The 278,501-nt window shown below is 40.1% G+C and overlaps 21 protein-coding genes and 2 pseudogenes across 29 annotated transcripts in view; 9 read left to right on the top strand and 14 right to left on the bottom strand.

Moving 5' to 3' along the window:
- Nucleotides 1–771: 771 nt before the first annotated feature.
- On the top strand, nucleotides 772–16,550 carry pfas (phosphoribosylformylglycinamidine synthase). The gene is made up of 29 exons (XM_072696014.1): nucleotides 772–826; nucleotides 2,362–2,492; nucleotides 2,882–3,017; nucleotides 3,475–3,580; nucleotides 4,043–4,235; nucleotides 5,099–5,204; nucleotides 5,308–5,448; nucleotides 5,612–5,736; nucleotides 6,065–6,193; nucleotides 6,369–6,500; nucleotides 6,798–6,926; nucleotides 7,121–7,194; nucleotides 7,312–7,468; nucleotides 9,087–9,148; nucleotides 9,239–9,400; nucleotides 9,490–9,594; nucleotides 9,821–9,952; nucleotides 10,067–10,297; nucleotides 10,451–10,631; nucleotides 10,886–10,969; nucleotides 11,527–11,682; nucleotides 11,873–11,992; nucleotides 12,112–12,257; nucleotides 12,503–12,710; nucleotides 12,802–12,893; nucleotides 13,589–13,703; nucleotides 13,886–14,032; nucleotides 14,287–14,427; nucleotides 15,459–16,550. The coding sequence occupies exons 2-29, from the start codon at nucleotides 2,369–2,371 to the stop codon at nucleotides 15,770–15,772; spliced, it is 3,948 nt and encodes a 1,315-aa protein (XP_072552115.1). The 5' UTR covers nucleotides 772–826; nucleotides 2,362–2,368; the 3' UTR covers nucleotides 15,773–16,550.
- Nucleotides 16,551–16,691: 141 nt separating this feature from the next.
- On the bottom strand, nucleotides 16,692–28,106 carry LOC140557436 (E3 ubiquitin-protein ligase RNF170). 2 transcript variants are annotated; one of them, XM_072681874.1, is made up of 7 exons: nucleotides 27,952–28,106; nucleotides 23,422–23,508; nucleotides 22,286–22,352; nucleotides 21,712–21,820; nucleotides 19,354–19,427; nucleotides 19,071–19,181; nucleotides 16,692–17,809 (listed from the first exon to the last, which is right to left on the bottom strand). In XM_072681874.1, exons 2-7 carry the CDS (start codon nucleotides 23,454–23,456, stop codon nucleotides 17,501–17,503), a joined length of 705 nt encoding a protein of 234 aa, XP_072537975.1. In that variant the 5' UTR covers nucleotides 23,457–23,508; nucleotides 27,952–28,106; the 3' UTR covers nucleotides 16,692–17,500. The 2 variants fall into 2 exon arrangements, with proteins under 2 accessions (XP_072537975.1, XP_072537966.1); XM_072681865.1 differs by lacking the exon at nucleotides 27,952–28,106 and having other exon boundaries at nucleotides 23,422–24,481.
- A 789-nt stretch (nucleotides 28,107–28,895) lies between these two features.
- On the top strand, nucleotides 28,896–51,331 carry hook1 (hook microtubule-tethering protein 1). The gene is made up of 22 exons (XM_072681765.1): nucleotides 28,896–29,032; nucleotides 32,937–33,022; nucleotides 33,926–33,998; nucleotides 34,182–34,232; nucleotides 34,529–34,661; nucleotides 35,296–35,363; nucleotides 35,878–35,940; nucleotides 36,574–36,657; nucleotides 39,307–39,470; nucleotides 39,778–39,918; nucleotides 40,049–40,250; nucleotides 41,930–42,040; nucleotides 42,129–42,216; nucleotides 42,397–42,463; nucleotides 43,340–43,480; nucleotides 44,320–44,407; nucleotides 44,569–44,600; nucleotides 45,029–45,111; nucleotides 47,066–47,166; nucleotides 47,860–47,961; nucleotides 48,062–48,130; nucleotides 49,547–51,331. Exons 1-22 carry the CDS (start codon nucleotides 28,985–28,987, stop codon nucleotides 49,700–49,702), a joined length of 2,151 nt encoding a protein of 716 aa, XP_072537866.1. The 5' UTR covers nucleotides 28,896–28,984; the 3' UTR covers nucleotides 49,703–51,331.
- Nucleotides 51,332–53,249: 1,918 nt separating this feature from the next.
- Nucleotides 53,250–61,229, bottom strand: cyp2n13 (cytochrome P450, family 2, subfamily N, polypeptide 13). The gene is made up of 9 exons (XM_072681839.1): nucleotides 61,175–61,229; nucleotides 60,088–60,250; nucleotides 59,039–59,191; nucleotides 58,630–58,790; nucleotides 58,320–58,493; nucleotides 58,058–58,199; nucleotides 55,624–55,811; nucleotides 53,805–53,946; nucleotides 53,250–53,703 (listed from the first exon to the last, which is right to left on the bottom strand). Exons 2-9 carry the CDS (start codon nucleotides 60,218–60,220, stop codon nucleotides 53,528–53,530), a joined length of 1,269 nt encoding a protein of 422 aa, XP_072537940.1. The 5' UTR covers nucleotides 60,221–60,250; nucleotides 61,175–61,229; the 3' UTR covers nucleotides 53,250–53,527.
- Nucleotides 61,154–66,035, bottom strand: LOC140549461 (cytochrome P450 2J4-like; annotated as a pseudogene).
- Nucleotides 66,036–74,610: 8,575 nt separating this feature from the next.
- LOC140557408 (cytochrome P450 2J2-like) lies at nucleotides 74,611–84,301 on the bottom strand. Its single transcript, XM_072681814.1, has 9 exons — nucleotides 84,097–84,301; nucleotides 81,503–81,665; nucleotides 80,810–80,959; nucleotides 78,928–79,085; nucleotides 77,946–78,122; nucleotides 77,680–77,821; nucleotides 75,992–76,179; nucleotides 75,768–75,909; nucleotides 74,611–75,682 (listed from the first exon to the last, which is right to left on the bottom strand). Exons 1-9 carry the CDS (start codon nucleotides 84,274–84,276, stop codon nucleotides 75,507–75,509), a joined length of 1,476 nt encoding a protein of 491 aa, XP_072537915.1. The 5' UTR covers nucleotides 84,277–84,301; the 3' UTR covers nucleotides 74,611–75,506.
- Nucleotides 84,302–84,896: 595 nt separating this feature from the next.
- On the top strand, nucleotides 84,897–91,099 carry LOC140557400 (cytochrome P450 2J2-like; annotated as a pseudogene).
- A 1,122-nt stretch (nucleotides 91,100–92,221) lies between these two features.
- LOC140557393 (cytochrome P450 2J2-like) lies at nucleotides 92,222–101,091 on the bottom strand. Its single transcript, XM_072681789.1, has 9 exons — nucleotides 100,863–101,091; nucleotides 100,343–100,505; nucleotides 99,685–99,834; nucleotides 99,435–99,592; nucleotides 95,925–96,101; nucleotides 95,663–95,804; nucleotides 94,000–94,187; nucleotides 93,737–93,878; nucleotides 92,222–92,685 (listed from the first exon to the last, which is right to left on the bottom strand). Exons 1-9 carry the CDS (start codon nucleotides 101,043–101,045, stop codon nucleotides 92,510–92,512), a joined length of 1,479 nt encoding a protein of 492 aa, XP_072537890.1. The 5' UTR covers nucleotides 101,046–101,091; the 3' UTR covers nucleotides 92,222–92,509.
- Nucleotides 101,092–107,851: 6,760 nt separating this feature from the next.
- LOC140557430 (cytochrome P450 2J2-like) lies at nucleotides 107,852–114,899 on the bottom strand. The gene is made up of 9 exons (XM_072681852.1): nucleotides 114,682–114,899; nucleotides 114,336–114,498; nucleotides 113,603–113,752; nucleotides 113,350–113,507; nucleotides 111,159–111,335; nucleotides 110,890–111,031; nucleotides 109,985–110,172; nucleotides 109,741–109,882; nucleotides 107,852–108,575 (listed from the first exon to the last, which is right to left on the bottom strand). The coding sequence occupies exons 1-9, from the start codon at nucleotides 114,862–114,864 to the stop codon at nucleotides 108,400–108,402; spliced, it is 1,479 nt and encodes a 492-aa protein (XP_072537953.1). The 5' UTR covers nucleotides 114,865–114,899; the 3' UTR covers nucleotides 107,852–108,399.
- A 526-nt stretch (nucleotides 114,900–115,425) lies between these two features.
- On the top strand, nucleotides 115,426–125,214 carry LOC140557388 (cytochrome P450 2J4-like). The gene is made up of 9 exons (XM_072681778.1): nucleotides 115,426–115,700; nucleotides 116,704–116,866; nucleotides 117,027–117,176; nucleotides 118,324–118,484; nucleotides 118,637–118,813; nucleotides 120,181–120,322; nucleotides 120,479–120,666; nucleotides 121,700–121,841; nucleotides 123,309–125,214. Exons 1-9 carry the CDS (start codon nucleotides 115,500–115,502, stop codon nucleotides 123,482–123,484), a joined length of 1,500 nt encoding a protein of 499 aa, XP_072537879.1. The 5' UTR covers nucleotides 115,426–115,499; the 3' UTR covers nucleotides 123,485–125,214.
- Nucleotides 125,215–125,890: 676 nt separating this feature from the next.
- Nucleotides 125,891–132,527, top strand: LOC140557417 (cytochrome P450 2J4-like). Its single transcript, XM_072681826.1, has 9 exons — nucleotides 125,891–126,085; nucleotides 127,088–127,250; nucleotides 127,421–127,570; nucleotides 129,306–129,466; nucleotides 129,867–130,043; nucleotides 131,169–131,310; nucleotides 131,681–131,868; nucleotides 132,116–132,257; nucleotides 132,344–132,527. Exons 1-9 carry the CDS (start codon nucleotides 125,891–125,893, stop codon nucleotides 132,517–132,519), a joined length of 1,494 nt encoding a protein of 497 aa, XP_072537927.1. The 3' UTR covers nucleotides 132,520–132,527.
- Nucleotides 132,528–135,140: 2,613 nt separating this feature from the next.
- On the bottom strand, nucleotides 135,141–143,333 carry LOC140576496 (E3 ubiquitin/ISG15 ligase TRIM25-like). 2 transcript variants are annotated; one of them, XM_072696013.1, is made up of 6 exons: nucleotides 142,713–143,333; nucleotides 142,530–142,622; nucleotides 140,407–140,640; nucleotides 139,313–139,475; nucleotides 139,138–139,194; nucleotides 135,141–136,984 (listed from the first exon to the last, which is right to left on the bottom strand). In XM_072696013.1, the coding sequence occupies exons 1-6, from the start codon at nucleotides 143,295–143,297 to the stop codon at nucleotides 136,413–136,415; spliced, it is 1,704 nt and encodes a 567-aa protein (XP_072552114.1). In that variant the 5' UTR covers nucleotides 143,298–143,333; the 3' UTR covers nucleotides 135,141–136,412. The 2 variants fall into 2 exon arrangements, with proteins under 2 accessions (XP_072552114.1, XP_072552113.1); XM_072696012.1 differs by having other exon boundaries at nucleotides 142,530–142,625; nucleotides 142,713–143,331.
- A 2,142-nt stretch (nucleotides 143,334–145,475) lies between these two features.
- ftr85 (finTRIM family, member 85) lies at nucleotides 145,476–150,258 on the bottom strand. 2 transcript variants are annotated; one of them, XM_072696010.1, is made up of 6 exons: nucleotides 149,593–150,258; nucleotides 149,300–149,395; nucleotides 148,600–148,833; nucleotides 148,230–148,389; nucleotides 146,722–146,784; nucleotides 145,476–146,615 (listed from the first exon to the last, which is right to left on the bottom strand). In XM_072696010.1, exons 1-6 carry the CDS (start codon nucleotides 150,187–150,189, stop codon nucleotides 146,086–146,088), a joined length of 1,680 nt encoding a protein of 559 aa, XP_072552111.1. In that variant the 5' UTR covers nucleotides 150,190–150,258; the 3' UTR covers nucleotides 145,476–146,085. The 2 variants fall into 2 exon arrangements, with proteins under 2 accessions (XP_072552111.1, XP_072552112.1); XM_072696011.1 differs by having other exon boundaries at nucleotides 146,722–146,781.
- An 11,945-nt stretch (nucleotides 150,259–162,203) lies between these two features.
- Nucleotides 162,204–174,899, bottom strand: pcsk9 (proprotein convertase subtilisin/kexin type 9). Its single transcript, XM_072681753.1, has 12 exons — nucleotides 174,531–174,899; nucleotides 173,375–173,566; nucleotides 173,128–173,251; nucleotides 172,161–172,294; nucleotides 171,324–171,465; nucleotides 170,076–170,272; nucleotides 169,083–169,266; nucleotides 168,785–168,961; nucleotides 166,838–166,983; nucleotides 164,481–164,646; nucleotides 163,481–163,653; nucleotides 162,204–163,147 (listed from the first exon to the last, which is right to left on the bottom strand). The coding sequence occupies exons 1-12, from the start codon at nucleotides 174,705–174,707 to the stop codon at nucleotides 162,935–162,937; spliced, it is 2,025 nt and encodes a 674-aa protein (XP_072537854.1). The 5' UTR covers nucleotides 174,708–174,899; the 3' UTR covers nucleotides 162,204–162,934.
- Nucleotides 174,900–181,057: 6,158 nt separating this feature from the next.
- On the bottom strand, nucleotides 181,058–183,651 carry bsnd (barttin CLCNK type accessory subunit beta). Its single transcript, XM_072673038.1, has 3 exons — nucleotides 183,475–183,651; nucleotides 182,833–182,918; nucleotides 181,058–181,470 (listed from the first exon to the last, which is right to left on the bottom strand). Exons 1-3 carry the CDS (start codon nucleotides 183,649–183,651, stop codon nucleotides 181,110–181,112), a joined length of 624 nt encoding a protein of 207 aa, XP_072529139.1. The 3' UTR covers nucleotides 181,058–181,109.
- An 821-nt stretch (nucleotides 183,652–184,472) lies between these two features.
- On the bottom strand, nucleotides 184,473–194,376 carry LOC140557365 (uncharacterized). The gene is made up of 3 exons (XM_072681739.1): nucleotides 193,697–194,376; nucleotides 191,145–191,619; nucleotides 184,473–186,923 (listed from the first exon to the last, which is right to left on the bottom strand). Exons 2-3 carry the CDS (start codon nucleotides 191,387–191,389, stop codon nucleotides 186,749–186,751), a joined length of 420 nt encoding a protein of 139 aa, XP_072537840.1. The 5' UTR covers nucleotides 191,390–191,619; nucleotides 193,697–194,376; the 3' UTR covers nucleotides 184,473–186,748.
- A 2,437-nt stretch (nucleotides 194,377–196,813) lies between these two features.
- On the bottom strand, nucleotides 196,814–200,261 carry LOC140557358 (uncharacterized). The gene is made up of 2 exons (XM_072681726.1): nucleotides 199,606–200,261; nucleotides 196,814–197,759 (listed from the first exon to the last, which is right to left on the bottom strand). The coding sequence occupies exons 1-2, from the start codon at nucleotides 199,887–199,889 to the stop codon at nucleotides 197,513–197,515; spliced, it is 531 nt and encodes a 176-aa protein (XP_072537827.1). The 5' UTR covers nucleotides 199,890–200,261; the 3' UTR covers nucleotides 196,814–197,512.
- On the top strand, nucleotides 199,619–210,620 carry dhcr24 (24-dehydrocholesterol reductase). 2 transcript variants are annotated; one of them, XM_072681650.1, is made up of 10 exons: nucleotides 199,619–200,029; nucleotides 200,793–201,372; nucleotides 202,326–202,481; nucleotides 203,094–203,199; nucleotides 204,452–204,570; nucleotides 204,893–205,156; nucleotides 206,053–206,196; nucleotides 208,418–208,615; nucleotides 209,635–209,813; nucleotides 209,990–210,620. In XM_072681650.1, exons 2-10 carry the CDS (start codon nucleotides 201,142–201,144, stop codon nucleotides 210,141–210,143), a joined length of 1,551 nt encoding a protein of 516 aa, XP_072537751.1. In that variant the 5' UTR covers nucleotides 199,619–200,029; nucleotides 200,793–201,141; the 3' UTR covers nucleotides 210,144–210,620. The 2 variants fall into 2 exon arrangements, with proteins under 2 accessions (XP_072537751.1, XP_072537761.1); XM_072681660.1 differs by lacking the exon at nucleotides 199,619–200,029 and having other exon boundaries at nucleotides 200,722–201,372.
- Nucleotides 210,621–211,498: 878 nt separating this feature from the next.
- On the bottom strand, nucleotides 211,499–221,230 carry LOC140557333 (ciliary microtubule-associated protein 2-like). 3 transcript variants are annotated; one of them, XM_072681673.1, is made up of 11 exons: nucleotides 221,045–221,230; nucleotides 220,114–220,232; nucleotides 219,902–219,989; nucleotides 219,481–219,651; nucleotides 218,694–218,813; nucleotides 218,251–218,370; nucleotides 217,892–218,017; nucleotides 216,350–216,523; nucleotides 215,614–215,751; nucleotides 214,485–214,609; nucleotides 211,499–211,929 (listed from the first exon to the last, which is right to left on the bottom strand). In XM_072681673.1, the coding sequence occupies exons 1-11, from the start codon at nucleotides 221,132–221,134 to the stop codon at nucleotides 211,833–211,835; spliced, it is 1,368 nt and encodes a 455-aa protein (XP_072537774.1). In that variant the 5' UTR covers nucleotides 221,135–221,230; the 3' UTR covers nucleotides 211,499–211,832. The 3 variants fall into 3 exon arrangements, with proteins under 3 accessions (XP_072537774.1, XP_072537793.1, XP_072537782.1); XM_072681692.1 differs by having other exon boundaries at nucleotides 221,055–221,230; XM_072681681.1 differs by having other exon boundaries at nucleotides 220,114–221,230.
- On the top strand, nucleotides 221,114–226,385 carry LOC140557347 (transmembrane protein 205). Of its 2 annotated transcripts, none has more exons than XM_072681704.1 (4): nucleotides 221,114–221,254; nucleotides 222,574–222,774; nucleotides 222,886–223,049; nucleotides 223,346–226,385. In XM_072681704.1, the coding sequence occupies exons 2-4, from the start codon at nucleotides 222,675–222,677 to the stop codon at nucleotides 223,646–223,648; spliced, it is 567 nt and encodes a 188-aa protein (XP_072537805.1). In that variant the 5' UTR covers nucleotides 221,114–221,254; nucleotides 222,574–222,674; the 3' UTR covers nucleotides 223,649–226,385. The 2 variants fall into 2 exon arrangements, with proteins under 2 accessions (XP_072537805.1, XP_072537814.1); XM_072681713.1 differs by lacking the exon at nucleotides 221,114–221,254 and adding an exon at nucleotides 221,295–221,466.
- A 2,541-nt stretch (nucleotides 226,386–228,926) lies between these two features.
- On the bottom strand, nucleotides 228,927–240,676 carry LOC140549331 (uncharacterized). The gene is made up of 6 exons (XM_072672905.1): nucleotides 240,585–240,676; nucleotides 238,933–239,551; nucleotides 237,516–237,611; nucleotides 237,202–237,435; nucleotides 236,529–237,104; nucleotides 228,927–229,046 (listed from the first exon to the last, which is right to left on the bottom strand). Exons 1-6 carry the CDS (start codon nucleotides 240,674–240,676, stop codon nucleotides 228,927–228,929), a joined length of 1,737 nt encoding a protein of 578 aa, XP_072529006.1.
- Nucleotides 240,677–240,693: 17 nt separating this feature from the next.
- Nucleotides 240,694–247,039, top strand: sirt5 (sirtuin 5). Of its 2 annotated transcripts, none has more exons than XM_072696008.1 (10): nucleotides 240,694–240,843; nucleotides 241,887–242,012; nucleotides 242,134–242,267; nucleotides 242,385–242,456; nucleotides 243,034–243,187; nucleotides 243,518–243,605; nucleotides 243,690–243,743; nucleotides 244,395–244,518; nucleotides 246,243–246,358; nucleotides 246,806–247,039. In XM_072696008.1, the coding sequence occupies exons 2-10, from the start codon at nucleotides 241,913–241,915 to the stop codon at nucleotides 246,876–246,878; spliced, it is 915 nt and encodes a 304-aa protein (XP_072552109.1). In that variant the 5' UTR covers nucleotides 240,694–240,843; nucleotides 241,887–241,912; the 3' UTR covers nucleotides 246,879–247,039. The 2 variants fall into 2 exon arrangements, with proteins under 2 accessions (XP_072552109.1, XP_072552110.1); XM_072696009.1 differs by lacking the exon at nucleotides 240,694–240,843 and adding an exon at nucleotides 240,963–241,162.
- A 15,681-nt stretch (nucleotides 247,040–262,720) lies between these two features.
- The window catches only part of adcy1a (adenylate cyclase 1a), a 44,394-nt gene continuing 28,613 nt past the window's right edge, over nucleotides 262,721–278,501 (top strand). The window contains exons 1-4 of the mRNA XM_072681617.1: nucleotides 262,721–263,813; nucleotides 270,297–270,446; nucleotides 276,686–276,804; nucleotides 278,366–278,477. Of these exons, the coding sequence (XP_072537718.1) occupies nucleotides 263,142–263,813; nucleotides 270,297–270,446; nucleotides 276,686–276,804; nucleotides 278,366–278,477 (1,053 nt within the window). The 5' untranslated portion in view covers nucleotides 262,721–263,141. The remainder of the gene's footprint in view (nucleotides 263,814–270,296; nucleotides 270,447–276,685; nucleotides 276,805–278,365; nucleotides 278,478–278,501) is intronic.

The following is a 278,501-nucleotide window of genomic DNA, read 5'->3' as shown; positions in this document are numbered from 1 at the left end:
TTTAGAATAGGCTAATGCATTGATGCATGCTTTTCAGATGTATTTTGTTGGTTGTGTTTACTAAAGATTTTTTAGTCTCAGGAGAATTGATGCAGTATATGCATAAAAAATCCCAGGAGATTTTCTAGCAGTTAAAAAAAAAACAACAAACAAAAAAACACCCGTCTGGCACCAACAATCGTGCCGCATTCAGTCTCTGAGATCACCTTTGTTCCCCATTCTGATGGTTGATATGAACATTACCTGGAGCACCTGTATCTACCTGGTTTTATACATTGCAGTGCTGCCACACGATTGGACGATTGGCTGATTAGGTATTTTCCTGTCTAACCAAAAACAGGTTAAAAAAAAAAAAGGTGTAAGAACTAAGTTTTATTTTAAAAATTAGAAGAAAAAAAAACTTGAAATAACTTTTTCCTGGCATAATACTTATAACATCATAATAATATACATACACACTTATATTAATTATAAAATATATATTAAATAACACGCGCATATAAATCCTTTGATAAAAAATAAAATATAAATACTTTTATAGATGTCAATGCTTATTAATTCTGACAGCATGTTTACTAGTTTAAATATGAATTTCTGGTATCATTAAAGCTAAACTCGTAGCTGCTAGCGCTAGCTAACTGCGGTTGCTTACAACAGACGCTGCGCATGCGCGCAGAGGCGCAGAGGCGCAGAGGCGCGGTTTGGTTGTGAGCGGAAGGCTAGTTCTGAGCACGTGGCTCCGGCTCTGTCAACAGCGGTGGTCAAGAGCTGCTGTACTACTCGGGAGCGAAGCCCTCCAACAGCCCAGCCTTCGAACAAGTGGAGGGTAAGATACTTCAGGGGTCGTTTATTTGTCGCAGCAGCATTAGACTAGTTCTTCAGTCTAATGCTTGCACGAACTTCAGAAATGTAAGAAAAGTCAGAGTTTCCAACTTTGCACTGTAGTTTGGCTAACTAATTTAGCCTATTTGTTTGTTGTTAGAGTTTTCTCTTTACACAACTTTGGGAACGTTTAAATATAGAAACGTCTGTTATATTCATTTTCTGTTGTCTAATTATTTATGCACGAGTCTGAGTTTGTTTTTTATATTCCGGCTTTTCATTCGAACTTTTCCGTCCACCTTAAGCAGTGCTGCAAGTCCACACGTCCAGTTCTGCACTGCTCAGGCGCCTCAATGGAGCTTCTGCACCGTTTAAGGTGGACCGGACAGTTTGAACTGCAGAGGCTCAAAGGTTTTAATCAATATTCCCAAACGTTAAGAGTTGCGAAAAGGCAAATTCCTTTGAAATCTAGCTAATACTCTTATCAGTTAACTAAACACTCGGGACAGGGTTGAGCATCTCGTGATGCAACAGCTGAACAGTAATTTCAGAGTTCAAATGGTGGCTTTCAGTCTTAGCTGGGTTTACCTACAGGGTCTTATATATTTTACACACTACCTCTGAATGCTCTGCAAAACACCCACTTTTCTTAAGAGCACAGCAGTGATTGGTTATCTCTGTACTGGTCACTGTCAGGGTATCTTTAATCATTTAAGGGGGGCTGATATGAAGGACAGGACAGTGGTGCTTCAGTGTCAGTGCTGAGCGTCCTGAAGCTTTATGACCCACATGGGATATAAAACTCAGTGATAGTAAGTAGAGATGGGCAATATGATGATACTTTATTGTATAGTGATACATTTTGTAATCGTGATACACAATATGCTTTTCTAAGCATATCTAGGATATTGTTAGTGCTTAATAAACAGACAGTGTAATTAGACTGGTTTAATTAGATGAAGTTCAGCAGATGTTGAGTAAAAATCACTGTCTTCAGTATGGGAGAGTATCTGAATAGTAGTTATATAAGAATCTGTCGCTACTGATGTATTTAGTCTGTGATGTATTGTGTATCGAACGATCAATCCTGATTTAGTATTTTTACCATACTTCCAGTCCTAGTAGTGTATATGTATGTGTGTGTATGTATGTATGTATATATATATATATATATATATATATATATATATATATATATATATATAAATAGCTTTTTCCTTTATTTCTTACTATTATAATAATTTCTTACTACTTCTTTATGAATTCGTTTAGTAAATCATTTTCAGTTATAGCGTAATTGTTATATCAGATCTATTTTTTTATTCTCAGTTGTTTGTCTGATAAAACTAGTATTTTTCATAGTAGAAGAAGATCAAAAACTAGACCTTGTAACCATGACAATTATCTTGCTGGTCCGAGGGTGGACCAGCTGTGGCAAACAGTCAGCGGACTGAGATATGCTGTCTATCTGGGATTGGTCATGATAACATGTCCTCTAGTCCACTCCTAATCCAGCCTCTTGCTGTCTTTCTCTCCCAGGATCAGGATGTCTGTGTTGCGGTTCTACAGGAGAGAAGAATCTGAAGGGGGGCGCACCCTGAGGAGGGTCAAACAGCTGTATCCGCAGGTCACCATAACAACTGAATTGTGCTACAATGTTGAGCTGAAAGGTGAGAGATGGCAGAACAGAGCTGAATGTACATGGGGACGACTCCAGAATGATTTATACCAGAAAATGGGTGGACTAATTGAGTAGAGACATTGAGTGGAGGGGGCAACGTTCAAGCTGTGATGTAGAGTTACTCTGTTGGGGATTGGAAGTGTCCCTTCACTTTAGTGAACACTGCTGGTTTGTACCCCTGACGCTTGATCTGTGTCAAACTAATTTATTAAGGTCTAAAAGGTGTCTGGATGCATAAGGGTTCATTAACTGTACACAAAGTAGTGCACATATGTATATCTACATAAAAAAACACTCTTAGTTGTGTGTTTAAATGTATGTAGTTAAGTGTAAGAGCTCTGTCTCTCTTCCCATAAACAATAAAATTCTGTCTCTCAGATGCTGAATCCTTGACTAAGGAGCAGAAGGATGTATTGCGCTGGGTGTTCAGTCCTCCTTACTCTGTGGCTCTCTTGGAGGAGCCCACTCTCGAAGTCACGTCACCAGGAGAGACCCTCGTGGAGATCGGCCCCAGGTACCGGAACACTGCCCTGCTTTGAACATAGAAACATAGTGGAGAAAGGCTTTAATTTAATACTTGTGATATCAGTGCTGATCTATAACGAGTATATACAAGTTATGAACACAGTTCAGGGTGACTGCTAATGTTGTTTTTAACTCCATGTGAGATTGTGAGAACAACTCCATGTGGTTTGAAACAAGTGTGTGATGACGTGGGCATGCAATGTATATGATGCAGTTTACTTGCCAAGCTGTGGCAGCTGCATTAGATGCAGTGCAAAAAATGTAAGAAGCAGAGTTCAGGCACCAGACATGACTTGGTTGATCAGCTACATTTGGGATACGGGTAGGGCTGTCTACGTTTGATTCTTAACCTATTACTATTACTAAGCTATTACTAATAGTAACCTCTCATTTCAGATCAATGTTTGTGAGTCTTATTTTTGACTTTGCTCTGTGTTGTCCTGTAGGTTGAACTTCTCCACTGCATGGTCCACAAATGCAGTGTCCATCTGCCAGAGTGCAGGCCTGGGGTTGGTGACCAGAGTGGAGCTGTCTCGCAGGCACTTAATCAAGGTCTGCAGAATCAGCACACTTCTACAGAGTTTGATTACTCCCAGCAAGCCTCAGATTAAGTCTCCTCTTTATAATTATTCATCACATGAGTCTTATTATTGAGACCTTGCCTGAATACAGAGTCTTCATTTGTCCTTTAAGAAGTGCAAACAAATTCAAATAGAGCTGACTGACGATATGAGGTATTAAGTTTGTCTTTGGTCCCACTTTATTTTGACCTTGGTCCCCTATAGATTATCCAAATGCTCCTACAGTATCTACAACTACGCATCACAGTGTTGGGTTTAGGACTAGAAGCAAGATTAGTGTTGGGGTTGAATTTAGTTAATGTTAGTAAGTAGTTGATAGATTTTCCTAAGGTATGAATCTAAAATGGATTTTCCCATTAAAGTGTCACCAATTATTTGCCTGTATTTTAATGCTGTAATCTAGACTCTCTCTCTACTGCTTCTTTTATTAAAGGATGGACAAAATGGACCAAAGAGTGATGGAGAAATGGAAAAGCTAATTGGTCTCTTGTACGACAGCATGACCGAGTGCATCTACACCAAACCAATCACCTCTTTCTCTGTAGACGTCCAGCCACAGAAAGTGTTTGAGATTGACATTCTAGGGGAAGGCCGCGCTGCTCTGGAGAAGGCCAATGATGAGCTTGGTAAGTGATGTGGAAGTACTTATCAGCAAATTCCAGTCATATTCGTTTTGGCAATGTGAGTTTTCTTTTTTTATTCACTTATTCAGATGATGCCAAAGATGATTCTAATTGAGAGGAGTGAGGCATGTAGGGTCACATGACACTCAATGTAATTTGAAGAAGTGTAGATGTCACAGGATTAGGTTTAGTATAGTTTAGTAAGTCACAAGATCTGTATGTGTGTGTGACAGAGAAAGATAGAGAGAGGAAGGATGAATCTGAGAATTGCACTGGTTACACTAAAGCATGTTTTGTATGGCTATTTTATTATCAAAGACGGTGATGTTTGTAATTAAATGTGTAGACTAGGAATGCCCTGGTCAGGTTATGCCCCCCTTGTGATATAAGTCTTTCAGATACTGATCTGATCTTTGTGCTTATATCAATAATCCAGTCACACAGTTTAGATCAGTTGATGAGCTGCTGATAAATACTGAAGTAAAATCCCTTTATTTTTAGTAGCAGTTTCTATAATGAGACATTCTGGGCTAATTGTTAAATTAGTTAAATGGAGACTTTTCTGAGAATGTTTTATAGTGTGTTTAATATTTTATAATCCAGTCTGACTGATTGAGATTAAAAAAGTTGATACCCGATCCCTTAAAATAAGCTTGGATTGGCCCAAATGCATGGTTAGACATTTATCTGTCTGTTCCTGGCCATTGTAGAATAAGTGTTTTTGGAGTGATCCTAAAACATCCAGATAATAGCTTCATCTTATTCTGAACCAAAAAGAAATGTAAAGAGAGAAAAAAATAAAAAAATTGTCACTGTCCAAATACTAATGGACGAATGGATAATGCATCTTTGCTGTTCACAAACAGGTCTGGCCTTTGACTCCTGGGATCTAGACTACTACACAGCATTGTTCCAGAGGGTGAAGAGAAACCCCACCAGCGTAGAATGCTTTGACCTTGCTCAGTCAAACAGGTACGTGTGTGTCCTCACTTTTGTTTTCTGCATAGCTTTTTCAAGAGGGAGATATCTGAAAAAGTGTTGTGTGTCTCTCTTCTGTGCTCTGCGTGACCTACAGTGAGCATAGTCGTCACTGGTTCTTTCGAGGCCGGATGGTGATCGACGGGCAGGAGCAGAAAGATACACTTTTCAGCCTGATTATGGGAACCCAGCAGCACAGCAACCAGAACAATGTGATCAAGTTCTGTGACAACAGCAGGTGAGTGGGTCGATGTGGTAGTTGGTCTGTTCAAGCTGGCTGCATGCACACCTTATGTTTCAGCATATCACTAAGTCACCTACAACACTGATTGTTGAGCCTTGCATTGAAATCTTTGCCATGGCGACTCTGCTTGTGTGTTTGTGTGTGTGTGTGTGTGTAGCGGCATTAAAGGCATGGAGCTGGAGTGTATGTTTCCCACTGACCCTGCGCAGGCCAGCTGCTACGAGACCAGATGCACCACCAGACACGTCATCTTCACTGCAGAAACACACAACTTCCCCACCGGTCAGAGCTCTAGCTCATTTATCCTATTCATTTCTTCAGGGAACTCCGTATCAATACTAACACTTCACATGCCACATGTCCAACATGTAATCTAATAGTTGAGGCATTTGCATACCATAAAAATGCATAGGCAGTCTTTCTCATAGAGTCTTAAACTAATGAACTGATGCTTACATTTATCTGCACTGTATGAATGTGTTAAACATTGACCAAACAGCTATGTTGTCATGATCTCACTAACACCCAGAAAACACAAAGTACTTGTTGTAGAGCTTCTCTTGCGTTTCCCATTTATAGAGAATAAGGAGTATGTTGTGTTCTTTCCCAGGTGTTGCACCGTTCAGCGGAGCCACCACAGGTACTGGTGGACGCATCCGGGACGTGCAAAGTGCTGGGCAGGGAGGTCATGTGATTGCGGGGACTGCTGGGTACTGCTTTGGTAACCTCCATATTCCAGGTGGGCTTGACTTTCGGAATGAGTCTGGTTTCTTTAATCTTAGCTTGTTGTTCACATGTTTGTGAAGATTTGAGTTAGTTTAATTGGTCTTAAAGTTTTCAGCAGGGTTTAGCATGAGGAATAAGAACTCTTCTCTGCTGGCTTTATTTTATTTATTTATTCATTTATTTTGTAGGTTTTACTCTCCCATGGGAGGAGGGTGGTTGGGAGTATCCCTCTAGCTTTGCGCCTCCTCTGCAGGTGGCTATTGAAGCAAGTGATGGAGCTTCAGACTACGGCAACAAGTTTGGAGAGCCAGTGCTAGCAGGTGCAGTGCTTTATATAGCAGTATAAGACAGTGGAGTCCTGGAGCACCTCTTGTCATGCGTATTTCAGTGTTTACCCTGCACCTAACACACCTGATCTACTTGAAGCTGGTGTGCTAGACCAGGAAACCACAAAAATGTGCAGGGCAGTGGGTCCTCCAGGACCAGGGTTGGGAACCACTGCTTTATATCATACCTCAAATTAATTAAAGTTCAAATATATTTTTTTTATTTTTTATTTTGAATATTTTACATTATTAAAGATTTACTTTTATTGCTGTTTTGAATGAAAAAATAAGGCTTTGCCAGATCCTTTGGTATGCGATTGGCCAATGGAGAGCGTCGAGAATGGATCAAACCAATCATGTTCAGTGGTGGGCTGGGTTCCATCGAGGATAAGCATGTGAAGAAGGAGGCAGCAGAACCAGGTAGGAAAAAGCAAATGATTTGATTCCGTTCTCTTAGTCTACGTCCAAATTACTCACAAAAAGGAAGTATGACCGTGATTAATGATTAACCATCAATGTGTTTAAATGGCTGTCACTGTAAATGTGAGGCTATGATGTAATATCTTCTCACTAATGTGCTCTGGATTTCCAAATTTGTCCGTCTTGCCTATTAGGTATGGAGGTGGTAAAAATTGGAGGTCCTGTGTACAGGATTGGTGTAGGAGGAGGGGCTGCATCCTCTGTACAGGTAGGCACTCCCTGCAGTCTAATTTGGTAATATATTCATGCTTTAGTTGTAGGTACTTCTAGAGTACTCCCAGAGAACTAGATGACTAATATTTTTTTGTGTGTGTGTGTGAGACAGGTGCAAGGCGATAACTCCAGTGATCGTGATCTGGGTGCAGTTCAGAGAGGAGATGCTGAGATGGAACAGAAGATGAATCGAGCTCTCAGGGCTTGCCTGGAAAGGGCGACGGGAAACCCCATCTGCAGTATCCACGACCAGGGTGCTGGGGGAAATGGTAATTAACAATTAAATGTGTATGGTGGTGCAATTTCAATGCTGACTTTCAGTAAAATGTTGATTGGATGCTGAAGCCACTCACTGTTTTTTTTTTTTGTTTTTTTTTTATTGCCTCTTATTTCTAGTTAATGTTTAATGCTGGAAACTAATGATGTGCCTTTCAACTGATTCTGATATTTGAGTAACCATAAGAAAGAGTTAACAAGTAGATCATCAGTAATTACAGATAAGATGCTGAACAGGCAAAAATGGTGATGTGGGAGTTTTTAGATGGTCGTAGTAATACTAGAGCTAACCACTGCAGTGTTGGATTCCTGTGAGGACTTGTCTTCTACACCAGGTATTTTTGTCCTTGGTGGACACTGTTCCTACATGTTAGTTAGTAGTTTAAGGTGTTTTTTCCCTTCCCTACCAATTGGCTTATTGCTTTTATAACACAGTAGTCAACATAAAATATAATTAAATACACCAAGGTTATATTAGTAAAAATATTTACAGTAAGCTATTCTTCCGCTGCGCAACATAGTTCGTAAACAGTGAGCACTGTGGCAATGTAATGGGTACATCACTAGTTTTTATACCAACAACAACAATAAAGCCTAGCTCTGTAGCACTGTACACTATAAATTATACAGCTAATAGTTCAACATCTAATTGTAAAATATACAATATACACACTGTTGCTAGGACAAAGTGGTGAAGGTTCATATATAATAATTTGCTATTGCCACTTAATGAAACAAAATATGTTCATGTGTTTACAAGTTTTTTTAGTGGAATAGAAATGTGTGGCTTTTCCCTCTTTCTGAAAGTACTCCTACTCTAAAGTAGAAGCTGCACGAAGTACAGGGCTAGCCTAGAGCTGTGTTTTAGTCTTTAGCTCAGGAAGCTGACTGAGTAGCGTTAGCTTAACTGAGCAGCCTGTAGCACTGTATTTCTATCCTGATCTCGCACTGTTGGGGGAGAACTGAATTAAATGGTGACAAAAAATTAAGAGTTCAGTCTTCATCTAATAAATTCCATGTGTGAAGAATATTTGCAATAACCATTCCTCCACCAGGCCTAAACTAAACAGTTTAACAAGGAAGGTTACACACTGTGCACACCTCAAAAGTTTCTATTTGTAATGTGCTGCAGCTGACAGTTTAAACTAACAGTTTAAAGCAGTGACCTATTAATATGCAATTCACATGTTGTAAGGTGGTCATAGGTCTGTGTATATTGTCTGTTTTTACAATGAATGATTTTGGGCCGGAACTATCTGTTTTAGTTCTAGGAGAGTACAGTGCTACAGGGCTGGGATTTGTCGTTGTTGGTATAAGCAAGCACTAGCGCTGTGTACATTACGCATTAGTATTAAAATTAATTATGCCTCCACTGCAATTTATCATTACACTGAATAAGGATTTCCACAGAGTATTACTACTGTTAAACGTCTATGCATGTTCTGTAGTTATGAACTTCAAACCCACATTCAGATCCTTAGAGATGAGGGGGTTAATAGAGTACTAGAGTCCTCATGCACATCCCTACCGTAAACTAAATCTAAAATATTCAAAACATCATAGTATTTACCCTCCCAACTGTTGATCAAGTGAATTTGTCCTGTACTGTAGGAAACGTGTTGAAGGAGCTGAGCGAGCCTGTTGGAGCAGTCATCTACACCAGCAAGTTTAAGGTGAGCTTTTGCATAGGGGTATTTTTTTTTAACATCATAAAAACTTTTATAACTAAGCTAATATTCATGAACCATGTTCTTTTCTGACAGAGAGGTGACCCCACCCTCAGTGTTCTGGAGCTGTGGGGAGCAGAGTACCAGGAGAGTAATGCTCTCTTGCTCCGCCCAGCTGACCGGAGCTTCCTTGAGAAGGTTTGTCAGAGGGAGAAGTGCCCCGCTGACTTTGTGGGCAGAATCACAGGCGATGGCAAGGTGGGTGTGAGCACTTCTTGAAACTGATATTGATTAGGTCCGAACATGGAATCCGATTCATATTACCTTGTCACATTTGTTCCTTTCAGATTGTTCTTGTGGATGATCTGTCCAACCAAGGTGATGGAGTGGATAGTGGGCGGTGCCCTGTGGATCTGGAGCTGGACTGGGTGTTGGGGAAGATGCCTCAGAAGGTTAGAAAAAGACTGAAAACACTAAACCCAATTGTAGTATCCCCATTTCTTGACATGCACATTCATTCCTGCTCTTAATGGTGTGTGAATTAAAGTCTCCCCCTGGTGGCTGTTTTGAGTACTGTACACAAAATTCATCTCTTCCTTACTGTATACACTGCTGTGCATCTGACACAACAGTATTATCTGATGACTCTCTCTCTTTTTGATCTCTCCCTCTCTGTAGGAGTTTTTGCTGGACTGTGTGGCGCCCTCTCTGCAGCCTCTCTCTCTCCCTGCTGGCCTGTCTGTTCTGTGTGCCCTAGAGAGAGTCCTCAGACTGCCTGCAGTGGCCAGCAAACGCTACCTCACCAACAAGGTCACATTCACATGCCTGCTTCTAAAAAAAAACAATAACATATATATATAAGGAAACTGCTCACAGGTTTACTCCAATACTGCAGTTTATTCACTTATCTGTTTTTCTTGTCAGGTGGATCGCTCTGTGACTGGATTGATTGCACAGCAGCAGTGTGTAGGACCCCTCCACACCCCATTGGCTGATGTGGCCGTGGTTGCCCTATCGCCCTTTGGTATCCAAGGTGCTGCCACGGCAATTGGGGAGCAGCCGATCAAAGGCCTGGTTTCCCCAGCCGCAGGGGCTCGAATGGCTGTGGGCGAAGCCCTCACTAACCTGGTATTTGCCCAGGTCACTGCTCTGAAGGTAAATTAATTTTTTTATTTGTAATAATTGTCTTAGTAATTGGAGACAGTACGTCTACATTCTGTCTTAAGAATATGTGTTTGGTGAGATTTTAAAAACCTCAAAGTGAGTCTGCTGATAAATGAAAAAGGCCATGTGTCCGTGTTCTCCCAGGACGTAAAGTGCAGTGGCAACTGGATGTGGGCGGCGAAGTTGCCAGGTGAGGGAGCGTCTCTGTGGGAGGCATGTCAGGCAATGTGCAAGGTCATGGGTCAGCTCGGTGTGGCTGTGGATGGAGGAAAAGACTCCCTCAGCATGGCAGCTCGTGTCGGTGGCGAAACAGTCAAAGCACCAGGTGTGTGTATATATGAGTGCAGTGATGTGCTCTGTCTTCAGATACTACTGTTTTGATTGCGTACTTTGATTGCATTTGTTTTAGCCAGATTTTATGCAAAAAAAAAAAATGTAAATATATTTAAAAAAGACAAAATATTGCTTTGCCCACAGCATCACTACATATTGAATTCCTATGCACAACGCTGTCATGCATGCATGTATATGTTGGTCAGTGTTAATTAGCTTACCAAATGACTTATGTTGTTTCTTTAGGCTCTCTGGTGATTTCTGTTTATGCTGTGTGTCTGGACATCACTGCTACGGTTACCCCTGACCTGGATGACCCAGAAGGCAAAGGTCAGTTTTGAGAACTCTGAGCATGTTTTCAGCAGTGAGCTATGGACAACAAGCTCAACGATCATTGTATTTCCAGTGTTTTAAAGAAAGGGATATACTGGGAACATTTTGGTAAAATATTCCAGGATTTTATCCTTTTTTGTAGTATACAACATATAACACATTTATTTATAAAAGTCAAGTCAAGTCAAATTTATTTGTATAGCGCTTTTTACAACTGTTGTCGTCACAAAGCAGCTTTACATAATTAGTACTTAAAGCATAATTAGTACTTAAAGCAGAAAACCGGTTGCAAAGATGCACAGAAAGTCTATGATATTGAATCTGTTGTAAAAATTTGTTAGTAGATTTTTTAATGTAAGTTGTTCTGCTACAGATAAAGCACACAGAGATTATGGTTAAAAAAAAGGTTTTAAAAAAATTGTAGAGGAATCTACTATAATTTGTGTTATATTATAGGACCTTGATATGGCATAACTTGTCTATTGATGGTATTCCCTCAGGTTGTTAGTGCTTCTGTTAGTGTTTAAAATACTGGGCTCTTTCTCCTCTGCCAGGTGTGCTGCTGTATGTTCCTGTGAGTGCAGATAAATATAGGCTGGGTGGTTCTGCTCTTGCTCAGTGTTACGGACAGCTGGGAGACTGCTGCCCTGACCTGGACCACCCTGACCTGCTCTCAGCTTGTTTCAACACCACCCAGTCACTCATTCAGGGTAGGTCATAAATAAGTGGGTAATCCTCTCTGTCAGCGGTATTCAGCTTGTGTGACTCGCTTGATTTAATTGTGTTTTATTGGTTTCCATTTCAAACAATTGTTGACTAGATGCTTTAGTGGTTGTTTGTCTCGCAAGCCTAAACTTTGAGGTTGGGAACCCCGATGAGTCTAATGTGTCTGTCTTATAGACCGCCTGCTGAGTGCAGGACATGATGTCAGCGATGGAGGACTTATTTCTTGTCTTCTGGAGATGGCCTTTGCTGGCAATCGTGGGATAGAAGTGAACTTGCCGTTCAAAGGTGTTGGAGGTTAGTATAAGATCTTTACATTTTAAATCTCACTCGTTTGCTTATCAATAGCATTAAGTAAGCCACTGTTGGTTCTCTCTCTCTCTCTCTCTCTCTCTCTCTCTCTCCCCCTCTTTCAGTGATTGAGGCTCTGTTCTCAGAAGAGTTGGGCTTGGTGTTGGAGGTGTGTGAGAGTAACGCAGTCAGTGTGTGTCAGCGTTACACAAACGCTGGACTTGTCTGCCACAGGATCGGCACTACCTGTGGCTTTGGACCTGACTCCATGGTGAGCTGACATTTTTTTTAAATAAAAAAAAACAAACAAACTCATTTTGATGCATTTCAGAAAATCTTCCCTTTGCAACACTAATGCTTATACTGCAAGGGCACATACTTAAATTCCATCTTCCTGAATAAATTAAATGAAATAAATTTGGCTGCAGTTTCATGGTGGAAGTTTAGGCATGTAGTTGGGTAACGTTTTAAAAGAATTATAATGGAGTGATGCTCAGTTACTCTGATATCCTGCAGGTCCGGGTGAGCCTGTGTGGACAAGAAGTGCTGAACGAGCGCCTTCCTACTCTCAGGTCATTGTGGGAAAGTACAAGTTTCCAGTTGGAACGTCTGCAGGCCAATCCGCTCTGTGTGCAACAGGAAGAGGAGGGTCTAGCCACTCGGACCGAGCCATACTTCAAACTGTCATTTGACCCTTCCCAAACCCCTATGCTTAAAGGACTTGGTGAGTTTTTTTTGTAATGCAAGCTTATTCTTGAAGAACTGGCAGTGAATACATAATAGTTTACATATGATGTCCTTGTGATTCTGTGTAGCTGGAGGGAAGCCTCGTGTTGCAGTGGTCCGGGAAGAAGGCAGCAATGGAGATCGAGAGATGTCAGTGTCTCTGTTTATGGCTGGATTTGAGGTAGACAAACACCGACACAGATCATGTAGGTTGGAGGTCATAAAAATGACCTCCAACCACAAATAATTGAGAGGTTCCAACATAAATAGGGATTTGTACTTGGGCAGAGTAGTATTAATGCAGTGTAAGAACAGTGTCAGTAGTTATACTGCATGTCCAAAAGTTTGTAGACTTTTTTTTTCCCTAAATAAAGTGTATTCATAGGAAATGGACTGCACTAACAGTCTCTACTCTTCTTGGAAGGCTTTCCACTAGCATTTTGGAACAATGCAGTGAAAATTTGATTGCATTTGACCACAAGAGCATTAGTGAGGTCAGTTACTGGTGTTGGATGATCACTTTCAGATCAGAAATGCAACTCCAACATATTCCAGAGGTATTTGACCCCCTGCTTCCAGTGTTGGGGGGATAGCTGTCCCACTAACCCATGCTGATATTGAGTATTCTTTAGATCATGTCCCATTCTATTGTGAGTGCTTTTTTTGATTGAGATTTTACAAGCTGTATTTGCATCTGAAAGGGGTGTCTAGATACTTTTTACAGTGTATTATTATTATTAGTAGTAGTAGTAGTAGTAGTATTGTCATTAATAAAAATAATAATAAGGAGACCCTTTTCCTGTCCTCTCATCTCCTTGGGTAGATGAGGATAAGGACAGTGCAGTGATTTGACCTCTTGTCCTCTGCCATCTGCAGGTATGGGATGTCACAATGCAGGACCTGTGCTCTGGCTCCACGACCCTGGACCCCTTTAGAGCTGTTGTGTTTGTGGGTGGCTTCAGTTATGCTGATGTGCTTGGCTCAGCCAAAGGTGAACTTCTGCAAACCATACACACAGAAAAAATACACACGATTCCCTATGCTGGAGATGTTTCTAATGTGGTATATCTTGTCGTGAACATGACTTAAATGCTGCGTGATTGTTTTGACTTGAGACATTCAACACTCCAGTGGGATATGCTCTTTATTACATTGTCCTGCTTATGTCATCAGGCTGGGCAGCCACAGTGACCTTTAACACTCGAGCCCGTGAGGAGTTTGAGCGTTTCCGCCATCGTGAGGACACCCTGAGTCTGGGGGTATGCAATGGCTGCCAGCTCCTGGCACTTCTGGGCTGGGTGGGTGGAGCACAGGACAGAGGTGAGGGCAGAGAGAGGAAGATTCACCAATTCATATTTTATCTAAATGTGGCATACAACAAATGCAACCAACCTATGCTAATGGAATGTGTTATCTTTCATGTGTTAACAGCAATAAGACTATATTTGAACCTAATGTAATAGGTTACAATATGGCATATAGAAATTAGTCTTTAAAAAAAAAAAAATAATAATAATCAGACCGCTTGATTAAAAAGAGCAGTATTCACACTAGTATCTCTCCATCTTTGTCAGGTTCTGACGTCACCCTGACCCACAACAAGTCTGGCCGCTTTGAATCCCGGTTTGTGAGTGTGGGTATTCTGTCTTCTCCGGCTATCATGCTAAAGGACATGGAGGGATCTACCCTGGGAGTGTGGGTCGCTCATGGAGAAGGTGAAACGTCCCTACTAAACATAACCTAGCAGCAAGTGTCACTTGAACTGTGCCTTATAACAGGAATTGACCAGCTTCTTTTTATTGCAGACTGTTCCCATTGTGTCCAGTATTCTCAATATAAGGAATTATAAGCCATAACAATAAGGCTGTTTAACATTTCATATGTTTAAAGACTCACATAATTGTTACACCCTTAATATGAAGTTCAAGTGATTTTATCATTTTAGCCAGGTAACATTTAACAAGCATCTGAGTCTGTGTATGCAGCTCCACACATGCAGGTTGTGCTAAACGCCCCTCGTCAAGTGCTGCTACAATCTACAGATGATCTGGATGGCCCATAGCTCATCACTGAGATGATTTTAGACCAGTCTGGTTTTCTAATCATTACCTGTGTGTGCCACTTTGTTGCTGGATGACTAGACTTCTGATTGGTATAACAATAATTTTGTTTGGTCCAGAGGTAATACATGTTGGCTACTGTTTAGTACAAAGATTTTTCCTATCTGCTGAAATTAAAAATCTTATTTGTAAATATAAAAATGTTATTTCACAGCTATGAGTAGAATTGGAATTGTGACTTTTGTATCCTGAAGAACCCGGCTATACACATTATATATAAACACATTATGCAGTTTACTTCAAGTCTCCACACCAAATGGTCCTGATGATATGATATGTCAAAGATTTTTTAAATTACTGGTGACCAGGTCAACTTCCTAGGGTTAACTGGAGAATTTTAAATATGCATTCTCACATTGTAATAGTCTATAAATGCCAACAACCAGTTTTATTTATATATATATATATATATATATATATATATATATATATATATATATTCTGCTGGTTCCGTTATCCTGCATATTTTGTTGTTTTCTCTGTCCCAACACACCTACTTTCATTCGAAAAGGGCTCGGTAATAAGAGGATTAGTTGGATCATGTGTGGGAGCAGGGACAATGTCAAAATAGGCTGAGAATCACATCACAGCTACTCAACATATCCTCTGTAACATTTCCTGCACAGGTCTGATGCAATTCCGCTGCCCAGAGGCCCAGGACAGGCTCATCAGTGCCTCTCTGGCCCCCATACGCTATGTTGATGATTCTGGAAAACCTACTGAGACCTACCCTATGAACCCCAACGGTTCTGCTCAGGGCATAGCAGGCATCTGTTCACCTGACGGACGTCACCTGGCCATGATGCCCCACCCAGAGCGCGCTGTGCTGGGCTGGCAGTGGCCATGGGTCCCTGGACCCCTTAGGGCATCTCTGGAGCCCTCGCCTTGGCTCCGCATGTTCCACAACGCTGCTGCCTGGTGTCAGACCACTTGCGAGTGAGGGAGTTTCTGTGCCATTGCAATCATTAAGCCTGTGCCTGCTGTACTGTTGCAACTAAGACAGTGCTATGAGACCACAAACTAGCTTTGTACAGGTGTTGTTGTTGTTTTTTTTACTGAGTGTTTGAGACGTTTACATAGCGTTTGGGACAAAAGACTGGGTTTCCACATCAATGATCTTAGACTGACATAAATACCAAACATTCTACTGCCCATTTCCAGGTAAAACACTTACACACCTACATGCATAAATATTGTTTCTGTCATGCAAAAACCTTTTTCACTTTGACATAATATGTATCTGGTTGTTCTTTACTTTGTCTCAGAATTCCCTGATGAATGGACCAATAGAAATGCTCCAAAATCTTTGTACCATGACTTCCATTGAAAGTTGTTCTCCTGTAAAGTTTTGGAGATATAATGTTTTGACATGACAATGATGAAATCGAGCATCTTGACAGTGTGCCAAGTGTGAGAATATGACGTGTTTACTTGATTCTATAGTGTCACTCTAAGTCACTTTCAGGTAATGGGGACTTCATGTAGTATCAGTATTATAGTCTCATGTGAATGTATTTCAATACTTTGGAAGCCCACCAGTCCACAGTCCTTAATCAGCTCTGAGACAACAGAGAGTTTGCCTTACATACTTACTATAGAATGTGTTATTTGGCAGCTGAAACCACACTGGGCCGGAGTAAAGCGTGGCTAATGAAGATGGTTGCATGAAAATCGAAAGTTGTGGCTGACCTTTCACTGAGTATTAAACACTACTAGACCAATGAACATGTCAATTAAACGGTTGACACAAATGAAAGAAAAATGTGGTTGTGTGTATGATGTGCAAAAGTGTGCGTTTGCATCAGTTTCACTCTAAGAGAGATTATAAAGAGAACAAACACAAGTCTTTAAGTCATGAGTTTTGATAAATAGATATTTATTAAACACTTACAGTATTTACATTTGTGTAATCTGAACACTTGCACTGCTGGATTTCTCCTGGTTTCAACCCAGGGTGGACATAAGGATTGCTACCCTATTGTTGGTCATGTTTATCTGTAGATTCCATAATGAAGTAGCTGGGACTGCACAGTAAACTACACTCTCAAAAATAAAGGTTTGTGTCAAAGGGCTATTTGAGTGATGCCACTCTTGGCTTCATAAAGAACCATATTTGTATTGGAGATCTATGAGCGTAAACAACCTTCAAACATAGTTCTTTATAGAACTAGAATTGATTATATCAGAAGTACATCCATTCAAAATAGTTCAATCTCACCTTAAATTAAATCAGGCTTTAGGTAATACCCTCGCCAAAATTGCTGGCTATTTACCAGCTTTGTAAACTTCAGAGGAGGGCAGTTGTGTAGCAGGACAAATCAGGTTCTTACAGTTTGTCAATTGATATAATTGATGTTTTTTTTTTGTTTGTTTTTTTTAATAATCTTGGACGTCTCATGTCTCCTAAAAAAAATTAAAAATACTGTAAAAATGTTTTACCTCTGGCTTGTATTACAGCCTGATCAGGAGGGTATAGGTAGTGCAATACGTAGAGTGCAGGCCTCATTTGAAAAAACTGACCTCTGTAGACCACAGTGATGCTGTTTATCACAACAGTTAAAAGAGCCTCCCCTCTGTTAACCTTCTCTGTGCAGCAGCCCAGTATGACCACTGTACTACTAGAGTTCGTTCATCGTGCTTATCAGTCCAGTGTCCTTTGTCCTCTTGTTTATAGCGCATCTGTCAGAATTCCCTGTGTGACTGTGTGTCTTCTGGGCGTCCTCTCCGATGCCATCTGCTGGTGGATGTTAAGAATAGAGATAAGGAGGAGGAAGACCACAACCAGGTCGTCCAAGAGCCCCACTGCCCCGTTGAAGGGTCCAGACATGGCCTCCAGCGGGGAGACGAGGGAGGCGGCTGCCCCGAACCCGCACACTGCCACCCTCAGCAGGAAGAGCCACACCAATCCGCTCATGTTCCCCAGAGTCCGCAACAACAGCAGCAGGAATAAAGGAGCGTCACACAGGTAATCCCTCACCTGCAGGAGGAGACATACATTGTTATCTCGTTTTACAGTTACCAGCCAGTGCTAGTTTATGTGATCAGTCTTTCACTAAAGTAAATCAGATGGGCTGCTGGTGGAGCTGAACACATCCATACATGCTGACCAACAGCACATTCAGCACATTACCGTCTATATAATGTTCTATAGTGCTCTCTTTTAAATGAAGGTGCTACAGGTGGTTCTTTGAGGGATTCCATAGAAAAACCACTCAAGAATCAAGTTTATGAAATACATATTTGTGAGTGAGAGGAGCCTTTAAATTAGTAAAAAAAATAAAATAAAAACTACAATTTGATCACTTCCTAATGGCAAGTGCTGGTTCATGACTGACCTGATGTATGGGCGAATTAGGTTTGTAAAATCTGAAGATACCAATATTACCACCAGTTAAACAGATTTTTATATTGATGATGAATAATTAAGATAGGCTGTTTCCAAATTAGATGTATTATCTATTGACTATATTCTATGAAGGACCAAGCCTGCCAAAACAATAAAAGAAATTATAAATAAAAGCAAAAATAAAAATAAATTAGAAATATAAAAACACAAATTGGGACATATAACATTAAACAAATAAATACAGTGTAGGTAGAAATGAAATAAATGAATAAAAATAACTACGCATTTGTCAATACTTATCAATATTCCTCAATTTATTTATTTCTCTTATTTACTTTTATTTTTTATTCATTTATTTATTTATTTATCAAAATATAATTTTGTGTTTGTGTATTTTTAACTTTTTTTTATTTATTTATTTATTTATTTTATTTGTTTATTTATTCTATATTTCTTCCTTCATGTGATAATGAAGGGACAGGCTTGGTCCGCCATAATATATTTAGCTACTGTGCAAAAAGGCATGTGTGTATTCTGTGGATAACTCATTTTAAATCAAAATGAAAATGATAATATAAGAATCAGAACCAAACTGAATTGTTGTGTTTAACTGGAGATTTAAAGGCCTAGTCCATCATCAGTCTGATGAAATAACTTCTCTTCCCTGGTAATTTTATAGCTTCTACCAGTGTAGACCAGTGTTATTATATCTCTTAAAGTCTCATTAAAAGGGTGTGTGCTTGCGTGCAAACATAAGGCAGATGAACGTAAAGTGCCTGAATGTAATCTGACCCGTCTCTTAGAGAAAACTACAATTCTGGTAGCGGAGAGGAAATAGAGAGAGCTGGGTAGAGTTAGAATTAAAGTAGCTGAGAGCTGAAGTTGAACTCACCCTTCTTGGTGCACCGGAATAGCGTTTATTGTAGTCTCTAATGTGGCCCAGCACCTCTGTCTGCTTCCTGTCTGATCTGCTCTCGCCGAAGAGATGAGACATTACACTCACCTAGGAGAGATGAGAGGACAGAGCAAACATAAGATTAAAATGAAGGAAATAACAGATGGCCACAGTGTAGCGTTCACCGGTAAAGGGCACTAATCACTGTTTCTTGTAAGTGACGTTTGTTGGGATGACCATGAACAATAAAGGGTGTGTTTCTTTACTACATGCTTCATACCTTCTGTCTGCACAAAGGACAGCTGATAGCATCTAACCAGGAGCCATGTTTCCAGTAAGATATAAGACAAGGAGCTACAGGGGGAGAGAGAGAGAGAGAGATACCGAATAAGTAATCATGATGAACAACACTGAACATAATCAACCAAGAACAGTGTTTGCACTACAAACTTGTGACCTCTTTTCTAGCTGGTAATACATACAATTATTAACACTCCAGATCCATTAAGCTTTAAGCATATTGCTTAAACAGGTATTCAAATGTACACACTGTGCACCTGAGTGCCCAATGCCATTGGCCATCATTGGTCAGAGGGGTATAAAGCCTCCCTATAAAGCATTGAGTTGTGGGGCAATAGAACTGCATTCTCTGGAGTGATGGCGCTCCATCCAGTACTTTTTGAGATTACTTTCAGTGGCATTTGTGATCCAGAACCAGTACCTGAATCAGTACCTGACCTACTGCCACATGCGGCTGAACAATGCCTAGTGTAACGAGTTTAAGCAGACCTAAACTAACTAAAGCTAACTATGGAATAATGGAGTAAATGATTACACTGACAAGAGGTAATGTGGTACTTTTATGAATCACATGTTTCAATTCTCTTTTAAATACATGAATAAATACATCACTGCATGTGAAAACTCTTTAAATCTAGCCATTATAGCCATTATGCTTAATGCTGCCTAAAGTTTGGCACAGTACTGAGTGTGTTTAGGTTTAATGTAAAGTCCCATCAGGTGAAGAGACAGTGTGAGGACTAGGTGAAGGTGTGTGTGTGTGTGTGAGTGCATGAGGTTTACTGATCGTATGCAATCTCTTCTCCAGGCTGATAAACCTTGACCCACTTTCTGTGCTAAAGTGCTTGATTGGAATAACTTCTGGGATTTATGGAAACACAGATCTCAGCTTCTCTTTATCGTGTGGAGGAGTGCAGGTTGTTGCCATAGTGACATTATGCTGTGTATACCTAGTTTACAAGCATCGACTCAATTCTGACGCTTCCAGCACACCCTCCAAAACACACTTCCTCATTAGATGAATGCATGATCATCAACGTCTGGCAGAAAAGTGAGTAGCTGTGTGATCTGTGTCACGTGGCGGTGAAAACCTTTGTCGCTAGGGCAACCGTTAAATATTAAACTCCACTTCATAGACCCTCTGACTCTTCCATGCGGAGAGATTCTGTCCTACGCCCCACCATCTGCTCTCTCTCGTACTCACGGCCCACCGGTAACAACACTTTTTTTTAAGCAGGACACTGTTTAAGCAGGACACTGTTCAAGCATCCTATGCTTAATCAAAAACATCCTGGGTAACGGGAGTGGTGTGATCTAATCAGCTGACCCTGGAACACACTAGCTACATTTTCCCCCCAAAAAGTAAACGTCACAGCTTACTGGTAACATACATAATCATGCATGGTACGACTTGCATGCAGTGAAATGCTTTAAAAACTGCCTGCTCATGAACGTATATTAAACAACCTGAAATGGGATAAAAATATATAAAAAGATAATAATGTTTATAAAATATATATAAGAATAGAATAGCAATATGTGTGTATGTATGTATGTATGTATGTGTGTGTGTGTGTATATATATATATATATATATATATATATATATATATATATATATATATATATATACACACACACACACTCACTCACTAATCCTCACTGGGGTCTCTAACCCTGGACTTGGTGTACCCATCTGCTCAACCCATTTTAGTCTTTTCCCTGATCTAATCTGGGTTTCCCTAAAAGCAGAGTAGATAGAGGGTTAAGTATGATTCTCAAACTGAGCTCAGCTGAGCTTCCTGAGAAGGGCTTGAAGTTAGTGTGTTATAGCAGGAAAACACCTAAAATATGCAGGAGAAAGGACCTCCAGGAGCAGGACTGGGAACCTGCGCTCTAGACTAATCCTTCGAATCTGAAGTGATTGATAATAAAGGGTCCTGGAGTCCCTAATGTACTTCAGGATTGTTGTTTTTCACTTTGAAATAACACAACCTCAATGGACCGATGAACACGATAAAATCATCTGCTTTCTCAACTCGCTTAAAGCATTTCAGCTTACCAGATCTAAATTCTAACAGTGTAATGAAGTGTGGGCTCGCATAAAAGGGTTAAAAAACCAGAACACAATGGTTACGAACCATGCTAACTAAACCATCTGAATACTTAAATGGTCCATGGTTGTTATGATTAAATGGCTTATTTCTATGATCAAGACGAACCTGCGTCCTCAAATGGTTCCTTAAAGAAAAGCAGTTCTTAGTAGCACCAAAAAGGTTATTTGGTGCTCTACAGATCCCTTGTTGCTGTGTGTTTTTATGTAAAATGCAGTACTCACCACAGAACAGATGCCCACAGTTTGTCTCCACAGGGAATATTGATGTCTGTAAACACACTGGGCAGTGGATGTCCCTGTGGCCTGCAGATATGCATGACTGCGAGAGGTCCTGCGAAACACGGGAAAAAAAATATGGAAAAGTAAGCATCTACACCACATGGCTCTTCTCCACCGTTAACTATTAGTGTAACGACTGCATCTAAATGGAGTTCAGAAACAATCTCCAGTCTACTTTATTTGAGGACAGATCTCTTAGTGTCTGTATATGTCTCTCTGTCTCTGTTCATCTGTCCTCATCCGTGTTTCTGTACCTTTCTGGGTCTGTGTCTCTTACTGTGTCTCTGTCTCCTTCGGTCTCTCTGTCTTTATGTTTCTATCTCTGTCTATCTGTTTGTTTTTGTGTCTTTCTGTCTCTGTGTCCCTTCCCCCCCCCCCTCTCTCTCTCTCTCTCTCTCTCTCTCTCTCTGTTCTTGTGTCTCTCTGAGTCTTAGACTGTTCTCTCTCTCTTGTCTCTGAGTCTTTGTGTCTCTCTGTTTGTGTGTGTGTGTGTGTATGTTTGTGTGTGTGACTTCACCTCTCTGTTGCTCACATGCTGGCCTTGTGGTTGACCCTGACCCCTACTTTCTGAGACTAGAGGAGGCCTGCAAATGTGACAATAGAAAATCAATCAATACAGCAATTACCCTCATGTACACAGTAATATAATAGGGAATCAAGGCTAGGACCCATCATAAAAAGTGAAGGTCCCTCATATATATATATATATATATATATATATATATATATATATATATCTAAATATACATTTCACCACTAGACCTAGAGTTCTCTGTTTTCTGTATAGTCCTGAATTCAAAAAGCAGCCAAAAAGACTTAAAACACTTAAATGAAAACAGGCAGTTTAAACATATGTAGGGTAAATATGTGGATATACAGTGTAAATATATATATATAATAATGTAAATATCTATATATTACAGTTTATGTGACATCATAAAAACTATTTTTACTCCAGTTTCCATATATGGACAGAATGCAATTTGAAGGAAATAAATAAGTAAATAAGAACAATATTTTCAAAAGCCCACTCTTTTGTCATAAAAGGCTCCTGCTTACATATATTATATGGATATTGGAATCATCACACAAGTTTTATGGTGCTGGATTTCTTATTATAAGTGCGTACTAATGTCTGAATTCCAGTCAGAATAAAGCAATAAACCCAAAACAGACTGTGTGTTGCCATGATTTCGCCATTGAGGCCAGTGTACGTGTACTTTTTATTGCCCCAACAAACCACGACACAGGGCCACCTCATATCAACACTAACATCAGTGCACACAAATTGCTCTACGCATGTGCTAATAAACACAAACAACTATTTCTATTAAATTTGGTCAAAGAGAAGAACCATGTTATGTATTCAAATGGTAATTGGAGCTGTCCAGTGTGAAGGGTGTGTGTTTAGACAGCTACTGGAATGGATCTTCAGTGAACAATACATATATTTCAACAAATAACTGTATTGCTATAGTTCAATAGGATATTCACATGTAGTCGGGCATCGTGCTGTAGATAACACTGGAGTAATCTCGGTGCTCTGTCCAGGCAAATGTGCACAGAATACAAGCTTCATATTTGGAAATTATGATGTAAAGGAAACACATCCTATGTAGCTGGTGTAGAACATTAGTATGCGGCGTCTCTTACCTGTTGTAGGAGTTGTGACAGGTGTGCATGTTCATGAGAAGTGTGTCTCAGCGCAGAGACCGAGGGAAATGCTTTCTGACTGCATCACTGTACACCATAAATTTGACAGGCAGGTCAATCATTAACTAAAGCTCTGCGTGCCTCTCAGAGCCCCTCTTCTGCTTGCAGCATAACCCACCACGCGACCCGAGGCCTACTCAAAGGACAAAGCTAGTTTTGCTCTACTTGTATGTATGATGTTAGTATGTGGAACATGAAAATATTAAGATTCTTGTCTTATTTGGTAACAACTACCAATAAAATTGTGCTGCTCCCATTGTCTGCTGGGAAACGCTCTATTTTGGTCATGTGACCACCCACGCAAGGTCAAAGACTATCAGTCTCCACCTACTAACACTAAGTAGGTTAGGCCTAATAAAATCAGCCTGTTTCACCAATCATTTACTCTTGGTTTACACTGTGTAATACCTCTCACATTTATGACCCAAAGAGCTTCTTTATTTAAAATGTGTACAACTGGAACAATCTATGTTAAAATATATCAGATTTATGAAACTCATAAATGAATACTACACTTATTATATACACTTTGAATAATAATACAGTGCAAAATGCAAAGGTTTGGTAAAAAAACAAAAACAAAAAAAAACATTTTCAGCTTTATGCTTGTCACATGAAATGCTTGTCTGAGACATGTCCATAATCACACCAAACACCAAATATGTATTATTATTATTATAAGGAGGATTTTAGAATTAAATATTTGCTAAAACATGACTGGCATTAAGCAGATATTTATATTTGGCCAATATTTTAGTCCGATATTTGATGGACATATTTATTGCATTCTAGAAAAGCAGAGCATTCACTAAAATATCATTACTTTCATCATTTCTATGGCATTTGTAACCTAACAGAAATAAATGTTAGGCTATATATCTTGGTAATGCTGATCAAGGTGGATGTAGTTTGATGTACTAGATTTAATGAATGTATAAAATATACATTTGTATTCATATAGAAATGTTAATATATCCACATTGGCAGACTGTACATGGAAAGTCTAGGCCATATGATATATGTTTAATAATGATATACGCTTAATAATATAAACAACAAAATAAACCACATGATACTGGCTTACCATAAGTCTCTGGAGTTTAGTTAATGGCCTTGGTAAAAATCACAAAATCACTAACCAGCCACCTCAGTTGTCTCATTGTTGTTAAAAAAAAAAAAAAAAAAAAGTATTGATGATATTTTTAACCACTATCTTTTAACCAATACAATATGTCTGTGGTCATAGACTGTATGTGTTTGTGTATTTATATTGCAAAGACCTTGTTTATAAAGGTATAAGTAGTTCAGATCTCCAAGTCTAAAGCCTAATAACTAAAGTGTTGGGTATATATATATATATATATATATATATATATATATATATATATATATATATATATATTTTTTTTTTTTTTTTTTTTTTTTTACAGACAATATTCGATTGGACAAAAATTTTACAAAAAAACACAAAGAGAAAAACAAACTCTATAATAAAATCTAAAGCGTTTTGTCCAGTGAAAAATCTTCCCTCAATGTCACCAGATCCTCTAATGAACAAGTGGTATAAATATGAAAAGTACTACATACATGCTACAGTCATGACTTTTCTCAATGTTTTCTCATTGAGTAAAGCAGCTTAGACTCAGCTTAGTTCTTTATTTGGGCATGATGTCCTCAGTGACCTCTGATTATTTTAATAAAGTATACCACAAATGCAATAATATACTCTACCTGAAGATAAATGTAGGTTACTTATACATTGTGTATAAAACATTATTCATAACAAGTTCAAAGTTAGAGTTAAAGGGGCTGAGAAGAAAAAAAATCAAATGGTGATTGCCTTGATTAAACACCAAACATTTCCACATCCTGCGACATGCAACACGGCACATACTTTGGCCACCTCTCAATGATATGCCCTCCCTGTATCTAAAGTGGTGCCTCTTAGTCAAACCTTTCCCTGGCTAATATTTAGCTTTCACATTTTTTTTTTCAAAAGCAGAAGGTCAGATAAGCTAAAAATAGCACTTATTGACACACCTGGACCTTGACAAAGTGTAGTTCGTTGACCCTCAAGTAAATGACTAGTCTGATTTTTCTTTTTAAGGTGCCGGGCTCGTTATGCCGAATGTCCGCATCATGTCACTGGTCTACCCCACATTTCATCAGCCAATATGGATGCCAAGTCTATGTTGACCCTACAAGTTATTTTCAGCACAAAGACCTGACCTGAGCATCTGGTAGGGTATATGTAAAGCTGTCCAGAGGCAAAGGTAACGGTTAAGCTTCTCATCCGAGCACTGGCTTGTCATACGTATACCTCTCAAGGGCTTGTTTTGCTGTTGGAGGGAGAATTACACCTGCATAGGTTGTTTTAAATGTAGAAAGGCGGCAACATTATTGGATTGCTCAACAATCCAATAATGTAACGAAGGTTATTATTATGCAATTATGAGGTGGAATAAGTGGCGTTTTAGAAAACCCTATATTATATATAATATGATTTTTATATGTAGGTGTGTTTCTACACTCACTGTCCATCTATCAGCTCCACTGACCACTGACCATGTGCTCTGTGTAGTTCTATGATTTCAGACTGTAGACCATCTGTTTCTCTGCATACTTTATCAGCCTCCTTTCTCCATGTTCTTCAAGTGTCAGGACCTTATAGGACTGACTATCACAAAGCAAGTAGTATTTGGTTGGTGGGTCATTCTCAGCACTGCAGTGAAACTGACGTGGTGGTGGCATGTTAGTGTGTGTTGCGCTATTATAGTGACCTTATGGTCATTGACTACTTTTTATTTTCAGGTCTTTAGACAGTTGGAGCCCATGAGAGCTGAGTGGTAGTGCAACTCTTGAAGAGTTAGAGAATGTATAAAGGTTGGAAATTTGAATCAGTTCATCATTGTTTCTAATGAACATAGGTAAAATGCCTCAGGCCTGATTTATTGATCAAGGTCTGAGACCTAGTAAAAAAAAAAATCCAAACCTTTGCACTGGCCACACTGACAATTTTGAAAGACAGAGTAACTCGACATTAGGAATTTCTGAAAAAATAGGCTTATGTTTGATCAGCTACAGAGGCTGTGATTATTACTTTTACTACACATTGCTCAAACATTTGCATTCGACTGAAAAATAAATATCTAAACATGAAAAAGAGAAAATGAGAGTGTATACAATGAGACAGGGCCTACTTCCTTTTCTTACATTACTGAATATTTCAGTAATGCCTATACCTTTTAAAATGTGATGTGCTGCTCAGTATGTTAGTCATTTGGTATAGTGTCCTTTCCTTTCCATGTCTCAAATCTGCATTTTAGTATTATAAAAGTAGGCTAATAAAACATTTTGCAAACCCATGCAGTGTCCACGCAATGATCACTAACCAATCAGCGGCTTATCTTATCCAGAGAAGTGATCTGACCCCTATTCGTGAAGCCTTTTAGGACTGCATATTTTCATCTCAGATTGATATAAAAGCAATAAAAGAAATGTATAAGAAATATATATTTCCCAAGTATACTTTTTGTAGTAAAGTGTACTAATATCAATGTACTAGTAGTATAGGTCTTGTGACTAAATTGGCCCACATTTTAGTTTATGAAAGTATACGTAAATTCTTTAGGTATAAGAGAAGTAAGCTTTAGCAAGGCTAATTCACCTACAAATGTAATTTTGGGAGGTGGGAAACTGAAGTGCCCTCCGGAGACCCTTGTGGACATGGGGAGACCACACAAAACAACTCACAGACGATGACCAGAGTGTGGCTTAAAGGTGTGTGCACATGCACTACCTGTGGCGGCACTGTGCCAGCTCAACTAGATTACATTTATGTTTCATTTTGTGCTACAATTCTTCTATAAGTGGACTTCTAGGTATGCTGTTAGTTTACTAGTGATATACTAGTGATATACTCCCAGTACTAGTATATGCTCCCTGTAAACTACTAGTTTTATAGGTTTATACTGCTATAGATTTCTTTAAGTAAATGTAACATACAATTTATAGTTTTAATTAAGGTATTATTTTTATATATTTTAAACATGCCTTTAACTGTACCTTTAAGTGCACCTGAAGTTTTATACCTGAACTATTATCAACACTATCAGTGGACTACAAATATAAATATTCATAAACTTAGCATTAAGAACATATTTATTTTTATTAGAAATAAAAAAAATCAAACCAATATTGCACTGAATGCCAAAATATACATTGGCATTCCAGTTAACCCCCTCCCCCACATAAAACGTCTTTGGGGGAGGTTGATATCTGAAATCAGTCTAAAATGTATGTATACAACAGGAATTATACTTTTTATACTTTTTAAGTATACAGAGCAAAGTACAGGCCAAATATACTTTTATGTCTTTTCTGCATGCTTGTCTGTATAAACCAAATATACTAAAGTATGTTAGTACATCTCAGATACGTACATAAAAAGTAAACTGAAAGCATACTCACTTGTTTTAGATAAAAAAAAAGAAAAAGAATATTAATATCATATCTCAATGAACATCTTTTTTTGTAAGGGTTATATTTCCATGTTTCTTATTTAGTTGTCTTGTGTGTGTCTTCTAAAATCCTATCATTTATAAGCTGAACGCAGCACTGTATTTAGTCCCAAATGCCCCCACATACGCTTCTGACAGCAGCTTCTGCCTGTTATAAAGCCCTATCCTGATTGGCTACTCGTTGCTCTTTAACTCGAGAGCTCATTGGTCTTTCCCCTCTTCGTGTTTGGCTCTTAATCCCACCAATCTGTCTCAACACAGTACGCAGAGGTGGCTCCGCGACATTCACGAACAGGTTTACGCCAGGACCAAGGCGCAGTCCTCATTGACAGCACAGGGCCTCACAGATTTCGTGCGTCGCATTTTTTTTTTTTAATATATCGCACCTGTTTTCTGGCACCCCCCCTTCTCTACGATTGGCTAGTCTCACATCTCATTGTGAGACTAGCCAATCGTAGTCACGTTAGTTTTTTATCTCTCGAAGATAGTATGGAAAAATGAAAACGTGTAAAAGGGAATATTAAAGATTTCTGTGTGTTTGGTAACTGCAGAGATGGAAGTAAGTTAGGTTTGCTTTAAGAGAAAAAAGGGTTAGGTTTTAAGAGTTCAAAGGGCTAACTGTCACCTCAATGGTGGCGACAAACGGTCGTCTACACTGGCTGCATGCCTTTAACGCAATAAAATGAATACAAATTAGCTAAACAAATAAATATAAAATATATATATAAAAAATTAGTATATATTTTTAATATAAACTGTTGTTGTATATCTGCAAAAACGATCAGTTTAACCGTATTTCTATCTTACTGCTTGCATGAACGACTAGCCAATCACAGTGGCGGGGGGGCGTGGCTTTTCCGCAAAACGGGTGGTAAACAAAAAAGACACGGACGCCTCCAGGTGAGGTCAAATGCAGTGGAAAAGGGAAGCGCTTTGTTGACAGGTGGACGGAAATCTATGCCCCACTGCGGAAAGAGAAAGCCATGGACTTGATGAACAAAACGGTGCTGTGTGAGAGCCTCATCATTTGGGTGAGTTTTTAATTCTGGACGGTTCATCCGCGCGATTTCCCTCCAATGGTCGCTCGTCTATTTCTGTAGTCTCACATCAGTGACGGCAGGACTAGCTACCTGTCGCAGGTAGTCCTGAACCTCCGGCACCGCCGTGTGCACATTTCACACGCCACTCACTCACACACACACACACACACCCCTGGAGCAAACACGCAGGAAATGAGAGGAGAAGTTAGCTACACCCAGACGCGCTGTTCGCTCGGTGTGTGTTGTTGAAATCGCGCAGCTAGCTAACGTCACGTAGCCGCTGGCAAAGGAGACATCTGAGACGTTAACACACGACATTTTCATCCGATTTGGGAGTCTAATCTGGTTACCCCGTTGCGTATTTGTGGATTGTGTCTGCTTCTCTGATCCAGTCTGAAGGCAGTGAGGGTCTGAGCTCTTGTGGCAGTAGGTGTGCTGAGATAGGGCAGCAGCAGCAGCAGCAGACACACTGCAGCGGTCGATGATGAATGCACAGCTCCCATAGGGACTTCTCCATGCCCGTGACTCTGGGAGCTGCTCACATGGGAGACACCTGCAGTCAGGGCTCCACTCAGCTGCTGCGGATCACTGGCTTTTGATGTTTACTACAGGCCCCAGTACAGTGCAGGACACACACACACACTATACCCTACTCTCTCCATAGAGGCGCCGTATTTACATGTAAAGCGATTAATTGGATTAAAGCTATTTTCTTTGCATAGTTTTTTTATGTTGATGGATTGATTTTTGACAGCAGTTTATTTATGCCTTTATTTTCGTACCCTGTTATGAGTAAATACAAAAAACTACTATTACTACAACTAAATATAATAATAAAAAAATGACTACTAAAAACACTAAAATAACACTAAAAAATAATACTTTATGATATGACAGTCTCAAATTAGATTTTAGTAAATTCCCAATAAATAATGAGTAAATTCCCAATAAATAATTACTCAATAATTGAGTAAAATGAAGAAAAGAAAACATTAAATGACTGATTTATGATTGCATTCAGCTACAGGAGCATTAATAGTGTCAGGTTTTGGTGTTGGTTGGTTGATCACAAAGATGTTGGAAGGAGCTCCATAGAATGCAGATCCACTGCTCCACAGCTCATTAATGGGGGTTTGACATGGGGACGTTTTCTTTTACAAGTGTAAAATAGCTGAATTTATTCAATAGAAAAGGTCTTCAGATACATTTCTATGAGAGCCCCAATGGGCCACAGATTCATATATGTCTTATTTACTCCAGTGTAGTAGTATTGTTTTGCAATTTCAAACTATTTATATTATGTTAATAAATTAATTATCATATTATATTATTGCACCTAAAAACATGGTTTTATCGAGATAGCAGCATAACATTGAGAAATAAAGCCGTTTTCTTGAGATGTAAAGCTTCGGTGTGTGGGTTCTCTGATTCTCTATGGTTTACCCATGTGAGACCCATTTTACCCTGGTCGTGGTCTAAGTCTATTTGACAGAGAGCTGGCATGCTTGTGTGTCATCACTGCAAACGCTGGGTTCAGCTCCTTACTGCCCCACAAGCACTACTGATGGTACAGCCCCTCAGATTAAAGCTCCCTGACATACAGAACACATTTTCTACTGAAACGGAGTCTAAGCAAGAGCTGTCAGCAGTCTACACGCCCCCACAAATAGACAAGTTTCCCCCCAAATGCAGTGCTTGTTCAGTTTTGATTGTCAGTTGGAAACTAAAGGGACAGTGTGAGAACACACTGCGTTGTAGTATCAGGATGTTTGAGTAGATTAGAGCTGACAAAGCAGAGCACTTTTTTTTAGATTAATATTAAGACGAGGATGATGTGTTGTAGTTATATCCACTCTTGTTCATGCTTTCATCTCCAGGTGTGTGGACTACTGTAACCCTCTTCTAGCCAGCATTATCCCTTCTCCCATTCACAAACTTCAGATGGTTCAGAACTCTGCTCCTCTCATGTTTTGTCACCCACTCCTGCTCACATCACCACATCACAGCTGTTCTGCATCATCTTCACTTCCTTACAAAGCTCTGTTTGTGTTTTGTTTGTACCCTCACTCTTCAATATTACTGATTAACACACACATTCACTGCACTCGGATCATCTCTATTTCTCTAATTGTCAGACTGCTAGCACTCACTGCCTAGACCTCTGTAGAATTAGGCCAGCCACTTTCAAAGGGGGTGAATATTGATGCCTTCACTTATTTTACTTTATATATTTTTATTTAAATCTGTTTCTGCCTTGACATTTAAAGAGCTTGTTTTGTAAATTCTTGTCAAAAAAGCCAAATTATATTAGCCATGATTTCATTAATAAACAGGAAAAACATCTAAGGGGGCAAATACTTCTTATAAGCACTGTATTTGTGCAGGTGTAGCTGTAGTAGAACAGTGCAGCAACAGTCCAGAGTCTTGCTGAATCTTCCTGAAAGGCCTTGCCTGTCCAGCAGTCCTGTGGACAGTTACCTTGGAAAGTTGTCTTGGTCTTCCAGACCTCAACATGACCCCCAGTAGACCTTAACTTGAGTAACATGACTGTTGGATGAGGTCTAAGGTTGGATATTGCATGTGATGTTTTGGGGCTGTAAGCTTGCTGCACTTTCACCACATATCTGTGTGAACTTTGGATGACGCTATACATCCGTGTAACTCTTTACAGATTTTACAGCTTCAAACCTCTAATCTTACCAAAGTTAATTTTACTTAACTTAATACCCTAAGTTTGTAAAACATGGGATACACTTATTCTGTGCACTATGATGTGTAACAAATGTAGAGTACAAGCCTGTATGCACTCCTGATGGAGTGAAAAAAAGTTGACCTTCCAAAAAAAAAAAAAAAAAGATTATAAATAAATAAATAAGACTTAGGCAGGTAGATATGGTGTACCAGCGTCTGCACAGTTGCAAGCAGGTATATTATGTAAGGAAATGAAGTGGTCTTCATGTTCTCAGTTCTCAATAGCCATGTTTTGCTGTAGATGTTGAACTTCTATTAACCCCTGTTTGTTCCCTTGTCAATCATACACAAACACTGTTAGTGTAACATTGTATATTTGACATTTTCTTGAATGGCATTAGTAGGTGAATGTAATAGTATAGGAGGCCTTCCTCCAGTATTTTTTTTCCAACTGGACAGTAGTAGTTTATAGTAAAGTACCATATACAAAATGTGATAATAGCATAATGTATCAATATGTGTCTTAAATTGAAAATACAGTTGATTATCTGACTTATTATTATTTAACTCTACATTTTAGTCAGTCAGGGAGCAGTATTATCATCTTATGTGGTAGCTGGGTTGTCCAGACGTAGTGACTAGATATGCTGTGCTAATTTGAATGTCCACCAGGACGAACAGTAAACTGTGTACTGTAAATACTAGTGACTGTACCTTTCACAAACCGTCCTTGTTTTGGTGCTGGTCAGCCTCACGTGTATTGTGCATAGCTGTGTGTTGTTGTTGTTCAATGAAAGTTGAAGATGAAAGCGATAGCATCCTTTTTCATTATTATATTTGTTTGTTATAAGGTTATACGCCGATCAGCCATAACATTTAATGCCACTTTGTTTCTACACATTATATCAGCTGCATATAGCAGCACTGTGTATTTATAAATTCAGACTGTATCCATCTGTTTCTCTGCATACTTTGTTAACCTCCTTTCACCCTGTTCTTCAATGCTCAGGACCCCATATTTGGGTGGTGGGTCATTCTCAGCACTGCAGTGACACTGGCGTGGTGGTGCTTTGTTATTGTGTTATGGCTGAACGGTGTATAATTTGAGATTTATTTGTATTATTTTGAAATAGTCCTTAAAATTGTCCTTAAAATGTTGTCATTTAGTGCTAATATTGGTGTTTTTTTTTCTTTATGCCCTCAGCTGCAGACCTTTAACACCGCAGCACCATGTAAGACCATAGATGACCTGACCACAGGTGCAGCCATGGCCCAGGCTCTGCACCAGATGTGAGTGCAGCTTGTATTTTGTATTTTTGTTGTTGTTGTTGTTCTTTACTTATATCTTTCTCTTTCTCTCTACCCCACTTATATATAAAAATAATCAACATAACCACTTGTGCCACAGTAATTGGCACCCCTGCATTCCCTTTGCCAATAAAGCTGCACTTAATCTTCTCTGTTAGCATCTTATAAAGTTGGAGAAAACAGAGCAGGGAATTTGAGACCATTCCAATTTACGTAATTTAATATATTTCTCCAGATCATCCCAGGTGCTAGATCCTCTCTTGTGCCCTCTCCTCTTCTCCTCTTTAGCTCCCCCCTCAGATTTACTATGTGGTTTAATCAGGGAACTGGCATCTGGCATGCTTTTTTATGCCAAACCCACCTTGGGTTGCCAAAAAGCTCAGTTTGCATTTAATCTGATTATTTATTAGACACTCTGATCATTGTCACTATCACAATTCTAGGTGTGCCAATAATTACGTCTTGACTATTTCTTAAGGGATCTTTATCTCTGCATAAATTTAGTTCATTTAAAGGTTGGAGTTTTCCTCTTTTCGTCAGTGTGATCACTCAAAAAAGTGATTTTTTTTAAATAACCCTTTTCACAGAAGTAATTGTCTGTATTGGCTGTATATGTTGTTCTTTCTCTCTTGTTAGCCACGTCTGTCCATTCCTGGCCAGAATTACTCATTTATATCTCATCTCATCCTTGTCTGAATATTTCATTACAGCCACTGGTGAATTGTTTGTAGCCTAAGGGGGTTATATTACCTGAACCACATTCTTACTCACTTGAAAATGTCAAGTTTCATTATATTCCACTTTTTAATTTAGCATTTAACCTGCTCCAAATAAAGGCTTATTTTTTAACCTGCACTGAACTTAATGTGTTTTCTTTTTTTTAAGAGATCCATCCTGGTTCAGTGAGAATTGGCTTGCACGTATTAAAGAAGATGTAGGAGATAACATAAGGCTCAAGGTAAACTGTTTGGATTAGTCTGATGACCGATGATAACTGAGAGATTACCTACCTGCCCCCTATCTGATTTGTATTTATATATATATATATATATATATATATATATATATATATATATATTTTTTTTTTTTTTTTTTTTTTTTTTTTTCTGTTGATGTTTTTAAATGTATGTTTTCTGTGCAGGTGAACAACCTGAAAAAGATCCTGCAGATCATTGTTGATTACTACAATGAGGTCAGTTTGAAAGTTTGGATATTTAATAAATAAGCTTTGTGTAAAACTACAGCATATCTCAGATATTGCCCAACATCAATAATGATTAAACTTAGGAGGTTAAATCATTGGCATTTTGGTCACATGCAGTTTTTTTTTTTACATAAGGAAGTAGAAAAATTCTTACACTTGTGTTTTTTGATAATGCACAATTGACATTTCTTTGCGTTGATAAAGCATACAGCATACGCTTGTAGTAAACACGCCCTCCATCCCCCTTGTCTCTCTTTCTTTATTTCTTTCTCTGTCCGTCTCAGGTTCTGAATCAGCAGATCTCAGGTTTCCCTCTGCCTGACCTTGTGCGGGTAGCTGAGCATTCTGATCCTGTGGAACTGGGGCGCCTCCTGCAGCTCATCCTGGGCTGTGCAGTCAAATGTGACCGTAAACAAGGTACTGACCAGCAGGGCTCAACTTTTAAAAAAACAAAAACAAAACAACAAAAAAACAGTAACATGCAAGTGTCTCCAGCAGAATCCCCCAACCAAAGTGTTATAAATAAATATAAATATATATTTACAAATTATTAATACTCAAATTGTAATGTTAACTGTTTAAATATAAACCCTCTGATATATATTTAAATTAAACTGTTAAGATCTCCTCCTCGTTTCTACCCTCATTGTCTGTTATATCAGCTTCACTTCCCATATAGGAGCACTAGTAGTTCTATAACTCCAGCAAGTGGTAAGCAGTAGTCCGTACCTACCAAAAGTGCTCCTAGGAAGGTGAATGGTCACCTAAGACTGATTGATGTAATCTGTGGAGGTCCCACCTCACAACTTGCAGTACTTGAAGGATCTACTGCTAAATACTTGGTGCCAGATACCACAGGACACCATTTAAAGGTCTTGCGGAGTCCATGCTGAATGGTCAGATCTGTTTTTTTTGTGGCCCAAGGGGGACCTAGTCAATATTAGACAGGTGGTAATGCTAGTGTCATGGCTGATCGGTGTATCTTACCCCAACAAGCTTGCTTTGTCGTAATACATACTATACAGTAGTAATCAGTGTTACTTTGTTTCAGAGTACATCCAGATCATAATGACCCTGGAGGAGTCTGTGCAGCATGTTGTGATGACTGCCATCCAGGAGGTCAGTCGGCTCTTTATTATTATTTTGTATTATAAAAATAAAAATGGTTGGTACAAATATAATACTGTGCAAAGATCTTCATCAAACTAGAAAAAATACCCTAATATTAGAATAAAAACAAATGAATAAATTGTGATTTGATGTGTAGCCATTAGTAAAGCACTCCTTGAGAAAGTTCAATATTATTAGTCCTCATCAGATATCTAGTTTATGTAATCTGTCTATGTGATAACCTTTATTAAAGTAAATCAGATGAGCTGCTGGTGGAATTGAACAAACCCATACAGGGTTTACAGAGAAGTCAGCAACCTTCTAACTATGTTTAACTCAAAAGAACATACTCTGACTACTGACGGTGTATTCAGGTTTATTTGTATTTATTCGTCTATTGCTTTTAAGTGTTTTACAAGCAATATCATGTTTACTGCTGCTAAGACCTTTTTACAGTTATGTGTGTAGAATTACAAGTAGCAGTTAATTTTGCATCTTGCTGCTTCCTGAATGTCTTCTACAGCTGATGAGTAAAGAGTCCAAGGCCCATTTTGGAACAGAGCCACTGGGGGATGTAGATCAACAGGTAAGAGAATTAAGTTACACATCTAGTGGACTAGTTTCAGGAGCTCACCCTGATAAATCTTGCTCTGATGTTAGCCAGTTGTTTTAATGATATGTCACAGTGACATGTACAGACGAGATCTCCAACATGCAAGTCAAGTTTTACTTAGTATTGCTTTATTACATTACTGTCATTTCTCTATTCAAAATAATGGTCACTCTAGCCGTCCCTGTGGATATCCATGTCTCTCTCTCAGCCAGTATAATTCTCACTCTGTGAGTAATGCCTGGACTGGCCTCCAGTTTTATTCCAACCAGATTGCTATAATTTAAATGACCAATTCTTGGAAGCATCTTAAGCATTATTACCAGAAACACCTGTACAAGTATCAAATTGTTATTATCAAAAGGGATCGCTGCTGCGAAAAGTTGCACATTGCGCATTGCAGAATAGGTCTCAGTATGCAAATATGGATAACAACTGTTGAACTGTCTGTTTGTGGTGGGGGTAGTGTAACTTCCCCAGAGGCAGGGTGTGAGCCTTACTGCGCCAGGATACACATCTATAAACGAGTGTTTTGCCCATACTGGCATTAAGTATGGGCAAATACTAAATGTGTTTTGTGTGTGTGTGTGTGTGTGTGTGTGATGCTAGCTGAAAAAAGCTCTGGAAGACTTGTCTGAGGTAATGGCGGAAAAAGAAGAGCTGGCGCAGCGCTGTCAGGAGCTGGACATACAGGTGAGGAACCTTTGTTTCCATTGTTCTCACGTTTACGATAGATGGACAAATACTGAAGAAAAGAAAACCTAGCGGGAAGGTTCACTGTATTTTCTTATGTTTTGCATTGTTGTAATTAAGGTCATTTTAGGTGCCGAACCACATTAAATAATCCCCATCTTTTTATCAACTTCAGACATTCTTAAAGCTGCAATTGTTTGACCAAATACTTTAAGCAGCCAGAACTGACTTTACCTACCAGCACTTTTTAGAACCCGTTTGGAGGCAACCAGAACTGACTCTACCTACCAGCACTTTTAGAAACCGTTTAGAAGCAACCAGAACTGACTCTACCTACCAGCCCTTTTTAGAAACTGTTTGGAAGCCACCAAAACTGACTCTACCTACCAGCACTTTTAGAAACCGTTTAGAGGCAACCAGAACTGACTCTACCTACCAGCACTTTTAGAAACTGTTTGGAGGCAACCAGAACTGACTCTACCTACCAGCACTTTTAGAAACTGTTTGGAGGCAACCAGAACTGACTCTACCTACCAGCACTTTTAGAAACCGTTTAGAGGCAACCAGGACTGACTTTACCTACCAGCACTTTTAGAAACTGTTTGGAGGCAACCAGAACTGACTCTACCTACCAGCACTTTTAGAAACCGTTTAGAGGCAACCAGAACTGACTCTACCTACCAGCACTTTTAGAAACCGTTTAGAGGCAACCAGGACTGACTTTACCTACCAGCACTTTTAGAAACTGTTTGGAGGCAACCAGAACTGACTCTACCTACCAGCACTTTTAGAAACTGTTTAGAGGCAACCAGAACTGACTCTACCTACCAGCACTTTTAGGAACCGTTTAGAGGCAACCAGAACTGACTCTACCTACCAGCACTTTTAGAAACTGTTTAGAGGCAACCAGGACTGACTTTACCTACCAGCACTTTTTAGAACCCGTTTGGAGGCAACCAGAACTGACTCTACCTACCAGCACTTTTAGAAACCGTTTAGAAGCAACCAGAACTGACTCTACCTACCAGCCCTTTTTAGAAACTGTTTGGAAGCCACCAAAACTGACTCTACCTACCAGCACTTTTAGAAACCGTTTAGAGGCAACCAGAACTGACTCTACCTACCAGCACTTTTAGAAACCGTTTAGAAGCAACCAGAACTGACTCTACCTACCAGCCCTTTTTAGAAACTGTTTGGAAGCCACCAAAACTGACTCTACCTACCAGCACTTTTAGAAACCGTTTAGAGGCAACCAGAACTGACTCTACCTACCAGCACTTTTAGAAACTGTTTGGAGGCAACCAGAACTGACTCTACCTACCAGCACTTTTAGAAACCGTTTAGAGGCAACCAGGACTGACTTTACCTACCAGCACTTTTAGAAACTGTTTGGAGGCAACCAGAACTGACTCTACCTACCAGCACTTTTAGAAACCGTTTAGAGGCAACCAGAACTGACTCTACCTACCAGCACTTTTAGAAACTGTTTGGAGGCAACCAGAACTGACTCTACCTACCAGTAGTTTTTTAGAACCTGGAAGTAGAGAAATCTGACTTTGTCCAACAGCGCAAAGGTTTTTGTTTTTTCCTCATCTCGTTTCATTTACGGATGAGGAAGTTCGAATGTAGAAGGCTGACGAGGGTTGTTTCTCTCTGACGCTTGACTGGAGGCCTTCATTACAATTAGAGCATTTGCAGAGCTCATGGGTCTTATCCAAAGTTGAGAAGTGCTTGTTCATTACTGTTCTGCTGTGTTGTCCCCTCATTCCCAGAGTATCTGCTGCCAAATATCAATAAAAGTGCACAATGTAGTTGTTATGTAGATATGACATTGCCTCCAGTTCTTATGCTTCATACGAGGACTGTTGTTAGATTTTAGGAGGTGTCTAAGAATATATCTTTAGTATCTTCCATTGCACTGTTGTGAACTGATCCACTGCTGGCACTGATTTTTGACAGATTGAGTATTAACGTTTCCTTGGTGACTGAGGTAAGTCTAAATGGCTGCATGGCAGCAGAGTCTAACCAGAGCCTTACTAAAGCCTTGCCTTAACCAAGCTAACACATCATACAAAGGGCAACTACTCACAAAACCTGAGCTAGGGCTTTTTTTCTTTTGGCTCCTAAACCCTGGCTTTAAAGGTTTATGGCTCATTCAACAGTTAACATAATCTAATACTGAAACACTTTAATGCTTTTATTATTGTAATGTTTTGAGAAATGGTTGCTTGTGGGAGGGTTAGAGTAATTAAATATTGACGATAATGGTCAGTTTCACTCATATTTCCATAAAAACTTTTACTCTCTCTCTATCTTAAGTGTATTTAAACTAAAACAATGTGTACTTCATTATAATAGCAGTCTGTTTTTGAATGTCTCATATAAAGGATGATTGAAGCAGTTTGCATGGAATGCCCTCATTTATTTCAGGGCATCATTGAATAAATACCCCAGACATCCAGGGGTTATTGAAATTTATAGATTCTACTGTAAAGTTTGTAAAATAATAGCCTCTGATGTTAATATCTATACGCACAGCGTTCAAAAACAGAAACTGCTCCTGCCAAGCCAAAACAATGCCCTGTCCAATCATAAGATCTGTCAATAAAGAAAAGCTCTGACTCTTTAACTATTTGAACACATGGACAGGTCGCAGTGCTGCAGGAAGAGCGTAACAGCCTTCTAGCAGAAAACGATGTTCTGACGGATCGGGCCAATCAACTGGACACGTTTGATGATCCCAGCACCCCATCGGGGAAGAAACACAGCCTGCTCCAGCTGCAGCTGGAGCAGGTCCAAGAGGAGAATTTCCGGTAGTTTCATAATTTCACAATGTGATTGATTCTCTGCAGTTAATAAAGTACAAGTATATGAATTTAAATGTTTAGCTATACTAGATGACCGTATATTGTCAGTCCATTTGATAGATATAACATTTTATATGTTATGGACAATATGTTTCTAGACTGTTACTGTAGCGTATGTACTGTTTATATATAGAGTGTGAAGCTCCAACTATAAAGGGCAGAAGATGAAGCAGAGAACAGGTATGTTGTATACTTGAACCATGTTAAAATGAGTCCTCAAAATGCGTTGTTTGTGTGCATGTGTGACTGTCAGACTGGAAGGGGCTAAGGATGACTATCGTATTCACTGTGAAGAGCTGGAGAAGCAGCTGGTGGAGGTACAGCATCGAAACGATGAGCTCACCAGCCTGGCTGAGGAATCTCGCTCGCTGAAGGATGAGCTGGACATTCTGAGGTGTGATTTGCATCCCCATGTTTTACAATTTTGCTGTTTTTGGTAGTTTTCATTTGTGCCCTTGTTTCTTACTGGCTTTTTAGCACCGCTTGTGCTTTTTATTTAGTGTACTGTGTGTATGTGTATGCAGGAGCTGCTCTGACCGGGCAGTGAAGCTGGAGGCATCTGTGGAGACATACAGGAAGAAGCTGGAGGACCTAAGTGACTTGAGGAGGCAAGTGAAGGTGCTGGAGGAGAAGAATATGACCTACATGCATAACACTGTCAGCCTTGAGGAGGAGCTCCGGAAGGCCAACGCTGCACGAGCCCAGCTAGAGACTTATAAGAGACAGGTAATAAACAGTAGATTCACTGTTTCCCACGCATACAGAATATCATAGTCTTACTCTGAGTTTTTTTGACAGTAAGGGTCATCAACAGTGGTCCATGTCAACGGTGTAATATACCTGTAGATCCAGTAATGATATTCTTCTTTCTGAAGGAGAAAGAGAGTTCAAAGAGAGCTCTTTGTATCTCCAAATGGTGATACCACTTCAACAATCAAGAGCAAACCAAACTGAATGTCTGTGGTTTAAATAAGACATTAACCTTCAGAATCCTTTCTAACCATGTTTACAAGAAAACTGCATTTCTATTAACTACATTTACACATGATTTGACATTTCTTTAGTTTGTATGTGTTTAGTTATGTTACATCCTTCTCTCAATATTGTTATAAATATAGATCACATGTCCAGATGTTTGAATATATTAAAGTTTTTCATGGGTTATCCTAATTTTGTCGCATGACTGTGGGTGAATATTGTTAATTTCATATTTATTATTATTTACTTCTCAGTAATTATGCATTTATGTAACTTTACTACAATATAGTGTATATATTTATTCATGGGCTAATCACATTTTCAAGAATCAATCCTGCAGTCACATAATATATTTTGTCACAAAATAATGAAACCGCACTAGCTGCCCATTTCCTTATAGAGCAGCACTTCATGTAGAAACGTGAACAATCTTTGCCATTCTTAACCACTGCTATGCCACTACCAATTTCTGCTAAATGCTCTATGGGATTTTCAGTGTCATCATCTAGTAGTGATGTACATTCACATTCCCACTGGATTTAATATTACTTATGGCTAAAGCTTAAGGATCATTAGACATGTGAAGCTTGTAAGCCAAGTATGTAATGTATGCATGCGCTTTGTATATTTTCAGTTTTTCAGTAAATCCTTTAGTGAATTTCTTTTCAGACAAACTTTCCTTTCATTCAAAACATTTTTTTTTAATGTAAGTTTTAAGTGAATAAATATGAAGATTTAGGTATTCATATATTCTACATCCATGCTTAGTGCCTACAAGAGCAATCATCATTTTTTTTATTAAGACTTAATCAAGACTTTGATTAACAGATTTTTTTTTTTTTACAGATTTTGCAGTTGCATGCACACAGCTTTGGAATCTCCGGCTTCTTGGTAGTAGAAAGGGATACTTTTTGCCACTCTAGTTAATGCTCCAGTAATTGGACGTCTGATCAGTGTAAATGTTGAAACAGCCTGACTTTATGTTCTCATAGTTAAAATGGAGTCAAATTAGCAGGCATATTCAACACCTAGGGGTAAGCATTCCTGCAACAAAAGGGGGAGCAAATCTGATACCATTGATTTCAGCAAAACAATTTTTTTAACAATATTGAGAGATGGAGATCATATAATTTAATAAATAAAACTGGAGAAATGTCTTACAAATTACAAATTAGTACACCTTATGCCCATTTACTGAATTCGTTTTCCTGTAACTGGCTACCAGTCTCTACCATCGACTGGTTCAAATGGTTTGTGCCAAACATATCTTCTATTACTATGCCCAGATGATGGATTTATCGTTCCAAAGCACATTGTTCCTGAAGTCCTGGTCTCTGTCTATGTCTCTGGCAAACTTGGACACATACACATACAGATGCTCGCAGAGACATACTAGAGACATGTATTAATAAGTATTTTTGCACCAGGTCCAGGAGCTTCACAGGAAGTTGTCTGAGGAGACACGCAGGGCTGATAATTTAGCCTTTGAGATGAAGAAGTTTGAAGAAAGGCATGAAGCCCTACTAAAGGAGAAAGAGGTAGATACATGCATTCACAGATAATGTATCAGAACAGGCCTGACCCCATTTGACCTGTGTTTTTGTGTTTGGGTTCCGAATCTACCAGAGAATCATCATTGAGCGAGACTCTCTGAAAGAGACCAATGAGGAGCTGCGATGTACACAAGCTCAGCAAGACCAGCTTCTACAGGCAGGTAAGCTATTGGACGAGAGCAAATCTTTGGTCTCCATGCAAATATTCCTAAAGCACTCATGAGATCATGCGGCGCTCAGAAATGGGGCATAATGTCGTCATGGTGCAATAAACAGCATAGTCCTCAAAAGGAAACATGGTTGTATAGCCTAAATTAAGTGTAATAAATGTGTTTTTATAGGAATGTTTAAAACTGGGAGCCCAAGCCATGACAACTTGGCAGCTGAGATGTTGCCCATTGAATACAGGTATTGTTTGTGTGTCTGTGCAATGATTGATTCATTTTAAATATATAGATCAGTTTAAATGTTTCAATATTAGATAATTTTGCTAGTGATATTTCAGTTGACCTATAAAACCAGCCGACATTGATGACCCGTGACATTACTGAAATCAGTGTAAATTTGCTGATTATATGGCAACATGAATAACATGGTAGAACACATTAAAACATTCATTGAAGAGGGCTAAGGGTAAAATAAGGGGTAATAACAGAGACCCAAACCTGGGTAGCCCTTCACCCAGTGCTTTAGTATTTTTATTACTTTACACTGAAGGTTTCTGCTGTTAATTTAAAGTTGAGAACTGACAGTCTGTCAGTAAAGTACTGTTTAAGTAAAACAAATTGTGTATAAAATTAAAATAATACATAAAAGATACACTCCCCACAGAGAGAGATGAGAGATGCAATTGAAGAACCACTTTTGGTTTCATAAAGACCATTTTTGTAAAACAGATGTATGAGAGAAGAATTGTGTCAAAGAGGAAAAACTAGAACCTTCAGTTGAAGTAAAGGTTCTTCACTGATTCTTTGTGGAACCAGATGTGTTTTTTTATAAGACCACTTAAATAACTATTTGTAGCACCTTCCTTTTTAAATATCAGTTATCAGACTTCTTGCCTTTTTAAAATAACTGTGTATTGTATGTAAAATCTTCAGATCTGTTTGGTCTTAGTTTGGATTCTAGTTTGTTCTACCAAACTGGTGTGGCTTCATTTTTAATTGATATTTTGCCCCTATTATGTGTGAGTTGCAGAGTTCTAATTATTGATATCTGTTTTGGCAGGGTTGATAAAGAAAATGTGTTTCCCCCACTGTATGTATGTGTGTGTATATTGTAAAGGGAGAAGTTCATTCGTTTGCAGCATGAGAATAAGATGCTGCGTGTGCAGCAAGAGGACTCTGAGAATGAACGAATCGCTGAGCTTCAGGTTCATTTGGAGGATGCACGGCGTGCACGCAGTGAGCTGGACACTGAGAACAGGTAATGTACATGACTGGCACATCTTTGATCAGCTGCACTCTCATACTACCAGGCAAATGTTTGAAAACTATACTGTCTATAGAATATACATATTGAATCATTTGCTATTTTAGTTTTACTATTTCATATTTGAATTATGGTCACAAGATAAAAATGATGACCCAACATATTGATTTGCCGCAGTCATGTATATTGACCCTCTGCTAAACTATATAAACCCTACACTTCCTCACAAAATAGCTGGCAAAAATACATAGTTGAGAAAAGACACACATTTTCTCAAGTAAAAAAAACAACATGTTGGGATAATTGAAAAAACTGTGCATTATTGTACATTGTGCAACTGTGCATTTTAGCAAAAACATTCAATGTCTTTGAAATAATGAAATTAGCAAGGGATGTCAGTTTCATATTAGGAAGATTAGATGCTTCCTCAGATCACCCAATGATTTCACAGTATTTTTCACGCTTGCTTCACGCTTATTCCAACCTGCTCTGCTCATATTCACAATCAAAGCTGTGCAGTCAACAGTCACAGGTATCACATGCACCATTACATTACAAGGCAAATTGCATACAGTGATGGGCACAGATTATATACTGTATACATGTATAGAGAAGAATTGTTTCTAGCACACCACATCTTATAGAATTGTTCTCTTAGGGGAATTATGGATAAATCAACTCTTATTAAGGCTGTAATAAGATTCGAAAAATGTAGGCTGTAATGCTTCACACTACTTTGTGTGAACAATACTAACCCAGGTCACAACTACTGTTTTACCTCATACTTTTGTGCTGCTTCATGTGTCATTATGTGTGTGACTCTGGTCTTACAGGTTGAACAGAGAGAGGATCAGTGAACTGCAGCAGCAGGTTGAAGACCTACAGAAAGTACTACAGACCCAGGGAGCCAAACCTGAGGATGTGAGCCTATTGAAAATGCACAGCCTCAGTTGGCATACTGTCGCTTTCACATCTCCCATGACCCAAACACACTCACTTTTTCTGCAATATGAAAATATTCTGATTTTCAGATGGATGTTGTTTGACTATGTTTTTGAGAAGTCACCTTTTTCTTTTTTCAGTCTCATCTGAAGAGGAAGCTAGATGCTCATATGTAAGTTCTGCATCTACCTACCTACCTACCTACCTACCTACTTAGTTGTCAATTATTAACTGATTACATATCTACAAATCGCCTGCTGCTGGATATTTTGTATTTCAGTCAGACGCCGCTTTGCTTTTAAAGTCGATGGTTCTTTGCAACAGCACAGCAGATTCTGATAGTAAAGAAAGTCCATCTTGACAGTTTTATAAAAGGAAGCTTTTGCTTCTTAAATTGTAAACTGAGTTTAATGAAGTTTTTTTATTTATTTATTTATTTTTATTTAAATTGATGATGAGAGCATAGGATAGTATCCTATGGAGTCCTAAAACAGCAGCAGTTGCAAAGCAAGCAAAAGATCAGGAAACCTAATCATCCTTTCAGTCGAAGCTTTTGCTGATGTGGGTCTAATGTGGTTTTGTTTGGGCTTGCTCTCTCAGGGTGCAACTGAATGCTGCGCAAGATGAGATCATGAAAAAGAAAGAGTTGCTGGAGGACCTACAGCCAGATGCCACTCAAACCTGTGAGCCTGCAGCCTGACCTTATCTGTGGTCGTGACTTGATGGCTTTCAGTTCATGTCACGTGACCTATGAAAGGATTCAGTGTGTAATCTAGGCAACTCTAAGATCTAATTTTGTTTGTAGGATGTAAAACTGAATCCATTAAAAATAATAGTTTTTTATTTGTTAATGAAACCAGGACAGGCTCTTGCCACATGCAGCCATATACAGTGGGGAGAACAAGTATTTGATACACTGCTGATTTTTCAGGTTTTCCCACTTGCAAAGCATGTAGAAGACTGTAATTTTTATCATAGGTACTCTTCAACTGTGAGTGATGGAATCTAAAACAAAAATCCAGAAAAATACATTGTATGATTTTTAAATAATTAATTTCCATTTTATTGTGGGAAATAAGTATTTGATACACCAGAAAAAGAAACTTAATATTTGGTACAGAAACCTTTGTTTGCAATTACAGAGATGAGACGTTTCCTGTAGTTCTTGACAAGGTTTGCACACACTGCAGCAGGGATTTTGGCCCGCTCCTCCATACAGATCTCCTCCAGAGCCTTCAGGTTTCGTGGCTGTCGCTGGGCCACACGGACTTTAAGCTCCCTCCAAAGATTTTCTATTGGATTCAGGTCTGGAGACTGGCTAGGCCACTCCAGAACCTTAAGATGTTTCCTACGGAGCCACTCTTTAGTTGCCCTGGCTGTGTGTTTTGGGTCGTTATCATGCTGGAAGACCCAGCCACGACCCATCTTCAGTGCTCTTACTGAGGGAAGGAGGTTGTTGGCCAAAATCTCCCGATACATGGCCCCATCCATCCTTCCCACAATACGGTGCAGTCGTCCTGTCCCCTTTGCAGAAAAGCATCCCCAAAGAATGATGTTTCCACCGCCATGCTTCACGGTTGGGATGGTGTTCTTGGGGTTGTACTCATCATTCTTCTTCCTCCAAACATGACGAGTGGAGTTTAAACCAAAAAGTTCTATTTTTGTCTCATCAGACCACATGACCTTCTCCCATTCCTCCTCTGGATCATTCAGATGGTCATTTGCAAACTTCAGACGGGCTTTGACATGCGTTGGCTTGAGGAAGGGCACCTTGCGTGCACTGCAGGATTTTAATCCTTGACGGCGTAGAGTGTTACTGATTGTTTTCTTTAAGACTGTGGTCCCAGCTCTATTCAGGTCATTGACCAGGTCCTGCCGTGTAATTCTGGGCTCATTCCTCACCTTCCTCAAGATCATTGATGCTCCACGAGGTGAGATCTTGCATGGCGCCCCAGACCGAGGGAGATTATCCGTTATTTTGCATTTCTTCCATTTTCTAATAATTGCACCAAAAGTTGTTGCCTTCTCACCAAGCTGCTTGCCTATTGTCCTGTAGCCCATCCCAGCCTTGTGCAGGTCTACAATTTTATCCCTGATGTCCTTACAAAGCTCTCTGGTCTTGGGCATTCTTAAAGAAGAAGTAACATGTCTGTGAGAGCCAAAATTCTTACTGGTTGATAGATGATCAAATACTTATTTCCCACAATAAAATGGAAATTAATTATTTAAAAATCATACAATGTATTTTTCTGGATTTTTGTTTTAGATTCCATCACTCACAGTTAAAGAGTACCTATGATAAAAATTACAGTCTTCTACATGCTTTGCAAGTGGGAAAACCTGAAAAATCAGCAGTGTATCAAATACTTGTTCTCCCCACTGTAATACATTCTCAACAGACTACCCTTTCATAGAGTGTAGTCTGGTGTGTTTTGTTTGCATTCCAAAATATTATAATGAAGATTGTGTATTGTGAAAATGTCTGTAAATGCCATAATATTGTATTTGTATCATAATACCCATTCAGTTGCCTCCATTGTGCCATTTTTAATATTTATAAAAATGCACTCTGCTTTCATATGTAACTAATTGATCTGAGAAAAAAAAGTTTATGTTTACATTCATTTTCCTTTCCAGCTCTAAAGATGGAAGAGCTGATGGCTGCTCTGAAGAAGAAAGACGACGACATGCGAGCAATGGAGGAGAGATACAAAATGTATCTGGAGAAAGCACGCAATGTAATTACTCCAGGGCCTGCTTTAGCTGTCTAGACCCCTATTTGTGATTTTGGAGAATAATTAATGTTAAGTGTCATTTTCACAATGCTTGATTTAATTATAATATGGGGTGGGTAGAGTAATATTGGGAGTAAAAATACCATCAGAATATTGTCGGTTTTGCACTAAATGCTGCACTATTTGAGAGGGGGGAAAAAGTTTTGAAACTGGAGACTAGAAATTGGAGACAAATTTCCTAATGGACTTAATTATGAGTCTAGCAAAGCACAAGTATATCTGTATTGTGCTTAATGTTGCACAATATGGACAAAGTTTTATATTGTAATTATGCAAATATATTGCTACATCTTGTATACATCTTGTGTACTTTACTGAAAACGTGATTGATCTTTAAAAAATTGGCTTACATTATTTTGTCAGATTGTTGATTGACACCCTTGATTCAAATCTTGATGAAAATCTCTGACTGACCAAGGTCTTTATAGCACACAGTACAATCCAGTGATTGCTCCAGTGATGGTCATTTTGCATATTGCAAACAACTATAATGGTATAGTGAAGAACTGTATATTCTGTATATATTCTGGTATATGTATGAATATGTGTATGTGTATGTGTATGTGTATGTGTGTGTGTGTGTGTGTGTGTGTGTGTGTGTGTGTGTGTGTGTGTGTGTGTGTGTGTGTTTGACAGGTGATCCGTGCGCTGGACCCAAAACTGAACCCTGCCTCAGCTGAGATTCAGTCCCTGAAGGTCCAGCTCTCAGAGAGGGAGAAAAGAATTGCTGCTTTAGAGGTCTGGATTTCAGTGTAATTAAATCAATCTCTCTTGGTCTCTATCTCTCTTTCTAATCTCTCTCCACGTTTTATTCACCTCTTCTTTTTCTCTTCTGCAGAGAGAGTGTGAGCAGGCCAAGCTGCGGGAGTATGAGGAGAAACTGATTGTGACTGCATGGTACAATAAGGTACAGATGTGTCAGATAGCCAACTACCTCTAAGATTCCCTCTGGGTTAGCTTAGGTCTGCTGTTGGTTATGAAGAAACATGAATACTGAAAGCTGGAACTCTGTAAAAGTGTGAAAGCCTGAAGTGATATTCTTCACAACTAGTTGGCAAAAAGACTTTGCAAATCCCACAGCATGATTACTGACAGTTTCACAACAGCAACAAAACTTACCCAATACTTCAGCAGCATATGAAATGAAAATCAGGTGGATTTGAAGAGCTAAACAAATAAACAGTCAGTTAGGTGTGCACTATTGCGGCTGACGCATTCAGTCTTACCCTTCTCTTCGGTGTTCACATATCACTGGGATTCTGAGGTGCCCAACTGTCTAGGCATTTGCCCTACTATTTGGAAATTGTAAGGTTAATCTATGGCCGTCCATCATCAGATGTCCAGGAGGTCATAGCAGTTCACTCCGTCTCTTGGTGCGTAGAATGTCCATCTATCTCCATCACTCAAAGTCTGATGCTAGTCAGTGCACCTTTTAGCTGACTACAGAATTAGCAGTTAGTGTTCTCCTCCAAGCATGTTTAGCTATCCAGTGATGCTGTTTGAAAAGATGCGGTGGCTTTACTCTCCACCCTCTCAGCACTGTGTGATAGTCGGAGACATTTTACCAGAAACGCTTTGTCACAGACAAATGGTTTGTAATTCCAAAGAAATATAAGCAACATTTCTGTCAACTGTAATGCATGGTAAGCACAAGTGCATTACCCAGCATGTAATGGCAGATATACAATCCCACCTCCATCCAAACAGAGATTCATTGATGTTTTCCCTAATAGTCCCTGTTTGTATCATAATATCCTGTGTGAAAGGACTTCTTTAACTAAGCAATCCTATTTAAATTTTGTAATGTTAATTAAGTACTAAGTTTTCAGTTATATCAATATTACTATATTACTAATATAGTACTGAACTGTCATTCATGTATAAGCGGCAACCTTAAAACTGCGATTGTTCATCCAAATAGTTATATTTGAGCAGATTAGCTCATGTCACCTTGATCAGATGAGGTCACTTCCTCTCATGATCTTGTACCTAAATGCATACTGCACATTTTTAGGTAGTGTTTTATGTGAATCTTACTTATTGAAAACAAAAATCCTATATAATTATAAATTACAAATTCTTTTTCAAAACAACTTACAGTATTCAGTCATCCTCACAGCTTTTGTTCATCTCAACAAGTTTATGTTCAGAGTTCAGAGGTTTTTGACAGATTATGTATATTTCTGGTAGGATGGCCCAAGCTCATTATGAAATTGGCAATCACTAATTTGGGGATTTAGGGTTGAACATAACAGATAAAAAAACATTACTGTCTTTTAATTCCTAAAACATAACATTTTCTTCATCTCCTTTTCACATGCAGAGCCTACATTTTCAGAAGATGGCGATTGAGTCTCGGCTCAGTGGCCGATCTAACTCTCTGGTGCCGCCTGGTCAGTCTTTTCTTGCCCAGCAACGCCAGGTGACCAATGCCCGGCGCAACATGTCTGTCAACGTGCCTGCCACTTCCTCTAAGTAACGAAGACTTTTTTTTTTCTTTTCTTTTTTTTCTTTCCCCCTTTCTTCTCCCATACCTTTCTCTGCCCCTCCCCTACTCCTCAATCACACACTCAAGTGACCTTAAACGCACTCCTAAATAAAGGGACAAGCATGCCATAATGTGAACAATAGCACTTAAGTCCCCATTTATCCCCTCGTACATCCAAGTGAACATAAATGCAACAAGCAAGCAAGCACAGGTTTAGCACCGGCCCCTGAACACGACATTCATTCAGCACTCTCCTTTATGCATAGTAACACTCCTTCATGTGATGTATTACGCACTTATAATCCACACACTCCAGTCTGCCTCTGAAGTCATTCATTCATTCAAGACAGAATGTGTTTGGATTGGTGTCTGAATGTATTTTGTTTAAGCACAGAGGCTTGACCTTGTGAAAGACTCATTCAGAGATGTGTGTATCGCTTGTATGTTACCAATGTGTGTGTGTGTGTGTGTGTGTGTGTGTGTGTATATATATATATATATCATATTTCAGAAGGACTACAAGGACAGCATGCATGCTAAAGGCTAAAATGAGACTTCCATTTGTATTCTATGCAGCTAGGTGACGTGTACTTCCGTTAGTATGTATAGTACGGCTGTACTGTATGTATGTATATGCAGAGACGTGTGCTTGTTTCTCCTCGCCTATGCTTGCATGTTCATGAAATCAGCTACATTCACTGATACGTACAAAGCTTCAGGACAAAGGCATATTTGGTGCTGGACACCAAAAAGTTCCTTTTTTTTTGTACAACGAAATCTTTTCATACAATTGAATACAGAAAAGTAAACAGTGACACGTCTCAAAATATGAAAATCCGAGTCTAGGTGCTGCAGCAATTCTTTAATCGACTGGAGCTTTGAAGACATTTGTAGTATTTCTTTTATACAGTAACTGACTGTGATTAATCTCTTGCATGCTCTTGTAAAAACAAAACCGCAGACGGACCTTTCCTGTCCACTGAGAATTTGCTGTCTGGCTTCAGTGTGTGAAGGCCACAGATATCAGGATTAAATCACCAGCTTTTGGTCATAGTAACCCAGCCAAGCCTTGTTTTTGATAAGGTGAAATGCTGTGACCGTTTTTTTTTTTTTTATGTTTTCACCTTCGCCAGCTGGCCTTTTCTCAGCTCTAGTATTTCTGGAAATGTGCAACCTAAACCTAAACTGTAATAGCCTGTGAATCATCCATAGCTGCAGTTTAGGCTTAGAATGGCTGTACATTGTGAATGTCTGCCTTTTATTAAGCTGAAGGACTTCGGGGTTGTGAGATTGAAAAAAATTTATTAGTTTAATTTGTCATGGAACACATGTGTTAATCGTTAGGCTCATTGGTTTAAAACCTTCAAAGGTTCATTCATTCTACAGTTACCATTTTGTTGAAGAAAGGCTTTATACTCTGCATTGCGTAAGGAGGGGAACTTTGAATGAAAGTAAGCACAGATGCTTATGTGAAATGCTAAAGATTGAGAAGCTGTGGCTTTATTTAAAGAGTGTCTTTGTCAAAGATGAGGCTTAATAAGGAGGGAAATTATGGAATAATATATGGGCATGTAAAGTTTTCATGTGCAAAAAAATAAAAAATAAACACTTTAATAACAAGTTGTTTCAGTGTTCAAGGAAAAGTTCCAGTCATCACCTCAAGATGGAGTGTGCAGACTACATGTTTTCTTGGGGCTCCAAGTACTAAATGTTCTAGACATGTCTTTATGTTGTTGTTTGGATTGTTATTACGATTATTATGGTTATGATGATGATTATTAGCATTTAAAATGTACAGGTGCCCATATTTCCAGTGTTATCAGCTGCAGTTGCTAATGTATCTTTGTAGAACAGAGGGCATGGGGGGGGGAGTGTATCTGCTTTTGTCTATCTAGCATGACTATGCAGGTTTGTGCTTGCTGTGTATTCCTATTACAAGCCTTCTTAATGAGAGTGTGGGGTCATGAGCTTGAAATTTCCTAACCTGGCAACTTCACAGGCAATGCTGCTCATGGCTGCATGCCAGATCCTCTGTTTTCCCCCAGTTAGTGAAAATGGACAAGACATGCATACATAAACAACAATTATTCACTGAGAGAAGTACTCTTCTCATATTTGGGGAAACCCTTACTAAGGCAAATGAAAACCAAGTGTTGTTTTATATAATAAAGCACATTATTATATTAATTATTAATGATTTATTAATTGTTACTTTATGATTTTTTTTTAAAGATTTATGAAAGACCTTGGCAGAACTTAGTCGCCATTGTTTTACTTATGTATATATTTAATATATATATTAAATAAAGTATTATTATTATTATTATTATTATTATTATTATATATTACTTATGTTATTTTCCATAAACAATGGCAACACCATTTTAAAAAGTTGAATAACAGCCTACACCAGAAACCATTATTAATCCAAAGCTTGACCCGTTCCCTTTAAATAGATTGTCAGGCTACTAATCACATTAGTTTGGTTGTTTTGGACTGTGACTTAGCTCTGTGTGTGTTAAACTGTCATTCTATTTTGCTGAAGGTATTTTTTTTTATGTGCATCAGTCATGTCTTGGGTCCTGAAGAGCAGAGCAGATATTGCAATGCAAAAAAAATATTAAAATCCAACATTTAGGCTCCCGTTATAGCTTACAAAGATTATTGTAATAATGCACAAAGTGAACTTTGCAAACTTTATGATTAAGGCTAATATATATATGTGAGATGCTTTCAGGCTAAAAAGCCAGCCGTGCCTAAAAATATTATTTAAAAAAATATATATAGTGACTAAGATTTCTGTTAATAAATGGTTTCTATAATCCCATTTTTTAAAATAGACATTAGGCTTCCATTGAACTCTCCATAGCAATAAGTTAGTGAACTCATTAGGGCCCTATGAATCGAGTAGGAATTTGAGTATTTTCTGTAATTCTACACAAATCAGAAACAAATTCATTCACACCTTTAAAACATGCGCGCTTCAAATGGCTCTTTGAGTGATACCATAGAAGAAGCAGTTTGGTTTCATAAAGTACCATGTTTCTATTAGAGATGTGCGAGTGTGAAGAACATTACAATTGGTAAAGAACCTTTACATGAGGTGCATTACATTTAATTGACATGAAACCTTTTACGAAGGTTCTCTACACTCAAACATTTCTATTACAAACATGGTTCTTTATGGAACCAAAAGGCGAGCCACAGGTGACAGGTAAACTGGGAGCAAACGTCCCCAAAGTGATTAAAAATTGAGTTCTGTGGCCTTAATTAATGATGAAAATTAGCGGATTGAAATGGAGGATTTTTCTCGTCTGTAAAGTAGCGATGGATGGTAGCCTTCTTAATGTTGACACTCCCATTGGTGTTGGCAGCAGTGATGTACAGTTCTGTAGCTGGCTCCTTTCTACCCCACCTGTGCCTCACATTGCCCCAACTCCACACACTTATCTGCATCCCCTAACGTGCATTTTTCAAGTGCACTAAAAAGGCAAGATACTGGCAGATATCAAAGGTATATATAGGTATTTTGCAAAAAGTACAATTTTATATGCAAGCTTTTTAATGTTAATTTCTTTCTGAAGACACACTCCAGAGAGATGATTATATTGCACAGATTGGTGAAATCTTTGAACTTACATTTTCATGTCATAGTGCAAAATCTCTCTCACCCATCCACGCAAGCTATCCTCTACTGTATGCAGTTGGGTTTCTAATGTTGTGTCATGTTTTGTGCGAACAGAATTTCCAGGACTGGTGTAAGACTGTCATATTGTTATGTATGGGATGTTGGGAAGCATGTGTTGTGAACTGCTCTCATCGTGCCTTCGCATAGATTTTAAAAGGACGAGGAGTTCGCGTGACTCCCATAATTCCCTCTGTGTCAAACGGCACCCCCTCCACCCCAGAGAACCGGAACTTCTGGAAGAGGCAGACGAGGAAGAGGAAGAGTTCCATCCTCGCCAGCTGTTCTCCTAGACATACTCTCTTCCCTGATGGGGAGAGAGAAACAACATGAGTGCGTGGGGGAGAGGTGGATGGGAGAGCCTGTTTAGCTGATGCTCCTTACAGTGTGCTCCTCGCATGTTCTTACCTGCAGAGAATGGCAGGAAGGCATCTCGCCTCACGAAGTTGCCGTCTTTGCTGAGGAAGTGTTGAGGATTGAAGCTGTTGGGTGTCTCCCACTCTTCTTCATCAAACAAAACTGAATGAAGTATTGGCATCAGTCTGGTTCCCTGGACACAGTGGGATAATCACGGGTGGGCTAACAGTTATCAGGCAGTGTACTTAAGCTACGTTTGCAATGTAGTAAACCAGGCACTGGAACATTTTTTTTGTTATTGAAGAAAGACTATGAGCATCTATTACATATGGGGAATTACCACAGACAATTTGACCATAGAAGTCGTTTCAGTTGACCTCTATTACAGCTGAGTTTCCAGTAGATTATTGTTTACAGGACTCGATTGTATGCTAACCCTAATAAATGAATCATATACAGATCCTAACCCTAATGACTATTTTCCATAATACTTAACTACTGTTGAAGTCCACCAGATTGAGTCAGTTAATGGCACTACAAGCTAAGACTGGGTCATGGTTGGACCTGACAGCAGATCAATGAGTGTGTTTACATATACTCAATGATCTGATAACGGCAGCAAATCAGATTGAGTCAGTAATCCAATCAACATGTTTGCATACAGTTGGGTAATCAGAGTATAGGAAAATGGGTTTACATGAGTCAAATGAGTCTTTTTGTAAACATGGACTTACGTCTCTTCGTGGACTGACTTTACCAGCAAATATGGATGTACATTTTCTTCATGGCTTCTAATAGAATGCAGTTCTGATCATCTTACAGCTTTCTCACTATTGCTAATAAGCGTCTGTCCAAAGTGCTTACCTTTGTATGCCTGCACGGACTAAGAAAACCAAAAGAAATTGAAGCGTAATTACTAATTTACTAAATTACTAATCACTTGGAAGTTTGTTCCACCACCTCAGTGTCTCAGAACAGAGAAAAGTCTAAGTGATTGTCTAACATACCATCTTTAGGAAGGGTAGGTCAAGCTGAATCACACAGGAAGTATGAAGGGCTTTGGGCGCAGATTGTGTTTTTGCCATGGAAATCAGATAGGGAGGGACTGGTGCAGATTTCACCATATTAGGCCAGTGTATGGGTTTTGAACCTGCTGTGGATGGCTACAGGAAGCCAGTGAAGAGAACGCAGAACAGGAGTGACATGGCTGAACTTGTCAATAAAAGGATGCACCATTTGGCAAACACTAAAACCTAATTTTCGTCCCCATTTTAGATAGCCAATTGCCCAACCCACTCATACTTTCTCTTACTTATGACATGTAGTGCTTACTTAGCATGCATACTTCATGACATGTAATGCTCCCAACACTGGGAAGGTAAGGACTGACACATGCTTCCTCCGACAAATGCGCAACCAGCAACACCTCTATTCGAACTGCTGCTGGCAACCATGCTCAGACTGGTGCCGATTTCCCCATATTAGGGTATAATGGTTTTGAATCTGCTACAGGAAGCCAGTGAAGAGAACGCAGTAGAGGAGTGGCATGGCTGAACTTATAAATAAAATGAGACACCACATGGCAAATACTAAGGACATCTCATTGACCTTCTACTGATGGATGGGTTAATGTCTATCTGGCTCAAAAATGCTTGGCAGTGCGCAGAGATGGACACTGCTAACTATTACCATTTATTTTTTAAATTAGTTTGAGTTGTTTTTTTTTTCATCAGACTTAAAATACCAGTGCAGAAGAAGTACAGACAGAGGTATATGATGAAATGATTTTTTTAAATAGTTCTTGTCAGCATATTTGAAGAATTCTCCATATGGTCTACCATCATCTGTCAATGAAACATAACGCACTTACTTTTGGAATGAAGTGTCCTCCAAGTGTCGTGTCCTTCAGTGCTACTCGCATGACATTCAGAGGCACAATGTCTCCTCTCCTCAGGATCTCGTGGATGACAGCTTCGGTAAAGGGCATGTTGGGTTTGTCGGCCATGCTGGGTTGCCGTGACTGTCCAATCACACTGTCTATCTCTTCCTGCAACTTATCTGCATCAGCAAAAAGTTCAGATATTTTCAGATATTTTGGTCATTAACAAATGCTATAAAAACACTTTTTGTAGCAGCTTGGTATCAAATTACCAACTGATCTATGGGTCTGAAGTGATTTCTGGGTCTGAACCATACACACCATAGTGTGGTGATTAAGGGTGTTGTGCTTGTTTGCGGTTGGTCGCGGTCTGATCCCCATAGGATGCTTTTCCCCATCATTAGCAAGTGCTTTGAGAGGCTGGTCAGAGAACTCATCTGCTCCTCACTACCTGCCGCCACCCTGGATCCATTGCAATTTGCATACAGGTGAAACAGATCTACTGATGATGCTATTGCCCTGACTCTGCATACTGACCTCTCCCACCTGGACAGCATGTGGTAAGGATGGGCAGCATCACATCCCGCTCACTAACCCTCAACACTGGAGCACAGCCAGACACATCTCCAACTCCATCTACATTTATACAATTACATTCCCTGATTACAAGACAAATGTTGGCCTGATCGCCAACAATGGTGAGGCATCTGTGCCAGGAAAACAACCTTTCTCTAAATGACAGAAAGACCCAGAAGCTATTTGTGGACCTCTGGAAACAGGAGAGAGAGTTCACATCAATGGGATCAATGCTCTATCAATGGGACCACTGTGGAGGGGGTCAGCAGCTTCAAGTTCTTTGGTGTTCACATGGACAGAACACACCACACGAGTGGCGAAAAAAGCACAACAGCGCCTCTTCTACCTCAGACGGCTGAGGAGGTTTGGTATGAACCCCTGCTTACTCAGGACGTTCTACACATGCACTGTGGAGAGTATGCTGACAGGCTGTATCACCACCTGGTACGGGAACTGCACCGCTCATGCGCGGAAAACTCTGCAGAGGATGGTGCGCACAGCCCAGGCCATCATCGAGGTTCAGCTGCCAAATCCTCTGGATTTATACACCACTAGGTGCATCCTGAGAAAGTCAGTTCAGAGGCAGCTTCTACCCCCAAGCAATTTGGCTGCTGAACAGCCAGTACCGCAGTATACCAGTCTACAGTCCACAAAGTTATCTTACTGATCTCATCACACCTCCACCCCATACAAACACACTTTGCACCCTGCACTTATTTAATGGAACTGTGACCTATCCTCAGTCACACTACACTCATAAAGACTACACTGTCTTTTGTGGATAGTTATGTAAAGATTTTATAACAATTATGTACATAGAGAATATGTGTAGTGAGGGAGTCATTTTGTCACACCTATTTCTGTGGATGTTTTTTAGATCCGTAACTCATTTTCTCCTATTTCTCGAAGTACAAAAAGCTTTAAGTGCTGTTTACCAAATAGTACTTTCAGCGATCTAGTGGTCTTGTACAGTTGTTCAGAGACCCTTTTTCATCTGTAGCTTTAAATCAATTATTGGACTACAGTTTTGGAAAGGCCTGTTTTTCTCTTTGTCTCGTTTCTTAGGTAAGTGGATTATTTTATATCAAATCTTCAGGAGCATCTCCTGAAAAAAATCATAGCTTGTACTTAATAGCCATTTAGATTTTCATCTCACTGAATTGCTAATTCTTATACTATGTCAGACTGAAAACATTTTAGTCCTCAATTGAGGATTACTCAACCCACTTATTAGCACGCCTCCCATCACCTATAATGCTCCTGACTGACACATGTGCAACCTGCCACCACCTCTATTAGTACTGCCACGTCACCAAGTAACCAACACACTTGGAGGAAAGTGCATCGGCGTCCATGCCAGCCAGCATCACACTGAAGCAATGTGAGGAAAGAGTGAAAGAGACATTTACACACCCAGAGAAAACAAGGCCAATTGTGCTCTCTCTGGCTCCGGCTGCTGATGGCAGGAATCAGAATCAGAATCAGAATCTCTTTATTTCACCAAGTATGTTACCCATACAAGGAATTTGTCTTGGTGAGAGCAACACGTATGACAAGTAACAAAGAAACACAGAACACAGTCTTAAACTAAAGGAAAATTACACTAAACAATAAATAGGGTAGGGGATAAATTAAAAAAAAGTAGAAAGTACTAAAGGTAATAAAGGTAATAAAGAGCTGAAAGATGTATTTACAGAAAAGAAAAGAACATCAACAAACAATGCACTTTAAAATATAAGTACTTTTAATGAATTTTTATTCAGCCTTGAATTGATCCATATCATTAGTATTTTCCTCATCAGTGTACAGAATACTGAACATATTTGAGCTTTATAATGCAGTGTCTTACCCTGTACCTCTGGATTTTTGACAAGGTAGATGAGAGACCAGCGCAGTGTAGTGGTAGTGGTTTCAGTCCCTGCAAGAAACAGGTCCAATGTGCACCTAACCAGATTATCATCAGTAAAACCATCAGCTGGATCATGTGCGTTCTGGACATGCAATCAGTGAAGAAAAGACAAAGGAGAACTCAGATGGTGAGCAGACAAAAAAATAAAAAATAAAAATGAAAAGTTAAGTCATGAACCACTGTACGAGTAAATGAATGCTACCTGTTTCTCAATCAGAAAGCTGTCCATGTAGTCTCGAGGATTGGATGGGTCAAGGCAAGCTTTGTGCTTATCCAAGTTCTTTCTTATGAATTCACAAACGAATTCATAGTTTCTAAAAATAACATTGTGTCGCCCAGGAAGATGCTTCATAATGGAAGGAAATGATTCATAAAACTATTGGGGAAGAAAAGAAACTTAATTGTGCATGGTAGTTTAGGATCAAGAGGTACTATGGCTTTAATATCTAGTCCCTGCTACATATAGCTTGGACTATTTCTTCTACATAAAGTTTTAGGCAGAACTACTATACCTGTGCCCATATTGAACCCTCTAGTAGAAGTGCTTCAGATGTGTATGTGAGCATCAGCTGGAAATTGTGGTCAGCATAATCAAATCTCTGGCCAAACACTAATTGGCAAATGATGTTGGAAACAGCTTTGATGAAAAGTCCAGCAGGATCAAAAGCCTCTCCTGGAGATGACATGCCTTATTAATTTTAAAAGCACATATCACTTCTATGCCAATTATCCTTTTGCTGGTCTTGCATGTTAACCAGAGCTAACAGGCCCCTCCCTAATTTCATAAGCAAAATGTTTGAATTGAGTTTACTAATAAAAATTTATTTACTCCACCATTGCCATTTCTGTCTTTTAGTCAGTTTAGATTCAGATTTTGGTCCTGGATCTGATCAAATGTTGTTCTGTGAGTATGTCCTGTACCTTTCTGGCTGTCCATCTCATCCAGCAGGAAACGACTCTCCTCACAAATGGCCAGCTCCATAGTCTTCTTCCCAAGTCCAAAGTTCCTCAGTGTGGACAGAGCAAAGCGTCGCTGCACTCTCCACATGTTACCATTGCTTACAAATAGTCCACCTGAAGAAGCAGAAAGACATGTGTAGCTAATTTTACAAAACAGTGGTTCTGTGAATTCAGACCATATTACATCACCTGCTATTTGAGGATACTAGACTAAGAACAAGCAACAAATCTTGACAGTCTTAAAATAAAGGTGCAACAAAGGGTTCCTTGAGCAATACCATTGAAAAACCACTTCTAATTCCTCTGAGAACCATGCTTCTAAAGACATTTGTGAGTGTAAAGAGCCATTTACTTTATGTAAAGGTTCTTTACCACACTAAAGGTATTACTGTTTACTTTTGTACTTGCACAATGCACTTTACACATGCACATGCCTCTATACTGTACAGTACTCTTTAACTGTCTGTACTTTACTGTGTATTAATTTACTTACCTTTACTTTAGTGTACATATACACTGCTCAAAACATAAAGGGAACACTCTCAAATAACACATCCTAGATCTGAATGAATGAAATATTCTAATTGAATACTTTGTTCTGTACAAAGTTGAATGTGTTGACAACAAAATCACACATAAATCATCAATGGAAATCAAATTTATTAACCAATGGAAGCCTGGATTTGTAGTCACACAGGCTGATCCAACTTTGATGTAATGTCCTTAAAACAAGTCAAAATGAGGCTCAGTATTGTGTGTGGCCTCCATGTGCCTGTATGACCTCCCTACAATGCCTGGGCATGCTCCTGATGAGGACTCCTGGACAGTCTGTGGTGCAACGTAACGTTGGTGGATGGAGCGAGACATGATGTCCCAGATGTGCTTAATCGGATTCAGGTCTGGGGAACGGGCGGGCCAGTCCATAGCTTTAATGCCTTCATCTTGCAGGAACTGCTGACACACTCCAGCCACATGAGGTCTAGCATTGTCCTGCATTAGGAGGAACCTACCATTGCCTGAGTAGATCCTCTCAGAAAGGGGGCTGTAAGGCCTATCCACAAAATTGTCAGCCTGGGTTACTAGAGCCTCCTTCACCATTTTGTAACCAGTGACAAAGACCACCTTTTCTTGGCCAATTCGCATGGAAAATACATTGTTGTAGGCCTTGCCAAGCTGTGGAGATGGAATAGAATGAAATGAAACAGATGGAATAAAGGTGAGTGTGTGTATGTATAGGTATACATTGTTTTAATTGTCTTATAAAACAGCAATTGGGCATTTTGGGCATAACCAGAGTGTATTTATACCTCAGAGTATAAAGAGTAAGAACACTTCTTAAAGTGCATTAATTGATCTCAGAAATTCTGAAAGGAAATCAGAGCTTGAGGACATAACTGAAAGCAGTTGGCTGTTTAGGCTGAAACCCTATCTGTGTAGTCGGGCCTTTGTTATTTTTTTCAGGTAAAGGTGCAGATGTTCGAGTTGATAGACATATAGAATTTCAGTAAACTGAGATGTTCTCACACTGTGGATTGTTTGCTGAATCATTATTGGTGCAGGTAAAACACTAAACTCAGTTCTGTAGCCTTACAGCTTGTGGCTTAAGCCACAAGAGCATTTCATATGAAAACATTGTATTTTTGGCCAAAACGATGCAGTGGTTTTGTTGTGTTAGTACTCCGCATGCAGTAAGAGTGACAAAAAAACGATATGATGTCCTGGGTATAGGTAAAAAGGCTCTCTCATTAAGTGCTACAGGAGGCCCATGCAGTCACAACTAACATACACAAATTTACAGTAGGGAATATGCAGTGTTTTTGGGAAGTATCATACGGTTAGTTTTTTAGTTAGAGTCAGTTGCTCTTGATGAAAACAGTGCACTGTTAGTACAGCCTATCAGGGCAATTTCTTTTCCTTATTTTTCATTATAAACCCCCTGAAATAACTAGACCAATTCAGTCTGTGGGCAGCTTTATAGAAGTACTTATCTCTTTCAAACATTTCACTCTGATTAAGTTTAACAAAAATCTGTTTTATATAACATGAGTAATAATATAACATGATAACATGAGCGCACTACTGGAAATGTTTGCTCACCTTGGTTAAGTAAACATACGGCTGCTTGGAGGCGAAGTTAAAGATGTTTCCAAGGAATGGTAGCGAGAAAGGTCCAGGTGGATAATTCAGAGGTTTTTTGTTCTTTAAGTAGTCCAGAATGACCAAGAACACAAAAAGAAAGAGCAGCAGACCCATCAGACCAAAACTCTCAAGGAATGGCACAGGCATGATGGCTTACACCAACACAGAGATACAAAGAAGGAACGTATTGGTTTCAGAGAACGTGTTTGATGTTGTAGGACTGTGACTGTGATTTATCAACCTTTTAATGGTCACACCCCTCTCTGCTTTCTCTCTTTTGGCCCATGGTTTCTGATTGTTCAGACTAGGTTTGAGTAGGCAGAGTATTAATAAAGCTTAAAAAATTGCCAAAAATATGCAAAGGCACTGTGGCTGAGCAATGACAAAGAGCAAATCTACTGTAAATAAACTCATCTGAAGACCTCATTCAAGTGACTAAAACCATCTGAAGGCCTTACTGGAACCTTTCCTTGCAATTTCTTAAAAATTATTGTACTATAAGAAGACCTCTTAACCAAGGCCATTAATACATTTATACAGATATAAATCATTATATATTCAATATATTTCTTTGTACATGTACACATACACTGACCTTGGGACTCAACCTTTCATCTTTCATATGTTTTCGAAACCAGGCTACTGATTCACATAAACTACCACCTACTTTTCTTTAACCTTTACCCCCAATGTGTAAACATGTCAGTGAAGTCTAGACAGCAAAATGTTTTTAAGTGATTTAGTAACATTTATATCACAAGAGTTTACTGTAGCTTAAACTTTATTGATTGGTTTTGTTTTTTACATTGACTAGATGTCTCAGATCACTTAGATGTTCAAAAACAATGTAAAAAAAGTAAAAAGACAAAAAGGAATAGTTGAAATATATCCCTCTTAGTTCTTCTAAATATTCATGACCATTTTTCCTCAAACACAAACAGCACTATACTCAACTTCCTGCAAATTATTTAGTGCAGTCATTGTGGCATTTATCATTCTGCATGAAGCTTTGTTCTGTAAATATTATTTACTGTCTAAAACATTTATATAGGTTTATATAGAATGAATTAAATGCTTTATCATGTATAATACTTAATATGGGCTCCTTGCTAAAACATTTTTTGTATAACTGAAGAGATGCTTTTATGCACTCTGTATAGTTTGGTCAGAATGATTCTAGTGTTCTGTGTTTTGGTTACTTGTCATACGTGTTGCTCTCATCAAGACAAATTCCTTGTATGTGTAACATACTTGGTGAAATAAATAGATTCTGATTCTGATTCTGATTCTAGATTCACAACCTATTTAGAAATAGTAAATGTGGTCAAATATGCTCTTTCTTAACAGTGTTAATGTTTATGTAGGAGTTGGTCTAGGATTAGGGTTAGGGGTAGGAAATTGGGTTGAGAAGAAAGTTAGGATTAGGGTCAATAAGATAAGATAAGATAAGATAAGATAGTCCTTTATTAGTCCCGCAGTGGGGAAATTCTCAGTGTCACAGCAGAAAGGGATAGCAAGACACTCAGTTACAAAAATGTAGATAAATAATTTACACTATATACACAATATAAATAAGAATTTAAAAAAAGCAATAACAATATTATTTACAGCAAATGACTCTTAATTGCACATGGGGGGATATTGCACATAGTATTTTTGCATTGAGGGATCTCTGTTCTCTGAACATGAACATGTGTGTGCAATACATGTATTGTGAACAATGTATACAGTAAGAAAAACTGTAAATTTCATGTATTTAGATTATTTAGATTCACTGATATATTGTTGATTTATTGCAAGTAGTCTGTTGTTCATATTTATATTTTAAATCTAAAAAGGACCACTTAAAAGTGTTACCATTTATTTCTGTATATTTATTTTTACTGAGTAATCATACACAGAAAGAGGTATAGCAATATGAAGCATGCAGTTTATACTATAAGATAGAGGAAGGAGAGTGCAGATTTGTGCAGAGTGCAGACGAAAGTCTTCAACAATGTTACACACTGTAAGTTACTCCTTAATATGAAGATATGAGTAGAGCCCTGCAGCAACCTGAACGTTTCTCTGTTGTGAGTTGGAAACCATGTGTGGATGATCCATGTTTTTTTGTTTTCCCCATAAGTCTGCACATGTCTTTATCTTGGGAAGGCACATACCTTGTATGGCACTGGGGACTGTGTAAAGCCAAGCTGACTTTCCAGACTGGGCTCTTCACCATGAGGTGAGCTAAAAGTAAAGGTCTGAAGGAGGATGGTGAAGAGGAGGACAAGCTCCAGGCGAGCCAGGTACTCCCCAGGACACAGCCTCTTACCTACAGGACATACACACATACAGACCCAAAGGACCATGAGACTAGTTCAACAACACCATGAACATTTACCTCAACAATGGAAAGTTTATACAGATAAGGTGCATTATACAATGTTAAGTAGTGGTTTTGCTGTACCTGCAGAGAATGGAAAGAAAGCATCTCGCCTGTGAAAGTGACCCTTTGAGTCCAAGAAGTGAAGATATCTGGTGTTTCCCATTCACTCTTATCATGCAGCACAGAGGAGAGATTGCTGATCATTACTGTTTCATACACACAAAACAGAAGGCATCAAAGTAGTTCTGGAGAATTTATGACGTCATGTGATTATCACAATAATACATACATTAATGGTGTTTATAAGCACAGATTTTATCAAACATTCCAGTTCACAAAGAGTAATACTCTAATTATGTATTTTCTATGTTCCTTTGGTATAAAATAGCCCCCCAGTGTAGTGTCCGTAATGGCCACCCTGGACATGTTTAGTGGGACAATATTGCCTTTTCTATGCACCTCATGAAGGACAGCATTGGTATATAGCATGCTGGCCTTGTCTGCCATATATGTGATCATCCAATAACATGGTCAATCTCCTCTTGTACCATCTCTGATTGGGGAAAATTCATAATTAGAAGATTTTTTTCTTTTGTAATTTTGTCTACTAGACTATTACCCATGTTGAAATTCCATGATATCACAGCCTACAGTATCACTTAGCAATTACACCCCCCCCAAAAAAAAACAAAAAACAAAAAAACCAAAAAAAACATAATGCCATAGCTGAACCACTTATGGTTCTGTAAAGAACCATTGAGAAAGAGTGTATACTGGACCACCCATCACATAATTTCACACAAATGTTAAGTTGTTCTTTACAGAAGTTCCTCACAATTCTTCACCCCCACAGCAGTTCTTTATAAAAACTTTTGCCAACCAACAAGAGTGTACATAAAAAACATGGGGCTTAATCCACCAATATCTTACAAAGAATATTAAAACTGCTAACAAAAAGTCAAAAAATGTTAGTTGTGTTCTTATAAGAATGGACCCCTTTGTCCTCATAAATTAAACATATTTTAAATATGTAAACATGAAAATTGCACGAAGTGGGTTGGTGAAAATGGTCCAACGTTCTAAAGTTATAGATCTGAGGAATAGAAGCCTGGTCCTGGCAATCTTGATCATTTAATGGGTTAAACCTCTCTCAGATTAGATAGTAATCTAATATATTAGTGGTATCATTTAGGATACAGTCAGGTAATTGTTCTCTGAGACAGTATACTCTGCATAAGTGGGTATTTGATCATGTAGAAGAGCCCAGCATAAAGGGTCTCTGTTCCTCCCTCAAACAGGTCCACCATGCACCATGCCAGGTTGTCCACATCAAGGTGGGCCTCCTTGTCAGTCTTTCTCTGAAACTCAGACTTAATGAAATTTGCACAGAGATATAACACGTAAATAATCTGACTACTTTCTCAATTTCTGCAAAGTAGGAATCAGTGTAATTGCGAGGCTCATTTGGGTTCCAGTCTAGTTTGTGTTTGTCAGTCTCCTCTCTCAGAGAGGCAGCAAGTGTTTGGTAGTTCCTAATTATGGTGTGATGAGGTCCTGGAATCCTGCTCAGTATGCTCTGAAGGATGTGAAAGAAAAGAAGTATGCTTTGTACAGTAACAAATAACAAAATCAGTGCAATGTATTTTAGTGTACTAATAGTTTTTAGTCTTAGCAACAGGTTTCTGAGTAATAGTAAGAAGGGTCTCTTTTATGTGCAACAATAGTGAAACCTTATTTGGTTCTGATTAGAACCCTTTTTTTAAGTTCTATAAAAGAACAAAAAACAGGCAAAGCATTCATGTGGGTCCTTACAGTTGTTCTGGTTCAAAGGTAAAGAACCTGTGAACAACTCATGTATTATATATGTGCTAAACTGTAGGTTTCAATGGTATTGAAGCCCTAGTTTTGCAGTTACACTTCACTAGTTTATTTAGTGTAAGGATGAATCCAGTACCTCATTCCACACAGAACCAGTGAGGTACACTGACTCTGCGCTCACTTCATGCATAGAAGTCTCTGGAACTGAATGTCATCATACTCATAACGATGGCCAAATACCAGGGTGCCAATCACATTAGCCACTGCATTATTGATTTTGAGCAGAGGTCAAATGGACAGCCTGTAATGCAATTGAGAAACATCTTTCAATTTGGAAGTGAATAAAAGATGCTGAAAATCTCATTTGGATTCAAATTTCACAAGAAAAATGTTTTCAAACACACTTGCATTTATAGTAAGAGTACCCCAGAACAATTAGCTGTTGATTGCCTCTTTAATGTATAACAGTGATAAACACTGATATCAGCCAGGACCAAACCCACAACATACTGGTTAATGACTCAACCTCTTGAGAGCTGGGTTATTAGTACCCTAAAATAACTTTTCTGCTCCATCACAAGACTCACCCTGTTCCTCTTTGAATGCCTCACACAGGAAATGGCACTCAGGCATCTTACAAATCACCAAGAAACACATTCTTTTTAACATATTTGATCAGAAAGTGGAACTTTCTTTTGACTCAACAAGACTTTCTTCTTGCCAGGTTTTTACTGTACTGCAGTCATCTTCGGTCTTTAGTTGGTGCTTGTTTGTGGACCTTAATGTTCTGGATCTTAAGCTCTTTGGTTGCATTCATCTTCATTGTGAAGTGCTATCCTTTCAGTTTTGCAGCATCCAACTGTATATGAGCAGAAAACTCTATTCACATTAAAATTGATCCTGATACTTCAGGAAATGTGTCCTAATTCTTTATACTTCTATCAGCAGTCATATCAATAAACATCACTTCCATCAGGAGCCATACATGCCTTTTCAAAAACAAAAACAGTGCCTCCTGATTGTACAGTAGATTTCAAATTCACCTGTCTCACTAAAATATTTCTTGACTTGATTATCTATTGTATCCCATGGACCTGTTGGTGTTGCCAAGTTGTCACTGCATCCTGTACTAAACTGTTGATTTGGCAAAACATTTCTGCAACATCTATGATAAGTTTTTCATTTATTTGTTTTTTTTAGTTAAATGATGGCCAACTGTATCTGCATCACAATCTTTGAGTTCCCATAAACAGATATCAAACACAAATTCAACACTTGGAATCATTTCTTGACATTATATCTTAAAAATTCATAATGGAATGATGAGGGAACAGGGCTGACCATTAAATTGCCAATTGTCCATTTACTTTTGAGCCTGGGAAATTGGAGGGACTGTGGGAAATTTCCACTGTTTCCATTGTTGACACCCCCCCCCCCCCCCCCATCATCTCTAATTGTCTCCTTGAAATCATTAAGGTATTGGTTCAGATGCAAAATGACAAAAATTATTCCTGCCCAAATACTTATGAACCTGACTGCACAATGTTTACACATGTACATTTCTGTCTTTAATGAGGGCACTTTAAAGTATCTAAATAGAGAGAACTTACCTTGTCCATCGTTTTATGGTCAACTCCCGAAAATACATTTCTCAGAAAAGGCAAAGCAAGAGGTCCTGGAGGAAAGTTTGGCGGATTTTTGTTCTGAATATAATCGACAAGGATCAAGACCACCAAAATGATAATTAAGCAGCCTTTAACACCAAACAGCTCAAACATGTCATTTAAAATCATAGCTGACACTGTTTCAGAGCAATTGATTTAGAAAGCCGAAGGGTAGGTCAGTGCAAATCTGTATAGTTCATCCGCTAACTGCAAGTTAATCTGTGCCTAAATCTCAACTTTGATACATATGTGTAAGTATTGCGTGTGGATGTTTGCATTTGTGTGTGCCGGGCACAGGAGGGAAAGAAAGAAGATAAAGGACTAAATGCTGGTGGGTTAGATAGCATAAAGGTCTTTCTGTTTTTTGGTGAGTGGAGTGTTACATAATCGGGGGTGGTGTGATCTCCAAGAAAAACAGGGTCCCTTGACAACTCATTTATTTACATTCTGTGGAATTCTAAAGAGCTCCACAGGAAACAAATTCCTAATCTGTCCTCTCCCAGACATCCACAAGCCTCATTTGCACAGTAGCACAGATGTAGAGACACAGGGTCTAAACACTCAAACAGTTTATTAATTAATCTAGTTGCAATCGTGGGACATTAAATGAAGTATGTATAGAGATATCAGCAAATTTTGCATCAAGTCTCAAACTGCTTCCACTGACTAGAGAAAACTCATGCTTAGATTTGCATAGTTTATTAAAAAGAATTATCAGTAGAAAATCTTAATAATGAAAAATGTGGGTCTTTAAGACATAATACATGTTGTGCATAAAACATGGCTAGTTGAATATGGTCAGGGTTTCTCAGAGTGAACAGGAAGAGGGTTCCCAGGGAAACAGAAGGTCAGAAGGTGTTATGCAGCAGTATTACATAACATGTTAAATGCTTTCCAAGAATTCTTGGTGGAAAAAAAAACATCCCATTGGACATGAACAGTCCACAAATGGTTTTCACAGCTGTACACAGCCAGTCACAAAATGTTAAGATGACAATATCTTAGGTGTTGCTTCTGCAGTAGCATAACAGCATTTACTATTATGTGCACCTTTATCAAATAGGTGATTTCCATGGATGCATGACATTGAAAAGAAAATGACAATACCAGAAATAACAAAAACACAAAGTAAAAACAGTCCACTACACACTTAAAGTACGTCCTACTTTTGTGCAATAGGTAACTTATCTTTTCATACTGTTTACTCTACTAATACACTGACATTCCAAAAAAAGGAGCTTATACTGATGTTTACTTTTTAAAAACTCTAAACACAGTAACACACCTACATCACACAATTAGCCCATTTAAAAAAAAAACTTTTTTTTTACTCAAAAGCACATTTTGTTTATTAAATACCAACTCTGCATTTCATGGTGAAACAAAACTTTCACTACATATACTAAATCAAAAATACCATATAGTCAATCATAGCATGGCTGTCAAAATACTATGAGTTGATGGCATTGCAAAAACAGCATTACTTTTTTCTCTCTACCAGTAAACAACCAACATTATGACATTACATTGCTTTTTTTTATCATTCAGTTCCTTGGTTGCTAAATATATGCATTTTGACAACTAACTACAGGTGAATGAGTGATAATTACAATATAAAATGTAGAATAGACAAAAACAGTATGCGACAGTGTTGCAGTAAAAGTGTTATTCAATTCAATTCAATTTAACTTTATTGTCATTAAACTAATACAGGGTTGTACAATACAACCAAACACCATAAGGCACGTCTCTGGTGCAGAATAGGTAGGATATGATACAATAGTGCAAGGACAATAGACAAAACATGGGACAGGGTGCATAGACAACAAGTACAAAGACAATAAATACAATAAATACAAACATATACATATACAAATCTGTGCATGTGCAAATAAAGGCTGGGTGATTAAGGTCCAGACTAAGTTATGGTTCTAACAGTAAAATGTAATAAATATGTAGAGCAGTGATGTGCTGTGTGTGTAAATGAGGAGTAAAACAGGGAGTACATGAGGGTATGCTGAGGTAGACCTGTCTGGTGTTGTGAACAGCATCTTGTAGTACAAGTGCACAGTGCATTAATAAGTAACAGCTAGTGTTCAGGTAGAGAGAGCAGTTGACAGTTTATGTCCAGAGAGGAGTTCAGTTAAGGTGCAAAGTGCATATAGTCCCTGAACTAGTAGAGTAGAGTAGTAGAGTATTGTGGGTATGATGAGTGAACACATCTGAGTAATCAGTGTGTGTGTGTGTGTGTGTGTGTGTGTGTGTGTGTGTGTGTTGCTCATTGTATTCAGGTTGAGGCTGGTGTTGCTGGTGAGGATTTCAGTAGAAGATACTTGGATAACCTTGGATAAAAACATTTTGCAGACCATCTCTATTTATAAAGCAGCAACTTAGACTGTATGTTCAGATGTTTGTGGACACCGTTTCTAATGAAGGGAATGTGCAAATGCACACAATAAATCTGGTCTAGCACCTTTAGAGAGGTATTGCCAAAAGAATAGCACCTACCTTCACAATAGTAGCATTTACGAGGTCTTTCAGTCTGGGTTTAGACTCAAACATAACACTAAAACAGCGCTACCAAAAGTCACAAAGGACCTACTTGTTTCATTTGATAGGGGCTGCACTACTATTATTGTGCAAAATATTGGGCAAAATAATCTGTGAACATGGCATTGACTTTCATTGCTATGCTGATGACACCCAGCTCACATTTGTCTTAATAAAATAACAAACTGTCTTAAAGACACAAAGAACTGGCTGACTCACAACTTTCTTTTGTTAAATCCAGAGGTCCTACTTATTGATCCAAATATGGAATCAAAAAATGCAAATATTGCTGTAGATTTAGATGGATTCTCAGTCATACTCAGTAGCACTGTAAATACCTAGGAGTTTTTTTTGACTCTGTCCTCTCGTCTGATGCACACATCTGTTACAAAGTTAAAAAGGAATTCTTCCACCTATGTAATATTGCCAAACTGCGTAAAGTACTCTCCTTACCTGGCACAGTGAAGGTGGTGCATGCATGCATAACATCAACATTGGATTACTGCAATGCCCTTGTGGTTGGAAGTTCATGTAAATCATTAAAAAGCTACAACTAATTCAGAATGCAGCTGCTAGAGAGCTCACTAAGGCTTGATCATTTTACCATATTAGTCCCATTCTCTCGTCCCTGCATTGGTTACCAGTTAACTTCTGCATTGATTATAAAATACTCCTTCTGACTTATAAGTCACTAAATGGTTTGGCCCCAAAATATCTTGGGAAATTTCTTTAACCATACAATTTATCACGTACACTGGCCTTCTGTCAGTTCCTCGTTTAGGAGAATCAGTGCTGGAGGAAGAACTTTTTCTTATAAGGCTCCTTAACTCTGGAATAAACTTTCCATTGGTGTTCGGGACTCTCTACATTAAAAACGTATCTTTTTGCTCAATCTTTCGGATAATCCATCCATGCACTGTACTGTTATCGGTGCTGGTGTATCTTGTATAAACACTAACATGTTCGGACTGTACTGCTCTCTCTTCACAGGTTCCTGATCAGTACTGCAGTCTCTCAAATCTACTTGCTTTACAGGCAGTACATCAGTCTATTCAAACTCCTAAACACATTTCTCTCCCCTATGTGCTGAGCTGCCCCCTGCTGTCTGCTTGCTGCTGTTACAAGTCAATTATTATCATTATTATTTTATCTATTATTCTATCCCTCCTTTCTGTTCTCTCTCTCTCTCTCTCTCTCTCTCTCTCTCTCTCTCTCTCTCTCTTTCACATGTACTGAGATGCCTGGTTCCAACTGTTCCATCCTGGTTTCGTCTGACCTGGCCTTTACTCCCCTCTTGCCCGCTGTCCTGCTCTGGGGCCTTGCATTGATTTATCCTCTCCTCACTGCATGATTATGCTTCTGATTGTTTATTTGGGGGTTGGGAAGAGATGGGATGATGATCATGCATCATCCTGACCTCACTCAAGCTCTTGTCACTGAATGCATTCAAATCCTCACAGCTATCTAGTAGAGAAAGGCTTTCCTGGACAGTTGAGACAAGTACTCCAACAAAAGCTGGATAAACTACTACCTTTGATTTCTGATGACTGAGCAGGTGTCCCAATACTCGCTCGAAGTTGCCTGCCTCCGATGCACAATGAGTTTCTCCACTCAGGTCACCGACTGCCCCACTGCTGCCCGTCTTGGTCTGCACAACCTCTGGATTGCGCATTCCACACTCTGCCTGTGTGCCTCACCACATCTCTAGCTACCCTGCATTTTACCATCAGGGTTCTTTCTGAGTTCCGGATCCTACTCTTAATCTGGATCAAACTTCTTCGTATTCACGGGAGTCATAGTGTCACTCCATCATACACCTTCTGCTTCCTTGCTCCCTTCTCTGCCTCACTTCCCCCCGATTTCTTCTTTCTCTCTGCTACCTCCTTTATCTCGGCTCTGCTACATTCCATTCTACTGGAATGGATCCAACACGGATGCTTTCCACAAATCAGGGCTGTCTGGTCAGCATGTCGTTCTGCCCAGGATTTTATGGCCACAATGTTCCGATGTCAACTGTGGAGCTTAAACAGCACGGCTCTGCATGGGTCTACAAACACCCTTCAGCTCCAGTCGGGGAGCAAGGGAGGCTATGCAGTACAGAGACCAGGGAACCCAAAGTATCAGCAGTTGGCATTAACTTCTGCACAGGCAGGTGAGGTGGCGGAGGCATGACTAAGGCAGAAAGCTCTTGTTGGGACAGTTGCATCAGGGCGAGCAGGTCTAGGCTGTTTTTCTCTAATTGTTCATCAAGGCGGGATAAATGCGTGTAGGCATAGAGGAGATTCAAATGCGTGAAGGCATAGAGGAGATTCACAACCATTCAGCAATATGGTTGGACTCGGCCAGCAAGGTGCCTGGACAAGGTGGGAACTGCTTCTTGGAAAGATCTCTCACAGTTAAATTTTAGCCACATCAGATTTCTGGCCCAAGCTGTATATGATACCTTACCTAGCCCGGCAAACCTTTATACCTGGAGTAAGGCAAAGTATCCTCCCTGCCCCCTTTTGCACTGGGAGAGGAATTTTACAACATTTCCTCAACAGTTGCCCATAAGCCCTGGTCGAGGGTCGTTACTGCTGGCACCACAAGCTCAAGGTAAGTGAAGAAATAGTCAGTGTAGCTATTCCTTTCATAGCTACCCCCCCCCCCCCCCCAACCAATGGACAAGAGCTGTCCAACTGTCTACAGCCCCAGACTGACTGCTGAGAGCAGATCTTGGAAAACAGCTCAGGTTCTCCGTTCACATCCTGCACTCCAGCCTCTGCTCTGACTTAATCATCTTCTTAGATTCCTCAAAACAGGTCATTGATGTGGGAGCTGACTGTGCCCAGGGAAAAAACATATGAAAGAGGATGAAGATGAGTGGCATTTGTTCTATTGCAGATGTATCAGAGAAAGCCATGCAGTGTCTTTGGAGAGGGTCTATGAATCTCATGGATTGTGGATGCTGGGATGTAATCCGGGCCTGTCCTCTCACAGGAAAGCTGACTCATACTCCTGTTTCATCTCAATGTGTGGTCCGCACTGGCACAATTTAATCATGATTTCAAGCGTATTGTGATCTTGCTGTTTTGCATTGTCTTACAGGGACATTTGTTGTGGTTTCAACAGACAGGACAAAGACACCTAATCTGTTGCTTAAGTAGGTCCGCATGGCTTGAACCGCTGGCTGCTGAGGTGTGTACTCTTCAGCATGCTTTGACTAGTGTGATTATGTATCAATTTATCAGTGTTTTTATTCTATTCTATTTTATTTAGTTTTGGGAAAGTTACTCCAATTTATTTATTTATTTTTCTAACAACTGTCCAGTTGATTGAATGCCTCTTTCTCCATTTTCAATACAGAGATAAACACTGCTTTTTCACTGCCCCAGACTGAAAATCTCTACATACTCCTCAGCAAGATGGATAGATGCAAAGTATTTCTCATTATATAAAAATAACCAACTTCCAAACTTTCCAATTTAGTTTCAAACTTTAGCTTTTAGTTTTTTCATAGCCTGCAAATGAACTGATTATGAAAAGAATACTTTGAAACAAATCTTTTTTTTTCTATATTGTATTCATCTTGAAGCTTTACGTCCCATAACTACTGATGAAAAATCTACTGCCTACTAAATGTACGTAGATTCTGCAAAAATGTGTGGAACTGCTGATGGGCCATTATAATGAGTGTAAAGGGTTCCTCTACCTTATGTATAAATTGGAAGTTCAGCCCAGTGACGATATTTCCCCACAAAAGGCAGAAGACAGGGTCCTGGTGAAAGTTTTATTTACACAAAGGTAATCCGCAAGAAAATGAGTGGTCTATGTAAATTCCCCTGGATTCCATGAAAGAATTGGAGGACACCCACACCCTACACCGTGAATTTTATTTTATTCTTTTATTCTCCCTAAATAATGAGCCTATTTGGATATTGATCATAAAATGTGTTATTCAGTAACAATGTATCGCTGACAATGTAAGTAAAAAAACTAGGTCAAATGCAGTTTGCACTTTACACCATGAAAGTTATTCATAGTCATCACATACTCATCATATGTATTCAACTCATATGATTGTAATAAACAGTGTGTTCTTGCTATTTTAGTGTGATTTCCCAGAAAAAATGTACAGGGAAAATATTATTGTTATTGTTTTTACAGTGTATCTAGACCAGGCCATCTCACAAAACTCGTGAAGAAAGTTACAGAGAGGCAAAGTTTGAAGAAACTGCTAATTGGCTATGACTGGATTGATAATACACCAGTCAACAGTATCAAGAGCTCTGCATACAAATGACCAGAATGGAATAAAAAAAGAATAAATAAAATAATTATACAAATTATACAAATCAAAATAGCTCTTTGGTCAAAACTTAAATGCATAATTGAGAACAGATTTAATACTTGGATGTCAGAAAATTAAAGAGGCCCTATAACCAGCTTAAAGTTTAAAATTCTGTTTTCAGATACAGTTATAGATACAGATATACTGTAGAATATCTATATAGTCGCTATAGATATTCATGAGTAATAGATGAAGACATATTTGATTTATTACCTAAAAAATTCATATGAAAATGGATTTTTACACCCTTACACTTTCACATTTGGACAGTCCAAAGCCTGATATGTTGATCCTCTGAGGCAGGAAAAAAACATGAGGTTTAGCTATTTTTTTTTTTTGTTGTTGTTGTTGTTGTCCTTTAAATATAACTACTATGTTCTCTTCATCTTCTAATGTTTGTGGTAGCATTTAAGCTTTATTGGGAGGATTTCAACTAAATCCAGTAAATGCACACAATGTGCAGATCTGAACTTTCTTCTGAGAAGCAGATACTCTGCCACAGTATTGGTCTTCCCACATAACTTTAGGATATAGTGCATGCTGTAAAACTTGGCTGGTTGAAAGTAGCCAGGACTTTCCCAAAGATAAACAGCAAGATGTTTATATATAAAACATTTGGTGGGAAAAAAAATCTTATTTACAACTTAAAAACAAGACATGGACATTCGTAATGTGACTGGTTTGACCTCAGTGTTTAATGTATATAAGTCTCTTGTACATGGAGAACAAAGAATGCATTTTAAGATAATAACCCAGACATGGCATTTGAACACAAGAACCCATTTCAACTGTGAAGAATGGAGCTTGAAATGGTTTTGGGGCTGCTTTTCTGCAGTAAAGAGGGCGCATAAGGAAAAAAATTAGACCATCTGTCTAAAAACTAAAGCTGAAAGCATTATGCATGGAGGAGTAGGAAAAAACTTTCTCCCAGTTGATAAACCATTTTAGACTGTTTCAATTATGTAAACAATTGCAAAGGTAATGCTCCTTAGCAGTTTTTGGTAGCAGTATTTTAAATATTCAGCTGATAAAATGACCAGTGCATACTGTGTGAGTCTCCTAACATTGTATATTTGCCAAATCCTTTGAAAGGAATTTAACGTCAGTAGCAGCTCGTATTGACCTTGGGGTTTGCATGTTAGATTAGGTGAAGTTTGCAGTCATGTTGCAGCAGTTACTGTGGAACAATGTGTAAGAGAAGGCTTAAATGCCCTGTCTGTTGCGAGTAGGTACCCAGCCGTCCCATTCTGTCATCAATTCAACCAACATGTCACAAATACGGTAAAGTGGCTTTGGCTACTTTCCAATGTTTTGAATGCTGTTTACATTAGGCTGGAACAGATATGTAATTTCCTATGCTCGTGAATATTTGTTTAAAATGGTCTATAGGAAGTTATTTTAGCAAAGGTTTTCTTAATATAAAAGAAAACCTTTTTCACATGAATTTGTGTGAGAGAGAGAGTGTGTATGCCATTGTTCCTTCTAATGTAGTCTCATACCATTAGAAGACCAACCTTTTATATTCTAAAAGCAGATTTTATAACTTCCACTTATACTGGGTCATCGTGGATTTACACACATACGGTAGGGGCTTGGTGCATATGTGAAACCCATCTGGCCCTCTAGGCTTAGCTCCACTCCTGGGCCAGGGGAGAATGTAAAGTGCTGCAGCAGGGAGGTGAAGAACAAGAAAATCTCCATTCGTGCCAGAGATTCCCCTACACACACTCTCCTACCTGTGAGACAGTGATTTCAGTGAATCAGAAGAAGCATTCAAATGGAAATAAACAGGGAAGTGTTGTGTTTGCGATTATGTTTCACCTGCTGAAAAGGGCAGAAAAGCTTCTCTCTTGCGGAATTGTCCCTGATCATCCAAGAAGTGTCCTGGGTTGAAGGAGTCAGGTGTTTTCCACTCGTTCTTATCATTAAGGACAGATGACAGATTTGTAGTCACAGTAGTGCCCTAATAGTGAGGAAGAGAAGTTTATTAGCAACCATGCCATTCAAGCATCCAGTACCACTTTCTTTACTAATTAATGTCAAACCTTTGGTATGAAGTATCCTCCCAGTGTTGTATCTTTGCTGGCTTTTTTGGGGAAACCCAGAGGAACAACATTGCCTGCTCTTTGTATCTCATGAACTACAGCTTCAGTGTAGGGCATGTTGGGTTTGTCAGACAAGCAGGGTTGACGTGACTGTCCAATCACTCTATCAATCTCTTCCTGTACTTGTTCTGCATAAAAAAACACAACAGTTATACTTCATATTTATAAAAAAATGCCATTATTTCTTATTAAGAAAAAAAAAATCTGGCCCCACTTCCATAAAGCTCCATTCAGTGGCAAAATGCACACATTTTGTACACTTGCCTCGATTGAAGCATGAATGGCTTAATGTAAACCATTCTGCCAGGTTTCATGTGGAAGGTCATTTTGTCCATGTGCTGTAATTCTGTTATGAACAACAAATCAACAGAATTCCTAAGAGACTGACAGAGGACCTAAAACAAGCTAAAGAGGCTAAGCAAACAAGAAACCTCTATGAAAGGTACGAGAATGACTAAGTTTACTCTATTTGCTCTGTCTGCAAACATCTGGTCAGGCTTACCCCAAAAAGGAAACATGGAGTCATATTGTAGTATCACTACCAGAAAGGTAAAGAGTAGGGGTTGGCGCGAGGCATGTGAAGGGTAGTGTATTGGAGTTTCAAAAGGAATGGCATCCCATATCTGAAGTCAATGATTCTTAGTAACAAATGCCAGTGCACCTTGGGCCCACAGTCAATCATTTTGTGATTATTTGACTTGATTTGAGGCCTTTTGTTTTAAACATTTGGATAAAGAAATTCAGAGCTGGCAACTGATCACAACTTGGTGGTAAAGTAGATTCAGTGCTTAGGGATTCGATGCACAGGAGTTCAGTTTTGGACAGCTTCAATGATGTTCTAGCAAAATGTATATCACTTATTAGCTTAGAGTTTATGAGAGGGGAATAGGACTTTAGTCTGGCAGCTTCAAGAAAGTATGGGGAAGTGTTGACCTTTCCTGGTGATTTCATTGAGTAGAGGAAGAAACACTTAGCAGGAACCTCTTAACATGGCTGATATTTCACAAGTGGTTAATGAATAAGATCACATAAGAAGCATAAGATGGAATACCTTGACACAGGCACTTCAGGCAATTATGTCCCTGTACTAGTGCTTGCCATTAGGTATGTGCCATTTAGGTTGGATGTTTAAAGCAGTACAAGTGGCAAGAATTGGGTTTATCTCCAGGGTGCTGGAGCATACCCTCTATGAGGAAGTAGGCTTGGAGTAGCCATTGCTCCATCCAATTGTGAGGAGCCTCCTGGAGGCACCCAAGGATCAATTGAAAGGATTAGCAGTTACCTCAGCTACCTGCTACCTTCACGACTCTCAACAAGAGAAGCGGGTGGAAGGTGATGCTTTTTGTTGGGGAATTGCAAGGAACTTTGAAGGGCAATGAGTTTGGCGAAAAGGTATTGTGCATATTTTGCGGAAAGGAAATTAACCCTTTATGTTTTGATCTTTATTGTAGCATCAAAACAAACTGAAAAAGGCAAATGTACACAATTGAATTACTCAATGCAATATATGATGTAAATTGAAAGTAATGTATATTATTTTGTAGCCAATCATGTCATTACTCAGAGTAGAAACAAATAAATCTAAATCTAAGCAGGTTTACAATGGTTTGCACCCTGTATGTACTTACTCTGTATCTCTGGGTATTTCATCATATAGAGAAGACCCCAACGCAATGTAGTGGCTGCTGTTTCAGTCCCTGCCTCAAACATGTCCAGAGTGGTTATGACTAATGTCTCAATGTTAAAGCCAGCCTCAGGATCACTGTTTTTCTAAAAGATTCAAACAGAGAAGTGTTGTTGGGTATTTGAAGCTTCACCCAGTGAGAAAGAAACAGACACACATTCTACAAAAAAAGTGGTATTGCTAATATGACATATGATATCATAAACACACCTTCTCCATTTCAAGCAGGTAAGCATCTATATAGTCTCGTGGTTCTAAAGGATCGAAGTCTTCCTGGTGCTTTCTTATTTCATCTTTTAGAAACTCTAGAATCGTTTTATAGTTCGCAAAAAACTTCTGGTGAGGGCCAGGAAGATAATCAAAGAGACGAGGGAAGGCATTGTATAGCTACAGAAGAAAACAAAGACATGAGAGGATGGAAAAAAGATAATAAATATTAATAAAGTCAGTATTTGACGCCAATGGGACAATTGTATTCTTTAGTAAAAATATATTTTCCATTATTTCTTATATGTAATTGTTAAATAAATATTTATAAAGACTTCATATCTAACACATTACTCATAATATACTGTACATTTAATGTCATTCAGAACAACCAGCGTTAATTTTCTTTTAACATTTAGGAAAACTGTTCTTTTAAAAAATGCTAAATGATACAAAATATTTCATGCCACATAACCCAGAGGTTAATCAGTTATGACCACAAGATTATAGGACTAGGACTAGATTACAAATAGGTGATGCAACACATGTACATACATTACATACAGGACAATAAAGAGAATAAAGACAATAAAGACAATATCTACACAGGGCAGTGTCTAGATATCTACACAGGACAATAAAAGCAGAACACTAACTAAGCAGGACACAAGAACAGGACAACAAAAGAAATAAGGATTGGTAAAAATGCAGTATATGAATGGAAGCATTTACTGCAGTTTAGTTTCAGATGTAATACAGACAAATTGATTCAAATTGTCCCATAGCAGCATGTAGATTAAAAGTACTTCAAATGTTGAATTCAATTAGTTAGAGTTTTTTTTATTATATAGAATAACTGTAATAATATTTTACACTACATTAATGAAACTTTCTATGCTGTAATATAAAGTTTTATAATTCTAAACTTTTGTAAAGCAATTAACTAAAATTGTCTTTAAGAACATGAGAGATTCTCGCTACTAACCTGAGTCTGAGCAGAGCCAGCCAATAATATGGCTTCAGTGTCCAAACGTAAGATATTAAGGAAACGCTCATCATGGTATTCAAAGCGATGTCCAAATACTAGAGCAGAGATGATGTTTGAGACTGCATTGTTCAAGTAGAACAGAGGGTTGAAGGCGCCTGTGTGGAAAGAAAGCATTACAAATACATTACAGACATTCTTTAGATAAGTATATAAAATCATTCTTTGGATAGCTCTGTGTATTGAAAAATGAAACGGACGGGGCAGAGTGTTCTTTCAGAAATTGGTTGGGAAGGACCTTAACTGCTAGGAGCGATTTTCATTCACGAGGTAAAACCTGCTGTCCCTGTTCATCAATTTTGTTTTTCGGACACAATGCTGATGAAATTGGGATTTGGTAGACTGGGATTTCTGCTACTGGTGGTAGACCCATATACATTTGCTTTGATACGCCTGTAAATTCAGCTTCTTCCTTCACACTATGGCCTTTGGCATGCCCAAATGTCATAAATCCTTTTCCACCCATTTTCCACTGAACTGTATGACCTCTTCTCAATCTAAGAATCCTGTCACACACTCCACAGATATGTATTGTCCAATCATCCTCATCCAGTGCCACAAATTTGCTACCACCTTAAACATGCAAGATGATTAATTTTGATTTGGCCATTCCAAAACAATAATTTTACTCTTCTTTAGCCATTCTTTGGTAGAACGACCCATGTTATCTTGAGATTCAGATCACAGACAGATGTTCTAACAATTCCCTTTAGAATTAGCAGGTATAATTATGAATTTATTGCTTCATCAATGATGGCAAGCCATCCTGGTCCAGATGCAGCAAAGCAGGCCCAAAGCATGATACCACCATCACCATGTTTCACAGATGGTATAAGGTTTTTATGCTGGAATGCAGTGTTTTCTCCAAAAATAATTTATCATTTCAACCAATTTTTTTTTGTCACATTTGTCCACAAAACATTGTTCCAATAGCCTTCTGCTATGTCCATGTAAACTTTAGCAAACTGCAGAAGGGCAGTAATGTTCTTTTTAGAGAGCAGCAGCTTTCTGCTTGCAACCCTGCTATTCACACCACAGTTGTTCAGTGTTCTCCTGATGGTGGACATTAAACGTGGCTAATATCATGACCAAGACCACATTTTCTTGTCTTATTAGTTTGATTTGATTTTCCTTATCTACTTTTAGGGGTTAAATATAGAAAATATCACAAGGGTTCACAAACTTTCAAGCACCCCTGTATACATAGGATTGTATATTTACATATTTTTGTCACTGTCCTTGTGTCTCAATTTTTACTGTTTTTATTTTTTGACACTAGGGGAATCGGTCAGTTATTCTTCACATTCTGTAGAAATATCATAAAGAATGAACCAAAAGAGTTCCATTGGATGTTAGAAAAGTTGTTTTAACATGTAGGATATGAGTTGTTTTGTACGGCGGTAACAATATGTAAAGCACTTTTGTAAGTTGCTCTGGATAAGAGCGTCTGCTAAATGCCTTAAATGTAAACGTAAATGTACATGAAATATTGCGAACCACAGACCACCGGGTATTTAGATGCTTCTTTAGTTTGTACTTTTGCCACTAATTACCTTTGTAAGCTGCTGCTCACACCATGTCAGTACACTGTTCATTGCACTTGCCATTGAGCACTAATCTCCAAGTTCTGTTAAGTGAGCTAAGTCACCTTCGATTATTTAGCTCCAGGCTGAATGAGAAGAGGCAGGGCCAGTTATGCTCTCTTAAACTTCTGGCCTTAACTGACTGTGGCATTGTTAGTATCCAAACTTGCCAAACTCTTGGCAATGGAGTGAAACCTTAGAAAGCTGCACCACTCGAGAACCCCGGACAGACCACTCACCTTTTTCATCTTTGAAAGCCTGACACAGGAAGACGCTCTCCTGTTGAATACTCAGCTCAAGGTTCTTCTTTGCCTCACCAAAATGTCGCAGGTGTGTGTTGGCAAACTTCCTCTGCATCTTCCACAGGTATCCACTACTGAGACCTACGCCTTCATAACATATCAAAGTATCAGTGTACTTCCTTGGTCTGTAGCCTCTTTCACTTATTTACTAGAAATTTAACAGGAATGCTTTTTGGAGCCTAAATGCTGGTAAACTTGATAAACAGATTGCATTAAAGCTAGTACAATTTCATGGTATTTGCCAGAAGGGCTTATTTGTGAACAAAATTCATAAGTCAACTACAAGACAATGTCAGATGGCCAAAGTATACAATTTTTGCATACAGAACGCAGAGTCCATTCTTGAGCAAAAGTGTTACTGTTTTGTAAAATACCTTTCGAAAACGAACATAAGCAGAAGCAAAAAAATAGCAGCCAAAAAAGTCCAAAAAGTCCATGATGAACCAATCACAACAATCCTGTCACCCAAACATTATAAAAGTAATTTACAAAAAAACATTAGTTATGTAATGAGCAAAAACATTTTTGTAATATAACTGAGGACTGATTTTATCTGAAATTTTATTTTTATACCCTTACACAATTATTTTTATACACTTATGCATACAATGTTCTTATGCCGTTACTTACCGAGTCCTCTGAAGATTTTGTGAAACAGGGGAAGAACAGGTCGGTCAACAAAGCTGTCCAGCTGAGTGATGAGGGCCTCCTTCACCATTTTGTATCCAGAAATAAACACTGCTTTCTCACTGCCCAGTCTTAGACTAAAAACCTCCCCATACTCCTCAGCAAGCTGGGCCACAAAATAATTCTTATGAGATTAACATACCTACAAAAATGTATTTTATGAATTTTGTTGTAAACAATTGAGGGGAGAAACATTATTACATACATTTTCTTCCTTTGATATATATATATATATATATATATATATATATATATATATATATATATATATATATATATATAGGTTATGTACAGTGGCATACCCCTGGTCAACATTTGTGTTGCTGTGAATAATTTATTAAGTACATAATGTATTTGTAATTGTAAGATTTCCAAAAAATAATAATACATTTTAAACAAATAACATTAATTTTAACATTGAATCAGGATGAGTGTATTTTTTAAAGTGTCTTAAAGTGAAAACATGAACTGTAAGAACGGCATGCAAAAGTTGTGGTTGTTTGTGCTATGGCTTTTACTAGTAGAGGGAAGAATAGGTTACATTAAAAAATGCATTAACATTAAATGAAAAGAACATGGTACCACAACAAACCTGCCAAGAGAGAGCCACCCACCAAAAACCCTCTGCCCAATTACCTGTGGTTGGTGTGGCACAACAGATAAAACCAATACCAGCCAGTGAGCTATTACACCATGTGGGAGACCAGGGTTTGATTCCCAGTCTGGGTGACTATGCTACACCAATAAGAGTCCCTGGGCAAGACTCCTAACTACATTAGCCCACCTCTGTAATGCGAGTTACATTATAAGTTGCTCTGGATGCCGTAAATGTAAATGCAATTAACCATGAAGCAGTCTTTGCAAAGAGGAGTATCTGTCCATATGATCACAATAAGCCGTACACTCCATAGAGATGGGCTTCATTGGAGAGTGGCCAGAAAATTTTTTTACTTACAGACAAAAATAGGAAAGCTCGTTTGGAGTCTTTAAAGAATAGAACTTTTTGGCCACCAAGGTAAACGCTATGTCTGGCGCAAAACCAACACATCTCATTACCCCAAGAACACCATTCCCACAATGAAACATGGTGGTGGGAGCATTATGCTGTGTCGATGTTTTTCAGCAGCAGGGACTGGGAAACTGGTTCAAGTCTGGGAAGATGGATGATGCTAAATACAGGGATATTCTTGTGCAAAATCTGTTTCGGCCTGCCACTGATTTGAGACTGGGATGGAGGTTCACCCTCCAACAGGACAATGACCCAAAGCATACTGCTAAAGCAACACTTAAATGTTTTACGGGGAATCATGTAAATGTATTGGAATGGCCTAGTCAAAGCCCAGACCTTGATCCAATTGAGAATCTGTGGTCAGAATTGAAGAACTGAAACTGTCTAACTTGAAGGAGCTGGAGCAGTTTTGCCTTGAGGAATGGGCAATAATTCCAGAGGTAAGATATGGCAAGCTCATAGAGACTTATCCAAAGCAGCTTGCAGCTTTAATTGCCGCAAAATGTGTCTCTACAAAGGACTGAGTTTAGAGGGGTGAATAGTCATGCACACTGTTTTCTGTTATTTTGTTTAGACCTTAACAACTAGAGTCATGAAAAATAGCATATCAGCAGTGTTTATGAAGTGAAAAATAATATGTAAAGAGCTCAAATTATTTGATTTAGACTCTCTTTGCAAACAGCTAACAAATTCCTTCATTAATCTTCAGTTAGAAATTAAGAATAAAAAATGTATTGAGGAATTTACTGTAGAACTGTGACATGAAGATTATGTGAACAATATGAAAAATGGATGCCCCAAATAAGAAATAAAAGCTAAAAGACATTTACAAGCTGTGATACTTGGGGGTGCTACTAAGTACTGACCATGCAGGGTTTCAGAGATTTTATGGCCTTTTCTTTTTTTCATTGTTTCAAAACAGTAGAAGTTAGTTTTAAAAATTATTGTTGATTAATATATTAAATGCTTTATCTTTGGCGTAATGCCTTTTGGAAATCAGACTATCTTTTACTCTTTTAGCTGTTCACAGTAACTCATTCATAGATACATATTTTGTTTGCAGAAACTTTGACCCGGGGTGCCCAACAATCCACTAGTTTTTTCTCTATCCAGCAAATTCTGAACATATGAAAATAATAACATAAAATAAAATAGTAACAGTAACATAAGCTTTACGTTAGAACAGAATCACTTTACTTTGATGCCTATTAAATGCAACTAAACTCTAAATGGAATGTAAATGACTGTTTATTGAATGCAACCTTGCACCTGACCCTAACCCTTACCTTACCCTTTTAGGGGTAGGTTTAAGGTCAAATTCAAAGTTTAGGTTAATGTTAGCATTAGGGTTAGGCATAGAGTTACATTAAATAGACAGTCATTTACATATAACGTAGAGTTAATAATAGATATACAGTGGCATGTCAGGTGAGATGGCAACAAACTAATAATTAGGTTTTTTATTATCTTAATTTTTCACTTCTAATCCCCAAGCTACTTGGAAAATGAGAAAGTGTGGATCACCTACCTTGTCTATGGATTTGAAGTCAAGTCCTGTGAAGATATTTCCCACAAAGGGCAGAGGACGGGGTCCTGGTGGAAATCTGGGTGGATTTTTATTTCTGATGATGTCAATCAACAGCAAGAAAAGAAAAAGTCCTATCAACCAGCTCTTATAGTCTAGGTCCAGTAAAACTTGTAAAATCATGGCTGAGCTTTGGGAAATCCTTTTGGTAAGTTTGTTTTTTGTCTGTGAGTGAGAGTGTCTGCACAGGTTTGTTCATTAAGAGTTATGTAAAAGGGGTTATGTAAAGCCCTCTGGATTCCTAGAATTAAATGGACTGGACCCAATATCCCTGCCCCTGTATCATATTGACACATAGTAGATAACCAACAACTACATGTTAATTGTACTATGAACTGTGTAGATACTGGGGAGTTATTTAACAACTATTATGGCCTGTGTGAAAGTTTTTGCTTCATGTATTTTAATAAGCCAGCTTTAGTTTAATAACCACTGTATTCAGTTCCCTGCACTAAAAAAAACAGCACAGGAATGTGGTATTTCCTCATGTATATGTTTGAACCCCCCACCTCAGCACCTCCCCAAAAAATAAATAAACAAAACAGTATACCGTAAAAGCTAACGCTGAATATACACTTAGAGTTGTAAAAAAGTTTCATTTAGCAAAAAAACATTAAGTAGTTCAACTACTAAATACTCCCAAGGGATTAACAAGTGAAAAGAATGTTTGTGAGGCCCTTCCCTTTTCCTGAGAGTCTTAGAGGGGTTTACATAATCGCCTCTGCTTCAAGCCAGGCACAGAACTTTAAACAAATTTACTTTCAACTTTCACACACAGACACACTTGCATGCTGCTGCTGGAAAAGATCAGTTCTAAAGTCAAGACCAGCCATGTTCTTCCACTGTTTATTTGACTGCATGAACTTTATCTGCTGTCTACTAGCTATTTTCTTTTTCCTGTTGCTTATTGATATCTTCAGGAATAAAAATCCAGCCCGGTTCCCCCCAGGACCCTGGCCTCTGCCCTTCGTGGGAAATATCTTCACAGGACTTGACTTCAGAACCATAGATAAGGTGAGTGATTCATGTCATTTTACTTGTGTTTGCCTGTGAATGTTACAGAACAAAAACTAATCGGCAGTGTAGAGTTTCACATGCTAGAACACAGAACACAGTCCTGCTCATTCCGATAGCCAGTCTACTCCTTCTTTTGTATGCATGCTTTTTTGAGCCTTTATTGAAGGCTAAGCATAAAGTTCAGTGCTTTCTACGTTGATCAGCTCCAAGAATACACAGTCTAAAAAGTAATATGCCTCTTCTTGATTGCCTGTATGTTTGCATATTTACTAAATGGTTTCTGATCCTCATACAAAACACAACATAACACAGGCTGAATTCAAGAAAACTCAAAACATATTATATTATTTGATTTATTAAGATAAAAAAGTGTTTTATAACATAAAAACGACACCAACACACATTGTCTCTTTAAACAGTAATAAATGCTTCCTATATCCAGCGATCAGTCTTTCACATTGCTATGGAGGACATTATACATTGCCTGCTTATAATAGAGTATATGTAATAGAGCAAATGAGCCTTTTCACTTTTATTATCTAAGAACTATCTTCAACTATTTTCTATTTTCATCTATTTCAGCTTGCTGAGAAGTATGGAGACATTTTCAGTCTGAGATGGGGCAGCGAGAAAGTAGTGTTTATCTGTGGCTACAAAATGGTAAAGGAAGCTCTTGTCACTCAGCTGGACAGCTTTGCTGATCGTCCCACTGTCCCCCTGTTTCATAAAATCCTCAGTGGACTTGGTAAGAAACAGAACACTCAGAATAAAATACACCATAGAAAAAAACACTGTAGTACGTATTATTTATTTCCAATGAAAAATGGAAATTGAACAACCTACAACCAGATGTTCTAATAAAACAGTGTAGCTGAGATTCATTTGTGACCATACACACTATATTGCCAAAAGTATTCACTCACCCATTAAAATTAATTAATTCAGGTGTTCCAATCAATTCCATGGCCACAGGTGTATAAAACCAAGCATCTAGGCATGCAGACTGCTTCTACAAACATTTGTGAAAGAATGGGTCACTCTCAGGAGCTCAGTGGATTCCAGCATGGTACTGTGATAGGATGCCTCCCGAGCAACAAGTCCAGTCGTGAAATTTCTTAGCTACTAAATTATTATTATATTATTATTATAAAATTATTATAATTATTATAATAAATATAATAAATGATGGAAACATCAGCAACTCAGCTATGAAGTGGTAGCCACGTGAAATGACAGAGCAGGGTCTGCAGATGCTGAGGCGCATTGTGCACAGAGGTCGCCAACTTTCTGCAGAATCAATCGCTACAGACCTCCAAACTTCATGTGGTCTTCAGATTAGCTCAAGAACTGTGTGTAGAGAGCTTAGTGGAATGGATTTTCATGGGCGAGCAGCTGCGTACAAACCAAGCTCAATGCAAAGCATTGATGGACGAGTCTGGGTTTGGTTTGGATTAAGAATGGAATGTCACTCAAATTCAAATGTGTGCGAAGGCGAGTGAATACTTTTGGTGTACATCACATAAAAATAAATCTCTTAATAATTCTCTCTATAATCTGTAGGTTTAATTTTGAGTAATGGGTACTTGTGGAAGATGCAGAGAAAGTTTGCCAACACACACCTTCGTGGCTTCAGTGAGGGGAAGAGGAGCCTCGAGCTGAGTATCCAGCAAGAGAGTGTCTTTCTGTGTGATGCTTTCCAAACCGAAAGAGGTAACTGATACAGCTTCATTAGAGACCTTAGCTTATCTTACTGTTATCAGTATCTAGTATCTAATGTGAAAACATTAGGTCAACCCATGAAAACATTTGTATTTTTTACATATTGAAAACACATTTTTGACACATTGAGAGTTGAAGTTGAATATAACTGAAATAAAACTAAAGAATTGTATTTTGGTAATAGTTTGCAATCATTTTGTTAACCCTATGCCCTAATATAGCACCCTTAATATAATAAAGAACTCATGTTCTCTAACAATCATGAAGAATAACATTTCCACTTCCATGCTTCACAGTTGGTAAGTGCTTTTGTGCTCAAAAGGTTGGGTTGGTTTGCTCCATACAAACCTTATATTACTGTGTTCAAATAGTTAAACTTTGGATTCATCTGTTTAAATGTTTTGTGCTACCTGATGGTTTCCCTTTCTGGTGGTAGATTTGTGTATTTCATTTTCAACTGTTGAAATGGAAATGTTCTAATTATCATGATTCAAATTTTAGACCTTTTAAATTAGTAATAAATGTGTAATACATAAGTGTCCTAACATTGTCCTTACAAAAAAAAACTACATTTCTCTGAATTACTAATATTTCTTACATTTTAATAGTTTTGTTTAATATTACTTCCATCTCCTAAAATCAATAAAATGAATGTGAAAATAAAAATCAAAGGTTTTCACTAGGTGTCCTAATTTTTTTCACATGAGTGATAAATCTATCAGCTCTGAATTTTCAGAGTAGGAACAAACACTGACACCTTTGTCATCTTACAGGACCATTTGATCCTCATTTCTGCCTGAACAATGCTGTGTCCAACATCATCTCTTCTCTAGTTTTTGGGCATCGCTTTGACTATCATGATGAAAACTTTCAGAACCTTCTGCGCTTGGACACTGAAGCCATTACCTTGTCAGGCCTCACCCAGACTCAAGTCAGTAGACACATCTTTGAGAAGTAATTTGTAGAATAGATCATGACCAAATGGATCATTATTTGTGGTATTAAGTCCTTAAGTCCTTCCAAAACATTTTATTCACTGTTTTTCTTGGTTCTCTGCTTTCTTTTGTAGCTGTACAATGCATTCCCTCGTCTCTTTGATTACCTGCCAGGACCTCATCAGAAAATGTTTGCCAACTATAAGAAGATTCTAGAGTTCATAAAAGATGAAATCAAAAAACATGAAAAAACTTGGATCCTTTACATCCGCATGACTACATTGATGCTTACCTTCTAGAAATAGAGAAGGTCAGTTTAAGGTCAAAAATCTTCACTGTTGTACTTATTACATGTAGTGGGGGGGGGGGGGGGTCAAACCAGTTAAATACAGCCATATAATAAACATAATGATTCTCTACTTGAATTCATCAGAAGAAAAGCGACCCTGAAGCTGGCTTTACCATTGACACATTAGTATCGGCCACACTGGACATGTTTGAGGCGGGAAGTGAAACTTCTGCCACAACAATATGGTGGGGTCTTCTTTTCATGATGAAATACCCAGAGATTCAGGGTAAGTAGTGGACAACATGGAAATTGTGAGTTGCTCTTGTTTGTTTGTTTGTGTTTTTGTTTGTTTTACAGTTGTGGTACATTTATTTGGTAATGTAAGCCCTGCTGATGACTTGTTCAGAAAAGGTGCGGGAAGAGATTGACAGAGTGATTGGACAATCGCGTCAACCCAGCTTGGCTGACAGACCCAACATGCCCTACACTGATGCTGTCATTCATGAGATGCAGAGGTTGGGCAATGTTGTGCCCCTGGGTGCCAGCAAAAAAGCCTGTAGAGATACAACACTGGGAGGATACTTTATACCGAAGGTTTGATATTAATTCTTTGTTTGGAGAGAGTGAACACAGAGTTATATCAGATTCCAGATGCTCAGTCGATTGTAAAGTTGTTCCTCATAAGTTCTTTACTACTGTTAGAAATTTGCTGTTAAAGATTCAGTAGACTGGTTTATCAGTGTTGGAGCTTTTTGCACATACAGATGTCCCGATGTGTATTGAGTCTATTTGGGGGGGAGGCTGGGGGGGGTTGAAAAAGGTTGACAAGTCTCTTTTCAGTTCCACCACCGAACACTGGTAGAAACCAAAGATATCTAATGAAACTGCCTCTGTAATCATTAGGGCACTACTGTGACTACAAACCTGTCTTCTGTGCTTAATGATAAAAACGAGTGGGAAACACCAGACACCTTCAACCCAGGACACTTTCTTGATGAACAAGGGCAGTTCCGCAAGAGAGAAGCCTTTCTGCCATTTTCAGCAGGTGAGATAACAGATTATTTTTTAGTTCAGCAATCTAATCACACCCACTATAAAGAATTACTGGTGCCGCTACTGAGGCCATCCAATGGTAAAAAGGTTAACTAATAAATATTTGTTGCATACAATCATTTATCATTGCCTAATGCCTCATTGCCTAATTGCTGTTACAGACAGTTGTCTGTCTGTTTGATAATGTATGTTAGACACATGTTAGGTGGCATATACTCCAATTCCAGTTTAATTCCTGTTTAATTTGCCTCCTCATCTAATTTATCCTGCTGCCAGCCCTGCTTAAGTGCCCATGATACATTTTGAACTCTCAAAGATTAAATCAGAAAGTTAAAATTGAATTTAAAAATCAGGATGTTATTATTTTGAGCCTGTATCACAATCTGAATTGAATTGAAACTAATATTTTGAGGTTTGTAAAAAAAGGTAGATAAATATAATGATTTAGATTAGATTAGATTAGATTTTCTATTAAATCAATTTCAAATACAGTTGTCTTATATTACATCCAGGAGTATTGCAATATTCCATATTTTTTAAACAGTGTATCTGCCCATATCTGTTATCTTGAGAATATTATCTTCTAACATCATCAACATGAAGATCATAGATTTCTCAAACACTGAAATCATTGTTCCACAGGTAGGAGGTCATGTCTTGGGGAGCAGCTGGCACGTATGGAACTCTTCTTGTTCTTCACCTCCCTGATTCAACGTTTCACGTTATCGCCCGGCCCAGGGGAGGAGCTGAGCCTAGAGGGCCAGATAGGCTTCACCTATGCACCCAGACCATACAGGATGTGTGCAATTCCACGCTGAGTTGGATGTAGTTTAGGCAGGCTTTTGGCACTTGTGTATATTTCAAAAATTAGGAAAAAAGGGACGAGTTAACAAAGTGTATGTCTTGTTTTGAATATTCAAATAAGTTCTTTATGATTTATGATGAAAAAGAATTATGCTACATTTTGTTTACAAAGTTATAATGATTTATTATTATTATTATTATTATTATTATTATTATTATTATTATTATAAGTGGTAGTGGTAGTAGTATTGGTAGTAGCAGTAGTATTATATGGTTTTCAAAATTATTATTCTAAACATTAAGAGATGCATTCCCCAGAGATGCTGTAGACAATCTATTCAACATCTTTTTTTTCAGCATCATTGTAGAGTACTTAAATAAAGACTTGGTCATAAGTGGTGGCATGTCAGTTATTCCTTTTTTTACTTTCTGTTCTTCATTTTCAGACCTTGCTTGGACGTACACAGTTCCTCTTAATTATAATGTCTTAATGAAATTTTGAATTGTGGAAATGTAGTGGAAGATGTAGTAAAATCTGGGACATTCATTGTTTATCGAGGGTGGCTGAGGATGCAAATAATGAGAATCCTGATTCATCACAATGAAATGTATCGGCCACCCAGGCCCTCAGGAACTCAACTAACAAGGGAGGTTCTATGTGTACAGAATTTTCTGGATCATCCGCAAGGCAATGGAACTGAAGTCTGGATAATGGAACTGGATAATGTTGCCAAGAGTGATCAAGTAGATAATAAAACACTAGCAGACCACAAACTTAACCCTGGAAAATACCATGTGAGAGGCTAGATGTATGTGTAACATTAGTGATCAGATTTTTAAATCGATGGACCAAAATGTCATGGCACCTTGTGTCAAAAGTGGCAGTAAGGTCCAGGAAAACAAGTATCTAGAGTCCAATGCCACCAATATGTCATTAGCAACCCTATCAAAGCTGTTTCAATACTGTGGTTAACTAAACCAAAGCTGCTTGTTGTTGTTGAAGTCCCTTGGGTCAAGCCTTTTTATTTGAGGAGCAGGAGTAATTGAAGCAAATTTTGGCATACAGCCAGGTCTATAAGAAGCACTGAGGATGAAATACATGCTTTGATCGGTGGAGTAGGCATGGGTTTCAAATGGGTTTTAATGGCACACAAGCCTGTGATCAGTATATGCATTACCAAACATGCTGCTTAATTACTATAGAAAAAAAAATAGATTAAGAGATATGAGCTAGCAGTTTGTTATCTGAGTGAAACAAGCATACAGGGTCGTTACAACGGTAATGATGAAATGTAATTTCAATTGTTACATGTTAGTCCAATTGCAGAAGCTGTATTGGTTTTAGAAAACGTAGAGGATGTGTTTAATCTAAAGCCTTACTTCTTCAAATGCTGATCAGTAGTGATTAGATGTTGTTGAATACTGTTTGATATGATATAATTTGTGTAATAAATATTACTCTACTAGTATATCTTATGTAATAAAACAGAAATGTGACTTTCTTTATTGGAAGGTAAATATGAGTGTGCTGTTTCTGCAGTGAAACTGTATTACAGAAATATCCTAATTCTGAAATCAGCTTTAGTTGGGATTGCATTTGGGACAGCATTGCAGAATTCAATTTCCTAGATCACATTATTCTAACACCAGATAAGAAGTGAATACTGCATAGGTGTCCTAAACACAAATTTCTATATATTACCCTAATTTTAAGGTAACCCCAACATTGACCTACCTTCTTAGACCTACCATGTTTATAAGCATGCTTGTCCACTGTCAGCAATCCTGCTGAAACAAAAATGTAAATTATGGTAACTCATAACTACCTAACTACTAACTATGGTGTGTACAGCATGAAACATAGACTAAATGTAGTTTGATCTTGAGATATGGAAACAATCTGGAGAGAAGCAGCATCCTTGTAAAACAGTGGAATTAATACAATATTAATCAAGGTTACTAAAACACCTATTTATTTTTATATATTATTTTGTGTGTGTTCACTAATGTTGTGTGATGAGTGTTGTGTGACGTAAATGAACTGATCTCAGATTACCTTAGATAAGTAAATAAGCAAAAACAGTTATTACCAGCATTGTTAACCAGCCCGTAAATGAAACTGACCTGTCATCATACAGTATTTTGCAGACACATTTTCTTTTTAACAAAAGTTCAAAAGAAACTCATTTTTGCATTTACAGGACACAATATATACATACTGTAGCATGTATCTTCACATTGTTTGCATATAGTTATTAAACATTTTAATAAAACAATATTTCATTAACATGCATCCATTAAAAAGATGATATTCAGAGGTTACAAATGGTGTGATTATGATACAATTTACATATGCTCATAAGTCTTTCACGGCACACTTCAGCTTTGGTTAGAAATATAGCATATTTAGTTTAATATTATATCAAATGTATGTTGCATTTCAAGTTGCTCAAATATATTTAAACTGTTATTCCACATATTTATTGTTAACTAAAGTTTCTCACATATCAGAATATCATCTGCCTCCACTCTCTGGTTCTCAGCGTGGGATCACACACATACAGTAAGGCATGGGGGTGTAAGTGAAGCCCAGTTGGCCCTTTAGGCTCAGCTCCTCTCCAGGGCCCGGGGAGAAAGTGAAGCGCTGCATTAGAAAGGTGATAAACAAGAAGAGCTCCATACGTGCCAGGGGCTCACCTAGACACACCCTCTTTCCTGCAGAACAGGAATATCAGTGCATCAGGACAACATGCATGGAATGATATGATTATGCGAGTAACCCATAATTAAACATACACTATATGTCCGAAAAACAAACACCCCTTTATGTAATGAGCTCAGCAACTTGAATGTAAACCATTTTATGACGAATGAAACCAATTGCACATCAATAATCCTCTATAAATGCAAAGAAAAGCATTTTAATCAGAATAGAGCAGCTACACCTGAGCCTAGGGTCACTATGCCCAATGCCAAGTGTGAAGGTATAAAGCCACCTTGGAGTGGGAGTGGCATCTGTGATCAAGAGCTAATAATCCAACATCAGTATCTGACCTCACTACGGTTAAAAGCAATGTTTCAATGTTACAGTACTGCTGCAAAGAAGGACAAATTCATTTTTCAAACCCTTGATGTCAAAAGAAACTTTGGATCAGGACATATATGTAAACATTTGGAAATTTGGTATAGTGAAACAAATGTAGCTAGGTATAGAAAGAATGTTTAATATTGTCAGTTTTTAGTCTTGGCTCAGCTAACCAATAGCTGAGCTCTAATCAGCACCAAACAGGAAGTAATGAATCACTTTTTTCAGAACAAACGACTGCACACACAAAGGTAGCTGTGGCCAATATTGCTTCTGTTTTTGCTCTATTGTTCAACAGTTTCTCTTCTTGCAAATCTTCAGTAGAAGCATGATGGGAAATGGTGTAAAAAAAAAACAACATTTGTAGTCTTGCAAATAGACACCCTGAAAGATTGTCAGTCTTTGCAAAGTCATATTTTGTAATTAAAATCGTAATGACAAATTGTCTTTAGATGTGTCAGAACAGACAGCCATTCTTGTAAAAGTCCTTTTGTGTCTTCAAAAAAAAAACAAAAACTACAAAACATTTTTAAAGGGAACTCTTAAGACTTGTATGCCTTATAATCTGACAAAACAGCAAATAACCCTTTATAGACCTTCAATTTCATATGAGTTATGTACATCATACCATGGCCCAACATTCTCTTTCAAGTAGGAGATCTATTAGTCTATTTGTTTCACCTGCTGAAAAAGGCATGAAGGCGTCTCTCTTGCAGAATTGCCCTTGTTCATCAAGGAAGTGTCCTGGGTTGAAGGTGTCTGGTGTTTCCCACTCATTTTTGTCATTGAGCACAGATGACAGGTTTGTAGTCATAGATGTGCCCTAATGATGAGAGACAGTTTCGGTCAGTTTCGGTCAAAGTATTGCTGCCTGATTTTTATTGACATTTGTCTAAAATTAAACAAACTTCTCTCTGAAAAAGCATCATTGATCAAAGTCAAACCTTTGGTATGAAGTATCCTCCCAGTGTCATGTCTTTACAGGCTCTTTTGGGAAAACCCAAGGGCAGAATGTTGCCCTTCCTCTGTATCTCATGGATGACCGCTTCAGTGTAGGGCATGTTGGGTCTGTCAGCCAAGTTGGGTTGGCGTGACTGTCCAATCACAGAGTCAATCTCTGCCTGCACCTTTTCTGAACAGATACCAATCCTCATTTTACCCTCTTAAAAATGTCAATCAGGTTCTTTGGATCAAAGTCAAATAAGAACCACTTTTGATTCCCTATAAAACAATTCAATAGATAGTTGTCTAAATCTGTGTTTCTCAACAGTAAAAGGGCCTGTTAATGAGCTGATAAGTTGATTCAGGTGTGTTTGGAACAGATCCGGATTAGAGTTGAGAAACACAGCTCTAATGTTCTGTGTGAATAAATCTCACTATGCAGTGGTTAAATATACAATGTAAAGGTTCCTTTTAATAGAAAGGGTTAATAAAACCATATGTCCAAAAGAAAAAAAACATTTAGAAACTTCAAAGTGTCTAGGATATGTTAAGAAATTTAAATCAGCGACTTAAACATGCAAATAAAATGCTTCAATCATCTGGTTCCTATAACAACCACTGTAAATGGTTGAAAAAAAGTCAGACTCTATAATTTTCTAGAACTGAGCATTTTTCACCAAAACTTTACATGAAAATGTTTATGTTAATGATTAAGCTGTGTATAATTATTGTAAATTTGATGACATTCCTCTTTAAAAGAGAACAAGTCCTTTGTTTGGTGTTTTGTAGTGGACATGGAGGGAACACCTCCTTTCCTGTGAAACAATAGGGTTTTATAATCTAGCCAGACTGTCCACCATGCTGCAAAGTCCTAATGCTTAATTTGTCTACTCATCTAAGGATTAAAGGAAGAAAATATCAGGAAGGAAGTGGGGCCAGATTAAGTATGTGTGAAGAATAAGTATGTGAACCCTTTGTTATTAATTAAATTTTCTTATTTCTGCATAAATTGATCATTAAATGTGTTCTGATCTTCATCTAAGTCACCACAATAGACAAAAAACAGCTTTAACTAATACTGCACAAAGAATGATGTTTTTTATTGAACATAATATGTAAAGATTCACAGTGCAGGGTGGAAAAAGTATGTGAACCTAAGGATTCCTAAAAGGCAGCTTTTACGAACACACTCAATCTCATAACATTGACTAGACTACAGGTTGACTCCTGGCTCCAATTAGCTTTTGGAGAAGTCATTAGTCTAGAGGTTCACATACGTTTTCCACCCTACACTGTGACTGTTTGCATGTTGTGTTCAATAAAAACATGAAACCATATATATTTTTTGTGCTGTTTTAGTCTATTGTTGTGACCTAGATGAAGATCAGAACACATTTAATTTCATGCACACATTCCATAATGTTATTCTTTTCATGTAAGCAGTCCAAGTATTTTACCATTAGTTGTACAATGTCTGACAAATACACTTTGAACTTGAACCTGTGTAGCATGATTCAGATGTAAATCACTCTGGATAAGAGTGTCAGCCAAATGCCATAAATAAAAATGTAAACCTTTAAACCATAATTATCAGTGAGTTCTAAGTTCACAAGGATTAGAAGACAAAAAACTTCATTTGCATATTATGGGGTTCCTGATACTCACTCTGTATCTCTGGAAATCCCATCAGGAAAAGCAGAGCCCAGCGCAGTGTAGTGGCCAAAGTTTCTGTCCCAGCCTCAAACATATCCATCGTGGCACAAGCTAATGTGTCCAGGTCAAAGCCAGCTTCAGGGTCACTCTTTTTCTATAGATTTTAAACACAGAACACAGAAGCGTTTCATGTTGTATATGGCTATGTTCCAGTCTTTTACAAAAACTGAAGATCCACTGAATTGAAATTACCAGTTGCACATCTTACACAGACCTTCTCCATCTCTACCAGGTAAGCATCTATGTAGTCCCGCAGGTCTGATGGATCCAAATTCTCCTTATGCTTTCTGATCTCATCTTTCACAAAGTCGAGGATCGCAAAATAGTCTGCGAACATCTTCTGGTGTGGCCCATGGAGGTAATCAAAGAGGAAAGGGAAGATATTGTACAGCTGCCGGAAAAAAAATGTAGTAAAAAACACTGTAACACTGTAGGGCACAATTCATAGGGATACTTGACACCTTCACACATGGACAAAATTGTTGGTAACCCTCAGTTAATGAAGGAAAAACCCACAATATAACAAAAATAACTTGAATCTGACAAAAGTAATAACAAATAAAAATTCTATGAAAATGAACAAATGAAACCATGCTTCAACAGAATTATTTAAAAAAATTAACTCATAAAACAAGCCTGGATAAAAATGATGGTACCCCTGAATAATGTGACCAAAGGGACATGTTAATTCAAGGTTAGTCCACTAATTAGCTTCACAGGTGTCTACAATCTTGTAATTAGTCAGTGGACCTATATATAGGGCTACATTTAGTCACTGTGCTGTTTGGTGACATGGTGTGTACCACACTTAACATGGACCAGAGAAAGCGAAGGAAAGAGTTGTCTCAGGAGATTAGAAAGAAAATTATTTACAAGCATGTTAAAGGTAAATGTTATAAGACCATCCCCAAGCAGCTTGATGTTCCTGTGACAGTTGCACATATTATTCAGAAATTTAAGATCCATGGGACTGTAGCCAACCTTACTTGACGTGGCCGCAGAAGGAAAATTGATGACAAATCAAAGAGACGGATAATACAAATGGTAACAAAAGAGCCCAGAAAAACTTCTAAAGAGATTAAAGGTGAACTTCAAGGTCAAGGAACATCAGTGTCAGATTGCATCATTCGTCGTTGTTTGATGGGAGACAACCAAGGAGGACACCATTGTTGAAAACAAATCATAAAAAAGACTGAAATTTGTCAAACTACTTGTTGAGAAGCCCCAAAGCTTCTGGGAGAATGTCCTATGGACAGATGGAACTTTTTGCCAAGGCACATCAGCTCTATGTTCACAGATGTAAAAATGAAGCATATCAAGAAAAGAACACTGTCCCTACTGTGAAACATGGAGGAGGCTCTGTTATGTTCTAGGGCTGCTTTGCTGCATCTGGCACAAGGTGTCTTGAATCAGTGCAGGGTACAATGAAATCTCAAGACTATTCTAGAGAAAAATGTGCTGCCTAGTGTCAGAAAGCTTGGTCTCAGTTGCAGGTCATGGGTCTTGCAACAGGATAATGACCCAAAACAGCTAAAACACACAATAATGGCTAAGAGGAAAACATTGGACTATTCTGAAATGGCCTTCTAGTCTTATTCACAGTTACAGGAATCATTTGATTGCAGTGATTGCTTCAAAAGGTTGTGCAACAAAATATTAAGTTAAGGGTACCATCATTTTTGTCCAGGTTTTATGAGTTTATTTTTTTAAATAATTCTGTTGAAGCATGGTTCAAAATCAATGTCGGATTTTCATTTGTTCATTTTCATAGAATTTATTATGTTTGTCAGATTAAAGTTATTTCTGTGACCATTCTGGGTTTTTCTTTCATTAACCGAGGGGTACCAACAATTTTGTCCACATGTGTACATTATCCTTTCATTAAACTGACATAAACCTACACAGTCATAAATGGTTATTTCCAATCTGAAGTTATTGTAGGTGTGCCCACGGCTCACCCTGCCTCTTCACTGCCACATCCTTTAAATATTGTTCCAATAATGTAAAAAATACATTTTTGTTATTTTTTAATAATTCCAATAATTTAAGTCTGGGAATTGTTCTTAATTGTAAGGGGTCAGTCAGTGCTGCTGCCTACCAGCAGAAGGTAACAGCAACAAGGCACTGTTACCCTAGGAAACTCTAAAACTCCTAGATGCCTCCTTGGCAGCCAGGCTCATACCCCTACCTATAATGGCCATCTATAGTCAGTCCTTGGGTTCTGTACTTATTACTCACCAACCAATCACATTGAGGGTGAGTTCACACAATGGGATTAAATCACTAAATCCAATCCAAGCCCCCCACCTGTAATTAGTGCCAGGGTTCCCTTGTTTAGAACAGCACAACCTTTTGCCTCCCTACAAGGTGTGTGACTGCCATTAACCTCCTCCTGGGCACTACACGGAAATGGTTGTTTGGACTTGTTTGGAATGCAGTCATGGACACCTACTTGATGGAACCATTAGAACTGGGTTCTGTTCACTCATTATCTTCCCATGTGGGGATGAGCTTTTCTTTGTGAGCAAAAAATGGTTAGCCCCATGTGGACTACTGTTGCCTAAATTCTATCACCATCAAAGATGGACACCCCCTCCCACTAATGTATACAGCATTTGAGGCACTACAGCAAGCCCCCATATTTACCAAACTGGACTTGTACAGTGCCTACAATCTGATATGCAAGCAGGGGGATGGATGGAAGACAGCACTCATCACCCCCACTGGGCAATTTTGGGTACTGGGTAATGCCTTTTGGGCTCATGAACACACCAGTGGTTATTCAGCGCTTCATAAATGAAGTACTTAGGAAGGCCCTGGTTCACTTTGTAGAACCACCTGTTTATCAGTTTTATGCCTCAACTGTGCAATTTCTGGATTTCTGGTGTACATGCTGCTACATGCATGCTACATATGGACCCAGTCAGGATAAGGCCAACAGCATTTGAGGCATTTAAGAGAGCTCAAGTCATGGTAAACAACCCCCAGTACTTCAGTTCTGGTCTGGAGAAACCTTTTGTCACTGAGGTAGATGCCTTGGATGTTGGCATGGGGGCTGTCCTTTCCCAATGCCTAGCTTCAGCCAAGAAGCTCCACCCTGTGCATTTTACTCACACTGGCTAACTCAGATGCTCTGTCCAGGCAGTGGGCATCCCTGGGACTTTATTCCTGCTCCTCGTATTCTGGCTCCACTTCAACAGATATTGGAGACTGCCATCTGGGAGGCTCTCCAACAAAAACAGATCACGGCAGGATGTGTATTCCCATGGCTTTTAGGGGGTGGGTCATGTCATGGGGACATGCCTATCCATTTTCAGGCCATCTAGGGGTGACCCAGGCCCTCTCCTCCATCCATTGCCTATACTTCGGGTCCATGGTCCCATGTCTCCCAGGTCTTCATTACCATCTTACCACCTTCCAAAGGTAATATGGTAATCCTGGTCCTTGTTGACCATTTCTCCAAGGCATGCAAGTTTATGACACTGTCAAAGCTTCCATCTGCCAAGGAGACAGTGGAACTCTTGTTGCAACATGTTGTCAGGGTACATGGGATGCCAAGCAATCTGGTGTCTGACCAGGGACCCAGAAGGGACAGGTTTGCGGGTTGCAATGCAGAAGGCAAACATAAAAATGTTTTGAAAAGCTTATGTGGGTGCTGTGTAGCTGTATGAATTGAGCAACTGTGTGTGAATTGTGTACCAAAAAACCTGTCTGCATTACTTACATTAGCCTGAGAAGAGCCTGCCAGTGAGACAGCTTCAACAAGCAAGCGCTGGATATTGAGGAAGCGTTCATCATGGTAGTCAAAGCGATGCCCAAACACTAGAGCAGAGATGATGTTTGATACAGCAGTGTTGAGGTAGAACTGGGGGTTGAAAGGACCTTTATGTTGAAGAGTGAAAACACATCATCAGTTACAGAACCTTGTTCAACCAGCACTGCTTTAACTGATAGAGCTTATTCTGATCACTCACCCTTTTCTTCTTTAAAAGCTTCACACAGGAAGACACTCTCCTGTTGGATGCTCAGCTCAAGGGTTTTCTTTGCCTCACCAAAGTAGCGCAGGTGAGTGATGACAAACTTTCTCTGCATCTTCCACATATACCCATTACTCAGAGACACACCTTTTCAGCACAGCAGAGGAAGTGCAACCCAATATAAATATGGACACTAACTACAGGTTCTATTACTAGAAGACTATAGTAATGTAGGTATATAGTAATATACCTACATAATCCTAATGCACTAATTTATTCCATTGTTAAAAGAAGATAAAGAATAGTTACAGATCCAGTAACAGCGATGACAAAGAACCACCACTTTTTGTTCCATCAAGAATCATTTTGTAAAAGAAATGTGAAGAACATTTTAAAGGCTTAAAAAACCTCCACATAATGTAAAGGTTCTTCACAAATTGTTTCTTCTGTGGCATTGCTTAAAAATCCTTTCTAGCATCTTAATATATCTTTAATTTTAAGATTGCATTATTTAAAATTCCAAGATGCTTTTGGGAGACCTAGCTAAGGATGTCAATCCCAGTACTCCACTCCAGGCAACGGTTGTTTTTTTTGATGATTTATAACCTGAAAAATGTCTCTTAGGCAGAAGCTGGTAAATGTTGTTTGCACTTACCACGCCCTTTATAGATTTTGTCAAACAAGGGGATAACAGGGCGCTCAACAAAGCTGTCCAACTGAGTGACAAGAGCCTCCTTCATCATTTTGTATCCACAAATGAACACAGTTTTGTTACTGCCCCATCTCACACTGAACACATCCCCATACTGTTTGTGGAGCTGAAACACAATAGAAATGACTGTAAAAGAGCTGTGTTTGACTTTTAAACAGTAGCAGCCCAGAGGAAGGAAAAATAAAAAGAAGATCTTATCACTGTAGTTTGTCAATAATGGGATCAGATGGAATAATAAACTTTAGCATCAAGTCACCTGCTACCCGAAAAATGAAAGATCAACATTTAAACAATAAAACCTTCCTCTGGGAGGGGGTTATGGTAATTACAGTAAAACATTATATAATTCATTGGAATGAAACTAGATATTAAAATGCAAACACACAAGGCTAGGCATGATTTAAATAATACCAGTGCTCAAAATAAAAAAATCTTATATATATGTTGTATATGTTTCGCTCACCTTGTCTATGGATTTGTAGTCAACTCCAGTTAAGATATTTCCTACGAAAGGTGGGCGCCAGGGACCTGGTGGGAAATTTGGCGGATTCTTATTCCTGATGATATCAACTAGCAGAAGGAAAAGAAAAAAGAAGATCAGCCAGCGCTTCAAATCAAAGTATTCCAACAAGTTGTGCAAGACCATGGCTGGAGTTTGGGACGATCCTGGTGGTCAGAATGTGTGCTGTGCCTGGTGTGTGTGTTTGTGTGTGTGCTTACATAAGTATCTGAGTGAGCTATAGACTTCGGATTCCTTGTGTAACATACTCGCTTGCTTTGTTTTTCTCAAAGTCATTTTGTCATTTCCATCTATTTTAGCACATGATATGAATTATGAAAACTAATAGTTTTTTTTCAAAGAGCACAGACAACTTTTCTTTGTAAAAAGTGTTTAAGAAGTTAAACAGAAGTCAATTAAAAAGTCACTAGATAGAATGTAGCTCAGGGTTATTGACTGGTTGCTGGTGCTAGTGCAGCATTGTGAGATTAGCTTTTTACAGATTTTTTGCAGCTGATTGTTAATTGAAATTGAATTGAAGCCATTTACTACTGTATGACTGCAGGTCAAACTCCTATATGTGCACTTTCTTTCCTCACTCGCCTGAGTTAAAAGGTTGAATAAACATCAACTTTGTAGTTTTTACATGTAGTTACTGATAGAAATGACCTAACATTAAAGTTGTAGAAATATGTAAAAAAAAGTGAACCATTGTTTTCAGTAATTTGAATGACCACCTTGAGTAGCAATAACTTTAACCAAATGGTTCCAGTAACTGAAGATCAATCCTGCACAACCAGCGGGAGGTATTTTGGCCCATTCCTCATAACAATACTGTTTAAACACAGTATGGGTCTATTTCTATTGGCCAAATGTTCACTGACAGCAAAACAAACCCTCATACAATATATGTTCAAATGTTTGTTGACACCCCTTTTAATTAATGCATTCAGATAATTTAACTACCATTGCTGACACAGATGTGCAAATGCACACACCGTTTGTCTAATCTCTGTAGAGAAGTATTGTCAATAGAATAAGACTGTCTGAAGCAGAGAGCAATGCTCAGCTAGAGAACATGTTTCCACCTTTAAGATATGCATTGATTAAGCTAGATGTTTCTGTAGTAGAAGCCTGGCCACAGCAACCATAAACAAAGCTGTTATTACACACTGCATAATTTACACACTACCGGCAATTATTTATTATTCTCTGTCTGTACTGTGTTGTGTTGTCTGTCCGCACTTGTTCGTGTTGCACTTGTGTTCTGTATGCACTGTCTATGTTGCACCATGGTTCTGGAGGAACGTTGTTTCGTTTCACTGTGTTCTCTGTATGTAGTTGAAATGACAATAAAACCCACTTGACTTGACTTGACTTGACTGTTAAGCAAACAGACTAAATACCAAGAAAATCATCTTCAAATGTGATCCATCCATCTTTACGACTAATTCAAGTTATTAGTGGAAGGACAGTGTTACTTTCTTCTTCATTATTTTATACATTAATGACAGTGGTGGTGTTTGAGCAATTGAAATTCTAAAGGCCAACCAAGGCCGCTCCGGGTCCGATAAATGATGCTTTTGTGTTATTGTTTATCAATGAAGGAAAGGACATGCACAAGGTAATGCACAATTACAAGCTTTATGGACATCATAGGGTTTTAAAGAATTGCTTACACAAGTCTAATGCAATTTGGAAACAAGACCTGCAATTTAATGAGGTCAAAACATTTTTTGTCAGCAATGAGCAAAAAATGTTGTTTAGACCTTACTGACTGGGATCATGAAAATATGGCCCAAAAGATGTGTTTGTGGTGGAAAAGATTCTATTTATTAAAGAATTTACTGTAGAACTGCAGCATACAAAGTAAAGAATATGTGAAATATGAAAACTTGAAAGACTTTTAGTTGCTACAATTTAGCTGCAGTAATTCTTGTAAAAGGGGCTGTTACTGAGTACTGACCATGCAGGGTTTCCAAATCAGGTCATCTTAGCTATCCGTCTACGAACCTGTCTGCACATGTTATGTACATTTGGACTGGAGTTGAGTAAAGGGGTTATGTAAATCCCTCTGGAGTCCTAAAAAGAAAAATGGATTCCCCTTCCACTGCATTCTGCCATTAATTATACTTCCACACAATAGATAACAAACACCATAACATGCACAGTTGTACTGTGCATTATTTCACAACTATCATGGCCATTGGACAATTACACACATTGAACCCTGACACCAGCCCAAAATAAAAGTATAAATAACAATCTTACACTGTAAAAATTTACATCACTAAACATACAATATTAAATAGTACAAAATATTAAATGGTAGGATGTAGTTTATGTCAAAAATGAATAAAAGATAGAATTTCATCCTCAAGCAGTTCAACTACTAACTATTCTCAAGGGGTTAACAAATGAAAAGAATGTTTGTGAGGCCCTTCCCTTTTTCTTCTGTTCAGGAGTGGTTTACATAATTGTCTCCACTCCAGTCCAGGCACAAACTTTCACAGAATACTGCTCCAGTCCAGGCACAGACTTTTAAACAACCTTTCACTTGCAGAAAAACACACGCATACTGATGCTGCTCAGTTCTAGAGTCAAGCCAGCCATGATCTTCCACTGTTTAGTACTACCAGCTATTTATTTATTTTTGTTGCTCATTGCAGGAATAAAAAACTAAAAACAACCCAGCTTTCCCCAGGACCCTGGCCTCTGCCCTTTCTGGGAAATATCTTTATTTGGATTGACTTCTAACAACAAGAAACATTTAACATTCATTTTTAGTATTTTAATTCCCCATATGTGTGCAGGAGTGTATTTGGCTTTCTCAAAAAAGTTTTTGGATGAATTTGTCCAGGGTTTTGAGCAAACCTTTTTAAAATTATAGCTGCAATAAACCGTTCAAATAAGATTAATACAAATTTAAATGACTACTACAGTCTTAAAACTATTAAACCCCTTCATTAGAAGCAATGTTAGTATTTATGATAGCAGCTTTTGGTTCTGACAGCATTCCTAAAGAATCTTAACTCATTCCTCATGGCCAATAGCCTCCAGTTTGCTTTTGCAACCGCCTTCTTCAAATCCCTCCAAAGTTTTCCTATAGTGTTCAAAGCAGGTGACTGTGATGGCCACTCCAGAATTGTCCAGGACTTCTTCTAACATCTTCTGAACTTTGAGGTATGCTAGGGATCATTGTCCTTTTGGAAGGTCACATAACGCCCAAGCTTCAGCTTCCTCACAGAATACCTGATGTTTTTTTATAGGATTCCCTGATACTTGATTGAATCCATATTCCCATCCATCCTGCAGGTTTCCAGTGCCAGAGGAAGCAAAACAGCCCTAGATCATCACAGAGCCACCGTCATGCTTCACTATAGGCAGGGTGTTCTTTTCAGCATATGCTTATTTTATTTGACAAAAATGGATCTTCCTTGCTTATCTTATTTCATATATTCTACCTTATATTCTATTCTATTGTTTCATGTGGGTAAACAGTTATCAAAGCATTTTACTGCTAGTTGTACTGTGTAAACCTATGTACAAATAATCTTAGGACTTAAACTTGAACTTGAACTCCATAGGCCTGAAAATTCATCACTCCACACATCACTCCACACAACAGAATCCCAAAAAACTTCTGTTGCCTACTTATCTGGTTCCAAGTAGATTGAAGTTAAGTTTTCTAGTGCTTTTAAGGCGATAGAGATTTACTAACATGGAGACCTTCAGCAGCTCCTTACTGTGCAAACTGAAACCTGAGGTTATTGGCCACCTGCCTCTTTTAAAATCTGGTGGCAGCCAATGATAACTTCCTCTTTCTGCCACATCCAGGTAGTGTAGCCAGTATCATTGTATTATTTTTATTATTCCAAGTGTAGTATTAAATTTGCTGATACTGGCTGCCAACATGTAAATAAGGGTATTTCTGGCACTTTTCCACTTTAAGCACTGTCTATCAGCAGTGTAGAGTTTCACACTTCCATGCTAGATTGCAGAACTTGCTCGTCTTGCTCGTTCTGGTAGCCAGTCTACTCATTTTTATTTTCCACATGCTTTTTATGCTTTCATAAAATACCTTAACGTAGAGTTCAGTGTTTTCAACATTTCAGAAACAGATTGCATATTTATTAACTAAATTTGTAAATGGTTTCTGATCATCACACAAAACATAGCATAAGACAATATGAATTCAAGAAACATTTTTTATTACAATTTTTAAATGATCATTTCATTTATTGAAGATAAAAAACTTTGGAATTATTTTAGCGACTTCCATTATGCAAAACCCAAACCTTACAAAAGTCCTAATCCTAACCTTAATCTCAACTCAAAGCCTAATCCATTAAAGCTCCAGTTCCAGACTAGTGTCAGCAGCAGGTCTATAACAGTTGGTTGAGGATGGTTGAGATGTGTCAATTGTGGCTGAGGATGCCATTAACAAGACCCCTGATTCATCATATTGTAATGTATCAGCCATCCAGGCATTTACATCCTACAGGAATTCAACTAAGACAGGTCAAAGGTATGTGTATATGTACAGTTTTTTGGATTGTCCAGGGATAATATATGGATAATAAAAAAACTTCTCCATTGTCTGCAGCATTACTTATTACAGAGTTCCAAAATGCCTGTGAAATTGGGACCTTCATAAAATAGTTTTCTGTGGCATACAATCTTAAGATCGCTATGTGGAATGCCAAACATACTCATCCCATCATCATTCATACCAGCCTATCTGATGTTCTTTAGGGATGTGAGCAAGCACGGTTCACTGTCCAGTAAAATCATGCAGGGTCAAAAAAAAAAAAACTGAGACATGAAAATGTTTATTGTGATATATCATGAAATCAGTAGTTCATTTTGAATCCTTATTTCTTTTAAGGCTGATCAATAGTGATTAGATATGGTGAACACTGTGATTGAATACTGTTGCATAATTCTTGTAGTAAAACTACAAAGCATGCATTAGCTCCTAGAAATGACTGTTCAGGGACTTATAAAATGTATGTTTTATGACTTACATAATATATTCAGAAATGTGTGTTTCCATAATCTTAGAAGGCAGTATGGGTGTGATGCCCCTGCAGTTAGTTAATTGTATTACAGAAATATCCTAATTTTAAACTCAACGATTTAGTTACCATGACTTGTTCAGTTAGGACTGAATTTAGGCTAGTAGCTATTGCAGGATTACATTTTCCAGATGTATCAAATTAGGATGGTTAGGATGTTGTTGCCAGGGGAGGAGGGGTTTCAAGTAAGCCTAAGTTGTGGAACCATAGTAATGTGAAATGAGTGAGGGTGTGAGGAACTTGCAACTACATTAGTACATACAGTGCATCCGGAAAGTATTCACAGCGCTTCACTTTTTCCACATTTTGTTAGGTTACAGCCTTATTCCAAATTGTATTAAATTAATCTCTTTCCTCAAAATTCTACACAAAATACCCCATTATGACCATGTGAAAAAAGTTTTCTTGAGAGTTCTGAAAATTTATTAAAAATAAAAAACTAAGAAATCACATTTACGTAAGTATTCACAGCCTTCGTCATGAAGCTCAAAATTGAGCTCAGGTGCATCCTGTTTCCACTGATCATCCTTGAGATGTTTCTACAGCTTAAATGGAGTCCCCCTGTGGTAAATCCAGTTGATTGGACATGATTTGGAAAGGCACACACCTGTCTATATAAGGTCCCACAGTTGACTGCATGTCAGAGCGCAAACACCAAGCATGAAGTCAAAGGAATTGTCTGTAGACCTCCGAGACAAAATAGTCTCGAGGCACAAATCTGGGGAAGGATACAGAAAGATTTCTGCTGCTTTGAAGGTCCCAATGAGCACAGTGGCCTCCATCATCCGTAAATGGAAGAAGTTTGGAACCACCAGGACTCTTCCTAGAGCTGGCCGGCCATCTAAATTGAGCGATCGGGGGAGAAGGGCCTTGGTCAGGGAGGTGACCAAGAACCCGATGGTCACTCTGTCAGAGCTCCAGCGTTCCTCCGTGGAGAGAGGAGAACCTTGCAGAAGGACAACCATCTCTGCAGCAATCCACCAATCAGGCCTGTATGGCAGAGTGGCCAGGCGAAAGCCACTCCTTAGTAAAAGGCACAAGGCAGCCCGTCTGGAATTTGCCAAAAGGCACCTGAAGGACTCTCAGACCATGAGAAACAAAATTCTCTGGTCTGATGAGACAAAGATTGAACTCTTTGGTGTGAATGCCAGGCGTCATGTTTGGAGGAAACCAGGCACTGCTCATCACGAGGCCAATACCATCCCTACAGTCAAGCATGGTGGTGGCAGCATCATGCTATGGGGATGTTTTTCAGCAGCAGGAACTGCCAGACTAGTCAGGATAGAGGGAAAGATGAATGCAGCAATGTACAGAGACATCCTGGATGAAAACCTACTCCATAGCGCTCTTGACCTCAGACTGGGGCGACGGTTCATTTTTGAGCAGGACAACGATCCGAAGCACACAGCCAAGATCTCAAAGGAGTGGCTTCAGGACCACTCTGTGAATGTCCTGGAGTGGGCCAGCCAGAGCCCAGACTTGAATCCGATTGAACATCTCTGGAGAGATCTGAAAATGGCTGTGCACAGACGTCTCCCATCCAACCTGATGGAGCTTCAGAGGTACTGCAAAGAAGAATGGGCAAAACTGCCTAAAGAGAGGTGTGCCAAGCTTGTGGCATCATATTCAAAAAGACTTGAGGCTGTAGTTGCTGCCAAGGGTGGTTCTACAAAGTATTAAGCAAAGGCTGTGAATACTTATGTAAATATGATTTCTTTGTTTTTTAATTTTAATAAATTTTCAGAACTCTCAAGAAAACTTTTTTCACATGGTCATAATGGGGTATTTTGTGTAGAATTTTGAGGAAAGAGATTAATTTAATACAATTTGGAATAAGGCTGTAACCTAACAAAATGTGGAAAAAGTGAAGCGCTGTGAATACTTTCCGGATGCACTGTAGAACATATACTCATTTTCCAAGACCAGTAAATAAACTTAGGAGCCTATAAGGCCAAATCATCTCCTTTCAGATGACATGAAGCATGATGCCAGTAAAAGTACAAAATCAGCACATAAACATAATCAATATTGAAAGCCAAGCAAAAATAAAACAAGCACAACAGGAATAAATACACTCAATACAAAGTCAAGACACACGTGAAGGAAACATTGAAGGGATGTGATTACGAACTACACACAGGTGTGACAGGAAGGTGGAACAATGGACAAAACAGTAGCAGGACAAATGGGGGTAAGAAAACAGTAAAAAAGGATACTTACAAAATATTACATGAGAATGCATTTGTGAATGCAATGATGTTAAAACATTAGTTAAGTTTTTTGCATTTCAAATATATATTCAATCTGATATAAGTCTAATAATTCTAGGTCTTTTAGAATATTAGCATATTTATTGTTAACTAATGTTTGCCTGTACCACATTCTCAAATTTCAGAGTATCATCTCCCTCCATCCTCCGGTTTTCAGCGTGGAATCACACACATACGATAAGGTATGGGTGTGTGTGTGAAGCCCAGTTGGCCCTTCAGGCTCAGCTCCTCTCCAGGGCCCGGGGAGAAAGTGAAGCGCTGCAGCAGGAAGGTCATGAACAAGAAGAGCTCCTTACGTGCCAGGGTCTCTCCTAGACACACCCTTTTTCCTGCAGAACAGGAATATCAGTGCATCAGGACAACATGCATGGCATTGTAAGATGATTATGCGAACCACCCACAATTACACATACACTATATGTCTAAAACAAACACTCCGTCTTCAGCTACTTTATTATAAACCCATTACTGAATCACACACAAAGCTTCTATAATCTCACTGTAAACAGAACGGGACGCTCTGGAGCCCAGGGTCATTGTGGCCAATGTCAAGAATCATCTTGGTCTGTATTTTAGAGTGATGGGGCTTCTTTTAAAACATTTGGGGTGAGTTGGTATAGCACTGTGATCCAAAACTAATCATTTAACCTTAGTACCTGACCTCACTAATGTTCTTGTGTATGCACTCAAATCGTCAAAGCGAGGTTCCATCTTGAAAAAAAAGCCTTCAGAAAGAGGGGAGGATAAACTATCTACTTCATATCAGCAGGTATCTAGAAACATAAAGTATGTTTAGTGTAACTAAGTGTTAAAACCTTACTTTTTTAAATGGAAGACAAACATGTATGCAGAGGATAATACAGTATAAATATTGTTAATTGTCTGCTAACATTTTTCAAAAGATTTACAAGCACCAACTCCAAGGCCCTATGCATTGTAAAATAGAATGGAAAAGATATGTAGTATATATATACATTATATACATATATATACATTGGAAAAAAAAAAAAAAAAAAAAAAAAATATATATATATATATATATATATATATATATATATATATATATAGCTTAATAAACATAATTAGCATCTTTTTTACATTATTGATGATAACACAATAAAATATATTTTAAAGGGAACTCTTGTAAAGACCTTACAACTTTTTCTTATTATACAAAACTAGAAAATCCCTGCAGTAGGCCGCAATTCCTGCACTGTAGTGACACAGTGTATATTAGCTATTTACCTCATTGTTATTCATTTATCGGAAAGATAGACAGACAGACAGACAGACAGATAGACAGATAGATAGATAGATAGATAGATAGATAGACAGACAGACAGACAGACAGATAGATAGATAGATAGATAGATAGATAGATAGATAGATAGATAGAAAGTATGATGCTTAATATAAAACAGTAATGGGCATGTACATCATAGTACCCCTTGCATGTCTGAACAGCCCAGGGTTGTCTGAGTCTATTTGTTTCACCTGCTGAAAAAGGCATGGAGGCGTCTCTCTTGCGGAATTGTCCTTGTTTATCAAGGAAGTGTCCTGGGTTGAAGGTGTCTGGTGCCTCCCACTCGTTTTTGTCACTGAGCACAGATGACAGGTTTGTGGTTATAGGTGTGCCCTAATGATGAGAGACAGTTTTATAAAATGTCCTCGACTTGTACAACATGCAATTTAGTGTCATTTATTCTCCTTGAAAAAGCACCATTGGTTAATGTCAAACCTTCGGTATGACGAATCCTCCCAGTGTTGTATCTTTACAGGCTTTTTTGGGAAATCCCAAGGGGAGAATATTGGCCATCCTCTGTGTCTCATGGAGGACCGCTTCAGTGTAAGGCATGTTGGATCTGTCAGCCAGGCTGGGTTGACGCAACTTTCCAATCACACTGTCAATCTCTGCCTGCACCTTTTCTGAATAGATACCAACTCTTATTTTACCCTTGTAAAAATGTCAGTGAAGTTCTTTAAACTGACGAAAGAATAACCACTTTTGATTCCACATAAAAAAAAACTTTCAATGGATATATATATATATACATAATGTTATGAGTAAATATAACTCTCAATGCAGTGATTAAATATACAGTGTAAAGGTTCTATTAAAATGAAAGGCTTATTAGAGCAAACATTTAGAAACTTTTGATTCCGTTGTAAGTTAATGATTCAGCTGTGTAGAATATTTTTACATTTTAATGGAATTCTCCTTCAAAGCAAACCTCATTTACCAGGTCATGTGGTTGATGTAGCATAGTGGATAACAACGCCTCCCTATGGCCGAGTAGGATATGTTCCTGAGCAGCCCACAACGCTACACCAATAAGACATCTAACACTACATTTGTCTACCTGTAACATGATTCAAACGTAAATCACTCTGGGTAAGAGTATCAGCCAAATGCTATGAATCTAAATGTGAAGCTTCAAACCATGACACTAACATCCAGGGGCACTGCCAGGAATTTTGAGGCCCCAATGAAAAGATATTACACTGGGCCCTTAGAATTGTTGTAACCCATTATAGCATCCTTGCTAACACCAATCCTCATAATAATTATTAATGACTTCTAAGTTTGCGTTCATTAGAAAACAGGAAACATAATTCACACATTCAATGGTTCTTGATACTTACTCTGTATCTCTGGAAATTTCATCAGGAAAAGCAGAGCCCAGCGCAGTATAGTGGCTAACGTTTCTGTCCCAGCCTCAAACAGGTCCATTGTGGCACAAGCTAATGTTTCCAGATCAAAGCCAGCTTTAGGGTCGCTCTTTTTCTAAAAGGAGTTAAACACAGAACACAGAAGCGTTGCATGCTGTGTATGGCTGTATTCGAGTCTTTACTAAAAGCTGAAGATCCACTGATCCACTGAATTTGCACATTTTTGCACATCTTACACAGACCTTTTCAATCTCTACCAGGTAAGCATCTATGTAGTCCCGCAGGTCTGATGGATCCAAATTCTCCATGTGCTTTCTGATCTCATCTTTCACAAAGTCAAGGATCGCAAAATAGTCTGCAAACACCTTCTGATGTGGCCCACGGAAATAATCAAAGAGTGAAGGGAAGCTATTGTACAGCTGCCGGAAAAAAACAAAAATCAAGTAGTGAACAATATGGGTAATGGAGGATTAATTCATGTTAATGCCAATTACAGAGAAAAAACACTGTAAGACTGCAGGGCACAATTCCTAAGTCATAAAGGCTTATTTCTATTCTGATGTCATTTCACAGGTTATGATCAACGATCATCACTGTAACATTAAACCCTATATATTTGTAATTTTTCACACACAGTTTACATTGTGTCTATATTTTATAATGAACCAATAGAATTGCTCAAAAATGTGCCAGCTGACAGACCAATCACAGCAGTGATACGGGAACACCTGCCCCCTATATTAACAGGTGCAGCTCCCTAATTCGTCATTCACACTCTCTTCGGTGAAGACCTAGCAGGTGTAAAAGCACGTGTTTAAGCCAACTCACCTCCTGCTATCTCCTATCACTTCTATAATATCCGACCTTGTTGAGGCCTGTAGACGGACAGGTGAAAGGCTCCACATTGCCTAGCCCACTACCAAAGAAAACCCAACAGAAGGCAAAGGTTTTTTTTGACGCATAAAGGCTCCCTGCTCAATTAAAGCAGTCCACCAAGCAGTCTCTCCCTGTGCACATGCATAAAAGAGCTCAAACTAGGGTTGTCACCCATCCTGTAAAATACAGAATCGTCCTTTATTTGGCAATTAAATGTTAAATGATTTGTTTTCCGTATTTCTATGAATGTCCAATACACATAGACACATGTGTCTGCTCTGGCGCTGCTCACAAAACACACACCTTTAAAAAATGTCCACTTCACCCAATACTCCACGTCCTCAAAAGCGAAAATGTGACATGAGTGATACAAAAAATGCAGACATGGCAAGGGCAGATTTTACTGCATTTCTCACTGCAAAAGTCAACATGGATGAACTTCATGATACATGCTCCACAGCAAAACTCATTCTGAAGAAGCTCTAAGGAGACGCTGAAGATGAATGGAAGTCCAAAGGTGTGGCTGCCAGGTAGGTGGCTCTCTTTCAAGTAGATGGGTATCATCATTATCCTGGGTATCATCAGCCTCATCCTGAACATCCCAGCATCTACTGGATAGGAAAGGATATTTTCCAGAATGGCCAACAAATGGAGTGACTGCAGGAAGAGGTGCTCCATGGAGCTTATGAGAAATAAGCTCCTGATCACTCTTTACAACAGCACTTTGAAAGACAGGGAGTTGTGTTCAAGCCTTAAGTATGACTAATTGCTTTCTTGCTCACCACTCAACACTGGCACAAAATAAAACATACCACTGCTGCGAGTGCCCCGCCCCCACAGCAGTCCATGGTCATGGCCGAGAAGAGCCATGGTGGGCTCCCCTTTTTTTCATTTCTGAAAAGTGGCAACCCTAGCTAAAACAATACTGGGACAACCCTTTCTCCCACTGCATTCTGGTGCCAGGTTTTTCCAAACTGCACACTGGCAGCACAGATAAGCTGTGCCTCTCCCAGCCACTGGTAACCCACCATATTCGTCCAGACACCCCCCCCCCCCCCCTCAGAATTCAGAATTCTGAGACAGAATTCACACGCTTCAATTTTCAAGATTTACAATTGTGACTCTCAACGCCTTGTCGCTTCTGCACCTTCCCACCTGAGCCCCTGGAGGAGCTGGGGCCTAGCTGAACCCCAAGCATGCCAGGCTGTGGAGTTTTTTCTGGTACTTCACTGGGGAAAAGCATGCTCCAAGAATGGCAAATTCAGGAGCCGCACCTATTGTATCCCTGCTTTGATTGGTCTGTCAGCTAACTTCCAGCCAAGGTGCCGTAGGTACTTCCATGGTAGCTCACGGGAAGTGGGTAGCTCATGGGAAGTGGCCTCCTTGCGTTTTTTCCTTCTCCTGTTAAGTTGCCATTTTGCCGCTACATAGTTTTTGTCTGCTAGCCAGGATTTGTTTATGTAGGTCTATGCCAGTCATGAAAGACTTATGTGGGTGCCATGCAACCTTATGAATTGCGCATTCTTTTTTCTCCAAAAACCTGTCTGCATTACTAACATTAGCCTGAGAAGAGCCTGCCAGTGAGACAGCTTCAACAAGCAAGCGCTGGATATTGCGAAAGCGTTCATCATGGTAGTCAAAGCGATGCCCAAACATTAGAGCAGAGATGATGTTTGCAACAGCAGTGCTGAGGTAGAACTGAGGGTTGAAAGGACCTTTATGTTGAAGAGTGAAAACACATCACCATCAGTTACAGAACCTTGTTCAACCAGCACTGCTTTAACTGATAGAGCTTATTCTGATCACTCACCCTTTTCTTCTTTAAAAGCTTCACACAGGAAGACACTCTCCTGGTGGATGCTCAGCTCAAGGGTCTTCTTTGCCTCACCAAAATAGCGCAGTTGAGTGATGACAAACTTTCTCTGCATCTTCCAAATGTATCCATTACTCAGAGACACACCTTTTCAGCACAGCAGAGGAAGTGCAACCCAATATAACCATGGAAACTAACTGCAAGGTCTATTACTAGAAGAATTTCAGACAATATATAGGTCATATATGCTACCTATATCTCCTTCCTGGAAAATGTAGAAGTACTATATCCCCCTTTTCAGTAATGTGTAGAACCATTTTTGCCTTGAGTGGATTGTACATTTGCACCAATGCACTAAATGACATTGCGCTAATGCTGGAGAGGTACAGACTGGGACCCAAAAACATTTAAGCGCTAAGATCATCTCTGCTGGTTGAAAAAGTCTTAAGTGCAATGCTGACTGTACACTCTTAAAAATGAAAGATGCAACAGAGGGCACTTTGAGTGATGTCAAACAAGAAACACTTTTGGTTCCTTCAAGAATTATGTTTGTAAAAGAAATGTGAGAAGTTTTTAAAGGCTTCTATAGCATTGCTCCAAAAAGTCTTTATGTGTCTGTATTTTTGAGAGTGTATCTTTGAAGATTCCTCTTTGTGCCAAGATGCTTTTGCATCCTGAACCCAGCTCAGTGTCTCTTAAGCAGAAGCTGGTGAGGGTCATTTGCACTTACCACGTCCCTTGTACACTTTATCAAACAGGGGGATAACCGGACGCTCAGCAAAGCTGTCCAACTGAGTGACGAGAGCCTCCTTCACCATTTTGTATCCACAAATAAACACAGTTTTGCTACTGCCCCATCTCACACTGAAGACATCCCCATACTGTTTGTGAAGCTGAAACACAATAGAAATGACTGTGTTTGAATTGTAAACAGCTTAATCAAAATCTAAACAATATACAGTAAAATCTCAATCACAGAAGTGAAACTACATGTTAAACTGTTCCTAGGCAGTTGAAAATGGACTGTGAATCAATAATATGCAATATGTGTGTGTGTATATATAGGATTCTCTCGCCTTGTCAATGGTTTTGAGGTCAGCTCCAGTGAAGATATTTCCTACGAAAGGTGGGCGCCAGGGACCTGGTGGGAAATTTGGTGGATTCTTATTCCTGATGATATCAACAAGCAGAAGGAACAGAAAAAAGAAGATCAGCCAGCACTTCAAATCAAAGGATTCCAACAAGTTGTGCAAGACCATGGCTGGAGTTTGGGACGATCCTGGTGGTCAGAATGTGTGCTGTGCCTGAGTGTGTGTGTGTGTGTATGTGTGTATGCTTATATAAGTCTCTGAATGAGCCAGTCACATTTAATTTTACGTGTTGCATGCTCGCTTGCTTCTTTTTTTTTTTTTACTTTGAAAAATAGAAAAATGATCCTTCCCAGTCTATTTTAAAAGCTAAATGTTTTTTTTCTCTTCAAAGATGACAGAAAACATTTCCTACATGGGAGAACACAAAGGACCTTCTGGTAATTCTATTTCTTTGGCCTTCATTTATGCCTTATAACAAAATGATTTTCTGAAAAACTCTACAGCACACTTTATTTTAGATTTGGTCAGATGTGATTATTAACCACAGTCCACAGATTTCGACAGGGTTAAAGGCCAGGACAACAAGCAGAAATAGAGCAGGGTATCAGTCCCACGGCTGTGCAGACTGTATGTCACACCACAAACAGACGCTAGATGGCAGCAAAGAGTGGACAGCGATTTGTTGGGTGAGCGTGTTTCTCAACAGGCGTGTCTTGTAGTCTCGCGGGGTCACTGGAAAGGGTCGGGCAATCGGGAGACAGCTTGTGCAGACTTCAGCAGACGGACCCTTAGTTTAATCCAGCATGACGTTCGGTCAGCTCTTATACCTACACGAGTGGCTCGACATCAAGAGTGCTCTGCTGTTCTCGTGTGTGTTTTTGCTCCTCTTGGATTATGTGAGAAATAAAGCACCGAAAAACTTCCCTCCCGGACCGCGGTCTCTGCCGTTTATAGGGAACATTCATATGTTCAGTATGCAGAAGTTTCATATCCAGCTGGAAGAGGTAAGCACATGCGGCACTCTGCGACCAGGATAGCCCTACCGTCAGCTGCGTGCTCTACACACTGCAGCGTCATTTAGCGTGCGAGCTAGACACCCCTCACGTTTAGGGTCAGACAGGTGAGCAGCTATTTGCATATTGGGAAAACAGCTGTGTTGCCTCTGTTCGTGTGGTTTTCAAGTGGGCTCGACTTACTGGGCTCTTGCGTTACCGTCACAAAAAAACAACAATGCCCATGATGCATTGCGCCGCAACTGTTGACAGTCAGACTACAGGGGCGGTAGGGGTATGGATGGTCAGCTGATAACACACAGCTGGCAAGCTGGTCATGCTGGTGGATTAGTTTGGCCAGGTTGGTCATGCTCGTAGAGCAGATTGCCAACAATCTCAAATTTACCCTAAGACTTTATGGTGGTCAAGAGCTGACTGTCAATCAACCTAACCAGCTTGGACTGACCAGAAAGTTTTTTTTTTATTATTTATTTATTTATTTATTTAATTTTTTTTAATGTTATATCTATATTTAATACAAATTCTCAGAGAAAAGAACATCAGCACATCCAAGTTTGGTTTGTCATCAAAAAAAAAACAAAAACATGAAGTGTAATATTATGATTGAATGAATTAATCAGTTTGGGGAACAAAACGGCACCAATAATATTTGCATACCACAATATTCTCATTTCTTTTACCGGGAGCTGGTATTGATTAAGAAATCCTTCATATTATTATACTTGAATAACTGTCATATTTCCAGTATTGCTTCAATAATGCAAAATAATATGTTCATGTTAATATTAATATGTTTAATAAGTAATGAAAACTCATTTGCAGTATGAGATCACCTTGTGGACCGACAATTATGTTTGTTTACTTTTTTTCAAAATGTAATAAACAAAAGACTGTGACCCTGCAGAGCGCAGTAAATAAACACGGTTTTATTGTTTATGTGAATACGTTGTTTTTATTTCGTTGGTGCATAGTTTATAGTTCTGTATCTTTTCAGTGTGCAGAAAAATACGGAAACGTTTTCAACATTCAGATTTTTGGACCAAGGCTTGTTGTGCTGAATGGATATAAGTTGATGAAAAAGGTGTATGTTGACCAAGGAAGTGACTATGCTGATCGCCCAAGTGTCCCCATGCTTCGTGACACTGTTGGTGACCGAGGTAGGACTGTGGAGCTGGGTGAAGTTTTTTCTATTTTGGAACGCTATAAGCAGATTATGTAGCCCACACCTTGCCATCCTGTTTTCCTTTTGGAATGTAGTGTTTGATGAGTCCAGAAATGAGCATAAGGCCTAAAAACCTTTTTTTATTTGACAAACAGGCGTTGTTGCCTCCAATGGATATACATGGAAGCAGCAGAGGAGGTTTGCACTCTCAACTCTTCGGAATTTTGGCTTGGGGAAAAAAAGCCTGGAGCCCTCTATCCATCTTGAATGCCGGTATCTGAATGAAGCCATATCAAATGAACAAGGTAACACCAGTTAGTAGGCTGCTTTCTGACAATTAGTGACAGACATCCAGAATATTACCAACAGAGTCATCTTTGCCATAAGAGGTATATGTTGCTGTTGTAGCATTGCCAGAACTCTTAATAGGTTATTATGGAAAACACTTTGACATTGTAATGAATTTACAACATTAAAGTTGAATACATTATTTTTGCCATGGGAGGTTGCAGTGACTTGCAGGTCGTCTTTTCTGCGTCTGCATTTTCAACTATAAAAAAGGGTAGATTCAACGACAGTCATGTGCGCTATGTCACTGTTAGTTCAGCCGTATGTTCACTGGGGGAGCCATGTTAATGTAAAATCTCAATATATAACAAAAGACAGATTTTTGCACCAATATTGTCCCTAAATTGAATTAGTATCTAGTAGTTACTAGATACTAGTAAATTGATACTCCTGAAATCATGTCCTCTTTATCTCCCCTACATTAGCCCCTTTCGCATGTACATTCATCTGATGCTGGTCAGCCCAAAAGTAGAACTCAAGACGTGTAAAGAAGTCTCTAACAATCCTAAAATGTCCTCAGTAAATGTAAAATTAGCTCCTGCCACAGTAGAAGAACATACATTTACCACAGGAAAGAGACTGCACAAGCTTGATGGTAAAGTTTTCCAGAGAAGACCGAGACCAGGACATCTGGAACAATGTGCTTTGAACAGATGGATTCAAAGTTAAATTATTTGGACACAGTAAGGGAGGACATGCATTTGAGCACAAGAACCTGAATCAGCTGTATCAGCTATGGTTTAGGGCTGCTTTGCTGCAGCAGGGGACACTCCACAATGTACTGGACAGTGGTACACCAGGACTTGTCAGCAACAGCATAACAGTCAGGAGTTGGGCTTGCGTGGACAGTTCAGTACAAGAGCTTAAGGATAATGTTGTAAATAACGAATTGTGCATGGCATTGGAAAAATAAAGGTGCGTTGTGCCCTGTGATTGTTCATCAGTATTCATAAAGATCTTATTTTATTCATATGCGTATTTGCATAATTACTTACAAGTTGGTTGACTGAAATTATTGTATTAATAAGGGAAGGAAAGGCTAGTTTTCCCAGCTAGCAACCTTTCTAGCTTTAATATGCCTAATCAGTGATGTTCCATTTCCAGGCAAGCCGTTTAACCCTCGGTTGCTGCTGAACTGTGCTGTTTCCAACGTGATCTGTGTCCTTGTGTTTGGTGAAAGATTTGAGTACAGTGACAGCGAGTTCCAAACCTTGCTGAAAACGATCAACCAAATTGTGCTCCTTGAAGGTAGCATTCTGGGTCAGGTATGTTGACAACCAAGTCAATAATTTTTGCATTTTTAATATCTGATGACTGTATTGCAAATGCTGGTTTTAGCAAACTGTACGACAGCAATGTGTCAGGGCCTGAATAGTAAAGAGGATGCTTCACAAAAGCAATACTTGTGTTCTTTTAGTTATACAACACATTCCCATGGATCATGCGCAGAATTCCTGGACCTCACCAGGAAATATTCACCTTATGGGACAGAATGGTTAAGTTTTCCAATCATAAAATAGAAGAGCACCGAGTGGACTGTGACCCCGCAAACCCTCGTGACTATATTGACTGTTTTCTCATTGAAATGGAAAAAGTAAGTGTTTTTGATGTTGTACTTTTTTAGTTTAGCATCTCTAGATCTACAGAAAGCTAGCCAAAGACCTGACCCTAGGTCAGTGACCCTATCTGAGAAGCTTTGTGAATGTTAACAGGGGACTACTATGGCCGATAAAGCAGGTCGAGAATGCTGATCATAGACATTAACCAGAATGGGAATTAAAAGAGGGGATGGCATTTGATCATATCCAATTTATTTGTGTACTAAATATTTATTTGGTTAACATGACATGAGTACCAAATCCTAAATGTAGGTCACAATACAGAGACTGAAAGATAAATTAATTTAAAGAATATGTAAAAATGAATAAAATACAAATCTTGAAATTCAGAATGCAAAAATGATAAAACTCTGTATATGTTTCATGTAATTTATTCATTCATATTTATTTACCACATTAGTACGTATTACCACTTATTACCACATTATGTACCACATGCAGGACATAAGAAAACAATATAGCAAACAAATATACAGCCCTTGAGCATGTTGTTGTTGATCTTGTGTCTTTTAATTAATTTGTTTGTACATTTAGTGCCATTTGAGACATTGTGGGATTCTTCTTTTCATTAATATTTTGGACAAGTTAAGTGTCTTATTAGTAGTTAAGCATAGAAGCAGCTCCCTAGTAGTTTGTAAGGTAGAAACAGGCCTGTGTCCAGAGCAAAAGGGTGAAGGTGCATAAATCGTCCAGTATGCATTATACTGCAACCCATATTGCAAGAGTCTTACAAATTTTATTGCTGGCAGAGCCAGATACATTTTTATGGCCCTAGGGTACAAAAACATTGATGGCATCCTGAGAAGACAGCTTTATATATCTTATATAAAAATGCACTTACCCATCTCCATACATGCCAAAAATAATGTTTTTTTACATTTTTACAATCAACATTTTTCACAGTGAACAGTGCAGGACAGTTTTAAACCAGGTGACAGACAAACTGCTCCTAAGAGAGGAAAAATAGTCTAACAGTGAGTTGGTTTTATGCTTCATATCACTAGGAACATGCGCTGCATGCCCAGACCCCATTCACTTTTGTTGCCTCTGACAGATAATGTGAATGTCTGAGGAATTTCATATGGATACATGCTTGCGTGTAACCTAATGCAAGCATGCATGTCTTCATGCAACACACACAAGCTGCTTAATTGCATTTTCTCCAAAGTGCGATTGAAGGGTACAGATATTCAGCATGCATGCTTTTGCTGCCTGAGCAGGCGTATATTTAAAATCCTCCTCAAGTTAAATAAGCCAGTAATGACTATAAGTGTCTGAAAACTGACATGCGGCTTCAAGATCCCAGGTTTTATTTCCACTTTTTTCCACATGTTCTTTGCAGTGGAAAGATGACCAGGGTGCTGGTTTCAATATCGAGAACTTGTGCTTTTGCACACTGGATCTTTTCGCAGCCGGGACTGAGACAACAGCCACAACTTTGACCTGGGGCCTGCTGTACATGATCAGATATCCAGACATACAGGGTTAGTGCAAAGTAACCTTTCCAGCCATCTCATCTGATGTCCATGGTGTTCCTATTTACATTTGAACCGTTTCTTCTAGTTAGAGATACACTGTTTACCAGTTTACAGATTAGCTCATGCACTGCTTTGCAAACAGCTCCTATCTTGTACGTTTAGCCAAGGTTCAGGACGAGATTGAACGGGTGGTGGGGTCTTCAAGACAGCCGTCTGTGATGGACAGAGACAACCTTCCCTACACCAACGCCGTTATTCACGAGATCCAGAGGATGGGAAACATTCTTCCACTCAACGTGGTCCGGGCTGCCACAAGGGACACACAGATTGAGGAATACTCAATACCGAAAGTGGGTTAAAAGAATCTTATGTACAATGCACACCATAGTGATCATTGTGTGGTCAGTATGACACATACATGATTTTCAGTTCTCTTTAAACTTGATCAAACAGTAGAAACCATTCGAGATGGTTTCCTGAACAAGGATTAAGCAGAGTCATGAACTTCAGAGCATTTTGTATGGAAATGTTCTGTTAAATAGATAACCTAGTCCAAGACTACACTCTTAGAAAAGGGTTCCTCAAGGGTTCTTTACTAAAGACAATGTTATCTATGATGGTAACACAGGACCGTGACCATTAAAGGGTTGTTTGCATTGGTGGAAAATCTTCTGTAAATAGTTTTAGATATAGCATCAAATCTCCAAATCCCCATTTTTTTTAGTCTGGGGAACCAAGTCAATAAACATTACACAAGTCTCAAAGTGAAGGATGCAGGACGAGGTAGAAGAACGTTTGCTAGAACTGGTATAGGAAGGCCCCTCTTAATGGCTCAGTTGCACACTGTTGAGACGGTCTAAGCAGGCTGTACCAGCACATCAACATGTTTATCCTAAGCTTCAGAATTGAATTTCATCACAAAGCCATGACTTATAACTTGTAACTGTTTGGGACCTTGTTCAGTGAGCTTTGCGCTGTACGTCAATGACTGGGTGAAGGTCTCAAAATATGCATCTGTTAATCCCCCTAATTTACCAAAACATTACTTTTGAATATTCCTACAAAATGGCATGAGAAATTACATAATGGCCTTAATAACGTAATGGTTGAGAAAGACAGCCCTCTCTGACTGCATCATTAGATTTAAGCAATGTAACATATTTCATATTTACTAGTTCAAACAGTATTACTATGGTGTAGTTAAACTAGAGATCAATTACTCATTTCTACAGAATAAAGCAGTGGCCTACATCGCAGTCAAATAATGGATCAGCCAGACTCTCATGGAAACTTTGGATGTAACACTCTATTCTGTTTCTGCAATGTTTATGAAAGCTGCAGTAATTAAGCTACAGCATAGATAATGGTGTCGTTGTTCTGCAGGGCACGATGGTGGTTGGCAACTTGACATCCGTTCTGTTTGACAAAACAGAGTGGGAGACGCCTCACTCTTTTAATCCAGGTCACTTCCTGGATTCTGATGGAAACTTTAGGAAGAGGGAGGCCTTCTTGCCCTTTTCTGCAGGTGATGTAAAGTTGTTTTTTTCTTGCTGTAGTTGTACTGCTGCAGTTTGAACATATGAGTAAGTGGTAAACTGTTCTTTGCCAAAGATAGTGGTTGTCTTCTGAATAAAAAACTTTCTGTACTCAAACTCTGCAAATGATCAATGTTCATAATGAACTTTTCTGTCTAATTTAACTTTGGGTTACCGAAGAGCAGCATTCATTAGGCTACCTGACTTCAGCCTAATACTTTAACAACAACTGAGAGAAACCTACCTCAGCAATTCTAAAGCCTTTTTGCCAACAAGCGTCAGATGTCATCGGTGCTGCATTTATCAAATATGATGTCGTTTCACATCTGTTATGACAACTGTTATGATAACTGACAATGCTTGTTGGAATAAGTTCTGTAATACACAAGTGTCAGGTAGCTTTCAGAAGGCTGTCCTACACTAAAGTGTTCCCAAACGCATTAACACCTCCGTTGTGCCCCACTTTTGTAAGCTAAACCTCAGGAATACTTGTGTAGAAACATTTACGCTCTTAGGTTTGCCTAAAGTCGTCTCTTATTCATGGGCACCATCAATATCTGCCTTTAATATTTCTTTCAATCCTTGTTCTCAATTACATCCAATTCTTTTTAATTTGAGAGAAATTTTCTTTCATTAGGAAACCTGAAGATATACACCTACGTATTACACCTACAGGAGCTTTTATGTAATCCCATTTTAAATCCATAGACATTATAGCTCTGCTATATGGACAAAAGTATTGAGACACATTTGTAAATCATTGAATTCTAGCGTTTTATTCAATTTCATTGCCACAAATCAAGCACCTAGCCCTGCAGTCTGCTTCTTCAAACATGTATGTAACAATGGGTCATTAATTGGGCTTCTAAACACTTTTCAATACCACTTTTCAATAAGAGTCACTCACTTTAATGGTGGACTCTCAAGGAGGGAAGAAATTTCACTACGTGGCTTGTTGCAGTGGTAGCTCCAGTACCATGCTGGAATTCAGAGAGCTCTTTAGAACTATTTTAGTTATAATAAAGTCAGCTGTGCAATGTAGACAAAATTTCATGTGAAATATTGTCAGAAGGCCTCTTTTAGTTTTTTTTTAAATCCCGCCCATAAAGAACGGCTTCAGTAATTTTATATTACTAATTTAATTTAATGATTAAATATCTAGTCTATGTGTTTCTTCTGTAGAACTTGTGTTGTGCTTGAATATCAATGTCATAAATGAATAATATTGTCTGTGACTACCTACATACTATAATGTATTCTTAAATGCTGGTATGATTGTATGGCTATTAATGAGGTTTGTGTGTGCTAAGGTACTTTGAGTAAAGTGTTGTTCCATGGCCTCAGACTGGTGAAGATTTAACTTCAGGCTGAAAGTTCATGGGCAGATGTGTTTCTTGCGTTGCAGTGTATTTAATCAAGTTGTAGAGCTGTTGTTGATGATAGTGTTTGTCCCCCAGGAAAGAGAGTGTGTCTTGGGGAGCAGCTGGCTCGTATGGAGCTGTTCCTGTTCTTCAGCTCTCTGCTTCAGCGCTTCACTTTCAAATCACCAGAGGGTGTGGAGCCTAGCATGGAGTACATATTAGGGGCCACACACAACCCTAAACCATACCAGCTCTGTGCTGTCCCACGCTAAAAGTTTTTTTCTTATACAGTTGACACTAAATGGTTTCGGACCCTCATACTTAATGTAATATAAGGCCAGACGAACCCAAACCTGGAAAATTATTTCGACATACATATCACCCATGTCAAAAGTATTTGCTCCTCTAAACTAAATAGCTAGTTTTACCACTTTTACCTTTAAGCCATTCAGAGGGGGGGCTTGCTTCTGTGATTTGGACCAATGTCTTGCTACATGACCCTGATACATTTGAGATGGAGGAGCTTCTCAGCCTTTTTTTGTACAGAGCAGAATTTCTGGATGTGTCAATTATGGCAAGTTGTCTAGGCCCAGAATATCACCACCACCATGTTTGTTTTTATTTGAATGCTGTGTTAGATTTGTACCAGATGGCATGACACCCCCTGCCCTCTTAAAAGTTCCACTGTTAGCTTGTTGAGACTTTTTAGCCTACTTATCATCTAGCCCAAGTACAGACTAAATTAAATACATTTGGGTAATTAGTTAATTGAGTAATTTATCAGTTACTTTTCCACTGTATATATATTGATATTGGCCTAAACTGCTGTTATAGTTGTTGGTCTTTGCAGCTCTGTATACTATTCCACCATACTACACTATTCTAGTCTCTACTTTGTTATCTGCTTGTTCCACTGATTCATGTCTGTGTTTCACTATGTATATGTAGGTATGGCACTTGTCTAAATCATCATTGAAAAATGCACTGAGAACAGAATATAACTGGATCTTTATTCAAGTGTTTATTCAAGATCTTCTACCTGGAGCCTACATTGTACAATCAAGGGTTAGGGTACATTAGTGTTCATTTCTTTCCAAATAAAATGAAATAAAAACAAAGTGATAATATGGAGTGAATGCTGTGTTGAATTGTGCTGCACTGAAACTGCTTGATAGTAGGTAATATTGTGAATGTCTTGCATAATATAGTATGGAATGACTTCAGATGAGAGAGGAATTTGTAAGATATCTGAAAAATATGAATGATCATACAAAACACATTTCTTGTGAATGCTAGGGACAATCCTATTTGGCCCCTCCAAACATAACACATAAATAAATTCTAATCAGCATATGTTCAGTAGATATCACTTGTGCGTTCTGATCTACTTTAGTCATGGGTTAGCTGTTATGTAAGAAGGTGAGAGGTGATATGCACTGTTTATTCAGAGACCTTCAACATACTGGACTTTGGAAACATTAAGATTTGTGTGTCAGGTCATCTGGCTATTGCAGTTCCACTATTACAGTTAAAAAAAGATTATATTATTTGAACTCTAATCATTGTCAAACAGACATATGAACTAGTAAACCACTTCGAACTCGTTGGTAATTCAAACGTGTAAGTTGATACTTTATTGGTGTGCCCAATCTATGCTGTTCTTTTATTTAGCTGAAAGCACTTTTTTTTGGAGGTTTTGGATGTTTTGTGTTGGGAGCACATGGCTTTGTTTGTGTCTTGTCTGTCCTAGCCCCTCCTGTTCATTAGTGGTCCCACCTGTGCCTCTTCTGTAGCCACGCCTCCTTGTTAGTCCCAGGTGTTCCTTGTTGTCCTTGTTAGTCCAAGTACCCCTTTGTTTTTTAAACTTGGCCTGTTTTGTACTGTTCAGTTTCTATTTTTCTTGTGTTAGTCTCAGTGTTTGGTTTGTTTTCTTGTTTGTTGTTTTGTTTGTTTGGTTTTGTTTTCCTTTTTTTTCCCTAATAAAAGCCTGTGTTTACATCCACCTCTGCTTTCAACCTTCACACACTTCCAACCTCTACACACTGAAAAAATATTTTTATATATATTTTTATATATAACATGCATAGGCCTATCCAGACAACCCACCAACATACCTAAATATGACATGGCAGAATGTCTACTTATGTACTGAACTGGACCTGCACCTGCTACAAAAGGTTCCTTGAGTGATGCCAAAGAAGAACCACTTTGGGTTTCCTAAAGAACCGTGTTCGTCATGTGTGAGTGTGAAGAACCTTTAAAAGACCCCAAAACCTTGTTTTCAAATAAAAGGTTCTGTATCACATTTCTATTAGAAAAAGTGGTTCTTCTATGGTATCACTTAAAGAACCTTTTGTAGCACCTTTATTGTTTAGTGAGGGGTAGCCAAACCTTTCCATACACCTGTAACAGAGTTGTCTGCTAAAAACCTATTGTTGACATCCTTGCCTTGTTTTCATGCCCAGGCCTTTCAGGCAGATTGTATTGTATTGTATTACAGCGCCTCTAAGTGGTCAAAAATAAAGATATCAGTTAGGAAGAAAAACATGAGCTGTTCCCAACAGGTAAGAACTACCGTCCCGTAGTGTCACGCAATGGGAGGACCGTAAAAGCCCTGGTACGGGTCACTTCGACCACTGCGGGGACCGTTAGTTTTTTTCGTTGTTCGGCTCTCAGAAATGGCCAGCATCTCTCAGCTCTCTGCGTGGCTCGACATCAAGAGTGCTCTGCTGTTCTCATGTGTGTTTTTGCTCCTCTTGGATTATGTGAGAAATAAAGCACCGAAGAACTTCCCTCCTGGACCGAGGTCTCTGCCGTTTATAGGGAACCTTCATCTCATCGAGCCGAGCAGGATTCACTTCCAGTTTACAGAGGTAACTTCTAAACCTTCTACACATCTGAACACAGGCCGAACCCAGAAGTGTCCGGTGTAGGTCAGAGGAGGGTTCGTGCCCCTTTTGGGTCTTGGTTCTTTTGTCTTTGGCCTTTGGCCTCTGGCCTTGTTTCTCTCTCATTCTCGCCCTTATGGTTCTGTATGCTCGTTCTTTGACCCTGGGTTGTTTGTTACTCAGGGATGTGCCCAATAAATATTTGATTAGACTTATTATCTATTTATTTATTTATTTATTAATGTTCTGTTCCATCTATAGATATGAGATATTCCAGTAAAACATGATATGTTCTTATGTTCATTACGCATTAATATTAAACTGTAAATAATAATAATAATAATAATAATACATACATACATACATACATACCTTTGAGAAACCCTCATCCAAAGCCAGAGTTGATTGTACTTCTCTTTTGTCATCCCTCCATATGCCTCCACATCCCTCCCAACCATTTTCTGAAATTGTCTGATAATCAAAATATAATAAATGCTTATTCTAAAGGCAGAATGTTGAAGACGTTACGTTGATTCAACATTCAGCATTAAATGTTGTTTCAACGTTGTTTCAACATTAAAACTGCAATATTTCAACCACATTTCAACGTTGAAAGTCGGTTGTGTGCCAGCTGAAGAAGGTTTTTTTTTCCTTTTGATCTGAAAGGAGGGGGGGAGTTGTGGCACTGTTGCCATTTGCTTGCTCAAAAGAGGCTCAGACCTGGATCTCTGTAAAGCCACATAAAATGTAGAGGCTGGATGTAGGCGATATTGTGGCTAATTTCCCTCATACAGTACATTAGTTCCTACACCCTTTACACATGAAGTATATATGCCAGTAAAGTAGTAGTGGTGAATTCGATTTTGCAGAATAGTTTCAAATCCAGTGGAAGTGCTGTGTAAAATGAGCTCTGTTAGAGCTCTGTTTGTCAATTTCTTTTTGTCTAGAATCTGCTTTGCTCATAAACTCTTGCCCCATGCTTTGCAGTTGGCAGAGAAATATGGAGATATTTTCAGCATTAAGATTTTTGGCCCGAGAACTGTTGTCGTCAGTGGATACAAACAGGTCAAAGAAGTGTATGTACACCAAGGAGATCACTTTGCTGATCGCCCAGTCTTACCATTGTTTTTTGACATTTTTGGAGTGAAAGGTAGGCCTACACAGATACAGTGTCCACGCATGTTCATTATTACACTAACTTCATTTGCCATGCTGTCAGATTTTGCATGAATGTTGTTCTACACATACACTCCCATAGACTGCACTTCTTCTTGAGTAGTTGAGGAGAACCTAATTGTTTGCAAATACATTTGTAACCAGGACTTGTTGCCTCCAGTGGATATGCCTGGAGGCAGCAGAGGAGGTTTGCACTTACAACCCTACGGAATTTCGGAGTGGGAAAAAAGAGCCTGGAGCCATCGATCAACATGGAATGCTCCTACCTGATCGAAGCGATGTCACACGAACAAGGTAGCACCAACTAACAAGCTTAAAGAATGCTCAAATTAAAAATTAAGAATTTTTTATTTCTTATATTCTTATTTTATTATTATTAATATTATTTTACATTTTTCTGTTGGACCCATGTACAGAGGAGAGAGTGAGTTTGGTTGTGAGGAGTTCCAGAATCAGTTTAGCAATTAGGCAAATATAGGCTTACAACAGCTAGAAGACATATTAGAACAGTGGTTCCCAACCCTGGTCTTAAAGGAGACATGCCTGGTGTGCAAAGTTTGCTTCTTAAGGCTAGAACGGGAGATGGTACACTAATGTTTCTACCAAGGGCATAGGTTGGATTTTGTCATTGGTGAGGACATAAAATCAGTCCACGGTCAAACTCCTGGACTCCTGGGCTTTCTGCACATGTTATCTAAAGCCTTTTTTATAGATTTGGTAGCCAACACCCTCATAATGGAGTTTTTTTTCTGTGATAATAATTAACCAACAACATCAGAGTTAGATTTCTGTACTTCCTGATAGATGATCTAAACAAGTAAACATTCACAATTGAAAAAAGAGCACTATTCAAGGATTGACATTTAGGGGTTTAGTCTATACTGAATTCAGCCACCATTCAACTTTATCCGTGATCCTAAATCTCCAGCTGCTTCTCTGAGCTACTACATGGTTGGCTTGTTCCCGTTACCTGACAAAACAACACACTGGTGCAGCTGTTATGGCTGATTCTTTTAATTATTACTTGACTTGTGGTGAAGTAGCTCCTAATGGCCAACTTCCATTTTTTGGCTGCCATCCTGACTGAATATGTCATCAAATTATTATTAACTCTCTTTAATATTTATTTAATTCATGCACTGTCCTTTACTGAATCAACAGGAGACAATAGGAGTTTTTCTGTTGTGCAGACATGTACATCTAGTTGACAGAGCTTTGGCCCTTCTAACAACCACAGCCCACTCTCACACATTAGCAAGAAACGGAAAAGCCAGTTCTGTTAGCGATCTGGGTTGGTGAGGCGGGACTTGTAGTGGAGAACGAGATCTGTTAACCGCTTGTGTATCAAATTGGTTGCTATTAACACTGAACATAAGACTGTCACCATCTCTGTAAATACAAGCTCCTCTCAACAGGCAAATCAATATGGTGTAGTACACGGTGTGACTTTCTTTAGTCTATCAAAAAAAAATGAACAGCAGGTCTTTATGCGGATGATAATGTAGTTGCTGTATCAGCTTAAATAATGTCTACTTGTGCTGTTTAACTTTAACTGAAAAATTTTATAAAACTTGTTTACATAGCTTTTTTCAATAGATAGATTTCAATAGATTTTTTTTAAAGAGTTTTCTGACTACCATGTTTTTGTAAATTGTTTTTGGCCTAAGTGTTCTCTTAATTGGACTATAATTAGAATAGAAACATTTTATATAGTACAGACCATAAACCTTAGTCATCCAGACCTTTTCCCACCCTGGCACCTAAGTGGTGGGACGAACCTCCTTGGGTGTCTAAATGGCGGAGTGGCTTGCTGTCATCAAACTGATATTCGATACTTTCTGAGTAAACAGTGAAGCACTTTTGTAAGTCGCTCTGGATAAGAGCATCTGCTGAATGAAGTGTAAATGTAAATGTCATTTGATGTTATTAAGTGTGTATTAAGTGTTATCACTTAAGTGTTATCAGAAATTACTGACAGTGCACTTTGTGATTGGCTGTTAATTCTGAAATCTAATTATAATATTTGCAGGAAGACCTTTTAATCCTCAGACCCTGATCAACAACGCTGTCTCCAATGTGATCTGTGTCCTGGTGTTTGGCAATCGGTTCGATTACACTGACAGTGAGTTCCAAGGCCTGCTGAAAAGGATGAACCAGTCCATTTTTCTGGAGGGAAGCATCTGGGCTCAGGTACATAAACACAGATCTATGTGAAAAGAATGATACAGTATATCTGTTGATATACTTCCTGTTACAGTGCATCCTGATTTTGAAATCTGGACATTAGTGATGCATCGAAGTGAAATTTGTCTGTGTAAAACCCAGATTTAGGACATCCCCTGGCCAAAAACCAAGAGTTCATTTTCATTTGCTCTAAGAACTGTTCCTTTACTCGTAATGATAGTGAACCTCCTTATTGGTTATATGGTTATATAGAACAATTTTTCAAGGGTGTAATAAATAACCATTTACACAGGGTTTCCCACCAATGGGAAGAATCTGAAAAAGAGCTAATTAAATTTTTTGTGTAATGAATGATATTCCATCTGCTTTATGAGTTCATTACTTGTCTTTTTTTTTGTTTTACTAGCTGTATAACATGTTTCCACGGATCATGCGGCTAGTGCCTGGACCACATCATACTATAATCCGTCTGTGGGGCGAGGTGGCTGACTATGTACGGGGCAAGATAGAAGATCACAGAAAGGACTGTGACTTCTCGAATCCACGAGATTACATCGACTGCTTCCTTGAGGAGATGGAAAAGGTACTGATCTGAGAAATGGTTGATGGGGGGGGGGGTATATACAGAGTACACAGTGAAACGATGCAACATAGACACAGTGCTTACAGAACACAAGTGCAACACAGTACAAGTGCAGACAGACATTACAATACAGTCCAGTGAGGTAGTAAAGTTATTAGTGCAAATACTTCCAATATTTTCTGGGGTAAATGGTTGGTGAGAGAGAGAGAGAGAGAGAGAGAGAGAGAGAGTGAGTGAGTGTGAAACTACACCTGAATCAGCACCTCAATCAACTAATGAGCACCACGCTTCTATGTTAGCCTTAACACAAGAGTGTTAGCAGAAATTAGTTCAAAGTATGTTTAAAAAAAACAGCCTACCTTACGAGCTAAAGATGACCCCAAGTACAAAAACAAGCAGGTGCAGGTCCCAAACCAGGCAGTGATGCAGCTGCTCAGGATGCTTTCTATGGTCCCTCTATAGAAGAGGGGGAAGATGGGTGGAGGGAGACGGGCCTTTCTCAGTAGTAGATACGCTGCTGGGCTTTCTTGGCTGTAGAGCTGGTGTTCAGGGACCAAGTGAGGTTCTCCGCTAAGTGGATACCAAGGAACTTGGTGCTCTTAACAATCTCCACAGAGGAGCCGTTGATGCTGAGCGCAGAGTGGTCGTGTCTTGTTTTCCTGAAGTCAACAACCATTTCCTTGGTCTTGTCTACATTCAATTCAGTGGTTCATAATTTGTTAATCTCTGTAAATCTGACATTTTGATAGAAATCTTCTCTGTGTGTGTCTGAAAAATAGCTCTCGCCCCTTACCTTTAGACGAGTCGGTGTAACTATGATGTTTAAGGAGTTGAAACATTTATTTATACAGATACATAGCCCACCTACACAGGACAACTAGCAGTGAAATGCTTTGATAACCGCCCGTCCACATGAAAGAATATAGAAAATATAAAGAAGTTAATGTTACATATTTTAAACATTGGTATAATACTTAATAGTAATAGAATACATTAAACATTAGGCGTCTACCAGATATGTGAGTGATTACTAACTTAATCTGGGTGTAGTTCTTCACTTATCTGGAAAACAATGTTGGGGCTGAGGGGTTGGGTCACGTTATGTTTCCCTTTTTGTTTCTGCAGCGGAAAGATGACAAAGAAGCTGAGTTCAATATAGAGAATCTGTGTTTCTGTGCATTGGACCTTTTTATTGCCGGGACTGAAACTACATTCACTACCCTGTACTGGGGCCTGTTGTACATGATCAAATATCCTGATATACAAGGTCAGTGCATATTGACTTTTCAGGCAGTGTGTTCCTGGATCATTTCAGGATATTTGACATTCCTACCTGGATAGAAACAGTGTCTAATGAAAACACCTGATTTAATGATTTGATGACATATCAGCAAAACATGAAGCTTTGGTTTAGGGTGGAATTCACCTTTTATGAAAAGCACAGCTGATCTTAACTGAAATATTACCTGATTAAGAAAATGACAGACCCCATCCAAAGTACTTACTCTAGTGTTTACTGATTTCAGACTTCCTCAACATTCTCAGTTTAGACTGCTGACATTACATACAGGTGCATTAGATAACACTCCTTCACACATTTCTCTGCCTCTGAAACTACTCCCTTCTGGTATGCTTAGCCAAGGTTCAGGCTGAGATCGACCAGGTTTTTGGGTCTTCACGACAGCCGTCTATGATGGACAGAGACAACCTTCCCTACACCAACGCTGTTATCCATGAGATCCAGAGAATTGGAAACATCATTCCTCTTAACTTGGCCAGAACTGCTACGAAGGACGTCCAGATAGGAAAATACGTGATTCCAAAGGTGAACTCAGTACATGCATAGACCCTTACCCAGGGCCTATATATACATACAAAGCTCAAAGAGCCATTGTTAGTGGTGTTGAATTGATTCATTGGCTATTTTTAAATTAGTGGAATGAACATGCGTGTATTCTCTGACATGAGTCACCAGTTTTCAGAATGTCCTCACATAGTTCATAAGTGGAGAGCATCAACATTAATCAACATGATAGTTTGACAACACAGATGAGCTTGCTATTGATTTGCAGGGTGCGATGGTCTTGAGTAACTTGACATCAGTTCTACATGATAAGGCTGAGTGGGAGACACCCCAGTGCTTTAATCCAGGACACTTTCTGGACAATGATGGTAACTTCAGGAGGAGAGATGCCTTTATGCCATTTTCTGCAGGTGCATATAAACATTTACCTGATTGAAAGCTTCTGTCCTAAAGCGACATAGAATATTGTTATCATATATGCTGTTTTTTATTCCAGGAAAGAGAGTGTGTCTTGGGGAGCAGCTGGCTCATATGGAGCTGTTCCTGTTCTTCAGCTCTCTGCTTCAGCGCTTCACTTTCAAACCACCAGAGGGCGTAGAGCCCAGCCTGGAGTACATATTAGGGTTCACACACACCCCTAAACCATACCAGCTCTGTGCTATCCCACGCTAAAACACACACACAGATATTTTGGATTTAAGCTTCACAACATTCACAATGTGATATAATACCATAGTGACAAGTAATTTAGGAGACATTTGGGAAACCAATTCAGTACACAAACTATAATTACATACTACTTATACTAAAATAAAAGTCACGTGGGGACAGGTGAAGAATAGCTATCCTACACACATAATTAAATGCTTTTCATGCTTTAGAGTTACAGCTACTCTCCTGCAGTAATGCTTTATTTCCAAAATCATATCTGTTTTAGAGCGTCTAAGGTTTAAAGGTTGAGGATGAGCAAAATGCAGTATTATGTTTTCTTGATTTTGCTCTCATTTGCATGGCAGTAGTAAAAACCTGAAGGTTTGGTTACATTGTTTTGAAATGTTGGCGCTGCGTTTTGTGATGTAGAATAATGATATATTTCTTAGTACATCATTTGGTTAGCTTTGGAATAGTGAAAATCTCACGTTGGCTACACACACTCCATACTATTCTTGGTTACAATCTGTACTTGAGCAGTATGCAGTATGCCATTTTAAGAGTAATAAAGCCTATAAGGTAAATTGGGCAAACTAAATTGACATTTGTCTCGCTCTTAACCTAATTGAGTTATATATTTTTAAAGACATGGAACTGGAAACCAACTCTGAAGAGTTTTAACTCTTCCCAATTCAGAATGTGGTTGAAATCTAAATTATATTTGATTACAAACATCTTTACTTACAAAGCTGCAGCATAAAGACCAGGCCACGTAAAATAAATACATCAGCAACAATGACAACAGACCTACAGTTCTTGGCAAAAATAATTTGACTTGACTGGAAAATAATAATAATGCGTTTTTTGTTACTGAAGTTAATAACATGTTAAAAGAACACAGTTTGGTTCAGTAAGATTTTTGATTTGTTGTTTGAAAGAAAAAGTTGGAAGAACATGTTTGGTTATTCTTGCAGTATTCAAGTAATTCAATGTAAATAAACTGAAAAATAATAAAATAATACTAAAAAATGTAATATCAAATATACACAGCAGGCTATATACCAATATACACACATCACTGACAAATGATAAAACGTTACTATTTGTTCCCTATATATATATATATATATATATATATATATTATAATATACCATTTCACAATGAAGTTGTGAAGCTGAGTGGTTTGTCTCAAGGCATGGTTTTTCAGTTAGCCAAATATCTTAATCTTATCACACACTTAAGCTGTAGTGTGGCTTAGTCAGTAACTACAGGGGCTTCTGTGCAAACTGGTGGGACTATTTGTGACTTTGGTAATAGAGGTTTGTAATGCCATGAGCTTTTCAAGGAGGAAAGCTTAAAGTTGCCAAGGAGGAATTTCCCTTATCTCTTTTCCTATTAAACAGGCTTGCCTTCATACTTTAGTTTTCTGACTGAACTGGTAAATCCTGCTTTGTATGAAACCCCCAGGTCACTGCTGGACTGGTCTTTTTTTCAGCAGCATAAATTTATATTTAATATAAGCTCTTGTAGCCTGTTTTATTTTTGTGTTTCTGTTTAAACCTTAAAATCAACAAGATCAGACTACTTATTGACTTCTCGTTAAAGACAAAAAATTGAAATAAAAATCATAAATAAAACTAAATTAACAAAAGCAATTAGCCACAATATTTGATGAAAAGAAAATTAGTGGGCTTGACAGACATTTGCGGAATCGCTGTTAAGTTGACATAATTTCTCGTCTTCTACAGGCTTATTAGACGACTGCATTTTTCATTAAATATAAGTAAATCTTAGAAGTAAACAAATAACTAATTAAACTAAAAACATGTCATTTAGATTCTGAAATATTTAAGATGAAAAAGTAAACGTTTCTCTTCAGCTTCTTTTTACTGCTCAACAAATAACTAATAGGTCTAATAGGAAAGATTGGCCTGGCCTATAGAAATCACAAGGCAGAAGTGTGGGTATACTTTCCTGTGTTATAACAGGTCCAGCAGAGATCTACATAATCTATATTTAAAATTAGCCCTGTAGATAGATGTACTGCACAGTAAATTAATCTGCATTAGCTGAATAGCTGTCTACTGTAACTTATCCGTTTCAAGTGATTCTCTGTGTTGTGTCTCTTTGTGACCATCTACCACATACAATTCTTGGAAATGAAGTTCAGTAGAAAGTGAAGAGGCCCAAGCCAAAGCTGGTATTCACAAAGCAGTCCAGACTGATCTCAGATTATAATTCTCTGAATTGATCAACTTATGAGGTGGCATGTTAACATAAGCCCAGAGTCTGTATCCATGAAGCTTGTCAGACTTGGAGGACTGATCTTGCAGACCAGATCATAGATTAGCACTCTAATAACCCCTACTCTAAGAACCTGGATACGGTCTCAGAATTTAAACCATTCAAAGCACATCCTGGAATTGAATACTTTGTTTTGATTATACATTGTCATATACACACCTCTGTATGCTTTTAATAGCCTATACTATCACATTTTATTATGTAGTGCATTACGATGAGATCAAACCTTAATTTAAACTGAACTTTAAAATATTTTTTTTTCCTGTACTGCTAATCCATTCATCAAAGCTAATCATACCATTCATTCATGCAATTATAAACGCCACTATAAATGTGCTAGAATTAAAATCAGTGTTTAAAACCTTTAATCAACTTTTATTTAGTCAGTTGTTTAAATGCAATGATACAAATTAGGCGTACTTCATTACTTGATTACTTCATGGAGTTGTGAGAGTATATGTTTATGCAAATAAATCAGGGTAGGAACTACCAAAGTAGGAAAAACTCCTCTAAATAGGGAAATACTGGGGAAACGTATATACACATCATGAAACTCAAGATATTTAAAATAACAGTTTAACACAGACTACCTAACATAAATGTAACCACACTGATAGAACATTAACAGTAAAAATAAACAGCATATGGATTGAATCTCTTTCACAAGGTAGTCGGTCACACATCTCCAAAACGGCAAAAAAAAAACAAACATCTATTGCTCTGTTCATTCATCATGAAATTTTGACACAACGTAAACTACTGCAAGTTACTTCTGATTATTTACATTATTCCTTTTGAAACATAAGGCTTTCTGGGTGTGCAAGATGCAAAACAAATCTACACCTCTGTTCATCAGGCTGGGTACTTTTACAGCTTTGTAGCTTTATATTAATTCTTGGAAAGCACAGCACTAAGACATTACAATCGTTTTAAACATTTATCTTAAATCTTCTTCGGGATTAAAAAGTTATTATGTAAACAAAGTAACATATAGTGGTTTGATGTGAAATGCTCAATTCTACAGACACTTATCAACTGTTCACAGTGGTGGTGAATAGAAGCAGAGATCATTTATAGTTATTATAATACTGTGTTTGACAGTATTGTCAGTGTCTGAGATATTGTGTTTTGATAGAGTTGAGGGTTCTGATATAAAAAAAACTCTTTTAAAGTTCATTCATGATGGAAAGGTACATTCAGGGCACTGAAAGTATTTCTGATTTACCCCTATTTTACCTTTACCAACACCAATGGTTTTGAATAGTAAATAAAATGTTTCTCTTTAGATTACAGACATTGTGGCCCCTGATTATCACCACCGCCTGCAAAGAAATAGTCTACAGGTTTACAATGTTCACACCAAACTACTCTTAATAACAATGTTTGTATATCAACCTCTGCATTATACAAAATATCTGTAAAAATTTAATCTGGGCTATAGCAAAATATTTTGTCTTTGTTGCAGAGGTTGATAATTCTGAGATTTATCTGGATCTTTACTGGATACATGCAAAATTAAAGTCACATTGCAGGGATGAACACAGTCATCCTTCCAAAAGCATTTCTTAAAAACATCACCACCACTTGATACACTCTTGACAGTGTCTCATTACTTCTTCTTCTTCTTCAAACTCTGACCAGTAGCACCACTTGATGCATAAAGGCAAATACTTGCAGAAGAATCAGAACCTATCCCAAACCCAGGATACAGTGGCTGAGTGAATTTGTTTCTGATTTTATGAATGAGGGTCATTTTATTAGAAACACCGTAAAATGAAAGAGTCCCTGCCTTTACATCAATATAGACACCAATTCTTTTGGATGCCGGACCAGGAATATCAATCTGATTATTATTCTCCCAGAACTTGTATTTAGTGGGATAGCAGACTAATCTCCAGGACTCTCCATTATGCCCAAACCTGCTATCCGTTTCAAAACCATTTCTTTTGATGCCTTTATAAGACACTGCAACAGAAACCCCATTTTCACCACACACTTCAGCCTCCCAATAACTGCGCAGAGACACACTCTCCTTACAGAGCACTTGCTGCCAGTAGGTAAATCTCTCAGGATGATCAGGGTAGTGATGGCGCATACCATCACTGGTGACCTTAGTGTTGCAGTCCGACAGCAGGAGGTGATCATTTACAGTGTTGGGATCCAGAGTTAGCTGACGAGCATCTGGAGACATTAAAACAATACATGGTGATGAAGATGATGCACAGTGTATGTAATCAAAAAGCATACATATATATATATATATATACACACAGTAGGGCAAAAAAACACTTTAGCCAGCCACCGATTGTGCAAGTTCTCCTACTTATAGAGGTCTATAATCTTCATCATAGGTACACTTCAACTATAAGAGACAAAATTAAAAAACAAAATCCAGGAAATCTATGGGGTTGAGGTCTCGAGACTGGCTAGGCCACTCCAGGACCTTGAAATGCTTTATACAGAGCCACTCCTTCGTTGCCTAAGCGGTATGTTTGGGATCATTGTCGTGCTGGACGACCCAGCCACGTTCAATCTTTAGTGCTCTCACTGAGGTTTTGGCTTAAAATCTCACAATACATGGCCCCATTCATTCTTCCCTTAACACGGATCAGTCGTCCTGTCCCCTTTGCAGAAAAACATCGCCAAAGTTTTTACCAAAAAGTTCTATTTTGTTTCATCTGACCACATGATATTCTCCCAGTCCTATTCTGGATCATCCATTGGCTCTCTGGCAAACTTCAGACAGGCCTGGACATGTACTGACTTAAGCAGGGGGACACACCTGGCACTGCAGGATTTGAGTCCCTGGCGGAGTAGTGTGTTACTGATGGTAGCCTTTGTAACTTTGGTCCCAGCTCTCTGCAGGTCATTCATCAGGTCCCTCCGTGTAATTCTGGGATTTTTGTTCTCCATTCTCATTAACATTTTGATCCCATGGAATGAGATCTTGCGTGATCTTGCATAAGGCCCCAGATCGAGGGAGATTATCAATGGTCTTGTATGTCTACCATTTTCTAACAATTGCTCCCACAGTTAATTTATTCACACCAGCCTGCTTGCCTATTGCAGATTCAGTCTTCCCAGCCTGGTGCAGGTCTACAATTATCTTCCTGGTGTTTTTCGACAGCTCTTTGGTCTTGGCCATGGTTACGTTTGGAGTCTGACTGTTTGAGGCTGTGGACAGGTGTCTTTCATACAAATAACGATGTCAAACAGATGCCATTAATACAGGTAACGAGTGGAGGACAGAAGAGCTTCTTAAAGAAGACGTTACAGGTATGTGAGAGCTAGAAATCTTGCTTGTTTGTGGGTGGCCAGATATTTATTTTCCACTATAATTTACAAATAAATTCTATAAAAATCCTACAATGTGATTTCCTGTATTTTATTTTCTCATTTTGTCTCCCATAGTTGAAGTGTACCAGTCAGTGGCTGACTAAATACTTTTTTGCCCCACTGTATATATAAAGAAAGTTTCTTGCTCTGTTTTAAGAAATGATGGTAAAATAAAACTAGGACAGCTGGGGCTGGACCATTGTGACATCCAATTGAATGATCTGGCCCACTATCTCTTAGGGAAAGCAGCAACAGTTCTTCCATTATTGAACTGTCTGCACAACTGTAAACTGATGTCAGCCAAGGCTTTATAAGCTTGTATGAGCTTCTACATGTCTGGCCATATTGCACCAACAGGGTACTACAAGCAAAATACAAGCAATGTAACTCCTTAAGCAGCCTATATGGGCAGAAAGTGTTATTACAAACCAAAGAATAGCCCCACCAATTTGTACAGAAGTCCATGTAGTTACTGAGTAATACACCTTTCCGTGTTAGGGGTGAAATCAACATTGCATCCAAAACTTCATATTACTACAGCATTCGTTCAATGAATGTAGTACAAATGATGTTCTACTTTTTCATATGTATTTAGTTAAGTGGCATATGGTTTTGAAACCCACACAAGGGCTGACTGGAACATCTTCAAGACACAATTATCCTGGACCAGATCATCGAATCATCAATTCTTTTTCAGGGTCGGAGTACAGCACTCTTACTCTTTTACATTTACTGAACCTGGTAATTCCCAAATTAGTTAAATAGAGGCATCACTACACTGTGCTGGATTACTGCCCTCAAGGACAGAAACCGATGACCTTTGTCTTCACATGTTCACATGGTGTTTTCTATAAAAAATAAATGTTACGTGTGCTTTCTATGATAGTGTCGTGCTGGGTTTTTAAAGCCATTTATTCACACACAACAGGATTCAAAAGGGTTCACAATTTTTTATACTCACAGAATTTACTGACAAAATAGATTATAACAGAACTCACATTTGAGAAATTCCTCCCTGGTTTCTGGCTCAGCATCCGTAATAATCCTGTAGTTCACTGTGGAAATAAAAAAAATATATATCAGGCACAACAAATGGGATTATGTATATACGAATTACAAAAGATGAATGATTTCCTGGGAACAGAGAAAATACTTATTATGCAGCATTCTCACCACTTTTAGAAATGTTCTTCAGTCCATCTACGCAGACGTTTTCCATTTGGTTCTTTAGCTCCAGTACAGATGTCTTAAAGTCCTCAAATGGTGGCTCTTTATTTAAAGCCATCTTTAAATCATCATCATTGGCTTGCAGGTCGGCACTCACAAACTGACATCTCTAAAAAAGAGAAGACACAGAGCACGGTTTAATAAATACTTCAGTCAAAATGACAAATTAACCATCATTGTATCTGTTCTAAACAAACCTATGGTGTTTCTGCAGACGTTGGTAGAGCAGGAATTTACTACTTTTGAGACTAGCACTGTATATTATGAAGTTTCTTGTTCACCAGCCTCTTTTCATTTCCTATTTCCCTTTAAATGATGCTGCAATTACATTCTGGTGCAGTAATCTAACAGTTTGACATTTTTTTAACAGCTTTTGAAATTTTAATAACATCTTCAGCTTGACACAAGGGTTTACTCGCTTACTCAGGGAGGTTATAGGCAGCGGTGCCTGTTGCCAGTAATGGTATCTATATGTCCGGGTGTAGTATTCTAATTCAGTCCACTGACCCATAAAAGACTTTGCTGTTTTCAAATGTTTTCTATGAGAAAGATATGTTTAATTTGCTGTTAAGTGCACAAAGCCCTTTGAGGTTTCTGTCCTTGTTGGCATCTTTTTGTGTAAAGCGCTTAAAGCAGTTCAGGCAGCCTCTGTTCCTACTAAATCTACAGGTGAAGCTTCAGTGACTCTGTGTAAACATGACTAAGAGAGTAGCTAACGGCTCTTTAATTTAGAGGATGAAAACTGCCACAATTTAATCCCACTGCTATTTACATATCTTACAACAGACAGCATTGATCAGTGGTATTTTTTTAGCACCCTGAAAGCTCCAACACTGATGCTAAATTGCAGCAGGCAAAAGTGCAGCAGTCTTCAAAAAACGCAGTTTGTGTTTTAGTTAAGCCCCCTTGTGGAGAATCTTCAGCATACTAAGAGTGAGTGAGTGAGTGAGTTACAAGCCAGGTCCATGAGGTGCATATGTAAAATGATGCGTAGGTTTAAAAGCTACTTGTGTTAATGATGTTACAAGGAAATGTAATACCTGAAGCAAATGGATGTAATCGGTTGTGTTTGAAAGCTCGTCTAGTTCAGAGCGTTTTTTGTTAATTTCTGCCTTCTCCTTGTCCAGTTGCTCCTGGAGACCCACGGCATATTCCAGTTCAGCCTTTTCTCGAGCTCTGATCAGTTTTGCGGCCTCAGAACTCCTTTCCTTGATGGACTGGATGAGCTCACTGAAGATCCGCTCGCTGTCCTCCACCGCCGCCTGTGCTGAGCACTGTCATGACAGATAGTGTGTGTAAATATTATTTCTTTAAAATTTCAAATATTTGTCCCTCATTTTTTTCTATGAGACCAATTTATAACATTTCTGGGGTCTCATTCACGATTCAAGAATTGTTTCTCACATGTTTTCAATGTGACAGATATTCAAAAAGGCACCTAGGAGTGTCTTGAAAACAAATACACCAGGAAACAAGACCCACTAACAAAGCAAGGGTATCAAAAAAGCCTCTATTATGTTCTGCAGTAAATAAATATGTTCTGAACCCTATTTGTTCTGTTCTGTTTACATTTTTTCCTGGACAACACAAGATCTTCTGAATTATGAGGTTTTTTAACCTCTCAAATATTATTACAAACAGAAGTCCCTGTAGTTACTGAGTAATACACATTAGTGTGTGATAAGCCTTGGAGTGTTGAGGGGCTAAGTCTTAATATTAATATTGCGACATGAAAGATAATGATACAGTTAGACACTAATAAGCTACACCAAAGTAAGGCAGGCTACAGCGGTTGTTTCACTTTGTGGTTTGTCATCCTTCTTCAAGGATGACCAAGAAAGTATTAAAAGAGTGCTTTCAGTCCAGGCATGTGGAGCAGTGTAGTCGAGTGCAGGTCAACTTGTAGGGCATTAACACTATTATCTGTCGGTCGTGGGTTTGAAACCAGGGACATGCTGTTCTGCAAGGTCATGCCGGTTCATCCCATCACTCCTTGTGTGATGCTGATCAGCACAGGCGTCTGTTAGCTGTTGTATCTGTGCTGGGGAGCCACGCTAGCTGCCTAGCGAAAGAGGCGGAGGCTGGCCTTACATGTATCAGAGAAGACATGCTAGTCTTCACCCTACCAGTGTTGGGGGCATTGGCAGTAAAGTTGGAAATAAATGATATATTAACAATTATAGTATTCTGATTATTTATTTTTACTATTCTTTTATACTTACTATTCTTACTATTATTTTAAATAACCATACACAGTTTTACATGTTTGTTGCACTACATGAATTCAGTGCAAGAGCAAGGCAAAGGGAAAGAAAGATGCCCCTTCAAACCCACTGCCCACTTTTACTTTTGGTTGTCAAGCAGCTCTTGTACTTTCACTTTCACTTTATAAAAGTAGCTTCAGATAGTTTAGACCAAATGCTATTTTTAATTGTATCACATTGACTAGCACCTTGTTTAGGGTCATCTGTCCTTCTGAAGTTCAGCAAGCCTGGATAAACATGGATGGTCAAATATATGTTTTTTATTTATTTATTTATTTTTAAACATTTACATCTACATTTAAATCTAAGGCATTTAGCAGATGATCTTATCCAGAGTGACTTACAAAAGTACTTTGCTATTTACTCAAGGATAACCTCTGCTAGTTTAAACAAACTAAAGATTCAAATATACCTCTAAGTATCTAAGTATACCTCTTAAATACACATGATTCACACAGTTTTACCCTTACCCAAACTTTGGACCTTCTGCAACAGAGAGACAAAGGTCCAGGCAGGACATTTGTAAGAACTCTTAAGAGTCTTTAGGAGTGTGAAACTGACAACTCTTTCATTTGACTGTGGCACAACATCCTGCACCCAGATTTGAAAAAAAACAAAAAAACCAAACGCTGTTTGATGAATTTAACATCACATTTTGTGGGATGTTAGCGCCCCCTCCTGGGCTGAGTCGTTTTAGCCTCATAGTTTCGGTTTCAAACTAAGCACATGTTTTGGTTAAAATGGACCTTTTTAAAAAGTAGACCTTTTATATATTGAACAGTGTGTTTAAAAATGTAGTACAATGAGCTGGTGTAGCACATAAACCTGGTTACTCATGTTAATGAGCTGAAATCGTGGATACAACCTATTTATAAGAAGCTGGTGTGGTGTGGCCTCACCTTGAAAGAGTGAGTCAGTTTATTCAGCTCCAGCAGGATTTTCTCTCTCTTTTCAAGTCTGCTCTGATATTTCACCTGTAGATCCGCAAAGCGCTTCTGATAAAGAAAGACATTAAAAATAATTCATAAATATTAAGCAAAATGGTAAAGAAAGTATTTTGTTTAACCAATAAAGCCACCAACCTTCTTCTCCACCCATTCCTCCTGAACTGGGACTGTATTATGGCCTTTGTGGTTGTCCATCAAACACAGAGAGCAAATGACGCTCTGGTCAGTGCGACAGAAAACCTCCAGCAGCTTGTTGTCGTGTTTGCTGCAGGTGTTCTCCTGGAGGTTTCTGAAGGCTGAGACAAGCTTGTGTTTCTTGAAGGCAGCAGACTGAAGGTGAGGCTGAAGGTGGTCATCACAGAACGAAGCCAGGCATGTCAGACAAGTCCTCACAGCCTTCCTCTTCTCACCCACGCAGGAATCACACTCCACATCTTGGCCTTGGCCTTCAGAGATAGGCAGGTCCCAGCTTTTTGATGTAGAACCCTGCAGGGTCCGCACCACCTCAGCCAGCATGTTGTTCCTGCGCAGGTCAGGTCTCGGACTGAACGGCTCTCTGCAGTCGGGGCACTTGTAGCAGGTTTCTATATCCCAGAAGCCATTAATGCACGACATACAGAAACTGTGTCCACACGGAGTGGTCACTGGATCCTTCAGCAGCTGCAAACAAATGGAACAGTTGAAATGCTCCTGGTCTACTGAAATACTGGCTCCTGCCATCTTGCCGTGCTGACTGATTTGAGGGAAAGAGCCGCGGGGTACTATCGCTTTCGTTTTCTCTGAAAGGCTCAGGAGGAGGAGGAGGAGGAGGAGGCTGCTCGGCTCAGGGGGGTAGCATGTCGCCTAGCAACCAGACGTATTCTGTCGCTGGTTCCTAGATCCCATATCTGCTCACCTCTGCAGAGCAGAGGCCAGCCAAGGAGCGGGGCGTACGCAGTAGGTGGGCGGACACCAGCAGGTGGGAGGTCATTCAATATTTCACACCTGTCGTTTACATGTTGTTCATGCTTTGCAGGTCAACTGGTAGGGCATGTGAAACATACAGACAAAAGGGGCTGTTAACACTATGGTCTGAGCTAAGGAGCCATGCTTTGCTATTGCTAGTGATGGGGGAGTTTACAATAACAGGGATTGGGTGTAAAGTTGGAAATAAATTATATTAAAAGTTATATTATTATTATTATTATTATTATTATTATTAATAATAATAATACTAATTTTTAACTGTTTAAAATAGCCTTACACATTTCTATATGTGTATCACACTACATAAATTCAGTGCAAGAGCAAGGCAAAGTGAAAGAAAGATGCCCCTTCAAACCCACTCCCCACTTTTACTTTTGGTTTTTAAGCAGCTCTTGTACTTTCACTTTCACTTTATAAAAGTAGCTTCAGATAGTTTAGACCAATTTTTATTTCTAATAAATTATTGACCATGTTTTAAAAGTAATCTGGCCTTCTTATAAAGAGCATATTTTAATAGGAAAAAAAGAACAGTTTTAGATCTAATAAAGGGAAGAGGGGACAGCGGGGACAGAGGGTGTGGGGTCAAACAAGTTAGCTCTTACTGAATGCACTGAAACACATCTTTGAACAACCAGGGGTAAAACACAATAGGGACACTGTACTTCACTGAAGGTATAAGCCTCTCAGAATCTTGTGCATGGATGAAGCAAAGGATATACCGTTGAAACCAGATGTTTACATACACTATATATAAAGATGGATATCCATTTTTCTCTCACTGTCTGACATGAAATCAGAAAAAAACTTTCCCATAATGTCACACAAAGCAGCAGTGTGTTTCAGTAGTGCCTTAAAACACCTTTATTTAACTAAAAAAAAATCAATCAGAAGCTTCCAAAGACATGACATCATCATATGGGCGGTCCGAACTGTTTAAAGGCATAGTAATCTTAGTGTATTTAAACTTTTGACTTTGAAGAAAGTAATAAACATTGCCGTAAAAAATCTCTCTCTCATTATTCTGGCATTTAGAAAATAGAAATAAATTTGGTAATCCTAATTGACCAAAAACAGGAAAAGATTATTTTAAATTCATGTCAGACAATGAGGAAAAATTTAGTTTACACAGTTTATTGTTATTGGGTAATCAGTATTTATACACCTTATTGAAACATCACCAATTAAGCATACTTAAAAAAGTTTTCTTTGTGTGGTGGTGAATGATGAGTTGGGTACGGTGCAGCGACTGTATGGCTGTAGTCCTCACATGGAAACAAATTATTGTAGTTGTGGGCAGATGTATTTTACCCAGATATGAATTTGAGACTTTGATACTTTACAATTCTGAATAAAATTGAAGGAATAACAAGTAGCATAGCATAATGCTATGTCTAAGCTAACATTCTCCACATATGGAAATAGGACACCAAGAATAAACACGAGGGGGTTATCAGTAGTGCCGTATAAAGTAATCCATCAATATTTTATTTATGTAGTCCTGGCTTCAGTTCTGGTAATCAAGAGTACAACTTTTGTGGTATCATGTATTAAAGTACAGTGACCAGAGGACATTTCACAACCCTACTTGCACTAGAGGATGTTATTGTAGCCGTACTTTCGCTCAGCAATCAGCTGTCCTCAGGGCCTCCAATAAGCTTCCTGACACTGAGGCCTCTCTGTTCCTCCAGATTGCTCCAATGTTCATCTTTCCTTCCATCTTGTGAAGCAGTGATTTTTTTTTTCAACATTCAAATGTGGTGTCATCATACTTGTGCAGGGCTGAAGTGGTATCACACATATGTCTTTTTAGAAATACTGTGAATACATTCTCCACACATTTGTGAAAGAAATATGCAGCTGTGATTGATTAGGAGTTTGCTTACACATATACATTTACATTAGAAGAATTTGTGTGATTTGTGTGTGGAAATAATTCACATATACTTTTATAGAATATATTTTAATAAATGAATAAGAATAGTGTTAGATTATTAAATCAACATAAAATACTGTTTGGACTATTCCAAAATAGGGGTCCAAGAATGATATTGGAAGTAGCTGGGGTTTTGTTTGTAGTTAATAACACAAAAGAGCAAAAACACCATTTTGACTTTCATGTGACTGCTAGTTCACATTGCTATGGGAATCCCTTAAACAGGCTATGGACAGTTGGCAGGTCAAAGTTATCAAATAATAGTTCCACCAGTCCCTGTAGTCACTGAGTAATATGCCTAAATGTGTAATAAGCCTTAAGCTTAAGCTGCGTTAAAGAGTTAAAGATCTGCTCTGGACTTGTGGTTTGAATTGAGTGCATCCTTGCTGCATTACAAAATAAATACATACTGCTCTCTTAAATGTTCTGATAACTTATAAGCAAAAAGAAATGAATATACACCATACTGATATTACACTGACATTGTTTTACAGCACTAATCCTCTTTGCAAGTTTAATATGGAAAACTGTTCAAAGAATGCTGGTGATTATGGATCGTCTTCCATAGAACCCAATGGTGGTATGGTAGAGTATGGTCCTTGGTGTGAGTCACTCCAAAGAGTAACACAACTTAGCAGATGCAAGTGCATTGACCCAGAACCCAGGGTAAAGGGGCTCAGTGAACGTGGTCTGAATTCTATGTAGCAGAGTCATTGTGTCAGAGACGCTGTAGAAGGACAGAGTTCCCATCGGATGATCTAGATACACGCCTATTCTGGAGGATGACAGGCCTGGAATCTTAGTCTGAATGTTGTTGTGCCAGAAAGACAGAGCAGAACTGCACTCTAGACTCCAGGATTGATTGTTGTGTCCAAACCAACACTCGTTACCACGTCCCTTCCTGCTGATCCCTCTATATGAGACTGATATGTACACCCATCCACCCCTGCTCCATTCCACCTCCCAATAAGAGCGTCCAGACACACTCTCCTTACACAGCACCTGTCCATACGCCTCAAATCTTTCCGGATGATAAGGGTGTGGTGTTAGTCCCCCGCTGCGGGTCACCTTCCTGTTGTTCTCAGACAGCCACAGTGCTTCATTTGCTGTGCTTGGGTCCAGGCTCAGATGACAAAAATCTACAAAACAATACATTTTTATCAAGATTTGTTTGTATTTGTTGGTAAGGAAAGATGTCACCACATAAAATAAATATGTGAGTCAGTGTAGCTTAATCTCACTTACACTGTAGAAATTCATCTCTGGTCTTTGGTTCAAAGGGTAAAACCATCTGGACTTTGGCAACTGCTGACATACAGAATAAAAAGTTGTATTACAATTCAGGTTAGAAAAATAAGCATAAATACATTTACATTTAAAATTTAAGGTGCTTTGCTATTTACCCAAGAAAAACCTCAGCTAGTTAGAATAGACTAATAGTTTAAAGATACCTCTAAGCTTAGACTCTACTAAACACAAGTCAGTAAGGAGACCACTCTGCTGTTCACCCAAGTATTCTCGGAAGAGGAGGGTCTTTTTTGAGGGATGGCGGGTCGAGCCGAGCCGTACTTGAAGCTGGAAGGGCTCTTGGTACTGATCGGCTTTTGACCATTGCCATCAAGTATGGAGGGGCTGGTCAGTTCTTGGCTTTGTAGGCCAGCGTCAGGGTTTTGAATCTGATGCGGGCAGGTACAGGAAGCCAGTGACGAGAACGCAGCAGTGGAGTGACATGGCTGAATTTAGGAACGTTGAAGGCGACCCTTGCCGCTGCATTCTGGATAAGTTGCAGGGGTCTGATGGTGCGCAGAGGGAGACCAGCCAGAAGAGAGCTGCAGTAGTCAAGTCTCGAAGTGGCGATAGACTGAACGAGCACCTGGCGGCCTCTCTAGAGAGGAAGGCTTGAATTCTCCGGATGTTGTACAGGAGAAATCTGCATGACCGAGTTGCGTTTGCAACATGAGAACGATAACTGATCAACACACTGATAAACACTGATAAATACACTGTCCGGAACGCTGGTGGGCCCCGCTTCTAAATAGAGAGCTCTGCTACTTCGTCCACATGTTCCTGACATAGTAATGCTAGTAGTAATGCAATGAAACTGATGGATAAAGTCTGCCCTAGGTTAAAGACGACTCCAGTGTAAGTTACACAGGTTTAAAGTCAGCAGCAGCTCTGAAAGCTTTACAGTGCAGTGATACAGATCTGATTTGGAGGGTTGGCTTCTTTAATTGTCAAGATTTTTACACTGAATTAGCCGTATATCAGTTAATCAGGCTGGTTAGAATAAACCATAATAAGTCTTGGTTTAGAATGAACAAGTAAAGTAAATGGTAACTACTTTCAATTCTGCTAATTCTACTACAATGTCTGCTAATGGCAGGCTAATGGAGTTATATTACATCACTAAATACACAACGTATCTGGTTATTTATTGCTAATGCATAATAAAGCAATAATAAAGGTACATAATATTGGTTTCAACTTAGTGTCTTATTAGGACATTAACCCTGGATTGGGGAAGCACAGGGAAGTAGGAGTGGATTAAAGAGGCGTTTATGTGCCAACAGTGTCTCCCTTACTTGACTGCTATGGACTTGTACAAAGGTTTTACAAAAATGATAAACCTTTTTTATTGTCAGTTATTTTTTTTATAAATAATAATATTATTACTATTATTATTACATTTTATTATTATAAATAATATTATACATATGTATTTTTTAATAAATTGAGAGAATAACTCCTCTTACCATATGGACTGATCTTGCCAAATTCCTCCTTACAGAAGTCAGCTAACCGTTCCTTCATCTCTGAAAGAGATTTCCTTACACCTTCAAATGAAAGGTTCTGATTGATTGTCATCCTGGTTGTGTCATTGGCTTTAAAAGCAGCAGAGAGAGACTGGAAGTTCTATAAGGACAAATAAAATGAGCATGTGTAAATAATGAGCATGTGAACATGACAAATGGGTGTGTGAGATTAGGGCTGACAGCATTAGGTTAGGCGTGTTACACTAGGGGAGGGTCAAAGAAGCGAGTCATATGCTAAATCCTCACAGGACTGACTGTATCATTACTTAGCGTTTGTAAATAAATAAATAAAAAAGCCAGAGAACTGTACCTGGAGGAAATGGATATGATCCTCTGTGTAGGAATACTCCTCCAGATCACAGTTTTTCTTCTTAAGGTCAGCAATCTCCTGCTCCAGCTTCTGCAGCAGGCCTTCAGCTTGATCCAGCTCAGTTTTCTCCTTAGCTCTGATCAGCTGTGTCACTTCAGAGCACTTCTGCTCGATGGAGAGGAGGAGTTCAGTAAACATCCTCTCACTCTCCTCTACTGCCGCCTGGGCAGAGCGCTGTTATGAACCATAGAGAGAAGGTGGGAATTTAAGGTACAGCTATGGAAGATCATAGCTTACTGATTAGCATTGCACAAACTGCAATTGCATCACTCTGCCTCAGTGCTGACTTGTTAAGTAACCTCAAATAGACTTGTTATTGTGGTTTCTTCCACACATTTGATGGTGTATACAGCCTTGTTCACAGTTGTTGGAGTCCTGAGGGATCTCCCAGGGTTATCAGGGAACTTCAGAGGAACCCCTTGTCGGTGGTAAACAAAAAACCACACCAAAAGGTCCTGCTCCACCACTGACCCCTGGTGTATGTAAAAACTGTACGTTGTTAGAACTAAGAAGAGGATAAGCTTCTCATTCTCCTGGCGTTTTACCTGTCTGCCAGGGAAAAGTTCACATCACAACACTGGATTATAGCTTTAATGTTACCCTATGTTCATTACAGCTCCAGAGGCTCTATGAACTATACCTTAAGAGTGTCCACAGCCTGTTTGATGTCCTGCACTTTTTTCTCTTTCTCCTGGATTCTCAGCTGAGATTTCCTCTGCATTTCCTTCATCTGGCTCTATGGAGAAACAATAAAGAATTACTGTAATGTAAACTGGTACCCAATATCACACAGCCAACAAACAGGTCACTCTTGTATTATAAAAGGCAGGGTGTTATGGGTGTTAACTTCTGTTGCTTACCAGTTTAACATGTTTATTGCCAAGCCTTATACTAGATGTAGTCACTATCACAAAACTGTGTTGCACCTCTTACCTGCTTTTCAATTCTTTGTGCCGCAACAGATGCTGTATCATGTCCTCTATGTCCTCCTAACATACACAAGGAGCAAATGAACTTGTGGTCTGTGCGGCAGTAGATCTCTACCAGCTTGTCATGGCGAGGGCAGATTTTATCTTGCAGATGTTTGCAGGCCTGGACTAGCTTATGCTTCTTAAATGCAGGTGATTCGTAGTGAGGCTTCAGGTGAGTTTCACAAAAAGAAGCCAGGCACACCAGACAGGACTTGGTGGCTTTGTCTTTGCTTTCAGAGCAGATATCACACTCGACAACATCTCCTGATTCTGAGCTGTTTGAAACTGGAGAAGCACTTTTCAGGTCCTTCCTCTTGAGCTTGTCCACCACTTCAGCCATGACGTTATTCCTCCGGAGGAGAGGTCTCGGCATGAAGGTCTCTCTGCACTGGGGGCAGCTGTAGAGTCCCCTCTGAGTACCATGGTCCCAAAAGTCATTAAGGCACACCATACAAAAACTATGTCCGCAAGGAGTGGTCACTGGATCCTTCAGTAGATCTAAGCAGATGGAACAGCTGAACTGGAGGTGGTCTACCGAAATGCTGCTGTCTTCTGCCATTCTCACTCACTCATCTAACACACACACACACACACACACACACACACACACATACACGGCAAAGCAAGCTGAAGAGGTCTCTGTGAACAGAGCACGCAGTCACTTCCTACTTTTGTACTCAGTGGAGTGTAGATGGGTGGGGCAAAACCGACATACCACCATGATCTCTGTTATTACACACACACACACTACTCCACCTACACACAGTAATTATTTTAAAACAGTGTTTTGGCAGAACATTTTTTTTAGCCAAGACACATTTCACATTTATTAAATATATATTTAGTTTTATACAGTATGTTCCATATTTATTATCACTGTTAGTGCTGTTTTGCCACTTTATTTTATTCATCTAATTTATTTACGAATTTACATATTTTAATTCTTTCTTTTTTTGTTTAAAATGTTATTTTATAGAGTGTTTATTACATACAGGGTTTATTCTTACACGAACGGTTGCAACTATAACAACCGCAATTTCCCCAGTTTCCCCCAGAAATTAGCACCTTGCCTCAAATTATGTCTAGAAAAAATCTAATTTTCTATTTTGTCCCAATTCTAGTGCTTGTGTCTGTTTTCCTAGATTTTGCCATATAGAGTCAGAAACCACATTCAGTACGCAAATTGATTGATCTGGGCACTGAAGCCCAGCTAGCATTGACAGTGGCCTCCAGCTCGTCTGTATTGCTGGGTCGGGTGTTTCTCATCTTCCTCTTTACAGAATCTCTATGAGGTTCAGGTCTGGAGAGTTGGCCGGCCAATCAAGCACAGTGATAGCATGGTCAGCAAACCATTTGCTAGTAGTTCTGGCAGTTGTGTGTGTAGGTGCCATGTCCTGCTAGAAAAGGAAATCTACATCTCTATAAAGCTCTATAAAGTCAGTAGATGGAGGCGGGCGTCCTTCAGGCTGCGTTTGACTTTGGACTTGATTAAAAAAACACAGCGGACCAACACCAGCAGATGCAGACATGGCAGCCCAGACCATCAGAGACTGTAGAAACTTCACACTGGACTTCAGACAGCTGGGCTTCTGTGCCTCTCCACTCCTCCTCCTCCTCCTCCTCCTCCTCTAGATCTTGATTGAGGACAGGAGAGCTGATAAAGTGCAGTCAGATAGACTAGAATGCACCAAGAGACTAAAGCACTCCAGGAAAAGCTTGAGGACCACACAGCAAGAGGGAACCAGTGAGAGTTAGGGGCCTTTCTCATTAGCTAAGCAGTGGCAGCGTGGCAGATCCGGGTACTACACTTACAACCCTGTGATTAATAATGAGTCAGGCTCATCCTGACTCCTGTGTGGAGGTACAGGGTTCCCACATATGTGGCCAGTGACTGCAAGCACAGAGTTGATTTGACCAGTACCGCTCAAAATGGTTTGACAGGCTAGTGTCAGTAAAACGTAGCTTCTTGATCATGAAAAGTGGTGAAAATGTACTGCTACTGATAATAATAATACACTTTATATAATAATAATAATAATAATAATAATACACTTTATAAAATATTTTTTTGACTTATGACATATGACAGCAAGATTGTTGCATTTTCAGTGATGTCATTTCCTGTGTTTTTTCCTAGGTTGTTTTTTTTCTTTCTTTTTTTATTTAAAATGATTTTATTTTATTAATTTATTTTACACACCTGTAAAACAGCTGTCGATGAAGCAAGTCATAAAAAACACTGATTATGTGGCAGACGTCTGCTGATGTTCATTTGATGAATTCCTATAAGTTGTCTTGTTGTCTAGTTAAAATCTTTGAAGTATTTGCAACCATGCCTTCTTGTGTGGCTTGCATTCAAACATCCCAATCAATCTGGTTCTTCACTGAACACCAAGTCCTTATTAAAACACTGTTGTGAACGGCCTGTTTATTAGTCAGCTTTCAATTACGACAAAACAATACTACACCCTTAGTTACTTACACCTAAGATCTTATTCAATAGCTGTTGTGTTACCACTGAGGTAATGGGTATATAGAGGTCTGCAACAGGTCAAACAACACTTCGAAATCTTTACATGGTTCTTTGCATGGTTAAATGACTCATCTCATCTCACACTGCCAATCATGTTTGGACACACCTGACTGAATGTGTTTCTAAGACAAATAAATTACAAAGTGATGTAGAACATTTGAGGTGAAACAAATGAAAAATGCCTCCTCCACAAAGATATGGCACATACTTATATGTATATATGTATAATCCAGGAATTGTTTTACTGCGATGTTCAAACTAACTTGGTGGTAGTTTGTGGTCCACATGGTGAGGAATTACATAAATGTCAGTTACAGTATTTGTTTACTGCTACCTCACTAAGATAGAACCTGATGTTCTCTAGAAACGTTAGCTAGCACTGTTATCAGATCACTCTGTGCATTTTGCAGGGTTAAAACTAACACTGAACACTGACACTATAATACTGCTGTAGTGCTAGTGACACTAGTATAAATTATATTAAGGCTCGGACAGAGGCTGAATTAGTGTTCAACATAGTTGAAACATGTTTTAAATTGCAACAGATTACACTAATATATCAGAGGTATTCTTTTTTATTATTCATGAGCAGCCAGTCGTCTATCTCACTCTTTTTTTTTGTCTGTTTACTTAATTTCCTGTAAGAACCGATAGAGGGCGCTAGAAGTACAGAAATACCACGTCCAGGTTTTTCCTATTTTGCAGCTTTCCAGTGGTTGAGCTTGCCAGAGACCAGTGAGGGAAAGCTAAAGCACCCCATATAAACAACAACGACGTGAGGATTTTGTCAATATATGAATATTTATAGGCTCATATCTCAGTATTTTTTTTTTTTTTTGATTCATAAAATCACTGAAAATCAAAACAGTATCCAGATTGGTGCAAAATCCTATTGTGTCAATGTTAATTCAGAATAGTCTCTCTATCATTCTCCTTTCTTTCATTGAGGGAACCTTCTTTTTTATGATTTGACTAGGTTAGCGTTATTTACTCACTGGAACAATCAAGTGAGTAACTACTTGGATTGTACCTTACTGATACCTCACAAATCTAAACCAAATGGCAATTTGAGAATATATCATGCTGTTGGGGTGTTTTCTAGCTGCTGGGTCAGGGAAACTGGTCAAGCTGAATAGTATTCTTAATGAAAACCTGATCCAGAGCACTCTGGACTTCACACTGGGACGAAGGTTCACCTCCCAACAAGCATACCCAAGAAGACTGGATGCTGCAATTGCTGCCAAAGGTGCTTCAACCAAGTGCTTAATTTCTTATTACCCTACCTTTGCCCTCTACTACCACAAGATGGGGCTAGAGAATTGTTATAAAAATGTGTTGTTTTTTTAACATTGTTGCCCAACACTGGTTAATAGCAGTTGTCTAAAAGTGTTTCTTGATGTGTCAGGCCTTTCTGGCCATAGATGATGCGGACAATCCTGAGGGGAGTGTGTTCTGTCAGGTGCTGTCCCTGTTTGGACTCCTGATAGAAAGCAAGCTGCAATACCATGTACACGAGACCCTCTGGAGGGTAAGTATGATGTTTAGTTATTTTGTTTGCAAACATTTTCTTAAGTTGATACGTGTTTACATTTACAGAGCAACTTACAAAAGTGCTTCACCGTTTACTCAGAAAATACCCTTAGCTAGTTTGTATTGGCTAGGATCCTAAAGATCCCTCTAAGCTTAGATGCTACTAAATATAAAGGTCAGTATGGAGACCATACTGACCTTTATTCTGGAGACCAATATTCTGCACTAGTATTATTTGGAGAAGGAGTGTTAGGAGAAGGTTGCTTATGCTACATAAAATGTAAAATATTGTAGTTGATATTTCTGTAATTTAAAAATGATCAGTCATTTTACCTGAAGTGACTGTGATGGATGTTCATTTGATGTGGCTCCATCTAGTGACTCCTATTCCAATGTCTCAGGACTGGAGAAGGAGCTGATATGGCTGGCTGATATGAGGGTCTCTCTCTCTGTCTCAAACATGTATGAGCATGAAGAAAGCTTCATAGCACTGAACCTACACTGTTAAAAGTAAAAGATTTTTCAGGAACATTTGGAGGTTCTTCATTTTAAAACTGTGGAGGAACCTCTTAAAGTGCTTTGAGGAACCTTCAAGCAACCTTTTTCTTCTAAAAACCTTTTCTTAAAGCAAATTATGAGGTTCCTCCACAGTTTTAAAGGAAAGAACCTCCAAAAGTTCCTCAAGAATCTTGGAGTTGAGTAATGCGAGTCAGGAGATCTCCCTGGATCCATTTGTCCTACTATAAGAAATGCAAAGAGAAAGTAAAGGTGGCAAATCTCATCACATCTGAGACAGTATTAGTCATTGGAATGGTAAACTGAGGTATAGCTCCAAAACAGAACATCTAGACGCATGTATGGGTTAAATATGTGTGTGTACACAGTGAAGCGCACCTGTGTCCATTTTCTGGGGGACTGGGAGACTGGGCGCTCCATGAAGTATGATAAACAAATCAGGGTAAGACCTTTACTCCTGGACCTGAACATGAAACATGGAAAGCAATTTACTTGAATTTACTTGTATCTTGAATAATGATCGGGCATGTTTGTGATTTTATACAATGTCCACCAATAATCATGTTTCTATAATGTTATGCTTCATACTTGTCCTGCTAGTTCCCATGAGTGCTGCACATGGAGCCATTCGCAAAGTGTCTAGCATGGCTTGGCTGGACTCCAGTGCTGACCATGGTGAGAATGGCAGAGACGAGAGGATCTCCTCGCAAGAAAGTCAGCATTTCTGAAAACTATTGTTGAGAATTTGATGGCTTCCCCTCACTCTATAGGATTATGTGCTATAATCCTTTCCATATTAATAATGAGATTTTATTCAATAATAAGGCAATTTTAGATATTTTTAGGTCTTTTGTTTTGTGCATATACAATATTTAGGAAACAATAATAATTAATTTAATTAAAATGGTAATTGTCTTATATACAAAAACGCCAAGTTTAATTCAGTAATTTCTGAATAATAAAAGTAAAAATTTGACCATTTCAAATTAATAAAAAATATATATTTTAAAGTAATATATGTAATATATTTTTATATTAACAACAACAACAATAATAATAATAATAATAATAATAATAATAAAACAATAACAATACTCATTATGACTATTATTATTATTATTATTGTTACTGAAATTGTAAGAATAAAGTAGTAGAAAGTAGTGTATATTTTCTATAAAACCACTCAATGTTAGTAGTACTCAAATTAGTAGCATGAATTTAGCGACATTTGTGAGGTGTTAAGGTCAAATTACCCCTGGCATTTACTACTGGTCAGTGTGGGGCCTGTGTCTCTGTTTCTGCTAAATCTCTTTTCTTAAATGTCTGTTTCTTGCATGTTCTAACTGCTTAAACAGGTCCAGATGCCTGGCACAGCTTTACCTTTTTAAACTGGAACAGGCAACCAGGGAATGTAGGAATGCAGGAATGACCACACTGAGCTGAGCAGTTCTCTTTTTCTCTAGGGGCAGGTTCACGAGCCCGTTGTATAAGTTTATTGATAATGCTGTGGAGGAGTCTGATATAAACAGCAAGGCTCTGGAGAATGAGTGTTTTTGGAGGGGAGTACAAACCCAAAGTTTATGATCAGTGTAAGTCATACCGCCTTCTGATGTATCTGTCACCGACCCAACTGTTCCACAACTGTTTTAACTCATTCCAAAGCATCTGTGTTTGCAAATGGGTTTTTGTTGATAGAATGGTGGACTGCTCTCCCAGTAACTGACCCATTTTCGGATGTGCATCATGTTTTACTAGGAAAAGAAGTATATAACAAATATACGATTTCCCATCCACATTGACTTTAAAGCACTCATTAAGGGAACTGTACTGGGTTTTATATATATATATATATATATATATATATATATATATATATATGGAAAGCAGTTCCTTTTTCACACCTACCTGTGCAAGAAGAAGTAGCTCTGGTACTGTAATCTGCAGATTTCTCTGTCTATCTCTATATCTCTGTCTACCTCTATGTCTGTGTCTGTCAGCTACAGTGGAGTTTAATGCTGTAGTTGAATAGCAGCGAGGCATGTCAGTACCTGGTGGCCACTATGAGCCAGGAGATCACCAGGTGCATGAGGATATACACGTGTACATTTCAGTCCACTGACTGATAATATTGGTTATTGTGCGCAGCAGTTCGTTAACGACATCATACATGCAGTCAATTGCAGAAAGAAGAGTTACACAAGTCCACAAAACTCTCACACACATTTTCTTGGTTTTGGGTTACTCTGTTTGTTGTTCTGGTTTGGATCTGACTGGTGGAGTGCATGCGTTGTAGATGAGCAACAAAATGATTAGCATATGTCTGTTGGTGTGAATGCGAGTGTGAGTTTAATCACTTACACCTGCCAGTTGTGGGGACGCCTGCTTTCCTGTAATCTGATTGGCTGAAAGAACAGCCCTGGCCACAGAATGTAAACACGCAGAGTCAGTGGCATGCACATAAAGCACTAAACATGTCTTGGATGGGAGGCAAGGAAGGCTTTTTTTGTCTGTACTACAGGGGGGTTATAATAGCTTCTTTGACGATTGGCTAGCTTGCATCGGATGGTAGGACTGCCCTGATATCACGCCACTGATCTGTCAAGGCCAGACAATGTGCTGAGCTGGTTTGTAATCCAGAGGACACAAGACTGATCTTGCTTTAAACCAGAAGGGACAACAGTGAGATACTGGTGTTTGAACAATTAAAAGCTCAGGTTAAAAGCATGTTTTTTAAACCATATCATTATATTAAATATCATGGCCCAAAGGCCCACATGAGTATACTTGCAGACCACTGGCCTTTAACCCCCTCATAGTTTTTTCATGCCATTTTCCACCCACATATCTTCTCTATTACACAATGCCACCCAGCTGGGAGCCAATCTTTTCAAACTGCCACTAACAACACATCACTGGACAGCTGAACATGCTTTGAGGAGAACACTAAGCGCCAAATCTTTTACATCAGCTAACAGATGCAGAGAGAGCGAGGCCAATTATGTTGTCTTGGACCCCTGGGCACGGAATGCTGTGGCATTGCCGACTGAATGATAGTGATGATATTTCGTAGATGACTCTTCTATGTTGAGCTGATTGATTGACTCTCTCTGTCTCTCTGTAAGAATTGTCTGTAGGAGTGCAGTGTTTGAAAAGTATGTTTGGTGGTAGATTCCATCCTGGAGAAGACTCTAGAGACTGCAGTGTATTTCCAGGACTCAGGGCTAGACTGTGTCCTGAACATGCTGCTCTCTCACTGGTGGACAAGGATGTTCCTAGCCCTTTTTCATCAACTTCAACCAGAAGGTGAGGGAATAACATTATATAATAAATAAGCTAAGAGGGTTTGTTTTTTTTTCATAAAACATTAAATTGAGTCCAAAAGTCAGATCAGTTTTGCATAACATAAATTGTGTCCAATCACATGGATTTGGGCTATGTATGACTGTCTGGACTTTATATGGTTTTAAACCTGTTTAAAAGAGAGACAAAAAGGTCTTAAATTATTAAAGGCTGGTAGTGTTGTTTGTTTTTATAGTTCAACCATGTCTCAGCTTAACTCCTGCAGCAGCAGAAGTGAATTGGAAGGGCTATATTTGAAGGACTATCTGCATAACGCACTAGCACTAGCTCTGGTGCTGTTGCACAAATCTCAGAGGACCCTTTCCCAGTCACCATCATCATCACTATCATCAATAAAGGTTCTGTCTGTGTGACAAGTGATTTCTGTAATTGAGCAATGATGTAATTAGTTTAATCATATATATCTTATGGCCTATATTACATAATACCATTGCATTGCAGTGCACTGGAATAACTGCAGGTAACACTATAGAATAACATTGTAGAGCATTACAACATTAACATCAATATTCTGTATATGCTTTTTACAGAGACATATATATAGCTAAATGTCTTTTCTCAACATCCATAACATATTTAGTTCCATGTTTTCCTAGCACAGAGGGTCTCTGATATGATTCATTATGAGCCAAATGGATTTTTTTTTGGCATCAGCATTCTGCGCCATATTCTCATGTGCGTAGCAGCTAATCTTAGCTAAATACTGCCAGCCTTCTGACAACTCTACAATATTTAAATGTTAAGTGTGCTTATGTTTTATTACTTAGCTGTTAAGAATGTGTGTACTCAGCTGTCCGGCTGAATCATAAATGATTCAATCGTATATGGTTCATATATTCAGTGGTGGAGAAGTTGATAGCTCCTCAAAGAAGCTCACCCAGAGGAGAGCATTATCCATTTTGCAGTGGCAAGACTTTTTGCAGTGGGAAGAAACCTTGAAAGGAACCAAGACGCAACAGTCTCCTCTAGTCGACACCAGATAGCACAGCAAATAACAAAACAGCAGCAGCATAAGGAAAAGCGCCAGTAGATGTGCACTCAGACATTCTGTGGGCCTTTAATGGATGTTGTCGCACCTGTGTTATAGAGTTCTTTGTCTTGCAGGTAATGCTTGCCATGTGTGAGTTGTCTGAGCCATTGTCCTTCCTCATTGAGGTGGTGACATACTGCTGTTTCTGTAATGAACCTTTCTCTCTGCAAATGCTGCATCTACCCAAGGTTAGACCTGCCTGTCACATACTCCCAGAACTACATACCCTCACACACACATTCTACACATTCATGTCCTGAAATGTATGCACTATATGCTTTTTACAGTTTCACATGATCTAACCAATTCTTTACATGAAAATGCAAGTGCAAGCCAGTTGTTGACCATCAAGGGTAATGATACAAGCCTTTTTGCCATTGCAATATGCAGCAGTGTAATTGCAATATTTTATTTTGTTCATATCGACCAACCAGTTCAGCTGTTCTAATGTTGTAATGTAATGTACAGTAATAATGCAAGCAAGCATATACAGTAATAATGCTTACATTACATTAGCCTGTGGTTTCCTGCAGTTTCTCTGTGAAATCAACGAAACGCTTCTAAAGATTATGGTGAGTGACATAACATAGATCAGCAGCTTCTGAGAGTCTTTTAAGCTGTATGTAAACTACATAATAATACACTGCATTATTTTGAATATATTAATAACTAATTGGCTTACTAAACTGCAAATCAAAATCATATAAATTATTTCTGCCGATGTGGACACATATTATTGTGCACGAGTAAACTTTAAATTATTCTCTTTTTTTAACATTAAATAGCTGCCTTGTTATTTAGTTCTGCTGAGAAGTTTATTTCTGTTATAGGCTACATTAAGTCTAAACCACTAAGCTACGTCGATTTGTCTACTGCAAATTCAAATCTGGACAAGTGGGTGGAGAGGGCAAGTATTTGGGCAAGTATTTATGGTGATGATTTTGTTGACAGTCTATGTCCATTGTTTGTTAGCACCATTAACCTAGCAGCTCCTGCTCTAAAGTAAAGAAGCAAACTTATACCAAAAGCTTCTTGGCTGATTGACTGCATCAGTAGTCAGTCAGGTTAAATAGTTAAACTGGTCAGCCAATTACACCAAGGCACTATTTTGGAAAAACACCTGTCATACAGTATCTAGAATGAATCAAAAGGCTGAGTCATCCAATCAGAAGTTCTCATTCTGCTAGTGGAGCTCGGTAGAACATAGAGGACATTTTTTTTTATTATTTTAATACGTTTTTACACAAAACGACAAGATTCAGTGGTGCAGAGGGAGGAGTAGAAGTTTTAAGAGGAAAATAATTTTTGTTCATTTGATGAAATCCATGTTCCTATCAAATGAAAAAATAAAATTCTCAAGAAACCCATAACAGCCCACTCCTTTCCATCTGTTTGAGTGGTGCCTCATAATCAACTCTAAGTGGAACTTGCCAGCCTCGGCTAGTTAAATAATGACTGAGCCTTTTTTCCTCCTCTCTTGCTGGTTTGTCTTTATTTAAATGCACTCTATGTATGAGTTCAGTTTGAGGGGGCAGGTGACATTTGGCAATTTCCTCATTTAGAAGCGATTGAATGGCCATGTCCCATGCTGCTTTGCTTTCTTTCTAGTTCTTTCTTTTCGTTTCGATGCTGCCTGGGAAGAGGGCGTGAAATGGGATTGCATTGTGGAATGGATCTCCTCAGATCGCTGCAGCACAACTGCCTTTTCCCTCAGCCTCACCACAACCATGGTAACCGCTGTGGTGTCCATGGCAATTGAGGTGGCCCCCGCAGTGTCGGCTCTACTTCAGGATTTCTTGGACCTCAGATGCAAAGAGAGCGTTGTGGTCACTTAAAGTCCTACGGTCTTTTTAAACCATGGCCCAGCTCTTCAGCAAGCCTGTGAATATCACCATGGACAGACACATAACAGATCATCTCTCTGCTCATCACTTAAGCAGCTCCATGATAAGTGTCAGAAGCAGACAACTGCTTGCATTATGTTCCCTTTCTGTTGTGACTTTGTCTCAGGCCTGCTGTTTAGTCTGGTATGGATGCCAACACAAACCACACACATATATACTCATGCTGTTTCTTACTCCTGGTTCTCTCTTGGCTCTGTTTTGTCATACCTAGGGCTGTGCAGTTGGAGCAGATGTTTCCTCAGCATGCAGGCGGACTGTTCTTGCTCAGAACTTACAAACAACCACTCAGAACTAAATCCCAGCTACGGCCCTTTCAGACTATTGCTGGATGAACAGCCATTTGTGTACAAAGCCATTTGTGTGACTCCTTTGAGGTTCAGCTTTTGATGTTATTTGCTTACATGCGTTTACACCTATCACATCTGTCTGCCTTACAGCACATATTCATGGTAGAAAGGACAGGGAAGGAGGAGTTGGTGGTGAGGGGGATGGACACAGAGTGAGTAAGCAGGAATTGGAAAAGCGTGCAGTATCATCACTGAATGCCAAAAAAGAAGGAAGGGGGTGCTCTACAATAGTGCCAAGGTCAATGTGGTACCCTTTTTGACCCCTGGCCTGATTCCTGCTCAACGGATTCTCCACTCTTATCTGTTCTGCTCAGAGGCTCGTTGGGCCCTGCCTGTTGCTTTCTGGGCCACAGTGGAATCAGATGCTCAGCAAGAGGAGAGTCAGGGTAAGTAGTGTGCTGCTTATTTTGGACTGGACTAGACTAGACCTAGTGTGCTTAGCTACATTCACACAACAGACCTATCTTAGTGGTTCACCATGTGACACTGTTTGCTTTCTGGAAAAGGAACATTGCACAAGACATCCTTCAGTTGCAAATACAAAGGCTTATTTGGTGGGGTTTTTTTGGTTCATCAGCTGTTCTAAAGCCTAAACTGGAGGGATATGGATGGCCTTGCGGAAGTTCTGCAACAATGCTGAAGGAAGTACTATCGTTCGCCTGTCTGCACCTGAGTATCACTGACTGCAGAGCAAATCGAGGGTCTTTTGTCCCCTTGTGATCCACTTCTTAACAATCAATTGAACTGTAGCACTTTGCTATAGTGAGTGAAGCTGTTTTAAGAATTATTCAATGCTGAAGTCCACATGTTGCTGTTTTGCAGCCTCCCACATGGTCTGTAGAGATTGTAGTTACATAATCCAGTTCAGGCTAGCTTTAGGAGGAGACCGTTCACCAGACCAGTTCCTTGACCCAAGGCTGACCTATTACAGAAATCATTTCCCTTACAAACCTCAAGACAACCTCCTTTATTATATAGTTTGCCACATGTGGGAAAGTGCTTGTAACTGTTCTGTGGTCAGACAGTGACACCAAAGAACTTTTGTGTTCTGAAGTCAAACAGATAGTTCAACCTTTGATGCAATGTGGGCATGTTTCAGTTCAGCCCCTGTTCTCTGGAGACACTTAAAAGGTTTTATCATTTACAGATTCTGTGCTGCGCCTCTGCTGAGAGTGTGTGCATAGTCAGAACTGAGGGGTAAAATGCATTTATTTTCTACATAGGTGTTTGATTATGGGAACTATTTAATACAGGGATGAAAAAATTAATAAAATTGGAATGCACAACCTTTATAAACTGTGTAACGCTCTCTGTATTTTAATGATTCCACAGATGACTGAAGCGAAGGCCTTTTATTTATTTATACAAAACAGATCAAAATAGTGCATTTACAAATAACCCAACAGAACACATCCAGTACATGTAAAAAAAAAAGTTCATTAATTGAGTTAAAATGTTCATAAAGAAACATCAGGGTTTAGAAAATAAAATACAGTACAGTTTTAAAAGGAAAGTGCTTCCCATAAGTATAGTTCAGGCTGAACGGTAGCTGTACATGAACAGAGACTTTGGCTTCTCTGATGATTGTTGGGTATTAGGCATGACTTAAAAACTCAAATAAGCAGAATCTAGGTTTGCACTGCCTTTCTCTTATACTCGTTCTCTGAAAGTTGGAAAGGTTCATTACACTAAACAGTTGATGCCATACAACCACTTTTAATTCCCTAAAACCAAAAATTTCAGTGGATGGTTCTTAAAAAAATAATGAAAAATCAATCATAAGGTTGGGCAGTTCTCCAGGACCGGGTTTATGCTCCAACCTAGAAACAATGTGGACTGTATGGGGGTCCCTGAGGACAAGTTTGAGAACAACTGCTTTAGGATATCTACAGTGGTTGTTCTCGGGCAGGGGTGCACAATCCTGGTCATGGAGAGCAGCCTGCTTCAATTTGACTCTGAACTACTGTTTTAACCATGTTCCTTCTTATTGTCTATTTATGAAAGCATGGGGTCCACATACAGATCTCCTCTTAGCAGATTCTAGGGGGTAGGGACTAGGACCCTAGGTTCAGGAGATCGGAGTTTTAGTGGTCGTTTTGTTCATGGCTGTGTTTGCTGGATTCTTGCTGAGGTGGGCGATACCTGCAGCAGATGGCAATGGCAGCTGCTCCTTTACCCCTGTCAGACGCCCGTACCACGCAGGTGTTGCCTCGACCATATGCCCCATGAGTGACTGAACCGTGTGAGACAGAGTTACATCCTGTCAAGGTCCAGGAGTCATCGCACGACACTTCAACCTGAGAAAGTGAGAGGGATAAGTCAAGGTTTATTGCCATATGGACAAAATGTAGGTATGTGTATTTCTCGTTCAGTATTTCCCGCTAATGTAGTCAGTCAGTCACAATGCGGATTGTGTCTGGAGTTTTTGATCTATGAGGCTGAAGTCCATGTATGGCATTTGTGTTGTCTTCTGTACAGAAAATGTATTATTTCAGACACACTTTCAAACTTTAACAGACCTTTTTTTTTGCCATTCTTCCATTAAGACTTAAATGACCTTTATGAATATGACCTCTGTTCTAGCTATGTGTACTATGCTGTGATTAATGCATGACTAGGCCTGAACTCACCTGCTCCTTAAAGCTAGAGGGGTGATGCTCACTCAACCTGCACTCCAGACTTGGGGTGTGGCAACACGAAGCGTGTGACGTTGTACCCGCTCTGGCAGGACACCCCTTGCGGTTGCCGTGGAGAGGCCGCATGGGGTCAATTACGCCTCCGGACTCAAAGTGAGAGCTGCAGCCTGCAGGAAGAAATAACAGCTGTTACACAGCATGCAGACACACACAAGAGGGACATACAGATGCAGAAAAGTAAAGAAGGTAACTACAACTCTGGCTTCTAGTCGAGTCGAGAGTGGACTTTTTGGAAAAGCTGACAATAATAATAGTGATCTAACAGATACTGTCGATTATTATGAATTCGAGTCCAATAGTAAAAAGATAGTCCTCGGCTAGGTCCATGTAGGCATGAAAATTGTTTAAATGACTAATTATCTAGGCTGTAAGTGTGTTATTGATGTCTGGTTATTGTTCTCTTGGTAAGAAGAAGTTTGCTCAATCTTAATTTATGTGTATACATTTACATTTACATTTACAGCATTTAGCAGACGCTCTTATCCAGAGCGACTTACAAAGTGCTTTGCTATTTACCCAAGAAAAGCCTTAGCTAGTTAGAATAGACTAATAATACAAAAGATACCTCCAAGCTTAGACATTGCTAAACACAATACAATAAGGCGACCATAGAATATGTATCTACTAGATATGTATCTACTATACATATCATTTTCTCAAGAAAGCCTGGTACGCTTACACAGTACTGTTAATTACTATCTAAGAAAAACCTTTTATTTTAAAAAGGAGGAAAAAAACTTTTAATCATTTATTCAGTAAGATTAGAATAGAAAAGACTCTGACAATGCAGGCTTTACAAACCAGGCATCAACTGAAGTAACTGCATCTTAGCTAACAGTGTTTAGCATTTCTTTGGTTCTCTGTAGCTCTGTGCTGGAGAAATATCTGACCAAGGTTGAGACTATAGTTCCACAAGACATGTCACAACTCTTACCTGTAAGTTGATGCTCTGGGCTTGGGCATTCTGCGTCCATGCCTGCGTGGAGACTGGCACTGGCCTGGCACTGAACATTGTTCCCTGTGCAGCAGCGAGCTATGGCATACACTCCCTGCCCTCCAATGCCATTATAGGCCACACACTGCTTCTGCCCATCCCGCATCTGCCAAAAGCCAATCAAGAAATGTATTTAATGTTTAATGTGTTTACACTGTAAACTTTTCCCGATTTTCCTCCACAATTTATTTAGATACCCAACCCACTTGTTAGAGCTCTCCCCCCTTATTATATGTTAATGCTCTCAAAGCTGGAAGAGTGAGGACTCTTTTTGAACTGGCAAAACAATGCGCTTGGAGGAAAGTGTGGGGAGAGAGCGAGCCATCTACCTACTCAGAAAGAGCAAGACCTATTGTGCTCTCTCAGGCTCCAGCTGCTGATGGAAAGCAGCATGATTCGAACCAGTGATCTTTGGGTCATCTTTAGTCCTTTAGCCATAGTCCGCTGGACCACTCGGGCCCATGCTGTAAACTTTATCCAATGTTTAAAAGCATTACAAATTGCCTATTAAAATATATATATTTATTTATGGTAAATAAATAACTGACTTGACTATGAAATGGAGTAAGAGGAAAGTTATGTAAATTAAATTTTTGGGCAAGTCATAAACTGTGTCAGTAGACTGGTTTTATACACTGCCCAAAGAAATAAAGGGAACACTCAAATAACACATCCTAGATCTGAATGAATGAAATATTCTCATTGAATACTTTGTTCTGTACAAAGTTGAATGTGCTGACAACAAAATCACACATAAATCATCAAAGGAAATCAAATTTATTAACCAATGGAGGCCTGGATTTGGAGTCACACACAAAAATGAAGTGGAAAAAACACTGATCACACAGGCTGATCCAACTTTGATGTAATGTCCTTAGAACAAGTCAAAACGAGGCTCAGTATTGTGTGTGGCCTCCATGTGCCTGTATGACCTCCCTACAATGCCTAGGCATGCTCCTGATGAGGACTCCTGGACAGTCTGTGGTGCAAAGTGACGTTGGTGGATGGAGTGAGACATGATGTCCCAGATGTGCTCAATCGGATTCAGGTCTGGGGAACGGGCGGGCCAGTCCATAGCTTTAATGCCTTCATCTTGCAGGAACTGCTGACACACTCCAGCCACATGAGGTCTAGCATTGTCCTGCATTAGGAGGAACCCAGGGCCAACCGCACCAGCATATGGTCTCACAATGGGTCTGAGGATCTCATCTCGGTACCTAATGGCAGTCAGGCTACCTCTGGCGAGCACATGGAGGGCTGTGCAGCCAAGCATCCTGCACGGTGTTGGGCTGTGAGCACAACCCCCATCTGTGGACATCAGGCCCTCATACCATCCTCATGGAGTTGGTTTCTAACCATTTGTGCAGACACATGCACATGCACCTGCTGGAGGTCATTTTGCAGGGCTCTGGCAGTGCTCCTCCTGTTCCTCCTTGCACAAAGGTGGAGGCAGTGGTCCTGCTGCTGGGTTGTTGCCTTCCTACAGCCTCCTCCATGTCTCCTGGTGTACTGGTAGCGCCTCCAGCCTCTGGACACTACGCTGACAGACACAGCAAACATTCTTGCCACAGCTCGCATTGATGTGCCATCCTGGATGAGCTGCACTTGTGAGCCACTTGTGTGGGTTGTAGAGTCAGTTTCATGCTACCACGAGTGTAGCCAACATTCAAAAGTGATCAAAACATCAGCCAGAAAGCATAGTTACTAAAAAGAGGTCTGTGGTCTCCACCTGCAGAACTACTCCTTTATTGAGTGTGTCTTGCTAATTGCCAATAATTTCCACCTGTTGTCTATTCCATTTGCACAACAGCATGTGAAATTGATTGTCAATCAGTGCTACTTCCTAAGTGGACAGTTTTATTTCACAGAAGTTTGATTTACTTGGAGTTATATTGTGTTGTTTAAGTGTTCCCTTTTTTTTTGAGCAGTGTATATTCAGCAGTGTCTGGGAACACTAAGTCTTCACATTCTCATGTGATGTGGGAACAAGAGCTGGTAAGGTTTTTTTAATGACTTGTTTTGTGCTCAATCTTAAGAGACAACCCAGCAAACCCAGTGAATATAATCAGTGCTGTTGTAGTATTTGATAACATGAACAATCACTTCTCCTCTCTGTTACACGCCACAGAATACACAATACCTTCTTGCGGCTCTTGTAAATCAATAGAACACTGTGTTATCATATGCATTATGTCTCCTCGCCTCCCACTCAATTTATAAGACATTCATTGTTTTTAATTTAAGATCTATAACTGACTGTAGAGTTTACTTTGATAGTCATTGCCTCTCTCTCTCACCTCTATTTTCTCTCCAGCTCGGGCTCCCGGTGAAAAGCTGGAGCAGCTGAACATCTCCTCACCCTGGCGACACTGAGCCACAGCTGTGTCAAAGCTTGAGACGCCTGACTTCTCAGACCAAACAGAGCGACACAGCAGCGCATCACCTGGGAAAGCACATCAGGCTTTAAAAATATAGTCTGAACATGAGAACAGTAAGAACACAGCAAAAAAATGAAGATCTTATCTAGAACCTTCAATTTTCTGATTAATAGACTGGACACTATTAACCCACTAAAATGAAGACAACTTTACGTGAGATACAGAGTGTTGGGGTTGAGACTATATTGTTAAAAAGGTGTGTTGTTCCAGATGTAGTTCCAGATGTAGTTATAAGCTACGGCACCTCCTTGCATACTTTTCAGATTTATTCAGCATATGTATCCCATGATGTTCATGTAGTGATGCGTATCTTTACAATTTAGTCCATATCACTCAAAAAGAACATACATTTACTATATTAACAGCTACTTCCTCATGACTATTTTATATTGAAGGAAATCATCACTTTCTGTAAAAAAAGTCTTCTGTAAAATTTTGGGTACCTGGAGCTCACAAGGGTAGAATGTGGGCTAGGTGGTTTCCAGGTGGGCATGGGCTCTGACTAGGTCTGTTTTCCCAAATGGGTCCTGTCGTTGCAGCCCTCCTTAATCTCACATGGGTCCCATCTAGACCCATGTGTAGATGGAAACCCAGATGGAGCCCATGCCTAACCCTTGCTAGTTCTGGTTGCCAGCCATACAGGCCCCACATTGACATGTTAGCTGGGTCTGTAGCTAATCTAACATGAAACATTATTTCCAGCAGATCCTAAAGCACAGTACCAGCCTGTCTTTCATAACAATAAAAAGTGCAAAATCTAATTTATCAATGTGTACAGTCTCCCTAACAAGTCTTTTAGTTCTCGTAGTTGGAATTTTCCCCCACTCTTCGTTGCCGAAAGCTGCTAGTTCTGACATATTCTTGGGCTGCCTTGTTGCAAAGCTCCAAAAGCTCCAGTTTGTGTCTCTTCAGGAAGTCTAATGTTTTAGACACGCCTTCTAATGAATGCATTCATTGTTCTAGTTCCTGTAAAGACGTATTGCCAATAGAATGGGACTCTCTGGAGCAGATAAACATGAACCTATTGGCACCATGCCTAATGCCAGGCATGGGCTAGAGGGCTATAAAGCCCCCCAGCATGGAGCTGTGAAGTTGTGCTCTTTAGAATGATGGCGCTTCATCCAATATTTTTGGCATCCAACATCCTGACCTCGCCTAAGCTTTGGTCGCTGAATACAGTCAACTACTCACAATCAACTCCAACATCTAGTAAAAAGCCTTCTTCCCTGCACGGTAGAGACTCTTTTTAATACCCTTAATTTCAGAAGAAACAAAGACTGAGCATGTGTCCCATATATATAAAATTATCTACTTCAGCATTTGGGGTCGACATTTGCATCCAGGATCTGCTGGAATTTTTCTCTAAATGTGATGTTACTGATTTTGCAGTTTTAATTTGACTTTATCATAAATTAGACTAGCAGATTATTTTTCCTTATTTCTTGATTTGACTTTGATTGACATTTCCTGATGTGTTTTGCAGAAAATGTGGCTAGACAGGGGTGTTAATAAAGGTAATATCAACCATGGGCCTTTATATGATCACTTGGACGATATACAATATACACAGTGTGTACATATGTACAGAATGTCCAGTGGAAAACATGTATCTCCACAACTGACTGTATAGTGACTTTACTTTACTTTGAGAATGCAAGAATGTTGGTAACTTTGAAAGGAAGTTACTGTGAAATTCCAACTAATGTTGAGCATTTCTATTTGTCTATTCATCCAGATGAATGTTCAAAAATGGAGATTCATGTTTTTTCACTGGACAGCAGCGATATACACTGTGCAGCCACTGACCTGAGAGTGTAGAGGTGGATTTGGGCAGGGCAGCCACCATGTTGGGGGTAGTGAGCCGATGTTCAGCAGGGAGAGAGTCTGGATTCATCACCTGCTGGACTGAGTGGTGACGGAGTAGCTGGAGCACTTCAGCAGGGCTGGCGTTGGGGTTAGCGTTCAGAAGCACTGCAGCTATACCTGATTTTACACACAAAGCACACACAAAATAGCAGGTTGAGCAATTGCTTTTGACTGTAAATGTATTTTCCACTGTAAGTTTACCACTTTTTTAAGAGTGTGGGGGTGGGTGTGGGCTAACCAGCTGCGTGTGCGGCTGCCTGTGAGGTGCCACTCTTGGTAGTAAAGCAGGTGGGGCAGTCACTGGAGGCACTGATGATGTCATCACCAGGGGCAAACACATCCACACATCGGCCCACGTTGGTGCCTGTGGTTCCCGCAGTCAGTGGCTGGTCAGCAGCATTGGTGGCACCAACAGTTATCACCTACACACAGTCACGGTAATAGTACTGGTAATTATTAATAATCATAAAAATAATATTATTGTACATTAAATGAACTCCTTAAGGGGTTCACATATGTTGGATCATTTTGCTCAATTTAGAAATGTTAAAACTACATATTCTTCATTCTGTCCTTTGTTTAATTGGGTTCTTCTTATAAAGTTTTAGAGATGAAGATCTGATCACATTTCATATTAAACAAACAAAAAAGATGTAAAGGGTTCACAAACATTCAAGTGGCACTGTAGCATTCCATGCTGGCTCTAGCCCATCTGTTGTCATGCATGATAGAAAATGGTAATAAAAAAATAACTAAAATAAATAACTAAACAATTGTTGAAATTCAGTTCATAATAAATGGTTAAGTTTAGTGTCACATCAGATGTTACTTGGCAACAGTAAGTTATCCGTTTTTCAGGAATAAACTGAAATTGGCTAGTTTCCTCATGGGGAAAAAAAGTGTGAATTAATCTGAGCTAACAGGTGGCACAGTGACACAAATCATGCCAAGCACCAGCAAGTTGTGCAGTGGTCAGTGAAGGCACACTAGGGGCCAAAACATTTGGGGACACCTGCTCACACTATATTTCTTCCAAATGCACGGGTATTAAAAGAGAATTTGGCTGCTCCACTCTACTGCTAATGGCTTTCTGTGGAGACTATACACTGTGTGAACAATGAAGGGGTGTCTGGATTCATGTTTGAATATGAATAATTTCATGCAAGCAATTCATAATAAAAAACAAATCTCATCTAACTCTAAAAAAAATGCAGCAGAATCAGTGTGGTACCTCGGGTTCTGAGGCTGGTGAGTACAGACAGGCATCGTCCTGGTAGTTTCCGGCTGCGGCTATAAGAACTGCACCGGACCGCACCATCTCCCGACAAGCAGTGTTTAGAGTACGACTGAACCCCCCAGCAAATGGCAAAAGGACGATTACAGGGCTGATGGGCTGCGTCTGCAGAGATGCGCGGATGTACTCGAGACCTGTGGGTTTTTTGGGATGCATAATATATCATATATAATCTGACGAAGGTCAGAAACTAGATACATTAAATCAGATTACATTTACAGTAGCAATGAATTACTGTTTTTTTTCTTTTAAATGCCCTTTGATCTGTCTAGTAAGATCAATCCGTCAGTATTATTGTGACCATAAACTGTACCACAGCTCCGTCATTATGAAAAATAGACATAACATGCATAATGACACAGCCTACGGCTGCACACAGTACATTAAGAAATACCACTAATTTATTGATCCTACTTGACAAATCATAGGGCAGTCTTTACGTACTACAGATTATTACAGATTACAGATATTACAAATAACATTTTTAGGCACTCATTTGTCATCTGTACCTGATTACACTTCTTTTTTTCCTTCTCATTTTGTTTGTCGAATTTTTCCCTCTTTTCTCCCCATTCAGTACTGGCAGTAAACCAGCCTGTTTATAGCTCCACCTAGCACTAGCCAGGCTCCTGACACTAGGAGGGACTTAAGGACTCCTCCGATGCATGAAAGCCAGCCCCATCCTCTTTTTAAACTGCAGCTGATGTGGATGTGGCATTGCCGGGCAGCCAACATGCTCAGAGAAATGTGCTCTCTCAGGCTCCAGCCTCTGATGGTAAACCGGCACAGTTTCGAATGTGATTCGACCCCCGAGGGCAGGATAGTGGTAGCACATTACACCACTGAGCCACTCATCGGAGTAATGAGTATAATGAATCTAATTACCTAATCACCACCTTGACCAATCATTGTCTCTATGGCTATTTTCATGAATCTGTATGCTCATGCAAGGAATATCAAAAATCATGCAATTTAAGAATCAACATGTTTTTAACATATTTCAATATTGGAATGTAATATATAATAATACTAATCTTGGTGCATCCCTAGAAGCAAATTGAAATTGACTTCAACCTCTACATTGCACATCCAGGCTTTTAGAGTGACTTGATGCCATTGTGAGTGAGGTTTAATTAAACCTTACTGTGAGAGCATGTTTTTTCTGCAAGTTGTGTTTCCGTTTACCTGCCAACACTCCAGACACGGTGCCTTTGCCCTGGCAGTTGAGCACTCGTACACTGTTCACACTGACACCACGCGCCACGCCTGAATCTCGCCCACTCACCACCCCTGCTGTGTGCGTGCCATGGCTGTCGCACTGATTGGCCTGCAGTAGACACAGAAAGGATGAATGGGAGTTAGCGAACGGGAGGGTGATCGTGCAAATGGAGCGGAGGTGTGGGTGAGTAGATGCAGAGTTAGGTGGGTGAGTTGAGTGAGTGAAAGGGAGGGGGACTGGTGGAGGGGTAGGTGGATGTATGTATGGGTACAAACAGTGAACAAACAGATGGATGTTACTCTTTTGCATTTGCATTCAGCTGAATTTCTGGAGCTCAACCAGATCCCCTGTGCAATATGCTACAAGTAGGTGTAGATTACAGGGATTTTACCACAGTTAGGTGCATTTATTAAAAAGCGTGAATATGAATATGATTAAATGCTCCAATATTCAGTGATAAAAGAAAAGAATTACTTATAATAATTCCAGTCCAATTGCCTAGAAATATCGGCTACATCATAATTGTGTAGGACACACTAATACTATAAGGTATCGACTACATACTAATCCTAATAGAGTTTGGCAGGTTAGTACACTACATATGTAAATGAAATGATGAAGCGTTACTATGCCAACATACGTCACTGCAGATGTCATATGTGTGTCCTTTTTGATTGACAAAGCAATACTCATCAGTGTAAATGGGCAACGTATGAATTGTATGGAAATGGAAATCTATAAGTGGTCAGTGGTTTCCTCCTTTTTTGCACGATTAAGGCTGATCCAGCTACCCCTCTACTGACCTGCCTGTGAACTCGGACCCCGTCCTCCTCTGGCACACTGTTGAAATCCGTCACCATCACTCTGCTCTCGATCTCACGATGGCTCGTCTGAACACTGGTGTCCATGAGGTACAGCCCCACCTGAGCTCCATCATCTACACACACACACATACATGCAATATTCAGCCACACCTAAAGTACTGCTTTCAGAATCAGTGTAAAGTCCAATGCTGGAGACCCACTGCCCTGCGCAGTATTGCCTTCATCCAAGACACAGTTCCGCAGAGTAGCATTAAAGCAGCATTATGTAGAATTGGCATTTGTGACTCCTGGGTTCCCCCTACAGTCTGGAAGTGGAATTTGTGCTTTAAGCCACCCCTAAAGGACACCCTTTACACATGCATTTCTGGAGAAGCTGAGGGACACAGAACAGTCACTGAGAGTGAAAGGATCATGTGGACTGATGCTAAAGACTAATATTACAGAATTACGAGCCCAAAGTGGGAATGATGGAAACACAATTGTCCCTGATTCTGAAGCTGGTGTTTTACTGTCAAAATTCTGTCTGACATAATGCTGCTTTAACTAGACTAATACTGACATCAATGTCACACCTTTGATATTTTGCTTTTCAGCACTTTTTGTAGCATTATATGTGATATTTAATGAACAAATTCAATATATAATGCATGTAAATATCCTTACAAGACCCAAATAACTTTTTCATTTAAAGATTGAGCTTGAGGTCATCCTTTATGGCTATTGAAACTAGCATTTAATCCAGCCATGGTAGTGAATGGAGGGCACACACACTTAAACTCGTGACTATAAGTAGTGAGGCTGGAGCAGTGGGCAGTCACCTCAGCACCTGAGGAGCACTTAGGGGTTAGGTGTCTTGCTCAAAGGCACATCAGCCGTACCTGTCGCGATGCCAAGCCCACTTCTCTTTATTGTGTGTGTGTGTGTGTGTGTGCGTGTTGTGTCTTACTTGGTGGTGTGTATTTTCCGCTCTCGTGCTTGATTTGGACGATGCGCTCCAGGTTCCACGGCAAGCCTTGCGCAAACACCGTCGAGTCCTCTTCGATATACTCCACATGAGGGAGTTTCAGCGCCTACACACACACACACACACACACACACACACACACACACACACACACACACACACAGAGAGAGAGTCAGTGTGCTGTGGGGCTTCACTCGTCTCCCGTTGTTTCCGTGAAGGTCCTGCTTACCATGTGCAGGACGTCGCTGCTCATCTTCACCAGGAACCCGCGCACGGCTCCAGAGTAAGTGCGCGTGATCTCCGTCAGGTAGCCTCGCCGCGCCGCTCTGGCTCTGAGCGCGCGCATCGTGCGTTCTACTTGGTTCTCGTGCGTCCCGTTCCGCAGCACCACGATGTAGTGACCGGGCACGCGCCACGCGGCCTGAAGGCACACAACCAGAGAGAGAGAGAGAGAGAGAGCGAGCGAGAGAGCGAGAGAAAGAGAGAGAGAGAGAGCAGTGAGGGGTCACGAGAGCAACATGCACCCCGAAAACCTCTCAGAGCGTCTCAGAGCATTGCGCTCGGCGCGCGCAGATGCCGCTCTGGAGCACAGCCTCAGCACAGTAGAGACGTATTTAATCTGCCATTACTTTTGTTAGCACATATGCTAATTAATTGTTTGTTTGTTTATGTTAAATTACGCAAATAAACAGCAGCAGTGCAAAAAAAAAGCGTGCTGTTTGTAGAGGATGAGGATGTATTTACACTTAGAACATCAACAACACGTCTAATTTGCGCAAAGCTGCCCAAACCATTGCATACTATTGTAAAATTGCATATTCTTTACTATATATATATATATAGTAAAGACATATAGACATATATATATATATATATATATATATATATATATATATATATATATATATATATATATATATATAGTCTAACTGAACTGAGCCCTATTACTGCACGCTAAATACACTAAATAGACTGGAAATTTGAGAAGTCATGTGATGTTGATTGCATGCCATCACAGCTTGTGTTCACTCATATAATTATTTTTGGCCTTTTTACTGCCTTTTATTAATTTGTGGAAGACCTACATCCACATAAGCCTAGGTGTCCCACCGTAGGGCAGCTCACCCTATACATACTGATACATAGGCACTACTAGGTCACCTAAGCCAATAAAATGCCTCCAAACGAGCTGGATTCACCCACCCACGTGTCTGTCTGAACTATTTCCTCTGAAATCAAGGGCTTTCATTTTTCACTAATGTTGGGTGATTAGTTCTGGAACTCCACTCAGTGAGAGCGCAGATGAACATCTGTATGCTAATCTGGACCATTAGACGATACTTCAGGACATGTAGGGGGTCGTTTCCTCCCTGTGGTGGTCTTACCTTAGTGCACCTGAGGAACTGAGCGGACGGCGCAGACTCGAGCTCCGGCTGGAAGTCGTCTTTGCGGATCAGGGACAGGATCAGCTCTACATCCTCAGTGTAGTCTTCTTCCTCGTGAGCGGTAAGAGCCGTCACACGCAGCACGAGCAGCAGCGCGAGAGCACCCAGACTCCTCATTACTGCACAGCCTCGGTCAGTCGGACTGGCTCAGGTAAGCAGCAGCAGCAGCAGCAGCAGCAGCGGCAGAGCGTCTGGAGGAGTGTGAAGTCTAGTGCATGTTGGGGTCACTGGCTGAGGGACTGATTGAACACCCTGATCGGCTGTCTCCTTTAGGGCGGGGCCATGACGTGTTCACGGCTCACGCCATCGCGTTCTGATCGCACCATCTCTGCCTATATAAACTCACCTTCAGCCTGGAGTCAGATTACACAGCCGTGCCCCGCGCGCGGGGAAACCCACTGGGAGGAGGAAGCTTCTGCACTGGTGATTTAGCAGTGCCACCTGCACTTGTGATCTAACGCCCAGTTCAATCTGGAAAGTCTGAGACTTGAAATGCGATTTACTCTTACAGTAGTTTTCACTGTATAGTGAGTATTAGCTACAAGTTTGGAGTCAAAACGTCCACATCCTTTAAAAACAGCAGGGGTGGACAACTCCAGTCCTTGTGAGTCATTTAATAAAGATACAATTTTATCTATTTTTTTTTTTTTTTACATTTTTATATAGTTCTAACTTGAAATAACTTTTGATAGTTCTAACTTGATATAATTTTTAATATAGATATAACTTGATATATTTTTATATAGTTATAACTTTATATAACTTTCAATGTAGTTATAACTTGATATAACTTAATGTAGTTATAACTGGATATAACCGTTAATGTAGTTATAACTTGATATAACTTTTAAAATAGTCATATGTTGATATAAAAATATAGTTATAACTTTTAATGTAATTACTTGATATAACTTTTTAAAATAGTTATAACTTGATATAACGTTTAATGTAGTTATAACTTGATATAACTTAAAATAGTCATATGTTGATATAACAATATAGTTATAACTTGATATAAAAATATAGTTATAACTTGATATAACTTTTAATATAGTTATAACTTGATATAACTTTTAATGTAGTTATTACTTGCTATAACTTTTTTAATTATTTTAACTTGATATAATGTTTAATGTAGTTATTACTTGCTATAACTTTTTAAATAGTATAACTTTATATAATGTTTAATGTAGTTATGACTTGATATAACTTTTTAAAGTAGTTATAACTTGATATAACAATATAATTATAACTTGATATAAAAATATAGTTATAACTGGATATAACTTTCAATGTAGTTATTGCTTGCTATAACTTTTTAAATAGTTATAACTTGATATAACAGTATAATTATAACTTGATATAACTTAATGTAGTTATAACTCGATATAACCGTTAATGTAGTTATAACTTGATATAACTTTTAAAATAGTCATATGTTGATATAAAAATATAGTTATAACTTTTAATGTAATTACTTGATATAACTTTTTAAAATAGTTATAACTTGATATAACGTTTAATGTAGTTATAACTTGATATAACTTAAAATAGTCATATGTTGATATAACAATATAGTTATAACTTGATATAAAAATATAGTTATAACTTGATATAACTTTTAATATAGTTATAACTTGATATAACTTTTAATGTAGTTATTACTTGCTATAACTTTTTTAATTATTTTAACTTGATATAATGTTTAATGTAGTTATTACTTGCTATAACTTTTTAAATAGTATAACTTTATATAATGTTTAATGTAGTTATGACTTGATATAACTTTTTAAAGTAGTTATAACTTGATATAACAATATAATTATAACTTGATATAAAAATATAGTTATAACTGGATATAACTTTCAATGTAGTTATTGCTTGCTATAACTTTTTAAATAGTTATAACTTGATATAACAGTATAATTATAACTTGATATAACTTAATGTAGTTATAACTCGATATAACCGTTAATGTAGTTATAACTTGATATAACTTTTAAAATAGTCATATGTTGATATAAAAATATAGTTATAACTTTTAATGTAATTACTTGATATAACTTTTTAAAATAGTTATAACTTGATATAACGTTTAATGTAGTTATAACTTGATATAACTTAAAATAGTCATATGTTGATATAACAATATAGTTATAACTTGATATAAAAATATAGTTATAACTTGATATAACTTTTAATATAGTTATAACTTGATATAACTTTTAATGTAATTACTTGATATAACTTTTTAAAATAGTTATAACTTGATATAACATTTAATGTAGTTATAACTTGATATAACTTAAAATAGTCATATGTTGATATAACAATATAGTTATAACTTGATATAAAAATATAGTTATAACTTGATATAACTTTTAATATAGTTATAACTTGATATAACTTTTAATGTAGTTATTACTTGCTATAACTTTTTAAATAGTTATAACTTGATATAATGTTTAATGTAGTTATTACTTGCTATAACTTTTTAAATAGTTATAACTTTATATAATGTTTAATGTAGTTATAACTTGATATAACTTTTTAAAGTAGTTATAACTTGATATAACAATATAATTATAACTTGATATAACAATATAATTATAACTTGATATAAAAATATAGTTATAACTTGATATAACTTTTAATGTAGTTATTACTTGGCAACTCAATAGTTATAAATTGATATAATAAATTGATATAATATTTAATAGGTATAACTTGATATAACGTTTAATGTAGTTATTACTTGCTATAACAATATAGTTTTAACTTGATATTGACTTGATATGAACTTACAAGTTATTATTTAAAATAATTTAATGTAGTTATTATTTAATATAACCTGAAATATAGTTATAACTTGATATAACATTTAATATAGCTATAACGTGATAGAACGTTTAATAGTTATAATTTAATTTAACACATCATTTACTTTTCTTGAAAGAAAGTATATGTAATTGTAACGACATGTAAAAATGTAAACAAAAAGTGTAAATGTTTTGAGAAAAAAGGATGCACTATCCTACAGCATATCTGTCCTTTATTTCCTTCAGTAGCTGTGGTGGTTAATTTGGCATGTGCTGCATGTTTGTGTGATTGACAGTGCGTGGGCTGCTGGGCTGAGCTAAGTGAGCTGCATAATCCTAGTTATTATAGGTGACAAGTGAAACGCTGCCTCTGGCATACAGATTAGGTGGAGTGCTGCCCCCTGCAGATTGGTTGTACATATTGCATTTTGTGATCTACAACATGATATACAGTGTCAAATGTCCAAAAGTATCTAGAAAGCTGCTATAATCTCCACAGAAAAACATTACCTATAGAGCGGAACACCCTGGAGAAGCATTCGGCTGTGGATGAGTGGATGGGCCTCCGTCTGGTACCTTTGGGATGCGCTGGAGTGGTGTTTTAAAATGCAGACCTAATCATCCTACATCAGAACCTGATCTTACTAATGAATGCAGTCAACCCCCCATCTAGTTTAAAGTGGGGGTCCACATATTTTTGGAAATGCAGCGTAATTTAGTGGCATCTTTGATCTTGTGTTGAATGTAGTAAACTTCACCTAGACTTTCTTGACAAGAGAAAAGGCGCGTGTTCTGCTGCTGTTGAAATAAATAAAGGGAGAAACACTTGCTGTGTAAGGTGCACTCAGACAGTGCCATAAGCAAATGCACATTCACCTGTGACTGAGAGATTCTATTTCACTGAGTTGCACCATTCAGCACTGGACAGGTTGCCAGGGGTGATGAGCATGCTTTGATGCGCCATCTAATCCACTCTAAGTGAACCCTGTTTGCCTGTGTGTGCGTGTCTGTACGTGCGCCTTAACACAACAGCATGCTGGTCTGGTTATTTTCACGGCAGTGCTGTCATGTTAGTGCAGATGGCTCAGAGAGGAAAAACAGAAAACAGGTGAACCTTAATACTAACATGCACTCCAACCTACCATTCATATCACTGTATGCACATGTTGTACTAGAGGATTATTCTTTGGAGACACACATTACGTCTGTTTAGCTATTTCATTCATCATACAGGGAGCTTTCTTCCACATCCACTCCATCTCCCTTGATAGTGGCTCTGCTGATTGAGTGTATAGTAGAGAATACGGTAGAGTAAGGCTGCTGATTGCACTACAAAGGGGCATTTAGAAGCTTACGCCCCAAAGCGCTCTCTCTTTTCCTCTGTCTCGCCCTCTCATATTCACCGCTCTCCTGTCTCCATGGAAATGTGAACCAAGGTCAGTTGATTGTGTGAGTATGTGTGTGCGAGTGTGTGTCTTATCCAATGTATAATCCTCCCAGTGCACTGTTTTGACTTCAGTGGGTCTGGAGAACTACAGCAGTGTCATTTTGCATTGACTGTATTAATCCTGATTCACTGCACATGCAAAGAAAAAGGCAAAGGCAGCTCTTCAAAGGAAACTCTTTAGTTCAGAAAAGCAGAAGAACTATTTTAAGCAATAATTTGGCCATAGTTTTGCTGTGGAGCCATGAGGCTAATGCAGCTAACAAGCAACAAGAGGTTGCAGACCAGCATGCCCCAGTCTCACAGTTTCCTCAAACTTGCTCAAACTTGTGGTTTCTGACAACAAACTGTATGACAGCACTGGCAGAGTGGACCAGAACCAACTCTGTCTCTTTACCTTCTCTGAGTAAATGGCCACCCAGCCCGACCTGCTGGAAGACTGCCCGCTGATGTCCCCTCTACCTGCGTCAGACCAGCTGCCACCTACCAGTCCGACCAGCAGACCCAGCCCCCACCACCACCCATATTAGACCAGCGGCACACCCTCCTACCACTGCTACTGGCCTAATGACCATGTTAAAACCTGACTGGACTCTTAACTGTCTGCCACTATTAATGTCACCACTATTAACTATCTACACCATGATTAGTATATTATGATTATGATCAGAGCAGTTATACAGTATAGATGGTTTGGTCATTGTTATCAATAATGTTTAAATAGTTCTGATCAGAGGAGGATAGATGGGTCCCCCTTGTGAGTCTTGGTTCCTCCCAAGGTTTCTTCCTCTATGAGCTTTTCCTTGCCACTGTCGCCATTGGCTTGCTCACTGGGGGTCTTAGATCCATCATGTCTTACGTTATTTCTTTTTTGTCTCTGTCTTTTACTAATTATGTAAAGCTGCTTTGTGACGACAACAGTTGTAAAAAGCGCTATACAAATAAATTTGACTTGATTTGACCTGTGGTTTTTGAGAACTAAAACAAAATGTATAGCTGGTTAAATGTCACATACTTGTCCAATCGAAAATTGGAAATGAGAAACACTTCATGGATCTGGCATAAATTGGCAGCTAGCTAATAAACTACAACAACCATTTTACGAAGTCTTACACATTGGACGAACACATTACTGTTCAGAGAAAGCTAACGTCTCACTTGAAAGCAGCATAACTGCACAGTGGAATCATACAGCAGTGGATGTAGTGTAGTGGGTACCAACAACATGTTTCCTGTTACAGACTGGGGTTCAAATCACAGGCTGGATAGATACAACATGCTACGCCAATAAGCAGGACTCCTAACATCACATTCTCCTAGCTGATTTCTAATGAGTGGGTCCAATTGAGTGAGGAAAAATATCATTGCAGGCCTTTAGGAAGTTCTAGATACAGTATGTCACTAAGTGCTAATAGGAGTGGTATCATAACCAGACAGCTCTGTGCCAGGACTCTTTTCTGAACACTGTAAAACTGCTGGATAAAAGACAGAACATATGTTAGGTTTCAAATATCTATATCCAAGGTCCAACATCCAAGAAATGTTCATGTGTTCCAGCATTCGCTTAGTGCCAACATAAACCTAGAGCCACATGGGGGCTATAGCAATGTTTTTACTCGTATTTTGACTCGTATGAGTTTTAACTAGTATGAGTTTAAGATTAATTTACTCCCAGGCAACATGCTTATTTGGGCTCACATGGGTGGAGAATGGGCTAGGTGGGTTCTCGGTGGGCATGTGTTGGTACTGGACCCCATTTGGGCTTCCCGAAAAGTGCCCCATCATTACAGCCCACCTTAATCTTACATGGGTCTCATCTATGCAACCCAGATGAGGTCCATGTTTAATTCTTCCTGGTCCCATTACTGACCCTGGTAGGACCCTGCTTGGGCATCCACATGTGGGAACCCAACATGGAACCTATGGGTACTTAACTTTCTGGTTCCCAGTTGGACTACCCATACAGGCCCCACTCAGGCTACTACCAGTTTGTTTTTTACATTTGTTGATTTTTATGGATAGCGTTATTTCATGCAGGATCAGAAACAACATAACCCATCCAATTTTAGATGAATAACTCAACATGGTTTAAGGCAAGTGCGTGATGACATTCCGAACTTACTGACTGCATTAGCTTCATAGTTCCAGTGCAAAAAAAAACATGGTTTGACTGATTGACCACATTTAAGGTGAACATGAGTACATTAGATTTTTTTTTTTATTACATTTGTTTTGGTCAAAATTTCACTTTGTCATTTATTCACTGTCCAGCTCTGAGGTGAAGTAGCAGGAGTCATCCACCTTGCCATAGTAGAGCTCAGGCTCAGAGCCTGGCTTTGTAGTCTTGCTGCCAGTGAGGGGGGTGCTGGACCGGTGCACGCTTGGAGAGCTGTGAAGAATAACAGGGGGCTCAGGAGCTTTGCTCTCTGTCTGGGCGAGTGAGAATACTTCATCGTCTTCTCCTTCGTCTTCTATATATAAACAAGCCAGAGGAGCTTTGAGGGGTTCTGTTGGACTGCCAGATTTTGAGGGAGAAAACATCAGCAAAGAAGGGAAATGCAAATAGACAGTGTTGGGTAGACTGTCAAAAACAGTAATCCATAAATAGTAAGGTATACTATGGGATTATAAGTAGGGCTACACGACATTGGTATAAAACACTGACATGAATTTTTTTCAGCAATAAATATTACATAATAATACAGAAATTTTCACCACAATTCACCAGAAGTCATGACATTAATGTTGTAATCCATTGAATCCAAGATTGGGGTAAAATAAATGATATTGGGCAGATATTACTCTCTCTGGTTAAAAAGTTGTTGATTGATGTGTTTGGTATCATTTAACATTGCATCTGATATCCTGCAGTGTAACTTTTTTTGCTGAAATTTATATATTGTGCAGCCATAATTGCAAGCAAATCCAGATTAATACTTAAGTACTACTGATTCAATTCTGTATTTGGTCAAAAAGTAGTACTTCATCAGCATCAGTACTATCATCAGTGTACCTGCAGTTTCTGTACATGACTAGACTGTTGCCCACACTGAACAGAAGGCCCTTAAGACACCAATCTTAAAGTGTTTACTAATATTCTATTAATGCAATATGCTTCTGCAGTCACACAAACAAGTGCCTGGCCATGTATCGTTCTCACTCTCCCTTGGTTCTCCCATCCCATCAATATTCCCATGAATATAATCTCATCATAGACTGTATAACTACATTTGCCGTCTGGCAAGATTCAGTCGGCTGACCGCGGAGCCTCATTAGTGCACAACTGATTGGAGCACTGATGTATAATGAGTGTTGATAGAATATCCACAAGCTCACAAAGACAGCGAAAGCCTTCTTATCTGCTACAATGAAAGAGATGGAGTTACTCTGGATAAATGGACTGGGGGTCAACTTAAATATGTCCTTTTGACCTTGTTCAATCTCAAGCGTAGTATTAAGCTTTGCTGGTACAACATTTATGTCACACATATTTCCAAAATATATATTTAATGTTGTTCACTGGTTGTCCTTTCTTGGAGCACTTCTAGGTTCTAACCACTAGGTTCTAACCACTGCATACTGGAAACACCCTGCTAGACCAGCTATTTTGCCCATTTTCTCTGCTTCCATCACATAAACTGCTCACTTGCTACCCAATATATTTATCCCACCCCTTAACAGGTCTGTTGTACCGAGATATTCTCTTGCAACATTATTCACTTGTTATTTAATGTTATGGCTGATTGGTCTATGTTAACATACAGTTGCCAGTCTAAGTAGACTGAACAAGGCACAATAGGGCAAATCAGAGTATGGGATACTCTTAAATCTTCAGCAACAAAAAACAGCTTGTGTAACTATAATAGATAAAGAGAGTCACTGGACATCAAACCACACAGGTAATATAATTGGACGAAAGCTGGGCACAGATGTTGAAGGTGTTATGATTATACAGGTTATATATATTGTTGTGTCCTACCTGACCTGCAGGATCTCTGCTTCAGCACACAGCTCCTGTTTCTCAGCACTCCCCAGCATTTCCTGGTCCGGCAGTATGAGTGTGACCTGCAGGACAACATTATCAAGCCTTATGTAATGCTGAGCTGTGATCTGAAACCTAATGTACCAGGTGAACTGATGACCACCACATTTTGGTGTAAAACAGACTGCATTTAGCCAGGCTGTTGGACCTAACATGTACGTGTCTGATTCATCTAATTCGGAACTGTCAGAATCAGATTTCATACAATCACAGTAATAACAAATTTAAACAAATGAAAATATGAGCATTTTGTCTTGCAATCCAGGTCCAGACAGAATGCATGGACTTAAAATATAAAAGACAAAGTGCAATTCTGGAGAACCACCTTAATCCACTACTTCCAGTTAAAAAAAAACCCAACAATGTAGCTACAGTGCCAACTTCCAAGACTATGACAAGCTTAAGCCTTGACCTAACAGGAATTTGAATGGTTAAATGATATTAGCATTGCAGTTTGGTTCAAGACAAGACATAACATCCACAATACCTGCACACCATATACCTCCTATAGATCTGAACTGAACTAAACCAGTGAAATTATGAGTGCTTGTAGATCAATTTTTTGCTCTTTGTACTCACCCTTGGGTAGCACTGGCACATGCTCCACGCAGTCCCAACACCCACCATCAGCGCCCCCATGGAACAGAAAGTGGCAAACACCTGCGGCTCCTCCACGGCCATCAGAAAAAAACCCAGCGCCACTAGCACCAGCCCCAGGACGATGAGCCCGTAGCGGTAGGGCTTGTTTTCTGCCATGTAGGAGAGCGTGGAGGTTTGCTGTGATCAAACACCAGTGGGTGTATTTTCCAATGGGACTGAGGAGCAGTTCAGTGACTTTACCTCTAAGGGGGTGAAGGTGAGTCCAGGTAGGTGGGTCAGGTGTGACTGGCGTTTAGCATGGCCAGTGGAAGACGGTGCTTCCTGATCATAGCAGCATTAATGGACCTTGACTAGGTGACCTTCCCCCAGGCTGCATTTTTTTTGCTTAAGTAATGGTGGTAAACCTTTCCAATGCACCATGGGGTTTTAGGGCAAGTGTAGAAGGGCTGGACTGGAGAAACACCAAGTATCGCTGTACTGTTTTTGTGTACTCCAGGCGGCATCTGGGATCAATATCAGCTGTGTTAACACTGGTCTAGAATCTGCACCAGTCCAGATTTGCTGCACGTCACTTGATTTTAACAACATGAATCATGCCATGAAAGGCACTTGGATGAGACCCACAGAGCTTGCACTGTTTACAGACATTACAGAGTGCATCTGCGCAGGGTTAATTAATAAATAATGGGAGCATGTTTCCAACTCCATTTAGCAAACCGACCTGTCTAATATAGTGAATTTGGGTCAATAATATTCAGATGCAGCAGCTAATAGATTCACAGAGTTGTCTCTCAATCACAGACGGCCCTATTTATCATTCATTAGCTATACCCAGTAGGAATGCAGTCTGCCGGCGACCTACATGCAGCAATATACCAGCAGGCCACTCATTTCAATCAGTCAGTCAGTCAACACTGATTACTATGCCACTGCTTTGCACTGTGACTGGATATCAGTGACTTGTTAATGCTGAAGTGAAGGAAATATGCTCATGATTTATGCAATTATTTTTTTATTTTGAAGTGGCTTTAAATAAGCACGACACAGCTGAAGAAAAACACACACATCACAAACCGTGATAGGCATTAAGAAGTGAAGGTCACACATATGTATAAAAAACATACACATGCTGCACATAAGCCCATAGAAAGGTACAAAGCCTGAGAAATGAGCATGTAAAATAAGTGCAGCTCCCTTTTTGTCTTATTCACAACAACGAAACAAATGTAACAATGATGAAAAGTAAAAATCCTCTTAAATAACACATGCAGCTACATGATTTTTAATGTGTATCAGGTATTAAACTGAATAAAGTTCCAAAGGCAACAGCCAGTATTCATTTTTACTGTTTCAAAAATAGGCACTGTTCAGGTAAATACACAGGTTGCAACGCTGCCGACGCTTTCAGCTAGGAGAGTAACTGAATACCCATTACATAAAATATATGAGCACTAACTATGTAGTCTATAAGTGGCTTTATCTTGTGGCTTCTCAAAAATCCACTTCCCTGGCTGGTTTCTTTTAAACACTGAAGTGTTTAGGAATTTTTTGACGTTAAAAAAGGGACTAAATTAAATCTTTAACAGGCTTTGGACTGGAAGGTCACTGCTTCAAATCCCCTGGCCCAACAGGAAGTAGGAACACTTTCTACTACCTCAACATTCATGGATGAGGTGCCCTTGAGCAAAACACCCAATAGCACACCAGAGGCTGAGGGGATGTCCAGCACTTCGGGTGTGTGTTCTCGGTGCCCTAATTGCTAGCATAGATGTGCGTGTTCATTGCTGTGGATGGGTTAAATGCGAAGGTTGAATTCTGTCGCAATGCTGTGCAGTGCTGATGGACCGTACTTTCCCTCCCTCCTTATACATTTACAAAATCTACAAAATTCTGGATTTATTATGAATATATTCAAAATTCTGGGGTGACCTAAACTTACCAGTGTAAAGGAGCATTTTATCACTACGTAATATGAAGGTGTATAATCTCTTAGGCTACGTTTACACATTTTTTATGTGCTTAACAAATGAATTTATGTGCATTGCTGTTGAGTTGTGTACGTGTTTGTGGATCTCTTTAGCAAAAACTGCAAAAGCTGGAAAGGAGACGTGTGTATAATCAAGCCAGTCGCTCCTGCCCTGCTGAATCTTCATAGCTGGGTTTCACAGCTATGGATCTGAGCTAACAGTATAAAATCTCCATGAATTACTAAAGCCCCACCCCACACCATCTCCTATTGGCTGATACGTCAGACTACGCTCTGTCAAATGTTGAACGAAGACTAACTGTGACAACCTGCTATGTTCTGCTGTCTCTCATCGTATCGTTGTGAGCCATGTAAATGCAGTCATAGGCTTCCCACTGATGTTAGAGCCAGCTGGAAACAAGAAGTTGTAGAAATACTCTCAAATATGTCAGACCTAAGATTTCCTCTTCTCATAAACTACGAAAAGAGGCCATCTGTATTCATCCAAACTCAATGCCAAACTAATGACCTACATCGGTCATTAGTTCTATTTATTAAAGCATGACTCTGCCCTTAGGAATGGTTCTCCCAGCCTACACGTAGGCTTCGCTTCATTCTTCCCCACTCAGAGGACTATGTCTTCAAGTCAGAATCTGCATTGCACACATCTGACCTTTTTTTTTTTCTACACCACTGCCTTATGGCGTTAACCAACACAACATCTACCCTTGTGTACAGGCCCCGATTGCCTCATAGAAATAAAGTATTTATGGCCTGTTAATCCACTGAGAAATGTATCCACCAGAGAGCGAATTAGCTAAAAATCCATTTATAGGCCACAGATTGTATTCCTGAGTCACTTCTAGCAGAGCTTATACACTGACTCTAAATCACACTACCTCCTCCTCTTATCTCAAAAGTAAAACCTCTAAAACGTCAGCTGGGCGACTCCAACTAATGACTCTTTATGGTCTTCAAAGATTTCCATGTTGAGCAGTCTTACAGGAAGACCACAGTTCCCTGCAGTGGCTGGGTTACACTTGCATGTTGGGTGGTATTTTGAGTCATTACAAGCCACAAGACCAGCAGTGAGTCAATCATATATGTGACTGAGAAGGAACATATGATATGGCGAAAGTCAGCGATCACTTGTGGTACTCATTCAGCCTGAGTTAGAAACAATACAAATGCTCAACACTTACAAGCAACTGTTTTAGGCAACATTAGCACCTAGCTCGTAATATCGGTTAGCGTCACCCTCACATGGCCATGCGAGCACTGCAGTGATCATAGCTGGTTGAGGGATGTGGTGGTCTTCATGACAGTCTCGTACGGCGGTGGGGGCTCCATGTCCCAAGGGGGTGGTGTACCAGGCAGGCTGTGGAGACTGGTGAGCGTTGTAGGGCAGCGCTGAATAGAGCGCCGCTCTTCCGCTGAAGCCCTGCGGATTCTGTCCAACCTCCTGTTGAAAAAATAAATAAATACTAATACTATAATAAAAATGTCAGTGCAATCAACACAGCAACACTGTCCATGGACAAAAAACGCGTATCAGTACAAACAGAATTAGAGCGTCAAGATGGTTGCTATTACCAACCACCACCAGCCTCCACCTGCATTAAAAGACCTCTAATAAGACACTATTTTTTTTGCTGTTTTTCAGAAGTGACGTCACGTCTCTCCCTCCTTCCTCCCAATCGCCACCAGAGTGGTCCCGAAGACTGCCCAGGGGTAGGCCCTGCCCCTTGCTACTATGTTCAGCAGGATCCGCGAGATTCCCTGTGGCGCTGGGCTGACAATGGGGCCTAAGCCAAAGACTATCAACAGTTTTAACCTGCTAATATTGTTCCCATCTCATTAATTCAAGATTAAATTTACGATTTACTGCCCTCATGTCTCCAGAGTCTGGTTTATTTCTGGTAGCAAGCAGTATTATGGAGGTGAGTTGGTTCTGCAAGAACTTTACACATCTGTTCAAATGATTTCTCCTAAAGATAAATTACATAGTTTCTGTGAGTTTCATGATCTCATGTATTTGTTACATTTTTCTCATTAACATACCTTTTACTCATTGTGGTCAAAAGGTTCGAGCTGAACTTTATTAGTCTAAAGGACCTTTTTCCAAAAATGCATCAGGCTTGTTTAGACGGTCCTGCACCCCTCCAGCGTCTGCTAAATCTTTCTGAAAGTCTTCTTCACTACGGTAATTTAAAAAATGCTGACGACATTACAAAATTACAACGTGTCTGATGTGTCAACGTCTGCTCTGTGTCTGCTTAGTTCATGGCCAAGCTTAAAAAACACTCTTAAGACCATTCGCTCGACTTCTGCACTCTCACATATGAAACCTTATCTTCTAAACGTGTGTGATCTGAGCCTCAGTTGGCTGAAACACTTGTCTGGTGTCCATCCTGCTAGCTAGCTAACTAATCTAAAGCCAGATAGCCGTCTACGAATCCCAACACAGCACTTGTTTGGTTATTCGGTTAGACTACCTGTGCTAAGGCAGAGCAGTTGAACATTTCTAATGCTCAGATTAACCATATAACACTTATTGCATGCTTGATTGCAATAGTGTTCACTTCGTCACACTGCGAGCAAATGGGATGGGACGTTACCCTGGGGTAGTACAGTATAATGTGAACGCTATAACAATATGACAAGAGTAGATACCGCCTGACCCTATTGCCAAAAATGTTGGAATGAATTGGAATGTGTATTTTTATGCCTTTTGGAGATCAGAAATGTTGGAAATGTTGACTGTACTCTATTCTTAGGCATTTACATCACTGTTGTCCTCTCCAGCCTTCCTTTTATGAAGGAGATGATCTAGTGCAGTCTTTAACTCAAGTGGACACAGAGCAGATTGCGCGGACTACTGTTTCTCTGATGGAATGCATGCTGATAGACTACAGCCTAATCCCTCATAGAACCTAGTAGACTAGATTCGCTTTAGAGTTTATACAGCCAGCTAGTGTTTACCACTTTCACACAAACAGCTTCAATTCCAGACTTGGATGGGGTGGGGGTGGGGTGGAGAAACCCCTTGGTACAATTTAGATTACGATAGCATTTTGCAATCCACACACACACACACACACACACACACACAAAAAACTATGTCCCATTTGGACATGCACATATGGCCGACTCTGGTTTCTGTTAGCGCTTGTTTTCATAATCATGCCATCAGTGATAGCTAGAACAGTACTTTGGCAGCGGACCCCTCTCGCTGCTACAACTCCATGTCTTTTGTCTTCTCCAGTTTTGCTTTCAGACACAACCCTATCATTGTCTCTTGAGTACGGTCCAGCACGAGGCCGCTTTGATGACATACCAACAGCTCCAAGGAATCTGATTGGCTACTGGCCTTCTTTTTCTTCCCCTCAGGCATGGAAGAAATCATGGAGCCAATGACTGTGAAGAATGGCTTTCCTTAAATGCTCACAAATGCACTGTAGAGAGTTGTAATAAAAGTATTCAGCAGCAAAAACAAACTAGAAAGACCAGACCTACTGATCCTACGATGATGATAGAGCAGAACCAACAGCATGCCAAAGCTCTACGATGGAATGATGACTGAAAGCAGGAATAGCAAGAACCACACTTACAATACTTCCATCTTTTCTCATGCACTAGAGCAGGGAGCACGGCTTCCCAATCCCAGCCCTGGGGACCCCACACTATGCATACATGAGTCCTCAGGACTGCCTCTGGAAATGCTTACAACTTGTGCCTCAACCAACTTCCCATTTTGTTTTTTGTTTTTTTTAGATCTTAAACTGGACTAAAGAGCATAGGTCCAGGCTAAGGCGCAGACCCATCATGTCTGTCATCCACTGGGGAAACTCTGCAGACTCGCCCCTCTTTATTTTCCCTGTGACCTACTTCTACAGTGCGATTAGAGCATTTGGGCCTTTTTTTTCGTAGACTTTTTTTAACTGAGAGGTCAGTGACTAAACACAAATGCTATGGAACAAGCACCTTTAGAGTGGTCGTCTCAGTCAGTTTCTGAGCTTTGTGTGCCAGTCTCTTGCTGCTGGATCAGGGATGGGATGGTTTTACTGGTATTCCACAGCATAAAAATCAATGGTAATAATACTGTTAATTGTAAATGATCGTTATAAACTGTTAACTTCACACTGCAGTGGAAGTAATTGGCCTATGGCTTGGGTCTTCCTTCAGCGCATGTGATAAAATAACATGGGCTGATAATCAGAGTGTGGTAAATTACTAGTTTATGAACCCATGGGGGATGTTTTTCATCCTTTCTTTCAATCAGTTTGCTTAAAAGCCCATCAATGTAAAACCTGTTGTGTGTAAATGTTTCAGCATACCACTCCAAAAGGGGAACTTCATAGTGGGAACTAAGCTGCAAACACAGCCCTTGTTGCACTGTTTTTTTGTGGTGTCACAAAAACCAAAGCATTTAGAGAAATCTGTCTGATCACACAGCTGTTTAACTAGACTGCTTTCCCGACCAGGCACAATGCAGGACAGGCAATCAGAACATTCAGGAAAACACATTTCTCAGAAAATGACAGAGAAGCCTCAACAACTAAACATATAATCAAATGGTTCAATATATGTGAATCCACCTTTTTACCTTACCATTAAAGCTTCCAATCTGTTCTCTAGGTACACTAGGTAAACTACAGTTTTTCTGTTTTTCTGCTTTGCGGTCCCAGTAAGTTCACTGTTCTGATTGTTTTAAGAACAGCTTAGAAGTTAGCAGCTTATTTATTTGATTTACAAATGTACAAACTACATTTATTATAGGGAAACAATGAGCAGTGGGCAGAAACATCTGTGGATTGTTTTTTAGATCTGATATGACAGTGGAGCTTGACTTTATGAAAGCCTTAGGCGCTGTTCATCTGATGGGTTAGTTGTAGTGGTCTTCCAGGTCTTCCCTGATCTCCAGTTTTGGAGATTTTTTTTTTTACTGAAAAGGTATCGAACTTTTAAATCCTAATCCAGGTTAGAGTCTTAGAGCGTTATAGCCACGGTGTTCAGAGCACTATCTAGTGTCCTCAAGGACATTATCGTCCAGCCGGCTGCAGTAGCAGTGCGGACGTTCTCAGAAGGTAAATAAAGAAGTTGAGAGTCTGCAATGTGGAGCTATTTTACAGTGAAACATGAAAACAGACCATAAAACTACCACTGAACGCTCTGTTTTACCAGAGGGAGAACTGCACATTGAACCGAGTGGAGGCTAACGCTAATGCTAACACCTACACGCTATATAAACGCAAATCACCGCACATTCTCCCACTATAAAGCAGTTATTACACATCAGTAGAGTATGTACCATTACACACACAGTGATTAGACTGCAGTGTTGTAAAGGAGCTGGGAGCTGATTGGTCAGGGAGGAGAGTCAGACTGGACTATAAGATATTAAAACAGTTATTTTTAGAAAAGTCTAAACTAAATCAATAAGTCCAGAATGTCTCATTACTGAAGCTCCTACTAAAAACAAAGTGATTTTAATGCACTTATTAATTATCTAAACTGTGTGACTGGATTATTCATATGAACACAAAGAATGGACTGGATTGTTATTGGCTGATGCTCAGCTTTAAGAGACTCGGATCAGGACACCTGGGGTCAGGGACATCCCTAACTGGTACTTATTGGCCACGTTGACTGGAAATAAAATGAATATAAGGATGCCTCTTACCTCTGCAGAGCGATGGCCTGCTCGTAGGTGTAGCGGGTGCCAGTACGCGGGTGGAGCAGGAAGTGACCTGGGATGGTCATGTGACTGTTGGACTTCATCACTTTACAGAAGGAGACGATGAGGATGGCGAGGCCTAGGCCGCACACGGCCAAGCCGACTGCACCCATGAATGTGACGATGAGGCATATGCCAACTGCCACTAGCAGCACCCCCACACTCACCGACACCTTTTGGTGCAGCGACATCCTACATTCCTCAGCGGAGCCATCACGCGGAGCCTCACTGCCCGCCACTCTGCCAACACCACAGTGTGTATGTGTGTGAGTGTATAGTCTTGGTGTTCTGTATGAAGAAGGAGAGGTTGGCTCCGAGAGTGCAAAGGGGGGTTGTGTTGCACAGAGCACAGCACAAAAGCCAGGCCAGTCTGGTGTCAGCTCATGTCCCCAGAGATCACAGTGAAAAACTCCAGAGCAACCTGCACAGAGGGCAGAGGGAGGGGAGAAGCCCACCAAGAAAAGTCCAGTTAGATCAACAGTGCTTACTCATGTAGTGTCGTTAAATCAACACTGGGTTTGAAATGTCATTTTTCATATTTCCAGCTTTTGCCTTTGCATACATTAGTACCACATCTATTTGCACAGGCTTGCTGTGAGAACACTGGTGTAAATTCAGACAACAGTGGACTACGGCTAACTATAAACAGTTGGTTTGGGAACCTAGCTGCCAAAGATACAGCCAAGCCTGCTAAAACCCCCAGAACAGCTGGCATACTTGTAGGTAGGCAACAGAAGCAGTTGGATGAGCTGTGAAGGGCTTCGGTGCCTGCCCCAATGCAAGGATCGTCGACTCTGATCCTGGAGGCTATCCAGCAGTATCCAGCCCAGTTTGGTGACTTCCCTGCTCTAAATCAATTGAGGAGTAGATCCAGATGTCTGCTGATGAGCAGGAAAGACTGTCCTCCCACACTAGAGCTCTGCTCATGAATGACTAAAGCCATCCTCTTCACAATACCTTACACCACTGCATAAGAGTAGGGATGCACCAATCCGATATTAGGATCTGATATCGGTCCCGATATTAACAAAAAGAGCTGGATCGGGTAGCGGATAATTAGGCTGACCCATGGAACCGATCCTTTTTACTTTAATCTGTTGGTGTGAGTCTGCACTAAATGTTTACATGTGTGCAATGTTACTTATTAGCCAAGTTACTTATTTATTCTCAGGTGCAGCTGCTAGATTTAATTTTTTTGTTTGGCAAAGTGAAGCTACTTATTTTTATTTATTATAATATATTTTACGCTTAAGTTTGATTCCTTTTTTATTTTGAATTTGAATGTTGTGTCAAGGTCCTGCACAATCGTTTCTTAGCAATTTAGTACATTTATATCTATGTGGTAACTGTTTTGTTTTACAAAGTTATTAAAGTCATGTGTGAGTCAATCCTGATGCCTTAAGTTTTCCCACATGGTGAGGTTTACTAATTACTAATTTACTTTTATGGTTTATTAATTCAGCAATGGTATCGGACTGGTATCGTGTATCGACTGATATGCAAAGTTTATGTATCAGTCTCGGTATCGGTGCAACATAAGAGCTGTGTGACTATTGCATTCTTTTATTTGGTACATTTTGAATGACTTATTTTGTTCTTACTTTATTTTATTTATATCCATGTGTGATTATGGTAGCTCTTCTATTTTTTCTAATCTTGTTCATTTCTTTTTTTGTTTCACCACTTTTATGCTTTTAATGTATGACTGAATTTCCCTCTGGAATGAATAAAGTCATCCATCCCTCCATATTACTGTAGGAGAAGAAGTTGCACAAGAGTTCAAATACAGGCAATATCTTACTTCATCTTAGTCAAATGCTCTAACATACACGCCTTAATAAGGGCTTAACAGTTCTATCATTATTTCAGCACTATTAGGTGCGTGTCGAGCAAGGGCTACAACACAATGTGAAGGGCAGGGCAGGGCAGTCCAGGATTCTCTAAGAGAAGTCAAATGTACTCAGTAGTCCCATGTCACCCAACAGATGCTTGTTTTCCAAAATTTGCTTTAATGTAGGTAAAGGGTTATGAATGTCTACACTGTTGTAAGCAGATTTAATTACATTACAGTAAGTCAAAAAAGAGGCCCTAACATTAGTAACACTATACAAAGTAATATTTATATTATATATATATACATATATGTTTAGTACAGTTTAGTACAGAATAGGCTGACCATCAGCATTCATCATACAAGCATGCTGTAGAAATGATGGGCTAAAGTGGACAGCAGTGGATAGGTGACTTCTGGTGAACCATATGCTGACACAGAGCTGACCCAGGCTCCTGCCCAGGCAGGGCGCTCGCCACTTGTTGACCACAGAAAACGTTAACAGCCCTAATCAGAAAGAAAGCAGGGATATCCTGGCAGTTCCTCATGCAGCTCATTATTTTTTTTTGCACTAAAGGCAAATACAAGCGGATTACCGAGCTCACAAACACACGCAAACACGAATCCGGCCGTTCCCATCAGTGAGCTCAGTCTGATCTCAGCCTACCTTTGTACCGCTGGAGCACTTCATCTGTCCCCGCGGCTGCCAGAAAAGAGCAAATCTGTGGGCCAGATGATGAATGCTGGCAGTGCTCGGCAATAAAAAGGAGCCTTTATGAAGTCAGTTCACACAGAGAGAGAGAGAGAGAGAGAGAGAGAGAAAGAAAGAGAAAGAGAAAGAGAGACACCGAGCCGAGCTGCAGTCCGGCTCCCCCAACTCAGCTCTCATTTCCTGTAGGCTAAACTCGCCCCCAAAACGGGAAGCTCGCGGTCCAAGAACAGGATTCCTGCTTTTGAGGGCGATCCCGTTCACACGCCTCGTTGTTCGAGCTCGACGCTCCGATCTGGTTTCAAACCTCCAGGACCCGCCTTCCGGGCTGGCGCACACAACCGCCCCTTTCCCCTGACATCCCTCCCCGAGAGAAACGCTGCTGACTGTCCGGGATGGGGACAAAGGACGAACAGGACAACATCTGCTTAGGGACGCCCTGTCTGGGCTGCTCTCCCGTTACTGTTGGCTTTTTGAGGACAGTGGCAGCGCTCATGGGGTTGCAGTGTCTTCACCCTGTCCTGTCTCCTGACCGCTGGACATGCCTGGCTACCTGTTTGCGGGAGGAGGAAGTGCTTTCCTGAGCCACACGGGGGAGGTATTTCTCGGCTATCCAGGCAACGAGCTGTGGGCTGATTATTGGTGTCAGTATATCGCGAGAATTAAAATCTTATTATTATTCATTAAAATAATTACAATAAATGAATTATATTCAATTAAATTGTTAAATTGTTCGTTTTCTTTTATTTAAGCTTATATTTAGCAACAAATATAGTCTCAAACGTGTTTCATGGCCAGAACAATAATTTCATGTTCATCTCTGTGTGAGACTAGACTCAACACACACCACTAAACAAAGAAAAGTTGACATTTATTTACTGAACATTTTCATTTTTACTTTTATATACTTGAGTGTACACATTTTAACTTCCACTCTGGTATATTACAGTATATATAAAGAGTAAGATTTTTAAGACTATGTGTAACATGGGCTTCTATAGTAGCTGGTTAAGCAAGTCATCTAATGTCATTTTTATATATACATATTTTTTTATAATTATGAAACAACATAGAACTGTACTACGCTGTGCTTGTATAAATTCTAGACTTTCTCCGGCTGTTGCAGTTACAGTGACCCCTTACTATAAAGATGTGCACACAGACCTGTAACCTGTAACTGCTGAAGTGTATGTAAAGAGTAAAGCTGGAAACCTGTGCCTCGCTTTCCCCTGTTTCAACTGCTCCCCTTCCCACCCGTCCTGCAGTGGTGGCTCAGCAGTTAGGGCACTGGGCTGTTGATGACAGGGTTGTGGGTTTGATACCCAGACTCGCCAAGCTGCCACTGTTGGGCCCTCGAGCAAGGCCCTCCCCCCCCCCACCGGTCTAGGCATGTGTGCTTACTGTGACTGTGTGTGTGTTCACTGCAAGGCAGATGGCAAATTCCATCTGTGTCCAAAACTAATGGTGAATAGGGTTGTTTTGTCTTGTCTTGGGTTTGATACCCAGGCTCGGCAAGCTGCCACTGTTGAGCCGTCAAGAAAGGCACTCTCTGCCCCCTGGACACCTCTACCGTTCCAGGCACGTGTGCTCACTGTCACTGTGTGCATTTGATCACTATTTTGTTCATTTGAACTGTCCTTTTTTACTACTGTGAGAGGTTTTTCGTCACCTTTACACCTGTGTAATGTGACGTGACAATAAATGTGATTTGATTTAGTGTGTGTGTATGTTTACTGCATAGATGGGTTAAAGGCAGAGGCCAAATTCCATCTGTGTTCAACACAAATGATGAATATGGTTTTTGGTCTTGTCATGTCTTGAGTTTCACACAAAGTAGAGCTAAGCAGATTCTTGACACTCGCTGAGATTAGGAGAGTGGTGAAGGGTTGAATCCTTTCCAATCCCAGGGAAACCGCTTCAGTAGATTGTAGTGCTTTCAGTTGATAAGGATGCGTTTCACAAAATTCGAAAGACTCGTCAAGCTTGAAACAGGATATTGTAGTTGTTTAATTAAAAAAAGAACAAAAACATTCCCTGCGATTGAATAGACTCTTTGGGTACATGCACCAAACACATCATGTAATGTCTCTGCAAAGGAACTGCATAGTGTACTGTATATGCAAAGCACATATACTGTGTTTGATAATGGAGGCACATCGTTTGAATATCACTTTGGTGGAGTCAGAGGAAGCAATCTGTAAAAACCTCTTGTTTGACAGTGTTCAAGCCCCATTCTAAGAGGTCCTCGGAGTAATATAAAACCTGGTAATGCACTGCGGTCATTTTAGATCAGCAATGCTTTCCATTACCAAACACTGGTATACACTTACATTACATTGCAGGTCAGAGTTTCCCAGATTGTCCATTTCCTCCAAGGGGTGGGGGGGGGTGGGGTTTGCCGTGATTTGTTTCATACAGAGCCTATCGGTCCTGTCAGTTCTCTGGAAATGTCTGGACAAGGAGACGTGACAAGCCAATCCCAATGGCGGGGGGCCTTGTCGCCATGTCAGCAGTCAGTTCAATGTGACTAAAAGTGAGAAAAAGGAAAAGAGCAGTGTTGGCTGTCATACCTTGTTATTGCCACTGAAGAGCATGTGCTTCTGTAAGGGCAACCAGCAGAAATATTGTTTTTTAACTTAGTTTACCATCTTTCACGTCCTGTCACTCACCGTCCAGCTTGCACAAGGGTGGATTTTGATGTTTCTGTGTAAGACACTGATGTGATTTGTCCTCCAAATGGCCAAATGCCAAATGGCCTTTCCAACAGGAGCGATTAGGACTCTCCAAGACCAGACCTTTTTGAATCTTGTACATCTGGGCACGTCTGGTCCTTAGTTCACACTGAGCAAGTGAATGCAAAAACATGTGTGCTGATCTATGGAAGTCAATCTCTGATGTTCCTAATGAACTGCTTGTACGGTCACCAAATCTCACCAGGGACTGTGATTCAGCTGCAGAGGGAGGAGTATTCGTTGCTACAATATTCTCAGTAACTTTAATCAGTATCTTCTGATGTATGGAAGTTGTGATAGTGGCATGAGGAGAGAGCTTTGTAGTTTCACAATCAGGCCACAATTTCAGAACGCCTCTATCACATGATGCCACCAGTGCTTGCTCCATGTCACATGAAGCTAACGCATTGTCACTGGACAGCTGAACACACTTGGAGGAGAACACTATTTGCCAGTTCTGTTACATCAGCTAACAGACACTCACACTGACCAGCATTGCGCGAGTGATGGGGGAAAGGGAGGGCCATCCTACCCACCCAGACAGAGCGAAGCCAGTTGTGCTATCTGGGGTCCTGGCCATTAATGACTGTGGCATCACTGGGGAACGAACCAGCTGCCAATCACCCCATGCCAGGACTGTGCAATTTTCTATTACATGGAAGTTTAGGCAATTTTTTATATGAACAGTTACATCAGAAAAGTCTATTGTTTGGTTAAAAATAAATATAGTAGTCCCATGTGACCAAAATCTAAGATGTGATAAATAAAGTGATAAAATGTTGAAGTTTTGAAACTCAGACAAGCTCAGAGAGCACATGGACCAAAGGTAATTTCAGATATGACCATTAATAGCTTAAGATGATCACTGCATCTGATCTGGTTTGCCCTGTTTGCCCTCTTGGAGCACAAAAAAAAGAAGCTAGGAGACGGAATAAAAAAAAAAAAAATTAGTTGGAGAAGCTGACTTTGGGTGAGATCGCGGAGATGTCTTCCTCAGTGCTGGTCAGTGGTGGCAGAGGGAGGTGGGGCAGTGAGAGTCCTGTTACACCTCGAAGCTGATCTCACGGGAGCGGTTGAAGAGCGGTTCAGTGGGCAGCAGGGTGTCTGAGTAGCTGCGTCTCAGATGTGTGGAGCTACACGTGGTTTTGATGGCTACTTCGTATGGAGGCGGCGGGTCCATCTCCCAGTGAGGGGGCTGCCCTCGTCCAGATGGGCTGAAGCAAGTGTTCTCCATGGGAGGGTAGTCAAAGTCCTCACTGTACATTCCTCGCCTTTGCCTTTCCAAAGTTCTTAAAGAACACACAGACACACATTAAAACACATACAGCTTAAATCTTTTATATGCCAGGCCTCTTTAAAGAACCATGCACTGATACAACAGTTATTTGACTAGTGAGTCTAATAACAATAACAACCAGCCTTTCAAAATTTCACCTTTTCATTTCAGACATTAAATGTTTTAAATACCTCAGAAATGAGAGTATAATGAAATTCCACTAGCACAAATTCAATCTGTTGACATTTCCAGACTTTACACCACTAGGGGTCATCAGTAGGCCACTTTCGTTGAGGCAGCTCTCAGAAGGACACTTAAAGTACTTAAGACGTAGCGCATACTTCATGTTGTATTTGCTTGTCCACTGAGTGAATTATAATCCTTTTAAGGGAGCAATAATTGCTTGTAATGACTCACATGATCCTCTATGGATCTGCCAGTGTGTGTGTATGGGGAGAAATCTATCTCCATAAGTGCATGATGGATGCAGTCAACTGGCCACTGCTCAGGGCTGGACTACAGATATTAAGTTTGAATTCTTCATTAATACACAGTAGTACTATGTTTATTTGATGGTATAATAGCAGCCTTAAAGTGGCAGTTTGGCACAAAATCAGTCTTAAACATTTGTCCTCTTTACCCCAACCCCAGATCTCTGTTCTGTAGGTTCTATAGTTTTACACTAGGGCTTCAAGGCTAACAAATAATGGACGCTTATACACCGCACATTAGCACAGCGTAAACTGCAGGCCTGAACTATCCCATATTTCATGCGAATGCATAAAGCTGTTAGGCAATCACAAACTGACTTGATTACAGGCTTATGTGAGGTCACATTTTTCACGTTAAGATGACAAAGATGACTGTACACAGCAAAATCTTTACTGTTGACTTAATCTAATCTGAGCAACAACAACAACAACAACAAAAAAACACTACAATTGAAATGTTTACTCAAAAATGTATTTGATTTCGCCAGTCAACCCTATGTGTGTTTGCTTATGAATTATTGAGACACATATCTTTGCTTTTGCTTTTTCACATTATATAAGTCCCAATAATTATGTCCCTGTGTCATTATGCCATTCCATGAAAAGACTCGTCCAGATACTTGTGGACATTGGAATTGAAGACTTGTGGAATTGTGCAATATATATGTGCAAATATACACACACACAAAAAAAAATATTTAGTCAAATTTTTTATCTCACAATTAAAAGTCTACAGTAGGACTCCTTATCTGACCTCAGCAACTATGTTACACTGGGGACGGTTTAAAGGACTGGTGCACTGAAAATATTAAAGTGACAGACTTAAATGTTTTTTTTTTTTTTTTAAGAAGTTTTCTTCTTTAAGTTTGCATAAGAAATACAAAGATAATGTAGCTAGTTAAAAAATAAAAAGTCGTTCCTATGATACTCTTACCATATTAGCCTTACACTTTCACGCGGTCACCGGGGTGGTGGCTAGCACTAGCCACCCCTGAAGGGTAAGTCTACGGTACCTTAGATTTTTGTACTAGAAACAGTACCATGTTAAAATATTAGTTTTTATTGACTTCATACGCCTCGTTTCAACCTAAAAATTTGGAGGAATGGAGTAAAAGTACCACTCTACAAGTCACACAATTGGACACATTTGCGTTTTTTGTGCCTTGGTAAACAAAAGTGTACCTGTTCAGTTCCCGACGGTGTAGCACAAAACAGCTGAATTCACCTTAGAAAATCAAACCTGTCTTGGCTGACTGACTCAATTTGAAGTATTTGAGGGATATCCGAGTTAGCGTAAAATATAGACTAGTGCTAGAGTGAATGGCATAGCTAATCTCCCCGTGATTCTGAACCGTTCATTTTTTTTACCTGTGGAGAAATACAGACTGGGACTCTGGGAAGCGGTTCCCCGGCGGAGGGGTGAAGAGGACGTGGCTGTAGTCGTGTGTGTAGTCGGCTGTGTAAGTGACGGGGTTGCTTTTGCCGTTCATGGCCCAGAAGAGCCCCAGGATGAGCATGACAGCTCCGAGCACCACGCAGCACAGGCTGAACGCCTGCAGCCTGTTCTGGCTGGAGGTGAGGAAAGCCGTGGAGCCGCCGGTGACGATGAGGAAGACGCCGATAAAGATGGCCCCGTGGTGGAGGGAAGGCATGGCGAGACTCCGCCGACTCGCTGCTGCCGCCGCCGCCGCCGCTGCCTCTGCCTCTCACCAGAGCCGCCTCAAAGAGATGCCAGGACGCAAAGGGAAGTTCCTTCAAAGTTGAAAACTCCATTCACTGGTGGAGAGAGGCGGTGAGCAGCGGAGTCCAGTCTCCTGCTGAACGTGCTTCGCTGTACTGTTGTTAGACTGTAGACTGTAGGCGGTAGACTGTGGGAGATGTTCGGCCAGGTCCATGACTCTTCTTGCTTTGAACTGAAAAAGCTCCGAGGTGGACTGGCTGCATGTGTCCTGGCCCTTTCCACCTTTTCCTCCCTCAGTAAAAACAGCTAGCTAACTCCGCGGCTGCAGGTCAGCTCTGGTGGTGTGCCATGCCCCCCGGTTACTGCACTCAGTGGGTGAGGCGTAGTGGAGTGTACAGTAGAGTGGCTCCTCTGCTTTCTCCTCAAAGCGTGCAACACTCGCCCCACCCAGCATCTGTAGACCGGCCCGTACTGCACAGATGCCTGACATGTAATATTATTGATTATTGATTAATGTTATACTGACAATACAATAAAATCGCTTTTATATATTTTAGCACAATATTAATGATGACTTAAACGATGAGTTATAGTAATTGAATCATTTGCTTATTATGAGAATGAGCGTGGACGGTTCTTTAACTGTGGCTTTAAGAGTTTGGAGGCTGTTTGCTCTGGGCTGGGTTTCCCAAAAGCATTTTTAACACAAATGGGAGTGAATCTTAAATGGTAGAGTGAGCATCACACTCAACACTCACTCTCTCACTCTCTAGCATCATTTAAAATGGTTTTAACATTAAGAAGCCTTTGGGAAACTGGGCCCTGCTGGTTGATTTGGTTGATTACCTCTCTGATCTCTGATCTGTGGACACAGTGCATGCTAATGAGCACGCTGGTCTCAGTCAATGGTGTGACGATCGCCCCTCTTTCTGATTGGTTAAAAAGTCCCCACGCAACAACTGGAGTCGACCGAATTGACGCGCCACTGACCAATCAGCGCCGCGCGGAGGAGGGGCTTACTGGGCCACCGAGACAGGTTCGTGAAATTCAAACTCATGCCAAATATAATTAAGGGAGCTGACAAAATCCGCGGTTGCACGTAGAGACTTTAGGGAATATATATATATATTTTTTTGTCATTGCAGATATTTATATTTCTGTATTACGTTTAATTCGACAACGGGACCACCGTATAAGGGGCGCATTAGTAAGACCGAGCTTGAATGGATCCGCTACTGTATCTCGCGCTCGTGGTTGTTCTGTTTCTGTTATGGATCAAGGTGAAGGGTCTAGATTATGTTATAATTCACCAGCGGTGGATCTTCGTTTGCCTTTTCCTCCTGCCGTTATCTGTGATTTTTGATGTGTACTACTACGTGCGAGCCTGGATCATCTTCAAGATGTGCTCTGCTCCAAAGCTACACGACCAGAGGGTCAAGGACATCCAGAGACAGGTAAGTAACTTAGATCTAGACTATTTCCACTGTCACCAGCAGCCGTGGTTCACTATAGCCACGTGCAGTCTTGCCCAGAGTGTGCTTATTGGAGAGATCTCCTCAGGGGCCATTCCTAATCCAATCCTTCCACAGGGATTTCAGGACAAAGGGGGGTGGGAGTAAACAGGCCCTCGTTGGTCAGTCTGTAGACTGTCCCAGCTGACTTCTATGGTCTTGTATTCTTTGTAAACCTGCTCTGCATTCCTCCATGACGGCCCTGCTTAGCACCTCCCTCCAGTGCAGTGGGCCTGGTGATCCTTTACCCCCAATCTAAATGTATGTTCCCTGCTCAGACACTGCTCCAGTGTCTTCCCACAGCCTCTATATTGAAAGCTGAGAACGATACAGAGGATTTGGTATAGTTAATCTAGTTGATTAGGCCCTGGTGTTGGGGTCCAAATGTGTTGCTATGCTCTGCAGGGACAAGGTAAATTATGCCAAGAACAAGAGGTCAGTGTTGAAACCTCCATCCATGGTCAGAGGTCCTAAGCAGCATAATTGGCCTTACTCTCTCTGGTGGGTTAAAAAGCCATCAATCTCCCCATCCCATTAGCAAAAGCAGATGTTTTTTTCTTAGTGGAGCCATCAAATTGTACTATTTTCCAAGTGCATTCAGCTGTGCATTCATTCAACATTGGCTGGCTTCATGCAACTTGGAGGAAGCACATATCCTTAATCCTCCTTCCAGCCAGCACTGGTTGCATTGTCTGAAAGGGGAGCCCTAGCTAGTGGGTGGGAATTGGAAAAGGCATCTTAATTTCTACAGTAGTCTTGGCGAGTATGTGACTAATTACTTGATTTTGGATGTTCCATGGGTCTACACATCAAAAAAGAAGCAATGTTCAGCTCCTTCTGCTTGCTATTATCCAGATGACGGGATGTTCATGATCATCGTCCTTCCTATGTTTCAGGTTCGTGAGTGGAAGAAAGAGGGAGGCAAGAAGCACATGTGCACAGGGCGTCCCGGTTGGCTCACTGTGTCTCTGAGGGTGGGCAAGTATAAGAAGACCCACAAGAACATCATGATTAATATGATGGACATCCTGGAGGTGGACACAAAAAGACAGGTGGGATCAAAGGCAGTGGTTGTATAAAGAAGCACAACCACTCAGAGAACCACTGGAATGCTTAAATAGGTCTTTGCAGTTGAAATATGGTTCATTATAGGCGGGCTATTGTAATTAGTCTATTCTGTCTTGTAATTAGTTGTCTCTATTAACCCCTTAAACGGCTTATGGTCCGCCAGTGGGCCAAAAGTATTATTGCAAACTTTTATTATTAGAGAATAGCCCCACCAGTTTGTACAGAAGTCCCTGCAGTTACTGAGTAATACAGTAACTACAGGGACCCAGTGTGTGATTAGCCTTGCTGCGTTAAGAGGGTTAAGTTATGTTGGTCTCTTATTGTATTTTCTATTGAATAATTATTATTATTATAGCATATCACACTCATGTCATGTAAACTGTGTATTTCGTCCAGTGGGAAAGTAAAGCATATTTTAAGCATGACCGTCTGCTTTTAGATATTCATTTAATAGCTAATTTTTAATTTAAAAAATATTTTTGCATATCTCTATTGCTATTGGCCGATACTCCAGATTTCCAAATCTGTATCAGTATCTGTGTTGTCATGCTCTCTCTACTTGGAGCCTCTTTTGCTTAACATGCTCATGTCTTCAGGTGGTACGTGTAGAGCCCTTGGCAAATATGGGTCAGGTGACCGCTTTGCTGAACTCCATTGGCTGGACCCTGCCTGTGTTGCCTGAGCTTGATGATCTAACAGTAGGTGAGTTCGCAAAGCATCTTTTGTTGTCTTAGTTCATTCCAGCCTTTCCTGTTTCATCTTCTCCTTTCTCTCTCTCCCCACCGCTCCCTCCATTTTCCCTCCCTCACTTCTTCCCTCCCTCCCTCTCGCCCCTTTCACCAGACTTCAGTTTAATGACTCTAAGCACTATCACAGATTTAAGTGGAGCGTTTACATGCAATATTCCGCGCAGGTCGATATTGTATTTCTTGTGTGGTGCATCAGAGGCCGCTCCTAATTGGGTTATGGATGAGTAATGTCTCCGTTTCAGCGGGTTAGGTCGGATTGCTGCGGAAATAGCCCGTTCTACTAAAAGCGTTTATGGACAGCAGAAAATTGTGTGCGGCATCTAGGTAATGTTTTCTGCCACTGCTGCTGCAGCAAATTCATTTGGGAGTTCTACAGAGAGACGTATTGGGAAATGATAGAACTCAAAACCTGTTTTTCCTTTGCGTTTATCATATTTCCCCCCACGCAGGCCTATATAGCATCATTGATGCCATAGAAGAACCACTTCTCTTGATGTAAAGGTTCTTTATCAATTCAAAGGTCACATCTCTATTACAAAAAGGTTCTTTATGGAACCAAATGTGGCTCTTAGAGGTTCAGAAATATGTTTTCCTCTGATTTTCTGTGTGCTGGTGACAGATTGCACATGATGCCACATGTTTGTATATATTTTATTTGTTTGTTTGTTTATTTATGTATTTTTTATGTGTGCATAAAAAACCTTTCAACAGAAGTCAATTTAAGCAGTTACATTAAGCAGACTATTGTTCTTCTGAACGGTTCATTATAGAATTTGGCATTTTGAAATTATGTGTAATAATAAGTTGTGTCTTCTGTCTTTTAAAACATGTTAGCTAGCATCCGTGTTTTTTTTTTTGTCTCATAATATTTCAGTTTAGTTTTGAGAACTTTAAATAAAACCGCTAATATGTCACAAGGCTCTGTAAAGAGAGTGACCTACAGCAGGAAGTTGGGGTCAAAGTTAGTAAGATGGTTAATCTGCGTTAAAAAGAGATATGTACGTTAAAGTTTGCAGATTGATCGTATGCATGTTATACGTGTTAATGTTGACAGCACTGGTAAAAATATAAAAATTCCTTTGAAGATTCCATAGGATAGGAGGCCTTGTTTCAACAGCAACGATACCTGTCAATTTTCAACTTCACCATTTTCTCTCTCTCTCTCTCTCTCTCTCTCTCTCTCTCTCTCTCTCTCTCTCTCTCAGGGGGTCTGGTAATGGGCACAGGTATCGAGTCCTCTTCTCATATTTATGGGCTCTTCCAGCACATCTGTGTGGCCTACGAGCTAGTTCTGGCAGATGGCAGCCTGGTCCGCTGCACTGAGGTTTGAATTTTAGTGTGTGTGATTTGTATATGTATGACTGTTATCTGCAGATGTTTACAATTACCTGCAGATGTTTAAATGTGTATATATAGGCCAAAAAAAAAAGCAAATCTTAAAGCATCTTATTCCTGGGCCCTTGCAGCTCTGAGGGGGGCAGTCTGTCTATGCAGATTGTAATTAGAGTTGCACTGATGTGAAATATTGGTGCTGATGCAGATAATTAACACTTTTACTGACCTTTATGTATTTTATTTTTACTATGTTTGTTGTCTGTGTAAGTTTTGCCGAACCCATTGCCTGTGTATGTTCTCCTGTCAATCAGAAAGAGAACTCCGACCTGTTTTATTCGGTTCCGTGGTCCTGTGGAACCCTGGGCTTCCTGGTGGCTGCCGAAATCCGGATCATTCCAGCTCGGAAGTGGGTTAAGTTGCGCTATAAGGCTGTGCGGGGTTTGGATGCTATCTGTAAGGTGTTTGCCGAAGAGTCAGCCAACAAAGAGAACCAGTTTGTGGAGGGGTTGCAGTATTCTCTCAATGAGGCTGTGATAATGACCGGCACCATGACTGACCATGCAGAGCCTGACAAGGTCAGAACAAAGCTTGGGCTTATTGTGTGCTTGGCCTAATAAATTGCTGTATTAAAGCAAGATGCACTGCAAGAAGATGCTGTATCTACAGCTTTTCCAAGATTGTTTAATGGATAGTGTTATATATCATATGTAGACTTTTTACTGTCATCTTTAGGGACTGCTCCACTCATGATGATCTGTAGCTGTCTTTTAGCTCTTAAATATTTTGAAATATCACAAATATATTAAAGCAACATTATGCAATAATTGGTATTTACGGGGCATTTACAAGCTGAGAGATACAGAACTGTCCTTGAAAGTGGAAGAATCATATGGACTGAATCAGTAGGGTAATTTTACAGGATTTTATACAAATATGATTTGGGTTACACAGCATTACATCGTTTTTGCAAGCACTGTCTTTCCCGCTTCACCAAAGTTACAGAGTGCAGTTAGCCGCATGCTGAGCCCGGAGAGGGAATACTTTAAACTGTATTGTCATCATTATGTGTTTTTTGCTCCTGTGCTCCCTCTATGGTTTGGCAGTGTAGTTTAATTTCACACAACTGCCATAAATACAAATTGCACTTTCACCCCCCCCCCCCTTTATAGACAGCTCTACACATGCATTTGTTGACAAGAGGACATGAAAAAAAACATAACTGACACGGTAATATTACAGGATTTAACAGAAGGATGACTAGGGTTATGCAGTGTTACCCAGTTACATAGTGCTGTAGCCGGCATTTCAAGCCCGGGGTGTCAATGACAGAGATACCATTATTATTATTACAAGTCAGTGGAGAATCAAAAAAAAAATAATTAAGCTGTTTTATTAATGTAAAATGCTGCATAATACTTCTTTGCAAGCTTTCACACTCAGTATGATTGTCTTTTATTTCTCCTTGTGATAGATCAACAGCATTGGATACTACTACAAGCCCTGGTTCTTTAAACATGTGGAGAAGTATCTGAAGGAGGATGAAGTTGCTGTTGAGTACATCCCACTCAGACACTACTACCACAGACACACACGCAGCATCTTCTGGGAGCTACAGGTAAAACAGGAGAAAAGCATTCTACATAAGTCAAATGAAAAAAGGGGAAAACTGTAATACAAGTAATAAAGTCAATTATTTAAAAAAGTTCAAAGTAATACTTTTGATAGTGAGCCATAAAAAGTTGTAACTTGCATTTGTTTTTTGCTATAGCACCCACTTTTTAAAGCATATACGTCTTAGTAGCATTTTGCACACTGTATTTTAGAAACGGACAGTTTTTCCTAAAAATATGAAGCTGATCAGTCAGGATTTTGTTTGAAATGTGGTGATCTGAGACTTAGTCACTTGTCTGCCAGGAAGTAAAAAGAGAGATAATGACAATGTTACATAATGAATAAAGTCCTTATATAGTCTATTAATCAGTCACATCAGCATCGTGCTTCCATGGTTAATAAGTAGATGCAAATAAATTGTCAACCAGAAATTGTGTTTTCCTGCTGAGTAATAGGAGTGTGTGTTTAGGGCACTTGCGCCGTTGTCTCGTTCCGCGGCTCTTTTCCTCTTAAAGTTCCATTAGTCCTAATGCCGTGCTTCACTCTGTCCTTAATGTATTAAAAATTAGGTGAATATCTCTACCTCTTCCCGCTTCATAATATCATCATAATCATCAGTCTGTCTGCCTCTGTCTGTTTCTCTCTCTCTCTCTCTCTCTCAGTCTTTTTGCATTATATCCTCTAATGCTTTCCCTCACTGCCATTAGCTGAAGGAAGTCATATGTGGTAATTATCGCAGTCTAAAATGACTTAATAAATTATGCAGGTTATTTTTTCCGTATTGATCTTACTTGTGTTGGGGAGGGGAAATCAAAGCAAAGTGGCATGATGTTAAAAAATATGCTCTTCTAATGTGGAGGGGAAGTATTGATCATGCTGTTCCTCTCTGATGGCTTGACGGAGACATTTTTTTTACTCTCTCACCCGCTTGAAGCTACAATTTGTAGGATTTTTAGATTTCAGATTACTCTCCTATATTGACCCCTATGAGCAAAACAACAACATGCTGCTCAGCAGTTGGTCCATTTGACAAACACATCCATCCTTCCTTAAGATTAACTCTAGATTCCACTGACTAACTACTGACGGGGACGTTGCATGTGATGGGGGAGGGAGAGAATTGGCGATCTAAATTGGGAAGAAAATGGGTAAAAATCAGAAAGAAATGTATTAAAAATAATTGTGGGAGATGATTACAGATAGAGATTTGATTTGTGTGAAGACATGTCATTGACTAATTTGCTTTCTATTTTTCCTTAAATATTCTTAAAGTAAACCTGATTGAGAGCTGCTAGTGTGGTGTCTCTCATTTGTTTACACTGCAAGTGCACACTCATTCCTCCTAAAATATACCATGGTATTAGTATTAGTAGACTGTTACCACAGTAGACATTTGATGACTGTACCTAGTAGGGATTCAAAGACTAATCAAATTAGTCGACTAAAATCGCTGACCAAATTAGTGGTAAACTAATTTAAAAGTGGACTAGATGGTGACATCATTCAGGATATATGTGAACCACAGATTTAACCATAACAGTGTGGAATTCAGTTTTACTGCTGTCTTTACAGTAATAATGATTTCAGTCTGGACCCAGAGCTACAGTGGAAAACATAGATGTGTGGTCTGTCAAAAAAAAAAAGTGTAGAAAAAAAAAAAACCCAACCCAGAGATGGTATAAATGCGGAGACAGCCACTGGTTCAAATATAGACAAGAATTATGCTCATCATGCCGTCTGTTTATGATTAAAGTCCCGCCTTCAAGACAAAAAGCTAATCCACTTACAAGTTACTGGAAAAGCTCTACCCTTCAACAAAAAGCCAGTCAGTTTCCACAATGCATAAAGAATAATTGGTTGTTCGTTTTAATAATCAATAGATTATTTGACTGTCAAAATGTTTGTTGCTGCCCTAGTAATTGAATTCTAAAGGGTCTGCACAGAGTTATGATGGGGCCTCTTTTCCAGCAAAACAAAAACAGATTGTTTTGATAGCATAGTGGATAACACCATCTCCATCCACATACTGGACTGTGGTTTAACTCCGTTCAGCTAGTGTATGTGTAGACTCCTAATGCTAATACTTAAGTGTCTAAGGACCCGGCTTAAAGAAGATGGCCATAGCACAATTATTACAAAAGTGTTCTCACGCAAGATGCTTGCAGTCTTTCCCCTATGGTCCCCTTCACTGCACCTCTGTCTCTCTCTCTTGCCTTGTTTTTCAGGACATTATCCCGTTTGGGAATAACCCACTGTTCAGGTATGTGTTTGGCTGGATGGTGCCTCCTAAGATCTCTTTGCTGAAACTAACCCAGGGAGAGACCATCCGCCGACTGTATGAGCAGCACCATGTGGTGCAGGACATGCTGGTGCCCATGAAGCATATCAAGACGGCCATCACGCGCTTCCACCAGGACATCCATGTAAGATCCAACCTCCTTTTCTCACAGCAGCTTTTGCCCTTCCCATGAGAGACATCACAATTCAGTTTCCTTCTGCTGATAATTTCTCACTGTCTAATTTAATAAGTAGACAAACTACCGTAAAAACACTATGTTGCAAAAATGTTAAGTATTATCAAATATTTTACAAATTTTATTTTATTACCATCTGAATGTTTATCAAAGTGCTTTTCACAGTATAATTTAACTTTTTTTTTTCCTATGCACTTCCCATTTACATTATTGGATTGAATGATGGACAATGCAGATACCAAATATATAGCAATAGTTCAATATAGCAATAGTTCACTTTAATATCATCTAAAAAGATAATTATCTGTTAATTCAAGCAGATGTGAGCAGGAAACACACTGCATCCATGGCAGAATCGTCGTCAGACATTAATAACAGCATGTCATTGTATGCTTTTTAGCTAGCTGTGTTTTTTATGTAGCTTATAGAACAATAAATGAAGTTTACTGAAGCGATGAGTTATATTTTGATGTTTGTCAAAACTACATTACTATTGTATTTTTTTTTCGCAATTTGCCTTTGGCTGCATTTTATAACACTGAAAACTTCAGGAAATGTTCTCTATGTGGTGAACTTATGGTGGGAGTATTTTTTTTTAACTTCTTTGTTTTTGTGACTCGTTTTTGATGAGTTCTGTTTTGACTCTGTATGACTCGCATGACTGTATGAGCGTTTAAGTGCAGCAGCCCTGGCAAAGCTTTATTGTCTTATAAAATCTGACAATAATTCCACAGCAAAAGAAGTAGCCAACATGTGCCTACAACCTCAGCACACCTGTGCACTTATTATTGCATAAATCAATATTTATTATTGACAAACCAGTAGATGCGCTTTTTTTCCTTTTCTCGGTTAATCAAAATGACAAAATTAATAATAATTAGTTGCAGCCCTCAAGCTATGTGTCTGTGAGCAACATTAATCTATCCTTAGTAGGAGTGACTGTTTCTCTGTGTGTGTTTGCTCTATAGGTTTATCCTCTCTGGCTATGCCCGTTCATATTGACCAGTCAGCCAGGCATGGTGCACCCCAAAGGAAATGAGGATGAGCTGTACGTGGATATCGGGGCGTATGGGGAACCCAAAGTCAAACACTTTGAGGCCAAGGCTTCCACACGCCAGCTTGAGAAGTTTGTGAGAGACGTTCACGGGTCAGTTTAAAAGCACTCCTGTTTAGTGAAATCGAATATGAATGCTGTCAAAGTACAATTAGAAGTGCTACAAGTGGTTGTGCTTCAGTGTTCTGCCTTGATACATTTGACATTAGCACACAGTGTGGAATTGGCAACACCTGTTTTTCGCTAATGCACTTCCGTTCCCTCTCTAGTTTCCAGATGCTTTATGCTGATGTGTATATGGAACGGCCGGAATTCTGGGAAATGTTTGATGGCACACTGTACCATAGGCTCAGGAAGGAGCTGAGCTGTAACGAGGCGTTTCCCGAAGTCTATGACAAAATCTGCAAAGCGGCACGGCACTAATTTCAGTCCTAAACGAAAGCCTAGACGTCAAAAGTGACCTTTGTGAGTTAACATTTGTTCTTTGTGTGAAAATGCAATGTTGTCATTTCTTTCACTTCATTTAAAAAACATAAATAACCAGCCAATTCCATTTGAGCCTTTTTGCATATAGTAAACACATTCAGCCCACTGCATTTAAAATGCTGTATGTGATGATTTGGAGTATGGGCAGCCTGTTTGTATTATATTTTTTTTAAAATAATATACTTTAAATAATATATACTTATATATTTTCCTACACTGTGAAAGTTGCTCTTTTCTATGTGTGTTGAGTGAAGATACTATTTTTACTAGATTTTTAGATATACAGCTTGTTGCCCATTTCTTAATTGTCCTGTCAACCTTTGTGCCTTCAGTTTGTTGTCAGATGTGTATCTGAGAGAGCTGTACGTAATTTCTGTACAAAACAAATGACTTTATAAACTCTGTCAACAAGAACGGATTGTTTTTTTTCCACAATTGCCACCCATGAAACCTCCTTAATTACATTTACACGGATGACCAAAACCACATAGACCAGAAATGTATTTTAAAGCTCAATGAGGCTTCTTAAGCCTAAACTTGACTCATTTTGGCAGCAGTGTGTATTCACAGTAGGTTCACAACTATGTGTATGTGTGTACTAAGTGGCTAAAAAGTGTGAACTATGAAGTGTACATTCAGTTCCTTAGGTTGCCCCAGGATGGATATCTTCTCCAATGGCACCTTAAGAGGTCTGAGTCTCTCCACCAAATTATAGACTGGCCTTTCTGCTGACCTTTTCTAAGTAGGTCTCAGAGTTATTCTGAAACACACATTCTAACCTATTGTGTCTGAATATATCCATGCCCCTAATGGAACAAAATACACTTTAATGACCATACATATAGTCCTTATTACGTGTTATCTGCATACTGTAGACACCTGCTCATCGAACATTTTTTTCTGAAATGAATGGTACTGACTAGGGCAGCCTTAGTGAGTTCAGGTCCTGGTTTTAGGTGATTTAGTTCTGAAATGCAAGCTCATCCCAAAGGTACTGGATGGAGTCCAATCCAACCATCGGAGAATACAGCTCCACTGCTCCACAGTCCAGTGCTGGGGACATTATATCTCTATAATGTTGGGCATGGGGAATGTTAACACGCGGCTCCATGGTGTCCTATTCTATTGGCAGTGCTTTTCTATGGAGATAAATTTATGAATTCAAATCTCTTGTGTTTTTAGAATTGCTCTTCAGTATACAAGAGTGTTTTAGATCTATTGTGTTTGCTGCTTATGTGTGTTCTCATCTCTTCTTCAAGATTTTCAAGACGTTCATGCAGCATGAAAACATTAGTAAGCTTAATGTTCCCTCAGACTGTACTGTCCTCCAGTTTCTAGGATCAGTGCCAGAGACTTAGCTGAATTTTGCTCCTCAGCCTTTACTTCTTTTATTTTATTAGGTGGTTATGAGTATCTGTGTTGGACTAAACGTCCAAGATGGCAGTGTTTTGGCACCATCTGTACATCTGTGGTTCATGCAAATGACAAAAAACACTATATTGATCTTATGCAGTAGAAATGAATGTATTTCAAAGCTCAAGATGGCTTCTTAAGTCTAAAACTTGACTTGTGTAGGCAGCAGTGTGTATTCACAGTAGGTAGCAACTGTGTGTATGTGTGTGGTAACTATGAGGTATACATTCGTCCTCCTTTGATGGGGCCCTCGGGTTGCACCAGGATGGATCTCCTCTCCAATGGCATATTAAGCGGTCTGAGTCTCTCCCTAACAAACAATAAAACACCCACATTATTATGCATTCAACACACCATTCACTTTTGTACAAAATACATATATAATGACAAATGACTAACACTTTAAACGGTTACACCATTATTCAGACAGGATTGAATGTACATGGGGTCATGGGAAGAGTCTCTCTTTCACCAGGCCTGTCCGGATCAGCCATGTCTGTGTTCTTCTCCCTTTTCTTCTGAGAAAATGACAGAATGATTGTTCTTTGCCAGACATGCTATGCCATATATAGGCTCTGAACATGCATATCCATCAAAAGTCCCCTGCTAGAGTCTATTAGTCTATCAGGAGAGGCCCTCCTGATAGACTAATCCAATTTAATGCAGTTTAATGCAGATTTGTGTATTCCTAGAGTGATTCCACATTTAGAGTGCACTTTAGGCTTTCTGTTGTGATAATGGCTACTGGTTTACTCAACTCTCCTACCAAAGCATGGCAGCTATTTGAATATGATACATTTTTAGTAAAAGGTATAAGCCGGGCAATAGTGTTGGTTCTTTTGAAGACAATGAAAGGCCTGTCTGGAAAATGATCTACAATGTAAGACTTGTCAGCTTAATCTAGTCAATTAAGTACAACTGTGTCAAGTATATCATAAATAATATACTGTAAATCTTTTTTTATGAAAGATAAACAAAATTGTATGATAAGCGCAGAAGGCTGTAGTGCTGAAAAAAATGAACTGCAGGCTCCTGAGTTGGCCCTATCATCAGGGGACCTGGAGATTGATGCCTAACAACGCCACAGTCTCCCCCCCCCCTCACCCAGCACAGGTTTCAGATAGCTGATGTGATGGAATTAGCAATATCCACAAAGCATATTGAACTTGGCAGTGAAAAAGGAGGTTTTATAGCAGAAGGAAGACACAGAGACCGTGTAGTGCAGACTTCAAGGAAAAGCTCATCTCACCTCTGATGGTCAAACAGCAAGACCTTACATTATAAGCATGCTACATTTCAAGAAGGAACACATTAAGACCTTAGAAGCAGATGGGTGTGTGGTTCTGAACCAAGGTGCTGAGATACTGTGAAAACCTAAAATCTGGAAACCAGGCCTGTTGGAAGTGATTTTGATTTTGATCTCAGCAGAAGAATCCCGTAGGAGAACAGGGGGCCAGATAAGCCATAGCATTCTAGAAATGAAGGAAGAGGAGATCCAAATGATAGTAAGTCAACAGACAGCCAACAGTCAAGGAGGATGAAGACTGAGGACATAGAGTTCTGACACAAGGCAGTTTCTGATGACTATACAGACTAGTGGTGTCAAGAAGGTGCTTCTTCCCAAGATGGGGAGATAGCTAAGCCAGGACAACTCGTTCTGGACAAAGACGGAAAGAGGTCCATAGAGGTGAAATGAGTCCATAGCCAGACTGTTTTAGATTGGGGTTCATGAGTATACTGGAGTCGTAAAGCAAAACGGTGAATGCATAAATATACAGATATTTAAATCATATTGATAAAGAAAATCTGTTGGGTCTTAATATTTAGGAAGGTAGATATCCCATGCAACTTTTAGAGTACAATTAAAAAACACAAATATGTTAAAATACATTTGAGACAAGCTTAAATAGATTTGGATTTAGCAATATTTCACCAATAATGCATATGACTATATGTTGGAATTGCTCATAGTAATCTAAAGAAAGCAGCTCATTCAACCTCCTTAGTATTATACAGCACTGTTACTATGTTTTAGGAAGCATAGTTAAGAGTTTGGCATGTTAAATTTAATAAGTCCATACAAATATAGGTAACATGACCATATGGCAAGAGGACAATAGGATTTGCCTAAAATAAACATAAATAAAGATAAATACATTTAAAACTATACTACTGGTAACACAGCTGAACTTTAATAGTTAAAAAAATCCTTGAAAACTTGAAAAACAAAACTTACAGTTCTTCTTCTCATGCGTTCTTCAGACGATTTGTGAATATTTAAAAATCTTTTGAGTACTGAATTGAGGATTGAGCAAATATTAAGTATTACGTTTTAATCTATTTTCATACATTATTAGTCATAGACACAATTTTAAGAAAGTCAATCCCACATAATGCTGAAAAACATTCTAGAAATGAAAGCTAAGAAAAATAATGCTAGAATTGAAAGCTGGGAATAATAATAATGCTAGAATTGTTTATATTTTAATGTAAAGTTTAGTTGAGGACATGCACTGTGTTCTAAGTATTGACCCCTACATTTTAGGAGGTTAAAGATGGGTATTAATAAAGTTCATTTATTAAATACTTCTTTGTTATTTCTTGTAGAGGTCACTTCACTTACAATGTGTCTAAAATATCCTGATTGCATGCACTTTTTAAATGTAAAATATCAGTGGGAGGCAAATAAGATTGCACATGGAATCCTTCCCTAGGATTTCGTACTATTTACAGCGACATTAATGTCATTAGGTATGCTCAGTATTACAGAATGGAGTTTAAATCTTCAGCAGACCCTTTTTAAAGAGATACAGCTATGGTGTGACTACTAGTGGAACGTTTTTAGTAAGATATAGCATCTCTTACTGGCTGTACTTGTCTCTTGCAGGGCAGTGCGGGTAGCGCTGGGTCCGTGAAATGAATGCTGAGCTGTGACCACTTCCACTCCGACCTGTGTTTGTGATATGATAGCGGCCAGGGCCGACCGTGTTCTGTGGAAGGCATAGAGAGTGTTCGAATACATTCCTAATTTCACACAAACATGCTTGTAAAATACCTCTCAGCAGTAACTAATTAGTGTTGCCCCAAAATGTCTGTAAAGGACGTTCCAGTTCCAGTTTCTACCCAATTTGGAAAGGCCAGTTACCCAATCCTTGTTCATGTAAACTTCCCCTAGCACTAGCAATGCTCCCAAACGCTAGGAGAGTGAAGACTAGCACACGTCTCCTCCAACACATGAGAAGCCAGCCACCGCCTCTTTTCCATGCAGCATTGCTATTCAGCCAGCAAGCTAGAAGGAAAGCATGGCTCCCCAGCTCCAATACAACAGCTAACAGACGCCCACTCCCGAGAGAGCAAGGCCAATTGTGCTCTCTCAGACTGCGGCTGCTGACGGCGGATGTTTCAATGTTAAGGAACTGTTTCGAACATTGGTCTCCAACCCTACTCCAGAGACCACTCATTGTAGCTCACTGGTTACTATAATTCATAATTTGTCCCTGACCCTCCATCTTGTCTAACTGTGAAAAGGGGCCACCACAGTACCACTGCTGAACCAGATATTATTGGGGTAACATGGTAGTGGCATGGTAGAAAGTGTTGTATTGGGACCGGTGTATTCCTCATGTGTAGGTGTCCTTAATAAGCTGGTAATTCCGTGTCTGTGCTGTATGGTAACACCTGCCAGCATCTCAGTTTATACTACAGTGTTTTACTGTGATATGGGCTTCAAAATGTACAGAGTAAGTAACTGAGATGGAGGGTTGTTAATACTGATGGCATATTGCTGTTAGTTCCCTGCTATCTCAGTAAAGTATTAAGTATCACAGTGTTTTCAGACCAAAATCCAGATCCATGACCCAATGAGTCATGATATTGGGCAGATTGTTCAGAAATCTTACTCAGAAAGTTCACTGAGCTCACAGATGATGTTTTCCACACACATCATATGTGCCATCTTGGGTTACGTGCCAATACGAACGTAAGGCATGCTCACTTGGTTGTTGTTCAGCAGTGTCTCCGTCCTCTTGCTGGTCCTAGGGGCAGAGGAGAGGAAAGGGGCTGGTGTACTGCTCCTCGATTGCCCCCTTGAAGTTACAGGAGCGACCTCATACCAGCCTGGGCCGGGAAACGTCTGACAGAGTAAGAAGAGGACCATGAGGATGTAAGTTACAAGTTGCGCAATACTGTAAATCTTCATCCTAGGCCAGCGAATGGTGCAGGGATTAAGTCCATTGCACCCATCCAGGCCTCAGGGGAAAATCTCCCACTGCATGTCATGGTGAAGGTGCTTTTCCACGAGGGAGCAACGTGTTGAGCAGTTCTTGTTGAGCAGTTTTCATTCGCTACACAGCAGACACAGTAGGATTACATGTTGGTTGTGTGTAGAATCTATCGAAGTGACTGTGTGGAGGCAGTTAGACTGCCTTTTGGTCTGGTAAAAGAGTATTACTGTTCTTCTAAATTAGAGTGATGATACAGTGTCGCTGATGTGTGAAGTGTACTGCAGTTCATGTGTTGTATTTCCCACGGCAGCAGTTCGTCACACAGTGCAGTAAGTTGCAGAAATTTCTTAGAATTGTCATGTTTTTTGCACATCAGAATAAGTAGAACATTGGCACTGAGGAATTAATGCCAGTTAGCCCATTATTACGTTGGACCCAAGTGACTATGGCACCGCAGAACTACTGAGCGTCTAAACAGGTGTTGATGAAAGTGTGGTGTGTATGTACCCTAGGTCGTGGACACTGAGGCAGGGTGGAGTGGTAGATTCTCTCAGTAGGGACAGAAGGGTATTGCTCCAGACTGCTAAACACCCCGTGCTTCTTCTTCTCGGGTCTCTGAAGCTCCTCCCCAAACTTGGGCACCTCTTTAGTGTATTCAACCTTGTCCCGATTCACCCTTTTCTGAAGACAATGATTATGGTCAGAAGATGCTACATATTACATGTATGGAAGCCTGAGGTTGGTGTTATTAGTTATTTTCTTGCTACAATCCACATTTAGTCACAGTATGCAACTGTGATCCTGGATGGCTGGTGTCCAGCACAGATGGGTTTGGCTACATTGTTTGCATAAAGATTTTTATCATTGCTGTTTTGTGTAAACATTCTATAACTTGTAATAATAGCAGAACCATATTTGGTGCTATAATGGATAATTTTCAAGGTATTTACAACCATATATAAGTATAAATAGGAAACCATAAAGAACATATTTCATAGTTTACCCTTTTTCCAAAATAAGGCCTGATGTTTGGGTATCCTCCATGATCAGTATTTAGTAACACCCCCTGTGGTACGTATCACAGCTTGTAGATTTATAGGTCGTCTTGCTGCACTACCCTTTGAGATCTTTTCACAAATTTTTAATGACGTTTAGTTCGGTCATTGTGGACTTTAAGGTGTGAAGTCATCCTCTTTTAATCTTCAGATTTTTACAGATAGTTTGATGTTTGCATCCAAAATTGTCTGGTATTTAATTCATTCCATTCTTCCACCTTCATTGTTAAAAGAATACGATCCTTGAGGAACTTTAAAATGACAGAAACTTTCAAATTGAAGAACCTCCAAAGGTTCCTTAAGGATTGTATACTTTTATCAGTGTACCAGTGAAATTCCCCCTGTGCAACACATGTCTAAAGCATGAGCAATGATCTGTGCTCCTGAAGCTAAATTTTGTGTTGATGAAGGGTTGTCATCTGATGACTCCTGCTTTAAGGTCGCTGCACAGTAGAATAGTGCCACCACAGTGTCTGCTATCTTTCTGGGTTTTCTTGATCCTGGATGAACCAACGTTTCCTTCTTTGTGGGCATCAATTGTCAGAGCACTAGGCAGCTGCTTAAAAGAGAGATTGTTGGAACCAGCTTTGAGGTGTCATAATGCCTATAAATCCTTCAAATTTGCATCAGCTTTCCCAACGATAAAAATGAACAAGCCAGAGCCCTAACAAACTAAGGGCTGAGACCTTGAGAAGTTATCTGAGAGCCAAAACTCTTCTGCATGCTGGTCCTTTTCCTTTTTTCACTTTTCAACAAATATGATACACTAATCTTGATTTAGGCCTTTTGGAGTTCATCTTTTACTCATTTAACTGCTTGACTGTTTAAAAATAATTGCCCACGAGGGTCCAAACATGTATCTTACACTGCGAATGTTCCTAACTAGTGACTGGACTTTTGTTACTCATTGTACATTGAAAACTATCTACTACACTCTGGGTTCCTAATCACTAATCACTGCAGCCACAAAAGTATATAGAGTTTATAGGCTTACCACAGTGCGATCAGGGAAGCGTTTCAGCCTGGCGCTGTAAGTTCCCATAGACCTCTTTTCCTTCTCCTCCAGTGCTGCTGAGGGGATTCCTCCTTCACCATAAGTTCCTGGACCTGGGGCCCAGCTCTGGAAAATATGTACAGTAATGCAGACTAGCACACTCTCATGTTTGAGTATATAATTTGTACTTGTACTGCTTCTTTTTGAGATGTCTAGTTAACTAACTTGAACCAAGTCTATTCCTCAGGCATCACCATAGCTGAAATTAAAAAGTTCAAGATCTTTGTAAACAGACTTCTAGGGCACTCTTTTGCTCAGTTGCCAGTCTTATGCCTCCCTCTCCTGGCTGAGTTGTGTACCTGGCAGTCTTTAAAGCGCTCCTCTCTGGTCTCGCAGATTCCTCTCAGGCTTCCAGGTTTCTTTTCCAGCTCTTCAATAAAACTAGTGATTTTGTATATACCTGGGCCAACATTGGTGTTCTGAGGTAGAGCAGAAACAGACAACTGGTTAGGAATGGCATATTTCCCTCAACATATGTTAATAAGAGACAAGCATTATATTTCTTTTAAAAGAGAAAAAATACCTTGCTAATTCATATGCATATTAATTATCATGTTAAATATATATATTTTTTGTTTCCTGTGATCTTCCATTAAAATGTACTGACTCTTGACCATCTCTAAAACCTGGCCAGGGGTCAGTTCTTGTCTTCAGTGGTTGTTGTTTAATGCAGGGTGATACTTTCCCAGCTCATCTGTTAATTGCCAGTCCTATGCCTCCCTCTCCTGGCTGAGTTGTGTACCTGGCAGTCTTTGAAGCGCTCCTCTCTGGTCTCGCAGATTCCTCTCAGGCTGCCAGGTTTCTTTTGCAGCTCCTCAATAAAACTAGGGATTTTGTAGACACCTGAGCCAACTTTGGTTTTCTGAAACACAAAATGTAAGATACAGACTAATTACAACAATAAAAAAATGTTGTGTTATCTATTTTTAAGTAAAGCTGAATTAAACACCCAATGTAGTAGAGTACAGGATAAATACTAATCATGCGCTGGCTGGCAGCAGAAATCTGCATAAAGCCTAAAGATTTATTCTTGTTCTCACATAATATCAACTACTTGAAAATTAGTAAATTCTTGTTAGGGTATTAAAAAAGTTTATCTTGCTTATTGGAGTAACTGTCCTTACTGTCCAGGAATGGCTTTCTACTAGATTGTCCTAGTTTTAGGATTTGATTGCATTCAGTGACAAGAGTGTTAGTTAGGTCAGGATGTTAGATGATCAGCACCCCACTTCATCCCAAAACATATTGGATGGAGTACCATCATTCCAGAGAACACAGTTGCACTGCTTAAATTAACATGAAAATGTCTTTAATGGCAAATTTGAACAAACGCATGTCAAATAAATAAAATAAATAAAGTCAAATCAGTGCCTGCATAAATATTCATTGGATTCTATATATGGAATTTCAAAAAAGTGCCACACAACTTGTACACGGCATACTGCATGCAGCAGGCAAATTCTTCAGCGCTGACATTTCTTATATACGCTAGTTGTACACAAATCACCAATATGCCTTCATATGCTCACCAGGAATCGTTTGTTCCCCCATGCATCCCGGTACAGCAAGTGTGGAATCTGGGCCAGCCGGGCCGTCTCCTGTGTTCTCTTCCAGTCTGGACCCTTTGCCCGCTCCCGCACTGCCCGTTCACTGAAGTCACCAGTGTCTGGATTATATGTGCCAGGTCCAAGGTTCCTTTCCTGACACACACACACACACACACACACACATATTCAGAGTTATAACACGAGAGACTTCCCACTGGAATGAGTAATTAACTGCTTACACATAATTGGTGTTGTGTTCTGTAAAGTAATGAGTTTAGACAAGAGATATAGAACATCTTTGATTATCTAATGCTTCACCACCCAGGAGTGACTCGTAACCGACCTGCTGATTGGACAGATTAGGCTACACAGGCTAATTCACAGCTAATAGTAAAGTCTTTACCAGGTCACTTGTCCTTCTCTTGCAGTAGGAGATCTGAGTATATGTCCCAACCCTCTTGTTTGCAGGATGGACTCCTGAAACATCAAATCTGTAAAGCAGAGACTTTAAGGAAACAATAAAACCTGCATAACAACAACAACAACAACACCAACAATAATAATAATAATAATAATAATAATAATAATAATATATAGAATAACAACTCATGTTACCTGGCTGACTGTGTCCCAAAAGGGGCCCCTTCGAACTTTCTTTCTGCCATTTTCAAGTTTGGTCTTGCCTCAGAGATCACACAGGACAGGACCCCCTTGTGTATCTGAGAAGGCTGTGACTATGACAACATGACGTGATAAAGAATTAATACATCATCTCCTAGCAACAAAGAGCTCTGACCCTGCTACCAGCCTTTAGCTTCATTTTTCAGTGAGCCAACAGGCTCTCAGGTTTCCACTTCCACAACTCTTTTCAGGATTGTCTCTGGGTTAGCTGAACACTGAAGACATTCAAAAGATTTGTTTGGAGATTCACTCCACTCTCATATCCACTCTCTTATAGCTCAAAGACGATGACATAAGCCAAATAGAGGTATTTAGGCATTGTAATTAAATTTTTTTCATCCTAACAAACTTTATGTGAGTTTATCCTGCTTTTGTTGGAGAAACTGTATCTACTGCCCAATGAACAATGAGATTTCTACTAGATTTTTAACGTTGCTGTGAGGATTTGATTGCATTCAGTGATGAGAGCGTTAGTGATGTCAGGATGTTGGATGATCACCACCCTGCCTCATCCTCAACTCTCATACTAAAAGTACTGGATGGAGCTCCACCATCCATCATTCCAGAGAGCACAGCTCCACTGCTCCACAGATCAATGCTGGGGTCTTTTTTATTAATTTTTTTTTCTATATAGCAAAAATAAGCAGGAGAAGGCTTAAAAAAAAAATTGTCTCTGGGGTAGTGGTGCTATGTTCTTCTGTGCAATGTGACCTTCATAGGTATAATGCATTAGTTTGGCTGCAATTAGTAAAAGTAAAGGGGCCTGCAGGTAAACAAACAAACAAACAAACAAAAACTAATATGCATATTTGTAAACGAACAAAATGGATTACTGACTATTATTAGATTAGTATAATGGTCTTACCGCCCAGCACCTTTTAAACAAAGTATTTGTCCCTATATGATCCACATGTAACGCAGTTAATGTCCAGAACACGGAGTCCCACCCAGCCATCAGTCCCTGACCCGCCCACCAGCCTGAAGCAGCGCGGCCGCGGCGCTCTGGTCGGGACTGCGCTTCACAGACGCTGGAAGCTGGACGCTGGACGGGAACCTGGCTGGACTGGACTATCAAGTAGGTTCTGCCACACACAAGCAGTGAGCGCTGTATTCATAGACGGTACTCGGTATTTTGGGCACGTAGAAAGGAACAACGTCGCCGTGACCCTGCCGTGCTTTTCAACACTGCTGACCGGACCAGCACGACAGGTTTCAGCCGGGCAGGGAGGCGTTTAGCTGGTTGGCCAGCTAACTTTAGCTAACCAAGAACACTGGCCAGCTAGCTGGGTGAGTCCTCTGGCTATATTCAGCTAGCTAGGATAGTAAAATGCTCAGCATGTCCTCTGTCCTTCTGTTCGACTGCTCGGGTATAAGGCATTAGCTATCTAGCTACTTTAGCGAAGTTATGCGATGTATGGTTGTTAGCTAGCGCTAGGTAGCCAGCCAGCTAGCTAGTAGCTAGCTATAGCTACTAACTCTTTTGGTCCTTCCTAAACTTCAGTTAATATTTAGCTAGCTAGCGAGGCGCATTGATAGCAGGTTTGATTTCAAGATAAGGGGAAGTTTAGTGGATAAATCTACTGTTCAAATAATGCCTAGCGCTACGTTGGGGAAACGTTTACCGATTCCTAATAAACTGTCATTTTCTTGGCAGACTTTTCTCCCGTCTGTCTGCTGCTGCGATTATACAACGCATTAACGGTGCCTAACATCTCAAACAGAGACAGATTCGACTTCACTGCTTTGTTCAGATGTTATAATCCCGTCTACCTAGCTGTGTGCCATAGCTGGGTGAAAGGTGACTGTGTGTGTGTGTGTGTGTGTGGGTGGAGAGTGTGATTGTCACTGTACACGTTAAACATACCTGCCTATCTGCAGTACTGCCTGTTTGTCCAGGGCGATTGCTGGATCTGTGTGGATCTGTTTGGTCCTTTACTTCTCTTGGCTCTTGTGTATGTTCATTCAGTATCTGTAAGCCTCTCCTGCTCCCGTTTACTTTTGATACCTTGTTTTGACTCTGGACGATCTTCCTTTATTGGTCTGTACCTCTAGAACACCAGACAACTGCAGCCAGGACCAGACTGAATGTACCACACTGCATAAATTGCTCACTAACAATTAGCTGCCCCTATCCGTTTAAACCAAGGGAAGCATTTATTAAATTCAATTTTTTTTTTAAATGTCTTAAAATGTAAACTTCCTACCTTGATTTGTTTTTGAGGGCTTAATAATTGTACTATTATTTCCTGAATGGTTTGGTCCATTCCTAAAAAATATGGCACCACTGTCTTTGTCCCTTTCAACTTGTGCACAAACCTCATAAAAATGCTATTCTGCATGATTGTGTAACTCGTGAGAGTGTCTTTTAAGTGTTGTGATGTTATGTTTTTGCAGTTTTTTTTGTACCACTCGCTCCTCCACGGTGACCGGGCAGCGCAGAAAAGAAAGCGGGGTCAGCGGGCAGTGCTTAGGAGACTGGATGGTGTGCCCTGAACATGTCCACAGACAGAGAGCCATGTGTCACTGCTAAACTCCTCCACCTCATCTTCCTCTCCACCTTTTGGGGCATGCAGATATGGGTCACCTTCATCTCTGGTGAGAGCCTGACCCTGAAATTCTCAATGACATTGTCATGAATACTTGCCCTACATCTGATACGTTCTGGAAATAACGTATGGAACATGTTGTCATTATTGTCATTTACAGGCTTTGTGATGGACAACCATCTGAACCGGCACACGTACGGCTTTATCCAGAGTCGCCTGTTCCCCTTCTACCTGCACATAGGTTCCGCGTGTGCCTTCTTCAACCTTACCATTTTTGCCATGTACCATCCCAGTGACCTTCTGAATGACAAAGAGGCTTTTCAGGTAAGCTTGCTTGTGCAGGTATGAGGTTCTAGGAAATGTAGAATATGATGTGGAACGTCCCATTATTGAAGACAATACTAATTTGTGGTATTGACACGCACAGGCAGATGTAATGTAGAAGAAATCAGCCCACTCAAACCCTCTAAACAGTTGGCAACTTGACAAGTAACTGATAATTACAAATACCGAACAGACGCACACACACATAATACCTGTATTTGATTGTTGAAAGACAGTGTATTTTTTCCTTTTTCCCCCGCATCTCTCCTCCTGTGTCCTCCCTCATCGTTGTGCAGATCTTCATTTTCTTTGTGTGTGTGACTGTGGCAGCAGTGAATGCCCAGTGGTTTGGCCAGTTGACCTCTGAGATCATGGCTGACATGCATATGATTGAGCAGGCCTGCGGACTGGGCCAGGACATCGGGCTATCATCCAACCGGGAGGCCTACTCCAAACTGTGTGACACAGACCCCAAGTACAAGCGGCTGACCAGCCGCTTATGGCTCTACCACCTGCTGTCCTCCCTCTGTAACCTGTGCTGTATTGTGTGTAATGGCTACAGCCTTTATTACCTAGCAGAAAACCTCTCTACACTATGAAGTCTAGATATCCGACCCCATGCCAGGTTTACGCAACCATGATGCAATGTGATGCAACGCAACGCAAGGCTGTCAAGGTATACGACCTGGGCAAACGTTCATGCACAAGCACTCTCAGGTACTGTCTCTATATCCTGCCTTTTTGTTTTTGTACTATTTTTGTCATCATAATATTTAATGCAGCTTTTAATATATTATTGCTGTAGGGTAAAAACCTGGCATCTGTAGAATGAAACTTTACTGAACCTTCCTGGCCTTTCAATGGAAGTTAATGGGAAAAGATTTTATTCTAGGGTATTTCTAGGTGGTTGGGCGGAGGCAGGGGGCAAGGATACAAGATATTGTTCTGACAGCGACGGTATTTAGACAAGACGGACACTTATAGAGATCAGTAGGAAATTAATTATTTGGGGAAAATGGGGAAATAACCTGTTAAAATGTCAAAACCTCACATGAGTTATCAGAATAAATATGTATATTTTTTATTCTTGGATTTACCCTTCTGTTGATTGTAGTCTGTCTGAAGCTCTTATTTAAATAGGTTACATTACTCACTTGAATGTCCAGTAGCTGTTTGTGATGTACAATACAGTTCAATAGTTCAATATAGTTCACTGCTTCTTGATTTCAGTTTTATTTTTTGAAGTTAGACCAGAGAAAAAGAACTACACATATGAAAAATAAAGGTTCTACAAATGGTTCTTTGAGCAATACCATAGAAAAATGAACCATGGGCCTCATTCATCAATTTCTAGATTTGTTCTTGAGAAAAATCCTAACAAAAAGGCTAAGTCAGATTCATAGTGGTAATTTTTTTTTCTGTGGAAAAAAAAAAAAACAACTGAATTTTTCACAGCTCTGCTCTTATAATAATAGATTCAAACATCCTCATAAATTTTAAAACAAATTTTAATTAGGAAAGCACTGGTGCATGTCAGGCTTTTTGTGAAAACTGTGTAAGTGGATTTTAAGAAGAAATGTCTTCATTAAAACGATTGGCGAATAAGGCCTAATATTTGTAATAGAGATGTGGGATGAGAACCTTAGAGATGATAAGGTTCTTCACGCTCCCACATCTCTATGATAAACTTCTTTTTGGAAACAAAATTGGTTCTTCTATGGCGTTCCTTAAAAAAAAAAAAATTGTAGCACTTTCAAGAGTGTAGCAGTATTGCATTTAAAACCATACTTTCATAAACTAAATGTACTGTGATTTTTATTGAGTGTATCACACACTGCACGAGATCCAGTGAAACAGGAGTAACTGCACTCTTAGTAATGAAACCTGTAAATAATACCAGTACCCACAGTATACTGAATTTCTAAAGATTAACCTATGAACAGTGTATTCACCTGTTTATACAGGTGTTTGAGTCGAGACAATGAAGTTAAACTACTCCCTGGGGCTGGTATCTCAGGGCTGAGGACAGTACTGACCTGAGCTGCCATTTGCTGTGAATTTCACCCAAGTGCCTTCCTTATACTTCCTTATAGCAATCTTTCTCAACCCTGGTCCTGGAGTCCCCCGTGCCCTGCACTTTTTAGTGTTTTCTTTGCTCCCAACACACCTGATGCAACTAATCAGCTGATTAACAGCCCATAATTGAGGTTAAAAGTAGTTAATGTGTATGTTAATATGTTAAAAGCACTAAAATGTGGGCCTTGAAGACCAGGGTCGAGAAACATTGGCTTAGAGGACATTCTTTGAGGTGAGGTTTCTTGGCCCCTGTGCATTGCTACAATCAAAACAGAGTTGTGCTCTAGCTGTGTTGAGTGCCTTTGCCTTTTTCAGCTTTGCCTCTTTGTTTCTCCTAAATCTGGTTGTACAAGTCATTCAGGCTGAGCTGTCAAAGTGGCACCCACATCAGACATGCAGTGCAGCGTGGTACAGGCTGTAATTACATGTTATGAAGTCCAGTTACTGAGCTAGAAGAGGTTCATTGGTGTAGACCTTTTGTTGAGGATTTTGTGTTTAATCTAGCTGTAGAAGTGGACCTGCAGTTCCCTTCAGTAGACATGCAGTCATAAGCAGATGCATACAATATTCAGTTGTGTACCATTTGCAATGTAGCTAGTCTGTAATGCACCTTACACTCTCTCTTCCATGTATGACAATCTAACAGTGCCTTAAATAGAAATTACTTTACACAGTATTTAGACTACGTTGTAATGTAGAAAATAAATACTTACATGATGCTGGTGAGGCTTTGAGCACATCCCAATTTAGGGTTCTCGAAATTAAGCCAATGCAAATGAGCCGGCAGCTGATTTAAAACCAATGCTTCCATGTTAAGTGGTATTTTTAGTACTTTTAGTACCTTGATTCAGTGCCTGATTTGAATAGAAGTGAATGAATGAGATTGTGTGTCATACCAGTCTTCAGTACCTTTTAAACACGCTAACAATATCTCGTATGAATTCTGTGCAGCAGAATGAGGCAGTCTAGACGCTGTTGGTCTAGGATTTTAATGGCATTGTTTTTTTTGTGCATTTTGTTGAAAGGTGGAAGTCGATACTACTTTAAAATGTGGGTTTAGGAGTTTCAAGTGTTACCTTTTTGGATTCTGATATTAAATGTTGCACCCGTCACTTAATTTTAAATAAAACTAGGGGATGTTGTGCTTACATGTGGTCAGTGTACTGGTCAGCTATTTATTCATAATGGTGGTGCCTGTATTACAGATGTATTACATTTTTTTCTTAATAAAACAATTCAAATAAAAAGGCTGGTACTATATGACCTGTTCCAGTGTATTGCTTTCTCTAGTACAATAGATTTTCAACTTTACAGTTGTGTGGTAGTGATGAACACACATTATTAATATTAATAACCTAATGTATTAAATGTATGACTACTCTTGGCCCTCAGTGCCGTTTAAAGTTTTTCCTTGGAATTCTGTTGAGCAAGCTGATTGTAGTGGGGAACTGGTGCATAATTATATAAATATGAAAAGTGTATACTTTGTGTTTACATACTATAATAATTGGTGTATTATTTGAAACAAAATAAGTCATTTTTAGTTTTTTATAGTTTATAGTATAGCTTTATAGTTTATATATAATTTATAGTTATTATACTTAAAATTACAGTTATTACACATGGTACACTTCTAAAGATTAGATATCCGTTGTAAATTAAACATTGAAATGAAAACATTTTTTTGTTGTGTGCTTCAGTACGTGAGGAAATGCATGAATTTAAGTGTATTTTCTAACAGCAAATTCAAGTGTTTAAAATGTACCTTTGGAAAAACATACAGAGAATAGAAATACTATAAGAAAATCTTACTTCTTTGCATATTTCAAACATACCATTGATTTAGTTTACATTGACAGTTAATATTAATGAATATATATAAAATAACAAGTTATACAGGAATAATAAGTTTTGAAATGGGATCATAGATGATTTATTTTATAAAGCTCTCAGCACTTGAAATGTATTTATTTAAAGAGGACTGATGGTCTAATTAAAAGAAAATGAGCAGCTGAATAAAAACAGAAGTGATTCGCAACCACAACACATTGACACGAGTGTTATGTAAATTTATCCACAGATCAAAAGCAAATATAATACATGATTTGTTTATGTTCCCTTTACACAAATGATTTGAAATGAACCGAAACAAAAAAATCAAAAGAGGAAGCCAAGAGCTAGCTCCTTTCTTTAGAAAAGAGGACCGGGCATTTAATCTGTAGCGGTTGCAAGAAATGTCATTCCATTAAAAACAAATGCTAAAGCTGGGTACAATAGTCGTTGTCTGCAGACTCTTGTCATTTGGCTGTCGCTGTAGTTCTGAAGCTCCAACACACACTTCAACTCAGTAAGAACTGGTTAGCTGGATCAGGTGAGTTGGCCATTTATCAGTCTACTCAGACTTTAGTAGAGTTCAGTAACACTGAGATAAATAACTGATCAGCACAGTGATTTATCAGTCTACTCAGACTTTAGTAGAGTTCAGTAACACTGAGATAAATAACTCATCAGCACAGTGATTTATCAGTCTACTCAGACTTTAGTAGAGCTCAGTAACACTGGGATAAATAACTCATCGGCACAGTGATTTATCAGTCTACTCAGACTTTAGTAGAGCTCAGTAACACTGGGATAAATAACTGATTGGCACAGTGATTTATCAGTCTACTCAGGCTTTAGTAGAGCTCAGTAACACTGAGATAAATAACTGATCGGCACAGTGATTTATCAGTCTACTCAGACTTTAGTAGAGCTCAGTAACACTGGGATAAATAACTCATCAGCACAGTGATTTATCAGTCTACTCAGACTTTAGTAGAGCTCAGTAACACTGAGATAAATAACTGATCAGCACAGTGATTTATCAGTCTACTCAGGCTTTAGTAGAGTTCAGTAACACTGAGATAAATAACTGATCAGCACAGTGATTTATCAGTCTACTCAGACTTTAGTAGAGCTCAGTAACACTGAGATAAATAACTGATCAGCACAGGGATTTATCAGTCAACTCAGGCTTTAGTAGAGTTCAGTAACACTGAGATAAATAACTCATCAGCACAGTGATTTATCAGTCTACTCAGACTTTAGTAGAGCTCAGTAACACTGAGATAAATAACTGATCAGCACAGTGATTTATCAGTCTACTCAGGCTTTAGTAGAGTTCAGTAACACTGAGATAAATAACTCATCAGCACAGTGATTTATCAGTCTACTCAGGCTTTAGTAGAGCTCAGTAACACTGGGATAAATAACTGATCGGCACAGTGATTTATCAGTCTACAAAGGCTTTAGTAGAGCTCAGTAACAGATAAATAACTGATCGGCACAGTGATTTATCAGTCTACTCAGGCTTTATTAGAGTTCAGTAACACTTATATAAATAACTGATCAGCACAGTGATTTATCAGTCTACTCAAGCTTTAGTAGAGCTCAGTAACACTAGGATAAATAACTGATCAGCACAGTGATTTATCAGTCTACTCATGCTTTAGTAGAGCTCAGTAACACTAGGATAAATAACTGATCAGCACAGTGATTTATCAGTCTACTCAGGCTTTAGTAGAGCTCAGTAGAGAAAAATGTTCTATTATACGTATGCATAAAGCAATATATACTATATCAACTTATATTAAGAAAACAACTGTATGACACAGATGGTACAGGCTAATTAATGAATGCATAGCTTGTATATTGTAATGCAGGTGACCGAAATATAATGTACACTTGTTTACATGTTTACAGATTTGCTGTATGATGTCCTGATGCTGAACTAGTTGATTCACAGAGTAATTTAAAGGTAAATCAAGATTGGGGTTCAGAAGCAGGCTTAGACATAGACTGCAGAGTAAGAATGGGAATGGGTTCAGGAACAGGCTTAGACACAGAGTTCATTGTAAGAATGGAAATGGGGACAGGAACATACTTAGACACAGGGGGAAGAGGCTTAGACACAGAGTTCAATGTAAGAATATGAATGGGGGCAGAAATAGGCTTAGACACAGAGTTCAATGTAGGAATTGTAATGGGGCAGGAACAGGCTTAGACACAGAGTTCAATGTAGGAATTGTAATGGGGCAGGAACAGGCTTAGACAGAGGGAACAGGCTTAGACACAGAGTTCAATATAGGAATGGGAATGGGGCAGGAACAGGCTTAGACACAGAGGGAACAGGCTTAGACAGTTAAATGTAGGAATGGGAATGGGGCAGGAATAGGCTTTGACACAGAGTTCAATGTAGGTATAGGGGCAGGAACAGGCTTTGACACAGGAGGAACAGGCTTGGACACAGTTCAGTGTAGGAATGGGAATGGGGGCAGAAACAGGCTTTGACACAGGGGGAACAGGCTTGGACACAGAGTTCAGTGTAGGAATGGGAATGGGGGCAGGAACAGGCTTTGACACAGAGTTCAATGTAGGAATTGTAATGGGGCAGGAACAGGCTTAGACACAGAGTTCAGTGTAGGAATGGGAATGGGGGCAGGAACAGGCTTTGACACAGGGGGAACAGGCTTAGACACATAGTTCAGTGTAGGAATGGGAATGGGGGCAGGAACAGGCTTTGACACAGGGGGAACAGGCTTAGACACATAGTTCAGTGTAGGAATGGGAATGGGGGCAGGAACAGGCTTTGACACAGGGGGAACAGGCTTAGACACATAGTTCAGTGTAGGAATGGGAATGGGGGCAGGAACAGGCTTTGACACAGGGGGAACAGGCTTAGACACATAGTTTAGTGTAGGAATGGGAATGGGGGCAGGAACAGGCTTTGACACAGGGGGAACAGGCTTAGACACAGACTTCAGTGTAGGAATGGGAATGGGGGCAGGAAAAGGCTTTGACACAGGAGGAACAGGCTTAGACACAGAGTTCAGTGTAGGAATGGGAATGGGGCAGGAACAGGCTTTGACACAGGGGGAACAGTCTTAGACACATAGTTCAGTGTAGGAATGGGAATGGGGGCAGGAACAGGCTTTGACACAGGGGGAACAGGCTTAGACACATAGTTCAGTGTAGGAATGGGAATGGGGGCAGGAACAGGCTTTGACACAGGGTGTGTGTAGGAATGGGAATGGGGGCAGGAACAGGCTTAGACACAGAGTTCAGTGTAGGAATGGGAATGGGGGCAGGATCAGGCTTAGACACAGGGGGAACAGGCTTAGACACAGAGTTCAGTGTAGGAATGGGAATGGGGGCAGGAACAGGCTTTGACACAGGGGGAACAGTCTTAGACACATAGTTCAGTGTAGGAATGGGGGTAGGAACAGGCTTTGACACATAGTTCAGTGTAGGAATGGGAATGGGGCAGGAACAGGCTTTGACACAGGGGGAACAGGCTTAGACACAGAGTTCAGTGTAGGAATGGGAATGGGGGCAGGAACAGGCTTTGACACAGGGGGAACAGGCTTAGACACATAGTTCAGTGTAGGAATGGGAATGGGGGCAGGAACAGGCTTTGACACAGGGGGAACAGGCTTAGACACATAGTTCAGTGTAGGAATGGGAATGGGGGCAGGAACAGGCTTTGACACAGGGGGAACAGGCTTAGACACATAGTTCAGTGTAGGAATGGGAATGGGGGCAGGAACAGGCTTTGACACAGGGGGAACAGGCTTAGACACATAGTTCAGTGTAGGAATGGGAATGGGGGCAGGAACAGGCTTTGACACATAGTTCAGACTTCAGTGTAGGAATGGGAATGGGGGCAGGAAAAGGCTTTGACACAGGGGGAACAGGCTTAGACACAGAGTTCAGTGTAGGAATGGGAATGGGGCAGGAACAGGCTTTGACACGGGGAACAGTCTTAGACACATAGTTCAGTGTAGGAATGGGAATGGGGGCAGGAACAGGCTTTGACACAGGGGGAACAGGCTTAGACACATAGTTCAGTGTAGGAATGGGAATGGGGGCAGGAACAGGCTTTGACACAGGGTGTGTGTAGGAATGGGAATGGGGGCAGGAACAGGCTTAGACACAGAGTTCAGTGTAGGAATGGGAATGGGGGCAGGAACAGGCTTTGACACAGGGGGAACAGGCTTAGACACATAGTTCAGTGTAGGAATGGGAATGGGGGCAGGAACAGGCTTTGACACAGGGGGAACAGGCTTAGACACATAGTTCAGTGTAGGAATGGGAATGGGGGCAGGAACAGGCTTTGACACAGGGGGAACAGGCTTAGACACATAGTTCAGTGTAGGAATGGGAATGGGGGCAGGAACAGGCTTTGACACAGGGGGAACAGGCTTAGACACATAGTTCAGTGTAGGAATGGGAATGGGGGCAGGAACAGGCTTTGACACAGGGGGAACAGGCTTAGACACATAGTTCAGTGTAGGAATGGGAATGGGGGCAGGAACAGGCTTTGACACAGGGGGAACAGGCTTAGACACATAGTTCAGTGTAGGAATGGGAATGGGGGCAGGAACAGGCTTTGACACAGGGGGAACAGGCTTAGACACATAGTTCAGTGTAGGAATGGGAATGGGGGCAGGAACAGGCTTAGACACAGGGGGAACAGGCTTAGACACAGTTCAGTGTAGGAATGGGAATGGGGGCAGGAACAGGCTTTGACACAGGGGGAACAGGCTTAGACACATAGTTCAGTGTAGGAATGGGAATGGGGGCAGGAACAGGCTTTGACACAGGGGGAACAGGCTTAGACACATAGTTCAGTGTAGGAATGGGAATGGGGGCAGGAACAGGCTTTGACACAGGGGGAACAGGCTTAGACACATAGTTCAGTGTAGGAATGGGAATGGGGGCAGGAACAGGCTTTGACACAGGGGGAACAGGCTTAGACACATAGTTCAGTGTAGGAATGGGAATGGGGGCAGGAACAGGCTTTGACACAGGGGGAACAGGCTTAGACACATAGTTCAGTGTAGGAATGGGAATGGGGGCAGGAACAGGCTTTGACACAGGGGGAACAGGCTTAGACACATAGTTCAGTGTAGGAATGGGAATGGGGCAGGAACAGGCTTTGACACAGGGGGAACAGGCTTAGACACATAGTTCAGTGTAGGAATGGGAATGGGGGCAGGAACAGGCTTTGACACAGGGGGAACAGGCTTAGACACATAGTTCAGTGTAGGAATGGGAATGGGGGCAGGAACAGGCTTTGACACAGGGGGAACAGGCTTAGACACATAGTTCAGTGTAGGAATGGGAATGGGGGCAGGAACAGGCTTTGACACAGGGGGAACAGGCTTAGACACATAGTTCAGTGTAGGAATGGGAATGGGGGCAGGAAAAGGCTTTGACACAGGGGGAACAGGCTTAGACACATAGTTCAGTGTAGGAATGGGAATGGGGCAGGAACAGGCTTTGACACAGGGGGAACAGGCTTAGACACAGAGTTCAGTGTAGGAATGGGAATGGGGGCAGGAACAGGCTTTGACACAGGGGGAACAGGCTTAGACACATAGTTCAGTGTAGGAATGGGAATGGGGGCAGGAACAGGCTTTGACACAGGGGGAACAGGCTTAGACACATAGTTCAGTGTAGGAATGGGAATGGGGGCAGGAACAGGCTTTGACACAGGGGGAACAGGCTTAGACACATAGTTCAGTGTAGGAATGGGAATGGGGGCAGGAACAGGCTTTGACACATAGTTCAGACTTCAGTGTAGGAATGGGAATGGGGGCAGGAAAAGGCTTTGACACAGGGGGAACAGGCTTAGACACAGAGTTCAGTGTAGGAATGGGAATGGGGCAGGAACAGGCTTTGACACAGGGGGAACAGTCTTAGACACATAGTTCAGTGTAGGAATGGGAATGGGGGCAGGAACAGGCTTTGACACAGGGGGAACAGGCTTAGACACATAGTTCAGTGTAGGAATGGGAATGGGGGCAGGAGCAGGCTTTGACACAGGGTGTGTGTAGGAATGGGAATGGGGGCAGGAACAGGCTTAGACACAGAGTTCAGTGTAGGAATGGGAATGGGGGCAGGATCAGGCTTAGACACAGGGGGAACAGGCTTAGACACAGAGTTCAGTGTAGGAATGGGAATGGGGGCAGGAACAGGCTTTGACACAGGGGGAACAGGCTTAGACACATAGTTCAGTGTAGGAATGGGAATGGGGGCAGGAACAGGCTTTGACACAGGGGGAACAGGCTTAGACACATAGTTCAGTGTAGGAATGGGAATGGGGGCAGGAACAGGCTTTGACACAGGGGGAACAGGCTTAGACACATAGTTCAGTGTAGGAATGGGAATGGGGGCAGGAACAGGCTTTGACACAGGGGGAACAGGCTTAGACACATAGTTCAGTGTAGGAATGGGAATGGGGGCAGGAACAGGCTTTGACACAGGGGGAACAGGCTTAGACACATAGTTCAGTGTAGGAATGGGAATGGGGGCAGGAACAGGCTTTGACACAGGGGGAACAGGCTTAGACACATAGTTCAGTGTAGGAATGGGAATGGGGGCAGGAACAGGCTTTGACACAGGGGGAACAGGCTTAGACACATAGTTCAGTGTAGGAATGGGAATGGGGGCAGGAACAGGCTTTGACACAGGGGGAACAGGCTTAGACACATAGTTCAGTGTAGGAATGGGAATGGGGGCAGGAACAGGCTTAGACACAGGGGGAACAGGCTTAGACACAGTTCAGTGTAGGAATGGGAATGGGGGCAGGAACAGGCTTTGACACAGGGGGAACAGGCTTAGACACATAGTTCAGTGTAGGAATGGGAATGGGGGCAGGAACAGGCTTTGACACAGGGGGAACAGGCTTAGACACATAGTTCAGTGTAGGAATGGGAATGGGGGCAGGAACAGGCTTTGACACAGGGGGAACAGGCTTAGACACAGAGTTCAGTGTAGGAATGGGAATGGGGGCAGGAACAGGCTTTGACACAGGGGGAACAGGCTTAGACACATAGTTCAGTGTAGGAATGGGAATGGGGGCAGGAACAGGCTTTGACACAGGGGGAACAGGCTTAGACACATAGTTCAGTGTAGGAATGGGAATGGGGGCAGGAACAGGCTTTGACACAGGGGGAACAGGCTTAGACACATAGTTCAGTGTAGGAATGGGAATGGGGGCAGGAACAGGCTTTGACACAGGGGGAACAGGCTTAGACACATAGTTCAGTGTAGGAATGGGAATGGGGGCAGGAACAGGCTTTGACACAGGGGGAACAGGCTTAGACACATAGTTCAGTGTAGGAATGGGAATGGGGGCAGGAACAGGCTTTGACACAGGGGGAACAGGCTTAGACACATAGTTCAGTGTAGGAATGGGAATGGGGGCAGGAACAGGCTTTGACACAGGGGGAACAGGCTTAGACACATAGTTCAGTGTAGGAATGGGAATGGGGGCAGGAAAAGGCTTTGACACAGGGGGAACAGGCTTAGACACATAGTTCAGTGTAGGAATGGGAATGGGGCAGGAACAGGCTTTGACACAGGGGGAACAGGCTTAGACACAGAGTTCAGTGTAGGAATGGGAATGGGGGCAGGAACAGGCTTTGACACAGGGGGAACAGGCTTAGACACATAGTTCAGTGTAGGAATGGGAATGGGGGCAGGAACAGGCTTTGACACAGGGGGAACAGGCTTAGACACATAGTTCAGTGTAGAAATGGGAATGGGGGCAGGAACAGGCTTTGACACAGGGGGAACAGGCTTAGACACATAGTTCAGTGTAGGAATGGGAATGGGGGCAGGAACAGGCTTTGACACATAGTTCAGACTTCAGTGTAGGAATGGGAATGGGGGCAGGAAAAGGCTTTGACACAGGGGGAACAGGCTTAGACACAGAGTTCAGTGTAGGAATGGGAATGGGGCAGGAACAGGCTTTGACACAGGGGGAACAGTCTTAGACACATAGTTCAGTGTAGGAATGGGAATGGGGGCAGGAACAGGCTTTGACACAGGGGGAACAGGCTTAGACACATAGTTCAGTGTAGGAATGGGAATGGGGGCAGGAGCAGGCTTTGACACAGGGTGTGTGTAGGAATGGGAATGGGGGCAGGAACAGGCTTAGACACAGAGTTCAGTGTAGGAATGGGAATGGGGGCAGGATCAGGCTTAGACACAGGGGGAACAGGCTTAGACACAGAGTTCAGTGTAGGAATGGGAATGGGGGCAGGAACAGGCTTTGACACAGGGGGAACAGGCTTAGACACATAGTTCAGTGTAGGAATGGGAATGGGGGCAGGAACAGGCTTTGACACAGGGGGAACAGGCTTAGACACATAGTTCAGTGTAGGAATGGGAATGGGGGCAGGAACAGGCTTTGACACAGGGGGAACAGGCTTAGACACATAGTTCAGTGTAGGAATGGGAATGGGGGCAGGAACAGGCTTTGACACAGGGGGAACAGGCTTAGACACATAGTTCAGTGTAGGAATGAGAATGGGGGCAGGAACAGGCTTTGACACAGGGGGAACAGGCTTAGACACATAGTTCAGTGTAGGAATGGGAATGGGGGCAGGAACAGGCTTTGACACAGGGGGAACAGGCTTAGACACATAGTTCAGTGTAGGAATGGGAATGGGGGCAGGAACAGGCTTTGACACAGGGGGAACAGGCTTAGACACATAGTTCAGTGTAGGAATGGGAATGGGGGCAGGAACAGGCTTTGACACAGGGGGAACAGGCTTAGACACAGTTCAGTGTAGGAATGGGAATGGGGGCAGGAACAGGCTTTGACACAGGGGGAACAGGCTTAGACACATAGTTCAGTGTAGGAATGGGAATGGGGGCAGGAACAGGCTTTGACACAGGGGGAACAGGCTTAGACACATAGTTCAGTGTAGGAATGGGAATGGGGGCAGGAACAGGCTTTGACACAGGGGGAACAGGCTTAGACACATAGTTCAGTGTAGGAATGGGAATGGGGGCAGGAACAGGCTTTGACACAGGGGGAACAGGCTTAGACACATAGTTCAGTGTAGGAATGGGAATGGGGGCAGGAACAGGCTTTGACACAGGGGGAACAGGCTTAGACACATAGTTCAGTGTAGGAATGGGAATGGGGGCAGGAACAGGCTTTGACACAGGGGGAACAGGCTTAGACACATAGTTCAGTGTAGGAATGGGAATGGGGGCAGGAACAGGCTTTGACACAGGGGGAAAAGGCTTAGACACATAGTTCAGTGTAGGAATGGGAATGGGGGCAGGAACAGGCTTTGACACAGGGGGAACAGGCTTAGACACATAGTTCAGTGTAGGAATGGGAATGGGGGCAGGAACAGGCTTTGACACAGGGGGAACAGGCTTAGACACATAGTTCAGTGTAGGAATGGGAATGGGGGCAGGAACAGGCTTTGACACAGGGGGAACAGGCTTAGACACATAGTTCAGTGTAGGAATGGGAATGGGGGCAGGAACAGGCTTTGACACAGGGGGAACAGGCTTAGACACATAGTTCAGTGTAGGAATGGGAATGGGGGCAGGAACAGGCTTTGACACAGGGGGAACAGGCTTAGACACATAGTTCAGTGTAGGAATGGGAATGGGGGCAGGAACAGGCTTTGACACAGGGGGAACAGGCTTAGACACATAGTTCAGTGTAGGAATGGGAATGGGGGCAGGAACAGGCTTTGACACAGGGGGAACAGTCATAGACACATAGTTCCGTGTAGGAATGGGAATGGGGGCAGGAACAGGCTTTGACACAGGGGGAACAGGCTTAGACACAGAGTTCAGTGTAGGAATGGGAATTGGGGCAGGAACAGGCTTTGACACAGGGGGAACAGGCTTAGACACAGACTTCAGTGTAGGAATGGGAATGGGGACAGGAACAGGCTTTGACACAGGGGGAACAGGCTTAGACACAGACTTCAGTGTAGGAATGGGAATGGGGGCAGGAACAGGCTTCAATTTAGAAGATGAATAAGGGTAGGGCTTGATGTTGTCAACTTGCTCTTTAAGTTTCTTAACAACTATGTTCACATCTTCACATGAGTGTAGTGTATTCATTTGTATTCTGGTAAAACACTCAGAAAGACCAAGACCATGGAAGGACTGGAACATCTAAAAGGGGGAAAAAAAATATATATACTTAATAGAATTTCAAGAAAATTGGAGACAGCATAGCATTAGCTTACCTGCTTCATGCCCTGTTTGTTACCTGTAGATAATGGAAGTCATCCTCTGTGTATGTTAACTGCTGTAGCTCATCAGCTTTCCTTCTGAGGTCAACAATCTCCTGCTCCATTTGCTTCAGGTGTTCTTCAGCTCGACTTAATTCAGCTTTCTCCTGAGCTCTGATCGCCTCAGTCATCTCAGAACACTTTTTTTCGATGGTCTGAATCAGCTCTCGAAACATTCTCTCAGTGTCTTCCACTGCTGTCTGAGCAGAATGCTATTGGCAAAAAAATATATAAATAATTTAACTTTGCCCAAAACTTAATAGGTTTATCAGAGTTTTTTTCACGCAATCACCTTAGTAGAAGATACAGATTCCGTCAGCTCCTGGCACTCCTCCCTGCGCTCCTGAATCCTCTGTTTGTAATTGTTCTGGGTCTCCACCACTTGTTTCTGTGGAAAATATGATGAGTAAATACCTGCACTGGATTCAGAGTAACTGAGCACTCTCTCTCTCTTTCACTCATTTTCTTGTATTTAAAGGGGCACTCCTGAAAAATCTAACAAATATGGATCAGATTGATATCAGTATCAATCAGTTATTTCTGTAAGATTAGTGAAAACATATGTTCATCACCCCTTTCGGTAGTAAAAAAGAACACATTTACAAAATAGAAATATTTACTGTTTTGTAATAATTTCTAGACAATTTAACTGAATATTTACACATTAACTTATACTATACATACACACACATTGTACACACTGTACATACACTATACATACTCTTTATTAACAATATTGCAATATTATTTAAAGCAACTACCAAGACTAGAGGGAGTGTATTCTCTGCGCTATTTTGGGTAAACATTACAATTCTAATTTCTACATTTATTTAATTAAAAAATGTTAGATATCAGCATCAGCCCAACATTTCCCACATTGGCGTAGCCCTCAGTTTAACTGTTACTACTGCTACCTGCTGTAAACATGCCTAATCTTTCAGGTTTAAAGACTAAGAAAGCCCCTTTCTGATGATGTATCTTCAGCATGGGGGCTAATATTCAGCTTATATACAAGGATATTAGTTTAACTAACGGTTGTTATCCTGTTATGTTATAATAGTTATGTTACAATTATGTTATGATTGTATCCTAATTTAGTTAATTGGAGTTTGGGAATAAGTAGAAGGGATCATTTTTATAGTGATATATAGTTCAAATAGTTAGCTAGAACACTAAGACTTAACCGGAATAGAGGGTATGTTCTGATGTCATGACACCCTGGGACATGCCCCCTTTAGTCAGACTAAGTGGTAAAACATTCTGCAGCATGGCTGTGTTTATTAGGGGGAAACAGCCAAACCGGGAATGAAACAAACCATTATCTGCTCAGCTTAAAGAAAGTTGTCCTCAACAGCGATCTATCCAAATGACCAAAGAACCAATGGTCCATGGACAGCGATGTGTAGCCAGGAACAGCCAGCTAACTGAGGGTCAAAGCACTCCCGTTTAGAGGATAAAACCTTATTTCTGAGAGCACAAGGTTGAGTGAATGACCATGGGACTGTTCTTAGGCACGTTTAGTAGACTGCTTCATTTGGATTTAGTTTGCTTTACCTTTTCATTATATTTAGCAAGTCGCTAAATAAAAACTACAGTGGGCTCATCAAGATTATGATCTTAATGATTTCAAAGGGCCTAAAAGAATTTTGCTCATGTTACCTTGCATATAATACATAATGACATATAAATAAGTTGATTGATTTGCTCACCTGTTTCTCAGCTCTCTCAGCTACAATTGAAACCACTTTATGGCCACAGTGTTCGTCCAAGGTGCACAGATAGCAAACACAGGTCTGATCTGTGCGACAGAAAATGTCCAGAATCTTTCCATGCTGTGGGCAGATCTTCTCATGTAGGTGTGCAGAGGGTCCAATCACTGTATGCATCTTCAGAGGAGCAGATTCTTCATGAGGTTTAAAATGGGCCTCACAGTAGGAGGCCAGACACACCAGGCAGGACCTGACAGCTTTGTGTTTTCTGCCAGTGCAGATGTCACACACCACGCCTCCAGGTGTAGCGTAACAGTGATCAGTCGGCTGTGGTCCAGCCTTTCTCAGCTTCTCTGCCACTTCAGCTAGCATGTGGTTCCTACGTAGAGCAGGCCTAACAAAGAAGGTCTCTCTGCACTGGGGACAGCTGTAAGCTCCGTTTGGCTGATCCCAGCAAACATTGATGCAGTTCATACAAAAACTGTGTCCGCAGGATAAAGTGACTGGATCCATCAATAAGTCCAAGCAGATTGAACAGCAGAACTCATCCTGACCTATTGAAATACTTGCTTCAGCCATTTCAGTGAATCGAGAGGTCAGAGCTACACAGAAAGAGTCTCTGGAATAGGGATGCACACAGGCCTATACAGAGGTCAGTTTCGTTTTCCCAGTAAGGAAGGCAATCAGGCCCAACCTACTTCCTGTAGAGAACTGTGCCGAGAACACAAAGTTCTTTAAAGCCTGACTCTTCACATGTCTGTAGTTGAGACAAGGTCATTATCCTACAAAGGATTTTATTGATACCCTATTTGCTCTGTTTGTGGACACCCCTTTCTAATTAGTATTGCATTTAGGTTCTTTAGGTTGCACAGAGATGTGCAAATGCACACACACAACTTGTCTAGTCCCTGTAGAAAGGTACAGCCAATAGAATAGGACTCACTGGAGCAGAGAAACATGAATCTCTTGGCGCCATGCCTAATGCCAGATGTGGGCTAGAGGGGTATAAAGCCCCCCAGCATTGAGCTGTAGAGCAGTGGAGGAATTGTATTGTATCTCTGGAATACAGTGCTTTTGAGATGAATTGGGGAGTTGACGATCATGAGGTGGGTTGGTGGTCATCCAACATCCTGAATACAACAGTCCTCACAGCAATGCTACAAATTCTAGTAGAATGCCTTCCCTGGACATTAGAGACAGTTACGCCAAGGTGTTCCAGGTGTCCCAATACTTTTTTTATTTTATAGTGTGAATATTGATAGTGAGACACAGTTAAGCATTATCCTCAACTGTGTGAATATATACTCATTATATGGAAGTAAGTTGGTATGGTAGTATAGAAGAAAACAATTGATTAATATAATAATAATAATAATAATAATACACACACACCCAGAGCGGTGGGCAGCCAACTCCAGCGCCCGGGGAGCAGAGAGGGTAAAGGGCCTTGCTCAAGGGCCCAACAGTGGCAGCTTTCCAAGCCCGGGAATCAAACCCACAACCCTGTAATTGACAGCCCGGCGCTCCAACCACTAAGCCAACACTGCCCACAGGTACTTGATTAGGAACCTGTCCAGAAACCTGAGTAAGTTTTGAGAAGAGGACATGTGAAGAATATAAAGAATGTATGATAAATCGGCTGAGTTTCATACTCCATATTCCTCCTTCGTAAGACCCGCCCATTTCTCAGCACACTCTCTCTGGTAGGGCGGCAGTTGCGGGTCCTCTCCACTAGAGGCTCCATAGAGTCTATTGCGCCAGTTTGAAGCTCAACCCTGGATCTGTTGTGTTTACATCGACGGCATGGGCAGCCTTTTCGTCTGAGGAAAGAAATCGTGTTGGCTGTTTCCACTTCCACCAGAAAGTTAAACGTGTGTTGATGGCAACGGTTTATATAAGCGAGCGAAGACGGTGAGATTTTTCAAACTGTCGATATTTTGTCCATATGGAGCAGTTTGAGCTACTAGCTGTTGGTGCCAATGTCGAATCAGGGATTTTGGGAACCGTTACTAGCAAGTTTACTAGCTAGCTATATTTATCATAGACGGGAGAAAGAGCTTTCTACAAGGTTAATAGTGTGTGTAGTCCGTGTGGATACGTGTTTTCTGCAGATATATAGCTAGCTAAAGTTTAAGAGAGAGTTTTGCTAAAACTGCCACGGCGGAGGAGCTAGGAGGGAGTTAGCTAGCTAAGGATAAGCGATAAGGATAAGGGTTTTATCACCTGAAAGGTAAGTAGCTAAAGACATCATCCATACACTACAAAAATGATATTTTCACAAGTAAAACGACCTGGATACAATAATAATAATAATAATAATCCGTATTAAGACGCTGGTGTAAAATAATTTCGCCTTTTTTGGACGTTTTCTTGTCATTTTAGTGGCACCTACTCTTACAAATGCCAGATATTAGTGACACCTTATGATAATGGCAGACAGCTAACTGCCTAATTATTTCAAGCATATTTCTAAAAGGAAAAGAAAGAAACAAATGAAACTGTGCATTTATGTTGTAAAAAAAGTGTAAAAGTAAATATATATATATTTAAAGCTTGTGAAACATCGTCTGTTTGCTGCCTGATAACAAAACCATGTATTCACAGAACAAGGAACAAGGAAGTGAATACAGTAGGGGTGTAACACATTTACATTAGTTGCCAGGTTTGAAAGGATTTTTCCATCCCAAAGCCAAGATTCGATTAGATTTTTACAACCACGATAAGCCTTGACAATTGAACATCCTAGAAGCAAGAGACAACCCCCCCCCCATTTCACTTCACTCTAGTAGGTCTCACTGGTGGTTTGCACTGGTGGACCCTCTGAAAAAATCAGTGCACTGTTGCGAGCAGTCATTTTTTAGAGTCCTCCTAAATGTCTGTTTGTACACAAATGAACTTCAAAGTTCATTCAGATGTTTTATGTGTATTTCATGCCGTTATGTGTTTGTTTGCAGCTGTGAGGTGTGACTATTACCCCCTGATGATTGTGCAGAGGGTGACTTTTTGGGCTAAGTCCTTTCACCTGTGCGCTGGGGTCAGATTCACCTATAGGGTACCTGAGATGGCCAGACCAAGCTCAAGTAGGACATTCAAATAAATGGACACACACATCCACACTTAAGTCATGTACATTCTTGTGATTAGGCTGTTGCACATGTCCTGGATGATTTCATTGTGTGTGTGTGTGGTTGTCTGGGGCAGATTTGACACAGTTTCGTGAGGAGTTTGCTAAGGCCAAGCACATAGCGATAATCACTGGAGCTGGAGTGAGTGCAGAGAGCGGTGTGCCAACCTTCAGAGGTGCTGGGGGCTACTGGAGGAAATGGCAGGCTCAAGTAATACATATGCTTCATATTTTGCACATTGTTCTTCTTCACTGTGTTGTGTTTATTATTGTTATTATTTTTTGTGAATGCAGTTACAAACAACCTGACCCTTTAATACCTTTCTAGGATTTGGCCACTCCTGGCGCTTTCTCACGAGACCCTTCACTGGTGTGGGAGTTTTATCACTACAGACGAGAGGTAACCCAGTAGTAGTGGATCATTTGACACCTTATAATCTCTTATTCAATTTCATACATTCATTTGTGCTTAATGCATTGTTCATCATGCCAAGAATTGCACTCGGATGATGGTACTAATATAAGCAAGATAGACAGTTTTAGGAGTGCAAGAATGTTTTAGGCATTTTTTAATAAAAATGCTAAACACTATGTATATTGGGTGATTTTTTATGAAAAAATCTTTACATTTTTGATACGTTTACGTTTTGTTGATATATGTAACTCTTCAGTTGCTTACTTCAGCATAATGGGGTGGGAAAGTAAAGATAAAATGTGATATGGGCAAAAGCTATAGCACATTTTGTCTTAGTGTGTGTCAGTGTCAGTGTCAGTGTCAGTATGTCATGTTCCGCAAATAATTGATTGTCTAAAATTTGCAGAATATTGTTATATTATGTAAACCTTTTTTAGTTCAAACAAAGGAATTCAGACTTTTTCATACAACCGAACAGTGTGCTGATGCACCTTTAAATACTGATGTCTTTATGAAATGACAGCATGACAGACTATACTGACTTAGCTATTTTTTTGCACAGGTAATGCGTAGTAAAGAACCAAATGCAGCTCACCTGGCTATAGCTGAGTGTGAGGCTCGCCTCAGTCAGCAGGGGCGTTCTGTAGTCATCATCACCCAGAACATTGATGAGTTGCATCGTCGTGCCGGCTCCAGACACATACTGGAGCTTCATGGTAAGGCAACAATACAGCCACTACATCCAGCTTTGTTGTAATTGGCTGGCTTGTGAAGCTCCAGCTTTACTCTCAGCTGTTTTTAGTTTTTTTTGCTGTTTCAGTATGTTGTAGGTTGTGTTGGCTAAATTCTTCTAAACTGTCTAAAATCAGTAGTACGTAATGGATTTGACAATGAAAGTCATCTATAATGTGTATTGTTTCAGTATCCTGAATGCAGATAAATCCTAATGCTACATTCATGGATTTTTAATGTTTAATTCTCTTACTGGTACTCTGTTTTAGTCTCTCTCTCTCTCTCTCTCTTATTCTCATTCTCTTTCCTCCTAGGTAGTCTGTTTAAAACTCGCTGCATGAGCTGTGGAGAAGTTAAGGCCAACCACACAAGCCCTATATGTCCTGCTCTGGAGGGAAAAGGGTAAATACAGACCAGACTAGCAGCAGCAGATAACACACATGAAATCCCAGCACTTGTGTAAACTTCTGTTATTATCACCCTTAGAGAGCCTGACCCTAACGCGAAGGACGCTAGAATTCCAGTGAATGATCTTCCCAGGTCAGTGTAAGAAATGTTGTGTGCAAGACTACAGAGAGTTACAGGTTCTTACAAACCCATGCTTATAACATGCTTATAAGCAGCTGAGAAAATTCGGACAGTTTTGTCCATTTTAGAGTGCAATAAAATACCAGACCCCTATACAATGTAGCTTACCTTTGTAGGTGGAGCATTTGAAGCTGAGAGTAGAATGAGGCTAACAGTGATTTGGCACCAACTGCCTCTGGCACTGCACATTTTAGTGTTTGCCCTGCTCCCAATACACTAGATAAGGCTGCTGAATGGATGTGGGTGTGTTAAAGAAGGGAAACACAAAAAATGCTTTCTTAAGTTCTCCAGGACCAGGCAACCTGTGTTTTTGCAGATACTGCACTAGTGACGTTCCAACAAACAGCTGCTCCAGTAGGGGGCAGCAGACGCATGTAAATGTGATGATCCAAATAATAATTGCTGATATTAGTCTACTGAGGACTGCAGTGTCTAAAAGTACTGTTTTCAGTCATGCATGCTCTACCTGCTTATGCCCGTTTGCGTCTTTATCTTTGCTAAGGAGAAAACTTAAAACCAAATGGTGCTTTGCAGCCTTCAAGGATGTGCACTTTATGTATGTATGTATAAGAAGTATGTAATGTGAAAGTGCGTGTGCTGCAGATGTGAGAGGCGTGGCTGCCATGGTCTTTTGAGGCCTCACGTGGTGTGGTTTGGAGAGACACTTGATGCTGACATTCTGAGCAGCGTGGAGGAGGAGTTGGAGAAATGTGACCTCTGCTTAGTGGTGAGTGTGTGCATCCAGGGAAACCATACATTTGAGGCGTTTCAGAATAGTTTAAAGATCAGTTTGGTCAATAATTAATAAAAATACCCTAAAAAGTATTGTGACAACTGTTCATTTATTGTTTCTTTTGAAATCAATGATATTAAATAGTTTATCCTGCTTTTGTTGGGGTAACTGTCTCTACTGTCCTGGGAAGAAGGCTTTCTACTAGATTTTGGAGGAGCATTGCTGTGAGGATTTGATTGCATTCAGCAACAAAAGCGTTAGTAAAGTCAGGATGTTCACCTCACCTAATCCCCAGCTCCCCAACTCCTTCCAAAAGTACTGGATCCACCAGTCAATCATTCCAGAGAACACAGTTCCACTACTCCACAGCTCAATACTGGAGGGGGGGCTTTGTACCCCTCTAGTCCACGTCTGGCATTAGGCATGGTGCCAGGGCTGTCATGTTTATCTGCTCCTGTTCTATAGCCAGTACTTCTCTACCGGGACTAGACAAGCTGTTTGTGTCCATTTGCACATCTTAATGGATGCATTTTGAATGCATTCTTTAGCAGGGGTGTCCACAAACATTTGGACAAATCTGGCCCAATAGTATAGAATCATTACACCATTGCATCTGTTTATATTTTACTAAATGAATATAAGTATACTTAATGGGTTAACTGTGTTGTATGTTCATAAGTATCCAGACACCCCTTCCGCTTAGTCAATTATAGTGCACCTATTTCTGACACAGAAGTTCAGTTGCACACACACTGCTTGTAATAAACTGCATATACAAGCATTGCCAACAGAATGGGATGCTCTGGTGCAGCAGCAAACAAGCCTAATGCCACCATGCCCAGGACATTTAGTTAGAGGTGCATAAAGCTCACCAGCGCTGGGTTGTGGAGCGGTAGAACTGCATTCTCTGGAGTGTTTGAGCTCTGTTCAGCAATGTTCCAACATCCAGTGTAAAGGCTTCTCAGAAGAGTAGAGGCTGTCGCTGCAGCAAAGTGGGGGCAAAAGCTCCTTATTAATACTCTTGATGTCCAAACAGACGTTGAGTAAGGAGGTATCTGCAGACTATTGAGCATTTAAGGGCATAACAGAATAATTAAAATAGCTTTGTTAAATAGCTTTGCGAAACGAAAGCAGAAAAATGTGACATGCTGGGAGTTTTCTTTTCCCTTTCCCCTTTGTCCATTTAATAAAATAAGTCATTAATTACACAGTCATTACTGAAGCATTAAGGAAACTGTTGAATTCCCTTCCATTTAAATAGCACATTAAAGATTTGAATTCTCAAATCCAGGAAAAACTGATTCAGTAATGTAGGTCAATGACAGAAATGTGCATGGGCGTTATGCACCAATGGTAAATAGAGCCCATGAAAGCAGTGAACTTCCACGCTTCATATCTATAATTAAGTTAGAGTGTTATTATTTTGGATCTTTGGGAGCTTGACTGGTGATTAGTGGTAATGATTGTATAATTAAGCTTGTCTGCTCACTTGAATGTAGACTGTTAGGTGAATGATGAAGCTTTGCTAATTCCAAGGAATTCTAAAGGCAAGATGGGACTCTTAAAAGTAGCTAACACTGCTGTTCAGGTTGAATCCTCATTGTTTTAAATAGTGAGACTGTTGACTCGACAGGCAGCTTAATAGCTGTTAAACACATTGTCTATCTTATATATATATATGTGTGTGTGTGTGTGTTTTCCTGTTCTCTTGTCACCAGGTGGGTACCTCCTCCATAGTTTACCCAGCAGCCATGTTTGCTCCTCAGGTGGCCGCTAGGGGAGTGCCTGTGGCCGAATTTAACACAGAAAGTACACCTGCCACCATGCGCTTTATGTGAGTCATACTAACACACACACACCTCTGTCACCCTGCATGTTATTTGTGTTTCTCTCACACACAGTATTGTTGTTTTTAGTGAGTCATACGTTTATTGTTTTACATGGAAAAACCTTCATCGGTCCAGTGCACAGTATTTTGTAGAACAGCCCCTTCATTTTCAGTAAGTGATCAAGCAGATATTTTTCATAGCCCTGTTTTTAAGCTTATTTTTACCAAGGGTGCTGAAAGAATTCTTCTCTTGCTCTTTGTACATGTAACTGTACTTGTCTCTACTGTGCACTGCGTGAGCCAGTAAAGGTTTTGTGTTACACTATTAACCCCTTCACCTGCATGCTCCCACACTTCTTTTCCTCAGCCATGATCCTGTATAACCTGTCAGTTTCCATACCAGTCACAGATAAAAAAAAATAAGGTAGTTAAGCCACTCTCTTTCTCCATCAGGTATCATTTTGAGGGTCCTTGTGGCACCACGCTGCCCCCTGCGCTGGCGCGCCATGAGAGCGAGCCCATCTGAAAACCCACACACCTGCCCTGCGTGGAGCACTTTAATATAGAGGGCACAAGTCCACTCTCTGCCATTGATTGTGTTCTTTGAAACATTGACCTTGTGTTCTTACTGACGTGAAGGCAAAGCTGAAAGATTTGGACAAAAATAAACCACCTCTTTGCCTTTGAGTTTGCCTGGTTTTCAGTCTGACTTTTCAGTGGAGAATATCTGTGTGTGTTTGTGTGTGAGTGCGCGCCCTGTGGCATGGGGTCACCTTGATTTTTGTGTAGTCTAAAGCCAGATTCCATGGTCTGGCTGGAAGCCCCCCTCCTCTCTCCATGGTCAACTGTCACAGTTTATAGAGAGATGCAGGCGAAAGGCACTATTGTGTTTGACACTTGCTGTTATGAGTGGAGCCCTCACCTGCATGCACGTGTACACACACACACCGTGACCACAGATCTCACATGAACACCTCCTCAGGTCGTATTTTCTAGGGGAGATAATTAGCAGATATTCAAGATTTGCAGAACTCAAGATCCTGAGTTGAGGTGACCTTTAACCTTTTAAAATGTCTGTCTTCTCCACCTGCACATAATTTGAATCTGTAATCCAGGTGCATTTAACTTGCTGTAGATCAATGCTGTTTATCCTTCACTCCAAATTGACTACTCTGCTAGTCCGGTGCAAGATATCAACGGGACAGTAGCCGCCATTTTTCAGGTCACTCTGACAACAAAGAAGGACGTGATGTGCTCAGAATTCCGCCCTTTTAAAATCAGGTTCAGGACATGCCGTTTTATGACACTGTGAACAAACTAAGCTGAACCCCTGAGGCTTGAGCTCTAGCGCTCGCTTATTACTAGTGTCTTCTGTTCCACCTTAAATGGTGCAGCAGCTACAGGTGCAACAATAACTGAGGTGCTGTTTTTTTTTTTGGTGAAATTTCAGCGTCATAATCCAGTGAATACATTCATCGAAGTCATGAAATGTTACTACTTTGTTCAAAAGGCCCAGAAATTGGTACAATAATGAAAAATGCCACAGTATTCATGATCTGGTCTTGTCTGTACAGTTGCTGCCTGTTGATTTCCCCCCATCGTCCCGCGCATGACGTACAGCTGAGCTGCTGAGTAATGGTCAAATTCTACTTGCAGACAGAACTCCTCATCAATGGCAGCTGATGTTATCAGCCATCTGTAGTATCTAAATTTCTGCTAATGAAGTGAACACAGTGCCTTCTAGAAATCTGATGCATGGTATTTAAACAGGGAGTAGTGCACTGAAAGGTGTTTCTGATGATGAGGCAAGAGGTGCAGTATGGCATTGTAAATGGCCATCATATAGAGATGTGAGTGTGTGCTCTGTCTCCTGGTGAGACTGTGGCTCATTAGCTTCTGAGGCGATGAGAGAGGTGTTTCAGAGGCGACTCTGCTCGCCTCCAAAAATAACACACACCATTTCCTGTCCATTAAACCATGATTTCACACCAATCTGAGCTTAACGGCGCGCACACACACAATGCGAATCTCCTCTGACACACAAAGGGCCAAAATCCTTTGAGACACACCACACACACACACACACCTTCCCATTAAATGTCGATTTCACACCAATCTAAGCAGCACTTCAGCCTGGGCTTGCTGGGGAAGTTTTTTTTTTTTTTTTTTTTTTTTGCATGGTGTGTACACACACAGACATGCACACAAATGACAGTAACTCTGTCTGTCTGTCTGTGTGTGTGTGTGTGTGTGTGTGTGTGTGTGTGTGTGAGGAAAACACAGGCAACTGTACTGACCTCTCTGTAAGTTCATCTCTGTGTTTCCTGAAAGTCTGGTAGCATTTTTGTTGTTATAATGGTGCTAAATGTCTTTTCCAGATTCGGAATCACAAGAGATGATTCATATAGTGTTGCCACTGAAATGTTACAGGAAGATGACAAACTCCTGCACCTAACAACTGGGGTTAGACACAGGGCCCAGCCCATTCCCTTCCAGTATCACCCACTGCATCTCAAGCTCTATCAACGTAGTCACCTCCCTTCCTGTGTTGACTGTAGCTGTTTTTGATCAGCTAAGGTGTTGCCAATGGTTTTCCCTCAGTAAGTTCATGTTTTTGTTGTTTCCTTGTTATCCCTGACCTAGAGAGACAAATACGCAAAAACAGGAAATCAGGAGGTACATGCTTTTTCACACCACTGTCATGATTGACCACAGCTGGTAGCTTCTCCGTGCCCACATAACAAGGGTTTGTTTGGTAAGTTTTATTTGATGACCAATGTCCAGGAAAAAAACAACAAAGAAACCACTCACTACAAACTCGTCATCACAAGCTGTTTATGTTCATAGTTGACTGCACCTGATAACCCAAAATGTGTATCAATACCATGGTATTACAATGACTTTCCTCACATTCCAGTACTATCCATACCCCCTCCCTGAAGTGGGCCCCAAAAAAAAGTCCTTATGGGTATGTAGTCTGACACAGAGACACAAAGCATACTGATGTCCCAATTATACTGCTTTGACCTGTAAGCATTTGAGCATTACCACAAATGTAAAAAAAAAATACTTTTTTTCAATATCATTTTTTTTATTATATTATTTTACATGATTTGATTTGATTTATTTGTACTTTTTTTACACTGTAAAGTAGTGGGCACAGAACTTTCAAGCTACTTTCCTACCCTGTGTGTAGATTTGTTTAAAGGGTATATAAATACATACAGCTTTTTCATATATATATATATATATATATATATATATATATATATATATATATATATATATATATATATATATATATATATAGTGTGTGTGTGTGTTTATAAATAGAAATGGGTACCTTACTCACACACATCTATGAGTGTGTGTATTTGTGTGTGTCTGTTTCCCGGAGCCGTGTGTGCAGATTAAGAGATTTATAAATAGAGAGAAAGCTTTGCTTAGAGACTCAAATCTCAGAGCCATGCAGGGATTATTGCATCCCTTTGGGATTTTAACCCAAAACCCAATCTGACTGACGTGTGCGCACACACACATGCACGCCTTTCGCAACACAAGCTTGTCTCTTCACACGCGAAACAATTTTCATACACAGCACAGTCTCAAGCTCCTCTCAAGCAAAAAACACATGTACATGTTCAAAATAGTGACTGGACGTCTTTCTAAACCTCTCCTTATCTGTCTCTCCATTTATCATCTCATATGTCCATCAATTTCCTTATCCAAGCATCAAAGGAGAATAAACAAATCACACACCGAAGCAGAGGGCCGAAAAAGCCTCACGAGCTGAAATATCAATGTTTTTAGCTAGATCTATATATAATCGAAAAAAATGAACAGACTTTTTAGTGTGTAGACTCGGATGAGTGCTTTACAAAGTTACAGTGAGAGAGAAACACACGCTAAAGGAGTAATGAGTGACAGAACTGCATTGTGGATGGGCCCTTCAGTTTCTTCCAAGGCTTTTTCATCAATTTTGGCCAATTGCTGACTGTAGCATGTTTTGATGCTAAGGAGTTTTTAATGCTCCAGTAAGTTTATCAATGAAGGCTATGGATACAGATATGTTGATAATATTTTAGGAAAGTTGACAAAATATTGTTGATGGGGGGGAAAAAAGGCCCTATAGATATGTGGAGATATCATTGTTTGCGTTGTTGCAGTCTTTTGTTGTGCAGATCAATTTTTCGACCCATACTTTAATCATCAGATGTATAATCTGGTCTGGGCTAGTGGAGACTTGCGCCATGGCCTGCAGGTCTGTGTCTCTGCCAGGCCGACAGACCCTCATTTAGTCGAGCAGCTAACATTTAGCCAATTATGCTAATACCCCTCATCAGTTCAACTTGCCCTGCAGGGAATGTGAGCACCGGAGTCGGCACGCTACGCTACCAAAAGCCTTCCCATGGCAGTGGCGCTGGCAACAACAACATGACTCATTCTTACAGACAGGGCTGGTTTCATGCTAGGTCTTCTTCTGTAAGTGGATACGCGGTCACTAGTGTTGTGCTTAGTCAGCACACGGGTGGGTCATGGGTGCCATGACTTTTGAATGTGAAGTGGTTTAACTGTTCTAACTGATTGTCACCAGTGGATATTTTTGTATTTGTCTGCACTCCAATACCAAATTTAGCTCACGAACAGCCTGAGAATGAAGAGACGAGTTGTTGAAGCAAGGAAACTGATGGTTTTGAGGCCTAAAACAAAACCCGGAGTGATTTTTTTCCCACCCAACACTAAAAGACTTGTAATCCCAAATCCCAAAGCTGACAGGTTTTAACTTGTTTGCTGGCAACAGAATCAAATTAATCAGGATCTCAGAATCAAATTAATTTGCAGTTCTTTAGGGATTAAGGTGTCTTTTTTCCCCTCATTATTGTCCATTCTTGCGAGTATGGACAAATGAGCGATCATTCTCTGGTGAAGTGGTTCTCTGAAATTAATTCTCTCTTATGAAAAAGGCATCAGCACAGTTCGGTTTTGATTTCTCTGCCCAAAAAATACCTGATATATCTCATCAGTTAATTACAAGGTTTAGTGTGCAGCTACTTATGTCCAGTCCTGGTGATCTGCCTCTATGGAGAGTGTAGTTCCAGCGGACCTGTCTTTAATATTCACATTCTTCTGAAGGCTCTGAATACATATAGATATAGATATGTTTTGCTGAATTTTAGGTCATTATTATTACTATTCCCATGCTAAAGATTCTGGTGGCTTTTACCTTCTTTAAAACAAGCTGTAGAATAAACCCAGGTTATATTATTCCTAGGCAGTTATTCTCATCCTATCACATCATATGGAAAGAAAGGAGCTTTTCACAGGTATTCTCAAGCATGGAGGCACTCTAACGGGCGCATAGTTGTGTTATATATGTGTGACATGTCTATGGAAAACCTCAAGTGATATACGACACAACACTGAAATCTTTGGCTTTCCAAATGACTTCTTAAATGAGCCACACGCCTGGCAGCTTTACTGGTAGTTGTTGTTTACATCACTGATGCTCAGCCAGGTTCGCATGGTTTCTCTTTCAGATAGCCAGAGTGTGAAAGGTTTACACTTCCTGCCTTTTTCCGCCAGTGTATTTTTTTTTACTGTTGACATCTGACGGAGATCACACGACCGATAAATATGGATTTCTATTTGTACAATCCTAAGTGAGCAAGACTACAAAGTTCGCAACTTTCACCAGATAAATGGCAGCCGCAACTAGATTATACCTTGAAGTGATACACAAGTGTTTTAATCAACACTTGGCATATCAGTGCTAGCACTTAACCTTGATTAAAAAAAGATAACGTGCAATATAATAGAACAAAAGGATAAGCAGAGCCAAGCAGAAAGTGTTTGAGTGGAAGGAAAGAAAAAAGCATCCACAAGGTCACTGAGCAGTGCTGGACTCGGGCCCTCCATGAGTGAAACACAGCTCTGCTTTGATTAAGAGGGTCTTTTACCGTACCACTGATTTTCTCAGCTAATAACTGGACACAATTATGTAGAAATGTTCACTTTCAGCAGGAATGTCCATATTTTTTTTGCAAATAACTGCAATAGCTGCTATAGCTGCTATGATGAAGACAGTAGATATTTAAAGATGTTACACAAGATGATCACAGAGGAAGCACAGCGTCTCAGTGTATAATGTCACGGAAAGCTCTACTAGCTGGTTATTTAGGCATGCCAGTTAGGGCTTGTGTATATATTGTATCAATAAGGATGCGGGAACGTCCTCCGACAGATAGGCTGGCAGTATCTCTCTGTAATGTGTGTTCCAGATGCTTTTGGCTACAGCTGCATGGAGTGGAGTATAGGTCAGAGATAAGCCTCAGGCCTATTAGCACTGAATGCTAATAGACTCCAACACTGGAGCAAACACTGCTGCTAATGCTTTTGCTTACAACCAAATTCACCGCTTCTTTACTGAGGCAAAATATGACACTGTCAGGATATGTGTAGGCCTAATTAATGTACGCACTGAAGATGTGTATGTGTGCGTGTTCTCTGTGTTTTGTTGAGTTCCTTGCTTGGATGATGAAAGAGCTAATGGCTTGTGTTTAAGAGCTGAAAACTCCAAAGGGAGTAAAGATAAAACGCAAAAGCTAGTTGCTTCTTCTCTTGCTCATCTTAAGCTGCTCCATTGAGACCCATTTAAGTGTGTATGTACATGCCTAAAGTGCAGAATTAGAGGTCTCTGATGTTTACAGTAGGGATTAGTTGGACACAGGGCTACAAGTGCGCTATAATGCAAATTTGCAACAGTCAACTTAGGGACGTATACCAGAGGGCTAGGGCTCTAAGCAAGCGCAACAAACACAGTTTTACAAAGTCTGTCTGGTAATGCCTGGTAGGGGAACTGGCTCTCATTTCCTGTCTGGTTCAATTCATGTCCAGACACCAATTAACAAGTCATCAAACCAGGCCTCCTCAAAGATGTCTACAGCTGACACAGGAGACGGAACCAGCACTGGCTCAAATGAAAGATGGAAGAAAAGGTCTTTTAAAGGTGCACATATTTGTCACTGTACTATGTACAGCGAAATGTGTCCTCCGCATTTAACCCATCTGTGGTAGTGAACACACACACACACACTAGTGAACTAGGGGCAGTGAGTACACACACACCCAGAGCGGTGGGCAGCCAACTCCAGCGCCCGGGGAGCAGAGAGGGTAAAGGGCCTTGCTCACAACCCACAACCCTGTTATCGATAGCCCGGTGCTCTAACCACTGAGCCACCACTGCCCCTTAACAATAAAAATGTTGTGTAGTTCAGGTTTGAAATCAGGCTGTTATAAAGTAATGAAGGATTTAGTATGTTAATTATAATAAAGTGTATTAGCCAAAAATGACAGTATGTAATGTGCATGAAAATCTCAAGAGAGCAGCAGTTTTAGAAATACTCGAAAAGCCTGTCTGATACCAACAATCATGCCACTCTCAAAGTCATTAGAATCTTTTTCCCATTATGATGGTTAATGGGAACATTTTCTAAAGCTGAACGCTACCCGCAGCATTACCTGAAGAAGTGACATCACAAAAAACAATAAATTAGTATTTAGACATAGACTGTACAGACTATAAAGACAGAGGAAAAAATAGCACAATGTTTACATGCTACATCAAACTTTTGTTAAAAAAATTAGAAAATCTAGACCTTTGATGTGGGCCTTTTAATGTTTAAGTATACAGTTTCAATAATGATAATAGCATATCTTCCAAACTACTACTACTACTACTATTATTGTTATTAATAATAATAATAATAATAATAAATAAATAAATAATAAGATGATGATGATGAAGGGAAGAAAAAGACTATAACGAAGAGATTTACCGCATTATAGTAACAATTTCCATTAGCGCCTTTATTCATTTCCCTGGGTTAGCTTTTCCAGAGGGTTTAATATTTCGTATGGCAGCTGTAGACTTTAAAGCTCTTACTTTGTACTTTGTGGTTTATCAGCAAATCCTTCAATTAATAACTTGAAGCCAAGCTATAAATATCATGGGAGTTTAAAGCTTTTGAAGTTCACTTAAATGCATGACAGTTTACTGAAATCTAAATACTTTCTGAAAGTATTCTCCAAACCTTGGTACTCCAGCAGTATCTACGCTGTAAAAAACAAAACAAAAACAAATAAAAAAGTCTTGTTGTGGTAAGAAAAGACAGTTTATTCAATAAATACTCAAAGATGGTTTAGTCTCAAGTATTTACTTGAGTTGAATATACACAGTTTATTTGCTTGTTACTACGTATAGTGTTATCTAGGTTGAATAGACAATATAAATATAAATATTTTTAGATGCTAAGCACGTCATTGACTTGGCCTTTAGCCAATAATGAATGTTAACTATCTAACTAACTAACTGATTTACTCACTCACTTAAATTTAGCAGGCTACATATTATCCACTGGATAATATTTAATAGGAGTGGTTTAATCAAGTGCAGACAATGGCTTTTAGTTTAGGGTGAATGGAGAAATAGGTCAGAAGGCAAAGATATAAAAGTGCAATATATGGCTAATAATACAGTTAAAGTTAAAACAATAGTTCATTGTCTTGCATGGAGGGATTGGACTGTCTCTTCTCAAAAACAAGATGGGAAGTAGAAAAGACAGCTGGTTTGGTAGATGTCTTTGCTAGATGTTGAGAATTTGACACCTTTAAAAAAATTGCCTGCCAAGATAACTTATTTGAATAATTGGCATCCTTATTCTGGTTATAAATGTAAATATAGCACACATTCTTCAATGGCAAATTATTATGCCTTGTAATGAAAACTGATTCACTCTCAGCTCAGTCTGTGAGGGTTGAAGAAACATAGTCCACATTATCTGGTCCTGTAGAGGTAACCTCATGTGGTAACTGCACCAAGTTAATATCTCATTTATGTACTGCTGGTCAATGGCAGTCCACATGCTTCAGAAACTTGTTATTATCTATTAGGAATCACCTACTGTTCATGAAAGTATTCAATATTTCAGTGTCTGCTGAAGTGATACAACTCCATTTTCTAACTTCTAACTAATGGTTACAGCCACTGATGTTCTTGTATTCAGGAGCATGGCTAGTTCTGGCCCAGCCTCAACTGTGAAATACCACCCTAGCGCATAGTGCTCCCATCTCCATCCCTGCCCCTTCACATGATTCCTGGCCTACATGTCTTATGTGGGGCCTGCATGGGTATCAGAATCAGAGTGGCTTGTCTTCCATGGGTTCCACATTGGCCCCACATATTGATGCCCACCTTTGTCAGTGATGGGAACAGGAGGAGTTAAACATGGGCCCCATCTGGGTTGTACACTGCTTAGGGGCCTAGATGGGACCCTGTGAGATTAAGGTGGGCTGTAGTGATGGGACCCATTTGGGAAACCCAGTTGTAAAAATGTATGTACAAACCCAGTCAGAGCCCAATGCGCTCATAGAGCCTAGCTAACCCACGTTCCACCCATGTCACATGAGCACATGAGCATGTTGGCTGGGTTCATACAGGAAAGTTGCATCTGTAAGGCAAAGATACATGAATTTTTAGAACACATGTACAACATGCTCTATTGTATCAGCAAGTACTACCGTGCTGAATTTGATACACATAGCTGATGGCTTCTTATTTGCAGCCCACCATTCTTCCTCTCATACAGGGTTAATGGAACTGCTGTACCAATTAAAGTGGAACGAGCAATTAACTACATGTCCAGCTTCATTGTATCTATATCAACTGTTCAAGACTTAAATAACAAATGGGACCTAAGGGGTGTGTGTGTGTACATGGGTGATTTCATAATTAGTCCAAAACTATATCTGGCACACCGGGAATTCTCCCAAGGGTCTTATTATCTGTGTTACCCAGCTTTAATCATTAGGATCATTTTTAATTGTAAAAAAGATCCTGGAAGAACACTGGCAAATCTCCCTAGGACAAATATAGCATTGATTCCCCTGGAAGATTTTGCAATCAATATGGTGATGATGGTCGTGGAGCAACAAATCTCTTTGGGTTGCTACACCAAAATATGAAAGTCAGGTGTATTCATTCTTTTCAGAAATGCCACGCTTTTCCTTTTTCTGGCCCTTAGATTAGAATAGGGTGTACTTGTTAAAAGCGTGTGTGTGAGTGTATGCCTTGTAAAGGGCAGTAGCTCTATGACTCATCTCAGCAATGCACAGTCTTTCCCAGCTTCAGAATAGGAAGTGACCCATGTTTGTCTCAAGAAAATCGAAAGAATAAAAAGAAAGTTTCTGAGTCAGTTGAACCTTTCATCAGGGCACATCCCAAACTCTCCTATCAGGCTGCCTAACCCATAGCCTGTGTGTGTGTGTGTGTGTGTGCAGGCGTGCAGGTGCATGTGACAGAGAGAGAGCCGTCCCTTGTTAGAACCATAAGTGTAAGATCATTCATTGGCTGTAAGTATAAAAATGTTCCACACTGAAAGTACAAAAGTACACTGATGACAGCAGCAGCTTTCAAACCAATTTCAAACCATCTGTTAAAAGATTGAAGCTGAGAGGAGGTAATGGTTCACGCTCCACCATGGACTTCCTAAAAACACACAAACTAAGACTGTTGGAATGACCCTCACTGCTCTCTGACCGAAAAATCATATAACATTTGTGTGTGTGAGAGAGAGAGAGTAAAGAAAATGATTAATAATTAATTTAATAATTATTCCTTTGTTATTATTATTCATTATTATTTCTTCTCTCCCTCTCCCTCTCCACCCCCCCCCCTTCCTTTCTCTTCTTTCTAATCTGCCAGTGCTGTCATCCCACTCACCCCTCACTGTTGTCTGTGTGTCTTTGGGGGTGTATGTGTGTACATGATGTGTGTGTGTGTGGGTGTCTGGGTGTGTGAGAGTATGTGTTTGTCATGGAATCCACAGTCTACCTCAGCACATAAGCTGTTATGGGAAGGGTGTGGGGATCTTCCTGTCTCTGTTTCTATGGAAACACCACCCCCATCTGCCAACCAGAAGGAGGGACAGAGGTTCCAAAATGCAAGCTGTCATCTTGTATGTGTGTGTGTAGGTTTGTATTTGTCTACGAATGTGTGTACATGCGTGTGTGTGTGTGCGTGTGTGTGTGTGTGTGTGTGTGTGTGTGTGTCTGTCTCACAGTGTAGATGTGTGAATGCACGTCTCCTTGTGTGTGTTGTTACAATCCAAATGTAATGCAAGGAGACTGGTGCGTGTAAAGCTGTCTGTTCTCATTCTTCTGCTGCTTCTCTCAGCGCTGATACAAACACACACACTCTCTCTCTCTCTCTCTCTCTCTCTCTCTCTCTCTCTCACACACACACACACATACATACTGCACTGCGGAACTCCTCTTTTCACAGACATTTTGAGGTGATCACCTGACTGACTACTATTCTTGGAGCTTTGCTGCTCAGTAGAGACTTTTCCTGAGAAGAAATGCCAGGGATGAAAAGACAAAACCCACAGGTGTGTGTGTCTGTGTGTGTGTGTAAGAGAGAGAGGGAGAGAGAGAGAGTGCAAGCAAGTGGTAAAGGGGAAAGTTACTTCTATTGCTGTGTAGTTGCACAGAGTGAAAGAGAGACCGTGAGATTGGGGAACAGGTGAGAAAGGGATCAATAAAGAGATAATCTGTAAAAAAAAAAAAAAACATGTTAGTGTAGAAATAGGGTCTCTCTCTCACTCTCTCTCTCTCTCTCTCACTGTCTCTCTCTCTCTGGGTTTGTATTTGTGTGAATTCTCCACAAGCCCAAAATGATCTGGTCTTGTGTTTAGAAGGGTCTTGTGTTTTATCTATCCATATATAATACATATAAATAATAATAATAATAATAATAATAATAATAATAATAAATGTAAGCATGTTGAGCTGCTTCGTATCTGGGAATGGTCATTGAATGTAACCGAAAGCCTGAAAATTGCATAAATAATAATTCATTCATAATAAAAAAAATAGCTTAGAAATATGTCCAGTGAGGGCCTGTGACTGACAAGTGCTCCAAAAATGTATAGGGCCCAAAATCCCTGACAGTGCCTCTGCACGTGACTTTGAGTTTGCTGAACATCACTGCAACTTTGATTCTGGGAACTGGGACTTTCCTAGATGTTAATACTTCTCCCAATAAACTGTAGAGGATTCCAGCAGCCACAGCTACTCCATCAGCAGGACCTGTAACAGTCTGTGTGAGAGGGAGAGAGGGCTTCCTGACATCTGGTTCATGCTGAAACTGAAATGTACTGATTAAGTCCCTACTCTTCTAATCTGGAAGATTACGTTCACACCTACAGTTCTCTCTTAATGTGAAGCCTCGAAGTGGTGATGTGACTGAGTGGGTAAAGCTGCGTTCTTCAAACGTCCACCTTTTCTCCAGATGTTGAGTTGGTCATGTGGTTTTTGGCTCATTGTCCTGCTGCATGATGAAGATCCTCCTATTCCTTACTTCTAGAAGTTAGAAGTCTGTTAGCCCCAGCTCTGGCACTACCTCTTTACTATGTTCCAGAAGGTTTGTGGCTTCTTGCAGTGCCTTCCTATTCTTACTGTATGTTTCTGCTCTCCATTTGTAATGAACTGGATTGAAATACCTGCAACCCTTTTATGTGGAGGTTGTTAGTGATAGGACTGATGGGGCTGCAGGAGGCCAACCTCCTAGATGTTTAGCTGTTAGCATATCAGTGGTGTGTCTTCCAGATTGTTGTATTGGCTGTGCTTAATTTTCAGTGCTTAATTGTCCCTCTTTTTTCAGCTGCAGGATGGCTTGTTTTTCTCTTTTTTTTGGTTTACCCTTTTTTTTTTTTTTAAATAAAAACATATGCCTGACTAGACATTTATTATATATATAATAAATATATTTATATATTTATATATATTTATATAGACAGTTATATTATATATCATAGTATAGTAAATAGTTATTAAATATTATTATTATAATTCATTAATATTAATAAAAAAAATCTAAAAATTAATTCAATAAATATAATATAAAAATAAGTGGGTTCTATGCTTCCATGCTCTAAGTTAGTTAAACTTGTTAGTTAAACTAACAAAAAAGAATTGGCCTTGTGATTCCAAATGTTTCAGAGGAGAATATATTTGAGCAATAGAACAGGAGATGGACTATGTTAATATCATCAGTGTAAATATCATCACGGCTGCAATTTGGTTGCAGGCACGAGCCGAAGGCGAGTTCAGTAGATCATCACAGCCAGGGTGTTTTTTGCGATAACACACAGCCTACAGTGTTCTTTTGCTTTTATACAACAGTTTTGTATGAAATAAAGAAATAAAAGGACTCAGAGAAGCTCTGAATTTAATACTGAATATTATTAATACTAGTTCCACTACAAATGTAACTATTCCCATTCAGCAGTAATTCCAAAACACCAGGAACAACTAAGCAGCACTTCGTTAAGGTACCTTTCGATCCCTGTATGCAGTCCAAGGTGACTGCTGATACTGTGAGGCTCACCTTTTGTGGTGCGGATAGAGCCATAGAACTGTGCAAGTACACAGCAAATTTAAATTTAATGCTCAGTGTGTTGGTTTTTACAAGTGGAAGAGAGAAGGTAAAGCTCTCAATTCTGGACACGTAACATTGTCGCTTTCCTGCAAAACTCTTGTATCTCCATTTTTATTAATTTATTGTTTGATTAATTGACGTAATTTAAACTGCCACTTATTCTTTACATTGTAGCAAACTTTCAAGATGAATGGACCAATAGAAATGCTCCAAAAAAATTCCTTTGACTCACTGAAAACTGAGAAAGTTTTTTTTCCTTCATATAATTTGCTGCAGCAATCTCTACTCTTCTACAAAGTCTTTACACTAAATGTTGCTATGAGGATTTGATAGCATTCAGCCACAAGGGCATTAGTGAGGTCAGGTACTGATGTTGGAGGATTAGTTCAGGATTACAAAGTGCACTCTAATGCATTTCAGTGGTACTGAATGGAGCTATATCACCAGTGCTGGGGGGAGGGGGGAGTTTTACACCCACTAGCCAGCGATTGTCATTGGGCACTGGGACCTTTGGCTCATGTGCAGCTGCTCCAGAGCAGCCCATTCTATTGATAATGCTTTTCTATGGAGATTATACAAGCACTGTGTGCACACAATTGAACACCTGTGTCAGACAAGGGTGCACCTTAAAGGGGCATTAGTCAAGATTCAACAAACCCGACCTCAAGTAGTTAGGAGGTGATCGATTGTGGTAATTCCCAGCCATTATCACAAAGCAAGCCTTTAAAATCTCTTATTCAAAGAGACCCAGTGTCTAGTAATGTTCTCACGTACATTACAACTTCTTCTTGGTATAAGGGGTGGTGTTTGGCAAGAGTGGGCATACACTCCTGTGTCTGAGGGGTGTGATGTTGTTAGCATTTCACCCTGATATGTGCTGCCCACTAAGACATTTAGATTATTGCTAGTGAAATTATAAACCTATAAAACATCAGAATTCAGCTTGTAATGAATAGCTGCTGTGCAAATGAGCTCTTATAAGCTTATCAGTCGTAACCTGAGTTAACTAGTTATTTTAAGGAGATTGGGTGGAGTTGGAGGGTTTTGTTGAGGACATTGGGTGGAGTAACGGGTTTTGTAGAATAGATGGGGTGGGGTAATGTGGTGTTGAGGAGATGGGGTGGAGTAAAGGGGCATTGAGGACATGGAGATAGAGTAACAGGTTTGTTGAGGAGATGGGGTGGAGTAATGGGCGTAGAGGGACATGGGGGTGGAGTAATTGGTTTGTTAAGGCCATGGGGATGGAGTAACATATTTCTTGTGGGGATGGGGTGGAGTAACAGGTTTGTTGAGGACATGGGGTGGAGTAACGTATTTGTAGAAGAGATGGGGTGGAGTAATGGGGCATTGAGGACATAGAGATGGAGTAACAGGTTTCTTGATGAGATGGGGTCTAGTGATGAGCGTTGAGGACATGGGGGTGGAGTTACTGGTTTGTTAGGGACATAATCTGCATGGAGTAACAGATTTCTTGTGGAGATGGGGTGGCGTGATGGGTGTTGAGGACATGGGGGTGGAGTTACTGGTTTGTTAAGGACAGGGATGGAGTAACAGATTTCTTGTGGAGATGGGGTGGAGTCATAAGTGTTGAGGACATGGGTTGGAGTTATGGGGTGTTGAGAAGATGGGGTAGCGTAATGGGGTTTTGAGGACATGATGGAGTAACGGGTTTATAAAAGAGATGGGGTGGAGTAATGAGGTGTTTAGGACATGAGGATGGAGTGCCGGGTTTGTTGAGGAGATGCGGTGGAGTAACAGGTTTGTTGAGGACATGGGGTGGAGTAACGGGTTTGAAGAAGAGATAGGGTAGAATAATGGGACGTTGAGGTGTTGGGGTGGAGTAACGGATTTGTGGAGTAGATAGGGGGGAGTAATGGGACGTTGAGGACCTGGGGTTGAATAAGGGGTTGGTTGAGGAAGTGGGGTGGAGTCCTCCAAAAAGGAGAGAGAAAAGTCACTAATGCTCCTTAATAAGAAGGGGTGTCTGGATACTTTTGGACAGTCTCTGGACATACGGTACTTAAAGATTCTTTCAGAAGTAGCGGCACGCGCCTGTGCCTGTTACCTCCCCTCCCTCTCCACTTGTCTGACTGAAACATTGTAAGACGCGACTTCAAGCACGAGACCAATTAGTACGAGACGAAGCAAATGCGCGGGAAACTCATCAGCCACGGCCGCCTTCTCCACCTTATTGTACCAGTTGAATAAAACACGCGCGCGCGCGCACACACACACACACAGCCACTCAGGCGCTTGCTGCTAATCAATTTAGCGGCAGATGTGCGAGAATAATAGATGAATGCGATGTGTAATCCAACGCACCTGCTCCTTCACCGGAGCGCCCATTCGGCCTCAAACGGGCTCGCGCTGCAATGAAAGCGCTTTAATTAAAAGGCCATTGAGGCGGAGCCTCTCATCAGGTCCCCGCTGCTATTTATAACAGCGAACAGCAGCGCGCGCGTTTCTGATTCCTGCCTTGCTCATCACGCGCCGTGCAGCACCCGTCCATTATATTTAATATAAACAAAAAAAAAAACAACAACAAAACTCGAGCTTGTCTGCTAAACGTGAGCTCTGATTCCTAGCATTGCGCTTAATTATTATTATTTTTTATTTATTTTTATTTTTTTTTAAGTTATTCGGCGATTTAGACAACACATGCAGCTGTCACTACCGATGTGATAGCTTTTTTGGGGAGGGGGGCGGTGCGACGTGCCTGGAGCCGCGCTCTCCTGTTGCGCATGCGCGATTCTGTAGCGAGAGGGGAGTCCCGGACCGTGTTTAACCCCTTTTTGGGGCCAAGCGCTAATACACGCGCCGCTGGAGGTCCTATACGTCTCCCCAGTGCCCAAACACCCCGACACGACCCCCACAACTCACCCTACCTCAACAACCTGAGGAGGCGGAAGCTGCCGCTTCTTTACGCGCACACACATACACGCGCGCGCGCCTGCACTCGCTATTTCCTCGCCTCCGTCGCGCAGCGCACGGCACTTGCCAAAGCTGCGCGAGGCGAGGGCGGCGCGTGCGGCAGATCAGTCCTCGAGCGGCGGCTGCAGTGAGCGAGCCGTTGACAAGGAGGGACGAAAAAGAGGAGTAGGAGGAAGGGGGAGGCGGGGAAAAGACCGCGCGCGGAGAGAGAAAGAGAGCGAGAGAGAGAGAGAGAGAGAGAAAGAGAGAGAGTGCGAGCGCGTGCGCGCCCGCGCTTGTTTCCTCTATGCCGTCGGGGCGAGCAGGGAGAGTACGCGTGCGGCGTTCGTGACGGCGAGAGTGGCGCGCGCGGCTGCGGGGCGGATGGATGGCCCCGGCATGGAGGAAGAGGAGGTGGGGGCTCCGCTCCCTCGCGTCCAGACGCGGCGGCGCAGGAGCCGCTGCCTGGCCGGCACGCCGCTCGCGCGCGTCCCCTGCGAGGACGAGTTCGACTGCCGCGAGCTCGAGGGCCTCTTCCAGAAGTACAACCTGAAGCTGGAGCAGACCGCCACGCTCAAGGCGCTCGCCGTGCTCATTGTGGCCGCGTCGGCGCTCGCGCTCGTCGAGCTCCTGTCGGTGGGCTCGCGCTTTACCGTGTCGGCGGGCTCGCACCCCGTGCACTGCGTCATCTTCGCCTCGCTCTTCATCGTGGCAAACGTCAAGTACCTGCAGGTGACGCAGCTGCAGCAGATCGCGCGCCTCGCGCTCCTCTTCAGCTTCACCTTCGCGCTCCTCTGTTGTCCCATACCGCTGGCGCTGGCGCGCGCGCCCCGACCCGCCGATGCTACTGCTGTGGCGTCGGCGGGCTGGTCTACGGTGTCGGCGGCGGCGCCCGAGCAAGGCGTGTGGCAGCTCATGCTCGTCACGTTCGTGGCGTACTCGCTGCTGCCCGTGCGCACGCTGCTGGCCGTGCTCTTCGGCGTGCTGGTGGCCGCGTCTCACTTCATCGTGACGGCCACGTCGGTGACAGCACGCAGGCCGCGCGTCTGGACTCCGGTAAGCCCACATGAAACGCACACGCAACGCACACGCACGCGCACGCATACACGATGTGTTCACTATTAACTTTGTAACTTTTAGCAAAAGCTGCATGTGCATGCATGTTCTGCCTGGGCAATGGCGCGAGGACGCCGGTGCTGTTGTGTTTACATTCCGTGCCCACCATACACGTGCATAATGATGTTTTGCGTGTCCATGCCTATGCCTATGTGTGTATGCAGAGGGTTTCAGCGCGGTGCCAAACGCCCGCGAGCGCACGAAGCCCCCCCTCCCCCTCTCTTAGACTCTTTAATACTTACTAATAGACACTAATATAAGACACACTAATGCTGTTTAACAATAAGGTTTCTTTTACCTCGTTAAAACCAGAGTTGTAACACCCCCTAACACACACACACACACACACACATGCCCAGGACAGTGTTACTCACGGCCTGACACCCAGTCCTTATCACTCTCACTCACCCAGTCACTCGCTCTCACTCGATGCCTGCACGCTAAACTCGACCTTGCGGGCTGCTCGTTGGCCCCACGATCACGGACCCCCTCGTGGGCATTAAAATCAAATCGATGACGGTGTGACCTCCGCGCTGCTGTGCCGTCTCTGTCTGGCCTGTCTGTTCTGACCTTATGCGCAAGGCAAGGCCACGGCCATCACATCTCATCCAGTCTGGTGCTGTGTGTGGGAAGCCAAGGCTCCATCACTGTTTCATAAGCCTTAAGCTGTTAATCTCACACTCACTCTCCACTGTGAACTTAAGAGAAGGTGTAGGCACTACTAGTTTTATCCATATTATTATTAATTTCTCACCATTTATATCAGAGCTGTTTATAATGAAGCACCAACACCGTGAGAAGCCAGCGGCAGTACTGTTAGTCTTGAGATGTGGATTTGGATCATTCAGCTGGCTAATTACCACAGACAGTCTCCGTAAGGCACAAAGTTAAAGATGAAACTTTTTTTTTTTTAACGTTTTCAATACTTTTAGAATGAAAAAAGCCAAGGAGTGCCATTCAAAAACCTGGACACCCCAGAGTTTTGAGCTCCCAAATAACCTTTACCAAGATCTCAGACCTTAATTAGCTTGTTAGGGCTATAGCTTGTTCACAGCCATCATTAGGAAAGGTCAGGTAATGCAAATTCCAAAGCTTATAAATACTTTCAAACCTGGTTCCAACAATCAGCAGCCACGGGCTCCTCTAAGCAGCTGCCTAGCACAAAAATGTTGCTCCAAACAAGGTAGAAGAAGGTTATAAGAAGATGAGCAAAATTGTTAGTAGCAAAGTAGTAGCTTTTTCCTCGGAATGAAGGGCAGTTAAGAGGAATAGTGGAGGTGGCGACGAGGTCTGGAAGATCAAGACAACTTTCAGACAGAACTTCATCCTCATAGGATTGCTAGGAAGGCTGATTAAAAGCCCTATGTGACTGCAATTAGTCTTCAGGAAGATTACCAGACTCTAGAATGGTGGTGCACTGTTCTACTATGCAGCGACACCTGCACTAATATGAATCAGAAGGTGCCAGCTGAAGGTTTTGCCATGGCCCTCAACCTAAACATAGCACTACTACTACTACTACAACTAAGCACTTTGCATTTTGTAAGGAAAAATGGGAGAAAAGTAGACCCCCCCCCCCAAAAAAAAAAAAAAAAAATGTTTACAGGGTGTGATACTTGCCAAAGGGGTTGTTACTAAACACTGGTCATGCAGGATGCCCAAAGTTACCTTTGGGCCCTTTTCCTTTTTTGTTATTTTGAAACTAGTGGAAAATAAAAGATGGAAATGAAAAAGGAATCTCAAAAATGATTTAATTCATAACTTTATGACTTAACCAGGAGGGCCCAAACTTTTGCATGACACTATATACAAACTAGTAGAAGTCTGTTGGAAGTTAGGTTTCTGTGCTGCAGATGTGGCAGATGAGATCAGCTTAAAATGATGGAGTAGTCCTTTAATATCATGGGCAATAAGGGGCAGATAATAGAAGAACTTCAGACTGCTAGGAATATCAGCTCTGATTTGTCTTACTCATAATAACCACCACATTATCTCCTAAACAAAACAGTACAGTGAAATGCAACATTAATGATTTCAGGACTGGTGTTTTTAATTGAGAACACTCTCAACTCTCACTCACAATTAATAACTGGTATTTTTTCCACCGCTGGGACTTAACTGAAAATGGTAGGAGGAAGTAGGAGGAAGGGTATTGTGTCACATCGCAAAGTAGCAAAACATGGAGATACCAGGTTTTCTCTTCCTCCAGAATTCATTTGTCATAATCATGAAGTGCTTTACGCCTGAAGAAATGTCAATGCATTACTTCTGTCCAGTGACTAAAGGCTAATACCATTGCGACTGAGCACATTTGGTCCTGGCATGCAGAACTGACTGTCACCTTCCTTTTTCTGTGGAGTGTCGATAAGGTTAAAGGTGTTACCCAATCCATAGCTGAGGATCAATAACTTATGCCCTTTACACAATCCACCAACTGCACTCTATAATCTGAGTGCTTGCGATAATGAATGGCTTCTGTCTATGTGCCTCTGTGTTCTCTGTCCTGTCCAATGCTCTTATGGCCCTTTTACGATGCTGTAGGGTGGAATTTGAAAATGCAATACGTGAATGGCTATTGATCGTCCAAGATGGGCTCTTTTTTGTAAGCCTTGTCAAGAAAATACAGACCAAAAGGCAAGGTTATCAATGTAATATCATCTGTCTTTTTTTGTTCTTCCTCGTAAAAAGAGGGGGACCATGCTGCACTAGTTTAACCCTTATGCTGATAATAAAGAGTTTACTAGTCTGCCTTTTATTTATCTTGTATCCTTTTATTAATCAAATCAAATCAAATTTATTTGTATAGTGGGTTTTACAACTATTGCAGCTTTACATAATCAGTAATTAGTGAAAGACAAGAAATCAACAACATGAAAAATCTAAGACCCCCAGTGAGCAGCCAAAGACGGCCATGGCAAGGAAACTATTTATAAATTATTGCTAAAAGTCTCCAGACCACCCAAACTGTTGTACTGCTGAGGTGTGCAGCATTTTCATAATCATAATATAATAATTATGGTGTAGCATAACTTCATATAGTCATAGCAGAGATGGTCAGAGTAATGAGAGTAATGATGGTTTATAGTGGTAATATTAATAGTGGCAGATAGTTAAGAGTTAATTTAGGTTTTATTAATATTCCATAATAATATAGTGACAACCACATTTACCATTTGTGTTGGACACAGATGGAGTTTGACCTCCTTTAATCCATCTGTACAGCAAACACACACACTCGCTAAGATAGTGAGCACACATGCATGGAGCCATGGGCAGATTAGGGGCCTTGCTCAAGGACCCAACAGTGGTGGACATTCACAGCTTGGTAAATGCAAGTATTGAACCCACAACCCTGTCATTAATAACCCAGTACTCTACCCACTGAGCCACCACTGCCCCTCGCTGAACCACTACTGCCCCAAAGAAGGAAGTTTAAAATGAGTAGTGATAGATTAGTGAGATATTAATAGACGTTATGAAATACCAACTGGAGCACAAGCCGAAGAAAACAAGTGAATAAGAATATACTTTATACTTCACTATTAAATTCATTAAACACAAACATTACCTCTTTAGTGATCTTAGTGTCATGCTGAACATGTGTGCTCAACACGTTCGCTCAGGAACTGTCACAGCGCATCCAACAATAAGGACAGCACAGAAAGCACCAGTTACCTGTGTCTATTTTGGTGAAATTTGAATCTTGCCGCTGTCTTATCAGAATTTCATGAGAAACACACCATTATGAATTATGAATATGGATATACAAATGACAACAGCATTACAGTGACATTGTGGCTGCATGTATATTTAAAGTCATTTCTAGAGTTATACTGTGGAGCATTTCTGTGTGTTGTGAGTTTGTACATTCTAAATACCGCCTCAGATCAGGGATTGGGTTACACCTCTTGGATTACACCTCTAGGCAAACCACGGCTGACCAACAAATATGACCACTTTGACCATGGTGACAGACAACTGCTGCACCACTCTCAGCACTACACACTTTGCTATCCCGTAGCTATGAAGAGCGCCTAATTCTAGTAAAGCAGAAGCTGATTTTTTTGCGACTAGTATACTTCACATTGCATGGAAAACCATAACCAGGTATATAAATAGTCATCATAAATGGTGGTCTTGTGGTTCTGCCGTCCTCGTGTGCTTGTACCCACTGTGACCACAAGGCTGTATAGTTTCCTGTTTCTCATTATGGTGCTAAAAACATACACACGTGTGCCCTCTATTGGGTCTCATTGCGTTCTTCGACGAGGACTACATTAATCTGGGTTCAGTGATTGCCTTACCCAAAATTCTGTGAAATACAAACCAGGACAAGGTGAAGGGTTTATTTACAGCTGTCTGATCAACATGTGAGTTAAAATGCGTTTATTGTGAATTGTGTCACTGTAAACAAGCAAATTAGAGAGTATGGTCAATAATGATTTTGCTGGGTATGGCACATTCAGATGCTACACTTCGGCTTGTTCCAAATAGAGAACTAGAAATGTTCTAGCACAATATTTAAAGACACTTTTTACAAAGTATGATATGTATCGCAATATTTTGTCATGTAGACAAAATGCACCAATAGGGTAAAAACAAAAACTGCTATCCAAATACTGTCCCATACTTAAAATATGCTTCACTCTAGTGAATTAAATACACTCTTTGTAATGAAATGTGCAGTAAATCAGTGTTCTTTAAGCACTGAGATATTTACAATACACTCATAACAATTTATCATTTATCATGATTAAACATTGTCATATTGCCCAGCTCTACCTGGAACCCTCCAGGTCTCTTGTAGAGGTCTGTGCAAGACCTCTTTTTAAAAACCTGGCTTTTGCAAGAGTTTGTCTCGCTCCCACCTGCTCCCAGAGAAACCGCTTGTCCAACCTTTGTCCAGCTCCCACGCACAACCTAAACATTTCAGCCTGTTCTCACCAGTCCCATAAGGCCTAACCAACATTGATTAGTTGACACAGTCTATCCACACATGAATGGATTTCTCCTAAAGAAAAATATGGAATTATTATTACCTTTGTTGCTATTATTAGTTACTATTTACTTTTATTTCAAACACAAAGCAAGAATGAAACCACAGAGCATGTGAGATGCAGAGAGATGTGTGTCTTGGCACACACCCTACACGAATTCAGTTTATTAATATCTCAGGGGCTCTGAGTGGTCCAGCAGACTAAGGCACTGCCACTATGACCTGAAGATCGATGGTTCATATTCTGGGTCATGATACCTGCCATCAGCAGCCAGAGCCAGAGAGAGCACAGTGGGCCTTGCTCTCTATGGGCTAGGAGGTTACTAAATTAGTAAATGCTGGTATTTGTTGTTCATCTCTGTAGCTGTTACTTTGTCAAGAGCGACGTCAGGTTGATTCATGGTTGGAGGTGGTGCTGTTAGAGCATCCACACAGCTTGGGACAGATGTTATATATCCTTCAGGATAAGGAGGAGAACATCAATAAGGATGTAAGCTACGCTTCTCTAGCACCCCCTGGTAAAAACTGTAATCTGTTCATTAGATTTACAGCGTAGGATTAAACAATATTTGCTTGTTTTGATACTGGTGCGTATGAGTCTAAACTGAGACATCCTAATTTGATCTAAATGGAAAAAATGACTGCTTAAGATATGAGGATGGTTCTTGAGACAGCATGTAAAGCCCCTTACTGCCATTTTTCTGAGTTGTGTAATCGGCTCTCTAGAATTGGGGAGGAAAATTAATTTCTCAAAAATAAAATGTATATCTCACACAAATCCCTTCCCTGCCTGCACTGTGCTGGGCAAATGCAAGGTATTGGGTGAATACCACAGGAGTTCAGACGTCTAGTGTGGTTTTGGAAAAGGACTGCTGAGCTTAGGGCATCTTTTAGGAGGTGTTTTTACTCAACATGACCGGTTTAATTTTTCTAGAAGAAATGCCGCCCCCCTTAAGTTGAGATTCTGATTGTTTTTGCCCCTGGGTTTGAGGGTCTGTCTCTCCCTGCCTGTAGGTCAGACGTCTGTGTAGTTTAAGGACATAAGAGTTCTGGACATCAGAAAGTGGTGGGGCAGATGCTCGCTCACCCCCTGGTTCTGGCGGCCATGTTTCAGATCGGATTTATTGAGAAATGAACCCAGTAACCCCTCTCTATGCAAATAAGCGTCCCCCTCCCTTCTCTCTCTCTCTCTCTCTCTCTCTCTCTCTCTCTCTCTCTCTCTCTCTCTCTCTCACTCTCTGTCTAATCCTCCATCGCTTTCTCACTCCAGCATCCTCCTCACATATCTGTCTGTCGTTTACACCTCCCACCGTTTGTCTGAAAGTTGGTGTTCTGGTGCTGAATACTGATTAAATGTCATGAACACACAAACACACACACACACACACATGCAGCAAGATGACCCCGTTTCCTCGGTGTGCTTGTAGCTGGTGGCGAACGCAGTGCTGCTGGTTGGTGTGAACCTGTCTGGTGTGTTTGTGCGGGTCCTCACTGAGCGTGCCCAGAGGAAGGCCTTTCTACAGGCCAGGAACTGCATCCAAGAGCGCCTGCAGCTGGAAGACGAAAATGAAAAACAGGTCAGAAAAATACACACACGCTCACACACACACAGAAGGCGTGCGTGGATGCAAGCACGCTAGATTGCGCAAGCCAAGACACTGGCACAGTGTTTCCAATCAGCTGATCAGGGATCTTATTTTCTCCTTCAAGTTAAAAAGTCACAATTTTGACAGGTAATTACCTTGCAAGATTGCCTTCAGCCCCCCCCCCACCCCCTGACTGCCTTAAAGGTCAAGCTTTATCTGCAAACACACACACACATTAACACACACAGTGATTGAAATCCGGGGTGCTAGGTTAGTGGGCTGCCTGAATTAGCATTCTGCTCATGCAGCTGTAAGGCTATTAAAGGAGGACTCCACCAGGTTTCAACTAAATCTTTATCTTCTGCATCTGAGAGATATGTGATCGATTGCCATTTCGAATAGTTTTCTGCTTCTAATGAAAGAGCAGAAGATCTAACATCTCAAAACATGCATGTAGTAGAATTCTGAAGAATTCTGCCTATTGGCTTGTACTGTGCGCATTTCAGTCATTGGGTTTCCCATTGTTTTACTAAGTACAGGGAAAACACAATAGCCTTACTGGGCCGGACTCCTCCAGCACCTACAGACTGGCCGTGTTGTAAGGAGCAAATAACAGTCCAGAAACCTGTTTGCTCAGTCATGAACAAGGAATAATGGCCTGTGTTACCATTTGCGTAATATCTGACACTGTCGTCCTAGATTTGCATGATCCGTAACACAACACTGCCCTGTGAAGCATACCGCTGTAAATATCCTGGTAAAAAATAGATGTGGAGTTTATTATCTGTCATAAGATGTCCTCAAATATATCTGGTTCCACATACAAGTGATTAACATGCTCTTCATGTGCACCCTGAATATGGTTAAACAGACTTGAGCTTCATAGCAAACATCTAAACAGTGTTTGAGAAGAACTTATTTTGCAGTGTGAATGAATTAGCCAATCACAGTAAAGGACAGATATAGATATTAATGGCATTTAAAGGAATGATTTACTAGAAAAAAATAAGTCATCAGTCATCAGCACAATCCCGCAGTTTATGTCAAGTGCTGGGACTCTGTATATACACTATATGGACAAAAGTATTGGGACACATGCTCATTGTTTCTTCTGAAATCAATGGTATTAAAACAGTTTATCTTGCTTTTGTTGGAGTTACTGCCTCTACTGTCCAGAGAAGACTTTCTATTCGATTTTGGAGGATTGCTGTGAGAATTTGATTGCGTTCAGTGACAAGAATGTTAGGGAAATTGGGATGTTGGATGATCACCACCCCGACTCATCTCTAACTCCCCAACTCATCGCAAAAGTATTGGATCATTCCAGCTACTCCACAGTGGATGGGTGCAGCTAGTAGCTGAATGCATTCAAGGGGTGTCCACAAACATCAATATTTTATGTTTATTTATGTTTTTGTGTTTTATTAAACAGTATGTCTGTCTTTTATTTGATTGCATGGCTGTGATTCTGAGATTTTCAGTTTTCTTTGTAGCACGAGGCATTTTAACACCCAATCCTCCTGTGTGAAAAGGGGACTGCCTCCTTCCTACTCTCTATAGAAGCAATAACTACAAATGCTGCCTATAGTTGTTAAGTAGTGTTTTACAAGGCTGTGGAGGAATTTTGGTCCACTCCTCCATTTCAATAGGGTGAGATAAACTTGCTTGGTGCTTTGTATCATTGTCTTGTTGCATAACCCACCTGCACTTCAGCTTTAGGACAGATGACCTGACACTTTAGATTCATCTGTCCATAACACATTGCTCTAGAACTCCAGAGAATGACTTAGACTTTCTTGGTGAACTGTAGACAATAATTTCTATTATTCCTGGTTAGCAGTAGTTTCCACTGTGCTATTCAACGAGTTCCAATACCTTCCAGTGTTTTCTAATGGTTTAGTCAAGAACACTGACCATAACTGAGGCAAGGGAGACCTGCAGTTCTTTAGGTGTTGCTCTTGGTCATTTTTTGGATGATTTCATGGTTTGCTTTTGCAGAAGTCAGGGGAGGTCATCTAATTCAACTAATTTTAGCTGTTCCTATTGTTATGTCTCTTACTGTAGTTCGGTGGAGTCATAACTTTATATAATAACTTTTGAACCTTTTCCAGACTGAGCCCTGAGGAGTCTCTCTGTTACGTGATGTGTCTGATTGGACAACCTGTGTGCTGCCAAATTCACTCTGATTTAAAGGCCAAAAGTTAGGTTTAGATTAGGCAGGGCTGGCCCAAATTAAGGCTGTCTGTTAACTGAAGCATTCGTGCTGGTTACAGATCTGTGATCCTACTCCTGTTTTCACACCTGAATATTGCAGAATTCATACTATGCAAGTAGGGCCGATTCAGACATATTTGAATGAATCCCAATCCAGTTCTCAGTCTATGTTTTAACCACAGTGTCATCTGGTAACTTCAAGGCCCCATTAACAGACATTACTGACCAGGTGGCTGCAGCAGTGCGGACAATCTCAGAAGGTAAATAAAGGAGTTGAGAACCTGCAGTGTGAAGCTATTTTACAGTGGGACATGTATTACCTGAAAAATCAGACATTATCACTGAACTACCACTGAAACACTCTGTTTTACCTACTTTACTTGTATTTAAACCAGCACTGAAAAGCTCATTCAGAACTGAGTGGACTCACACATGCTATAAAAACTCAAAACAGCACATTCACCCACTATAAACCAGCTATTTCACACCAGTAGTAGACGAACAACAACTACAGATATCAGTCCAGAGTGTGTAACCACTACACACACAGTGATTAGATTGCAGTGTTGCAAAGGAGCTGAGAGCTGGGAGGAGTCAGGGAGGAGAGTCAGATTGAATTATAAAATATTAAACACTATAAAACAGTAATTTTAAGAAATGACTAAACATAATCAATCAGTCCAGAATGTCTTATTACGGAAACTGCTACTACAAATAGTGATTTTATCCCAGTAGTTATTAGCTAGCAACATTCTATCTAAACTGTGTGACTGTATTATTTATTTATATAATGTATATTACATAAAAATATCCATTTGTGAAAATTCTGAAATTCTGATGGGGCAAACAATGTTTCATGACGCTGTAGCTATCAAGCGGCCTGACGCACTAGAGGAGAATGACAACATATCTGCACCACACATATCATTTTTCAGAACTATATTGACCCCACACGCTGATTAGTTGCTCATCAAAGGAAATTTGAACCTGAGCTGCCTCACTTGAGTAATGCGGTGGATTAACACGGAGCAATTTGTCAATTAAGCAGAACGAAGCGAGAAATGAAGAGATGTAATACGTCTTCTTTCTAACTACACTACAGATGACACCTTCTCACTTGTTCCTTAGCGACTGAAATTGGTTATAATTGTTTGCACATGACTCATCCACCTCCTACCTAACAAACTCCCCAAATAGAAGGTAACACCACCCACTCTATACATTAACACACACTCACATTAACGCATACACAATAAACACCTTTATCAGTATAGGCTAGTGCGTAGGCCCACTCAACTCAAACATTTGCTCATGACTACATTATATGACAGCAATGTCTATCCCATAGGCATAGGAGCACTTATCAAGTGTGTGGTCAGTGGAGTTTAGGTGGTGTTAAAGTGGTCTACCACAAGGAAAACAGACGAAAACCTGAAAATGCGTGTTTTAAGACTGGCTTGTACTGGACCCTGAGAAACAGTGTTTGCACTGAATTTCTCCAGTATATATTACGTAGTATTTTTAGTCATATATTTAATATGTAGTGTTAAGTGTTAATATTCACACAACGCTGCTGTCTAATGAAAACCATGTATCTTTTGTTTTTATCAGTTTTTGGTTTTCTCCATGGTTTGAACCCTGTAGCTTCTTTTGTACCCATTGTAAATAACTCTAGATTAACAGACCAATAGAAATGCTCTAAATTAATTGGAATATACTCTTATTTTATATTGACTTCTATTCATAGTTAAGAACATTATTGCCTTATCCTGTAAAGTCACCTGTTTAGAGATACATGTTTTTCATTGGACAGTTTTTATTGGCTATATGGTGACATTTGTAGACTGATGAAAAGGGAAGGTTTTAATTGCAAAAAGCATTAAATGCTTTTTTAATCTAATTTGCACTTTAACTTTACACTTTAGGTGCCTTATGATCCTTATCGTGGTGTTTGAGAGCAAATCTATGTAAAAACGTTTATTGCAATTTATGTGTAATAGCCAACAACCCAAGCTGTTGTGAATGGATATTAGACTAACATTCTAATGGATTTAGAATGTTAGTCTAATATCATGCAATGAAAAACCTTTACATTTATGTGGGAATCTTAATGAAGGCAGTGGTAGTGTTTTAAAATAGTTCTTTTATTATAGAATTGCATAGTAGAAGAGATAGTGTAGAGATACGTACTGTTATAATGAGTAAAGTAAGGGGTGTAAGGATGCTATGCTAAATTTCCTGGAGATGATTTAAACCTGAGGGAATATTGGTGATATGAAGTAAAGAGTTGACCCCTTGTTAACCCCTTGAACAGCCTGTGTCCAAAAGTTCTATTACCCGGGAATAGCCCCACCAGTTTCTACAGAAGTCCCTGTAGTTACTGAGTAATACACCTTAGTGTGTGATAAGCCTTGCTGCGTTAAGAGTTAAACTAAACTGGGCCTGACCTCACTCATATGACACTTAGTGAAGGACTATGCAGACATAAGGGGGAATAGAGAAACCGTCTGGTCAGAAATATCTATTGTTCAAAGTTAGCACAATGCTGCGGCCGAGTCGAAAGAGGTTGAGGGAATTTACAGCCACCAATCCTTTCAACAGAAACGTATTGTCAGCTTCTCAGTGGTACTTCTGCAAAGTACTGTGGTTGAACCTTGAACAAAAGACAACATTTCTGACCAGATGATTTCTCTTCCCTGTTTTTTCCCCTGCTTGGTCCTTTACTTTCAGGAGTCAGGTGAGTCTGGTCTTGCCTATAGTTTACTGCTGACTGTTCGCATTACTTCACCAAATTCTTCTTTAGTCTGCACTCAACTGATGATCAAGCACTCCACTTGCTTTGCCATAGTGTAAAATTCAGTGTACCCTAGTGTTTGAAATTAATATTTGTAATAATATAAAACTAATTTAATTGAAGACAAATAAACATAAAATATCATAATATAAGCATTGTAAATAAATATTCTCTTTAGCAATTCCCCTAATAAAATGAATCCAATGAATTCTATCCACTCAATAGAAAGAAGTTCAGAATCAGTTTCTCAGTAGTGCAGTTTTAAAAGGCCACGGAGAATCTCAGTAGTAGAGCAAGACATGTGTGCACTGTTGGGGATCAGACCCATCTTAGAAGCATAATCTCTCTGGTGTGTGCACTGCAGCTCTTTTTCTCCTGCTGGTTGTGTGTCAGAACCACAACTGTTATAGTGCTGTTGTGTAAAGGCCTTTAGCAAAGCAAATGCAACTATAGGCCGCGTCTCAAGTTTCAAAGAGATCTTAACGTCTGTAAGAGCAGGTGTCCTGACTCACTGGTAGCAGCTTGCCTAATCAAGAAGACATTTATCACCTGCTTTTAGTACCGTGTGGTTGATGATGAACTGTATGCGTTTCCACGGAAACTTACCTCTGCCATGCCAACCAACTTCAGTGCCGAGCTGTGATCTCCCACTGATATCGCCCACTTAGCAGCAATCAGAAAGTTAACGAGCCAGCCCTCATCAGCCTACAAACACGTGTACCTCAGATCCGTCCAACACAATCCAAATAGGTTGTTAAAACAGGTGGATGGATGGATGAGTAATTTGGCAGATAGATGGATGGGTACAGTGGTAGAGATGTGGTACAGATGGTAGGGGCCATTTTCACGGTCAGTATACTGCAGGACTAAAACTCTTGCTGTTTCATTTGATGGTGTTACATCAGTATTTTCAGATGTGAACTCAACAGGTCAGTAATGTAATGTAATAAATCGCTATTATAAAGCCTGTTGGAACAGGCATTGAAGACACCCTGACCTCACTAATGTTCTTGTTGCTGAATAGAATCAAATGTAATTAAAAGCCATCCATGGACAGTAGAGGCAGTAGCATTTTTAAATACCCTTGATTTTACAAGAATGAGCAGTGTCCCAATACTTTTGTCCATATAGTTGTTATGAACAGATGTGGAGGGTCCAAAAAGGTCAGTGTTATGGGAGGGGAGTTGATTATGTAAATCTGTGTTTATCATTCCTCTTATAGGAACGCCTCCTAATGAGTCTGCTGCCCAGAAACGTTGCCATGGAGATGAAGGAGGACTTTCTTAAGCCACCAGAAAGAATCTTCCACAAGATCTACATCCAACGGCATGACAACGTCAGGTAGAGAGAGAGAGAGAGAGAGAGAGAGAGAGAGAGAGAGAGAGCGAGAGTCATTGCCTTTCTCTGGTGGCCTAAAAGCCTACTCACAATACCTCAATACAGCACTCACGTCCTGAATGGGAGCTAATTGACAGTTCATTGAGTTTTTTGCAGACTGGGCTATAGGTGTCAGTTCTATTGCACTTAAACGGGAATGTGAATGCTGTGTGAGTCAGCAGGAGTCAACAGCTCTCCACACGCACAGGCACACTCTTGAGCCTGGCACCCAGCCAGCGCCTGCACGGCACCCAAAGCTATCGCTATCAACTGAAGAGCTGCTCAATTAACTCGCACTGCCCACACAAATACACTGAGAGGGAGAGAGAGGGCAGAGGGTGTCATCGCACAGACAGCACATATGCATGAAAACACTCGTGTGTGTGTGCACTAACACACACACACATACACGCATTTACCCCAGAGACATGTCTCAGTCTGCCAAGCCATTTGTAAGTGAACGATGATGTGTGCAGACATCTGTCCTGCCCTAAAGAGCAGTGTGTACATGTGTGTGGCAGTGATGTAGTGTGTTGGAGCGCTTCATCAGGGACCTCCAGCAGCTGTAAGGTTTACTGGTTTAATCTCAGGAGTGGCATAAGGAACGCTGACCTTCTGAAGTGTCCTTCCACTGACCACTGCTGTTGTACCCTTGATTAGGTCACTTTAGCCCAAGTTCCTTTGCAATATGGCATGAAAAAAAGAGCCTGGGCCCTACAGCTCGTTTCTACTGACTAACTTTATGCCGTGTTGATCCCAACACAGATTGCAGATGTTTAGTTCACACCATCCTCCTTCTCGTACGTTCATTGAAAATGTCCTTTCAAACTAAGAAACTTTTAATTATGATTTTTTTCCGGGATGTTTAAAAAGCACTGATATGACGGGCTCCAAGTGTCTCAGTTATACCACTATGGCCCCTTGGGTCGCGGGTTCAAATACAGAGTCATGCCAGTTTAGTCCCAGAGTGCACAGTTGGCCATGCTCTCTCCTTGTGGGTAGATGGTGCTCACTCCCCTCATCACTCTTAAGCTATGTTGGCTGGCACAGGTGGTGTGGTGGTTCTGGAGACCCAACGCTTTTCTCCGAACGTGGCAGCTGCCCGGCGGCTGTTTGAAAAGAGGTCATATGTAGACAGGGAGTTACGAACAGGTGGGTTAATTGGCAGTACCCAAAAAAGGGAAAAACTGACAAATTAAAAAAAAAAACACAAAACATTAATTTAGGGAGAGTGAGGAGGGAAGGTTGTAATATGGGATGAACTGTAAAGCTATTTATCAGAAATAAGCTACAGAGATGGTATCACAGTTGTACACACTCATCACCCTCCTGAGCTGACATGTGTTAGTATCAAACGATACTAGTTGTATCTATGTGTTATCAGAATTGCAAGATAATGAAATGTTAGAATTGTCTGTGAATTACCATCATCTATCATTAAAACGGTCACAGTCACGGCCTAATCTAATGTGCAGTTATTGCTAGCTGAAGTAACAAACACACGTCTTTTTTTTTTCCCTTTCAGTATCCTGTTTGCAGACATCGTCGGGTTCACCAGTTTGGCTTCTCAGTGTACGGCTCAGGAGTTGGTCAAACTACTCAACGAACTCTTTGGGAAGTTTGATGAGCTCGCTACAGTAAGTGCCCATGCTAATGTCTGA

The sequence above is a fragment of the Salminus brasiliensis genome, chromosome 1 (genome assembly GCF_030463535.1).
Source record: "Salminus brasiliensis chromosome 1, fSalBra1.hap2, whole genome shotgun sequence".
Classification (NCBI taxonomy): Eukaryota; Metazoa; Chordata; class Actinopteri; order Characiformes; family Bryconidae; genus Salminus; species Salminus brasiliensis.
Note: the sequence above shows the minus strand (reverse complement) of the source record. Positions and strands in the feature narration are given on the sequence as shown.

What these genes read in the sequence shown, in the direction of transcription:
- pfas (XM_072696014.1), top strand. Translation starts at nt 2,369, where the DNA reads ATGTCTGTGTTGCGGTTCTACAGGAGAGAAGAATCTGAAGGGGGGCGC. An exon ending in TGGGGAAGATGCCTCAGAAG is followed by an intron (nt 9,595 to 9,820) that starts GTTAGAAAAAGA and finishes CCCTCTCTGTAG; the next exon opens with GAGTTTTTGCTGGACTGTGT. An exon ending in CACCCAGTCACTCATTCAGG is followed by an intron (nt 11,683 to 11,872) that starts GTAGGTCATAAA and finishes TCTGTCTTATAG; the next exon opens with ACCGCCTGCTGAGTGCAGGA.
- LOC140557436 (XM_072681874.1), bottom strand. Translation starts at nt 23,456, where the DNA reads ATGAACATGCACACCTGTCACAACTCCTACAACAG. An exon ending in AGCATGTGAGCAACAGAGAG is followed by an intron (nt 21,821 to 22,285) that starts GTGAAGTCACAC and finishes CGTGTTTCGCAG; the next exon opens with GACCTCTCGCAGTCATGCAT. An exon ending in CTGTGGGCATCTGTTCTGTG is followed by an intron (nt 19,428 to 21,711) that starts GTGAGTACTGCA and finishes CTCCCCCTGTAG; the next exon opens with CTCCTTGTCTTATATCTTAC.
- hook1 (XM_072681765.1), top strand. Translation starts at nt 28,985, where the DNA reads ATGGACTTGATGAACAAAACGGTGCTGTGTGAGAGCCTCATCATTTGG. An exon ending in TTGTTGATTACTACAATGAG is followed by an intron (nt 34,233 to 34,528) that starts GTCAGTTTGAAA and finishes TGTCCGTCTCAG; the next exon opens with GTTCTGAATCAGCAGATCTC. An exon ending in GAGCTGGACACTGAGAACAG is followed by an intron (nt 43,481 to 44,319) that starts GTAATGTACATG and finishes CTGGTCTTACAG; the next exon opens with GTTGAACAGAGAGAGGATCA.
- cyp2n13 (XM_072681839.1), bottom strand. Translation starts at nt 60,220, where the DNA reads ATGCGAATTGGCCAAGAAAAGGTGGTCTTTGTCACTGGTTACAAAATG. An exon ending in GAGGATCTACTCAGGCAATG is followed by an intron (nt 59,192 to 60,087) that starts GTAGGTTCCTCC and finishes CTGCTTCTTCAG; the next exon opens with GTGGACTATTTGTAAGCAAT. An exon ending in CAAAAATCCAGAGGTACAGG is followed by an intron (nt 55,812 to 58,057) that starts GTAAGACACTGC and finishes TTGCTGATGCAG; the next exon opens with ATAAGTTGCAGGAAGAGATA.
- LOC140557408 (XM_072681814.1), bottom strand. Translation starts at nt 84,276, where the DNA reads ATGATTTTACAAGTTTTACTGGACCTAGACTATAAGAGCTGGTTGATA. An exon ending in CAAAATCTTCAGAGGACTCG is followed by an intron (nt 80,960 to 81,502) that starts GTAAGTAACGGC and finishes TATGTTATGAAG; the next exon opens with GCGTAGGTCTCAGTAGTGGA. An exon ending in GGCTTTCAAAGATGAAAAAG is followed by an intron (nt 79,086 to 80,809) that starts GTGAGTGGTCTG and finishes CTTTCCACACAG; the next exon opens with GCGCCTTCAACCCTCTGTTC.
- LOC140557393 (XM_072681789.1), bottom strand. Translation starts at nt 101,045, where the DNA reads ATGGTCTTGCACAACTTGTTGGAATACTTTGATTTGAAGCGCTGGCTG. An exon ending in ACCTGGTAGAGATGGAGAAG is followed by an intron (nt 95,805 to 95,924) that starts GTCTGTGTAAGA and finishes TAAAATCTATAG; the next exon opens with AAAAAGAGTGACCCTGAAGC. An exon ending in CTTCATGCCTTTTTCAGCAG is followed by an intron (nt 92,686 to 93,736) that starts GTGAAACAAATA and finishes CCTGTTCTGCAG; the next exon opens with GAAAGAGGGTGTGTCTAGGT.
- LOC140557430 (XM_072681852.1), bottom strand. Translation starts at nt 114,864, where the DNA reads ATGGTCTTGCACAACTTGTTGGAATCCTTTGATTTGAAGTGCTGGCTG. An exon ending in AGCTTTTAAAGAAGAAAAGG is followed by an intron (nt 113,508 to 113,602) that starts GTGAGTGATCAG and finishes TTCAACATAAAG; the next exon opens with GTCCTTTCAACCCTCAGTTC. An exon ending in GAAATTTCCAGAGATACAGA is followed by an intron (nt 110,173 to 110,889) that starts GTAAGTATCAAG and finishes GTATCTATTCAG; the next exon opens with AAAAGGTGCAGGCAGAGATT.
- LOC140557388 (XM_072681778.1), top strand. Translation starts at nt 115,500, where the DNA reads ATGACGTTCGGTCAGCTCTTATACCTACACGAGTGGCTCGACATCAAG. An exon ending in AAGGTAGCATTCTGGGTCAG is followed by an intron (nt 118,485 to 118,636) that starts GTATGTTGACAA and finishes GTGTTCTTTTAG; the next exon opens with TTATACAACACATTCCCATG. An exon ending in AGGAATACTCAATACCGAAA is followed by an intron (nt 120,667 to 121,699) that starts GTGGGTTAAAAG and finishes GTTGTTCTGCAG; the next exon opens with GGCACGATGGTGGTTGGCAA.
- LOC140557417 (XM_072681826.1), top strand. Translation starts at nt 125,891, where the DNA reads ATGGCCAGCATCTCTCAGCTCTCTGCGTGGCTCGACATCAAGAGTGCT. An exon ending in AGGGAAGCATCTGGGCTCAG is followed by an intron (nt 129,467 to 129,866) that starts GTACATAAACAC and finishes TTGTTTTACTAG; the next exon opens with CTGTATAACATGTTTCCACG. An exon ending in CTTTATGCCATTTTCTGCAG is followed by an intron (nt 132,258 to 132,343) that starts GTGCATATAAAC and finishes TTTTTATTCCAG; the next exon opens with GAAAGAGAGTGTGTCTTGGG.
- LOC140576496 (XM_072696012.1), bottom strand. Translation starts at nt 143,297, where the DNA reads ATGGCAGGAGCCAGTATTTCAGTAGACCAGGAGCATTTCAACTGTTCC. An exon ending in AGGAATGGGTGGAGAAGAAG is followed by an intron (nt 142,626 to 142,712) that starts GTTGGTGGCTTT and finishes TTTCTTTATCAG; the next exon opens with AAGCGCTTTGCGGATCTACA. An exon ending in AACTGACTCACTCTTTCAAG is followed by an intron (nt 140,641 to 142,529) that starts GTGAGGCCACAC and finishes CTGTCATGACAG; the next exon opens with TGCTCAGCACAGGCGGCGGT.
- ftr85 (XM_072696010.1), bottom strand. Translation starts at nt 150,189, where the DNA reads ATGGCAGAAGACAGCAGCATTTCGGTAGACCACCTCCAGTTCAGCTGT. An exon ending in CACAAAGAATTGAAAAGCAG is followed by an intron (nt 149,396 to 149,592) that starts GTAAGAGGTGCA and finishes GTTTCTCCATAG; the next exon opens with AGCCAGATGAAGGAAATGCA. An exon ending in TGGCAAGATCAGTCCATATG is followed by an intron (nt 146,785 to 148,229) that starts GTAAGAGGAGTT and finishes TCTGTATGTCAG; the next exon opens with CAGTTGCCAAAGTCCAGATG.
- pcsk9 (XM_072681753.1), bottom strand. Translation starts at nt 174,707, where the DNA reads ATGAGGAGTCTGGGTGCTCTCGCGCTGCTGCTCGTGCTGCGTGTGACG. An exon ending in CGGAAAATACACACCACCAA is followed by an intron (nt 172,295 to 173,127) that starts GTAAGACACAAC and finishes GTGTGTGTGTAG; the next exon opens with ATGATGGAGCTCAGGTGGGG. An exon ending in GGGTCCGAGTTCACAGGCAG is followed by an intron (nt 171,466 to 172,160) that starts GTCAGTAGAGGG and finishes TGTCTACTGCAG; the next exon opens with GCCAATCAGTGCGACAGCCA.
- bsnd (XM_072673038.1), bottom strand. Translation starts at nt 183,651, where the DNA reads ATGGCAGAAAACAAGCCCTACCGCTACGGGCTCATCGTCCTGGGGCTG. An exon ending in TGTGCCAGTGCTACCCAAGG is followed by an intron (nt 182,919 to 183,474) that starts GTGAGTACAAAG and finishes GTTGTCCTGCAG; the next exon opens with GTCACACTCATACTGCCGGA. An exon ending in GCAGAGATCCTGCAGGTCAG is followed by an intron (nt 181,471 to 182,832) that starts GTAGGACACAAC and finishes ATAATCCCATAG; the next exon opens with TATACCTTACTATTTATGGA.
- LOC140557365 (XM_072681739.1), bottom strand. Translation starts at nt 191,389, where the DNA reads ATGTCGCTGCACCAAAAGGTGTCGGTGAGTGTGGGGGTGCTGCTAGTG. An exon ending in CAGGCCATCGCTCTGCAGAG is followed by an intron (nt 186,924 to 191,144) that starts GTAAGAGGCATC and finishes TTTTTTCAACAG; the next exon opens with GAGGTTGGACAGAATCCGCA.
- LOC140557358 (XM_072681726.1), bottom strand. Translation starts at nt 199,889, where the DNA reads ATGCCTTCCCTCCACCACGGGGCCATCTTTATCGGCGTCTTCCTCATC. An exon ending in CAGTCTGTATTTCTCCACAG is followed by an intron (nt 197,760 to 199,605) that starts GTAAAAAAAATG and finishes GTGTTCTTTAAG; the next exon opens with AACTTTGGAAAGGCAAAGGC.
- dhcr24 (XM_072681650.1), top strand. Translation starts at nt 201,142, where the DNA reads ATGGATCCGCTACTGTATCTCGCGCTCGTGGTTGTTCTGTTTCTGTTA. An exon ending in AGGTGGACACAAAAAGACAG is followed by an intron (nt 202,482 to 203,093) that starts GTGGGATCAAAG and finishes TCATGTCTTCAG; the next exon opens with GTGGTACGTGTAGAGCCCTT. An exon ending in GCCTGGTCCGCTGCACTGAG is followed by an intron (nt 204,571 to 204,892) that starts GTTTGAATTTTA and finishes CCTGTCAATCAG; the next exon opens with AAAGAGAACTCCGACCTGTT.
- LOC140557333 (XM_072681673.1), bottom strand. Translation starts at nt 221,134, where the DNA reads ATGGCTGGGTGGGACTCCGTGTTCTGGACATTAACTGCGTTACATGTG. An exon ending in AGCGCTTTAAAGACTGCCAG is followed by an intron (nt 218,018 to 218,250) that starts GTACACAACTCA and finishes CATATTTTCCAG; the next exon opens with AGCTGGGCCCCAGGTCCAGG. An exon ending in GCTTCCCTGATCGCACTGTG is followed by an intron (nt 216,524 to 217,891) that starts GTAAGCCTATAA and finishes CATTGTCTTCAG; the next exon opens with AAAAGGGTGAATCGGGACAA.
- LOC140557347 (XM_072681704.1), top strand. Translation starts at nt 222,675, where the DNA reads ATGTCCACAGACAGAGAGCCATGTGTCACTGCTAAACTCCTCCACCTC. An exon ending in ATGGGTCACCTTCATCTCTG is followed by an intron (nt 222,775 to 222,885) that starts GTGAGAGCCTGA and finishes TGTCATTTACAG; the next exon opens with GCTTTGTGATGGACAACCAT. An exon ending in ATGACAAAGAGGCTTTTCAG is followed by an intron (nt 223,050 to 223,345) that starts GTAAGCTTGCTT and finishes ATCGTTGTGCAG; the next exon opens with ATCTTCATTTTCTTTGTGTG.
- LOC140549331 (XM_072672905.1), bottom strand. Translation starts at nt 240,676, where the DNA reads ATGGAGCCTCTAGTGGAGAGGACCCGCAACTGCCGCCCTACCAGAGAG. An exon ending in CTGAGAGAGCTGAGAAACAG is followed by an intron (nt 237,612 to 238,932) that starts GTGAGCAAATCA and finishes TATTTTCCACAG; the next exon opens with AAACAAGTGGTGGAGACCCA. An exon ending in AATCTGTATCTTCTACTAAG is followed by an intron (nt 237,436 to 237,515) that starts GTGATTGCGTGA and finishes TTTTGCCAATAG; the next exon opens with CATTCTGCTCAGACAGCAGT.
- sirt5 (XM_072696008.1), top strand. Translation starts at nt 241,913, where the DNA reads ATGATTGTGCAGAGGGTGACTTTTTGGGCTAAGTCCTTTCACCTGTGC. An exon ending in ACACATACTGGAGCTTCATG is followed by an intron (nt 243,188 to 243,517) that starts GTAAGGCAACAA and finishes CTTTCCTCCTAG; the next exon opens with GTAGTCTGTTTAAAACTCGC. An exon ending in CCAGTGAATGATCTTCCCAG is followed by an intron (nt 243,744 to 244,394) that starts GTCAGTGTAAGA and finishes CGTGTGCTGCAG; the next exon opens with ATGTGAGAGGCGTGGCTGCC.